The sequence below is a fragment of the Aptenodytes patagonicus genome, chromosome 6 (genome assembly GCF_965638725.1).
Source record: "Aptenodytes patagonicus chromosome 6, bAptPat1.pri.cur, whole genome shotgun sequence".
Classification (NCBI taxonomy): domain Eukaryota; kingdom Metazoa; phylum Chordata; class Aves; order Sphenisciformes; family Spheniscidae; genus Aptenodytes; species Aptenodytes patagonicus.
Window position 1 is genome coordinate 24,177,707 of NC_134954.1, and position 243,793 is coordinate 24,421,499.

Consider the following 243,793-nt stretch of genomic DNA (forward strand, 5'->3'; position numbering starts at 1 on the left):
TGGCAATCATTCCACATACATTCCATCTAAACAGGCTGCACACACACTCAGAAAAAAAAACAGAATTATTGAAGATTCAGTATCTTTTATGCAAAAGAAAAAAGCAGGATGCTAGAAGTTTGTGGTGTGTTGTGATCAGTTTAAAACCAATAGCCAACCAACGTGTGCATCCATCATTCATAATTTTTAGGGTTTATATTTAAATACACAAAAAAATTATATAGAGGATATTTGTTCAAGACTGACAGCTGAATTGTGTTTCTTTTTCAAGCCTATAAAGCTACTAAGCTAATTTTATTTTTAAAAATTCCTATGTAAAAACTGCTAAGCAATTTTAAGGATAATTAGAACACATGATACATAACTTATTAAATAAGTAGAGCATAAAACATACAGCAGTGCTATTGTAAGGCTAGGACCTTCATAGTCTTCCTTTATCTGATGAATATCCAGTGTTGTTTTGTTACAGTATTTCCTTCCAGTACAGGGATTAAAGAAAGTAATTACCAAGTAAGATGCTTTTTTTTAAAAAAAAAAAAAAAACAACAAAACAACAAAAACACAACAACAAAACAACATTTGCACTGTGTTACAGCCATCCCATTTGGTTTTCAAGTGCTTCTCTTGAACTGTGCTGGGGAGAGACAGCAGCCGCATGCGAAGGGCAGGGTTTCACAAGCTGCCTTTTACTTCATAAAGTCGGGTCCCTGTGCCTCTGCTCACCGCGTAGCCTGATGGCAGCAGCGGGGTCTCGCTGCACGTCCCGCAGGACAAGGGAGCACGCTGAAGGGGACAGGGAGCAAGCAACCACCGAGCACTTCCTATGTGCAAACAATAACATTGCCCATTTGCACAAGCCTGCAATATGAAGACAGTGCGATAGGAAGAAACAAGAAGCAACCGACACAAGACATCAGTCCCACATGCTGTGCCAACCAGGGGCTTGGGCGAGCCCAGGCAGTGTGCGGGCAGGGTCAGGCACACCAACCCTTCTGGCCTTGGCCAGGAATGAAATCCCAGGGCAGTCCCAGCAGTTTATGGGGTTCCGAGCTCAGACGACAGCACTGAAAGAGCACTTAGGTTAGAATCAGACTGATTTTCCTGCCAGAGAAGATGAGAAACGGGGCAATCCAGACACTGCAGGGCAACACAACGAAGACTGCAATCATGCCCAAAAACTCAAATAGCTCCTATTCTCCTACGCTCCTCAATCGCATCCAGTGAACGCGAGCCAGGCATACTAGAGCAACATTTTCAACTCATAGATTCTCATTTAACCACTTGATATATCTGTTCACCAGCCGGTGCCCTACAGCTAACTCAATTGGACCCAAGACAAACAACATCACCCCATGAAAGGCATCCTTGGCGTGATCATGTGTGACAGGAACGCCTGCTGCCCGGAGGCGCCTGGCATACATGACTCCGTCATCCCGTAAGACGTCATGCTCGCAGGTGAGGATGTAGGTGAGGGGCAGCCTGCGTAGCCGGGCATCGCTCACCAGCAATGGGGCCGCCCTCGGATCCAGAAACCCCGGGTACTTCTGTGCAAGCTCAGAGCTTCCATAGGTGGGACTGGTGTAAACATGACCTTTCTTCAGCTCTTCAGGCAGCAAATTGCTCCAGTTTACAAATGGAAACAAGTGGCTCGATTCAACTGGGACATGCCTGTTGGAGGCCATCGCTTCCCTGAGAGATGAATCAGAAGTGAAATATTCACTCCACAATTTGACCATATACGACTTGGATAAAACAGGCTTGTTTTCATTTTCTTGGTAAGATGGCAAATTCAGGTCAAGGCTTTGAAGAACAGGGTAAAGCAAAGCTTGGGCTTTGAGTTTAGTTTCGACTTCAGAGTCTTCTAACAGCTGTAGAAGAAAATAGAAATACAAAGAGTCAGTTAAAAAGTGTTGGTTCTCCCACACTGACAGAAGATCTTAAAAGTAAGGAATTAACACACACATTTTGCAACATAAGCAAAATAAGATTAATCAAACATCAAATATAATTTAATTTTATTTCTTATGTTGAAGGATAACAAGGAAATATTCTCTTTGAAGCATTGAGACTTTTTGAAGCACTGATGCTTTCCGAAGTAGTAACAAATGATTTTTCTATAACTATAGAAAAATTCTATTCTTATAGCTTAAAAATCGCAGGTTTGAGACTCCTTTAATCATTTCACACAATTTAGAGCTTATCCATCTGTTTGGTTTTTTTAACCCTGAGGTGTTAGAACTCCAACTATGATTCTGTGCATTTTAGACGTGAAAAATAAAATGCGATGAATTGAACACTGACATTTCTTACATCATCTTTTTTCCCTCTTCACTAATAATTTCCACCTTCTCCCTCATCTTCTGCCTTCAGTGTCCACAGCAAATTCACAACCTTTCCAAGTGAGATTCATTACAATCCAAATAACTTCTCAAGAGAGCAACATCATCGCACTGACTTTTTTTAATAAACCTGAGTGAGAAGTGCAAAAGGCACTGAAACTGTATGTGATCAAGTGACACTGGAACTTTTAGTCCTTTTTTTTTGCTGCTATTTTCATCTATATGAGTCAAATTGCTAAAATTCCCTTTTCAAACAACATACGTAAAACAGTCAAAATGTGCTTAAGGATAGAGTGATATATGCCCTAATTATAGGACAGAGAGCTTTTTTTTAGGGTATAAAGGTTTAGAGGACATCATAGCATCAAAGCTACTTTGATGCCATTAAATGGCTCAAGTAAACTTGCTTGGCTAGAAACTCAGAGCCCTCACTGACAGTCCTGCGCGACACCCTGTGTACATGGACCACGAGACACATTTGGGAGGTGCACTTGCTTTGAGCAGAGGTTTTTGTTAGTCTTTTGTAAGAGTTCATGAAATGACAAAAAAAAAAGTTGAGCTAGCAAACCAGCTTTTTTTTTTTTACCTGTTGTGCCACAGCTGCAGCTAAGTTGCCACCTGCACTGTCTCCTGCAACACAGACCCGATCTGGGTCCACCCCATACTGGGAGAGGACACTGCGCTGGAGGAAGAACTTCATTACCAAATACACATCTTCAAACTGAACAGGAAAACGGTATTTAGGTGCCAACCTGTAACTGTTAGAGGCAAGAAGTGTGTTACTTCCTGCTATTTTTAAAGAGAAAGGCTTGCAAGCATCTGCCCTAGTTGGTGAATGTTTATTATTTTCTGTGCCCAGAGAAATGGGAGCTATCTGTCTGTCCTGGAGGATCAAATATTTTATTACCCACCCAACTTCAAAAGCAATATCCAAAGTAACCACCAACCACAATTCACCACTGCAACCTTGACAGCTTTTGTTTACAAATACTTAAAGCTAGCAGGAAAGCACATGATAAAAAAAAAAGTATTGCAAAATTAGATTAATTGAAATAGATTAATTTATTCCAAACCCTCATCCCATCTAGAAGGAGAATCTCTTACTTGACTGATACCACGACAGCATTTAACCTGTTTGAAGTCCATCTTGTCAGACGATCATAGGGTTTCATGCCTGAAATGAAATGAGTCACTTAGAATATATTCCAGTACATTTGAGAACAAACACATACACAACAGCATGTTCTTCTTTGCAGAAGCTTTCAGGACACTTTCCAAAACCTCCACCCGCCTGTGCCTCTGCAGCAGCACAACACGACCGTGGCGCACGCAGGTTTATCCAGAAGCACAAACTGGAAGAAGTAATCCAACTATTGCTTGAATGCTATCCAAAAGGATGAACAAAATACATTATTCACACTTCTAAGCACTACACAATGCAAGGTCCTGGAGGCTCAGCTTTTATGGCAGAGAAAAATGGAAACAAGGAGCCAGATTAAGCTCTCAGCTACACATATGCATTCACACCGAAATTAAAGAGCCTGCCCAGGAAAAATATTTTGGCTTGTTCTCCCTGAAACAAGCAGCCAAACAACTAAAGCGAGCTATGGATTGGTTGTTGGGAATGTCAGCCATATGTACTATACTTACGATGCCAGTTTGGGTGATGGCCAAGATGATAACTTACGTCCATTTATGTAAAGCACTGAACGACAGCAAAGAGAAGCAGAGGATGCGCTCTAAGGGAGAATGCGACTGGGAGGGAAGATGAATCACTCCCATGAAAAAGTAATAGCAAAAGCATTGCACACTGAACTAAAACATTTTAGAAAGCCCCTCTGGGCATAACGTGGAAGAACACCAAGCATCAGATGAGCACTGATAGTACAATTGTAACCAAAACCAGAGAAACACGCTTGCCCTCCTAGGATTACATTCATGAGAAATAAAGATGCAGTAATAGATGACTTCTGATATGGCAAAAATCCCTAAAATAGATTTCAGGGGACAATAAATACCCCCTGACCCTCCTCAAGCAAGAGATATGAAGAAGCATATGAGAATCGAGCTTCTGGGAACCAAGGAAACCCCCAGTCTCTGTATCTCTACTTGATTTTTACCCCTACGTGGATGTTCTTTTCCTTATTAAGATACTCAGTTTTGTCCCTTTCTCCCCCTAATACCATGTAACCAAGCCAGGGGCTGCAGATAAAACACCACAACAGAAGCAGAGCCCTAGACCAGACCCTTTGCCCTCCACCTCCAGATACACTGACCACCCTCTCCCAAGCTGGTGCATTTTAACTGGTGAAATACTGGTTTCCTGACCCTCTCCCATAAAATAAAAGGCAGAACTTAATGCAGGCCATTGAGATCTTCCATACGGACCCACAGTACTGACAGAGAACAGCTTACCTGCCTGTCCTATGCACCATCCTCCACCATGGAAGTAGACCACCGCCCTTCTCAGTCCATCAGACGGCTTTCTGGGCAGGTACAGACGGACGCCAACGTTGTTGAACTCTGTGTCCATCACAGTGACGTTTTCATCGGATGTGGGTGCAATGTATTCGACAGTTGTGATCAGCATCAGAGCTTCCACATGGTGGATCAGACCCAGCTGATCAGCAACCTCAGCCTAAAGCCCAAGACAAGGGTTAAGTTTTTTGAAAGGTTCTTTTTCCCAGAAATCTTGAATCTACCCCAGCTGTACAGCAGCGCTGGAGCCCCAGCCCCTGTGCAGTCCTCCAAGGTGGAGAGAGCAGGGGAAGCCATCGATGCCCCTGTGCATCATTGGTGCCCCTGGCAGAGCTACGCAAAGGGTAGGGGGGAAAAAAGCTTTCCCAATGGGCTCCACACTTCCCTGGCAGAAGAAAAGTGATGCGGTTCAGGAAATTCAGAACCAGGGAATTGCCAACTTTTAATACTGTTAAAGCAGTTTCCTTTGAAATTCATGTTTTAAAACATTTATTAAGAAATTCTGTGGTTCTAAAATAGATTACAGTTATTCTAAGATGCTAAATAAAACTAAAACAAAAACCCAAACCCTAGCAAGTAAACCTGCAGGTGAAATGCAAGCTCCAAAGATCAATATTTGGCAGCTTTGGCTCTCTGACATCGTGACAACAGAAGCAGATTAAAGCATTTCAGAATCCCTTTCACTCACAGATTATTTTAAACCTTGAACATAAAACTTTTTTTACAAATTGTGCTAGCTTTCATTATACTGAGTCTTTGGTAGACAAGAGTGAATCCAAGCGAAAACATTTCTAAAAGCATTTACTATGGACTCTGCTAGAAATGCAGATCCCAACTACTCCTTCCAAAACCAACAGCTCCCCAAAGGAGGCACCGCATTTCCTCACAGCTGTCTTGGGGGAATTGCAACAAGTAAAGATGTAACCAGTGTTTGCTTATACATAAGTTTCACTGGCTTTCCCCCCCCCTTTTTTCCTCTTCATTGGATTAAATTGCGTTTAAAGAAACTTACTTCTCACATTGCTTTTAAAATATTAGAAACATTCTAAAAACACAGTAAAAATTTGTAATATACAACAAAATGACATAAAAGAATAATGCCACAATGACTGGAAGAAAAATAAAGCCTTCATTTTCTATATTGTGAAAGATAGTGTAAATACCTGTTTAAACAAAAATTTAGCCACATTAGAGATTGACTGTGGGTACAGTGTGATCTCAGTCACGTGAAATGCCGGCAGCATGAGGAACCCCTATCATGTGTAGCCTCCTTAAAGCACAGTATGCTATGGCAATGGGCTGCTGGAGCTACTTGCAGCTAGGAGGTAAAAATACCATGGACCGCTTCATGATTTGGGAGCATTATATTACCTAATTCCTAATGATATATTAAGGAATAGCTGGAGTGTATATGTTTTATTTTGTTTATTTCTTAGATGATAGAAAGGTATGAAGAATACAACTTCAAATTTTCTTGAAGCCATTTGCTATCTGACTTGCTGAAAGTGAATTAAGAGCTTAGATTTCTAGTTCATTTCAAGCAAAACTGGAAGAAATTTCAAACTAATTTGTGTATTGCTTTTCGTGCAGTTTAACATGCACCGCTCTTGTGCATAGTCTAGTTAAACGCCAAAAAAATTAAGAGCTGACACTTTGTGATGATAAAAGCACTTTTCTAAATTTCAGGCCACTGTACAATTCTTTGCCTGAGCAGGCATAAACAATTCTATAATTGCACTTTGATATAACGTTGATCAGAACACTTGGTTTGGAAGATAACTGAATTAACAACAGGCCTAAATTTATTAAACTGATTGGAGCTTTTTAGTAAAACCAACACTCCCATGACTGCTACTAGCACCGTGTTATCAATTGTTCAGAAAGGAAAGCGCATTGGGAGATGTCCAACATTGACGTTAGGGTTCCCTGTTTGTGCGTGCACGCACGCACACGCTCAGCTTTTTATGTGGGTCATTTCCACAGCCTGGTCTCCAGGTCAGCGCCCTGCCGGCGCCAGCACAGCTGCGGGGATGGCCCAGGCATTGCGCCGCAGAGAGCTACCGACAGCCACCGCCGGCTCCTGCGCCCGCTGCCGGCACCTCAGCTCCTTCATAACCACCCCCAGCAACAGGGGACATGACCCAAATTCCCACACAAGTTTCATAACTGCCTCATCACATAGCAGTAGAAATTATTAAGTAATAAAACCAAGTTCTGTCTTACATGTTATCTGAAGGTGAAAACAGATTAAACCCAAAGCAGGTTTGAGTTTAATAAATAAAATAGCCCAGCCCGGTGCAGAACCTGTCGGAAGTTTAGCTTTCCAAGAGCTGCTTTATTCTTCCCAGGAAGAATGTAGAACACACACACAAAACCCCACACTTTAATTGATCACCTCTTGAAAGGTATAACATCTGGCATTCAGGGTTTGATGTAAGTCATACACTCTAACACTGCTTGTTTTTCTTTTTGTAATTTTTTTTCTTTAAATAATATTTAAATCAACTTTTTCATCATCTTCTACATATAACCTACTTTTTCAGAAGTTAGAAGAAAAGAGAATACAGCTAAGACCTCACTGACAATACTTGATAGTGATTGCCACCATATTTAAGAGTCACCTCTCTGAAGGCTTGGACCAGGTGATGCTGGGAGCTCTGCCAAACTCTGTGGTTTGGAATCGAGATGAAGACAAACGGGCAGTAACTGTGCAGAAGGAAAACTCAGGCCCTTGTCATAAGCTCAATGAAGACAAATACGTACACATGCCAAAACTGCGTTTTTTTTATCCACAGTGATTACACAGTTTACATAAATATTTCTCAGCTGTTGTATTTTCCCTGAGGATTAGCATATTGAAAAAATAAATATATAGGTCAAAGTGAGTCCTGCTCTAATTCCACTGAGCTTGTGAAACTCCCCCACATTGGAAGGAATTCCCTCAGCTTCAGGACTGAGGCTTTTCAATACTCAGAGCTGCTTTTTCCACAAGCAGACATTTTACATTGTGGAAAACCACTGGTCTACTGCCTGTGGTTTCAAGGCCATTATCATACAGAAACGAAAGGAAATCATGCCCTTATCTGAAAAGTCTCATTGTCCCCAATCTCAGATTACTGCATGTTATGGGGTAAGAGGAAAACCAACCACTTTGGGGTTTTGTGTTCCTTGTGCTTTGGAAAGCATTTTCCACAGTCACTTTCTCCATCTTCCATAAGGGGAGCATGGCAGCAAGGACAAAAAACCCCAAAATTTATTTATGAGGAAGGGAGCCCTGGCTGTGCCTTGGCAGGCAGAGAGTCTGACACGGCTTTTAGCAGCTTATTTATCTGACCTGGTGATAGTTCAGATGGAGGCACCCCCTCCGGCTGAAGCTTTCCGTCAGCTGGAGATGAAGACAAGCAGTTTGTGAGCGGGGCTGTAAGGGAGCTCAAATCTGGATTTCACTGCTTGTGAGGAACCAGGCCAAGGACGGAGGAAGCTTTGGGAGGATTTCACAGAACTGCAGCCAGGGAAGCGTTCAGCTAGGAAGAAAGATGTTGTATTGCATTTTATACTTCATGCGTTTTATCTTAGACTGTGTGCACATGGTACTTCCTGAAAATACATGAAGAATTTTGTGCTTAAGCACAACAGAAACTGGCTGGTTTATTCTTCTATCTGGAGGCTGTTCTCCAGCTAGACAGCATGTAGACTTGAGATGTTGTAACATAAACACACGAATGGAGACATTCCCAGCCTCCCTTCTGCAGTAAGATGGGTACGAACAGACCCTTTAGCATGCCGCAGGCCGGGCACACCAGCAAAACCAAGCACAGCTGCAATCCCCCCCAGGCTAAGCCAGGGCAAGATCTAACCACGAGCCTCCGACCAGCCTCTGGAGCCCCTCAGCACTCGCTGCTGTGCCTGGCAGAGACTTGGAAAGCAGCCTGGGACTGGCACAGGCTTTATTCAAACCATTTACTCATCCAGGCCAGGAAACCCAAAAATCAGAAGAAATCTTGCACAATTTAGCTCAGAAGCTAGAAAGCTCCCTAGGAACTATTAAAACAAAGACGATGAAGAAGGATAGAGACATGCCATTTCATGGCTTGCTTTCATGTTGTTTTGAGAGCTTGAAGAGAAGACCCTCCTGGTCAGGTAGCAGTATTATTTCCCACTGCAGGAGGTGGCAGTATTTCCCCTTTTTCAAACCAACGTCAGGGAGTCAAAAAGACTAAAATAAGGTCCCCTCTGCAAATTTAGACCTACTATTAAGTGATTATAAATTGTTGCTCCATAATCGGGTGACTGTTCAGAACGTATTCAGGACACTTTAGAGCCTTCTCAAATCTAATTTGCACCTGTGCAGCTCCAGGGAGGCTCTCTCTGTCCAAGGCCCTTAGGGTTATGGTTCTGCATGAGATCGGAGCACAATTGCAAAACACGCTTGCCCTGCACCACTGCTGCTGATAACAGACTTGGGCTTAACAGGCAGCCAATGCAACAGCCACAAAAGGCACCAACTGCACGTTAAAGTGAAGACACACAATCCTCCAACACAAAGAAAATGCTTCTGCTTGCTGAGCACTGCTGTGCTGAAGGCTGCAGGTCTGACCGAGCGAGCAGACACGAGGTGTTCCTGGAAAATGGAGTTATCTGTACACATACCCTCCCTTGCAGGCTACCTCCAAAAGGAGATTTAAGAGGGGAAGAAGCAAGGCAGCCCATCAAAAGCTGGCAGAGGTCATGCTTGAGCAATGCCACAAGCATACTGCCCACAAGCATAGGCTGCTGCAGGGGGTCTTTCAGTGCTCACCAGCTATACTGCTTCCCTCAAAGACCTGCTCCGCTGGTTTGTACACGTCACTCACCACTCTCCACATAACAACTTTGATGGTGGCAGGGGAGCCTGGGCTTGCTCTGGCTAGGTGATGGCACACATCAAATTCTGGCCATCAAAGCCACGGAGTCAAGGCTGAAGTCTTTGCAGGGGCCCTATGGTCCGTTTCCAGTGACCACACTATTTCTGTGTATGTGCAACTCTGCATCAGTGTTTGGCCTTACATTACAGAGAGCCACCACTGGCACATTTCGTTAGTGATACAATTAACACAGCAGCATTGCAATTTTCCTCATTACTATCGCTTCTGTTAAAAATGAATAGATGATGAATAGCAGATTGTCCTTGTATCAAAAGCATGACAAACCTATAGCTTTCTATTAGAAAATTATGTTGTATGATTTACACTGGTAAATACATAACCATGGAAGTAATGCACCATCTTAAGACAAACATACTAAACACTTTCACCCTTTGCTAGAAATCTCAGGTGAGATCTATTCTTTATGACTTTCTGTACTATTCTGCTCTCAAACTGTCCTGCCAACTTGTCACCCTTTAATCCTTCTCTCCTGGCAGCAATGGGTTTACAGCTGAAGTTGGAACATGTACTCAATGCAGGTCATGACAAACACCTCCCAACTCCCCTTGCGCCAAGCTGGAATATGACTAATGACATGAAACACATTTTTTCCTTACTCCAATAACCTTAGTTAACCAGTATGAAGCCCAATCTCAGAGAGAATTGCATTTCACATATGGAAAAATTGGAGAGAAGCTTAGTGGATTCTTATTACTAATTGTTTTTTCCCTTAGGTTTGTTTGATTTGTTTTGTTGGGGGGGGGGTGGGGGTGGGGGGTGTTGTGTGGTGGTTTTCTGGGGGGATGTTTGGGGAGGGAGGACACTGTTTTGTTTGTGTGTTTCCCTCCTCCCAGAAGGATTCCTACTGCCTAATTTCCTTGGAGAAAAAAAAAAAGATACCTTCAGTAGTATATCTGCAGGCTCTCACTGCTTTTTCATCTCCCACTGCTCAGAACTCAAATTACCAGGTAAATGCCAGGCATAATGAAAACACTGCTGTTTTCTAAACTTCTGCAATTTCTCTAACTACTCCCGTTGGCACATATGAAAACTTGGCGTCATTTTAGGCTTAAGATTTTTACACCTTAATACAGGCTTTTGTAAATGCTTTGAGATTTGCTATGAAAATGAGAATAATCCTAAGCACTGAGGGGAACAGAAGTCATTAAACAAGTTAATACTAGAAAATGAGATACAACATCAAAACAAACACGGAAGCAGCAAAGAGTCCATGAGCAAGCACACACACAGGAAAAAAAAATCATCCCCCCCCTCCTTCTGCTGGCTGTACAGACCTAATAAGAGGTCTGCACTGCAAACAAAGGCTGTCTGACACCCGGGGGTGCTCTGGAGATCAACAGTGGCTTTTAGATACTGTCCAGAAGTGTGATGTTTAGGAGACATCCCAAGAAAACATGCACCCTTGCCTTTATCAGGAAAATCATGAAAGAGGTGGCTCCCATGGACTTCTGAAAATCATACCCATCATGTTTTAACTTAAACACCACAAAAGGCAAAATCCCAGACTCATGCACTTCAGAGCAAACAGCCCGGGTGCCTGTGCTTGCAGCAGACAAGCCTTTCAGCAACATCCCTCAAGCAAAACCAGAAACCTCTCTCCTGGCTCCTTAGACCCTCCTTTCAATATATTTTATGGTGGAGAAAAAAGTAGTCTCAAAACATTTGTAGCCACCCAGAAAGATGTCTGCAACACTCAGCCCGCCTCTTCCCCCCAAACCTTAATCTTTGACCTTGTTTTTAGATTTCAGTGACACTGCTGCAGCCACCATTGTATATTAAGTACAGGCTGGATTCAAAACAGCTCCCAGTTTAGTGTACTTAAGAGGTGGGAACTACAGCACCATTATTTATGCATGGTGTGCAGCCTCACAGATTATTTACATGTTTGAAATGGCTATATAATATACCAAAATGAAGCAGAAGCCAAGGATGTAATATATATAAAAATAGCATGGAAAGACATAAGGACTACATTATCAGTAAATATTGGCATGTAAATACAGACAGGGTATAACACCACTGCCTTTCCGGACTATGACATATGGTTCTGTGCTGCTTAGCTAGATACCATTTTTTGGTAGGCAAGATTACAGTGGTATCGAAAAAAGTTTTATTTATAAATATATATAGCTTAATTTCTACATGTTCTAGCATTATCACCCCTATAATTAGTTTTATGTTGGTTTTAGGCTCATTCTGTCAGTAAATTCCTATGAAACCACAAAAAAATGATAGTTTTTAAGAAGTGCTCTAGTTTGCCTTTCTCTGACACCCAATACAGTACTTCTGAGGAAGCTTGATATACAGGTTCCAAGAAACAGGAAAAATTCAAGGAGCAGTGCTTCAGCTGCAAAGGATCATAAAGCAAAATAAGCTTGTTTGCACTTATGTATCCATATTCAAATTATGTATCACATTTCTAGTTACTCTGAATGTCCTTTTTTCTAGATTGCACAATTAAATCTTTTCTAAGTTTCTTTACATTCATAGTTACAGTAAGTTTAATGCTTAATTTCAGATACTACTGTCCTTCACTTAGTATATTACCATATATATTATATATGTATGTATGAAACATATATATTGCCATATCTCTATTAGCCATAGAGCCACTGAGAACACCCTCTGCTCCGTAGCAGTCTCTTCCCCAGGCCAGCCCCGCACCAAGCCCAGCACCAAACTCACCAGATGCGTGGCAGCCCTGAAGGCAGCTGCGATAAGCATCACTTTCCAGGGCTCTTCAAAGTCCTCAGGGATGGGAATATAGACATAGTAAGCAACAAGGGCAGAGGCAAGGAAGAGGCACAGCAGCTTGGCTCCCATGTCTACAGGCACACCTCCTCCCAAACTGCCTGGATCAAGTGCTTTCACTGACTCTTAACAGCTACAAACCAGTACACACGCATAGGGCAAAATTAATCCCACGTTTTGTTTGGGTCCTGACCAGGAGGCGATTTCTCATCAGATCACCTGGGGCAGAGGTTACTCTACCATGCAGCTCCCAAGAAAACATGTTTCTTCATCAAAGTGTTGCACAACTCGGAGCCGACCGAGCCAGCACTTCAACCCCAGATTAAACATCGGGGTTCCTACACCCCCATCTCCCCCTTTCCTGCATTTGGCAACAGCCAGCAGGAGTGACGTGCGGAATCAAACTTCACAACTCAAAAGAGTTATAAAGCAGGTATGTTTATTACGGCGCCAGGTGCAAGGGGGATAGCTCCTCCTAGCTTGCACACCGTATGTTGCATCAACTGTCCCTTATTGGTTCTGCGGTGTACATATTCATTACCATAGGCTGGGTTAGTACAACTAGTTCTAAGAAAAGGCAGGGATACTTTAATTATTTCCAGGAACCTATTATCATAGGCTCCCTCCTCCTAGCGCACGCGTACTGTCGTCTGGTGGTCGTCTATTGGGGTCTTTTGGAGGAAGATTCACAGTCGTCTTCACCGTGTACCTTCACCTTTGGCCAGAATGCTGAGTTGGCTGAGCTTCAGACCGCAAGGCTGGTTTCAACCAGATGGTTGCTGAGTGTATACATTTAAGTTTCTGTTATCTACCCAACTTCTGTAACTTCTGCTAACAATAGGGTTACAGTGTCTTTGCCAAATGTTCTATTATGCTTGCAACAGCATCTATGCTATCGGAGTTACTAGCTACAATAGTTTATGCTAACAATTACCCATTTGTTCCCTAATTCAGGAGGGCTCAGGAGGAAAGAAGCAGTTGAAAAATAAGGAACAGAATGTGGCCTGTGAACCGAGGGCTGCCGCAAGGTGACACTCAAATGCAGAAAGATGTATTGAACATTCAGGAGCTATTAGCTGCTGCTTCATAATGCAGCCGTTCAAACACAGCCCAGCTTACAGAGATACCCAACGGATCAGAGTACAGCAGCATGTAACCCACTGTCATTTCTCAGGCAACAACAAGCACCTCCTGCTTTGGCAAAAGCACACCCTTTGTCTTGTACTAACACACCAAACCAGTTGTGCAATAATAGGTTTGGCAGAAAAAAAAAAATCTTTTACAGGGCTTCTGGTTAATATTTGAAATACCAGATTTAATGACCACTATTCTTCAGGATTAAGAGATTTCTATGTATCTCCCAGGGGCAACTGCTTCTGCACAGGGTGGACTCAGAAATAGGTAATAATAATTCCACTAAGGAAACACTACAAGCACAGGCACACACACAGAATGAGGGGTAAAAAGAATGGCAGCAGCACCAAGAGCCCTGCTTTAGAGATAAACTGAAAAGGTAAAAAGCTCAATTAAAATTTGAGTTATTTCTTTTGCTGAAGTTTTACCAAGTGCAAAGAAGCACCGCCACTTGTTCTCTCACACTGAGCAGCCCTTGGGGATGGAGCACCCTTTGGAGGACCAGAGAGCACGAAGCATCACAGAAGACTGAAAGCTGAACTGTGTGTCACCAGCCCAAATGCAGAGAAGGAGGTGGCTTTAGTCATTCTATCAAACATTTTCTTTACTTAAGTTCTGGACATCTCCAAAATATTAAGGCATTTTAAAAATCCAGCTGTGCTATCCCTCCTCAGCCCGGGATGGGACACCCTGCTCTCCCTCGTCGGTCCTTCTGCAGCACAACAGCCAGGTCAAAGTCCAACATTCTTGACACCACTAGAACAAAACCAAGAGAACACACACCCCTCGTCACTTCACCTGCCCTGGAGGCCAGTGCCAGGTGCTGGGCAGAGGGGCAGGTGAAACCAGCCCAACAGAGATGAGGTTGCTGTGGGCCCATGCCCCGGGTCCAAGCAGCAGCAAGGCTGAGCCTGCATTCCCAGCATGCACACATGCACTAACACATGTAGTACACACAGGGCTGGACATGCAGATCAACAAATCCCATTTTCTCTTTTCTACAGCTGAATCACCCATTTCTCAGGGGCTGGCTTCAGAGGCTACAAGGCAAAACGCAGATAAAGGAGCTGTATTTCAGGCAACAGGGGAAGAGAAGGCACAGCCCGGTGAAGAGGAATGGAGGACGAAGCCCTGTCCTCCCCTCTGTCCCTCCCCAGGAGTGATACGAGCTCTCAGGACAGCTTGCTCTGCGTGACCACTGCTTGCTGTTTCAGCACTGGCAAACAGCATGGAGGAAGACGTGGCCAGACCTGGAACTACCACAAAACTGGTCTTTTATTTTGTTGCACTTCAGTATGGAAGTGCCCATATCATGCCAATTTAATTAGAGCCCTTTCAGTAGAAGGGACCAGCTGAGACAGCACAAGACCCCTCTCAAACAGGGGGATGAGATGCCAAATGAAACACATGAACATTAAAATCCAGATCAATTCCATGCAGCAATTACCCTTCGTGTTACACTCCAATGTCTAGCCTCCACACTGCTGCCTCTTTTCAGAGCCCTGCACCAGGACCCACCGCTGCCAGTTTGCTGTTGCATCACATACTCTCCCACTACTCGCTGCTTTCTAAAGCAAACAAACCTCGATTTACTGCTCTTCCTGCACATAGTGTACCAACAAGAGAGTCATGCAGCATGCCCAACTTCCTATCTTCTGCATTTTCCTACATTCCAAGCTACTGGTGTTTCAGAAAATAAGGAAAGAAAAATTAATGTAACCTTAAGCAGAGTAAAGTCAGGGTTAAAACTGCAATGGAAAGAAAAGCAGTCAGAGCATAGCCCTGCCCAGAGCCAGCAGCCATGTGCGTGCCCTGCAGCCACAGCCGTGTGCTCCATATCAGGATTGCCTGTCACTGCGTATTGCACAGCGGTGGAAAGACTTGCATGTACTAGCTCAGACACTGACCTGCTACATCAATAAATAAGCCCTGCTAAAATTAAGTATTGCAACATCAGATTGAATATTCAAGCTGTGGTTTGGAAAGAAGAAATATATGGGCTTATAACTTATATCTGTTCATAACAGCAATACCTCTTTTACCTCTTTTCCACTCCTATTGCATTTCCACTTACTGCACTCTCACAGCATTACTGTGAAAGAATCATCCAGGTCAACCAAGTTCTGCTCAAACAGAGAACCCCTAGGAAACTGCTTGTTTTAGGAAAACATGCCAGGAAATAAACCTCTTCAAAGCAGAAAGCATTTGCAAGGCTGTCCAGCAAAAAAGTATTGTCTAGCCTAACTGGGAAATAATGGAGTATAACCTGGTTGTGACTCAGCCCTTAATAGTAATATAGTCCAAATTAGAAGACCGAAACAAACAATTGATCAAAGACTGTAGTACAATCCTCTTATCCACATTTAAGGCTGCTGTTGTCAATAGGATCTATTTCTAGAGAAAAAAATAAGCAATTTGGGTAAAATTATTAGTATCTGACTTATTGCAAAGTAATTCTTTTTTCTTGTCTGTTAATGTAGGTTCAGTAGCTGTACTGGGGTCCTCGGGCTCAGGGTTAGGGTACAGCCCTAAAGCAGGAGTACAGAAGTGCCTTATGTCACACTCTGGAAAGATAACTCTCATTTGGGAGCTTTTGTCAGTGAAATGCAAGAGCGCTAGAAGCTTATTACATTTTTGTATCAATCCTTACATTTCTTTCATGTCTATGATTTTAATTCTCTGCTTCTTCTGGAATAACAAACATCCTTGCAGTTTTAAAACATGAGCCACTTTCTTCTACCAGCTGTAGTGCCACTCCTGCAGGTCACCCATATGTACCAGTGGGGACGCCTCCCGCCTTGCTCACACCATCACTGCCTTGAATTTTTCCTTCAGTTGGTTTGTATGCATGCTTCAAGCATACATATGTTTCATGCATATCGTTTGCATGAACTACATGCAGTTCTCAAAGATTGATTGTCTAATCAGCTGTCATACCCAGAGCCCAACTGGGACACATTTAGCAGATGATGGATGACAACCCTTGGGTCACACAGGACAACCACCTGTGCCTGTCCTGGCCCCGGGGGCACTAATGGGCATTGATGGCCCTGACTAGCCCCATCTGGGACCCCCTCCCATCCCTGCCCATGGGCCACACTGACACACAGCCCTGAGTGCAGTCCTTGCCTGGGCTGCGTCGTGGGTTCCCCGCGCTACCTCACATGCTGGGCACGTCACCAGTGTGACGCTGGCTGGACTGAGGGGTGCTCCTGGTGGTCACAGCACCCCCCAGGCTGCCAGGGTGGCCCCACTGTTAAGATAGACACTAATTTGATCCCATGATGACTGCAGTGTTTATATACATCCTCACTGAGAAGGGTCACGTCTCCACTGAGGCACAGAGCAACAGCTTACCAAAATAGCAGCCAAGGGCTGGAAGAGGCACACAGGCTCCATGCCTGAACAGGTTCGTCACGCTCCAGTTACCCACCTGGGTGGCAGGGGGTCAGGGCACACCACCACCCTGCACCTGCCAGGAACAGACATGCTGGGTTGAGGACAGCCAGCTGCCAGCACCTGATCCACCTAGGCAGGGCTCCAGGGGGTAAAGGATAGAGACATGGACCTTGGAGGGGGATGCGGGGAAAAAATAGCTACAGCCCCAGGGACAGGCGGCAGCACGGGCAGCCAGCTGGACAGGGCAGAAACTGGTCCCCAGCTTCAGCAGGAGGCGGCCAGATGTCCCAGGCACCTCTGCCAGCTGCTGCTGGTGCTCGTGGTCGTAGCCGTTGCACTGGGACAAAAGGAAAAGCATAAATACTCTAGTTAGTTATGCTATACACCAAAGTGATTTTTTTCATTCTAATACAATATTTTAGGAAATAAACTGAAAAGCCACCGGGAGGCAGTACAGCACCGCAGAAGTTTTCCTTTCCACCAAACTGTTTTCAAGAGCATTCAAGACCCAGTGAGAAATACCAGTTCTGTAAGTCCTCCTCTCTCAGCAGGGCAAGGATCAGCTGTGACTGTCATCCAGAGACTCCGAGAACGAGGGGAAAGGATGAAAAGCAGCACCGGAGCTAGTAAACACTGTCCGTGTTTGCCTTCAGTGAAACAAGTCACAATCTTGTAGTAAGAAGCAAAAATTTCCTCTTCTGTCCTTTAATACCTCTGATCAACATCCACTAAACGATCAGTATAATTAGAACAGTGTGGGGCTGAAAATACCCTTTGAAAGGCAGCACCACCACACCTGCTGTAACTACATCTTCATCCAACACAAGAACACATAGTAAATAACAGTTATTTAGGAACCAGCTTAACAATGCAAAACATTAAAGCAAACAAAAGAAAATCCACACCAAACCTAGATATGTAGTTGTTAAGAATAATTTAAACAATGGATATTCTGTGGTTTATCAAGCCTTCCTACCCTCGGTGCTAAACTGCTGCATTTTGTTCTGCAACAAACCAAAGTGTTTCAATAGCAAGTTGTCCCGAGTCTCTGGTGGCTCCAATGGCTGCGTTTCATACCAACAAGTTCAAGAGTTTCATGGTACCATATTACTTGTCCCACCACAATCAAATTGTCTTCCAATCTGTCCTCAGTAAACCAAAGAGGCTGCAGTTCACATCCTTCACTGTAGGGGATTAAGACTTCCTAGCAGCAGAGACAAAACAGGATTGCATTGCTCAAAGGTGAGGACAAATCCTTTGCGCATGCTGAACTTCAGCATGTCTGCAAGGGGAGAGAACCAAGGCCTCAAGTAGGGGCACCAGCAGGAGATCAAAGTGTCACAAGACTGGCAAAGTCAACAAGGACCTTCAGCCCTCAACTGGGGAAGGAGGGAAACTTGTTCCCAGCAAGGGGACCGTGCCATGGAAAGCAGGCATGCTGCTGCTGCTGGGCATCTGGAGGAAGCATGCACCAACCCTGCTCCCCGGCTGCAGCAGCTTTCCCTCTTCTGTCCTTCAGTTCCCCTGGGAGCAGATACAGTCACGCCCATCTGCCTCCACCCAACCCACCCCACCTTTTGGGGACACGCCATAAACATGGTTTCCCTTGGGTACCTCAGGCAGCGAGGACATGGATCTTCGCCTTCCCAGCTACTGCCTGGAACAGTTGTTTAATCTGCCTCTACCTGGGGCAGCTCTGAACCAGCAAAGAAGCAGGGAGTGTTCAACACACAGGAAAAGACCCCAACGTGCTGCGGAGGGCTCAGAAGGGAGGGGAGCACCTGCTCCGGGGCAGGAGGGAAAGAGAAGCCCCAGCGCTGTCACCCTTATCACTGCTTCAGGTTTAGGTTTCCAGAACAGAACTGCACCTGATCAGCAGATAGCTGGAAGGAGAGGTTTGACAGAGGTAAGTGAACAATCTGATGAGAGCAATTGGGGGACACACAGACAGACACACATTGGCTTGCCTGGTTTTTTATATCCTTTTTCTGCCCCAAAAAAGACTCTTGCATACCTCCACCCATTCTCTACAAAAGAGGTTTGAAAATTCCAGCTTCGTGTTGAATATACATGGTGGGATTGACTGGGAATTAAAAAGCTTTCGGCTTAATATTCAGAAGCTAGTACTATATTTCATATCACTTAAATAACTAAGCTGCAGTCAGTTATTTCTACTTTTATTTCTTCATTGTTATTATCCATACTTTTTAATGATGCTTATAGAACTGGATATTGGCCTGTTTTTATAAAATAAAGAGATGGTATTCACAAGATGTTTTATACAAGAGAATTTGGATATTGTTTTTTAATCTGTTGTTTATTACTGAATTGCAAGTTGTATAAATGGAAACAAATATCTTATTTGAGAATATATTTATACTCTGAACTGAAAAAAGCAATTCACTGAAATTTAAATAAGCAGAAGTTTAACACATACAGTATTTCTGAATATATGACAAAGCAGCAATTCCAGAAATATGCTAGGTTCAGAAAAGCATTAAAGTACCCAATAAAACATTTTCTAACTCAGTCTAAAGAGCATATTATCATCAGAATAAGATAACAGAAGATTTCACATAAGTCAATATTTTATTTTAATGTTTTAAAATGAAATATTTTGTTCAAACATATGACTTTTTACTGTTTGGAAGGAAGGTAGTAATATTTTTATCTTTTTACTGTTCTGAAAATACTGATTTCCAACTTTGTTTTCATTTTCACCACTGACTTGAAAAAGCAATTATTTTTTCAATTCTAGTAAGAGCATGCAGTTGTCATGAACACTGGATGGAGGGATATTAAATAATCAAGTTATTTACCTGAATTCCTTCTTTATGTCCTTCTTAATTACCTGAATTCTGATGGTTTTTTTCCATGAACAAAAAACTAAATCCATTTAAGATTTATGTTTATATAATAATGTTAAGAGATTATAAAGGTGAAGTTACTAGTCCATGACTGATATAAAGACACAGTGAAAGGTGAGAAATTACCGCACAATATACCTGCTTTTCATCAAATACCTAAGAGAATGAAACAACACCCAATTGAATGTGATGACACTTGCCATAGGTCTCCAACAGACTTTTGTGCCAGTGGTTAAGCACAGAGCTCGAAAACTGCAGCGTGCCTGCTGTGCAGTTGCAACAAAACATCCTTACCAAGAGCAGCTTTGCAAGTGCAATGAAGAGTCCTCTAAAGCTTTGACGACTGTCACCCCACCACACAAAGAGAGAAAAGACTCAATGAGAAATACTCTTTGGATGTCCTTCATTTCTTCATGCACAGGTTGCAAAAGGACTGACTGAGAAGAGCAGTCCACAACAACTCACCCATACCACCCATGGAGGCTGGCAACAGCCAGAAGCCTTCTGTCTCCTCACCTCCTGTACCCCACAATCCTCCTGCTCCGTGTGACCTCACCCCTGGAATCCTGTAAGGAGGAGCCCCTCTGCCTTAGAGGTGACATGGAGAAGGAGGACTGTGATGGCCATTTAGCTCATTCCCCTGATGAAACGAGCCAAATAGAAGCCTGCAGCAAGTTTTTCATTCACTCATCTCATCCATATCCCTTTGCTTCCCAAGTGAAGAAATAAGCCTAGCAGAGAAAAGCTGCAGGGCTGTGTCATGGGTGCACTATTTCACAAGAGCCATCACGCTCTGAACCAAAACAGTCCCTTTTTTGGAGGTAGATCAAGACAGTGAACTCCCATATCTAACTCACATTAAACCAGAAATCTACACATACTTTAAACCACCTTCACTGCTTTCTGTTCTACCTTAAGTTTCAAAGTTCAAAACAACTTAAGAAACCCAAACTTATATCAACAGATCCATTTTGCTCACACCTCTAATTTCCAGCTTCTCAATGTTCACATAGTTCTAGTTTTCACATAGTGTCTCATTTTTACAACAATAAGCACAATTCTTGAATTCAGGATCCAGAAATAGATGGCTGAAAAGTTAGATTTGCCATCCCAGGGGAACAGAGATCAGTAGAGAAGAGAGACCCGTGGGTCAATAGGAATCTTACATAAAATGAAAGCAGTACTGATAAAATTTAAGTCCAAAGCAGTCATTTGGGAAAGTGGAATGACTGCCTGACAGACCACAAACAAGGAAAGAAACCATTTGGCAAATGTTTTCAGCAAATGAGCGTTCAGATTTGTTTACTCAAACATACATTTGAATTTCTGAATGTACATATACACACATGTATGCATGCAGAAACATATATTTAAGCCTGAATTCTGAAGTTAGTATCGCTTTGGGATTGCAGAGTCAATGGGCATGCCAAGGATGATGAATGGAAGAGGCATTATTCAAACCAGAGGTCTATACATTTTTCCAACTGAGTTGCAATGTTGTTTTGGGGGATTGAACTGCTGTTAAAGCAACAGAGCAGCTCTGAAATGTAATTTCAATAGCAGATAAGAAAAAAGCATGATGAAAACCAGAATTTAGTTACTTTTGCTGTTTATCTTTCAAAATGAACACTGAGATGTTTGAAGAGTACATACAAGATTATATAGCCTTCCCATTTGCTCTGGGGTGCAGGGAACTGATTCTTCCCTGCTGCTCGAGATGCCCAACAAGACCATCGATTCAGGGCAGCCCTATTATCCTGTGCTGTGCATGAGGGCAGATAAATGATTGTAGATTCTTTCCTGATATTATAACCTACCAATTCAGAGAGGGAAGTTCGTGGCAATCCTGACTTACACAGATCCAAGGGGTCAGAAGAACTGTCAAGTCTAACGAGACCAGTCACTCGAACAGGAGCACAGAATGCTGTAGCCCGACTGCATGCAGAGACACAGTCTGTCCTGCCAAGGCATCCCTCCAACTCTGCTGGGAACATCCCGACTCCTCTCCAAACCAGCTGTGGAAGGCAGCCAGTGCTCTACGGCTCGAGGACACATTGCTCTCACTGCCCCAACTCCCTTTCTCCAAAATTAGGAAAAAAGTTAGGAAAACAAGGACAGGGATTTCAATGTGCTGGAGGGACTCTTCGATGCAGTTATTAAGCAGCGAAAGCCACAGTGAACAGGACTATCAGAAAGTAACCATTTATATTGGATCTAATATTTATTAAAGTAAATATGCAGTAGGATCAGGAATTTCATTGACAAGGAAATAAGAAATGGTATGAAGCTGTTCATAACTTGCTTGTACCAGTACAGACCAGGCAATTTTCGGCCAGCAGGGAAACACTCAGCAGAAACAGTTCCCAGTGTTTCTCCAGCAGATTTTCTTCATGTTGGCACCTCCTAGAATTTGGCCAGCCTTTACAAGTCAGACTCTTCAGCAGTAAGAAATGAATGGCCTGAAATAAAGGAACCACTAGAATGCATTCACAACACCCATACCAATCCATGTGCTTTTTACTCTGCAAATTAAATGAGGAAGAAACATGCCTGCCAGAAGTGGTGACGGCTCCACAGCCCCTGCTCGCAGGACACAGACACCCACAGACACACTGCAGGTTTGCACAGAGTTCAGAGCACCACGTTTGCAGGGTATTGCACCATTACAGGTGCTCTGTTTTATGTCTCTTTCAGATGAGCGTGATGGATACAGACTGATTTCTGTGCCAACTTTCCTGTTAGTGTAACACTGGCTAAAGTCAGCATGGCTGTTTATGACTTGCTCTGAAAATCTATACTCAAGCAGCTGAAACACAAACCTGCTTCATTCTACTGCTCTCAGTTCCTCAAAGCTCTCCTTTGGGTAGTGATGACATGGAAAGCAGGGGAGGAGCACAGTTTGGTGCTGTAGTACCTGAGCCTGGCCACATGCGCATACCAGTGCTGTTTATCATTGTAAGAACACCACGCAGGACATCACTACCTGAGCAAATCATTACACTTGTGACTCTAGGCACTTTTCCCACTGCCCACATAAATACAGCCTGTGTAACTATCTGCTGCCAGGACACCACTCCGTACAAGTCTGTTCAGTGTAAATGCTTGAATTTGAAATTTAAGATTACTCAAAGGAAGTGAGCCACTCTTAGTGAAAAAGAGAAAAGGAGCCAAACATGAGTACCTCCCCAACAAAACAGCCTTGCTGTGATGGAGCTAAGACTGTCAACACAGATTAGGTTGGTCAAGGCATTACTACCTTCCTTCCTGGAGTTTGTAAAAATAAAGACAGTACATAGCCATGGTACCAAAGGAAAAAACCTTCAACTCCTTGACTTATTTCTCTGTATCACATGAAGTATCTACAGAAAGATAAATACTTGAAAATACAGCACAAATTGTCTATGGTAACTATTCAGCATTCCTATAAGTTGCAGTGTTTGTTTATGAAGTCTACGCTCAGACTGAACACCTTCCTTTCAGCAGCCTGTGCATCTGCTAACAGAGCTGTATGGAGTTCGACGTCCTTCCGTTCAAGTTAAAAGTTCCTGACTGCAAAAACTTGGAAGAGGCAGCAGCCAGCCCAGTTTCTCTACTTGGCGGCACTTAGAAACAAGGTTATTACGTACACTTACACAATTACTGTTAGCAGCTGAAAAAGGATAGATGCACACTTCCTCTCGCTCCCCGAACTCTTCACTCCTGAGATTTATACTTTACACAATTTTTGACAGATAAAATCAACTGTACATACAATTTTAAATAAATAGTAATTAATGTATTCCACTAATGTCTACAGCATGCTAGGAAGAGTCCAATGACAGAAAAAGATATCTCCCATCAGAGACTTGGTAATGTACACTAGCTAGTCTGCATTGATTAATACAGCTTGCTAAGCTACATGAAGAGAATAAAAACAGGATGCACACTCAAAGATTTCAGAACATAAATTAGAACAAAAATTAGTTCAATGATTGTTCCCCATAAGTCTGCTTTGAAACGAGGAGCGCTGCAGCTTAGGAAACCAAGGACAGACTAAGGCATTCCTGGAGCAGTCCTGACTCTACCTATCTACAGACCCACGCAGCAGTTACCAGGAATTCAATATCAAATCTGCTTGGGAGCTGAGGCACAGGCGATAACACGCAAATACCCTTAAAGAGATCTCCAGCTTGCACTTCAACATCCCCTCAATATCTTTGCTTGCATCTGCTTTGAATTGATTGATTCCAATCAGAAATTTCAATCTACATAGCTCCAAAAATAAGTGACTTTAGAGCACGAGCTGCCCAGTCAAAGTAAGAGGAATATTAAAGAGTGCAGATAACTATACTTGCTTGTCTACTATTCTAAAATTATTTTGCATTACATATGAACTAAGAGAAGGCATATGGTCTGCTGTTCAAATTACAACTTGATTCATAAATGAAGACAAATTAAATGGAACATGAAACAAAACATATTGAAAGCATCAGTCCTTGAGCCTCAGGTCTAGACATCATTTTTCCCCATATTAATGCTCATTTTTTTTATTTCCCATTTTATTCTCACAGGAAAGTTTGTAGACAGCGTATTTTTGTGATACCACAAGTCTGACCCCAGTATTTGTCAGCTCTATCAGCATGTTGCCTACCGGCTGCACCTAACTGTATTTCAAATAAGTATGAAAAGTCCATGAACTGTTAAATTGGAGATAACAGGGAAGAAACTGTTTTAAAGATACCTTTTGAAGATACTGCTTTACTAGATAGTATTTCTCAGTCTAAAATTCATTACATTACTTGTGCTGAATGAGTACACTTAGGGAAAGTGTTGACTTTTTGGGGACTTAATCTGCCTAATTGTTTACACTGTGTTAAGAAGCTTACTTGGTACATTTGCTTTGGATTTTAGCTCCCTAATGCCTGGGTATCTGACCTGTATTGACTATCAAGCTATTCATTAGCCAGAATACTGCTGTTTTCTGAGCTACTGATCAATGACACTGCACAACAGACTATCTGCAAAGTCATTACATTAGTTTAGTAATTTAGTGAACCTATTGCTAAAAAAATATACCCAAAAATATTCTCAAAGAAAAATATACCAAACCCCTAATCACCACAGGGAAAAAACCTTAATCAGGAATTCTTTCTGAAGGTTATGAATGCTTTCCCTGATTGTCTCAGTGGTTTCAATATATCCCATGATCACTACAACTATTCTCTAGCTGAATCTTTACAGCATTTAATAAGTCGAACATGTGGCCACAGCAATATTCTATAAACATCCAGGAATAAAGCAGGCAAAAGCCTGTGCTAGTTTGGCACTCCAAATGTTGAAGGAAAAATAACTAGCAGAAACAGTTTTGCTGTCTGATTCATATGACTGCAGACACAATTTGCCCCTCACCATAAGGTGTATTTCATGTTCCCCCCCCCCCCCAAGATACTTCTTATTCATATTTCTTCCCCAAAGCTATTTCTCCAGCACCTGCAGGAGACGCACCATGTGCACACCTTTCAGCAGTGATCTGCAAAAGGGCACTCCACCTTATGTAAACAAGTCTTGCTTTACAGAACAAAGACCAAATTTCTGCGCAGACCTCATTTCTAGCAAAGTTTTCTCTTTCATTTTTGAAGCAGTGAATCTTAACTTTCTTAATTTGTTCCTCTTGTGAATAGGAGAGGGAAAGGAAAACAACCAGGAGTAATTCTCAACAGCTGCTGAAAACACTAACACTAAAGACTCCGGAGGTATTTCTTTATGCAAGAGAAGGTTTAGCCAAAGTGCCACAAATACTTGTCATTTATATTTGTAAGAGAAAGGTTAAAGGAAGCTAAAAGTGTTGGGCTACCAATTATTCATCACTTGAAGTCATACCTACATCAGTTGTCTGCCAGTGCAGTATGTATTTCAAACTCTTTCTATGCCCAGTGGAAAAACGTAGGTCAACTGAGGCAAATTAGATAACTCTCTGAAAGGCTGTAAAATAATCTTATTGATCTTTGGAACATCTTAATGCTCTGAAGAAATGTGGGACACATTCAATTTGTGCCAACAAAAGGTCCATCCTAGGATAGCATTTGAAAACAGTATTACCATAATTAAATCATGGAAGGGCTCTGAAAAGCCTGGGTAATTTCCCTGCCTGTAAGAACTGTTTTTAGCAGCAACTTCATGTTATGAAGACTTAACTGCAGGTTGCTGCTAACTTTCAGTCAGAATTAAATTCAAAAGAATGAGAAATTGAACAGTAAATACATGTCCCAAGATATCACATGTACAATGCATTCACAGAAGTGGCAAATCTAAAGATTTCTTCTTCATGTTTCCACAAAGATTATCACTGTGAAGTGCTATTTTCCCAATAAATGTATTTTTAAAGCCAATCTCACACTAACATTCTAGTTTTCATTCTCTCCATTTATTACAAACAAAATCAATCATTCCGCTAAAATGAAACAAAACTTATTTAAAACTAGAACCCAAAATACTCTCAATTGGGTACATATTTTCTTCTCTCCCTCCATCTGTTTTTTCATGTGTTTGCATACCGCCTGCTCTCAAGCCAGACAGACATACTGAATCAATGTTCTCCTAGCATTTGTGGCCAGGCTGGGGCTGAGGAGCGCCGGAAATCTCGGGGAAGTCCAGGCCACAGAGGTTTGAATAAACTGAAATCATCACAAAACGTTGGACGATTATTCAGAACAAGACAGCTGATGTTCACTTATCACAATGATATGTGCAGTAAATGCTAATGCATTGGGGGAAGCTGAACGGTTCTGAACAACTCTTTCCTCTTCAAACATAGTAGAGCTGAATGCCAATAGTCATACTAGATACTAGCAGCGTATTTTCTCAAAATACCCTGCAAAGCATTTAGGATCATGGATTGCTTCTGACTGTTCACAGAGCTGAGCTGATAGAAATCCCTCCTGGAACAATCTTACTAGTGCAAGGTCCAAAAGAGCAAAGATTCAAGCAAGGTCCATTTGCTCCATCATTCAATCCACCAAAGCTGTATGAAAACTAGGAGAAAATAATAGCGCAGAAAGCATTTGGTTGATTTTAAAAGTCAAACCATTTAAAACCAAAGCAGAAAACATGACCTCAGTAAACACACTGCTAGGGGAAAAAAATGTTTTCTGTAAGTGTAATCATATCAATATAATACTGACATTTATCTTATTGCTTCATTTTTATCTTATGCTAACCTGGGCCTAAGGAAGAAATATAAAGTAATAACTATGATGAATAAAAATGAAAAAAGTAGGAAAAAGAATAAGTCAGATGTTATAAAAAAACCCCATAGTTTGACAATTCGGAGATCTCCCTGCTGTCCTTCCTCTCCCACCCACCCTCAGTAGGAGTGAGCTCATCAGCACGCAACTCCTGGCACCCGTGTCTCTTACACTCCTCCCAGCTTCGCTCCCTTGGTCTCTGCATTACCGGAAGCACCATACCCGGACGGTCCCCACAGCCAGGCAGTGCTACCAGCCACAGACACTCACACAGCCAGCCAAGCCCAGATAAATAATGCAGATCACACCAGAGACTCTTCTGGAGCCCACGTCTGCGTACCAGATACAGAGGACCCGGTTTGTGCTACCAGATGTCCCACTCCAGGAGCAGCAGTGCTGTACCTCCACGCACGCCTGTGTGCGGTGGGTACCATGGCCCCTCCACCCAGAGCACAGCGTGTCCTACAGCAGAACCAGCAATGTTTTCTACTGCACTCCTTAAGCAGCTTCTGTTTCCAAGCTTTTTTTTTTTTAAAGTGAGATTTGTTAAACTCACCGAGGTGCCAGCTGGGATTGGAGTACAAGAAACCAAAATCCCCTTCTTGTTCTTTTTCTTTTACAGAAAGGGAAAAAGAAATATATTGATTTTCTTGTCCTGCAATACATTTTTCACTTCTTTAAAAAAAGTAGATTTCTTACAAGTCTCTGAGATGGCCATTACTGAGCCATAATCACACTAGTAAAGCCCACCTACGTCCCTTTGAACATTCATTTTAGCATTAGAGTTCCATATATGACATGGCAAAAAGAACAGATCAGTTTGTACTGCAGTATATTTCATGTGTAAAATTCAGCTCAATTGTCAACCCAGCACTATCAAACTGCATCTACAAATGCAAGTGTAAGGCACTGGTACAGTAATTCCCAGCTTTAGATACTGTCTTACTTTCTAACAGCCTACTCGTAACCATGGAGTGCTTTAGGGATTTGCAAGGTAAAGTTTGCCCTGAAATGCAGTCTGGACAATCCCAGGGCCACATGTACGAATAGGAAAATGGTGAGTTTTTATGTAGTGGTTGTTTTGTCATTGTTGTTATTTTAATGGCAACTTCTGACCTACAGTTTCCCACAGACTAAACACGAGGCTTTCTTAGAGTCCTTCCTTCACATTTTATTACTTTCAGAGCTGCAAGTATTGAAACTGAATGTAGTGAAAAGAACTTTCACTACAAAAACAATAAACTTAACAGGAATGTTAAATCTTCTGTAAAGTTTGAAAAAATAAAGAAATATTTAGGTATTTCTTCTGTAAATCCTTATAAGTGGGACTTTTATTCTTACTTTATCTTTATCCCTAATTACTGCTGACTGAACATAAGGAATTTGAAGACAGTTACAGTATGCATTAATTTGATGTCTCTTTTGTAGCTAACCTGCCTTTTCTAAAGGATAACCAGAATTATCTCTCTATGGTACTTTCACAGTCTATCTGCTGGCCAGAGTAACACATCTATTTTCAATGGGAAATATGTTATTCATTCTCAGTAAGTTAGTGCTTAGAATGAATACACATGGGTTTTAGCCTCAGAATAATTCTGAGAAATGTTGCAATATCAAATACTTTTAATAAGCATTAAGAGCATGGATTTGTAATAACTGATTGTTAGTGTTTATTAATTGAAGGTTCATTACAGAGACTTTTATTATGTTTTATAACACCTACAGCACCCAGCTGGTTCCAGTGCTGCTGCAGAATTCCTGAACAGTCTCCAGCAAGACTCAAGATTCTCAAGCCGAAGCTGAAGTGACTTCAAGGTATTTGCAATTGCATTAATGCAATTTTGTCCGTGAGGCTCGCCAGCTCTGTGGCTCAGGTTTCTCCATTACAGCAGAGCCAGTCCCCATACTTCTTACTGGATGTTTTGAAGTAAAAACTATCTACAACTATAATTTGCTAAAACCTTTAAAAATAATTTCTGACTCTAATAATAATAGCGCAAGCTAAGCAAATAACTCTCAAACCACTTCTCTAAGTGTTAAATATGTTCCAAGACTCTGCATTTTGTCTATGGGGAAAATGAAGACAGGAATGTGAAGTGACTTGCTCCTTTGCAAAGACCAAGTAAAAAAGGCAAACCCGAATGTCAATACCTGCTGACTTCCAAGCAGTTTTCACTCTCACAGCTCAGACTGCTTTGTGGCCCAATCAGTTACAAAAGCATTTGAGAAAGTTGTTATATGTAAAAACATCAAACAAGCTGCAAGAGAATCCACAGCCATTGCCAATAACTAACACAGCCAAGTAAAATATTCGGAATATTAACAAGACTGAAGATACTGCTATGATTTGACCAAGGACTGGCCAAAAAGGATTGACCAAAACCTATGTAGAAATAGTCTCAGAACATAAATGGTATCAAAGATTAAAGATCCATCTGGAGACTACATAAAAACAACCCTTATTTTTAAATTATCCCAGTGATTAGCAACCAGCTTTTCTTGTCTCAGCTCATCACAGGTTAGGGTCCTTCCGCAAGCTTCTTGTAACATTTTCACTTAAGACATAATGTGCAATTATCACCAAATTCTGTATCCCTTACGCTCTCAGGGATGCAGCAGGGAACAGGAGCTGCAAGCTCATGTGTACACACACAGCATGTACTGCCTTCCAGAGAGGCTGCTGTGGAGGCCACACAGGCAGTGTGGCACAGGAAAGGTGGGCAGTCACCAGATCCTAGGAAAAAAGGGTTCCTTGAAAGCCTGCGTTAAGTATGTTAGTTCAGGGCTTCATACAGCTTTCATAGCAGTCAATGGAACATGTCCCCAGGGTGAACCACATACCCGCAACACAATTCACACATAGCAAGAGGGTTTTTCACCCTTAGTAAGCAATACAAAACTGCCAGTTTTTAAGTTCAGTGGGATTTAATCTAAATATAGAGTAATTCTGAGTGACACAGACAATACACCTGATTTTGAAATAAAAATATCTGTCTGCAGTTTTGTTAACTAACAAAATGCAATTTTACAAGAAAAAGGGTATTTTTAAAATTGTAAAATGCATTACAGAAGATTTAGCTTCTACAAAACAAAACAGAAAAATCAACTTCAGAAGGAGTCTTACTTCAAGCCACAAAGAGGCAAATACGAAATTATCACAGTCTGTATTTAAGTGGAAACTCTGAGCTCCTGAGAAACTTCATCCCGTCTGTAATCCTGCCATGAGCAGGAACTTTTACTGTCATCCCTTCTGTAATCCTGCCACAACCAGAAACTTACTGTTTTTCCATAGACTGAATTCTTTCTGGCTAGGAACATAAATTCCGGCTTTAGCTCCCTAAGCAAGTTTATTCTAGAGGTGATCACAAAACCATTGTTAAAGTGGAGAGCACAGCAGAGGACTTTGCTGGCAGCTGCTTCCAGAAGCAAACTGGCCATTAATTACAGCAGCCTTATAACAACACAGCTCTGATTTCCCTCCTACAGTGGCCTCCTCATATCCAAGATGGGAAAGTCAGCCAGCTGGGGGCTGACCTGGGCCTCAGGGGCACAGGCTCCCCTCATTGTACTTTCTGGTTGCTGCTGGGAGAGAGGAACATCGCCTCCTGCCAGGCAGGAATCCCTGGCACGGCTGCAGGAGGCTGGCTCCCACAGAGGAGCAGGGAGGAGAAAACATTCTCAGCTTCTTCAATGGGCCAGTAGACCCAGGTCCTCAGTGTCTGACCCTTTTCTTATCGCCATCTCAAATACCACTCTCTGTACCTTGTCATGAAGTATAGCCACAAGCAGCAGATGCTGCCTCGCTGGAGCCTTGCACAGGTCTCCCACCCATCCAGCCCTGGGGTTTCTCTCCCTGGAGAGCCTGTCTCTGATATTTTTCTGTGCTAGTTCCTGCAAATCAGACATTTTCTGCATTTATTCTTTTGCTACTTAAATAAAAAGCAGGGAAGGCCTGAAAGTCATTAGTCAGTGGATTTGCACCAGGAGTGGATTTGACCCAGTGTGTTTTCCCAGGCTTTGCTACCCTCCACCTGGCCTCCCAAGGGTCCTTCCCAGATACCTGTCCACGACAAAGGGCCTATGTGACTGAATGGTTCAGCAAGATCAGCACTTTTTGTCAGATTTTCAGAAGAAATCAGAAATGAGAACTAGATCCCAGTCAACCATCAAAGCCAAGAAAACTACTATCTCTGGGAATAAGCTAATGTGTTAGACATGTAATTCAGACTCCCTGGCTTGTCTTGGTCTTGAAATAAAAGTTATTTTAAAAAACTACATCTGGAAATGTAACGCAGCCTCCTAATGACTCCACATTATGCCAGGCGCCTACAAACAATTTAAACACAACCTGTTTGTGCAAGTGGAAAAGTCTCTCTCCTTCTAGCACATTTCCACAGGCTCAGGAGGAAAACCCCCATGGGATGTTCTGGGCTCTCCTACACAGCAGAGCAAGGAGAAGGCAGTAAGCTGTGGACAGACCCTCAAGATATTCACTCTCATGCATAGGACGCACCTGCCGCTCACCGACATTTGCGCACTGGCCAGCCAGCACAGCCTTGGCTTGTGCCTCACGCTCACTTCAGTGTGTCAGCAATGGGCTGGTAACAGTTTTGTAGTCACAGGCGAGGGACTTCTACCCCACGCATGTAGAATCATAGAATCATTTAGGTTGGAAAAGACCCTTAAGATTGTCAAGTCCAACTGTAAACCTACCACTGCCAAGTCCAGCTGGACAATTCCAGGTAGAGGGCAGTGGTACTGACTAGACCACAGAGCTGGGAGCAGGAGGAGCTGCGTGCCACTGCAGTGGGGAGGGCCAACACCGCTGTGATTAGCTCCAGCGGGGCTTAGCAATATCCAGATAATGAGATGCCAACATAATCCCTCCAGGTTGTGCTCTAGTACAATATAGTTTGCTAGTAAAGACAAGCCATCAGAAGGGTGGCAAAGCTCCCCGTGCCGCATACTGAAAGGGGAGCCCGAGCACCAGCAGCCCCAGAGAGTGGTGCTGCCGTAGAGTCACCACGCAGCACCCAAGCTGCCGTCCCACAGGGCCCCAGCATGCTCCAATCCCCTCTTCAGCCTTTGCTTTTCACAGAGCCCTCACATGAGTGAAGACATACCCTGTACAAGGAAGAGAGAACATGCTCCTTTTCATTTAGTTTAGACTAGTTTTGTTTCAAACCAGGAGCAAGTTGTGTTTTCCACACTGCAGAGCGAAGGGCCTGTGTATTTGCAGGTGCACATCCCAGACCTATCGAGCTTCCTGAAAGGATTGGTGCACCCAAGAGCTCCAGCGGTGCTGAAACATCTTGGCAAAGCCCAGGTGTCCTGCTAAGGTGGCAGGCATAACAGGAGTGAGCGTAACTCAAGAGAGGAAATACTTTTGGTAACGGACAGAAGCTTAAAACGGGCTGTTTCACCTTCAACACAGAGCATCACCTGCGAGGCTATGGTTTTGCATTTTCACCAGAGTTTTTTAAAGCTTGATCACCACCTGGATTACCCTGAAGTGCTGGGGTTGAATCACATAACTTGGATCCCTGTGCACAATTACTGCTTGAGATTTGTAAATTAAATTAAGAAAAAAATTAATTGGAAGGCAGCAAAGTTATGTCCCAATGAAAATATGTTTCACATTTCACCTCCACATTGCACCTCTAACTTCAAATTACTCAAAAAGTTTAAAGCTGTTTCAGAATATACATTTAAACACACAGAGGTGCCTTCCAACTCCTCCATCTGCTCCACAGAGAGCTCCCAACCCCAGAGGTTTTATTTGAAGCCAAAAAGGGCTCCAGAGTTATGTCCCAGCCAGTGTTCCCATCCCGGCACCTCGCTGCTCTTGGGGGCTGCTCAGGTGGCTGTTTCACTGCAGTTACTTTCTATTAAGATAAAAGAAAAAAGTTTCCCTGGGCCTTTTGCCTTGCCTAACCTCTGTTTAGAAGTAGACTGTTGTCATTTGGTGGCATTAGTTGACAGAGTTCTTCTGAAATTAAGCATGTAATTATTTAAAGACAGATGCTCTTCCTGTGACATACATATAAACAAGCTATCACAGAAAAACATGCAATAACTCCTATCTGTCCAAAACCTCCCCAGAATAGCCCCTCCTCTTTTTTCCATTAAGAGCTAGGGCCTAAATTTTTTTCAATAGAAATCCCTTACTACTCATATGAAATAAAGGGTATGCCAGACTATAAGCAGTGACAGGAAAAAAAAAATAAATGGCAACATATGTTTACAATGTTTTTCTCTGTTTAACAAAACCACTTTTCCTGTGCAGTTTGCTGTTGCCCTGCAGAGGCATCCTGAGACCTCATGGTAAAGGTGAATGCAAGCAGCCGACCGGCCGTAGGACAGACCTGCAGGAGCCTGCAGCCAGCAGCTTGCAGGAGCAGATCACTTCCCTGCACAGGACCCGTGAACAGTTCAAGCATGAAAACGGCCAAAACAAAATGGATAGTCTGACACAGGAAAAAAAGTCAGACAATATTTCTGGATAGACAGATTTATCTAGAAGACCTTTTTGCTAGAAAGCAAAGCAAAACCATAGTCTTCCAGTAGCAGTCAAGAGGCACAAACAAGAAAACAGAGTATGCTATGGATTTAAAAACATCCATGTTAAAGTGCACTGGAGGAGTGTAAAGTGTAACCTAAATCAGAGCCATTGGCAGGAAGAACACCATCACTAGCAAACATCTGCACAGTTAAGAATAATTTAACCGTCATATTAAGGGACTAACAAGACACCCAAACCCACAGGACACCAACAGGTTTACAGAACTCCTTGGATCAGCCAGCTGACTTCACCAAAACGGCGAGATTTACATCAGGAAATTCTGACCTGCTTGTTGGCTTCAAGCACAACTAACAGAAGTATTTCAACTGCACCAGATTTCACAGTGCAGCCTGACTCAGGAGAAGGGAGCTGTTGGTTTTGCTCTCATTCCTATCTTGTTTTCTAAAAAGCTCACCCTGTAACCAGAGCCACAATACCCCACATACGCACAAGGTTTACAAAAGCATCTCAGAATGCACTGTGAAAGACACAAACATTGTCATGCTTATGTAAGCTTGTATCTAAGGGCTTAAAATAATACAGAAAGATTTTAATATGGTGCTACTGTAAGGAAATATTTTTTCAAGTTTTAATCCTAGTTTTAGCTATTGGGAAGCTGACATGTATTAAAGGACCATTGATTTTTTTTTTTTATTATTTGCACTTCACATGAAATTGCTCCCTGGTTTATCTATCAATGACTTCAAACATTTGTTTTAATTCTCTATTACTGGGATGTAATTGCTGTAACCCTTGTTTCTGGCCTCTGAAGTTTAGGCAGACCGATTTCTGGTAGATTCCTCCCCTCTGAAAGCTCCCTGACCTCCTGCCTTCAGCTATTCTGCCTGGGCTGCCTTCAGTTGGCAGCTGGAGCTTCTCTCCCAGGGTTGTCCCCTTTGAGGACAGCAGTTGCTGCAGATGTTTGGTCTTGCTTCTCAGCCTTTATAAACTTTTTGTCCTTTATGGATTCTTTGCAGTTCCTTCAAAGGCTCTATACTAAGAGCATTAAGCCAGAGACCCGGCAAAATGCCAATGCTTTCCCCCCCCTTGATTATTAACTTTAAGAAAAAATGCCAGCCACATTTACAGCCAAAGCAAACATTTTTCTGTTACTGCTATGTTTAGCATACTAAGGCCTGATACATGAAAAAAAATGTACAATGCTGAAAAACAGAAGGCCAGATAGATACTACAATAACCATGCTCTAAATTAACTTCTTTACATTTTGACAGAGCTCCATGACACCTGCAACTTAAAAGGATTACTTCTACCCCTCCCCCAATTAAAAAAAATCCAAACCAAACAAAAACCCACAGAAGCAAGCAGAAGTACAGACTAAAGATAAGTGGTCACAGACAAACAGAAGGGAAAGGACCCTCCCAGGTCACCAAACTTTGCACTGTGGCGCACAGCCTTACACCAGTATATTTCAAGAGAAGACATCTTCTGAAGAACAACAAAAAAATCCTACCTGATAAAATTGAGCCAAAGTGCCAGGAACTTTGAACTCCAGTTCAGTGGCACAATTCCCATGAAAGCTTAGGTTTCTCACTGTCTTCAAGTATTAGTCCCTTAAAATCATTCAGGGTAATTACTTCAGAAATGGTAGATGTCCTTAAATATCAAAGAAATGCAATTATCTCTGTGAACAATGGCAGACGTTCTGTGAAAAATCTGAAATATCAACTGAGCTGCTGAATAAAGTCTAGTGACAGTGCAGCAAGAGAAGGCAATCATATCTGACTGTACTCACACCTCGCCTCAGACTTGACAGGAAAATGCAAGGTAGAAATAGGAAATAATACTAATATCCCTTTTGATATCATTTACACTTAGGAGTGATGACTTCTGCTTCTTAGCCCCTTGCTCATCATTTCACACTTTATTAACAATTTTTGGGCAAAGCATTTTAAACAGCCATTAAAAACACTTGAAAAGGCTTTCAAACCCTATGAAGGTTTGTGCTAGCTGTGGGGAAAAAATAAAAGAGTGAAGCCTGGGCAGATGTGGACATAGACCAGCCCACAGATGCTAAGAAGGTCTGGGGAACTAATGCAAGTCCTCCAGCTCCTTCAGCCTGCTCCTTGACCCAGTCTTCTCCACTCCCTTCTATCTCACATTGTGTCAATACCACCAGGCAAACTTAGAGAGAAGTGGCTTTTCAAGCATATATTAAAAGATTTGTTACATTAAACGAGGTCGCATTAAACAATTTTCCAATGAAAACAAGTATTTGTTAGCAGTGCTACGACTCAAAAGCCTGAGTGCTGCATTGCTGCTAGTAAGCTTGAGCAACGTGCCTTGAGCAAAAAAAACACAGAATGAAGAAAGATATTACCAATTGAGTATCAACCAAATAGGCAAAGGTTTCCTTGAGCCTAGACATATACAGCAAGAGGTGTGATAAGAAATAGAGTTGATGGTTATTTAAGACAGATCACAGCATATTTCATAGTAGAAAATGTTATTAAATATAAGCACAGTAGTAATAGCCAAGTCCACCAGAAATGGGAAGTGTGCACAGCAGCTTCTAGAGTTACTACAGCAGCATACACCTAAGTAAAGGAATGTGAGAGCTGTCAGATTTCATAAAAGTGTTTAATGTCTCCTCACAGAGAGCTCAGCCAGACATCAGTATTCAAGACAAGATGGGTAAGAGTCCTGTTACGTTATTCCTAGCTATGAGAAACAAATATCCACTATCTGAGAATATTTTGTTGGTATATTGCAATTCTAGATTAATAACTCCCTTAAGTAGAGAGAATGACATTCATATAATAGTTTTGTATTCCCAAAAGCTAATTTCCAAAAGCCATGGAGGGGAAGAGAAAAGGAGAAAAAGCACATTTTTCTTGTAAACTAAAGCAGTAAAGTCAGCAAGATTCTTTAAGTGTCTTGTAAAATGATAATACACAATTCTTCAAGCCAGTTGAGGAGCTACCTACATGAGGAAGTTGTACTGGGATAACTAGAAGTGCAATACTGAAATAATGAATAGATTGTGTGGCCACAATTTCAGCTGAAACTGTGGCACTTTTGATTTGTACACTTGGAATAATTAAGGCAAGAATGACATCACACAGAGTGCTCCTAAAGATTTAACAGGAAAATAAGGACTTTAACAGGAAAAAAAAGAATTACCAGCTTTCCTATAAATAAGCATAGAAGATCTCCATCAACACCTACAATATTATATCATTTTTTGTATTTCTGTAGAACCTCAGTTTGACAGGTTTGAAACTACTGGTGAGATCAGTACTTTCATAAAGCACAAAGTGGTGTTTTCAATTTATGCAAATCACATGCTCCTTTACTGCAATGCCTACAGGAATGAGCTACTGAGATGTGTGAAAAGAAGGGTGGGTTAGGGGTGGAAATCCTTCCTTCATTTGAGTCCAATTGCCCAAACATTGCTACAGATGGTATTTTCCCTTTGCAGCACTAACTATGGTTGGAATGAAATGTAGTTTGGAGACAGTAATCAACTATTCGAAAAAAGCATTGCTAATATACCAGGATAAACTAGAGCAGTTGCCTCTCACTTCACAGTGCTCATAAAATGTGATCCCATCACTAACAAGCTCACACAGTGGTTTTAATGGTTGCACGCATTTTTGTGACAATTTAGCAGTTGTTTCTCATAAGATATTTAAGTACATTTAAATGAGACTGTTGGGAAGGATTTTAGTAATGGATAGAAAATAAAATTCCATTCACACGGTTTTGGATGAAACAGTCCACCAAGTCTCGAGAGATTCATACACAGCAGAAAAAACACAAGTCTCCCTACCACTAACGTTCAAGTCATCCATTCCTTAAAACGCTGATCTCGCACAGTCACTACTGCAGACATTCAGCACACACGGCAGCTGTCCCCAGAAACATCATCAGTCATTTCAGTGCAGGCAAGGAAGGTTACAGCCATATTTTACTACCAATTTATCTTCAGGAAACCGGTACAGGATACGAGATACCAGTCTATTACCACTGACATCAACACAAAATGAGTTCTAGCACTTTTACAGGGTAGAAGGTAGTGGAGTGCCAAGCGTTAGCTTCTCGGCAAGAAAAGTCACTTACATAGTCTACTTAATAGCATTTTTCCAAAAAGAAAAATATGATATAATGAGGTTTAAGGCATACACTATGTTTCTCTACCCCTCTCTCAGATGGATATTTTTGAACCTAGTAATGATCTTTTAGCCAAACTAACAATTTTCAGGAACACTTAAACAATTTGATCCAAAAACAATCCTACTACAGTCCTTGTTTCTAGCCTGTAACTGATGACACTATATTTCTTTCAGCCACCCTTAGAAGTTTCCCCATTTGCACCTATTTGTAATTCATCCCACACAGTCACTGCCTGGAGCCCCGTTCTGCAGTGTCCCATCACACCAAGGCAGGCAGGTTTGAGCTCACCCCCGCTGGTTAGCAGGACAATGTCAGTAAGCAGACACACATGAGCACAAGTACAGCAGGTTGCACAACTGCCTTGTGCAGACGCATCCTTAAGTGCATGACCTTGCTTAACTTCATCTTACCTCAGTCTTAACACATAAGTATCAACTATAAACCATGTGTTAAAGTAAAAAAATTGTGCAAGAGCTTTATTGCCAGGCTACAGCTACATACTGTATGTTCAACTCCAGGAAAGTTTAATGTACATACTACAAATTGTGCTTAGATTGTACTGCAGTGTCATGCTGACTGTATTAGGCTATGTACTTAGGCCCAAGTACACATGGAAAGAAGCAAGTTATCAGAATTTACCACATGACCAAATCCATTAAAGCACCAAGGAAAAGAGACATACTGATCCAAACTGTATGAGCTCAGAAAGAAAGGGGAGAAGGCTATTTGCTCCCTCCACTTATCTCTCCTGCCATTCGGTTCAGCACAAAGCACGGCTTTCCTCAAGCTGATGTGTAGTATTCATGGTTTGTTAAAAGCCTCTTTAGTTCTGAATGCACTTTGAATGTACTTTTCCCTGTATTTATCTAGATAGTTGTTTTATACACAACACTAGCAATCATTTTGAAAGCACGATGGAGGTAGATTGCTCCTGGTGCACACGATAAATGTTCACCAATACACTGAAAATGTTAAAACATTAAAGAGTATGGTTCATGCACAAACAAAAGTTATCACAAAACTGGCAGGGAAATGAAATCTTGACCTGTTTCACAAAGAAAACAACTATGATTTTCTTAGATATAATTTTTCTGTGTCTTAGCCAAAAACATGCCTCAGCTGCCATCCAAAGTTTGATTAGAGCAGTTGAATAGTGAAAGACACCAATTTGTAGTAGCTGCAGTAATTCTGGTATTCACTGATCACTCTCAGTGTATTCAAACGATTACCAAGATCACCTGAGCTACTTTCAGAGATCAGTAAATTAAGGTGCTTTGAACTCACACATGTATGTAAGTAGATATTTTGATCTCTGTTTACAGTCAGTATAAGTTCCAAAATCATATCATAAGCTGATGCAATTTAGGCAATAGATCTTGCATATGAAATTTCAAGTGCTGACTGCTGCATATGTAGCAGTTACCACAGCAACTACAGTGAAGAACAGGAAACTACAGGAAAACTAGCACAGAATAGTGTTAGATGCCTAGGAAAGTAGAGGGGAGGAGGCCTAAATGAGAGGAGTCTAACCTTCTCAGTGCAATGGCTTAACAAGTTTAAAAGTATGTTATGTTCAGCATTCCTGAATTCCCTGCTGACTGTTGCTTCTGTGCAGTATTTCAGTTTTAACACAAAACTACAGCTCGTAGTATCGGTGAATAGAAAAATAATGAAGAACAGTGTGTACATCCAGAACAACAGTGGAAATTTCCACATTCATTTGTCAAGCCAGTTCAGAAAGGAAATGAAGCTAAAACATTCTCTCTGTACAGACATCCCACAGTCCTGTTCAGAGCTACCGAACACACCTTATTTGAAGGAACAGATTTGTAAAACTTTCAGTGCAAAAATCTTTGTACTTGCATATTTGATTTAGGATACTATTCTGGTAGTTGCACATGAAATCAGATATTTGCACACTCAAGTTTGAGAATAGATGGTAAGGAACTGTTTATCAACTCGGCATATCAAACATGTTTTCTTACTTGAGCAAAACATGGTGTAAGACAGTAAGGTTTTGAAAGCAAGCCGAATCTGATTCTACCTAATGAAATACATTTTTGAGTAAAGTGTCACATATCCAGCACTTCTGCTGAGCTGGTTAAATGTGTCACCCACCTTTATGCACTGCACAGAAAACAAAGACATCAAACTGTAGGAAGGCTGAGTTTAACTGGAACAAAGCCAATGACATTTGCATGGCACATCTGGATTCATCCTGCAGAGCAGGGATTTTTAAGCAGAAAAGTGAGTGCCATTCTCAAAAAAAACCCTCAAGTCTCACTTCAAGCCAGATCCTTTTCAAACGCTAAGTTTCTACAACCTGTTAGAACTTATTTCACCTTTTTATAACTTTATTGCTAGTAACAGTGATATGCTTTTAAATACTAATGACCTCGAAAGTTGTTTAAAAATCCCATTTATGCTTCCATAAAAATTTCTTACTCAGACTCTCACTGTAAGGCTTGCATGACAACCTGTCTGTCTGTAATTTACAGCTGCATTACTCATTTGGTAACAGGACTACAGGGAACCTTGCCTGTTGACTTCCTTCCCCACAACATAGTTTGCTTTGAAGTTTTCAGCCACAAACCCGGGGTCCATGTGTACTTGTTTAGCTGAGCCAATAAATCATGCCACTTCTCCTCCCTGTTACAGAACTGTCTCTTGCCTACAGTGATTATTAGAAAAATAGCTAAGTCACTTTATATACTTTTTTCATGAAGGTCTTTATCTTTTTTGATTAGCCTGAAGTTTCTGAAGCAAACACTTGAAGGAGTCTGTCTTGCTCACATTTTCCTTTAATTTCTAGGACCACTAAATTGAGATCAGTTTTGTGATAGACCCTGCAAAACAGTTTTTAATATTTTGTCCAAAATACCATTACTTGGGGTGCATCAATGAATTAAGAACCACCTTGTTGTGGTTCTTAAAAGAACAAGTTACATTTGTTCTTCTACAAAAACAAATGTAATTGAGTCCTCTAGTGTACAATATGCCCAGGCCAAATAGCTGTCCTATAAATTTTGCCTCAGTGTAACACCCTTCAGCATGGAAATACTGCCCATACACTCATTTGTGGAAGTAGATGAGTCATTTTTGTCATGAGCGCACTCATCCCAACAGGCTGATTTTTGTCCTATCTGGGTAATCAGCAACGGGGCAATTAAGTTGTGTGCCTTTAGTTTGCGTAAAGCAAGCAAGGCTTGTGGATCAATGCTATGATTTTGCAAGCACAAAATTTCTATCTAGCATGGTGAGTGACAGACACTGAGACACAATACTTCCCCAGAATCAAACGCAATAGGTTTCTCAGCACCTAATAAGCAAAAACATCTTGTAGGGGTTTTTATGTTTTTCCACCTTGCATCACTCCTGTACTCCAGCTGCTGAAAGCAAGTTTTCCTGAGGTTACTGTTCCTCTTAGAACCATAAGGATATATTTTACTGTCCTTTCAATATACAGAATACTATTGTTAAAATTGCTGCACACACATTCTGCTTATCTCAATAGCAAGATAAAGACATAACCCTTGTTCAATACTTGCACTGCAAGACGTTCAGGGCAGGTACTGGCTCCAAATATTTTTTACACTGCCTGTTAATATTATTGGCACATGTCTGTAAAGTACTTCTCTTGCTTCAAAAATCATTTATTCATATGAAATAACACAGGGTTTAATCTCAGAGCATTTCTACCCACCATAAATTTAAGTGCCATGAAAAAATCTGGATGCTATTTCAGCTTCACCTGTGGCAGCCCAAGCACCAAGTGAATTGGTGGTAAGCCCTTGCACAGGGCTGTGAAGGTTACAGAAAGCCATGCTATGAAGAAGGCAGCTATGGGGAGCTTGCACAATAAGCCTGCATCCTTCCTCAGTCAGGAGGAAACAGAGCAGCAGAGCTGGCCGAGATAAGGGTATGAGATCTTTATAAGGCTCCTCCAGCTGAGTGGGGTTGATGGCATTTGCTAGATATATTTAATATCATTTATACCCTCAAATATATCCAGACACTTTCACAGTCTTTCAAGACAGAGAGCACTCACATAAACATCTGATCTGGAAAAAAATGGAGTGCTGGCAGAAAGTGAGCCAAATGTGTTTGTCAGAGGCACTTGGATTTGCAAAATTAAGTCCTCTAGAGCCAACTCTGAATCCTTGGAAACCAGTGGGAGTTTACCTATGTCATCACTGGATCAGAATTTTGTCCCTTATCCTTACTTATTATGACCTAGAAATTAAATCCAGCTCATACACAACCAACCAGGTATTTTCTATACATATTCACCAGAGAAAAGTCTTCAGAAAGAGCAGAGGAAGCAGCATGGCACTCTTTTGTTTCAGAAGTCTTGAACGAAAGTTATGAGGGGAAAGGGAAAAGCCAACAAAAGACAATCCATAAAAGAACGTCTGGTAGAGCAGAGGCTCAGTGTAAAGGGAAGTATAATATGTTTCAATAATAAAGAAAACATAAGCTCCATATTTTTACACTACTTTCTAAAGCATCTGCATTTAAAAAATTTGATCTGTTTGGCCTCTCTGCCAGATGTTCCTTATTCCTTTTATAGTAGAGATGGGCAAGAACAAGCAGAGTGCATCTCTTAGGTCAGAGCAGCCTGCGTAGGAATTACTGTATTCCCTCTTGCCTCTTGGAGGCAACCTGAGCTTCACAGAGCTTGGTACAAACGCTAGTCAAATCATAGATTATTGCAGTTCTCTACAATTTTCCATATGTGAGAGTAAGAACTAAGTTTTGGTTTGGACAGAGCAAGCAATTGCATTCAACTCCAAGTGTTTTGTTTTAAACCAAGCAAATTTTTAACTATTTTTCAGTGAAGAAGTCATGAAAAGATTACATGAATTTGAGAACCATTTCTGTCATGAAATCCAAATATTCCACAAAAGTTTTTATAAAAATCTGTGCCATGCTGAAGTGTTGGCAGTAGAGTCCTCCTGCCAAAAATCAAGCAAGAACATTATCTGCTGTGAAAGCAAATCTCTCCATTTGAGGTGTTATCAAAATGTAGGTACAGAAAAGGCAGACTCGGTCTTCCTGCCAGTGGCTAACCATATGCAGTGACATACACGAAGGGCAGCTTGTTACTCACTCAGGCACACAACTGCCTTTTCTCCTCTGACCAGCAAGACATGTTTACCTACAAGCGTCCAGACCAGAGAGACCCAGGCAGACCAGCTACAAGAAAAAGCAGGTGAATTCACTCCACAGTGTGTGCTCTCAGCAGTGTGCTTTGTGAACACACTGGCTTCACCCTTCTATCAGTTTCCTGCAGGGCTGTGAAACAAGCTGTAAAAGTCTTAGTCCCGTTCAGAAGTGTTTATTAACTTTTGGTTTACACATCTGGAAGATAATTATCAAAATTTTGCTTGTAAACAAAGTGTTGGTAGTGCCACTCCTCAGTGCAGCAATGAAACCCTTTGTAAGTCAATGTAGTTTTATTACCACCAGCTGAGATAATCTTATGACCTTCAAGAATATCAAAGTAAGCAGAGCTCAAACTTGTGAAAGCCAGAAAGTGTTTATGCACACATACGTGCAACTGGGGAGACTGCAGACTTCCCCTTTCCTATTCTGCAACCATTTAACCTCCTCTCCTAGCTAACATCTCCATACTTTTAACTTGCTTTTCAAGTTTTCTGAACATTCTCTTCAGTTTTCTTTTAGAAAGAAAAACTGTTGCTGCCCTTCTGGGCTCAGACCTTTCCACCCCACCCCCACAAAAAAAGTTAAAAAATTAAAAAGATTGTCCTCATAGACTGGGACTGCAGAACAAGGTTCCTCTCTCTGAGCAGCTCTAGGCATTACTCCATTCGCTTTCCCCGAGAGGCATTTTTCCATTGCTTAAAAACAGGACCAGAAGTCCAGTGATTCTCCTGATAAGACACTAGTTGGATGTCCAAATGTCCAGCCACCATGAGCTAGCGTGGCCATGGGAAAGCGGCTGAAGGTTTTGGTAGAAGGGACCTGGCATCACCTTGGGGCTGGCACTACAAGGTTAAAGCCCACCTGTGACAGCAGCAGCTTTCTCAGGGCAGTTTGAAACTGCAGGATGAACTCTCACAAGGGCTGGGGTCCACAGCAGCTTCACCACCTTGTCCAACATCCTTGCTGTTTGAGTGGTGGCACGCTGCAGACAGCCTACAGCATGCTCCTTCTGCCCTGGGACCCAAAGTGAAACCTCAACACTGCAGCTCCCAGTGAAAGAAACTCACAGATGCTTGATACTACTCTGGGATTGACACAAGAACCAAATTAGGATAAAATGTTATTTTTAATTATGCTTAATGCCATCACAGGATGAATGGGGCCCAGAAGTCCCCAGTTTTGCCCAGCATGCATGATTTTGCTCTCATAACTGTCTAATATCCTTCTAGTGAAGTCACTTTGGACTTCACATTGTAAACAAAACCAGAACAAAGCCAAAGGTTATCTGCTAAATACACAGTAGATAAAACAAGGTAGAAGCCAAGAACATGTGAATGTACATCTAATTACTTCCAGACAGTGACTCTCTGGTCTTAGCTAATCTCAAAATCAGAAAGTGTTTTTCCAGGATGTTTTTTTTTTTCCTGGAAGGATTCAGAAATGAACCAAGTCTTTTAAAAAAGAAAAAAGCCAAGTTGTCCTCTTTTTCATTCTTTCCTTTTGGTGAAAAAAGAATTCTTAAAGCATATTCAAGAAAAGGAAAGACTTTTTTAGTTCAAATGCTGGAAAACCGGTGATTTTGGCCAGGTACAGTCTTGGGTTATTCCATCTATCCTCTGCTTTCGATGTTGAGTGGGTAACTTGCCTTCCTCAGCTGCTCTAAGGGACACGGCCTCTGTTTGAAGGAGAAAAAAGGTAAGTATTACTTAGCAGCTGCTACAAGTATACCACTGTATACCACCCTGTGTGCAAATGCAAGTCAAAGCACAGAGAAAAGAAGAATAGTAAAGAGAAGCTGCTTTAAAACTACATACTCGCCGTTTCCAATGTGTAACTAGTGCCTTTATTCTCTGTTATGAAATGAAGGAAAAAAATGTACAAAATATTCACAAATTAAGGTGAAAATCTTCTGTGACTAAATGTAATAGTTACTTGAAGTAAATCTGGTATTTACAGATCTGTTGTTTCAAGTGCTATGAACATTAACAAGACTTTATAAATAATGCTGAAAGACATTTAAACTTCAGCTAGAGATGACTTTCATTTCAGAAATTAACATTGGCTTTGGGCTGACAGAGGAATAGCTCTGTCAGATGACAAAGAAGCATCATCTGGGCCTTTTGATGAAGACCAGTTTATGGCAACAGGTTTCCAGCTTATAACTACAATACAAGCCCATGTAATATCATGTTACAGAGAGCTAAGCTTGCTTTGGAAATAATTTGTTCGCATGTATTATCCAAGTACCATCAGCCCTAAGACCGCATTGATGAAAAAAGGCATTTTGTCTTCATACCAAGAAAAATGCTGGAAAGCATGAAAATGAGAAGGGAATGTTGTTGCAGAAATAAGAAAAACATTGCTCGGGTTTCTGAACAGAGCTGTTGAGCATGTGGCTTAAGAACTGCTGAAAGAATTAAGGGCACATTCTTTTCAGCTTGATTCAACAATTTTCTTCATATAAAAATTACAGTATTAAGCTTACTGTTGTGGAAAGAGAACATGCCTACTAGCTTTTAATAGAGAGTTACTAGCTTTTAATAGAAAACTTTTCAGCCAGTGTTCACAATCTGCTGAAGCTTTACCCAAGACAGGCATTGAAATCTCTATTGGTCTAACTATTTACAGTTACTTGTTTCAGTCATTCAAAAACAGAGCTATTGCCAATGTCCTGATCTAAGTAAAAGGTTATTTGTATAGCAGCTATATATTTTACCTACAGATACCTCCTTATGGCCAGTCAAAAATCGCCATTTCTGATGGCCTTCCTTTGCTTGGGAAACAACAGACAAATGCCACCATGAGAGACCCAGCTGCCTACATCCAAGCGTGAGGACTGGCCACACCACCAGCACCCGCTTTCTCCTGTACTGGGTACTTGACTCCATGTCAGACGTGTGCCACTGTCTGGAGATGCCCTATGCAGTTGTCTACCCACAGCTCCATGCCTCTGGCCGAGGCCCCGGGAGCACCACGTGCCAGGACACTGCCCAAGTCAGCAGCACGCACCGCTTGCTGTTTCAGCACAAAACCAAACCTGAGAGGTTAGACTCCCCATAGCCCACTTGGGCTGCAGTCCCGATCCGAGGCTGCTTGCCAGCATTGGGAAGCACAGACCCTGTAGAGTGAGACCAGCTGTTGGCATGGTCCTTCCTCTGCTGCCAAGAGGGTGGAAGCAAAGAGATGGGAGCCAGCTAACAGCTGAGGAGCTCTGCTGCTGGATCCAAAGGAGGCCAGCAGTAAACTACTAACTTGTCACACATGAGTCAACCATGCTGATTGAAAAGCTTATGAGTTTCTCTCATACAAAACTGCACTGACACAGGTTTTTGAGCCAAGCTGGCTCTTTCAAGAGCCTCTCATAGTGGCAGAACAGCCCACTGGGAGGTAAGTCAAGCCTTCAGCGAAAGCAAAGAAAGCAGGCCTGCTCACCAGCAGGCTGGCAGCAATTGCTGCCAAGCATTTGGTGGTAAACACAGGGGCCTGGTGCCTGCGGTGGCATCTGGGCTGCAGCAGACAGCTCCTGCCAGCAGCAGTGCTGGGGACGCTGCCCCTGGGCCTAGCAGCCACCACCGAGTTGTCACTAAATGGGCACTGCTTCATCTTCAGGAGCAGACAGAAAGCCTAAGACGTGGAGAAGTTCTTGCAGAAATGAGAAGCCCACACACCCTCCTCATACAAAGGCCTCCTTGTGACAACACCAGTAAGTAACCTTTCCTACTCAAGCAAAATAAAATCTCTTAGTGGCTGGCATCAGCACTGAACTACCTTGAGTGGGACATACAGCAAAGCATAGTAGCTTGTTTCAGAAATGCAAGCTACTAATCAGATTTAAGATAAGGTGCTAAAATAATTTTTAAAAATTTAAGATTCCATAATCTAGATGGAGTCTATAACCTTCATCTAATTTCTTTTTTTTCTTTTAAAAAATGGTTTTCGCCACAGAATGCTAAAAGAAACCAGTAATTAAAAACTATGTTCACCCTTTATGAAAGGTTTACTAGGAAGGGGAAAAAAGACAATAGTAAAGCAAAGTGCTATTCATTTGGAAGTAAAATAAGTGCATTTCTACTCATACTGAGTTTACTGTTGACTGCCACTGGAACAGGACGAAGTGCAATTTGTATTTCGTTTCCTACACAGAGATTAAAGTCTCTGTTGTGCCTATAGCTAAATCAGTGCAAAGCAAAGGGTTACCAGGCATTTACTAACTACTCCTATTGCCTCCAGACATTGGGAGAGCAGTTGTGCTGTTTTGGCCAGACTCTTTGCAAAGTTCAGATGTGTGGATGTCTTCCTCATCCCCTCCACACACCACATCCATCTGAAGAACCACACCGAACTGTCACACACTGGGAACCTTCTTGCCGTGTGAATGCTTTTGAAGCAGACCCTTGCATGTATGACTTATCCCTCTGTTCACATGTTAACTAATCTTACAGCCTTTGTTTCTCAGGGCTGAGAAACATGCACCATTACATGTGGCAAAGAAGAATAAAACCTTTAGAAAGTAAATAGATTTTTAAATTCGGATTCTTGAAAATGCCATTTAAAAGGCTTTACAAGCACCTGCAATTTGTAATGCAGACATACATTCAGTAGTTAACCTGTTTCACAAAAGCACAATATGGCAAGTTTGCCGGTGGCAGTATTGAAACCCAGAGAACATGCCACAGTCCTGCCCTTGCCTGTTTGCTGGCCCCATGCTCTGGCTGGCCCTTCAGCGGCGAGGCGAGCTGCAGAACCCATGGTTCCCCTCCAGCCTGCCATGACCCACACCACAGCAGAGGAAGCGGCAGTTTGGCTGCAAGCGCTGCTTCCCTGCAGGAGAAGCAGGCGGGCCTTTGAACACACCAGACCTCGGGACTGAGCAGCCCCGAACACAGACAAGAGGGAATCAACCTCAGGAATATCCATTTCAACATTTCTGGGAAAGTTGAAACAGCAACTGAGCAAGTATGGTATTCTGCTGCTTCTGCACTTTTTGTTTCCTAATTGTTCTGCTTCCATCTCCTGCTCTTGAAGGCACAGTTTTGCCTAGTTCTTCCTTCATCCTCCATCTTCACAGCTTTTTAAACACAAAACTCAATCCCTTCCTCCCTGTGTCAAAAAAAAAAAAGGCATCTACATGCCATTGAAAGATGTGCACAGGGTGGAGGAACCCCCTTACTCTCTCCTGTAAGTTCCCATTCCAGACCCTGCCCCACTGCCCTGCCTTTGCACCCAGGTCCTGCCCTTCCTCGCTCCACCAGTGATCCAGGCTCCCAGGACGAAGGGTTCCTTAGCAGTGGTTACTCTTGTGAAATACTAACAGACCCAACATGAAATAGAAAAACAAAATATTGTATAGCTACCCAGCAAGCTTATGGCTTATAGGCTGCATTGTGAATGAAGACATGTCTTTTAAAATAATGCCATATTGATCATCTGGAATTTGTCTCTGTCAGGTTAGTAAATACAATTTAGCTACTAAGTGATAGACTTCTTAATTGTTTTTTCAGTAAAAAAAGTAAAATCACATCTATTTAGACTGTTCAGATTAATATACAGTATTAAATATAGTCAGCCTCTTTAAAGCCATTATTTTTTCCTAATGCAACAAAAAAAGGAAGTCATGCTTTTGGTTTTGAACTGTATTCAATTAAAGACTTACTAAGACAGTCGAAGTTTTAGATTCTTAATGCATCACCATTTAATTTTGGAATGCAAGCCAAGGAACAAGCAGAAAAGAATATTTATTTTAGCGGCTGTCGAGTTGCTTCCAAACACTCTCTATTCCACATCCCTAATAGAAAACTAATAAATAAAACCATATTATGCTGGGCTGAATGCAATGGATCCTGAAGCTCAGAGCCTGACTCCTCACCAGAGGATCCCTGCTTGCCCCGGGTGTCCCAGAGGACCCTGTGGCACCTCCTGTCCACAGAAATGCCATCCAGCCCAAGAAGCCTCACCTGCAGCAACATTCCCCAGCAGCTGGGCAGGGGCTGCAGGCGAGGAGAGCTGTGCTTCCCCCTGCCTTCCCACACCCACCTCTGCCCCACGGTGCCAGTGCCAGCACCAAGGAGCTGCTACAGCACCCAGCAGCCATGCAGCACCAGGGCCTGTCCCAGCACACTGCACCTTCCCCAAAAGGATAGGAGTTTGCATTAAGGGTTATGCTGACAGCAACAAGGAGACAAGAAATGGGAGTAAGGTGTAGGATAAACAAACTTAGGTTTATTGTATTTTGATCTATATGAAAGCATAATATGTCTTGACTTTTAGCACAGCAGCCTGATATTCTATAAGAGGTTTTTGTGGAAGAAAACTGTGTTTTGGAATAGTTGCAACATTCATCCTTGGAGAGTACATTACATTCAGTAACAGAAAGGTCATTTGAACTGACTTACAGTTCTGACACGAACCAACAGAAACATACAGTTACGTCTGAAATATACAGCACATTTCCAAAACAAATGAAGCAGTCACTTAGGAAACCAGCAAGGAAATGCTCTGTCCTCCACCAGTTCGTTCTTGCCTTACATAATGCCAATACAAAAATCTTTTGTTCCATCTAGCACTGCTGAAGGGTGCTGATCTCATTCACGAAGCTCAGGATCAGCAAGCTATTCCAGAAGAGCTGGCATAACAATGGCATTTCCTCCTCCATCCCCCCTTACCCCAATAAACATCCACGGAAGTCAGCGCTGATGGAGCCAGCTCACACAGGAAGAGTTACAGCTAACAGCCCACCGATGGGCAAAACCCCATTTCACACCTGGTTTAGACAAAGTAATGGCAGCCACCAAAAAAAGTATTCCCCGTGTAAATAAGTGCTATTACAAATGTAAGTCTATAAACTTCTTTGGATGTATCAGATTGGACTCTGGTTTCATGGAATTGGAGTAGAATTCATTCTAGTGATAAAAACAAGCTCTTATGAACTTCTGGGCCCAAGGAACCTAGATCTATGCACTTGCCAATACATCCATAGCTCAGAGCCACCCCACTGAAATAAAGCTCAAAATGTTCTAGAAATACCTTTAGTCACACAATTAATTCAAAATTCCCACCTTTCCTTTTAATTGGCAAGTCAATAGCACAATACAAGAAGCACGAGCTTTTAACCATCACCTTTACTGAATTTATTGGGAATTATACAGATGATCTCATCAGTATCAATATGAGTTCAGTAGTGTACGCTCCTGTATGTACCACCTTACATATTATCAAGGTCACCTCTCCTCAAGATACAAGATATTTGAGTTGTGGCCCAGCGCTACACTGAACTTATGTATACACTTTATCAGACTTCAGACATTTCTACCATTACAGTTAAAAACTAAAACATCCATTTTTTTAATTGCAGAGTTATGTTTGGTTTGTATAATAGTTGGTATACTTTTCTGTACAAGTACTAAGTTAAAGACAATCTGAACAACTATTTTGTAGGACACAGAAGAAGAAACTGCACAATATTATTCAGCGCTAGAACATAAGTAAACAACACAGACTTCAGAAATCTCATCTTGAGATGTTTGTAAAGTCGTATTTGGAAGAGACCTTGATTTTCCCTGTGGTGATCCATTTTAAACCAAGACACAAAATAAACATGTTAAATCTAATAAACAACAACGTAGCTTTAGCATTGTTTAAATGTTGAACTACAACACATTCAAAGCAGAGTTCAAAGCAGGCCAGTCATTTCTCATTTAATTTTTGTCACAGGAGACAGCTATTACAAGAGACCCAGAAAGACAACAACTACACCACAGTTACTGCATACCATTAAAGAAGCCACAGGACAATATTACTAAGACAAAAGTAGCAGAAGAGACACACAGAGATCATTATCGAGCTAAAGGCTCATGACCACATCATGAAATTTAAATTTTTTTAAAAGTATTTTTAATTAGGCATTTTATACTTGAAAATGATTGAGACGCATGCTGCTGAACATACAAATGGAGAAAAAGGAGAAAATGACAATTTTAAACTCTCTACTTTTCACTTCTTTAATTCGTATCACCCTTTCATAGTTTTCTCCTCCAAAATGACTTTTCAGATGCTATTCAAGATGGAAATTATTCAATTACTTAAAGTTGAAGGTTTTAAAAAGTCACACCAAGCAAGCATTCTCCCTTGCCTTCTTAATCAGCTTACTGATGCAAGTTCTCCACAAGACCAACACCAATATTACACCATTTAGCATACTCAGTCCCAGAGTCCATACATTTACTAACTGTTTGCTGATAGAGCTATAGCAGAAAAACCTTCTAATGTAAGTTAAACTTACACAGGAAAGTATACTTTGGATTTTATGCAACCCACCATGGCAAGTTTAGCAAGTAAAATAATAAAATAAAAAATAACAAAGCTAAAAGCATTCTTACTTCCTATACTGTCAACATGTATATTCTAGCATAGCACTCAGGCTTTCTTACCTGTAGAACAGGCATCTTCTCTTCCCTCCTCCTCCCCATATTTCAACCCAGAAAGCCTCTAATTTTCTAGTATTGACCCTGACATAGAAAGACCCATATAAGAACTCCATTTGTAAGACTTCTTATATACTGCTACTGCTGATCTTCAATCATAAGCCTCAAAACTATTTAATTGAACAGAGCACAAAACACCAGCCCTTGCCAAACAGAAGATCTGAACCTATGCTTACCTTTAAATAGTCCCTGTAGGTTTGCATGCAAAACATGAGGCACAGTGTGACTCACCCTTCTAACATCTGAAAATAATGAAGTTCTCCGGCTAATTAAAAATGCTGACAAATTGAGAGCAAAACCTATCAGCTGTGCAGAAGAAAGGCTGCAGTTGAGACCTGAAAAGCTAGCATACACGTCTTTAAAGCATTCCACTTTTAAAATTTTAATTTAATTGTAACTGGGAAATAAAACATAATATAATGCAGAAACATACTCTTCCCTGTAACTTGGAAATAAACAACCATACCATGTTTCTTTTACCCAGATTTATCTGTTCGCTTGTTTGGGCGGAGGGTAGGGGGTTGTTTGTTTTTTCAACTATTTAAAAGATTAATTAAAGGCCAGTGTGCAGGGCCATCTTTGCGAGATGACAAATTCTTACTTCATCACAAGCAAAAATTATCCATGGCATGCATCAGCTTTTTGTTTGTTTGCAATTGGCTGGTAGATAGGTTTTAAGATTCTTGTTAATGAACTGCCAGAACGTCTTCCTGTAACCACTGCACTATACCTATAGGTTACATAGGCTTATAGATTTGTGAATAGCAACATTCTGCCCTTCGGACTCATTTTTACCTAAGACACTGGCTAATTATAATTAGCAATAGTCAAATGGTTAAAGATGGTATCAGCTATTAAACAATTATGCTATTCCAATTCCCACTGATCCATTACATCATTAAAGATAACCTATATAGTAATATATATATGTATGTATATATATAGTCATGCCATTTTTGCATCAGAGGAACTGTGATCACATCATTTTATTAGTTAATCTTACAGCGTTACTCTTACAGTGTGATGAGATACAGCTTTACCCAGAGCACTATGATAAATAAAAGAAATAAAGAAGCATGCCTTTTTTTAAACTGATTTTAACCACTTGCTCTCTCCAGGAGCTGTTATCTACTGCCCGGCAGGTGCTGAATGCCTCCTGGTGGTGAAGTACTCTCAATTCACAATGACCACATTCATAGGTAATAGTTTCTAAACTATCACAGTTGGTAGTCTAAGTTTAGGACTTTCAGTTTCAACCCAAAGTATACAAGTGTACCCCAAAGTACACAGAAGACAATGGAAATACCCCAGCTGATTTTGGCAGAAGTTGAGAGTAGGAATCTAATCAGGCAAAGAACTTGAGGGAAAGGCTTATCTCGGAAAACTCACAGTTTTGAATTCACATCATGCCCAGTATGCTGAGTTCCCATCAAGACACATGAAATTCTCCAAAGTGCATTGGCCTCTGTGAGCCAAGAGACTCAGGAGACGTGTGCGCTAGAAGAGAACAGAGTTTTAACAACAAAAAAGTCACTCTGTCCAAAAAAAATCTTTAGTGGCTCCAGAGGAATGGAGACTAATCCTTTAACCTCACAAGATTTCTCAGTTTGCAAACTATTTGCAAATACATGTCTTTTAAACTGCATAGGTCACATTCTGCAAGAAACAAATAAAACCAAAATACAGCTGCTTGGCAAGTTGATATATTCAGGGGAAAACAGGTGAAGCTTTCCAAATTAAAATTCAAACCTCAATCATGCTTTCTGCAAACTATACAAACCTTTTCGCACCTCACACATTAATCAAAGCTATTGATTCATGGCAAAGTTACTGGTAGGGTATGAGAAGATACAACTAGGGTTGGTTTGTTGTTTGTTGTTGTTTTTTAAGATATGAACTGGTCATATCAAAACAACAAGGGGAGTTAAATCCCTTGTTTAAAGGCACCGGACTGTAATTTCGTGGAGATGCATAAACAGAAACGTTTCTGCATACTCTTAACATAATTTACTTTTTTTTTTTTAAACTGCACATGCAGGAGTCTTCTAATATATTTCTTTGCTTCAGATCAAAGAATATCATGGGAGAAATCACAAGTCACTTGGATCAATCAAAGCTGATTGTAAGAATTTCTGACCCGTGTGGTTATAAGTAGGGTAGTAAGAAAGATTGGCATTTGGGATTAAACACATTCACTCAGATCCTGACACTTTGGCAGAAACCATCTACAAAAGAAAGTACTCTAAATGTAAATTCTCCAATTTCAAGGTCAGTTTTTAAGCTGGGGGGGGGGGAACCCTGCAATATTTACAAGGCCTAGAGACTTACAAAATGCAAGAGAATCAGTGCTGCAATATTTAACTACTTCTGTTTGTGTAGCTAATTTTGTTGACATTTTATAAAGCTATGTTCATTCAACCTTTTGGTTCTTCTCATGTTTTATTTTTTATTAAGGCAGTCACAGCTCAGCATTGCTGGAAAGCAGTTAAGTTTCACTGGCTGCCATGAGAGCCTTTCTGTGGAACCAATACAGAGGAAAGGAAGGGCAGCAGTGAATTACTCCCCCCGTAGAGTTCAGTACAGTGACTGTCCTCCACTGCCCATCAGTCTAAAAAATGAGCACAGACACCAGCCTGAGGAACCAAAACTGTTGTATAACATATGCACCGAATCTTCCTACCCTCCAGAATCCAACCTACAAGCTTTCAGCATCAGAAGCCTTACCAATTTCAGCAAAGCATTGTCTCTGCAATTCACAGCACGAAGAAAAAAAAAAAATCCACAGATTTATGTGACTCCATCGGTATCCGATAACAGGAGAAGGAAAGAATGAGTATAAGCTTAGATAAAAGGAGAACAATACCAGCTAGCAAGAGTGCAGCATATTCAACCTATGAATTAGCACAAAAATTGGTATGTAGGCATGTAGGCACAGATTCAAGCTTAGTTTAATTTTTCAAAATAAATGAATAGCCCACTGTTCATATGAGCATTTTATTATGGCTGTCCCTTACATTGTCCTGACGATGACTTGCAGTGGCAATGCTGAACCCACAGGAGCGTGTTTGACAGCGGCCTGGCTATGGTTTCTGTTCAAAGGTAAGGGCACTAAACGATCTACTGCAGTGGGCCACCACACTGGGAACTAAGACAAGAACTGCAAGAACTCTCTTTCCCTGGTAACGGTCATCCACCGAGTCAGACACCAGCATGATCCAGAGACTGACCTTGACTTGACTTGAAGAGTCTTCATGTGGTTATCTATGTACTAAGGCATTGTTTTGCGTGATCTACATTCACTGAGTTTGACTAACCTTTTTATATCAGCATAGCTATCTTCCTCTCTCTTACGAGCAAGGTCCCTAAAGTTTCCCAAGATGCTGGATCTAATCTTGCATTCATCCCAATAGCTTGTTTACACTGTATGCTGCTAAAATATTCCTTTCCAGAGCAAGTAAGCAAGACGTTACAGCTGCTTCTTCAAATTTAAATTAAATTAAAACAATTCTATCATCCTCATACCTTTAATAACACAAATAACCAGAAAACTTGCTGCCTTATCCTATGCATGTAAGTTCATAATGTATAATGGCCATCGGGAAACAATGACATGCCAGATTAAGTATCCTCACAACATACCTACAGAACACAACACAGAGATCTTCAAAATCTGATTTCAATACTGCCTTCGAAATTAAAACTATTAAAAAACACTGTAGTCAATGTTTGAGATGAGCATTGAAAACATCCAATCTACACCTGCAATATTACTTTAACAGGAGTATCTGTGTTCAGTTCATCTGCTGCTTGAGTAGATTTGCAGGTTAACATCTCTGCTTGCGAGGTGGTCTGAAAGGAGATTAAAGATCTCACTGAAAGCACAGGAACTAATGATTGTACGTGTCATTGTAGATCAAACATGTAATTACCCTGTTTGAAGATATGCTTCAGTAATGAGGATAGCAGATTTTCCCCAGGCACACAGTTTTAAACAAGCTTTCCTCTAAACTCCCAATATGATCCCTCTCTTCATGCCCACCTCTAATAACTACCCAGGTGAAAAAGAAAGATGTTACAGCTTTTCACAAGGCAAGAAAAGATAGCTTTTTCTCAAATAAATAGGTTATTATCTGCGTGCCTGTATTAAATGCACCAAGCAGGAGCTTTTGATGTGGCTGCCAATACTGTGGATGATTTATCGGGCCTCATGTCATCTGAGCTGGATGGAGTTCAAAAGCGGCGGCCAGTGGGAGTCCCTGGCTGCTCAGACCCAGTGCAGACATCAGTAAACAGCCCATCCCAACCAGAAAAGATTAATTACCTCCTGACCACACATCTGAGATGCTCACCGGTCAGAAGGGTACACAAGGAGAACAAAAGAAAGCCAGAGCACAGAGCTCCGCGGCCGCGGGGCCACCACTCGGGACAGGACGGGACAGCCCTGCGCTCCATGGATGGGCAATGCAGCAGGCCGGGCCAGCGACCAGCAGACAAGGACAAGGATGAGGACGGGGATGGGGAAGGGGCCGGAGCTGGCCCGCCTGAGGCTTAGCCCAGGCCATGGCCCGCTGAAATGGAGGCGGTGGGCTGGGCAGAGCGGGGCAGGCCCCGGTGAGGCCTGTCGGTGCCCTCGTGGCCCAGACAGCATTGCTGACAGGGAACAGTCCTTCTGCCGAGGATCATGTGGAGAAAGCAAACGTAAATGCAAATTTTTACATTCATTTAATTTTAGTTTTACGTTAATTTTATGGCCATGACTTTTGGAACAGAACTGTGAATTAAAACACCTGAGTCTGGTAGCATCATCTACACAATTTTAATTTCATTACTATATTAAAACCATAATCCCATACCCTTCCTCAGACTCTTTCTCAGGACACAAAGCACTTTTCACACACCCGGAAGAGTGTTTCTTTAGGAACCAGAGGACAGGATGCATCTGTATTCAGAGGCGGGCAGCCGCGTTCCCTGCTCACGTTTCTCCCTCCAGGCCCCGCAGCCCTGCAAGGAGCCGGCGAGTGTCTGTACATGGCAGCTGGGAGACGCATTCAGGGAATGTCATATTTCATTCCCTCCCGAGAAGCTCGTTTTTTCTGTCTGCAATTAGCACTCAGCACTAAGCCAGCACTCCCTGCGATGGGCAGCACCCACAACTGACACTGTTTAACATTTTCCAAAGCATCTTAAAGAGCTGAGAAGAATCAATATGGATGGCAGGAGGTGATAACTTCCACATCAAAAAGAGAGCTTTTTACCTCAACTGGTTCTAGCAATCTGCCCAGGCAAAATCTGCATCAATTTAATTTGTTTTCTGTGGTACGATGCTAACTGGCAATACCTGTCACAATGCAGAAGATATTTAAAAGGACCAGCTTTTTAGTGTAGCTGTTGATAACGGCAAAACAGCTTGTTTTACTCTAGATGCTATTCTCTATTGCTATACATACTCAACAGCATATGAAAGAGTCTTATTGTCTCTTGATAAGATTTTTACATTGCTGTAGTTTCACTGAAATCAGCTAACCTTCTCTTAAGCAATAACAGAGAAGTAAGAGCAGACACAGGACCAGTAAATCCAAGGTGCATTGTGAAGTCAGTCATGCACTTCTGAAAGTTAACAAGGCCATTAATTTCCACGGGAGTAAAACTGAACTCTGACGGGATTACTGCCGTGAGATTTTGCCCCTGGGAAACGGAAGTGGAATCTCTTTTCCCATGACCAGCTGCCTTGTTCTTTCTACATAAGTAGAAAAATTTATTTAAGCTTTATCAGAGTTCCATACTAAAGCACCAAGGTTCAGGCTGTATGCCTGAATGCGTTTGCTTATACGTATGAGAGAATCTCAGTCCTCTTTATGCATATTCCTCTGACATACTGCTTGGTTTCTTGGAGAGTGGTATACAGCACTGCATTGCATAAAGCAGATGTGACTTATAGTCCCCATATTAATATTTGCATAAATACACTAACTATTCAACAACACTGATTGTGTTTTCAGAATCAATTGATGCTTTGCTGGGAGCTTGTCCAATTCATTACAATGGAACTTGAGTGCCTGACTATGGCCTTGAGCCACAGAAGAATTGTACCTAAGTGAGTTATTTTGAAAATTCCCAGCGAGGCACTCAAGAGAGTCAGCCCTTTCAAAGGCTGTCCAACAACCCACTGAGACAGCCATTAACAAAACTTTATCATACTATATTAGTTGCCCTGTTATTAACCTGTATTTCACAGTCTGGCAAAGGACATCACTCACTTTAAAGCTTATTTGAAGAAACTGATTTATATCACAAGCTTCAATCAGATGCCAGAGTTCTTTATTGCACTGGAGGTACTGTGATCACATCCAGAAACTGCCATATTTGCTTTAGAAGACCAGTTAAGACTACCTGAAGATGTGCTACTGTGACTTACTGTGTAAGTTAAGACACACTAAGTCAACGTAAACTTTGCCCTAATGTCTAAGAACTTGAATATATTGCATATTACAGCAGAATTTTCTGCATGCTCACTCAAGCACAGTTTACTTAATTTTTAAGCACTCAGCTTTAGAAGCTATCTGTAGCTCTGAAGAGTACATTGGAAATACCACACTGAAATGTAAGATAACAGTCTGGTTCTGGCTCTGAGTGTTAAGCACTGTCAGAATGCTCAATTCTGCATAAAAGATCCAGATAGTTAAGATTTAATTTGGAGCACATAAGGTTAGGTTAAGACAAGCTGAGAAACTAGAAATATTTTACTGAAAGTGCTGCATAATTTTGTGCTTACAGCCTTATCCCAGGACTCTGACTCAGTGCTCATTTTGTTGTGCATGCAGGAGGCACGGGTACACACAGCATCTGCTCCAGAGAACCCGGTAACGACAGGGACTTCTTTCCAGATGTAGCAGTACTTGCTGCTGAAGATGTGAACTGGGATGTTCTCTTATCTCAGAGTTGTTCTTTCACGCTTCAAAAACTCTGGCAGATGCAACTGCACCAAGTCACATCTGCAGGTTTTTCTGTGCATAAATTACGACAGAAGCCATAGCTTTTTCAAGGGAAAATAGTTTTTGACAAAAGTACAGGGCTCTAGGAGCTCAGTGACTCCTCAATCCAGCACTGGGCATGTGTCATCTGGTCAGTTTTGACAGATTCCCACCCCTTCTGCCTGGTTATTAAAGAAAAATGAGACAGTGGGCAGCCTTGTGCCCTGTGAAGCAAGTCCTTCACAGTGAATTAAATTCTTGGATAGACTTGGATCTCATACATTTCTGTTAGCTTTCTTTTTCCAACATGAATTTAAAATAACATATTCCTACACAGATAAGAGATGCTGACATGCCGCTTTATCACAAATTTTAGTATTTTATTTATTTTTTTATTACTTCTCTATTTAAGAAAACAATAAGACAATCCGATTCTGACACAATCAGACACACGATCTGGTACCACACAGTGAATTGGCACAGAAGACATTAAAAGAATTTGGCCAGCAAGAAGCTGTGAAGAAAAAGAACAACGTGAAAACATTTTGCAAAGGGCCTTTAAGAAGAACTGGCATAATATGGAGAGAAGGGATAGCATAAGGAGGAATAAAATGAGGGAGAGTACGAATGTTGCGTGCACCTCGAGTGCTGGTCTGCAAAACAGCCAAATCAGTCTCACAAGGAAACAGTGCACATGTGGGAGGGAATGGCCAGTATCTGCGATGGAAGAACAAACTAAAAAGCAAACAACAGCAAACAAAAAACAGGTACATAATTCAGGTACATAATTCAGATTAGAATTGCATAAAAAAAATCTTTTGCTGACACTGATGCATAAAACACATCAGTATGGTGTTCTTTAAAATTGGGTCCTGCCCTCTCAATGTAATTTCTTTTGACTCCTGTAAATAAAGGTATCATCCACTATTTCGTTCAAGATCTCAGCTTTGTGATTCAGTCCCATCACAATTTGCTTGAAGGAAGCTGATAATATGCCTAAAGATACAGAAGCCTTTTGCAACAACTCCTGATGTGCACAAAACACATGCAGCTCCCCTGCACTGGTTTCTGCAGCTGCCACACCAGGAATACTAGCATTCCTTATGAACAGGGTTGGCCACTAGAGATGCAGACTTGCTGCTTGAAAAGTAAGACTATTCCCATTTTCCAAGGAAAAAAAAAAAAAAAATGAGGGAACCATTCCTTCCATACATCATTCGCTTTCTGTGACTTCATTCCCTAAAGTTTGAGTCATTTTGCACTGACTTGTTCAGGCTGAGGAAAAAGAAAAAGCTCATTAAAAAAGTAGACAAAAAAATTGAAAAGCAAAATAAGAGCACCAAATTATGAACTCTAATACAGCCTGGATTAGTGTGCGCACTGGAAAAATCTGTGGATATTTGACTTTGTAGGCCTGGCTTTCTTCAAGGATACAGCATTGTAAGCAATGTTGAGTTCCAGGGCCTAGACTTCTACTTGATTTGAATGGTATTTTTGCCTGAACGAAGATCTCAGTATTGAAGTTTGGAACTCTGAATTTTACACTAATACACTGAACTAAGGTTCAGGAGAGCTGGTTTGTTTCGTTGTGCTACCACAGATATTTATGTACTTTTGTGAAAGTCACCTACTGATCATCCGGCAAACGTGTCCCTCTCTCCCCTGAGACCCTCTGGTTGCAGGTGTGCCTCCCGCTACCTTGCTGCCCAGCCAGCCAGCCATCCCAGCTGCACCTGAAAAACAGGTCTTCCTCAGGTAAGCCAGTTACCTGCTCTCATGGCTAAAAGTATGATTCCAGCAAAAGTGAAACAAACATAAACATCATGTTAATGAATGTAACCTGACTACTGTGAATTACATACACTTTGAAAAGCACACAAACTATACAAATGAGATGTAGAGCAACAATGCCTTTCCTCCTTGCTTGTTCAAAGTTAGGTTATATCATATAAATGAATGTTTGGAATTGAACTGCTAAAAAACAAACTGAAATTGTGTTCCATTTTTGGTATGTATGATTTGCTGTGAAGACCCAGTTCGAAAGTACTTTCTGCATTCAGCTTTCCTCTTCTTAGCACTACTGAGTTGACACTCAACCACACTTTCTTGCTAAAATATAGTTTCACTTAACAAAAAGCTCCCTTGATTCTCCCCAGTGATGAATTCCATCTAAAGCAATGTCTTTCAATATCAGACACGTGCCAGAATTTGCCAGCAAAACACAGAGATCAGCATGGGTTTGTATAGCCATTGTATTTTCCGTAAGGCAGCCCCATTAAATCACAACCACATTATAATGTAAAATATTCCACATGTTCTTCAGCAACTTTCTGGAAGGAGAACTTTGTATTTTTTGTCATTTAATACTCTGTTTCTCAGAAGCATAGTAAAAGCTGGGGTTTAATTACAATACACATAGTGTATCCCTAGATGAATACCCTTTTCTTAAAACTTTGACAAGGTGCTTTGTACATTTAAAATGTTTTTTTATTTTAATACAGATTTTCAAGTATGTGTTTTTGGAAAATGTTCTCAGAAGAAATTTCAATCCCTTTTCTACCACAAGTTATGGAGACTAGTACAAATCATTTAAAAATGTCTTTTACCTCATATTTACACTCACAAAAACCCAACATTGGAATGTGTCACTCCAAAAGCCTTGACGTCAGTTATCTAGTAGAAAAAAAATTGCTCATGAAAGCAATTCATCCTTTGCCCTTCAGACTGTAATTAAGATTTAGAACATATGCCTAATGATAGCCCTGCAATCCTCTCTTTATCGCTCAGGGGAACAGAATTCAGTAGGACCAGGGACAGTGTGATCTCAAGTTTTTCCTTGTTCTCAGGGTAGCACCTAAAAATGTCAGCACATAATTTAGTGCTAGTGCTCAGTCAAGGCTTTGTTATTTTTTCTGAGACCAAAAGTGTCAGGTAGTACAAGCAGGTTAGTGTTTCTTGACATAAGCTCCCATGCTGAATCAAACTAAGACCACCGACGTGTTTCACAAAGACAACCACTGAGATGATAATGAATGTCATCCAGTAGATACCTCAAGTAAAGTTCTAGATGGCATACACATAAAATCATGTTACTACCAACTTCCTGAACTTCCCGTAGTTTGTGTTACATTTCATAATTTCAGAGTATTCAGTAATTTTTTAAGTACAGATCATCATGATGTTCTTCACTACTAAGCATATGCAGTCACTTTATGGATTTAGATCACTTCCTCATGTGTTTGATTTTGAATTTGTCTGAAAAATTTTAGAACCTTTAAAAGGTATTTTTGAGGCTTTATCTTACCATTACTGCTCCAGTTATACATTTGCTATTTGCAAAGAAAACACAGCATTGGCCCATAATAGGATGTTTAGTCATCAAATCAGTCCAAGAAGTAATACAGAGAATTATTTAACAGCCAGCCACTGCAGTAACGTATCTGTCTGCCAAAAAAAAAAGTCATTTTGAGTTCATATACAAGAATACACTAAATTGTTCATCTTTCTCTTCTCATTACATCTTTCATTTTTAATCTTAAGAAAAATTGATAGTGACCCTAAACAGACTTAAATAATAACACACCCAGTGTCCACTCAAATCTGTACTACCTGGCTCTTACAGTTACCTTTTCCCAAGTATTCTGAGGTTCAGTCAATATTGAAAAATAGTCATGCTGTGGATTTTTTTCAATTTTCCATGTAGTCTTAATATGGGTTATTTTGCCATGCCAATAAATTAATCCCACTGTATATGCTTAATCCCTCTTCCTGGCTTTAGATAAACTCTGCCAAGAAAGGACTCTCATAGATACTCCAAAAGCCTTTTCTTACTTATTCCCTCTGGAAGAACATTGTGATTTAGCAAAGAATCCACTCTTTCTGAGGATAACCTCAGAAAGCATCGTATCAAGACTGTCCGCCTACTGTGATAAGCAGGCAATGGTGAGACACTTAATCCGGGCCAGGCATAGTGCACCTATTTAAATTCCGTAAATGCACAAGTTTTACCTGATGTTCAGAGTGGTGGTGTTTTTTCAGTAATGTTTGACTAGCTGTAGTTTCAGTTTCTTCTTACAGCCATCACAATAGGACAGATTTATGTACCAAAACATGGCACTATCATCAAAATAGCAGAGTACCCTCCACCCATGGAAATAAGAGGCAAGCCATCTGAGTAACTGAAAATCCTATTTTCAATATATCATTCTTAGAGAATTATTGTTGATATGTGTGTAGAAACAAGTGTGTAGAAAGAAGTGTGAAGCACTTAATTAGTTTTCTTGATTCTGCAAGAACAGGGATCTTCACATATTTTTACCAAAACAGTCTAGCAGATTTGATTTGTCCTAGAACGAGGCTGATGAGAAAAGGTAAATACTTGGGTACTCATACTACAGCTTCTGTTTGGCACCATGGCACAGAGACAGATGTAAGCAGATTCATGCTGACTTCTGATGCTTTGGCTTTCCTCATAGAAAACTGAAACATTTGGCAAAATTAACATTTTTCCAAGAAAAATACCAGTTCTGTGGAAAGTGCAAAACCTCAGTAAAAAAAAAAAAACCCAAACATTTTGGCTGAAAATTCCCACTCAGTTCCACACATAAATGACAGTCTTGTTTGAAGGTTCATGTAAAGTCTGTTGCCAGGCATTGTCGACTTCCTTGTGGACTTTCTTACACACTAAAAGCACAATCCAGCATCTTTCACGTTATGTGGATTACATGGATTTCCTCTCATTTCACTCTATACCTTGAAGCCAATCTTCTTATCTTTTAAATGGACAGCAGACAATAAGCAAAACAGTAGCAAGAAATTATTAGCAATTGCTTAGGCAGATTTATTTGTGACTGACACAACGGCCAGAAGATTTATCCATAAGAAAGCAGCAACAGGTTGTAAGTCTGTCCAAACCTATCCAGAGTGTTACACCCTGTATTTGGCATAGCTATTCTTTCTGTATTTTTTTTTTTTGTGGAAGAGGTTTAGCAACTATATCAAATACGATCACCAATGATTCCTGAGGCATCGTATTTCAGATAAACAGGAGTATTTCTGCAAAAGAATGTGGGGTTTATGTGACATTGTTAAAGAGCTTGTTTCCTGAAACAATACTGATTCTTTGCTAATTTGGAACATAGAGATGGAGTCACAAATGTGTAACACAAGCACAACTGCCACAAACCCGTGGCAGTTGAATAGTTGAATAATCTGTGTGTCTCACCCATGGTATCTAAACTCAGCTGCTGTTTGCCACGCACAGATAGAAAGAATTTTGTGGCTGGACCGTAAACAGCCATAGTAACGCAATTACTAATGTGCTGCATGTTCAACCAACTGATCTCTGAGGAATATAAAACTGAAAAGAGTCGGAAACAAGGAGTGCCAAGTGCATTTGCGGCTTAGTGGGAAAAATTCAGATGCTGGACAGAAATCAGCAATGCTAGTAAATGTGGCGGTGTTGGTAGATAATACTATTGAATAAGAGGCAGAGAGGGGAGTAAGAAGCTATGGGGCTTCTTCCAGTGCCATTTGCAAGGTGCATTTAGAATCACGGCATCACAGAATGGTTTGGGCTGGAAGGGGCCTTTAAAGGTCATCTAGTCCAACCCCCCTGCAGTGAGCGGGGGACATCTTCAACTAGATCAGGTTGCTCAGAGCCCCGTCCAACCTGACCTTGAATGTTTCCAGGGTTTTCCTCAAAGTTCCTAAATTTAAACTTTGTGCAAGCAGTGATGTACTACAAATTTCCGACAGCTTAGAGGGTTCATGTTTAACTTCTAATCTTGGCTGCATAAGGATATAATAACTTGGTATTAATTAAAGCATCTGTTAAAATACAATTGTAAAGTTTAGCAGCTCAAGAGCTATTAGAGAGCTAGGTAGTCATGTGTTAAAGTATCTACTAACCTTTTCTAACGCATACTTTCAGTAGGAACATGCCATCAGTCAAGTTTACCACTGTTAAAAACACCATTTAGCAAAATGTAAGGAGCTGAAGTATTGATGGACTTGATCTAAAAAGGAAGACAAAATCGTTCCCCAAAAAGCAAACTTCGTAGCAGTTTCAAAGTATCATCAGCCAGTTTTTTGGAGGGATCACGCACGAATTTCCCCACGATGGCAAGTGCTGGCTGTTCTGTTCCTTATTTGCAAGGGCTGGCTATTTTGTAGTGTGCTCTCGCTGGGGCACCGGAGGCCCCGGCGGGGCAGCGGTGCCCGGGGCAGGGGGGAGCGGGGCGGCGCTGCCGGTGCCGCAGCACCCCCGGCGCGGCTCTCTCCGGCCCGGGGCGCGGCGGCGGCGGCGGCGGCGGGCGTCTCGCTCCGAGCCGCGCCGGCTGCGGGGGGCACGGGCGGGCTGGCAGCTGGTCGGGCGGCCCGGCAGCTGGTCGGGCGGCCCCGGCCCCCCCGCCGCGCATCGCCCGCGCCCCCCACCAGCGCGGCGGCGCCTCCCGGGAGGAGGAGCCGGCGGCGGCGGGGCTCTCCCCGCCCGGCCCGGCTCTGCCCCGAGGTAGCGGCCCCGCCGGGGACTGCGGCCGCCAGCGCGGCCCGGCGGGAGCCGCCACTGCCGCCGCCGCCGCCGAGAAGGTCGCGCAGGTAGGGGCGGGGCGAGGCGAGGCCTCTGCCGCCGGGCGCCCCCTCGCCAGGTGCCGGCGCGGCCGCGGGCCCCGCTGCCGGGCGCAGGTGGGGACGGGCAGCCGGGAGCCGGTCCCCGGCCGAGGGCCCGGGAGAAGCGCTGCGGGGGGCCGCGGAGGCGGGCGGGGGCGCGGGGCCGCAGCGGCCGCTGCCGCCGCACGGCGGCTCTGCGCGCGGGCTTTGAAATTAGTTAATTTTGCTTGGAATAATTACTGGCAAGAAAGGAGCTGACGTGTTCTTTCCCGAGGATAAATTGCTAGCAGATTTATAAACACTCTGCATACCCGGAGTCATGAGGTAACGACAGCCAAATATTACAGTTTCCACGTTTGCTTCCTTCAAAAATTAAAACTTTACCTGTAAGCAGCAACTCATGGGGCACATCGCACTGAGACAAAGAAACTGTGAGGCTCTTTCTTTAAAGTGAATTTTAGACCATTACACAGATCTAAATATTGCGGGGAAAACCAAGGGGTTTGGGTCTGTTTTGCGGGTTGGTTTTTCTTTCAAGTTACAAAATTATTCTTGTTCTTGTAGTTAAAACTGAGCAACTCAACACAGATGTCACTATAAATGCTTGTGCGTTTTGTTTTCCTTGTCTGAATCCATTTGTTCACTTTTGCTGTGGAGGATGGTAGTGTAGTATTTTCCTACAGGATGAAGGCAATACGCAGAGGCAGACCCTGGTGGCTGGGGACCCTCCTTGGTGCCTGCCTGGCTGCTCTCCCCGGCAGTATCGCCTGTCCCAGGCTCTGCGCCTGCTACATCCCCACTGAGGTGCACTGCACATTCCGGTACTTCACAGCCATCCCACCGCACATCCCTCCAAACGTGGAGCGCGTCAATCTGGGGTATGTTTAACATCAAGATTTTAAATATTCTGACCGGTTACCTTTCAACACTTTGCAAAGCAATAATTAAGAGTTTCCAGACTTAGGGCTAAAAATTAACCAAAGCAATAAATAAATCTTAAGAGCTTAATGTTCTGCAGTATTCAGAAGTGGTTGCAATCACAGCTAGCAAAGCCTAAGACCACCAACACTAAGTGGAAATTTTGGGGATGTGTCACAGGGCATGTAAGAACTTCAAAAAGTTTTGAACTTAAATGCATTCTTTTATGTTACCCAAACATTTTGCATCTGTAACATGGAACTCAGAAGGAGTCTGAAATAGAATTCTTTCTGGGAGATAGTTCAGAGCTCAGACAGTGGCCTGGAAAATTAGTATGTGTATTAAAATCCTCAGAGACTTTGCTGTGACTTTAGAATGTCACACAATGCTATGCTTTTGTCTATTGAGTTTATGGGAAATAACACTTGTCTGAATATTTCACCCTCCAAACTGGTTCCGCTCTGTGAGTGGTTAAAAGGAACAGGGAATAGATTATACCCAGGCTTGGCTGGCCCATTAACGCAGTTTCCAGCAAGTGTCCTCTGTCATATAATCAAATGATGAGACCAATCAGCAATATTTGACTGATCCTGGCATCACTTTTGATACGCATAACCTTTGAATCGTCCATATGTGTATGCAGAAAATATAAAAGGAAATTTTCATTGAAGTCTTCTCCCTCATCTGCCTTCTGCTTCCGGGCAGCATATCCAGACCCCCAGCTCCTGACTCCTGTCTGCCCTTTCCTTCCATTGATTTTGTCAATGTTGTCCAGTAGTGCTGTATATGAAGTCTTACAATTAAGTACCAGTACTTTTAGAGGACTATGGGTTACCTGAGGTGGGGGCATGTGTTTGAAATACATTAATTACTACTACAGAAAGGCCATCTATCTGACTGGTGAATTAATCCAATTTATTTGTCACCACGGGGCATAGGAGGTGTGACTCCAGCATGAGCAGAGTCCCTGCGTTAGCTAATCAGGTCATGCAAGTGTGATAGTAGTCACAAAGTCAAAGGCATCACAGAATAGGTACTCGGCAATTGCGAGGCTTACACAATACCTACTAATTCTGGGATAGCATAGCATCACCACTGTCAATACTCACGCTAGCTAGACTTAGATACGACTGCTGGTCAAACCTCCTGTAGCAGTGCAGCTCTCACTTAAAGGGCTCTCTGTTTCATTTTTGGTTCCCTGTTTAAATCCAGCCTAGACTATCCATACTGTATGTATGCTCATGGAAATCAGGGGAGGCCGAGGATACGTCTGCATTAACAAGTAGTGTGCACCACTGAACACCTGTGGAGTGAAAATAAAACTCAAGATGTACAACTGAAAAGGGCGGACAGCATAGTCCAGCCAAGGACCAGGGAGGGACTGCAAGACACTCTGCAGAACCCACCTGCACCATGGCCTAGCCACAGCCGTCGTCATTCAGGTCCCAGGAGGAGGGTCACACCCCAGTACCCTTGGTTTTACCTAGTTCTCAGGGGACAGCAAAGGAGGCTCTCTTTTGTTCATGGACCTCTCTGTGATACCGCAGTGTTGGGAAAGCCCTCGATTGAAAGAGGCATCAATGTGTCACCAAGTTCTACCATTAGAGGAGCTCCTTGCTCTTCAACACTGAAGCCCAAAACTGGCATTCTTGTCTGCACATTTTTGAAGTTATTTTCCCTATCCACTGTGAATACAGTCTTCAGAAAGCTGCCCTGGAAAAGTCACCAAATTTTGTGCTAACATGAAGGAATGACTTAAAATTTCCCCTTAGCAACCAGAAGTGCTATCTACCTTCATGCATTTCCAAAGAGTTGTTCTTTTGTTTTGGGTTTGTTTGTTTGTTTGTTTTAAAACTTGTGAAGTTTAGCTGTTTAACTAAACCCAGGTCTGGGATGAAATGTTTGTTACAGTTACAACAGCTTGCTTAAGCTGATGGAAACAGATTTTTCTGGCCTGGAGAAACTGGAGTTACTGATGCTGCACAGCAATGAGATAAATACAATCCCTGATAAGGTGTTCAGTGATTTATATTCATTACAGGTAAGAACTAAATGTAGGAGATGACCTAGTCTTAATTTTTGTTACGACTTTTAAATAATGCAGTAATACTGATAAATGGAAGCAGACCAGCGGTCTGTAGCATTTTGGTTTCCTGTTTCTTATTGTATCCACATGAAAGACGAGGGCCTTCAAGATACAGTATCCTAATGGGAAATGTCTTGCCTTCCCAGGTGGGCATTCAGGTACAGTTTACAGAGTGTGATGAACATATTGGTAGATACCTGTCAGCAATATCTTAACGGGCAACTGCAGTTGAAACTCTCTTTCACATGAGAGAGAAAGATTGCAGAGCTCCGAGTACTGCATCTGTGGTAGGAAACTTGTCTTTAGTTAATTTGTTAGTCAGTAATTTTTTTTTTTTTGAGGATTGTTTTCCATCCAGATTTCCCTTTCCCTTCAGTACAGTATAGTCCTGTTCCTTTCTCTCCTTCGTTAAAAAAAGGCTCCTACTGAACAGAAACTGAACATATTACATATAAACATTTTAATGCTTTAAAAAAACTACAGTTCCTTGGTTTTATAATTTAACATATATTTGTGGACTTTTAAAATGTAGTATTCGATGCCTGTTTTGTTCTTTAACTGAAATATTACGTATTTATAAAATATTACCTATATTTATGTATATTGTAAAAATTAGTAAATTTACAGTGTCATACAGGGATTCTGGAGCTATCTCGGTATCTCACTGTGCCATGTGGGTATTCATATATAAAGCAGTACTTACATGATTATTTAGGAACAACCATTCCCAACTAATTCGATGTACAGGTAACACTTATTCTCCAGCTAAATTTCCATCTAGAGCTGTTATTAACTGCTATAGAGAAGTAATAATGTTGTAGCTGTGATGAACTAAGAACATGAGACACTTGAACTGTTCAGACAGAAAACACGGTATTGGCTCAATTGCTGGTTTTAGAGGATTAGGGGGCAGGGGTGGGAAGGAAAGGCAGAAAGCAGACAAGCTTTGGAGCATACAGGTCTTCAGGTTTCATTAACCCTCACAAAGGGGAGTTCTGTGCCTGAAAGGTTGCTTGTTAACTCCTTGCAACTGAGTTAATAAAATAAGCTTTATGGAGTTGTATAGCTTTTCCTCCCTCATCAACAAGCAACACAGTTATAGATAGTTTTAATGGAATTGTATTTGGCAGATAAACTTGCACGTTATTGTGATTTTGTACTTTTTCTCCTGTTAATTTTCAAAATACAGAATTCGTGACTGTAACAATGTAATTCTAGCAGGAAAAGTAACAACAAAAAGGCTGTCTTGGGTACCGTATTTAATACTTCAGCAATGTGCCAGATTTGTTCATCTCATAGTTACGAATTTGACTTTTAACCTGTCAGCAACAAAATAGCACCTGAGAGTTGAGTTTTGGCAAGTACACATCTCACGTGACACAAATCCTGAAACTGGGGACACACCTAGCAGTTCTGTTGGTTAAACATCAAACAAAATAGACTGTAGCATGCATCTTTATACAGATGCATCCAGCCAGTCATAACACTGGCTGGAACAAAAATCATTTCCACAGTTCATGGTCAAATTCTGCTTGCCCTTTTCATAAGCGTGGTTTAATTGGGATTTTTTGAATGAGAAATAAGCATTGCTTTATTTTGTGTTTTAGTCACTGCGTTTTGTAAAAGTGGCTGCAGAAGTGTCACCCTGATGGACTGTTGGAACAAGAAGGCATCCTTGTAGTCCTGCAACTAACATTGCATTTAAAAATAATTCCTTCTACTAAGTTTTTCCAATCACTTGCATTACTGGTCTGGTGAAGTACTTTCATTTCACAGAGTAACCATCAATCAAAATTTGTTAGGAGTCTTACAACAGTATAACATGGGTTAATATTATACACTCACTACTTTTTCATCAACAGGTCTTAAAAATGAGTTATAACAAGGTCAGAGTACTTCAGCAGGATGTTTTTTATGGTCTAAAGAGCTTGGTACGGTTGCATATGGACCACAATAAAATTGAATTTGTACATCCCAATGTTTTCTATGGACTCACATCACTGAGGTTGGTCCACTTGGAAGGAAATTTACTTAAGCAGCTGCATCCAGATACTTTTGTCACCTTGCGCTATAGCCAAGTATTTAAAATATCCTTCATGAAGCACATATATTTGTCTGACAATGTGTTGACTTCACTACCACAAGAAATGTTTTCCTACACGTCTGAGCTAGAGAGCATTTACCTTCATGGAAACCCATGGTCCTGTGATTGCAATCTACAGTGGTTTGCAGAATGGGCAAAAGAGAGACCAGGTGAGCTGAAGACTTTGTTTATGCTTTTTAATCATGTTATAGCATCTTACTCTTTTTGATAAAGGTAATTTTCCTTTATTTATTTATTTATTCTCCCAGAAAAAGCTGGAAGACAGGATTTTTGTAGGTGCATGTAATCAGGATAAACAGATTAATACCATTCAGTTTCCCAGATTAAATGAATCTAGTCGTCTTAACCCATTCCCAAGTGCAGCTTTCCTTAATGGAATGTTTTCCTTGGCCAGTCCAAAGTTTCTGTGCACCAGGAGAATCCACAGGGAATAAGGAAGCTAATTTTTATGTAACTGGCAAGAGCGAAGGCCACATTGCACTCGACTCTTCAAAAAGAAATAAGGAACGGGACTCAAGGACTTTCTCTGTTGCTGCCCTGCGTAGAGGTTGCACACGGTAGCGTAGTGTTACCCCCAAAGTGCAAGAGCCTGTGTCTCTCAGAACAAAGCTATGGCCACGTACCACAGCAGAGCCCTCCTTGCACGGTGTAAAACCACTGGGACAGAAGGGCGCCATACTGAGCTGCCATAGCAATAGTCCTTAAGCAGTTTCATCAGAGAAAATTCATAGGTTTTCGTAGGGTACTTTAGGTTTTCATAGGTTACTTCAAGATAAACTTTGTTAATATTTTATTCAAGAGAACAACTTGCTGGTAGCTATATGTCTTTATCAATACTAAAAATTGCATCACAAAAGCTTACTGCATTTTTCTCCCCTTCAGATGTTACAAAGTGCAAAAAAGACAGAAGTTCTGGTGCTGAGCAATGCCCAGTTTGTGCTAGTCCCAAAAATCATAAAGGGAAAAGCTTAGTGGATATTCCTTCTGCATCTTTAACCTGCACTAAGCCAGCCATACATGACTCCCTGAAATTTAAAAACCTCACAGTACCAGATGATGGGGATTTCAGTTCCGTATCTCCCAAGGACTTCATAGCTCCTATAGGATCCATGATATTGAACATGACTGACCAAGCAGGAAGTCGAGGTAACTTGGTTTGCAACATCCAAAAACCTAAAGAAATGTCTCCCATCTCATTTGACAAAGATGGCAACAGTACAGTACTCAAAACATCATTCTCGGCATTTCTTGTGTGTGGCATTGATTATGAACATATTCAGCAGCTATGGAGCATACTGGCACTGTACAGTAATTCTCCCTTAAAACTGGAAAGGAATGTCCTAGCAACTAACATGCCTTTTTACAAATATAAACAAATCTACTCTGAAAAAGATGAACTTTTTACCAATATAGAGACTGAACTGAGAGCTGAACCGTCTTGGTTAATGCAAAGCAAAGTGGCATTACAGCTAGACAGGACAGCAACCACGCTTAACACATTGCACATCCAATACTTTACAGATGCTCAGATTATTTTGCCCAGTGCTGACAAAAAACAGGAGAGAAATAACTGGACCATCATCTCCAGGAACAACAAAACACAAACGGAGCACACTGTTTTAGTCGGGGGGACTGTAGAACTGGAGTGCCAAGCAACTGGCGAACCAGCTCCTGCAATAGAGTGGATATTGGCTGATGGAAGCAAAGTTAGAGCTCCTTATATCAGTGAGGATGGAAGAATCATAGTAGTTAAAACTGGAACGTTCACGTTACGGACAGCTGATACTTTTGACACTGGGCTTTATCACTGCATAGGCACAAATTACAATGATGCAGATACTCTCACATTCAGAATTACTGTCGTCGATCCTTACGTGGAACACAACAGTGTAAATGGAGCCCAACTTTCTACATTTGTTGGCAGCACGCTCTACCTTCCCTGTACATCCACTGCTGTTCCAGATGCTGCCATTAGCTGGGTGTTACCTGAGCATGTGATTCTTCATCATTCTGCAAGAAACAAACATATTTTTGACAACGGTACCTTGAGAATACAAGGGGTAACAGAACGAGACAGTGGCTACTTCAGATGTGTTGCAGCCAACCAGTATGGTGTTGATCTTTTGGTTTTCCAAGTACTAGTTAGAAAGGACGAAACCACTCTAAAGAAAAAGCATGTAGCTGTGGGAGAATGGGAAGAGGGCAATGGCTCTGGCAATGCAATGCTGGCCTCTGCTACAAGACAGAAACATCCTGTAGCTACTCTAGCTACCTTGACAGCTAATCGGGGATCTGCTGCCTCAGCATCCAGGAATCGGGTTGCACAGAGTGCACATAAAAGGAACAGCTACGGGAAAATGACTTCCAGGCACTACAGGGACAAAATAAGCAGGCGGTTTAGAGGACACAGAAGACAGTTTGTTTCCTCAGCCAGGAGAGTCGATCCGCAGCGCTGGGCAGCCTTTTTGGAAAAAACAAAGAGGAACTCGACATTGATAGAAAAACGAGGAGAAGTTGCAACAAAACCACCTATTCAGGTCCGTAAGTTCTCAAAAGTACCTAGGGATGAGGAGGAAACATCAGGTGATCTCATATCTCCAGAAGAAGAATTCATGATACCAGTAACAGAGACAGCCACTGTATCTGCTCTGGAGAGAGCAATGGAAAGCGTGATAACTGCAGGGCCTGAGTTGACCACCAGTAACACCCCTGCTAGGAAAACCTCTCTGCTGGTTGCAGAGGCAGTAACTCCCCTACCCTCTCCTTTTTCACAGTCTGTGTCATCTGACAGCAGAAAGCCACAAACATATCTAAAACCTACAATTACAAACTCATGGGAAAGATCTGATTTAAGTCAAATATCAGCAAATGGTATAAAACAATCAACTGTATCAAATGGAGCAAGTAGAACATCTACACTCTTCCCTGCTGGGCAAAGGTTGGTATATTCTGGGGAAAGTAATAACCAGCATTTAAAATCTGTATCTATGACAGATGTTACGGACACCAGCAAGTCTGTAACTTCCCAAAACGCAGAGGACAAGCTACATGTTTTTACTGAGTCTATTGATAAGATTTCCACCAAAACAGATCATCAGATATCTGTAGTGACAGTCAGTGAACCAAGTCTTGAATTTGGTTACGTTTATTTTCATAGTACTCAGAAACCAGTAACTCCTAAGCCGCCGTTGGACTCAATTTTCATTACTCATCAGCAAATTCAGATTATTCAGGATGTTACAACTCGGACACCCCAGGCCCAGCAGCAATATGGAAGACGAAGGAAAATTTCTGGTAGGAGACGAATTGTTAGACCAGGGCATATTCCAAGTATGAAAGAGCACAGATACAATTTTGGGAGGCCAGGATCTGTCAGAGGAAGTACAGCTGTGTCTGCAGATGTTCAACTGAATATGAAATATGTATCAAATTTACCAACCTTAAATAATTTAAGCAGCTCCATCAATCCATTTAGCCCAGAAGCACCCCTGTCCTCCCCCTCTACCATGAATATGCCATTGGAGCACCCAGCAGGTACTCATCAAAACACAGCATTCCTCAGGGAAGAGGAAAACAAAGCTAGTGCAAGGCAAAAAGCCACTACAACAGTCATGCCTTTATTTACAAAAGGCACTCAAGATACTCCTCAATGGAAATTAGAGACCAGTGCTCCACTTCAGACAAATACTGATAGAGGCCAACCTTTTAGCATCAGACGACCAACAACAGCAATCCATACAGCTCATATTACAACAGAAATTACACATACCATAAGCACTAAGATATCTTCTACCCTTGAATCAGTCTCACCCAGCATTAAGCCTAGAACCTCAGCAAAAAATTCCCAAAGAGGAGAAATTACTTGGGAACGTCTCTTTGGAAATGGTGCACAAAAAGAGGTCCTTCTTCAGAAGCTACCGAAACAACAGACAGACATGTTTCTATCAACAGAGGTATTGACCATGCTTCCTAGAACTACGGCAGCATTGTCTATGTCCAAAATGTCTCCTTTGCACTTTACGCCTGTGTCAACAGGTGGGAATCACAGCAGTGGTTTCTTGTCTTTAAACAAACCCATTCATTATGGCAACGGTAACTCAGAAGAACATCTTCCCACTGCAAAACTGCAGTCTTACTCTAATCCTGCAACTAGTGCAACCAAAGAAATGCATGTAACAAGTTTGAAGCCAACAGTTATACCTATTATTACTCCTCAAACTGACAACAAAATCACCAAAAGTAAAACATTCAGAGTGGGAAGAAAGAGAGGTCAGAGGAGGAAGAGGCCCCCTAAAATATCTACTTCACAAAGCATGACTGCAGGCCAGAGCACTGCAGCAATTCCATCGGTGAATACAGCCACAGCTGTCGTGACAACAGTTAAATCATTAACTATGCCTACAAGTCTTACATCTGCAAAACCTCTCTGTGAGAGCGTAAGCGCAGTCTTAGCGACAGAAATGCCAGCGCTGTGGATCCTTAACACACCAGACACATCTCGGCACGTGCCTGCAGCAGCCACGCAGACATCAGCGACCCCTGTCACACGGAGGAACATCCAGTCAGCCACATTACCACCCAAGAGTCGTATTGCTCAGAGCCCCACCACACCAATCCAAACCACACCACTGCTTTCAAAGCCTTTCAGTGCCACAAGTGCGCGACCTGCCACAGTCTGTGCAACATCTGGGTCAGAACCTGCTCAGCAAATCAAAGCCACCACAACGGCAGGTGAAAAATCACACCCGAAAATGGAAGAGAGAGTTATCCAAGAAAACCATGTTGCACAGCCCACATTCCCAGCAAGAACTGAGTCAAGTACCAGAGCTCCTGCTGCATCCAGAGACATCTCTCCTCCCAGCCCTCAGCATCCCACCCCACTGCCAGCCCTAACAGCAGTTGTGCCACCTGCACGTACTGCAAGAACCACCTCGCCTCCGTGGGGTGAAATCAAATTCTGGCAGAAGTCCTCTGCTAAAGTCACAGAGAGAGGCAACACATTAACTGTCAATACACTGACCATACTGAAGCCATCACAGGTCACGACTCCGTATGCTCCTCTGGGGGGAAGGGACAAGGACAGTTCTGTCAAAGGCTGGTCTGAAAAGAGACAAGATCGAGAAACTACCACCAACAATCCTATAGCCATGGACTTTTTAAGCAGAAATCATTTTGCAAAGCCCAGAATAATTGGAGGAAAATTAGCTGCTTTTACTGTGCTAGCTAATTCAGATGCTTTTATTCCTTGTGAAGCTACTGGTAACCCCCATCCAACAATACAGTGGACCAAGATATCGTCAGGTATGCTTGATAAACCTCTCTAGAATTTGCCTTCTGTTATAGTCTTGTATTTGGCAGATGTTTTGTGTGCCAAACTCAAGTATTGCTTAATTTAAGAGTACTGTGAAATATGAGTGAAAAGATGAACTTTGAAACAGTGAAAAAGAAAGATATCCCAGCACACTTGCTGGAGTGTCTTACTGCTAATTATGAAACAGTTCTTTAGGAAAATAAAATTAAAAAAAAATCTATATTTAACTATAATTCTGTGCTTATTGTGAGAAGATTTCAATATTTATTGTATGTTACCTGCTATTTCAGAACAGTGGGACAAGTGAAAAGAAAAATCTTGTCTGTGGTAACAAACCACCAAATCAAGTTAAAGCTATGCCAAAATATTTTTGAATATGTAAAGCCCCATCTGTTTTATCCAAACTTTGTCTCTACTGAGGACTAAGTTCTGTTTTTGCTTTAAAGCTTTGTCACTGTATATGCAAAATACTACTATTTCTCTCTTTCTTATCAGTAGTGTCTTGGTTATTTGGGCAAAGTAGACCAGGATAGGGAAAGTGCTTTCAGCAACTGAGTAAAAAGAAACAGAAGATAGAGGTTCTGACGTGCTGCACTGTTGTCCCCTTACTTCTCTAGGGACTGATGCTCTGGAAAGCCGAGGCGATGGCAGATGGATGGTGTTTGCCAACGGCACGCTCTCCATCACCCGGGCAGGCCTGGAGGACCGTGGGCAGTACCTGTGCACTGCAGCCAACCCGCACGGCACAGCACGGCTCCTGGTCACCTTGTCGGTAGTGGCCTACCCGCCCCGCATCATTGGTGGCAGGTGGCAGCTCCTCACCGCTCACTCCGGAAAGCCCGTGGCAGTGAAGTGCAGAGCTGAGGGCAGGCCTCCGCCCACCGTCTTGTGGGTTCTAGCAAATAAAACGCACGTCTCCAACTCTTCCGCAGGAAATAACAAAGTTCACATGGAACCAGACGGCACTTTAATTATCAAGGAAGTCACTGTTTATGACAGGGGCCTCTACACATGCATGGCTAAAAACCCAGCGGGCACTGACACGCTGGTTGTAAAACTGCAGGTCATCGCGGCACCTCCCACTATTCTGGAAGAGAAGAGACAACGTGTTGAAGGAATGATGGGGGAAAATCTGAAACTCCCTTGCACCGTGAAAGGGAATCCTCAGCCCACTGTCCACTGGGTCCTCTTTGATGGCACAGTGGTGAAGCCTCTGCAGTTTGTAAATGCAAAGCTGTTCCTGTTCTCCAATGGTACCCTCCACCTCAGCAACATCGTCCCTTCTGACAGCGGGAATTACGAGTGCATAGCCACAAGCTCGACTGGCTCGGAAAGGAGGGTGGTGAGCCTCGTGGTGGAACACAGAGACACGCTTCCAAAAATAGCTACCGCCTCTCAAGAAATGACTCAGTTGAATTTTGGGGATAAGTTGCTTCTGAACTGCACAGCGACTGGGGAGCCAAAGCCCAGGATCATCTGGAGATTACCTTCTAAGGCAGTTGTTGACCAGTGGCACAGGTAGGAGTCTTCCCCCCCCCCCCCTTTTTGAAACTTCAAATGCTGTCTTCTCTGGTGCTCATATAAGAGACTGTTACATCACTGAAACAATACATTATGAACTAAATTAACTTTTAAACGTTTAACAGTGGTGAAACATCTGTGGTGATGGCTTGTTATTATACGTCTAATAACAGACCACATCAATTGTCGTAAGTGCGTGAGGTCTTACCAAAATGGATACAAGTCTTGTTTGAGTTAAGGAAACTGATGTTAATCATACATTGGCTGAATTTTGGTCGTTTTATAGGAGGAAAAGTTATTTACAAGAGATTTGCGAAGTAGGACTCAGGAGGAAGAAGCTTCTGTAGTCTCTGCCAAGTCTACCTTTGAGGGTCTCCCCCCCCCCCAACCCCTCCCACAGTAACACTTCACCTTCGCTTTGGGAGAGACAGTCCACATCAGGATGTTCCTAGCAGGCTCATGAGAACTTGCAGCTGGGCTGAGGGAGATCAAGTCCGTGCCCTGCTGCAGGAAAGGCAGCCAGAGAGTAATCACTCAGTGCCATGTGTCGTTCTGGACAATGTGCAGCAGCACTGACAGCTGCCCCTGGCCGGGGGCAAGTATTGCAGGTTGTCTGCGAGGGGAAGGAAGTGTGAGGGAGAGGAGCAGAGGCTGGCAGGATGAGGGACGTAAGATTCAACAGGCTCATTTGTACACAGAACAGTTTTCAGGAAGGCAGAGGCGGCATCGTGCAGTTTTGCGCGCCTACGTAGAGTCAGTGAGCACGTGCATATCCACATAACAACAAAAGTGGTGGCTCCATCAGGTTATAACCTACTGGGTCTGCGGGTGATGTGGACACAGTGCCTTTGGAGAGAGCTTCTGTATCTGTCCTGGTTTCGGCTGGGATAGAGTTAATTTTCTTCCTCCTAGCTGGTACAGTGCTGTGTTTTGGATTTAGTATGAGAATAATGTTGATAACACACTGATGTTTTAGTTGTTGCTAAGCAGTGTTTACACTAGTCAAGGACTTTTCAGCTTCTCATGCCCTGCCAGCGAGACGCTGGAGGGGGCACAGCTGGGACAGCTGACCCAAACTGGCCAAAGGGACATTCCATACCATGTGACGTCATGCTCAGTACATAAACTGGGGGGAGTTGGCTGGGGGGCGGTGACCGCTGCTCAGGAACTGGCTGGTTGGCAGGTGGTGAGCAATTGCATTGTGCATCGCTTATTTTGTATATTCTTTTATCATCATTATTATTATTATTTTCCCTTCCTTTTCTGTCCTGTTAAACTGTCTTTATCTCAACCCACAAATTTTACTTTTTTTCCAGTTCTCTCCCCCATCCCACTGCTGGGGGGTGGGGTGGGGAGTGAGTGAAGGGCTGTGTAGTGTTCAGCTGCCTGCTGGGTTAAACCGCAACAGTATCCTATCATGCTGTTAACATTGTCAGTCACTTTCAGTGCTCAGCATTCGCCTCCAGCGTTTCGTTCCGTAATTCTTTTCCTGTTTCTCCCCCCACAACAGAATGGGAAGTCGAATCCATGTCTATCCCAATGGATCTTTGGTTATTCAGGCAGTTACTGAAAAGGATGCAGGTGACTATTTGTGTGTCGCAAGAAACAAAATTGGAGATGATCTGATACTGATGAAAGTCAGCATCACAATGAAACCAGCCAAGATTGACCAGAAACAGTATTTCAAGAAACTGGTGCCATACGGGAAAGATTTCAAAGTGGACTGCAAGGCCTCTGGGTCACCCGCACCAGAAATATCCTGGAGTTTGCCAGATGGGACGGTGATCAATAATGCAATGCTGGCAGACGACAGTGGACGCAGGTCTCGCAGATACGTCCTCTTTGACAATGGAACTCTGTATCTCAACAAAGTTGGAGTAACAGAAGGAGGAGATTATACCTGCTACGCTCAAAACACACTGGGAAGAGATGAAATGAAGATACGCATCACGGTCGTCATGGCAGCCCCTCAGATAAAGCACAATTACAAGACATACGTTAAAGTGAAAGCTGGAGATACGGCATTACTGGACTGTGAAGCTGCCGGAGAACCCAAGCCAAAAATATTCTGGTTGCTACCTTCCAGTGACATGATCTCCTCGTCAACAGCCAGACACTTCCTGCACGTCAATGGGTCTCTATCAGTAGGTCAAGTCAAACTGTTGGATGCCGGGGAGTATATGTGTGTTGCTCGTAATCCTGGAGGGGATGATACAAAAATGTATAAACTGGATGTTGTTGCTAAACCACCTATCATAAACGGTTTATATGTGAACAAAACAATCATGAAAGTGACGGCAGTGAGGCATTCAAAGAAACAAATTGACTGTAGGGCAGAAGGGACACCTCCCCCTCAGATTATGTGGATCATGCCTGATAATATTTTCCTAACAGCTCCGTATTATGGGAGCAGGATTGTAGTACACAAAAATGGGACACTTGAGATTCGGAACATAAGGCCTTCTGACACAGCAGATTTTATCTGTGTGGCACGTAATGATGGGGGAGAGAGTATGTTGGTGGTGCAGCTGGAGGTATTAGAAATGCTAAGGCGACCGATGTTTAAAAATCCATTCAATGAAAAAATAATAGCAAGACCTGGAAAAACTACCACATTGAATTGTTCTGTGGACGGAAACCCTCCACCTGACATAAGCTGGATGTTGCCTAATGGCACATGGTTTTCCAACGGCATCAAGACTTCCCAGTTTCTCACAGGTAGCAACGGTACCCTCACCATCTATAATCCTGACAGAGACAAAGCAGGAAAGTATCGCTGTGCTGCCAGGAATAAAGTTGGCTATATTGAAAAGCTGATCGTCTTGGAGGTTGGCCAGAAGCCCACTATTCTCACTCACCCAACGGGGCCAGTGAAGGGCATTAGCGGGGAGTCACTGTCGCTTCACTGCCTCTCTGATGGGAGTCCCAAACCAAATACAGCGTGGACTCTGCCAGGTGGCTACGTGCTGGATCGACCGCAGATTAACAGGAAATACATACTGCTGGAAAACGGTACTTTGGTTATACGAGAAGCCGCCATTCACGACCGAGGAAATTACGTGTGTAAGGCCCACAATAATGCCGGAGATTCCTCTATAACTGTTCCTGTCGTTATTGTAGCCTATCCCCCGAGGATTATGAACAGACCACCGCAGACCATACACACGATGCCTGGTGCAGCAGTTCAGCTCCACTGCATAGCACTGGGAATACCAAAACCAGAAATTACCTGGGAATTGCCTGACCACTCAGTACTCTCTACGGGTAACCAAGGCCGAGCGTCTGGGAGCGAACTGCTTCATCCCCACGGGACATTACTCATCCAGAATCCCCGACCCTCAGATTCTGGCGCATACAAGTGCACAGCGAAGAACCATCTTGGCAGCGATTTCACAGTAACATACATTCACGTCATTTGAAATAAGAAATACAGCACGGATGATTGTTAACAAAGTCTGCAGCTGGACTGAGTTCATTCTTGGAGTAAGTTTAATCAAAGGCAGCCATAGGCATGTAAGTGCCTAAATACATTTACAGTATTCAGTCTGCAATGACCGTGCAAAAAAAAGAGGAAAGGCTTGGGGAGAATTAGATCTAGCATTATTTATCTAGCATTGGCTCTTTCAGTGATTGAACAGACTTAAATAAAAACAAACTTAAGGCACTTCTGCTCTGCCAGCAAACATTGAATATCAAAAAAAATTACTTTTCTGGAAACGTACTTAGAGATCTTCAGTAAAGGATAGACTTTTTCATATTAGTTTAATATTGTCCACCTTGTATGACTATCATGAGCATGGATCACATAAAGAGTATCCGAGAACCAAAGATTTTATTGTCATGCAGCAGGTTACCTTCTTAATATGTTTGAATATTTAGTATGTTTTTTTAGTAAACAGTCAATGGTGAAACAAGTAGTGAAGCATTTCTAATAATACAGCTCTGTTTCACACAGTCTTTTTTGCAAAACTTTGGGATGACACATACAGAACAACTTTGTTCTCATTTTTAAATGAGAGAGTAAGCTCTGTTTAGCGCTGTTTAGAAAAAGTGTACGGACCGCATGTAGAAACACTCTAGCTTGGTATCATTTTCCTACTGTCACAGAAGCATTTTTTAAAAATTTCTCACTAGAAAACAATTGCATCAATTTGCATATAAATTTAGAATTCTGATTTCTCAATTCAGTAGACAGGTCTAAGAAGCAACCTTCTGCACACGAGGGAAAAATGCCTTCACCATGGTAGGAAATTGTTACCTACACATTTCACACTAATGAATCACGGATTGGACTGGTCAAATAAATCTTTAAAAGATTAAGCCAGTAACTAAAGCTCAGAGTTTCTTTCTTGCTTCCTAAGAGAGAGATTAATGTCAGGACAGAGGGGTGAAAATACATGCAATGCAGCCTTTCCCCTTAAATTTGCAAATTCAGGACATATGCATATCGTGAAAGAAACTGCGCTGTCCCTACAGTCCCAGCTAGTCCCGCAGCCAGCGGCGCCCGGCACTGCCTGATCCCGCTGGAGTGGACCAGAGGCCGCACGGCTGAAGCCAGGGCTGTTGGAAGAGAGCGGTTTCTTCATCCATTACAGAGTCTCTGATGGATGTATGAAGGGTTCAGCTTAACCGTCCCCTGCCTCATGAACAATTCCAGCTCTTTACACCATTTAAAGTAATAAAAAAATCCAAGAACGGTAACACGTCTCTTTTGGGCCTGTACGATCTACCACTTAGAAGAAGGGTCCGCAATGAAACTCCTCTGTGCTAACGTGACAGCAGCACCTGAACCACTTGCACTAACATCTCTCAGCAGCAGTTGATCAGCACACAAGACACTCATCAGTGAGAAAGTATTCAAGTGCCAAGAGCTAAATGCAGATTCTACCTCATTTAACCACATCACAATCAACCTGGGGATTTTTAGATTTTTTTTATTTAAGACTATAACCTCAGCTGGGATTGCTTTTGTGCTGGTTTGATCATTTCCTAATGTCAACCACATACAGTTTGCTGTGTGCGCGTTCCCTCCTTCCACAGTGTTGATGGAGCAGTAGCCACAAAATGGTTGGATTACATGAATCTCACTGGTTAATATCCGTAATAGCTTTAGCTACTATGAAGAACAGTAAACCTCCTTAAAGAAAACTGAACAGAAATAATTTTTACATGAGCAAGACTTAACTGACTATTGTAAAAGCCAATCAAAATTTACTTTTCTACAGATTTCCGTGTAGTGAGTATTATTTCATTAGCTGGCCGTACTGCCTCCCACAGTCCTCTGAAGCTTGCGCAGTGCAGTCTTCCCCCCTCCCCACAGAACACCTGACTATGATACCATCTATAAACTCTTTGTACGGTAAATTAAGCAAATTGAGTTAATACAAAACAAGGAAAAATATTCCTATGTATATTTTAAATACCCTGCATGTTCCACTTTCAAAAGGAATGCATTTAAAAAAAAATAAAAATTGTATAGACTAACTCCTAAATTACATAAAATAGTAATAAATTTATTCTGTTTTTTCAATTCTAATACGAGCAAAATTATGGCATATTTGAACAGGTTTGAATAATAACCATTTGTTTGTAGTAATTGTGATTTATAATTTACTTGTGGTTTTGCACTCCGCTGATAATACATAACACATTACGCCGCTGAAACTCACCCAGCCATCAAGACTCAAACCCGGAATTTGAAATACTTACCGTACAACATTGGTAGCAGATGCAGGTAAGAGGAATAACTCATTTAGGGTGACTTCAGCACAAAGAGCTGTCAGCTACGGCAGCACTGAAACCGCAGAAAGGACTTTGGTGGCTTTTCCACCCTCACTTTGTGAAAGCTGGTACGAGATTTGTTACTGAAGGCATCAAGCGAGACACGGAGATTCGTTTCCTGTGAGGCTTTACCAGGACTTAGAGATTTCGCTACGTGAGTAGAGCAAAACCTGTTCTGACTGTTCAATCCTTGTTACTATGTCGTGCACTCCTTTAGAATTGATCACCAGTGAACTTTACATCAAAAAGACCAAATATGAAACACTGCTACTTCTGGTAGGTTTATTAACATTACATTGTGGCTTTTAATATAAACTTTAAGAAGTTCTAATACAAGCAATAAACCCACTTCAGCACCTTCTTACCACAATGAGAGCAAGAGAAAATTGGTACTTTAAACAAGGAACTTTATAAAGTGCATATGAAAATTACAGTCAAATAAACACAATTTAAATTGATGCTTGTTCTACCAACAAAGAGAGAGGTGAACATTTTAATGAACAAATTAACTTTTATGCCAAAATCGGAAGTGCCTTTCAGTTCAGTAGTTTGGTCCAGTGCAGTTCTTTAAAAAAAAAAAAAAATCAACAAAAAACACACACACACACACAGTGTTTCCCACAAATAAATAAATCCAGCATTCTTTGTCCTCTTTAAAAGTAACAGGACCTAAAAAGCACCAAATTCATAAAATCTGCAATAACATTCTTCAAATAGGCCCACAAGTCCATACATTTAAATCTAGTTAAATGCAAAAAAATCCCCGAACCCAAAAAACCCACCTTGTTACATATTCACATCAACTGCAGCACGAAAAATAATTATTGAAATAATAAGAGAAGAAAACTAAAGTTTGCTTTCTAGCAATAACTAGTGCATTGAATTTTGAATGTTCTGTTCTTCAGTGCAAACGTAACATGACGTCTCCCTTCCATCTCTGATTTAGAAGTGTGAAGGATGCCCGTACTGGTTCACTCCTTGTTGTGGCTGGTTACCTGGTTGATAAAGCAAAGGGAAGTGTTTGTGCCTTATGACTGTACTCTACAGAAATACAGAAAAATACCTGTGTTTCATGCAGCAGCAGCAAACAACGGTCAATACATTCCCCTATATACCTATCTAATGCACGCAAGGGGTGCTAATTTCCTTGGGGACTTCACCTGCGGTGGGACTATAGAAGTGATGGGAGAAAAAACGCAGCAAATTGTGACTGGGCCACCAGCCCAGTGACTCGGGCTTCTCGAGACCAACAGAAATCCGTGGGATGCACTAGCACCAGAATTTTGGTATCACGCCACTACTGGGATGGGTAACCAGCTGTCAGTAGGTAAATTAGTTACATGTATATGTGGCAGCATTTAAATAGGCAGAACACCTCCAGAAAGATAATTCCATATTCAAATATACATATATATTTATGTACATCTATGCACACACACACTTACTAGAGAGCTGCTTCTGGAGCTGCCTGACCAGTGCTGCTGTCTGTTGTTGCTGCTGTGTCTGTTGTAAGCCTTGCCTTGGAAACTGCAAAAGAAACATGAAAGATGAAAGAAATACGCACAGTGCGAGTGCCACGTCAGGTAACTGCAGAAGTGTTCAGCTTGTGCTGCCCCGTCAACTGCTGACAGGGGACAGCAGAAGGCAGGCAGGCAGGCGTGCCTCCACAGCAGATCCTGACCAGATTTTAACAGCACAGTAAGGACACGTGGAGCACACTTGTAACTCACAGAACATGTGTTCTCTTCATTCTCTGAAATCTCACGCATTTCCAGTTGTGTTACCAAGTATCACAGACACAAGGGACAGAGTCAGTCTCTGTCTTTTCCACCTCTGGAGAGGCCAGTGTTCATCCTGCAAGTCACTCTAAGCAGCTTTACTGTCTACATTGTTCAAAAACAAGGCAAATCAAAACTGCAAATCAAAATTAACAGCCTTTTTAGCATTTTAACACACATGTGGCTGAAGCATAATAGTCAAAAGAAGCTTCTCGAAAAATATTTTTCCCAGGGCAATGGCACTTCAGATAAAAAGAAGGATGAGCACAAAGCAGATGTTCATTGCGCTGCACACCAGCTGCAGGGTTGTAGCTGCACACTCAGTTCTTGGCTCCAGTGGAATGGGAGACAGATCAGTGCCCAGCCAACTGGGCCAACTCCTCCACTGAGCAAAATAATCACCGTTCTCATCCTTACCCTAAGCCCACAGGGACTGAGACAAGGCCCTTCCAGTCCATGGCATTAAGCACAATGGGATTAGACACAAAAAGCTTCCAAAGAAATCTGCTGTTGATTAATTAAATCATGACTTCAACCACTTTGAAAGTACCCTGGGTGTTGTCCTGGTTTCGGCTGGGATAGAGTTAATTTTCTTCCCAGTAGCTGGTACAGTGCTGTGTTTTGGATTTAGCATGAGAATAACGTGATAACACACACACTGCTAAGCAGTGTTTATACTAAGTCAAGGACTTTTCAGCTTCCCATACTCCACAAGTGAGGAGGTACACAAGAAACCAGGAGGGAGCATAGCCAGGACAGCTGACCCAATATGCATTGACTTTCACAAATTTGCACCCTATTTATTCTTGCATCAAAGCAGAATTTAGTCTTTAATCGGTCTACCTGACCGCATGCATTATTCCCTACCTATCTGACCCATGAAGTCTGTTTTTCAAGTAAGGATGGGTAGGAGAACAAGCACCGCTTTGCTTTCCACGCTTCTGGCTGTCATTCAGAAGAAAGTAATTCTCTATTAACAACTTCTATTGATCATCTACCTGTATGTCAGAGTACTCAATATATTGCACACCACGCTACTGAATTATGGCAGACAGACCTGACACAGACTGTGTGTACCATTGGGATGGGTACCTCTAGAGCCAAAGGTCTGCGTATACAAGAAGCATTTCTTCCCTTGGAAAATGCGTCACCCGTATGAAAGAAAAACGTCTGTGCATGAGCTATCTCAGACTCCTGAGGACAGAGAGCTGATGGCACAACTCCATCATACTTACCTACTCCTGGGAGGGAAATCATGATGAATGAGGTACCGCTATGCTAGCAAGCACAAACCAAACCTTCACCATTTACTGTCTGTCTTATCCTCAGGGCCTCTAAGCTCTCTGGATCTGTTTCCTAAGTCCTGGAGCTTTCCTTCTCATTAGATTTGCTGAAAATGCATGTGCCTCTAATTAAGTGATTTTTTGTGCTTCCGCACAAGGTTACACCTGACCAGTTTGAAAACCTGATGTGGTGAATAAAAATGGAGTTATTCAATACTCTAATAGGCGCTACAGAAAACGCCCATGCTTTGTTTCAGTGAAACCTTTTGCTTACTGAAGAGAGTTTCAGTGTTTTACAAGACTTCAGCATCTTTTCCCTTTCTGAAACCAAATACTTCACTTAAAATACATTGTGTAATCTTCTGGCTAACAGTCCTTAGTAAATGCTGACGTTAGTCAAAAGCATTAACCACACCAGGGTTTCTTGGGGACATGAAACCAACACACAGAAAGCTTTCTGCTGTGCTAAGTGCTGGAAGAGGAGCCTGCAGCCAGGCAGGTGCTCCGCCTCCGTGACAGTCTTTTACACGCAGTTTGTTCAAGATACAAACACTATTAAGAAAAACTCAAAAATGGATGAAAATGATCTTTCAATAGCTATCAGACAAACACCTTTCATTTATCCTTACTCTTGCACTTACAAGCCGCCTGAGTTTCTCTATCAGATCACGTTGATTAATGCTTTTAAATTTGGAAGCTAGCAATTTCAGCATTACTGTATTTTCTCCACTTTTCTATAGCAAACTTTTTCTAGTTATCCTCAACTACCTTAAATATATCTGAAAAAACTGCCCAGACACAGGAAACAAGCATAATGACATTGTAAATTCAGTGGGCGTGTCCATAAAAATTACTTGGTAGCGATAGTGATTTGGTGAAATCATACATTAAGCTATAAAAGGCTGCAATTCAGCATAAAGGAATGTCTCAAACAATTTTGTTTGTACAGTTGTCTTCATGTAGCTCTGTTTTATGACTAACAATTTAATTTAAAAGGATCTTCAAACAATAAAACCCATTTTTTCCCCAGCATGTTAGCGGTACAACCTAAAAATCAAAGGCCTGAAGTCACTAACAGTCACTTGTGACATGACTTAAGGCAGGGACTGGAGTTTGGTAGCAGTGGAGCTGCCAGCGTCCGCAGCTGACGCCAGAGGGAGTGGAGGGAGCATGGATGCACAAACACAGCACAAGTACGGCAAGGTGGAGAAATGCCAACCACCAGCACCTTACATTTTCAAGTGAACGCTTTTCTTAGTGTTACAGCAAAAATTAGTTCCACAAGTAGCCTCAATCGTATAGGTTATCCTGCTTTCACTTCAAAATATTGCAAAGACAGAAAAAGCCACCAATTTATATGTATCAGCAGCAACTACAGATTTCTCATCAAGTTTTTAAAGTTAGCAAGGGCTATTTATTATTACTATGATATATTAATGAGGATATCACTTATAAAAATGCATAGCACAGCAAGCATAAACAGGAAAAATTAATTCCTGCAGCAGTAAGGTGTTAATTTACCTTAGCTTGCTGCTTTGGGACTACTAAATGGCATCTTTAGATGCCCAGAAAAAAGATCCCTGACTTTCAGTGGGGGGGATCTGCTGTAAGAGATTACAGCACTTGGTTCTGTATCAGATTTTCAAAAGTCATTTATTTATGCTGCACTAGGAGCAAGACTGAGGTGACTTTAAAGCATCTGATTTTTTCCCCCCTTCGAATTCACATAAAGAGACTTAGGGCAGTTAGTCTGGGCAGTCTTATTTTACTGGTGATGGAGAAGAGATGTACAGAATTAGAAAAGCACCTGTACCCATTTTGTAACTATATCCCCAAGTAATTCTCAAAAGAACTGCTATGGGTGGTTATTTGTATTGTTTGGGATATTAACCATTAGTTTTAAATCAATACTGCTAAGTGTAATTTCAAAAAGATGTGTTGAAATGAAGTGTTTGAACTTCTACACAAACACAAATCTCTTTTCAGCCAAAACAACGCATCATCATTGGCCCAACTTTGGTATCAGTTGTGACTAAATTGGTGAATGAACCATGAAAGTGCAGGAGGCAGCGTGTACTCCAGTCCTAGAAGGAACATCTTTGAACTCAAACACGCTGCTGCAGAGGCGCCAGGGGTTGAGCAGGGCAGTGCATAAGCCCTCCTTGCCAAGGCCTGCGATCAAAACTGTACTTGCCTCCCCATCAGAGGTCAGCAGGCGAGGTCACCTCCAAGGACACCTCAGCGCATGCATAACCCACCTCTTGCCACGTTTTGGCAAGATGGACACATTTACGCAGTCTTCTGTGGACAGATACACTCTTCCTCTGCCCATGGTTGGAGCCAGCCAGGAGCTACCTGGATGCACTAGCAGGCTGTTGAGCCCCAGCTAATACACTCTGTTATCACAGCTACAACTTGTGGCCAGCTCAGGATGCAGGCAAAACGAGCATGTCGCCACCGGCACTGGGCACACGGTCGTACGGCATTCAGAGCGGTGGAGGTAGTATGGCACTGCAGGCACCACGGAGTCAGCACTGGCAGGCAGATGGTGATGCGGGGAAGCTTACACAAACCCTCTCCCCAGACTGCCACACTGCCCATCTCCGTAAGTGACAAAACCCACCCTGTCACTACCCTCGCACCTGCCCAAAATATCCGGCAGTTGCCTCTGCTTACCAAAGGCTGCTGCGGTTGCACGGGCTGGAGACCAAGCGCCTGCTGCTGCCCCTGCTGCTGCTGCTGCAACTGAAAGAAGATGGGCATTGAACCAAGTGACACGACACGCACACTGCCTCAGGGAACGACTACGAGCCAAGCAATATGGCTTCTCATGACTGATGCCCAGCACAGGATCTGGGCTCGCTTACAGCATTGGTTACTGAAGGCCCCATTTGGGAAATTAGCCTCACAGCTTTCCACTTTCATCGTCAGCCACACCAAGGCTGACAACTAAATATACCAGCTTTTGAGTATTTTTTTTGTCTATTAAAGACAAAAAAATACTCAAAAGCTGGTATATTTAGTTTACTACAACATCAAAATATTTAGATAAAATACATCGTCGTTCGACAAGAACCGGCACAGATAGCTATTGCATTAAAATGAAAACATGAAAATAACTCCAACCATCAAAGGGACATGGGAAGGATTTTTAATGTAATTTACTTCCCCTGTGCCAAGCCCTACATATTTAGCTGATAAACTGATACTTACCTCCAAATTAAAAATATATCATCAAATCAGAATATAGGAAATAGGCCAGACAGGAAGCAAGCCCTTCGATTTAATTCCAGTATATATTATAAGGCCAGACAGGGGAGAGCACAACCACTGCTTTTGTCTCAGCACATTCAGCTAGGCCATTCACAAATTTACCTTCTCCAGAGGCATTCTACAGTCTTGAAAATTGAAAGTACTGAATTTTACATATATGTCCAGAGCTCTCTTTTGGAAATCCCAAATGTAAACAATGAATTATTGCACTTGAGTAAAAGCAGTTCAGGTTTATAGCACCAGGCTCTGCTGCTTTAGACTTGAATACACAGGCAAGCGAGCGCGTAACGCCATCACCTGATACAGTGATGTTTACACTCCCTTCCTGCACTGAAATATCCCTGGCTTCTAGTGCAGCTGTGACCCTCACCTGGAAGAGTCTCTGCTGTCGCATCTGCTGCTGTCTCTGTCTCATTGGCTCTGGAGGCAGCTGTACTGAGTTCAGGGTCGGATGAGGACCTGCGGTCGATGCACTGTCCAGTCCCCCTCCAACCAGTGAATTTGGCTGCAAAGGCTGATGGCTCAATCTGATTGGGGAAAAAAAAATAACAGCTTATATACAGCTTACACTTCAATATTCCATAATAGAAGCTGTACCATACTATTGCCCAGTAACTGATGTAGGTAATAACACATTCCTCTAAACAAGAGGAACAGATCCACGCATTCAATTCTCGCTTTATTAGGAAGAGTGATGAGTTTCTACATTTCAAGCAAGAATTCCACATAAGAGCTAAAACATTTTCCCAACCAAAACACCTCATAGTTACACTACCATGAATTTAAAACTGATTATAAAGACTTTTTACTTCCTAAAATACTGAAAAAGCACACCAAGTAAGAAACACTTTCTTAGGATGTTGTGGGAGTAATTAACATTGACAAAGCAGAAAGATATACATGAGGAAAACATTAGCTAGCTCGTAATTTAGATTAGCTGTTTAAAACTCAGTAAAGACAAGGCAATTCAGGTTAGCAGCTTTATTCCTAACGCAAGGCATCCTGTAGGTTTTCGTACAAGGCTGTCAACCAAGTCAAGGCCAAACTTTTTGAAGAGGTGCAAACATACCCAAAATTGAGCACATTCTTAACATAGCCAGGCTTGCAAGAATTTAAAAGAAGTTAAGGAACCAGTGATTGCTGCAGAATATATGGTAACGTTCACAATTCCAGAAACACTGATTTCATTAAAAATAACAAGAGTTGAGAAGGAATTGCATAGCTACATACACGACACTTTCATATTCTGCTTACAACAAGCAATTGATGAGCAAGTCGTTTAAGTACACCTGAACTTAGCATCTAGAGGAGATTTCGGTTTGGGGATCAAATTAGAGCTGAAGCAGAGAAAGAAGAGTATCTCTACTTGGTAACAGAGCTCATCGGGGTACTCCAGGATAAATTACATGGGATCAGCGAGACAGGACTGAAGCTCTGCTGACAGGCCAGACCACCTTGTGATGACTGACATCTATGTACTCTCTGCTGTTTCAATGAATCTGTGACCCGCACACGGGAAGAGCGCTGTGCTGTGCAGATACTCCATCACAGCTACTGCTGGACAGTGTGTACAGAGGCAGACCTTGCAAATTCTGACTGTTCCCCCCCCCTTTTAATTTAAGCCTGTTTTGGGGGAATCTCTCTACTGAACATGTCTACTTGAAGTGGAAATTAAAAGTGGCAAAATTTCTGATTCAGTTAAGAGCAGAGTTGGACTGTTAGTTGGACTATGCTAGCCTGTTAGAAAAAAAAAATAATCTGATTCAAGACAGTAATTGGAAACTCCAGCTTTCCACTCTGCTTACTCGGTAACACTCCCTTTTACAGATTTCTTTCCTGCTTCATCTGCCTTCTGTTTCATTGCATTTCTTTACCAATGAATTTTTCCTGTTTCTCATAGGCACTGCAACTCAGCTGTACTTCCGAAGTGAAGTCAATTTAGTCTATTCAGGCTTAAGCAAAATTAATTTGTCTATTGCTAGTTAAACTACGACGTTGGTGTTGTGTTTTCTTGACTACAGACTCTTTGGTAAACCGGGAATATTTATTGTTTAATACCACACACGTGTTTGCATAATATGGATACCGTATCTGTGTGTGTAGTGAAATAGGATCCAACAGCTGTCTTTACATGAATTTTTATGTTCTACAAACACACAGGACAACTGGGCTAGAACGTGCACCAAGACCAACTTAACACAAAAATTAAATGAGGGAAAAAACAGGGGGAAATTGGAGAGAAAGGCATATTTATTGCTAATTAGACCCAACATTAACCTCATTTTGATTAATACACTTTATTTTAAATAAAGCTTTAGATCTCTAAACAAAGTTGCCATTAAAATACTGCAATGTTACCAGCTATGAGAACTGCAGAAGCTCACCGCTGAGTGCCTGTCAAAGGCTGGATGTACGCAGTGGCCTGCTGTTGAATATATCCGCTGGGCTGCTGTTGCATCTGCCGCAGCCTCTCCATCAGCGTGGGGCTGGAATGAGCTGCTGTGTATGCTCGGGGGTTGTAGCTGGGGGAAAGCACTACACCACCAGGCTGCTGCTGCTGCAGAGGCATCTGAGTGCTGTACATCGTGTATCCATGAGGCATGCTCTGCACGGAAAACAGAAGAGTAACTTCATTGTGCCCGTATTTAAATTAGCTTAACTATAAAAGAAAGAGATGTCCTTTATCAAAGAGCCAAAGCCTGGACAACTGGAGGCAAGTCAGTGAGACGCAGTGCTGTACCCATGCACCGACCTGTGAGTCACCCGCTCTGGTTGTACCCCACTTCTGTTTGCGGGTTCAGGCAGCTGCAACGTGGTCACACGCAGCAGGGTGGAACTTGCACCATGCCACCCTTCCCTGAGAGGCACTGAGCAAGAGCGGGGCTCTGCTCCACAGCTCCAGCTCTCTCCTTTTCTTTGTTTTCCCCCCCAAAATCCGAAGTACCAGAATGACCATGACATAATAGTTACTGGTATCACTATCTCCCCAAAAATTCGCCAAATTTCAGGCTTAACGCTGAAGTACACTTGCCTTTACCAGCAACAACATTAGGAAAAACTGGGAAGTGACCACGTTAAAAACGTTTACAAGCTACAGCGTGCAGAGACTGCAAGCATCCTAGAAGGAGGCCTCACCATTATCCTAGGCCACATGCACGAGGCATGTCCCAAGCACAGAAAAGCAGGCTGGGAAGTAAAGGAGCTCTGTTTAAAAGCATTTTTATGCAGACACTCCATGGGAGTAGTGCAGTACCAGTACCTGTGCTTGCTGCAACCCTGGGTACTGTGGAAGCTGAGACGGGGGTCGAACTTGTGGAGTGAAAATAGCAGCTTGGTCGATTGGCTGACCCTGAAAGACACATCACCCATCAGATACGGCCTCCACACCCCGAACAAGTCCAGTTCTGGACACAAACCCCACCAAGTTGTGTCCTAAAGAGTCATGGAGAGACTTGACCATTTCCTTCAAGACAGCACTGTTGCTCAGTGCCAAACTGCTGAACTGTATTTACACATAGGGAGATGGAAGAATTGACTTTTGTTTGATTTCTGACAGTACTGTAACACTGCAGCAGTGAAGAAACAGCCGTTTACTGAACAGAGGTCTTGCAGACACCCTTTAAAATGGGGCTTTGCAAAGGATTAGAGAAAGAAAATATTCTAGCTGTCTTGAAGACAGTATATTAAATTATACAGGAAGCTTAGAGTGAATGACAGTCTCTAGTACAAATACACAGTTGATATCTTTCTCAAGCTACCTGATTACTAGCTTTCCCCCAGATGAAGCAGACAAAATGCTGATTAGCAAATTTTATGATGACATACAAAATAATAGTATGATAAATGTGTAACACAAGCATCTCCAGCTCCCAACCAGTACAGCTTGGAAACACAGTCCGTATTTGTGATCAGCAGACTGCCTAGTTGGTTCATTTCAAATTGCCTCAATATTTATGTGCAATTAATGGCATTTAAAGATTTCAATTATAACTACATTAGTATGCTTTGAAGCACCAGAAAAGAGGGGAAAAATAAAATGTTAGACTTAATTTCAGTACCGAGGTTGTAAAAAACTGGTGAATGAGAATTTGCCAAGGATACAATCAAGTCTGTGTATTTTCTGTACGATTGTGATGCTGCACAGTTGCACTTGATCATTTTGAAAACCATTCTACTCAAAAAAGTTCAGTGGCAGACATGAGCTGGAAGCAGTGATGCTCCTTCCCTGTAGCTGCCCAGTTCACCACAGAACCAAACAAAAAATCCAAGTCCTCCAACAAAGCCTTTGCCATTTTGATCAGGATATCCTTACAGAGATGTATTATAATTTAAGGCTAAAAGTGACTTTGATAACACACTGCAAGCAACAACATTACAATCAGGGCTACCCAGTGGAAAAGAAAATCTCACATGGGATAAAATACTGAAGCACCATTGGAACTCTCCTTCTTTATCTGCTCCCATCCCTTTAGTGGTAACTGTACCAAGCGTTAACAAGTCTGTAAGCACAACCAGCAGTCCTGAATTTCAGCTATTATTTTGGATTGGGTTTAAAAATACATGCATCCTCATCGACAGACCTGGGAAATAAGCAGAGCTACCTATTGGGAACGGGAATCACTCAGGGAAGCAGTACAGTAGAGAGAAAGCATTCCAGCTTCAACCGATCCAGCCCCAAGAGACATCAACCGCTGTGACAGGGGCTGGATTAATCGCCCTGTGCTTTGGGTAGAGAACAGACAAAAGAGGTCAAGGACAAGATGCAAAATCAGGGCAAAGCTACCACAGGGTGCCACAGGGTTGTCACACACTCATTTTTCATGCCATCCTTTCTTTTAAAAACAAACAAACAAACAAACAGACTGACCTAGCTAGGCTCTGTGCCAGCCTCAGGGACCACCGCTAAAGGGGTCACTAAGGTGCAGACAAGATAGAATGGAGCTCTGATACAATAAGCTACACTAAGGAAGCAGAAGCTACACTAAAGGTTTGTTTTAAAAACAAGCCAATATCTCATGGAAAATTCTGAAAAACAAATTAGGGAGTACAGGAGGTGTGAGCAGAGTAACATATATCAGTCCTGACAAAATTTATCCAGAAAAACATCTGCAAAATCAGACGGGGAGCTCTCAAAACAACGTGATAGGTGAGAAACTGAAACGCTGAACAGAATGTACATCTTGCGGACGGGATGCACATAAAACAGATGTCAGCCAAGTACAGGGGAAAGGTACTCAAGTACTTAAGATTTTTCTTTTTTTAAACACAGGCAAAAGAAGAAAAACAAAAAAAAGAACAATAATTTCTCTGAGCAAATTGCTTCTGAAACTTTTTCCTAAGGCGCCAACCACAGGATAAAGATGTAACTTGAAGTCACCCAAAGGTGAAATCTGGTAAAACCATGACTGATTTCTAGAAAAACTGGTGCCTTCAGCTATTTCCCGCAGTAATACAAACCACCTTGTGGGTTCTGTGGAAGCTGGTCTGTAGAGCGGTGCTCCATGTGTTATCCTTTTGTTTCTCTCAGTGACAGCTAACCTGGTGTGCCCAAGAGCAAAATTTGTCCACTCGTGCCCATGCAGTGAAAACAGCATCCCTCCAAAGTCAGTGAAAGTTATATCAATGGAAATTGGATTAGGCCCTAATTCTGTAAGAAAATACTAAATAAGCAGCTGCATGATCCCAGCAATACACAGTGCTCAGAGAGCCTCAGGTGAGTTTTGTCCACCGATCTTTTCCCCACCATTTAAAGCACACACAAAGCAGCGGAGCTGACAGACTCAAGAGCAGCACACCTGTACTGAAGGCACCACTGCCCAGGCCAGGCAAGCACCACACACAAAACCACATGCAAAATGGAAGCAAAAAGCTGTTCATTACGTAGGGGACAGATCAATTTATTCCACAGCAGCACACGGCCACCGAGCAAGCTCCCATGTTGTGAGAGAGTGCTCTGCATTCCTGAGCAGCAGCAGCAGCAGATATTGCTAAATTCAAAGGGACTTCTCCCTCTGGGCATAATTTAGTAAAGAGTTAACTAAACATGCAAGCCAATTGCTGCAACCCAGAACTGTGCATGCATGTCAAACAAACAAAACAAAACAAAAAAGGAGAAAAAACCCAAACACTTTTATTGAATGCTGAGGCAATGTTACAGTAATAACCACTGTTCTCTTTGTTCTACTCGCACCTTAAATTGAAGCAAAACTCACTGCTTTGTCCTGTTAAGGTATGTGACCATAATGTATTTGGAAGGAATTTTCTTTTCTAGGTGGTACTGGGACTGGCAAAGGCGACTGTAGCAGCCATGGCACCGTAGGCTGATTTTGACCAAAATCTGACCAAATCTGACTTCGAAAGTAGGTAGTGAAACACTAACACTTATTTAGATAAGAAAATGATGACAGATTTGAGACCTCACTGTATACTTGCTGCATATCTAGGTGCGCCTAATTAACTGCAAATATGGTGATCTATACCCTGTTCTGATGTGCTACCTGTAATAACAGGAATGATTGCACATATATAAAATATGGACAACAGGGTAAGCAACAAAGCCTTTTTAAAAACACATTTTGCTTTGTCTTTCCAATTAGTGCTTTTAACAACATTGCAGTTTCCCTAAGACAGGACGAAAGTCCTGCAAACTAACTCTGAAACAGCTTTTCTAATTAGTATCTGGAAAGCTTTCCAACATAGATATTAGGGATGAAACTTCACGCCATCATTGTTTTTCTCCAGAAACAACTGAATTCTATGAAACTTAATAATTTAACAGGTAAGTGTTAGCTGTTACTTGTTTTGGAAGTAACAAAATATGGTTATTCTAATAACCACACATCCTGCCATAGTTTAGGAACAGACTGTCAGGCAGTATACTGTCATGCTCAGGTGGGACAAGAAGTATTTTGGAAACTACAGCTCACGTGGGGCCAGGGGAGCTGACCCTCACTGCCTGAGCTAAGCAGCACAACTGCGTCTCACTGTAGCGGGAACAGGCCCATGCCAGGAATGGCTCCAAGTGCTGCCTGGAAAGCACTGGTGGCATGTGCTGGCCAAAAACGACGTGTGGTCCATCCCTTACTGCTCATCTGACATGGCAGGCACCGCTACCCCACCTTATGTCATGGTAGAAGCTGCCACAGTGGACAGCGGCAGAGAGGAGCAGACCCAGCCACCAGCAGGGAGATGAGGGCAGAATGGGAATGCGCCAGCCATGCTAAGATGCACGTGGCATCAGACATATCTTGCAGCTACTCTAATCTTTCACAGCGAGAAACAACAGAAGAGGAAAAAAAAATAATCAGTGATGCAGTTATTGGAAATATTTGTAAGAAAAAAATATTCTCTGTGTGCAAGTGTATTCACAGCCTTCCCACATGCAGCCACTGCGCTACCTAGGTGAGAGGAGTGCCAAAGCGTATCATTCTCATCAAAAGCAAAGTGTGCAGCCTGTGTCTTGAAAAAAATGCATGTTTGTGCGAAAGAAAAAAATAAAGAGAAGTTCACGGTCTCAGAGTGGTTACCATTATGTTGTCAAAGCCATCCTGAAGGGATACAGCAGTGCTACAGACATCCTAAAGGAAAAGGACAGGCGAGAAAATAGCAAACAGTACAAAGAATATAGACGATTAGGCTTGGATTGCTAGTGGAGCAGTACAGAACCTTTACAGAGCTCACCTGTATGTACTCAAAGAATGCTGGTGTTAAGGAATGCTAACAAGGTCCTTTTGGGGGGGGTGTTATGCTAATGAACCTCAATACTTTTATGAAATTTATGAACAGAAACTCTAAACGTGGAAAGGACTCATTACCATCCACAGGAGCCTATTAATTCTATACATAATACTCAACATTTTTTTAACAGGTCATAGTTCTTACAGACATTGCACCATAGCTATTCGTTTTCAAGAGCACAGCATGTACGGCACAGCACTAAAGAGCAGAGTCCTCCTGGACTGATTTTACAGAACAGTCCACACCAGTGCCAGTGATTTCAAGCTGAGTAGATAATTTCATTCTGCAGCTGCAGAAACATAAAAACCAAAGAAGAAATCTTCCTTATTTAAGCTCTAACTAACAACATACACCACACAGCAGCAATTCTTACAAATCATCTTGTTCCTAAATTTTCAAATTCTACCTTCAAGGCTTGTACACTGCCATAGCATTTCCTACTCTAAATCCTCGGAGGTGTTTCTCTGGTGTCAGCATTGCCAGCACATGCTTAAACAAGGAAAGCGAACAGGACAGCCTGGTGAATTGTTCATTCATTTCATTACAGTGAAAGTTTTCAAGTATCAGGCTGAATGAATCCTTCCAAACATCCAGTAAGGCAAAATATTAGAACCAGACAGAAAACAATGTGTCTATCTGTGGTACGCCCCAGCACACCACAAAGGACCTGGCTGTGCATGCCACTGTGTGGAAGTAACTAGGAAACAAAGGCTGGGTTTAGGTGGCTCTGGTTTGACTTGGTTTACATCAGTTTAACTTACACTGACTTATTGCTGAAATAAAAACATGGCTGATACAGAACCGTTGACTGATGAACATCCAGCACATGTTGTACGTTAGCTGAAATACGCATCTGAACCTACCCTGTTGAATTTTAGTGCAGCTTTTACATTGTAAAAGTTCGATCCAAATTTTATGAAAAAGTTCATCACAGACACCTTATTAATCTTATTTAGGCATGGATTCATGGATTCATGCCTTCATGATAAGTTTATTCTCCTTCCTGACAACCTGTCTATGCAGCACTTTGGAGCAGAAGTTAACCGTTGTTCTTAACACCTCAGATACTGTCCCTCTTTGAAACCAAAAGGGAAATGCAACATCTTTTGTCCTCTAAACGTGACAGTGCTAAACAACAGCATTTCTTAAATGTGGGCATAATGTGTTATTTTAGATCTTCAATTATTGCTTTTTGATCCACCTAGCCATAAGTAGTGATCATTATTTGTTTATTCAAGCCTCTTCTCTAAGCCTGTATTCTATCATAGTAATTGAAAGCCAGTTGGACCTAACACTAAAATAGTGAGATACTGCCGAATGTAAGAAATACTACAGGGTTAACTGTAGAGCCCAGTACCCTAACATTTAGGGTACCTCGTACCCTAATGTCTTACTTAGTAAGACTGGTACTTACTTAGTACCAGTACTAATGTCTTAGTACCTCGTAGTGCCTACAGGACACCAATGAGGGATCAAATATCCACTGTACCACTGATATTATAAAACACACATCCAGAGCTTTTGGGGGCTTTTTTTTTTTTTTTTTTTTTTTTTTTTTTTTAAGGTAGAAGACAGCACACATACAGGGAAACCCTAGTTTCACAATTATGAACAGCCCCATATAAAACTATTGTAGCCCATCAGCAATTTAAGCACTACAGAGGGCTTTGCATCCATCGTAGCAGAGAGACTGAAAGAGAGATGAGAAGGACAATGAGGGAGCTCTAACAAAATAGAGACAGCGTGGGAGAAATTATGAGGATACTTGCTGAAAATTTTGACTATTTTGAGCAAAGAGGGCACATGACAGAGTTTGAAGGCAAGATAGCATAAAGGCAATGTAATATATACTGCAGCGAGGGTAAGAATGGGTACAGAAGGACTTTAAAATAAAGGTAGGAAGTTACTGGTTTTACCACCAACTACTGTACACATATTGCTGGTTATCTGGGATCAAAAACCCAATTTTCTGTTCTTACACCATCAATTCAAAAGCAGTCTGTCTGTAGCCATATTCTGAAACTAGCTTAGGCTCCAAAGGGTGTTGCACAATAGCCATGTGCGGTTTGGCACACAGCAGCTGTACTCTGCAAAAGTGTTAGGAGAAGAAATACCAGCTATTTCTAGAGAACATGGGCATCTGTGTGCACATGTGTATGGAAATGGCTCCTGCTGGACTTCCTGGATTTTTAATTGTGAAGAGCATTGCTGTGCCTCTGCTGCTTACTTGTAGCTTGGTGGTACATATCACCATGCAATTCCACTATGAAAGCCTCTGTGACACAACAGGGAACAAGATATCATCAAGTAGCAGAAGCAAAACCTCATTTTATGAAACACAGGAAAAATAGAAGGGGCTAAAAGACCAAAGGGCAAATGAAGTTTAAAAGCAGATGGCTCTGGTTAAGCAATATTTGGGGAGTTATTGCAACTGTAAATATCAGCTGGCTCTCCACTCGATAAGCCTATGCAGGGCAAGCAGCCCCAACGGAAGGCAAAACCACTGTGTTGCTCTTCAGACGTGGGGGTTTGGACAAACCTGTTGGAGAGACCGTGACTGTGCTTGCTGCCTGAGGAGTCGCTGCTGCTGCTGCTCTTGCTGCAGGAGTTTCATCTGGAGCAATTGCTGCTGAGGTGTGATTGCATGGATAGAGGGGGGCTGCATCATGGTGCCAGAGCGCCGCTGCAGCATGTTCGACAGGGCTTGCTTCGTATTAGTTGGAACAAAGGAGCCTGTCGGATCCAGCCTGGAACCACCTAAAAACCACCCAAAACACAAATGCGTTCTCTGCCTTTCGTAAGAACGTTGTTGGTACAGATCACTGCTAATTCATCAGCTCCTATTTCATTAGCTCTACAGTAACGATGATAAACTTATCTCTGTAAAGGCAGTGAACTGGATTAAACCTACTGGTCTGAAAAATTAAATGGGCAACATAACTTTGAAGACTACCACTTGCAAATGAGAACAAAAAGTAAACAGGCTATGGGCTGTTGCACGTTCTACATCACATAAAACGTTTGACTACTACTGAAAAACCAAAGTTGCATATCAGATCAAAAGCATGATATGAACGGCTTATGATGTCAAGACAATTTTATCATGAGATGGCAATAATTTATGCACTCTATGCTATTTGATAAAAATCATGTATCTATCTATAAGTTAGACTTATGAAAGTAATCTTACACATATTTTTTTAAACTCAGCATTTCCTTAACTTTGTAGCCACTGTCTGGTATTTTCTGAAGACTTTTACGCACTTAAATACAGATCTAGTTGTATTTAGAGCTTCAGAAAAAATATTTTATGTTTATAACTGGAACCAAACTTCTAAACTTCTCCTGCATAATATCTGAGAAGGACAGAATAGTATTTCTCAAAACATCATAAACTGCTGCACCCTAGAGCAAGTAAAATACCTATGTTAAATTGTATACGCATTAACTGGAAGAAACAAAACAAGCCTACAAATAATTAAGTACATATCACAAATCCTGAAAAACAAGTGAGCCCATGGATTTATTTATTCCATCTGGCAGATGTTAAATTAGCCACCATGGTTCTTGGTATGAATCAAAGAAGAAATAACCCAAAGGTCATTTGTTCCTTTTAATCATCCCTCGTATTTCACTCCTCATTGAACTTCTACCAGCTTTCTTATACTATCACCACAGTAGGTCATTTTTGCTTATCAACCAAAAAAGTTTAATAGCTTAATAGAGACAGACCTACAACTGATAATAGAAAGCCCTTCAAAAAAACCAGCTAACTAAGGAATAAAATAAATGGCATCGGCAGACACAGCCTGCTTCGGAGAAAGTTAGAAACAAAACGTGGTTATAAGAAGTCAATTTTTATCATACATCAAATAATAAAGCCCCACGTCTGTGAATTCAAAGCTTACACATACCTGGTGGGAGGGGCTGGTTCTGCACAAAGAAGCCAGGCTGCTGCGGCTGTCCCATGATGTTGTAACCCCACAAGGCAGACTGAGGATGGTGCATCATTTGAGAGGAAATTGGTGAATAAGTGGGAGGCACTCTATATAAGTTGTTTTGTGGATATTCCTTAAAATACACAGTAAAAGTGAATGTTACTGACATTCATACCTTACTAACTCATAAATAATGCCAATTTTCCTACTAAATTATTAAAGGACAGAGACAGTTCCCATTGTCGTTTGCAATGATGTAAAAAACAGATTAAGTCTCAGGCTGCCCACAGGTAATTAACACTAACAACTTCATAGACACACCAACCATTTTTACCTTATTAGCAAGTATTTTCTGCAGGCTATAATTAGGTATAGCACAAGGACAGCTTACTGTATCAGTATATAAATAACAGGAGGAACTTAACTGAAACATCAAAAAGGCCAGAAAATGATCTTAAAATTACAGCTACTTAAAAGGCAACACATTGACAAAAGAGCTGGATGCTAACAGAATACTATCATGTCTACAACATGCACGACTACACTGGCAGCAGTGTGAAGAGGATGTAATCGCACAGAATGCTGCTACTGGAAACGTACATTATTATTTGGGTGGTGCCAGGCATGTTTTTCAAACCCGTGCTCTATGTCATTCTTCAGCTTAGGAACCTACACCTCAAAAACCATTAAAACCAAAAGAGAAAGTGTCTCAGAAACCAGAACAAACTGCACAGTAAAACAGTTTATCTACGTGAAAGAGCTTCTTTCAAATTGGTTTCCATTTGAATGGGACCTGGGTTTGAACCAGCACGTTTGCTCTCAACATAATTCGAACAGGAGGAGTTTTAGAAATTGATACAAACAATAACAGCTGTACTTTACACCAAACGAGAGAGCATATATGGAACCCAAATCATATTTAGTAAGATCCAGTCTAGCATATTTTACATAGCACATAAGGTCCTAAGGACAGTACATTCCTCTACACTGAGCTCTGTTTGATAGAAATCCACCCTCCTTCTGACCATCTCCATTCACTCCCTTTATTAGGACCCGGTCCTCCAGGTGCAGAACAATTTCTGAAGGTAGCTAAGACAGCACCATGCAACACCAGATGCTTCGGCGAGGTATTTCAAGTTTTGTATGGGGCACCAACTACTTACATCAGCCCTTGAGCTTGACTTTGACTTTCGCTTTCTGCCCTTTGTCTTCTTCTCATCATCCGTGGCAAGTTTTCCCTGATCTGAGAGCTCTCCTGACTTTCTTTCTGGTTCCTGAGAGACAGGTGTGGTGGGCTCTTCCTCCTCCTCCTCTGGAGGAAGGGGCAAGGGCTCGAGGTAGTAACTCCGTGGCTTGGGTTTGGTGTGCGTGTGGTACAGGAGGAGATGCTGCTGCTCCTCATACTTTATCACTTTCCTGTCGACACGAACTGTACCAAACCATGCCCAGGAGAGAGGAGCAGGATTTTTGTGACCTTCAAATAAATCCCAAGGGGACACCTTTTGTTTTGTTGAAACCTGAAGACCCTGTTTCAGAATAAAAATGAAGTTAGTATTTTAAGAAAATTGAACACTAGAGCAGACTACTTGCTTTTGTACATCATTATTTGAGTCAGAAAAATCCATTAAGGATTTTTTCCCCTCCACAAAATGTACCAAATGCATACTGGTGGGATTTTAAACCTCTGTCCAAGGCTGCCACTAGATAAAAGCAATTATATTTTTATAGTACCATTTGCTTACAGCTGTGCTAAAAATCCCAAGTTCCATCTATCGTATTTTGGAGGAAAAGTCAAACATCTATTAAAAATTGCTAATCTGAGAATACGCTTGCTAAAAGTTTACATATTCAAATAAGGGGAGATAAGCCTAAGCAGTATATCACAAAAAAATGCCTACCTAGTCTGCAGAATAAAAAGCTCTATCCTAAGCTCTATCCTTCTCTTTTAAATAAATTCACTTTAAAAAGTTATGCATCCCTTCATACTCCAAAAAAAATCCAAAACAACTAATACACTTCCCCTTCTCCTTTTTTCCCCTGTCTTTTGTAAGCAGGATCACACCCTCCATCTTCCTCCCAGCAAGTAACAGGTGAAAAGGTTCCCAGGTTAAATGAGCTCTCAAATGTAGGATTCTGCTTGAAAAGCAAATACTTTTCTAAGAGCTTCTGCTGTTCAACCCCAAGTCAAACGTAATTTCCTTTTTGGCAACTTTTGTGGAGTTGGCTCCAGTCAAGACCTTATATTGCAAAACTGAGCAAGCTTATGTCAAAACTCATCACATTAGCAGTTACAAATTGACCATGCACTCTGCGGATTTAACAAGGAAGGATATGCAGCAAACATGATGACTGAATTTTAAACAAATCAGAAAGTGAAAGGTTACCCAAACTCTTGAATTTGTATGAGTGGCATAAAACTGTTTCCACTAAAGATGCGTGTATATCTAAAGCTCTGAGACTATCTGCAAGTATCAGTGAATTGTCAGGGAGGGGAGGATGGAATCACTGTCAGTGCTGCTGCAGGGGTGGTGATGCTGGTGCATGCTCCAAGTCACACTAGGCTGCTCAAACCCGTTCAGCTGGGGTTTCACAACTCCCTGAGTGCCTCTCTCTAAACCCACTCCAGGTTTCACACTATGCCTGAGAATTTTCACATGGATCATGCAAACAAAAACTGTGCAGAAGTATTTGGAACAGAAATACATTTGATACCAAAAAATGGTCTGTCATTTGCAACTACTTTAAAGGTATTATTCTACAAGCCCAGCATTCTTCACTTTTGGCATCATTGCTCATAGAAAGCCTACCTGTTTAAAAGAGACTGCATTGTTGTGGCTGAAGCTTTAGTAATGACTGAGAGTGCATTAGAAAGCTGTATTACAGAGGAAGTACAATGCTTTTATGATACTGCATATAAACGCATGTACTGTACAAGCTGTATCTGTTTGCTTGTATTTCCTACACTTCAAAAATCACGGAAAAACTGAGATGAAAGCAAACATTTACTCTTGCCTGTTTCTTATCAATGGAGTCAAATCCTGCAATTTTGTTCCCCTTGGTGTCGATCAAGGATCCCATTGGCTCACAAGTAATAATATCACATGTCTGCTTTGGCAAAGGGAGTAGCTGGCGAACCTTGTCAATGCTTTCTGACCGCTTGTCTCCCAGCTCTTTCTAGAGAATAAATACATCAATCAATCAAACAGAAAGGGGGAAAAAGGGAAGATAAATATTGTACTGCTTTCACTATTAGAAAATGTCCAGTTTCTGGATGAATCATTTCCTTGTACTTTTACTAAATTTAAACAAGTGCCTTTGCAAGGGTTTTTTTCATTTTCTTTTTTTAAGAATGTAAGTTATCTTTTCATCTCTTGTTTAAACAGAACGTAGAAAATATGTAATACAAATTTAGTGTCTCAAACATGAATAAAAGCAACTAAGTGTCTTGCAGGGTCCCTAAATGTAATTGAATACAAAGAAAATACTAGAAGTCTGTCTTCCCACCCCCACATTCCTGTATTTTTATTTTCTTCTTTTTCTCCTTGTTATCACTAGTGCTGTTTCAGTCTCTCCTCTTTCCCCAAGAGGCCTTCCCAGACACTAGAAATGACAGGATTAAAAGATGAGCACAGAATGCGATTCAAAAGAAATGCTGAAAATGACAAGACATAACACTTACTTTTAACTTTTTCACTAAATTCATGTAAGCCCTCTTGTTTTCCTCAGGCCCTCCTTGGGAAGCATTTGACAAGTCTGAGGCAAGCGTCCCATTGATGAGGACACCCAGCATATCGAGCACGGTCGTGAACAACTCGCTGAGAGTAAAGACAAGTATTACCCTGAGGAACTGCCGATTGCCAAGAGATCCAGGGACAGATATTCACGACAAAGGCTACAGATGCAGTTCTTTAGACAAGCCAGGTTTTTCAGGGCTTTCTTTATACACATACACATTTTACACATACAGCTCAGTTTGCATGCGTAACCCCCAGTGTATATATGCAGGTGGACTGTCAAGGCACACACACAAATCTTATAAACCCCAGCTCAGAGCTACAGACAGCACAAACTGCTAACAGATAGCCATTAGGAATTACAGGCTCTGACTTAGGAAAGCGCTCAGGTACGTGCTTGTTAAGGAAGAGTGTAAATAGTGGCTCCAGTGCTTTCCAAAATAGAGGTGCTCGCCAAGCAAGACCAGCACTGAGCATGTAAGTTGCACTCAAGCAGTAGTAGGATAATAGTAAGAAAAATTTAACAATAACATACATGCAATCTAAACTTAAAAGCACTAAGGACATGAATTAGCTTGTTTACATAGCACAGACATACTTGTTGGTCTGCATATCAACAGTTCCTGAAGTGATTATCTGGAGGAGCAGAAGTGCCCAGTCTGTGGTCCACTGGGTACTCCTCTGCACAGTATCAAACATGCCACCTACCTGCAAAATAATACAGCAGATAGCAAGGCTCTGCATATATCTCACAGATGCACGCTTCCCTTATCATATGTATTACTGACGAATAAAACTGCTATCCAGTCCCACGAGTTCTTGCGTGCTGAATGCCATCTTGAACTGCTGACTTTAAATAGCTTTTCCTCCCCACCCCATGCTCCCAGCAAAAAGCTTCTCCTAAGAAGGAACTACAGGAAAGCAAAATATTATTACGCTGCTCCTTCAGTTTCATATCTTCACTTTCATGTTTGATGCAACAAACTGAAGTCAGTGAAAAAATTCTCAGAATTGAAAACGTGTTGAATTAAAACTTTATAGTTATCACTTTGCTCCCACACCCAAAAATTAGACAATCATGTCCAGTGCAAAGAGAAAAAAATCTGAAGAACAACATAGCATTGACTGAAAGTGAAAACTGCTAAATGATGTATTTTACCCCATGAACAATTTTTCACTATTTCTACCAGTATAGTATGATACTGTAAAATATGCCCTGGCTTTAAGAAGGAGCCATTTTACCAAAACACATTCTTCAAAGGACCAAATTACAATAATACAAGATACCTGCTCAGGTTGCAAGCCTGATTACCAAACTGGTCAGAATAGAGTCCAAACCCCAAATTTCAAAGGTACAACACTTCTAGCTAATGAAAGCACAGTTCAAGCCTTCAGACAGTGACAACCCTGTAAAAGATAAAACACTTCCCTACCACACAACAGGATTCCTAAGAGAGCTTATGTCAAAATGACACTGCTCTTTCCTTACGGCTGCCCTGCAGCCTAGGGTCTTCCTACTCTACCATGATGCTACTGTCAGCTCCGCTGTTTTGCACATCCCTGCACCCAATATCTGCATCAAATCATCTTTCTGATGTTTCCCACTTCACAACTTCCCAAAAATGAATCTCTCTATTTTGTCACGTTTATAGTCACTCTAAATCCCTTCACTGTTTGTGCTTGTAGTTGTTTCACTTTACAAAATTCTTCCCCATGCTTAAAGCTGATTTCAGGGTTGTGTCTTGCTCAATAAATACAGAGACTGTTTCAATTCTCAGTACCTGCTTTTAGCTCCTAAACCTTGCTGAGTTTGTATCTAAGAAGATTACTCCTTGAACTATGTAAGTGGTTTATGGTTTACAAAAGGATAAAATCTTGCTGCTTTAATAATAAACCAAATATTGCCCGTATCAAGAGTTCTCCCAACCCATGACAAAGTGCATGTCTCCACGGTACTCAGTGGCAGATGATAGCTGCTTTACTTTAAGTGCAGCCGCAGCAATCCCAAAGCTGGTCACAGCTGCCTCAAGTCCCCTTGGCCTGAACCAGTGGCAGTATAAGGCTGTGGTTATCCCTCTGGTTGCACAGCCACATCTTCCAAAGAGATGGAAAAACAACAACGCTGCAGTGTTACTCCTACCTTGGTGCTCACCCATTTGGCCTTACATGTAGTCTCCACACACCTACTGCACTGTGCTAAACGAGTCACGGTGGCCCTGGCATCTGGTACAGAGGTTTCAAGAGATGTGGGATGTTGGAGAACTTAACGGAAACTTTCTAAGTTTATTGATACATGTATCCAAGTAGCAGCAACTGAGTTAAATAGCCAAATGTTACGTTCCCCCAGAGCTCTGAGAGTCTCAACTATATTGACTGCCTAATTCCATAAAATCACTGCTTGTAACATGGGAATAAACCATCAGTGGACAACGGCTTTGAATGTCCACAAAAAGATGATACATTTCTGAAGTTCCAGGGACACTGAAAGGAAGAAAGCAGCACAAAAATAAGGCATGAATAAGGTATAGGCTGTCCTTCCTATTCATTTTTTATGAACAATGTCCAAACGTTATGGCCAGGAGGCATCAGCTGAAACAAGAGAGACAGGAAGAGAAGAGACAAACACCAATGAAGCCCTTGTGTCAGGGCAGAGGGGGCACTAACAGCCCTTGCTGTCCCTGGCCAGCCCTACCTAGCGCTACCCCCACCCCCACCCTTGGCCCAGGAGCCCCAGGTCAGGAGCCTCAGCCTGTCCCCATGGCCCTGCCTGACAATGCTAGGGCTGTGTCTGACCCTGGCTCCCCTCACTGGGCCTGATCCTCAGCCCCCCCGAGGGCTGACGTCCTGGCGTGGCCTCAGCCCGTCCCCAACCCAGTGGAGGTGCCTGATGCTCAGGGCTGGGAGCTGCCAGCTCTCAGGGAGCCCTGGCCCCTGCAGTGCCCTGACACAGTGCTTCTTGCTCCTTACCACCTACTCCAGAGTAGCTGCTACATCTTTTTATGACATCAGGATAACCACATACATTTTTCTTACCAAGTTAAGACGAAGTTGTAGGGCTTCATGCATCATTTGCCTAGCTTTAACATCATCCTGGTACCGTTCTTCCCTCCAGTTACTAAGGATCTAAGAAAAAGCATTTGATTAAGGTTGTTTTCTTCCTGTAAAGGAATGTTCTCCCTTTGAAGTTTAAGTATTTGTGACCATTATCTATAAGGAATCGTAAAATATTATTAACCTTTTTATCCTCATGCCTGTTTAAGGCTTAGAGCAGATTAAGCAAACTAGTGGGGGAAAAAAGTTAATTTGTAAAGAGCTGATAATCTGCTATCCATTGTGTGACTAGATCTTCCTGTTGTAGCAAAAAGAAAATAAGCAGCTTCGTTATGCATTTATTAAAAATATTGTTTCAAACACTCTATTTAACTGTTCACCACGGGTAAGTAAATAGATCTCTTGCACTGGATGCAGCTTCCCAACAGGATCCGGTGGGATCTCTGGATGAGAAATGACCAGAACCTTAGGGAACGTGGACCAGCTGCATTTCAGGGGAGAACCCATACAGCAAAAGGAAAGCCCAAGTGCCAGTAACACCAGGGGGAAAAAACATCAAAGGAATGAATTTAACTAGGATGTGGACCTATGTCATAGCCTGAACCTGAGCTGAGAGGCAATATGAGAAAATAATGGCCCTACAGGTATGAATTTTCAGTCACAGTAATTCACAGAAACTAAAGACAGAAAAAAGGAAACATGCACCCACTACACTGGGCACTGTATGCATTCATTTTAAAGACAGTCTTAAGGAGCTATTGTAGGCTAGAGCATGAACCAGATGGGAGCAGGAAGTCTAGAGCAGAATCAGCAGAGGTTGTGAGTAAGCACAAGTGATCCAAAGGAAGAGCTGTAGGCAATGGGCCAGCTTGGGATTAGCAATACTGTTTTCTAAAATATGAAAAACTCTTAATCTGTACCAACTGGAGAAGATGAAGGATTTTCCTAAAGAAGAAAGTTTCGAACTTCTAAAAACTTTTTATGATCAAGGTAGAGATTGAGAAGACTGTTCCTCTCAGGACAAACATCTTATATTGTTTTTCCTGGAAAGAACTGAAATCAGACTCAAGTTCATTTTACTTCTCTGTAGCAATTTTAGAAAAAAAGATGTATTCACTCTCAAAAAGGAACAAACACCTCCCCATTCTTCCTTCCTCGGACTGTGCCTTTTGGCATACCATCGCACTGTAATTTTACTGGTTTTACACCATCGTATACACATAAAACTGATGACACATAAAACATCTAACAAAGGGTGCTCATGGTTATGTACTTGTTTTACCTGATTAACTTGATTCTGCAGTGATGTTAGAAGCCCTTCCCGCTGCTCATCCTGTCCCTTAAGGCAAGTAAGTACCAATGAAAGGAAAGGTTGCTGACTCAAAAGAGACATGCTTTAAGAGAGGCAAACACAGAAGTCAATTAGTAAAGTTATTTTGATACTTCCCATCCTCGCTCCCTTCCTTGTTTTGTCTACTTTTTTCTTCCTGGAAGTGGCATTGCCTGTATCTATGTCTGTTTCTGTTTTAGTAAATTAAAGCTTTGCCAGATGAATTAAAAGAACATGCACATAAGAAAGCAGAGCACCAGCCAGTAAAAATGCACATACTATGCATGTCATTACTGAGAACCCACCTAGCTCAGGGCATTGAATGACCAAGAACTGCATGGACACTTGAAGGCATGACTCAGAAACAGAACATGTTATTTTAAGACTACTTTGATTAAACAAGGATATAATTTTAGTGGAGATTAGGCAGCTAAAGTTTCTAATCCCTGTTAGTGGTCTGAAGTGAATCCCAAATCAGCTTCCCCTACAAGCACTGAATAGAATGACAGCTGCCTAAATTCCACTACAATTCTAACACGGGCTTAGTGTAATTAAACTGAGATGCAGCTTTAGCTGGCTGAGGAGACATGCCATACCAATGCAAAGGCTTTCAGATTTATTTTTTTATTTTTTTTAGATCAATGTGTATCCATTATAAACATAAAATTAAGACAAACTGAAATAAATACACAAAGATCAATTTGGAAGTACATGTGAAGTAGAAGTTAAAAATGTCAGCAAAGGGATTTGAGTAACAGCTCATGCAATGATTTTTGCAGTTTTAGGTATATAGGCTCCTTGAAAATTACATGCATCCGTAAACACAATATAAACACATATCCACACATACATGTGTGTATTTATTACAAGTATTCATTTCAACAGTTATTTTCATTTGGCATTTGACTTGACTTCAACAATTCAGGTGACAAATAGTATAAAGGAATGGCAAAATCCCAAGGTCCCATAAAAGGAGCAAAATAGAAAGTCTGCATTTTCAAAAGTCATGTTAAACAGTGATTTTTCAGATTTTAGGAACAACATGGTAGGAACACCTCTTCACACAAGGAAGTAATTTATTGTTACAACTAGAACAACTTTGTAATGCTTTTACTTCTGTGCATAGGAACCACTGTGGAGGAAGGGCTTGACAGTTTCTACAGTCATTTTATTTCGGCTTTGAAAGAGGCTTGGTTTAGATCTTCTACACTAGACCTCTCACGTAGGAAAAGAAATGGAAGACAGAGAGGTTCCATATTCCCTTCTATTGATGCAAGTAGCAAGAGAGCCAGTGACTAATGGAAGAGTGCTGAAATGCTGAGAAACACCTAACAAAGAGATCTGAAAAGCAAGATGTCTTTTTTATCTAACAACAGATCAAGCAGGTATTACAAATGAATTAGAAGGACAAGGAAGAGATGGATTCATAAAGGTAATACAGAGCGTACTTAACTCAAAAACTGAATATGGCAAACAGAACTTCTATAGGTTGATATATCACATAAGCAGCTTATTAAAGAAACAGCCCAGATGAACTAAGAGGGTCCAGCATAACACAGAGTAATGGGCATACTGCAATTATGATGGAAAGAAAAAAATTAAATCTTCTAACCTTAAAGGGAAAATAAGCTAGGTGGAAGAGACTGGAAAATAGCAGTAGATTTAAAAGGCTCCACAGAATTTAATGACAACCATAAGTCAAAATCAATATATGCAAACACAGGTTTACAAGAGTACTACAAAGTGGCAAAGCCCAATTATTGGTCCCACGCTCAGGGAAAGTATAGTGCATGAACAACATTGAAGGTGATCAAAAAGACAACGCACACTAGTAACGCGTAAGAACAAGAAACTTACGGTGGGACCATATACAACAATCAAATACCACAAGCCTTTAAGAATTTATTTGGTTTTTTCAACAACCGTACTTTGGAAGAGCTTCACAAAAAGAAAGATGATTGGTATTTGAAGCTAAGAGACCTTGCTGTGTATAGTATTCAATGTAATTTCTATCATAACTCTAAGAAAGTACAAAGAAATTATAGGCACTGTGGAAGAATATTTTACTAAAGGAAAATCAATAACCACTAAGTCATTAAAATTCTCATGCATTTGGAAAGTTAGAGATGAGCTTAAGCTTAATTCCCAACAGGAATTAAGTGACATCTTATGACAATTATGGGATCTTAATGGCAAGAAAAGTGGCCTACTGTCATAGAAGGGAAGAGACAACAAGGCCTCTGACTATTCTTTTAAATCTCTAACATTTCCCATCACCAAGCTGCAGAATAGCCACTGGAAGATGTGGTACAAAGCTTTCACACTTCTTCCTCTGAAACCAATGATATTTCTTCAAACTAAATGAAACCTGAACCCTGTTTGGGGTTGATAACTTTTTGCTCCACAAAAGTGAAACAATGAGGTTTTGTGAAGCCAAAATCCAGTCCTCAGTATACTCCTCCTTCAAAAAAACCTTTCAGCTCTGCGTACAGGGATTTCCCAAGGTCATACCTTTTTTGTTTCTGTCTATCTCTTTCCTTCTTAGAAGATGACCCCAAATGCTGACCTTTCTCCAGCTCCTCTCCCGCAGCTTTCAAGACCCTACCTTGAACTGAGGTAGGCAGTTTTGCAATCAAGGGAGCCACCAGCCACACTCCTCGCCGCTCAGAGGAACTAGAAGTAGAACAAACTTATTTCAGCCAAAATATCCATGTAGTTTTGCAATCAGTATTAGCTGTTATAAGACTGAACTGCTTTAATAAAGCAGTTGACACAGTGCATCTGGAGTAACTACTGTGGACTGAGCAGTCACAATTTCTGGTTTTCAGAAAATTCAAGAATAGCGATTATATTTATTGTTAAACAAAAGTAAATAGAAGTAATCTCCAGGTAACTCATTTCTGTACGTTCCTGTTCCAAGTGTAAAAAAGTCTAGGCAATCTACACATAATTAAGCATCATGTTGGCTAAAATAATTAAAAAGGTGCTACAAAAAATACCTTAGGAATGTCTTTTTACCATTCTGTCTTGTATTACTTGTGTCAGCATTTCCAACAGAGTTTGGATTGAAGAGGCCTATACCAGAGTTAGAAGAGTTATTGTTTAGATCAGCGGATTGCTGAAACACCTCTATTGTCGCCTTTGCAATATTATCCAACAAGCTGTTCATTTCAGCCACAGACCCAGAACCCTACAGTAAAACATAAGTAAACTAGCACATTCATGGTATGTTTGCTCATGGACTACGTTAAAATTTAACATACTTTTTTGCATTAAATATTTAGATAAGAAAGTTTGAAAACAAATACTCACAGGCTCCTTCGTGCACTGTTTGATCATTAGTTGCAGCTCCAACCAAGACTGCCGGAGAGTCCACTGATCTAAGTTCTAGGTAAGAATTAACATTATAAATACATGTGTCAACACTTTACAGGTCTGAAGAAAAAAAAATAAATCTCATCATTGAATACATTACATGCAAAAGCCTCATCTTATAAGCAGATCATCACCGTCACTACTCTTTTTAATAGTCTAATGACATCCCAAAATATCAGACCTATTAAAGAATGTATGTTAACTTCCACATCTTTGCAGCTAACATCATTACTCAATACTTTTAACTGTACAACTTTTCCGAATAAAAATCTCGCTCTCTGCAAAATCTGAGTTTAGGTACACATGAATACGGAAAATGTAATTCGCTCTTTCATTAGTAATTACATTAATCCATGGCATTGCCATCCAAGTGGACATGTTTGTATTTAGCACAAGGCCATCTAGACACGATTAAAGTAAATGCAGCAGTTGAAGTAATTATTTTGCGGGACATTGATCACTATTTGTCCTGGTCCAGATATTGCCGACTTGATTCTTCACGGGTCTATTAAACTACAAAATGGATTTTCTTTGAAAAAACGAAGTGTCCCTAATGCAGCTGAATTTGAAGAAATGATCAGCTTAGGACTGTCCGTGAAGGCGTTTGAGCCTTTTCCATGGAGTAGGAGTGTCTTTCACCACAGTACTGTCATAGAGCCCTACTGAGACAGTAGGCATCTCCACCTAAGCAGCCCTAAAAGCAGCTCCCTTTTCAGTGGCTTCCTAATGACTGACAATGTTGAACAGCAATGATGAGCATGCTGCATGCTTGTTTCCTCCATAACTGAGGAGTCAGAAGTAAGGAGACACCAGAAGTCACACTATAAAGCGTTTACCACAGAGACTGGGGATCCTGAGCACATACAATCTTGAAAGAAGAATCTAATGCTTGATTGCACCAGGAACTGCAAATCAATGTCACTTGGTAGTGCTGCTGAATGACAGGTTGAGTCAGTGCATCACAGGCAGTTTTTTCCACATTTTCCCCACTGCATTACCTGAAGTATGCGTTTGATGTGCTGCCTCTGAGGGTTGTCACCCTCGGTGCATTCTCTAATACCATGAGGATAACAGATAAGTTGAAGAAGTTTCTGTGCTTGCTTGTTTGAAAGAACAGGATCCAAAATAAGATCTTTGTCTGTGCACAGCCTCTCAGGTTCTTTTAAACAGTGCTCTCCAACCCACTCCTGTAAGTAATCAGATAACAGATTCACAAGATAGTTTCAAGGCAATATTAACTTTTGCTAAGCTAAACAGAAAAGTGATTTTTCCATACGCAAAACTTGAAGTGAACTATGGTTCACACAATATGTGAGATTAGAAATGTCTTCTGTCATTCAGTACCACCTGAAAATATAAGACTGTTAAAAGGTTTTCCAAAATTCATTTCTTCTATATTTTGAAAGCAACTTTGCAACAAAACAAATGCTACTGCAAAAGCTCTTTGAGTAGACAGCTGATGCAGTGGTCCTACTGTCTTCAAAGTGCTTGAGATTCAGGTAGGAAAAACACCTCAATTCTGACACAGTGTAGGAAGATGCTAATAACTAACTAAAGCCATCTCCCTCCCCCCAATAACATACTACTCCATGTATAAATTGTCCAAATCAGGAAACGCAAACAGAACTCAAATATTGACATACTTCAACATTCATTTTGCACCAAAATATATGTTACACTTTTCAAATAAAATAACATTGCTTCTCCAAATGAAGACAGAAGAGTAGTTTTAGAGATTACCTGCTGGCAAATTGTTCTTAGCACATATCTAGCATACTCGCTTAAACTAGCAGTTTCTATGGAAACAGCTTTTCCGCATGATTTCAAAGTGTGAGAGGAACCCCAGATTTCATCCTCATTGAGTTCATCTAATAAGCCTCTCATATGGAAGTCTTCACTCTTCAGGGAGTTGACATTGTTGCTGCCAATTTCAGCATCACCTGTACAGCAGAAGCACAGAAGCACAGGGTGAACTTTTACCCAAGCCCCCATGCCCCTAAACCGCTTACCCACCAAGGGACGTCTTCGGCAGCACAGGCCAGCTGAGGAGTAAAGCAGGAGTGAGGCAGTCGCATTCAAAAAGGGCAGCACTAACTGACTCTGGGAATCACCATGTTCAAAGTATTGTCCACTTGCTTCACTTTGCATGTTATCTTTTTAATGGATATTTCAAAAGTAGGATAAGGTTTATACAAATCAAACACAAATAAAGCCACTACGTGCTCGACAGGAAAAGGTCTGTGAGAGTATGGAATTGCTTTGACAGATAAGGAAGAGTTGCATTACTACTTACTCTTCTCAGATGTCCCTTTTCCAAGTCTTCTCTCTTACTTTGATTTATTAACACTCCATACATCAAGAGACAAGTTTTGAGTAGTGGTCCCTTAGCCCACCTTACTATGAACTTCTTGACAAGAGAGATTGATCTTCCGGGGAATGGAAAAGGGCACAGCACGCTGAGGGACCCTGGCAAACACTGGTGAGCCCCTCCTCTCTGCAAGGCACTGGCACAGCTCTATGACCACCATCTACCTGAAACCAACGGGGGCGACCGGAAGAGCAAGGAAAAAATACTTTGGACACAAAAAAAAAAAATCAGACCTGTAGCAGTTCACGTTTTATGTGTTTACGGGCCTGAAACCTTGAACAAGGAAGAAGATGCAACTACAGCGTGCAGTAGCGGGGAAAACAGCCCAAACTGCTGCACATAACAATACCCTAGAGCCTGTGAGGCCAGCCAGGAGCATGCATGACGACAGCCTGCATGAGAAGTGGGCTAACATAGCCTAATGTTTTAAGTCAGCAGAAATTCCTACGTATCTTAACTGATGCACCACAAATGATAGTCATCCCTTAGAAAACCCCTCAGTTCAAGAGGGGTTGACAATCAAGATCAACAACTAACATGACGTGACAAGGCTAAACGGCTTGCTTCAGCCACTCAAACACACACACACGTTCACCCCAGAGCTTCTGGTTACACATACGCTAGGATTTTTTGCTAAAATCTACAACTACCACCAAAATATTTCAAATTACTGCACCAAGGATACTGACAGCCTTTCAGCAGCTGTGGCCACATCCCCAGACTACTACACATTTACACAGAGTGCTCAAAACACCACAGTGCACTGGGTCCTCCTGCGCACTCAGTTCTCCTGTCACTGTTTCTGTGTTCCCTGGTACTGCATTACCCTGGACGAAAAAAAAATGAGGGTTTAGAAGAGTTACTGCTAAGAAAACCAGCCAACGCCTGTGCCCCTATCCTGGTTTGTGTTGTATTAGAGTTACTCCTAAATAAACAGCATACAATCCTTTTTTTAACAAGGCTGAACTCATATTTAACAGTCTATCAAAACCAGAGCCCTGACTCGCTGTGACAGACCAGCCTGTACCCAGACAGTACCTCCCGGTGGGTGGCAGCACTGGCTGTGACCCGACAGCCCGTTTCATCCCCGACCCCTCAGCCAGCTCTGCACGGCCCGCCCAGCGGGCTCACTCAGCTCTCCACTATGGCAGGCATGCTCCTGCCCCGATCTCCTCTGCACGGCCCATTGCAGCACAAGGAATCAACTCCTTACAGAGAGGGGAGAGACTGAATGAACAGTGTTGTCATTCGTGAGACAGAATAGAAATTATTTTTAAGCAGGCCAATAGCAAAACAGTACAACATACCCTGAGAAGTGAAAGCAGTTATAATCCCCCTGTTCCCCCAAATCCAGGCAAATCCAAAAACCTCCATACCGCTGACTCAGTGACTGGTAGAGCAGACACATCAAGCCCTGCAGAACCCAAAGCCCTGGACAAGCTCATTGCGAAGAGCATGGGAAACAAGCCGACGGACGTCTGTGCCCAACGCATGTGAACAGATGGCAGCAGCAAACAGCCCATCCACACCGTCCCTGCACTCAAGCATCTTGGGAACTTGTGAGAGCAGCCATATCAAGCTGAAATCTGTACCCATGAAGGACAAGAGGGAAGAACCTGGCAGGCAAATAATACGATGAAGAGATTGATACCAAGCCACACATGAAGCTAAAGCCATCCCAAAATGCTTTGATAAAACTTGTGAAGACATTTAATACCCCCTAGAGCAGTTGACTGCAGCACCATCTTTCATTGTGGGTAGAGATTATTTTTTCTAACATAGATTTCTACTCACAAAGCTTCCTCAGCATAGAACTGCAACAGCTGTCATTTACCTGATGCTCTTCCTCAGGAAATCATGTACAATTTTTAAATAACTAATGCAGGGTGTCAAGAAGAGACATGTCCAAATATAACATTTTGAGTATAGGAGGAGATGTGCTGCAGTGAAGGCACAAATAAACTGTGTGTCTGAATTTTCCTTTGTATCACCCTGCACCAGACCCTATCCAAACTATGTCCCTGCATAGAGATGAAACAAGTGTTCACGCTACACACCATTAATGAAGAAAAACAGCAAATCTCAGCACTCTGAATAGCAAGAAAACATAGATAATGGCCATAAACGTATTTCAAACTCACTCTCAAATCCATCAGTCCATCCCAGATAGCTAATATCTTTCCCAATATAGTCACATCATTAAGCATCATGGGGTTTTTAAGACAGTTCTGAGACATTGGTGAACAGAGAATATAATAATGGCACTCTAGCTGGAGGTGTACCTCTGTGGGTATGTCCACATCTGGAAGACCTTTCTTGTTTAACTGAATGTTTACTTAGCTCCAAAAATACACATCACCATAGGTCAAAAGAGCTTTAACTGAACTTAAGCCAAACCAAAGCTCTGAGGCAGTTATTTGTTTGGAAAAATAACACACTCGTTGTTCGTGGAGAGTTGCTTAGCAGTGATTCTTTTGCAACTCCTGCAATGACAGACATGTGATTTGTGGTAGAACACAAAAAAAGGTGGGAAAAATGATCTGAGACCGTATTTCCTCTCTATATTTGAGAGGGACTCGCCTGAGTTTGAGATGTACTGGGACTTGGTGGCAGGGGTAGGGGTCAAAATGTGAAAAAGTCACATCTGCTTAAAGCCTCATCTGGGGCTGACTCACCAGAGAAAAATTCTGTCTCTTGACCTGTGGGGCAAACGCTACTCACATGCCATAGAAGCACAGACAGCATCCACATTTGTCTCCTGTCATCAGGGTTTTCCTTTCCCAGAAGCATTCCCGAGGAAGTGAACTAGCACGATCTGTTTTTTACCCGAACACTAGAACAAAAACATTAGACATGACTCTGCATAATCTTACCAAGCATCAAAATTGCTTTTAAGACTGCAAACACAGCTCCCACTTCTATACTGTTGTGAGCAGCAGCCAAGAGGTGACGATCGCAAGAAGAACGAATTCCAGGAAATAATTTCCCTATGGAAAGGAGAGTAAATCTTGTAGAAAATGGTTGATATTTACCAACTAAAATTTCCTTTGCACAAAATCCTTTTCATCTAGAATAGCTATAGAAGTACAATAACTGAATGAAGAACTGAATTTTCTGAAATTGAAACTGAAGACCAACAGGCAAGTCATTAAAATCAACTGGGATCCATGGTTATGATGTATTAATATCAAAATAAGCTATGATCGTTTAAATAGAAAAAGGAGCCTGTCATTTCACTGTGTCCACGTAAACAGTGAATTTAATCACAGTGAGACACTGAAGTATATTTTGGTTTTGACTTCACAGATTTAGGAAATTACTTCCCTCACCTAGTCTTCACAACAAATGAGGCAAAATTAATTAATATAAATGCCTGTTGCACAGTTAGGCCTAATTCTGCAGCTCAGAAGCAGACTGCAAAAGAAGTCAGTGAGTGCTTTTTCTAACTTGAAGGAGAAGATAAACAGACTGAAAGACAGGGAGGGAGAAGGGAAGGATGAATCTACCACCTTTCTGAGGTGGTTAACTTAGCCATATGTAAGAGAAGACTGTAACATGGTCACATTTTGTTTCATTTGTACTACTTCCTAGAGTTCAGACATGATTTTTCCTATCCATTCAAATCTATTGTTATTTCTAGGGAAGCCTGGGACCATGTAATATATTTCTGTTACTCAGACGGTATTCTTCACAGCTCTTACTTATTTTGCTCGAATATGCAACAAAAGCTCATTCATTTCTGGTCAAAAAAGAAAGAAATATTACTTTTAGATGGAAGAATTTTACACCACTTAACAGCTGAAAAAAATTTTTTCTTTCAATTTCATTTTCCCCACACAAATAGTCTTGTCATTAAATTTGTTGAAATGCTTATAAGTCAAAACACAGGTTATTTCCAGTCTTGTTTCCTTTTAATTGTTAGGTGCTTGTTCCTTGCCCTTTTCCTTCCTCTTTTGGTCCGTGGCAAACATACACAGGTCAGACCACAGAGTATTCAAATTTAAAAGGAAAGAGAACTACATTAATTCTGAGATTTTTGAATACAAATATTCTGAGAACTAATTTCCTCATGTTTCTTCTGTTGGACTAGATGCTTTATTATACCCTATTTAAAATCACATTTAATTTCAATTTACATGCAAGGCTACCAAACTGCATGATGTGTATCCCTATTAGTTTCGGTATCACTGTGAGATGACTCACTACAGGAGCTGTCACTGCCGCGACAGTACTTAGTACAAAGGAAGGGGGGGACTGTGATACGTACTACCGTTGCTGACAGCAGCACCGGCACAAAAACAGTGTTAAGAGGTCCCAGGCTCACATGACTGTTTCAATGAAATTCCAAAACAAAATGAGAACTATCAGGACAGGACGGTTGTTCTAAATGTATTCCTCTTTGCTGAGGTGTACACAGGTGCTGTGTTAAAACTTAATTTTCTTTTTTAAGGTGTAATATTAATATGGCTGAGTTTTATGTCAACGTTATGGCATACCTGGGTTTCAGCTAACTTCTATAGTTTTACATGCATATAAAACATTTCCCAAACAAGTAAGAATAGTATGTATCAACTTTTCACTAGTGAAACGTCTGTGATTTTAAACAGGCTATCATTTCTACTTGCACTATGGATATTTTCACACATGAAATCTGAAGCCATCAAAACCCATCTGGGTTCACTTTCTGAAATGAAAGGACCACACAGCAGGCAACTTACCAGTTCCCTGGGGAAAGAGGCAGACCTGGGGTGTCCTGAAGAGGTGCAGGAGTAGCCGACAGGTCATCCTTGCCCCAGGCTCGGCATCCGGATCTCCACAGGCTATGGAAGATGGGACGTGGACATAAGGCATCTGCCCAGGACCTCACAAGTCCCAGTGGCAGGCCTGGAAATGTTCTACCTCACAGCCCCATTTTTAATGGGAATACAATAATTTCATCAACAGGAATCAGCATTTATGGCCTTGAGTCATTAAAAAACAGGAAAGAATAGTATGATTTTGGTAAGCAAGAGACCTAATTAATGGCAGAAAAGAACGTTTGGTTAAAATGGCTTTTGACAGTCAAAGCAGAAATAAGAAACACAAATCCAAGCAGAAAGTGAAAAGAAATGTGTGAAGTGGCCAAGAAAGAGGACCATAGCTACAGTACTCCAGGGCTGGAGGTGAAGACGATGAGGTCAGAGAGAAAATGCCAACCTCGGGCAGACTGATGCCAGAAGGAAATGCACAATCTGAGTAGATCTGGCAGACTTTTGAGCATATAGCGTAGAGCAGAAAAGAGTCGTGAGCAGAAGGTGAGGCTGCATAACAGAAGGGGACAGTGCACTGTCAGCAACTCTGATAGCACTTGTCACGTGTGGGTTCTCTGATCTAACTTGGTGTCGCTCCTTTTAGGAACTGCAGGGACACACGCACTGCAATACACAATAGGTGGCATTCCATACAAGAACGCAGTTCAGAACACACTACTTATTCAATCCATGGAGATTTCTTAAGAAGTCTTAAGTCTTTCATTTTAAGTTTTTCTCTTGGTATTTTCTTACCAGCTGCAAGAAGAGAAGGCAGTGCAACATGCTGAACTACATCTTCCAGAGAAAAGCACTGCCGGGCTATCAATATAGCAATGAAAGTGGCCAGGGAATCGTGGAACGACAGGTCACTCACCTTGAAGGAAAAACATTGCAAGGCTTCACATAACAGTGCACACACCACTGCCATGATTATTAAGGAATTAACTAGAAGAATAAACAGTAAAATGTTTACACATAAGCATTTGTCTCTACATTTTAATGCATTTCCCAAACATTTTATGGCAAATACTGATAGCTCTTAACTTAATTTTAACAAACACCTATTTCAAATACCACAAATTAATTCTGCAATAAAAAACATTAGTCTTATAAAAAACAGAGAAAATTGTATCATTCTATAAAAACTGTAACATCAATACTCATTCCTTAGCTTCAGGACAAGAATATGTCCCCAATGTACACAGCTTCAATCTGTTCCTAAACTATAGATAAATATATGGAATCAGATATTGGATAACATTAGTCACCATAATCCTGCTGACTTTAACAGGACTACAGTAACTTACACCAGGTGAGTAAGGAACGGCAAAGTGTACCACCTCTTCTACAATCTAAGAGCCAACATCAAAATAGGGTCTTGAAAATAGTTATTTGCACATCCATCAGCATTTTAGAAAAAGTATATGGACATGCCTGCTCCTTTCAAAGAGTACCTCTGATATTCCATATCATTCTGTAATGAAGAAAAAAAAATTTACAAAGAGAAAACTCTAAGCACTGCCCAAATTCTACATTAACCCTGAAGATGTAGGAAAGAATAAAAATCAATCGGGAATCTCATTAAAAGCCTTGAAAACTCAAATGGATACAGGACTGAATTTGTGCTCAGCATTTTGTATTGAATGGAAACCTTACTATACTTCTAAGCACACCCTAGGTAAATAGGTTTAACATGTACTTCAGAAGAGATTGAACTTACATCCACACTGCAGAGCAGATCATTGAAACCCCAGACATGATTTGAAGAGCAGCAAAGAGCTTTTACGACCCCTAACCACTCTGAGCTAAGCACCGTGCAGCATGCCGTCAGCTCTGCGCAAAGGTTTGCTATGTCATTAATCCTAGGAAAGAAGAGAAAAACTAATACAGAAGCAAGATGTTTTGTAAACAATAAATATTTAGGTCAAAGCAGATCAGCGCTTGGCAGAAGAACTGGTGTTTCCTTACTTAAGGTGGGGGTTTAGGTCCAAATGTGGTTTATGCTACTGTACATACAACCTAGTGTTACTCAGTTGCAGACAACTGGAGCATCTGAAAAAAAAAACCCAGTATGTGACTTGTACCCCATAACTTGCATCCATCCAACCTACAGTAGCATAGGGCCTTTATTTTGTATACACCCTACTTTTATACGCCCTGTGTTCATACCAGCTTTCCTGTGCTGAGCTGCCCAGGAAGAGGGATGGAGCACCCAAAACCCCACTGCCTGCAGCCCACCATGACAGATGACCTGCCCCTCTCTACGAGGGCACACTCTGGCCTTTCCTCAGTGCTGCCACACAAACAGCAGCTCCATCCTCTTTCACGGAAGAGTGGTACGTGTGGCGCGCATCTCCCCAGCCCCCAGGTCAGCAGTGACATCTCACTGCAGGAGCCCTCCCTCCCTGTGCCAGGCCAGCACTACCGTTTAGGAGAGAGAAGCGAGTCACAAACTCAATTGGCATTAATGAATTGTACTTCATAGATCAGCATACTGTGTAACATATGATTCGGTGTATGATTCAGAGTTACGTAACATTTTAAAAAACAGAGCAGACTTGACTCATCCCAGTGCAAGTTATTTTTTCTCTCTTCCACAGTGAAACTCGTTTGGCCAGATTTAGATGTTCCCCTTCATTGGTCTTACAAAACTGCTTCCTCTTAGCTGCTCTGCTCTACCAAGGATGCCCCACATTTCACAGAATCACAGAATGGTCTGGGTTGGAAGGGACCTTTTTAAAGATCATCTAGTTCCAACCCCCCTGCCATGGGCAGGGACATCTTCCACTAGATCAGGTTGCTCAGAGTCCCGTCCAACCTGACCTTGAACACTTCCAGGGATGGGGCATCTACAGCTTCCCTGGGCAACCTGTTCCAGTGTTTCACCACCCTCATCGTAAAACATTTCTTCCTTATGTCCAAGTTAAATCTACCCTCTTTCAGTTTAAAACTGTTGCCCCTTGTCCTGTCACTACAGGCCTTGGTAAAAAGTCTCTCTCCATCCTTTTTATAAGCCCCCTCTATGTATTGAAAGGCGGCAAGAAGGTCTCCCCCAAATCCTTCTCTTCTCCAGGCTGAACAACCCCAACTGTCTCAGCCTTTCTTCACAGGAGAGGTGTTCCAGCCCTCTGACCATTTTTGCGGCCTCCTCTGGACCTGCTCTGGACATTTCAGAGATGGCTTCATACTGGGGAAAGGGAGAACGATGCAGGAACTGCACACACTTTGGGCAGAAGAGGCGAAAAGGGAAAAAAGCGAAAAGGGAAAAAAGCGAAAAGGGAAAAAAGCGAAAAGGGAAAAAAGCGAAAAGGGAAAAAAGCGAAAAGGGAAAAAAGCGAAAAGGGAAAAAAGCGAAAAGGGAAAAAAGCGAAAAGGGAAAAAAGCGAAAAGGGAAAAAAGCGAAAAGGGAAAAAAGCGAAAAGGGAAAAAAGCGAAAAGGGAAAAAAGCGAAAAGGGAAAAAAGCGAAAAGGGAAAAAAGCGAAAAGGGAAAAAAGCGAAAAGGGAAAAAAGCGAAAAGGGAAAAAAGCGAAAAGGGAAAAAAGCGAAAAGGGAAAAAAGCGAAAAGGGAAAAAAGCGAAAAGGGAAAAAAGCGAAAAGGGAAAAAAGCGAAAAGGGAAAAAAGCGAAAAGGGAAAAAAGCGAAAAGGGAAAAAAGCGAAAAGGGAAAAAAGCGAAAAGGGAAAAAAGCGAAAAGGGAAAAAAGCGAAAAGGGAAAAAAGCGAAAAGGGAAAAAAGCGAAAAGGGAAAAAAGCGAAAAGGGAAAAAAGCGAAAAGGGAAAAAAGCGAAAAGGGAAAAAAGCGAAAAGGGAAAAAAGCGAAAAGGGAAAAAAGCGAAAAGGGAAAAAAGCGAAAAGGGAAAAAAGCGAAAAGGGAAAAAAGCGAAAAGGGAAAAAAGCGAAAAGGGAAAAAAGCGAAAAGGGAAAAAAGCGAAAAGGGAAAAAAAGTCCACGATTTCTTTGAGTTTTGTGATCTTTCAGCAACCTTTAAAAAGACTGTCAGCTACTGCTGCATCTAGGCCTAACTATCAAGACCAAGAATTTCTTAATAAAAATTGGAACAGAATCAGAACAGAACACCAAGTTCTGGTGGTTTTGATTGTGTAAGAGGAATAAAGGTGCTGGGGGCAGAGGTAAAGGCTAGATCCAAAAATCAGTGTCCATTTCACCCTGCATCACAGACTCTGCAGAACAGAAAACACTGTACTGCTACATCTGCACAAGAAGGTAGAGTTTATATGTTTACACACTGGAAGGAAGAAGCAACTAAGAGAAGAACATCTGAATTACGAATGAAAACATACTGTCAGTGTAAAACCCTGACACTGATGTTAAGCTGTTTTACTGCAAGGGGTCTTCACTATATGTCTTGTCAGTACCTTGAGATCACCTAAAAAGATCTCACATAGACTTAAGACCCAAGAAGTGTCGTGCGGGATCAGACCAAAGCTCCACCTGACTGTGACAGGAGCCAGCACCTGCTGGTGTCAGAAGACAACCACAGTAAGACAGTGCTGGACAACCTGTTGAAGTGCAGATCTCATCCTTAACTCTAATCATTGGAGATCAACTTGAACTGTGCACCGTGAGGTCCAAGCTACTCTTAAAATATAACTGACAGCTGTTATAACTCTAGTAGCTTCTATCCAATAAAACTCTTAATACTTTTTAAAAAATATTTTTGGAAAAAACTATATATTACCTATGAAGATGAATGCCATAATTAGTAAGTTACACATTTAATAAATTAAACACCAACTGCATCAGAAGAAGGAAATGACCTAATGCAGAACCTTCCCTCATTTACAGGCTTCTAATGAGCACAGATCGTGCTGAGCTGTTCTGTCTGAAATGGCACAACTGCTGATACAAAAAGCTTACTGACTGTTTTACAGTGAGTTCTTTCTACTTGTTACTCGCTTCTGTTAAATTATGCAGATTGATTTAATGAAATAACTCAGAGGAAACAATAAATTTTCAGCAACCAGAAAGAGAAATGAATGAAAACAATTGCAAAAGAGACACAAAAAAAAAAAGGCGAAAGGAAACCTCATATATACCATGTAAAAATCCATCCAATTCAGATTCCAGCACCATTTCCCTTACCTTCCTGCATCTTGGTGCCCCATGCACACATTCATTAGCGCATTGCAGACAAAGCTGTAGCGGTTGGCTGCATTATCGCTCAGGATCTTGCCCAGCATGGAGTAGTTAATGCTGTGAGCAGAAGGATTCTCGATAAAATCTAGCATGAACTCTGGGTCCCACAGTAAATTGGAATTTGAAGGCTGAACATTGCTGTATATCGTTTGCTTCACCTTAGAACAGGCACTACTGAGGACAAAAAAAAAAAAAAAAAAAAAAGAGAGTTGCCAAAAAACGTACTTTGCAGAAATACTGTTGAACATACTGTGTGGGATTGGAAAATCCTAGTTCAGTTACCATTCTGTACACATTTTCAAACTCATTTTTGATAAGGAGCATCTACCAGAAAATAAGGTTGATACATCAATTTCATTCAAGTTTTCCTGCAAATAAAGTCTCGAGTTTCCAAATCGCTTCTATGACATTTCTATGACTGAAATTGTGAGCAGCTGGATAAGGACCACACATTCATTCCTCACTAGCAATAACGTCCTGGAGCATTAGATGCCTCCCCATGAACTATAACAGTGCTTCACAACACTGCTCCCCCTCTTTATGTGTTATGACACAGTGAACTGCAGTGGTGGTAAGAAGAATCAGTTAAGGAAAAATGAGAAAACGTATCTAAATTAAAAACTCTACATTCAGTAATAACGTAGACATAACAGACAACTTTTTGAAAGATGAAATCAGTAAACAGAGAAAAGATACTTAAAGGTCATATTTTGACATTAATAGCTATGACAAAAGGTCAAGAAATGTTCCATGCTAGGAATACCTACATGTTAATTGGCTTTCTTCAGGGAAAAAAAAAAAAGGTGTTAATGAAGAATGCAAATTTCACACACAAAATGTTCTAAGGAGCATTTCTCTCAAGCGTTGGGTTTTATACCACAGCTGGAAACAACATCCATATGGACAAACTTCAGTAATTATCCCAACTGGGAAGACTTCCTCATTACTGAAAAAAAACTATTAATTGAAATTAATTTCAAATACATGAAACCTTTGGAATCTTTTAGAACTCCACTGGCCCCAGGATGAAAAGACAGAGGAAGCACTGTGCCGCCTGGAAGGCATCTGTGACCTCAGGAAGGATGGCGATATGTGCAGCAGCGCCTGGATGCAGGGCTTGGAGGGCACCCCTGGGGACACCCTGTCACTGCGCAACCCCTGCACACCGCTGCTGCTCATCGGGATGCTCCAGGGCAGAAGGAAGAGGCCATTAGTAAGATTATTAATCTACAAAAAGGGTAATGCCTGACGTTAACCATTTGCTCTAACAGCCAGTGTAACAGCAAAGAAAGCAAGCCAACCAGTGGAAAACAAATACCCCATATCTCAAACATCAGGCACTATTTAAATGGGCTCTCATGTACCAGCATCCTGGGCGCATGTATGTCCCCGACACTGTCATCACAGCATTTACCTACACTTACCCCATGGATCACAGAAAGAAAGGTCCAAAACCCAAACAATACAATACTGAGTACGTGAGCAAAGTAGCCTCTGAAACTGTACTTGCATAAGAAGTGACACTGGGGGAGTGGTCAGAAGATTTAAAAAAAAAAAAAGTGAAGGAATGATTTGAAAAAGGAAGTTTAGCGAATACAACTAAATATACCAAGCATACTAAACCAAAACATGCAGCTCACTTAGTAAAACCCAGTCATGAGAAATACCGCAGATGATCTTAGAAGCCACTTCGAAGCACTGCAATATAAGGAAGGTAAGTCTCTAAATTTGAACATTTATGAACTGTACTTTATTGTCGCTTCAAATTGACTTAAAGAAATAGCTGGACTTACAGCGTGCTAAAAAGGAGCTAAAAAAGTTGCTGTGTACAGACAACTGCTTTTGGTTTTGTTTCAATTGTAGCAAGGAAAACAAGGAAAAAACGAGTGTAGCACTATTACCTTATAAACAACCGTTCAGAAAATGTATACATAAATTTTGTTACCAGTTTTCAGAGAATTTCTAACTCCACTTGTCTGAAAAAAGGGGCTTCAAATCAAGTGCTGTGTATCACTTCTTTAATATATGATTTAATACTTTATCTCTGTATTACTAGATGATGTTTTGTTTTGCTATTGTAGGTTAGTATTAATAAAACTATTATTTTTGTGTTACTGAACTTTAGGTTTTAAGTAGAAAAATGAACACATAGTTAAGACACTTCTGCAGTGCTTCTATATTTCATATTTCCTTTTCCTAGTGTTTCTCATATTAAATGCTACTGTTCCCATGTATTTGTAAACCTGTTAAAATATTAAGATTATTACTGAGAACTCTTTTCCTGCTCCCTGTGAAATGAAAACCACAAATCTGAAACACGCAGACCAAAACCAGATATATGAACTAGGAGGGGAGACAGTAACTGAAGTGGTTTGTAACTCTCACAAGATGCGTATTTGCATATGAAAGGTTTCTACTCCCTCTTTAAAAAGTAAGAGCCAAAAATACAGTATATGGGTACCTAAAGTATTTTTTTAATTTAAAAATCAAGGAACTGAACATTCAAGCATAAAACTTCACGAACTCAAACATGTTTGTGCCTCTCCCCACATCAAAGGAAATATTTAATAGAATGTTACAGCTGTGTCAGCTAAGATTTTGTTGTTCTCCATCCAACATTGTATGTATTACAGCTGATTTGCTAATGCATTATAGAAACCAAATCAGTCACATCACAGTCTGTGAAAGCAAAGGTGTGTGGGGAGGGGTCCAATGCTGCGCGGCACAGCTGCCTCAGCAGCTGACCTGACGCTGACAGTCCCTGCTTCCCTCGCCCCACGCCTGCTCGCTGCATGCAAGCGCTGCTTGCTGAAGCAACCCGCTAAGCTAATCACAGCACTGCAAGGAGGGCTCAGCCTCTGCTCCTCCATGGCAGGTACTGGCACAGCACGAGGACTTCACAGGCTCGGGACCACATGCTGTGCTGCTGCACTGGCACGGGCAAGAGAATTGCATCAGTAAAGGTAAAGCAGCAAAGGCAACAGCGTATTTTCCACAGAAAGCAAACCAAACTGAAACCACAGCAGCCTGCATCAGTCTACAGGCTAGGCAGTGGTGAGAAAAATCCCATTACCACCCACCTGAAGAGGTCTCCAAACTTGCTTCTCAGGTGACTACAGGACACATACAGATCATAGAGGTAAGCTAAAATACACCTTTCTGGGGAGGAACACTCTGAGGGATTAACGACGTGCTTTACCACCCCACACAACCTGCAAAAATAAAATCATTCTGAGTTCGTTCCAATGCACCTTAGAAACGCGTCTCATGTTGTTACATATCATATAAACCCCACCATTAGCTGGGCAACATGATGACAGACCTGGCATCTACAGGCTGACAGAGCTCATGTGAAGTTTGGTGTCACCTGTGTGCTTGCTTGGGCCCCAGGGACGACAGGACACAGAGGCACTCGGGGAGCCCAGGGCAGAATGGGGCGAATGGGTAAGAAATCAAGATACACAACTCCCTCCTTTTCATAGGTTACAAAGTGTGCAGGTCCTACCAGCCCCCAGCAGTGGGGAGCAGGCTGCAGAGGTGAACCATCCGCTCCACTCACCTGAGCTCACTTACAGCCTTCCAATAGCAGTGTGATAGTTGGTCTCACTAGCTGAACCGAAACGCATTTTTTGCTTAAGAGAGAACACCAAAAATACTTTTTGGAAAATTGTAGCTGCCACAAACCCTTCAAAGACTTGTGCAGTTTGCTCTGAGTTGAGGATGAGGCAGGCATGGTAACGCCGCAGAACAGCGACAATGCAGACACACAGTCCTGTTGTGTAGCTTCCTGCCAGGCTGGACGACTTCAGCAGCAGCTCTGCCTCCACAACGCTCAGCTCGTTCAACAACTGAAAACGCATACACAAAAATAATGAACAGAAAATAACTTCCAAGTTAAACATGTAAAATAGATGCAAAAAAAAAAACCAACCGCATTAAGGAAAAACTATATGGCAAACAAAAATGAAGTTCCTTATTCACTACAGAACAAGGGAATGAGGGAGCAAAATAAACTGTTACATATAAAAAACGTCTCTCAGAACTGCTCTTCAGAAATACATGGCATTTCTGGCACCCAGATGCTTTACTGTGTAATGTGATGGTTCAGTCTGAAACAGTGAAGCCCATCCTAAAATACTTTGTGCTGAAATAATTCAGAATTTTATTAATTTTGAAAGATTTAAAAATAAAATACATCTATTGATTTTCCATACTTGTCAAAGTAAGACAGAAGGGGAAGTATCTGGTACTGTTTCAGAGGTCAGGAAACTGAAACAGATAAAAGCGCATGGCAGCCAATCAGGAGGATTTGCAGTCCACCCTTTGGTTTTTTTCTGGTTTTACAGAAAATGTATGACAGCTTTATCCTGACATCCCCCCCCCCCAAAAAAAAAAAAAAGGAACTCTGTTTACCTGTATTGCAAAGTCTATAAGTCCATTGATATTCAGTGCTGGCTCCATGAGATCAAAGATGAGCTGTATATGGTGAGCCAAGGGAAGATGATATGACGTTCCTGAGGCAAAACTAGTTATCTGTTCAAGAACATTACTGGAGATCTGTGAAAATAAATGTTGAAAAGTCATATGGTGACTGAGGGCTTCTCAGATACACTAGTGCTCCAAAAATCTTATTTTATAAGTGTTAATAGCAAGTGACAGCATTTTGCAGATAAAAGCACTAACAAATCATGCATGAGTATATCTATTACTTTACTATCCTGCAAGTCAGTCAAAATGCTGTTTTATTTTCAAAATTGACAACACAGAAAATGCTGTTCTGCTGCTTTACAGCTGAGAGTCAAACTGTTCTTAACATCTACAATACTGATTTTTATTCTGTGGGGTATTTTGCTTTAAAGAAGAGGCAAAATAATTTTTCTTTCCATCTTACTGCATTGTGATTTCTTTATTGATTGTTTTCAGATAATTAATAACACGTTATCCTGCAAACAAAACATGTAATAAATTCATTCAAAAGACCAGATCCAAAGATGTCTTATAAATTAAGTATCAAATGTGTACCTCTTACTTTTTTTCTTATGTTAGCCTCTGCTTATTAAAATATACTTAAAAACAGTAACGCCTGACAAGTGATGAAATCCTATACTGATACATTTGCACACTTACACATCCGAATATAAACCAGGAAAACTAGGCTTGTCATTTAAAACAAATTATTTATGTTCTCCAGTCAGCCACTGATATAGCTTTTTAACAGTGAAGGTTTACTATAAATTCTAATATCCAGAAAAGAACAAACTGTATTATCCACTAGCTTCTCAGAGAGACACTCTGTTGCACAAAAACACAGAAGAGTTCACTGTCCTTCATAAACACAGATACAGTAACATATCTTACACATATGCAAGAGAGTGGTTAAGTATCTAATTTACCAATGAGCCCCAAACAATGTTGTTAATGGAAATTTATATAAAATTTATTTTAAAATTTTCATTAAAAAATCGTGACATCTATAATAATCCAGAAAGCTTCTTGCAAAACAGGCAAACAAAAACCCCCAAACAAACAAACCAAACCAAACACCCAAATACCTACTGAAGCCGGTATTTTAGAATACCAAGGCAGCATTTTTTCTCTTGCCTTTGAATAAGCAGTGCACTGAAAATTCTTGGTATATACAAAACACTTCTAAAAACCTAGATTTGCTTCCTATTTGATACCTCTACAGCAGACCATAAAAGGCTACGATTTTATACAAGGGAAGTACCTGAGATGTCACCTGATGTTGATCAAAATAGGACAGTTGCTGTAGTTTTGTGAACACGGTCTCTAGGGTTGGAAATGCTTCTTGTTTGGTCTTCCTGGCTTTTTGCCCTTCATCCCCAACTTAACAGATAAAAAATTATTTTGGTCATTTTATATTTAATGGAGCCCTAGTAGTTTTGCATTATTACTGATTTAAAAGACGATAAAAATCTTAATAAGCTTTACTCATGACTACATAAAACCCTACTTGCCTCAGTTTTCATTATACTTGGGACAAATGTATGCCAGAGCATGTAGCAATATCAAAGCTACTTCAAGGTTATTCCAATGCAAAAAGGTGACACCCAAGAAAAACTGAAAAACAGTCACCCAGTTTTACTAGGAGGGTAAGGAATATGTATCACTCGCTGGCCAGTACCTCATATTCCAGGCTTTAGCTTAACGCAAGTGTTTACAGCTGAGTTGTTATAATGGAAAATAGGGATTTCTAACCACAGTGGCCCTTTGCCGTCCTGGAGCAGCCGTAAGGCAGGCCAGCAGATTGCACTTCGTGCTGCGGGACTCTGGTCAGTACTTCACCTAGTGACTGTGAAGGGGATGAAAGCCAAATTACATGATCAACATGCATGGCTCCAGACAACCTGCTGAGCACCTCACAGCTCCCGTGATCTTTGCTACAGGCTACCATACAGCAGCGTTAAAGCATTTACCACCCATTTCAGTAGTACTCTTCTTATTCAGAATTTTGAGGATGTCTTTGGTAATCTTCTTCAGCTGATGCCTTGCTTCATCACGCTCCTTACCAACGCCATAAAGGAGAATCATTCGCTGGTTACACTCATGACTTGAAGATTCATCCTGAAAAGACCAGATACGAGTGAAGTCTCTTTTCTTTTTTCTGTCATCACCTGCAGAAACCCAACCCAAGTAGACTAGACTGCAATAAACAATAACTAACTCTTCATCACAAAAAGCATCTCCTGTGGTTATCAGTGTTGAGGAGACAGTGCCAAATGAAATCACTAAAGAGTAGGGTAAAAATACAGAGGGAAAAAATGTAATCTGATATTATGAATTCTGTATGTATCTATAAGGACAGTCAGACGACGCATACAGATGACCCTCCTAACTGTCCCCTGGACTGATATTTGGTAGCAGATTAGTAAATAGAAGACAGTTGTCTAGAAACTGTGTGACATTTCTCTTATTATGTACAAGTCCATTGAAAAAAAGATGCAGCCCAACTCCTAAAATTTTATTTTGCACATCTCAAAGAAATTGAAATATGTATAGTTTATTTAAATTGTAACTGGTTATATTTAGTCTTTTAATAAAAGGTATTGTATAATGTTGATGCACTGTATATAACTTAAAAACTTGGAGCACTGCTCTGCAAGTCATATAAGGTATAAATATTTTGTTCAGTAATATACTCACCTTCTCCAAACTAACCAATCACTACTTCTTTCAACTACTTAAAAAGTTTTTAAAAAATAAGACTGTGTACAAAAATAATACTAAAGAATCACAAGGCAAAAAAGTAGTAGACGGGAGCGCAACTCTACGCTCAGAAAAGTTGCGCAGTCTTACAAAATACATGCTCTCCTTTAAAAATAGTGACTCTGTTAGTAGGTCAAAAGCAGGAAGTAAACCTCTAATTATTTTTAAAAATTCTGTTTCTCTCTCTCTTCTAGAGGAAACAAAAGCAGAAGCACTGAGAGCATCACCTGGAATTTGCAGCTGTCTCTGGCTAAGAAACCAGTTCGAAGCCAGAGGAAGGTCTAAGTCTCAGAACTGGGATGCACAGCTGCTCCTCCAGCCTCTCCTTGCTCCGTGAGATTTAAACATGAACACTCCTGCCTACTCACACGGTGAAGAGCTAAAGGAACTGCAAACAACCCTCCATCAGCAACACTAGCTTCCCATCACAGGAAGTACCCAAGCGTTTCATCACTTCTCAACAGCACGCTACGGTAATCTCCGATTTTGGGGTGGGGGGAAGGTGTCTGATTTTGCATGCTTAGGGAATACTTATTTCATTAGGATTAGACTTGGCAGCTGAATCTGTTACGTGCTTCAAAGCATAAGCCAATTTATTTCTATCTTACAGATAGAAATAAAACTTTGCAGCTCTGTAAGGAAGATGTCAGGGATGTTTGTTTGACAAAGCATCAACTCCCTTGAGTGCCTTATTTTACAAAGGCAGAGATCATGCAGAAATATAGCAATTTTTAACAATTGCATCACTACACACGTGAAAGCTACTCCTTTTGAAACACAACACTCATTCAACATCCCTGCCTGGCTTTCCCAGGCAATCAGTTCAGATCAGACCTGATCTGATCAAGGTTTTCGGACTAAGAGCAACAGTCTTTAGCCCAGCCCCTGTTACCAGTTACGTGGATGCCAGCTGTTCAGTGTTTGTGGATGGATGGATGGCCGACACGCTCTTGGTTTCGTGGAAAGAGCGGGCTCAGAGGGGCGCAGCGCTACGCAGGGGTCTCAGCAGCGACTTCACGCAGGCACTCACTGCAGAGCACGGGAGGCTGCAACTCCTGTGCAACTCCTGCATGTTGGCTCAAGTCAGTGAAGTTTTAAATTTATTTGCAACACAGCACTGGTAAAGCAACAGATTTAGGAAAATAACAGGATAAACTGTCAAATTAGAAGTGAAGGTATACATGAATACCTACATAAATAAAGCTACAAATAACTTCAGACTTTGCTGGCAAATGTGTAACCACTGAAGTAACAGACACCGTTAGCTGTCCAAGTGCTATTACGCAGGGTTGAAGAGCAGGTACTCCTCTCTCACTTTCTTCCCCTTGGAAGCAACAAACAGTGACTTTATGGGGTGCCACATCCACCCTTTGAGTACCCGGGTGAAATGGTAGCAGCCTGTGAGCAGCTGTTCCCGGGGTCTGAGCAGGGGCAGGGTGGGGAAGGCAGAGATCAGCTTCAAGGACAACCGAAAGCGAGGGTGAAATAATAGAATCATAGAATAGTTTGGGTTGGAAGGGACCTTTAAAAGTCATCTAGTCCAACCCCCCTGCCGTGGGCAGGGACATCTTCAACTAGATCAGGTTGCTCAGAGCCCCGTCCAGCCTGACCTTGAATGTTTCCAGGGATGGGGCATCCACCACCTCTCTGGGCAACCTGTGCCAGTGCTTCACCACCCTCAGCGTAAAAAATTTCTTCCCTATCTCTAGTCTACATCTACCCCCCTTTAGTTTAAAGCCATTCCCCCTTGTCCTGTCGCAACAGGCCCTGCTAAAAAGTTTGCCACCATCTTTTTTATAAGCCCCCTTGAAGTACTGATAGGCTGCAATAAGGTCTCCCCAAAGCCTTCTCTCCTCTAGGCTGAACAACCCCAACTCCCTCAGCCTTTCTTCATAGGAGAGGTGTTCCATCCCCCTGATCATTTTTGTGACCCTCCTCTGGACCCGCTCCAACAGGTCCGTGTCTTTCTTATGCTGAGGGCTCCAGAGCTGGACGCAGTACTCCAGGTGGGGTCTCACCAGAGCAGAGGAGAGGGGCAGAATCACCTCCCTCGACCTGCTGGCCACGCTGCTTTTGATGCAGCCCAGGATACAATTGGCCTTCTGGGCTGCGAGCGCACATTGCTGGCTCATGTGCAGCTTTTCATCCACCAGTACCCCCAAGTCCTTCTCGGCAGGGCTGCTCTCAATCCCTTCATCCCCCAGCCTTGTATTGATACCAGGGGTTGCCCCGACCCAGGTGCAGGACCTTGCACTTGGCCTTGTTAAACCTCATAACGCCACTGGGAGAGACAGACGGCCAGCCAAGCAGAAATACAATAAAAAGGGGCATTTGATTCCTTTTACTTCAGCCTGACACTGTTAAATCTGCAGTCAAAACGAGTTTAAATGCTATCGCTTTCCACACAGAGGAAGATGCAGAAAGGGGACATTTCTCCCTCTTCCCTGGGAGGAGAGGGGCAGTTTGGTTTGGGCAGACATGTGACAGACAAGCGAAATGGCAGCCCGGCTGGCCCACATGCAGCACGATGGCCTCGCCACTGGCAGAGTGTGCCACCACAGCCTGTCCACCCCAGGCAGACCCACGTGCCGCGGCCCTTACCAGCTCCTCTCTGCCACCAGGCCATCGCCCGAGGCAGCACAGCTGGGTCGAGCCTGGTCAGGCCAGGGCCCGTGGCCCAGCTCGGGCCTCACCGGCTGTAACGTCAGCGGCAGGGCCACAGGGGCCAGGAGATCCATGTCAGGGCCCCCAGCCCTGTGCTGCACTGTCACCTACGAGCAGGGGAACAGGCGACACAATGCCAGCTGCGCCTCCCCTGCAGCCCACCGCCATGCCGGCCCCTTGCCCACTCCTGCAGCGCGGGTCTCAGGGAAGCTGTGTGGGAAGCTCAGGAGGTTAGGATGGAAGGTCACCTCAGCATTTCAGTCACGGAAGATCAAACCAGGCCACCTTACAAACATTGCTACATCTACTGCTCTTCTCCTGTAGAAACCTGACATCCTTGGTAAAACAAAACACAACTTACAGCAGTCAAAATCCCCAAAGAAAAGTTCCCAACACAGAAATTAAAAGTAGACAAAAAAGGCTGAAGTCTTATGACAGATATAACTCACAATTTCATTTTTTTTCTTTTTTGGTTTTACAGGGAGGGGGGAAAAGACAAAGTGCAAATGAAAGCCACAACCAACTTCAGCTACTCTAGAAACAACAGCAACTGTACCAGCGATAACAAAATCAGTCAAGTCATTTTTCCTTTGCTTTATACAATCCTGTTTCTGGTGGGTATCACCATGAATGGCCTCGCAATGTGGGTCTTTTTTAAAATATCCAGTAAATCCAATTTCATCATCTTCCTCAAGAACACTGTCATTTCTGACTTCCTCATGATCTTGACTTTTCCATTTAAAATCCTTAGTGATGCAAAGTTGGTATCATGGGTACTGAGAGGATTTGTGTGCCAGGTAACCCAGGTTGTATTTTACTTCACCATGTACATTAGCATTTTGTTTCTTGGTCTAATAACTATCGATCGCTATCAGAAAGCCACTTCACCGTTCAGAACATCAACACCAAGGAGCCTTTTAGGTGCCAAGATCCTGTCCACAGTGATTTGGATATCAATGTTTGCTCTTTCATTACCCAACATGATTCTAACGAATAAGAAGAAAACGCCTCAGAACGTAAAAAAGTGTGCTTTCTTGAAATCTGAGTTTGGCTTAGTCTGGCATGAAATCGTAAACTATATTTGTCAACTTATCTTCTGGGTTAATTTAGCAGTCATAGTTGTATGCTACATACTCATAAGTAAAGAACTGTACAAATCCTATAAAAGGACAAGGTGCACAGGAAAGGCATCCAAAAAGACTGTAAATCTGAAGGTTTTCATCATTATCGCAGTGTTCTTTATTTGTTTTGTGCCATTCCACTTTACTAGAATCCCCTACACGTTGAGCCAAACAAGAGACGTTTTTGAATGCTCTGCTCAGAACACCTTGTTTTACTTGAAAGAGAGCACACTGTGGCTGACATCGCTAAATGCTTGCCTAGATCCATTCATATACTTTTTCCTTTGCAAATCATTTAGAAAGTCCTTGCTAGACATGCTGTGCAAGCACACAGCATCGTCAGAACTCAGAGCACAGATAAAAGAGCAGAATGAAGGAGATGACACAGATGAGACGCCGCTCTAGAGCTAAGAACTACCCATACCCCTTCTTGGCCACATACATTTATTAGTGGGCGGAAGCAGCACAAATCCTGCGGAAGAATATCTAGAATTTCACCGACTTCTTTAGAAATTGTCCTACAGATGAAGCACAAGCACCCTGGAACCAACATCACTGGTTGCAAAAATGGTGAAACTAGAAAGCTTGACTAAAACAAGAGCACCACCTGATCACAACCTTCATGCTTGTCAGAATTCCTAGGAAGAAGTTTGAACTTATAGTTAGAGCTGTAAGGAAAAATTAAAACAGTCATGAAATGCTACAGATGAGATTATGAACTGCATAGATTTTGCAGAAATAGCTTAACTTGGGCCAGAGTAAAACCATGACAACACAAGATCTGGGAAATGCAAATAAAATCCACAGTAAACGTGATTTTTAAATACAGGGAGTTGTCACCTTGTACGCAACTGGCAGACAAACAGAAATATAGGACATACATAGATAAGCTATTTATCTGTGCAGATTTTTGGTAACAGAATAACATTTTGCTTATCTCATTATATGCTTGTAATTCTTAATCCATTGACCAATAATTAATAGTTGTATGCCAGAGGAAATTATTTCCTAATCAGACTTATCTTGATGTGAATTAAATCTTCGAATACTTCACCTTACTATATGAATAAACAAAAATGTACACTTTTATAGAGAACAATATATTATATTAGAAAATATACAAAGACTCGATTTACAGAATACTTAGATCTTAGGGAGAGAAAGACTCATGGTAAAATCTTTACTGATTATTAAGGGCAGCTTTTTTGTACTATGCAAAAAATTCAACCACTTCCCCTTTTTCATTTGGAAAAGTTGAAAAAAAAAAAACCAAACCCCAGGGAAGTATTTTCAGGTGCATAACGTTTTTAGGTATCATAACAACCACACATGTAAAGGATCCTAGGCTTTTGTAATAAATTATGGTTCATTTATCATCACTGCAAAACAGTTCCAATTCAGAAATATGTTTCACCATCATGCAAGAGCTCAGTCCTGCCAAAAGTCATTGTCTGTCTACCCTTCTCCAGTACTTATCTGTGCCTGGCAGGGCACCGGGCGTTTTTACGACTGATACCCAATTTCCTAAAAAGTTAAAAGACAGTTCACTTGCTTTAGCACTCAGCCTTAGAGTTTATGCATCTCTTATAACCTGCCTGGATGAATTAAATATTTTTCAAAACGTTTCGTGCACTGCTTATGCTGGTATATGCACCAACACTGATTACAATCAGTAACTGGGTTATACCACAGAAAACAGGGCACCATTATTTCCCTGGAACCAGTGCTGCCAGTCACTCCAGAGCACACTCTCCACAACCAGCCCCATGGGGCCCAGGACTGATCAGCTTCAGCTGATGCCCAGAAGGGAAGCGCGAGATGCCCCATGTCCACCCAACGCTCCTTCCCCACATTTTTTGTACCTATACATGGAGAGAGAGCGGCAATTATGTGGCAGCTGCTTTTCCTGATCAGATGAGCTGTTCAGACAACAGATACTACAGCTATCTGTGTACCATACAGCAGTCACTGATAGGATATGCGAAGGCACTTAGTACCTGCCTCTTACAGTTGGGAACAGCGTCAAGAGGTCAGTTTGGAAGAAAACGTGGAAGATGCTGCCTTGGACATCAATCCTGGGGAACTGCAATGGACCATCTCAGCTTTATATCATCCTTGATGAATGAATAGAAGTCGGGTCAGGCAGCTAGGGGCATGTTATGCTGATGACAATGTCGAGGGTGACCTTCATCCCAGTCATCCTCAAGGCTCTTTGCTCTCTGCCAGCTATTTAACACCGACATCAGCATGCACACCTACCTTAACCAAAATGTAGATACTAATACACAAACTTACTGTCGATACAGCTGCAGCCTGAGAACCGCAAAAAGCAATCCATGTCTGCCCACAAAAGGATGGCTTGAATGTGAGCCATTTCCCACACGGCAGCAAGCAAGGAGCCAGAACCCTAAGTCACATCAGCTGACAGAAAAATACAAGACAAATCACATGACTCAGTTAAACTTATACAAAAGCTTCTGTTTACAGAGAAATGCACTAGATTCCAACATTATACATAATAAACACATAATAAATACAAAGTATACCATGCAGCAGCAGCAGCTTCTGCCAGAACCAGAAAGTGGCTGTAACCAGCACGCTGTATCACCTGGCTACACTGACACCAAAATAAACCAGAAATCCCATTCTGGAGGTCAAGATCAAGCTCTGGTTCATGTGTCAATATTAACAGGTTACAGAGGGAGGGTACAGTTTCTGAATATGTCAGTGCACAGGATTCTGTAGCCGAGTAACCCACTGTAAGGGTGGCTCTGAGCAGACGTTTTGGTCACACATTTGATGATGACTAGTGCTGTCCAGAACAGGGGAATTCACACACACAAACAAGAACTCAGAGCTACATTTGAGGATTATCCTGGAAAACTGTCAGGAAACACTCTGTTTGTTCATCCCACGTCTCTAAAGGAGCCAAATCATAACGGCACAGTGTAGGTGCCATCAGGTCTGCCCCACACAAACAAAAAGCCAGAAAATGTGCCTGTCTTGATGGATATGGTAATTTTTTTATTAGTATAGGAGAAGGTAGTGTACTTTCTGACAGAGAGCAAAAGGAAGAGAGAAAAGCAACAGCAAACATGATTAACAAACTCAGGCGATACATGAAAATGAGGAAGGAAACAACAACCAACACCAACAGAAAAAGTCTCGTCTTTCTACACATTTCCCCATTCTTAATACTTTGCTCGAGGCTTCTGTCAGCAGAGGAACAGCAGATGAACCGGAGATAGCCAAAGACCCCTCTCTGAAACAGTTGCTGCCAGGTTTGCTCAGGTACTTGCACAATCAGAGCGTTCATGTGGTGTGATGGGGCACTCGGTCATCTGGCTTTCAGATGTAAGAGGCTGATAACCAGCAGTATGCATCTTATTTTGAAAGTGTTATTTAAATCTGTGCTGAGAATGGAAAAATGGTGTGTGCTTGGTAAGAAATACCAGAAGTCACTTCCCCAGAAGCACCTTGCTTTTGGGCCACAACTGTAAAATTTCTATTCAATGTTAAAATACATTTCCATGTAAAGACAAATGGTGCTTTAGGCAATCTGCTGTTATACCTTGCTATTATATTATCTTAGACCTCCATAATGAATATATACCATTTTCGCTTTTTATTAATGTTAGTTTGTAAACAGCTTAAACTTAGGAAAATATTTAGATTTTCTATGAACTAGAAGAGAAATCCGTCGGTCTATTTAATGCACGTTCAGGTTTTGTGTTTATTTGTGTAAACCTGCCAGTCACTGCAAGGAACATGCAATTTTAAATACAGAATGTTATGTTTTATGTTTTTTCTCTCCTTTTCACCCAAGTTATTTCAAACAATGGGCGACTTTGCGAACGAGAGTATTGTCAGTAACTCCACTGGAGCACCCTACTCTGCACCGTGCCACCGAGACACCACAGTCACCCACCTGGTCTTCCCAGTACTGTACACACTCATCTTCCTTCTGGGACTCGTACTGAACAGCCTGGCTTTTTGGGCTTTCTTCCATATTCCAAGCACATCAACTTTCATTGTCTACCTGAAAAATATCTTAGTTTCTGATTTTATAATGACCCTGATGCTCCCTCTGAAAATCCTGACGGACTCTGGCCTGGGACCATGGCAACTCAAAGCCTTTGTCTGTCGCTTCTCAGCCGTAGTATTTTATGACACCATGTATATTAGCATAGTGCTACTTGGTCTCATTGCTTTTGACAGATTTCTCAAGATTGTGAGACCTTTTGGGAAGTTCTGGGTGCAAAAACTGTCCTCAGCAAAGATTCTTGCGGGTCTGGTCTGGCTCTTCTTCTTTGTTCTCTCTCTGCCTAACATGATCTTATCGAACAAGAAAGCAACGCCCCAATCTGTGAAGAAGTGTGCCTCGTTGAAGAATTACTTCGGACTCAAATGGCACGAAGTTGTCAATTATATCTGTCAATTCGTCTTCTGGACTGTTCTCATCCTCATGTTTCTATTTTATACAATTATTGCCAAAAAGGTATATGTGTCTTACAAAAAAACACAGAAGACAGACAACAAAAGCGAACAAAGGATCAAGGGGAAAGTATTCATCATTTTTACTGTATTTTTCTTATGCTTTGCCCCCTTTCATTTTAGCAGGGTTCCCTATACTCTGAGTCAAACAGCCACCCGAATGGACTGCCGTTTGCAGAACCACCTCTTTGTCGCAAAAGAAAGCACTCTGTGGCTGGCTGCCACAAATGTCTGCATGGACCCCCTGATATACATGTTCTTGTGCAAACCATTTGTAGAAAAGGTTTTATGCAGGAGAGTAAAGACATTTCGGAAAACAGTTCATACAAATCCAAAAACAGAACTGATCACACGAATGTCTGCTACTGAATCTTGATTCTGCAGCTTCACGCTCTACAGTTTCTGCATATTCATAGAGAAGTTAACAAATAATTTGTTTTATTTCTGCTGTAGAAAATGAAAGGGCGGTTGTACTGTAATATTAATACTTAATAAAAACAGCACAATGGATTTCCCTATTTATGCTCACTGTTTAGCCTTAATAGGCAAAAAGCTGTCACTCAAACTGCCGGCCCCAATCTAACACCGATCTTCCCAAGCTGTGCTCTCTCATTGACACCACCATCATTAATCAAAGCTGTGGAAGCCCAGCCGTGTCTTGGTTGTGCCTGCCCAGCCACAGTACTGCTACACTCACACCACAGAGATCTGTATTACCTCGGAGTCACTCATGCAAGTTCACAGACATAACCACATCGGTCTGAATAGAAAAATAGCACTGATCATGCATAAAACTAACAGCAATCAGTTTGTAGTCTTGCATTTCTGTGCTGGCTCTGCAAAGCTAATGAGAACAGAGGTTTTTCTGATTTGGTCACTAAATCATGTCCACCTCATAGAATACAGACAAACCGTAGCCTATGAATTAAAATACCTTCATATAACTTAAGACAATCTACAAAATAATTCTATCTGCTTTAAACAAAAAACGCTTACTTGTTAACATTTAAGCAGCTTACTGACTATGGCTGCTTCTAAGGACAATTTAGCTTTATTTGGGCTTAAAACCCAGAGCTGTTGATTTTGTACGTCAGTAATTCTTACACTGGGTGTCAGCTCGGCTGGCACGTCACAGGGCAGGGAAGAGGAGGAACTGTACTTCACAGAGCGAAGAAGGACACAGTCCCTCCCCGTCCCTACCCACCTTTCTCACAGCCGTAATTACTTTCCTACCGCCTACACTGTTTCACTATCCTTCCTCTCCACTCCCAGCGGGGACTTTGGTGGAGGACGCAGTCGGCAATACACCAGCGTCCCCCCAGAGCACACTCCTTATCCGGGCTAGCAGAAGACCCAGGACTGCTTCCCCTGCAAAGGGCACCCCAGAGCCGCGTAGCATTCACCCCTACCCTACCACTCACCAGAGGGGAACAGCCAGAAATGTTCCCCTGGGTGGCACATTCACTCTTCCCAGTCCCAATGATGGGCAAAGAGAAGGCAGCAAGCAACGCGGCCTAACCCTCCCCGTCCAGAAAATCCCTCTCCACCCAGCTCACCGCACCATTCACAGAGGTCTCCTTTAGCTATCCCACAGGGGAAGTCCAAATGGATGGGCCTAAAGAGAAACTGCTTTCTAACTGAAAATCCTGGAATTTATTTCACTATTGTACGACATGAAAGACATACCAACCATTTATTGACTACAACTCTACAACTCTCATATTATAAAAACTGTTAAACTTTCCTTAGCCCTCAGCAATGCTTCCTTGCTTCTCAAACAACACGTTCCTACTGCTACTTGCCCCCCTGACATACCTGCCACCCCAGAGGACTACCTCTGCATCATGCACTGCTCAGGTGACATGGCATTGCAGAAAGGGCCTCAGGGAAAGCACCACAACTTGCTCTCTTCCATCAGCCCTATTGCCTGTTGGAACTCCCATCACCCCTCCTGCCTCCCGCCCCGTACCCGGACACTCATCTCCTGCTGCTTTGTGACACTGTGGAGCTGAAGTGTGAGAGTCCCCAGCACCTTGCTGAGAAAACAGTCAGAAAACTGCTTAAAGAAATGAGTCTGAAAATGTTTCTCTAAGCCTCTTGATATAGTACAGCAGCTAACATAGTGACCAGAGCTAAACATCAGGAGAAGACGGTTTGTAAATCAGCTGTGATCTTCCACCAGGCAGGTGCCCATGGAAATCTGTGTTCCTGAGCTTTGGGTATATTAGGGAAGAAGTCAGCCCTAAACTTTGCAGCTCGGTCCTCCCTCTTCCAAGTGAATCACACCAGCATAGCTAATACGGAGGTCCTCAGGACTCTCAGCACAGACTTACATCCAGCTCTGGATTTAAAAGTGGAACTCTGGCCCATTATTCTGGCTATTACAAAGACAGACAGTAACATAAAATGAGCAATATGGCAGTGATAAACTATGAAAATGCTGAAGAACAGAAAACTTATTCAACTGTGGAAGTTTTTTTTGTTTTCCCATTTCTACTGCTTGTAATACAAGGCTCATTTAACGCTGTGCACAAACACATACTGGCAGTACACACAGTTAAGTACTAAGATCCTGCATGTAAGGGTGGGTGTAACCACAAAATGGGCTGAGTTGCTCCTTAAATAAGGGGTGTGCCAAAGGTTTCAGAGGAGTCTTAATCATCTGTTTTTCAGCTGCTGCTTCTTAGGTAGGTAAAAGGGAGCCAGAGTTACCAAACTCTGGAGCAGAGAAATGCAAGGTGACTGCAAGGATAAGACATCTGGTTGATCCACTTAAATAAAAAAAGTCCCTCAAAATTCTAACATTTGGGATTTTGCACTTTTTTCTGCAAGTTTTTAGATCCCTGCCTCCAGATGGAAGTAAGAATCGTAACAGTTAAAATGCCTCAAAGTTTAGGTCTCTGCTTTCTAAGGCTCAAAAAAATAACCAAAGTAATATTTTATATTTTACACCTAACCAAAATGGAGACATGTTTTGAGAACAGACTTCCCTTCAAGATGAGGAAGCCATCAGCCTAGACCAGAGGTAGAGAGTACCAACAGCATGCCATAGAAAGCTGCTCTTCTGGGCTCTCCAGATTTCTTTAGCGCAGTCAAGGAATTTATGTAATTCAGACTAGTGTATTCAATACAACAGTCACCATTTTTCCAAATCTGACTTTTTTTCCCAGCTTAACTTGGAAAGGCTGGTACTGACACTTGTGCCCCAGGAGCTGCTAAGAGAAATGTTTGCTTTTCCTAGATTCAGCAGTTGTACAAGACAGAGCAAACGCATGTAACATTTCCACCTTACGCATGCCTACTCCAGTCCATCACCACCATGAGGCAGCAGCAGGGCTTTTCCTTTCCACATCCAAATGTTCATTTGCTTGGCTTGTCTATGCTCCAGACTAGAAGCAACAGACAACCTAGAAACTGGAAAACTGGCACCAGGCCTTAAACTTGTTCAGACAAATGAACCTTATTCCAGGCTTCTATGGTCCAGGATTCACACAAAAACTATTGACACTTATTCTAAACATTTTTACAGGTTGCTGGGTTCCCAAAAGGGGAACTATAGGGCACTAGGCAGTCGAGTTTTGTAGGAACTGAATCTTATTTGGGTACACAAAGGCTTACATATATTTATTTGTATTTTTTATTTTACTTGCGTTTCAGAAAAAGGAAACCTATTATACCTTTGCCTAATACACGCACCATCTAGCCTTCCAGATTTTGTATCATACTGCCTCTCCTCAGAGGGACAGCAAGTTAATTCCTGAATGCCTAAAGACAAATTCTGCACTTCATACACGTCCTGACTCTTGGGCACAGCGATACACATCCCTCTATCAAGGCTCCTACAACTCCGAGTACTGAGAAAACTCTCATAACATACAGCAGTACTTCAATTAATTACAAATGCAAAACAACAATTTGCATCATGAACAAGAGCTAGGAAGCCAAGTTGAGCAACGAAGATATTACCCATATGATTACACACAAACACACAGAGCCAGCAGGTTGCATGTGAAAACTAAACGCACTAGGATAGACCTAAGTCTGTAGACAGGATCAGCCAGCCAAGGTGTATAACTTCAGGTTACCTGTCAACATAATGCGAGGAACTCGAGGATAGAGGAAAAAAGAAATGAGCTTTTTAGAAGTCAGTTCTTAATTAACTCTTTCCCTTTAGTGACAGCCATCAAAACCGTGATAGAAGTAAACCACGCAAGGAAAGGGGAAGTGTAAAATTCTTCCAAGACACTTCCACTGACAAAAGCACCTCCATCTTGCACATCTGAAGGTATAACACTGGAGGAATCATCCCAGTGTTGCAAGCTCTGATCATCCTACCACTTTTCTATGTTCAAAAAAAAGAAAAAGCCAGTGTCATATATTATCCAGGTGGCTAATCTGCTTTAAAAATAACCCTGTAGTTCATATTGCTAAATATGATAGTAAAGGAGTTCTAGAATGAAGCAACACAATAATTGTTGTAATAACGTCGTTCAGGCTCTTACGAAATCTGAGAATTGCTCTCTAATCACCAGAATACAAAAAGGGACATCCAACCTTTAAATAATGTGAACAATAGTAAAGTTATAGGTTAGCTTTCAGCTTTTCTTTACATCAGAGCTTCACATTTCTTTTGCGCTGTTTTTACGACAAGCTCCATAGCATTTCCTTTTCATGTGGCGGCTAGTCCTGACTTGCTCCAGCCTGAGAACAGCCAAACAACACGTCTGAATTAAAAGCCTGCTAGGGGATGCTATGGCAGTGGTTTCTAACCCATTAAGTTTTACCGATACACCAAAATACAGAGATTTTTAAAGAAAAGTTAATGTGCCACTATACCACATTCAAAAAACAAACAAAAAACCCCCATACTCATGTAGATTTTACAAATCTATTTATTATTTGACCACTGTTAACACACAAATTTGGTGTGTGTACTCCACAGAGTACCAACTATTAAATGCTTGGGTCTCTGTAAGAAATGAAATTATATTTTTTAAACATTTCAGTTTTCACTTCTAATTTCTTCCCTTCTTCTCCATGACATGTCCTGCAGCACTGTTTCTCAGACCCCAGCCTAAGACAACACCAGCATTAGAAGTGCCTGAAGAACAACAGCGCAAATCAAACCATAACGCACTGTCGTGCCATGTCTTGACTGAAGCCCACAGGACTGAGACCAGAGGAGCGGACACATTTGCCAGCACCACCCCAGGGTCGGAACCGTGCCCCACACCAGGGATGCAGTACAGCAGCCGGCTTGGGAGCGCATGGTCTTGTGCAAAACACAAGTCAAGCATGTAAAACTGCTGTTTATGACCTATCTGCAAATCTGCTTCCAGCCCTCAGCTATGGCACTCAGACTTCCAGGTTCCCAAGTCGCTGATCCCAGGCATCTGCTGTTCCTCAGAACAGAGACAGGAGCTTATCACTCTGCGGCTGAGGGGCATGATGTCAGGTGGTCTGTGCACAGAAACACTGGAAACAAGACCAACACAGTGTGAATGCTTTGTTCAGTGCCCAAGCTGTGAAGTCTCTGCTCCTCTAAGGACCTCTGACACTGGAATTTTGGGTTGTACAAACATCCCAGAGAAGGAACATCTATTACGAGATATTTCGATGGAAGAGAGAGGTGGATTTCTCCTGCAACTTCTGCAATGTTCCCCAGAAACGTCAGAGAGGTCTTCTCTTCAGGAAACCTGAAGGACTACCTATGTGGCCTGCAACAAGCGGGTGTCCACTGTGGCATCTGGATGAGTGTTCAGACATAGCTCTCGAGAGCCAGGTTTCTGAAAGATGGGAATTTTGAAGGGTCTAATCCCAGCCAATTTTCGAGAAGCCAGCACGAGAACCCACCTTCCCTCAACTCTGCCTTGTGAAGAGTCATCCAGAGACAGGACACAGATTGACAGCACCAGAACTGTGAGCACTGTTCACATCACTCATCTCCAGGGCCCATGTGCCTGCAGCAAGTCACTTACAAGCTAGCCTGATCTCCAAGTGGCTCCTTGAAAGGATGCAGTATCTGAGGGGTGAACCGAACAGCATCAAATGGGAAACTGGCCTGAGATATGTGGTGAAGATAATCTGTGTGCAGAACAGCAGCCACAGACCATGACACTACCAGCTACATCTAGTACTGGAGTCCATTGCACAATCAGGTCACACAAGATACAGACAGAAAATCACCGCTGGTAATACCCGTGGGAAAAGACCGAGAAGTCGTCACGTTGTCAGAGCTAAACTCACAGAGCTCTAACACAGGCACTGACAGGTCTACATTGCAACAAAGCCAAAGAATAGACCCTTTGGACAATGGTTGTTTTACCACTGGAGAGGAGAGGAGAGGAGACCACAGTGAAAAAGTGGTGCTAAGGTAAGATGCAAAGCTGCGTATAACAGGTCTGACTTGAGCATCAAACATCTGGTATTGGGGAATAGATCTGAGAAATCCCCAAAAGGGCAAAGAAACAGACATTCAAATGAAATCCCCCAAATTCTCAAAAGGAAAGAGATGAGGCCAACCCCAAAATCAGCACAGAATTTGCACAGCACCCTGTCCTCAGGTAAACCAGACCGTGCTGAAAGTCAACCAAAGAGCTCAAAGTACAAGGCCCATCTAGATATTCTCATATTCTCCCAGCACAGCCACAGGAGAAAGGGCAAGATAGTTAAACAGCCTTGTACACTCCCCAGAGGAAGAATGAGGTCTCCACTTAACAGAGAGCGAAGACAGTGATTTACAGAGACAGGAGTGAAACACCTCAGAAGAGATTTAATGCTGAGAAATCATAGCTACATGGCTATGCAGTGAGCTGTACCGTACCTGAGCTGTGCTAACTGATAGCACTTACCACTGTATCCCAGGGTGGCTCTCACTGCCCTCTCCACGGGATAACTTCTCAGCTCAAAGAAGCAGCCTGCAAGACCATCAGTCAGGCACATACTCCTGTCTTACACAAGCTCCACTGAGAAGAGAGAACCAGATCACCACAAGTAATGTTAGGGTGGAAAATGACTGAAAGCCACTGAGGAGGTGAACCAAAAATTGGAAGGAAAAACAGAAGGCACCATTAGTCTAGAAACAAGACAAGCAGTTGAGAGGGGAACAACACACAAGCAGCTGCTAAGCACTGGAGCACAAGGGACAGCTGAAAGAAGGTGAAATGGTGACTGGCACACACTGTCTTATGTAGCCATGTGCAAGGTCTGAGAGAGGCGGAGACTTCGTCAAGTCTCCTCTCCCTAACTGCAGAAAAAGCCTTCTCCATCCTCAGGTGATATGATGTGTGCACTCCAGCATGTGCATGCAATGCGGGCCATCACTTAATGTCAAAATATCCAGCTCCTGAGATCAGTTTTGCAGCTTGCAGTAATAAAGGTAAAAACATTACAGAAGTATAACACGTGTTCCTGCTGGCTTCATTTACATTATCTGTTTTGCCTTGCAAAAGCTGGTCTTCAAAGATGAGCCGTGCCAGAAGTCTCCTACGGTCAGGGACTGTACCTGATTCAAGGGAGAGGTCCCAAGGCAAGTGGGAATTTTACAGTTTGTGCACTAGCAGAAATGTGGACATTAGCACAGGGCCCCCCTGGACATGTGGCCAGAGGAAACTGTTCACCAGTATGGGGAGGGCAGCTGGTAGGACCTGCTCCTGCTCCAGCTCCTCACAGGGCTCCACGCATCTGCCAAGGGCACCTATGTAGAAGGCTATCCAGTTTCAGAAGAGGGGGGCTGGGGTTTCAGTCCCTCAGATCTTTGAGGAAAAAAGAAAAAAAAAGTGTATGGAGAAGTCCAGGCAGAACAGACAGAACAGTCTGAGAAAAATGACTTGGCAGCCATTGCTCTAATAGCATTAAGATTCTTTTTTCTTTCCTCCTGAAGATTTAATGAGGGAGATATATATATTTGCTTTCTTTTTAAGAAGGCAGCAGAAATGGGAAATTAACCATTTCATCTTCTACTGACACGAAGCAAAATTTTGTCCTGATATAACTACTGCCATGATTATTTCAATGCTCTTAAGGCACTAATTATCTTAGTCTAAATTTGCGTACACCCAGGACCACTGACAGCAGGACTGCAAGAGTCAGCGGGCTCACAGTCAAGAGTCTTAAAGAACACCGTGACAGTAAAAAGTATGCAGTAAACAGACAGTTTAGTCATTTTAGCTGAAATATTTAGTTACAGACTTAACATTTTACTTTCATCCTACACGCTATTAAGAAGAGAGGATCTGTTGAAAGCACATTAGTGTCTAAATACAGTCAAATTAATAATTGACATGATAATCTCGATTAGCAGATATTTGTATCTATCCAGCACAAGATTTTTCAGTATCACATTAAATTCACATTCACCCTGCAGATAAAACTCTATTAACCGAAAGGCACAGGCACAGTTACACAGGTTGCTGTAAAACACAACTTCAGACTGTCTGCAACATCTTGCTGCACGAAGGCTGCTGCCTTTAACAGGCACTAACCCACCTCTCAGGTGAATCACCGTCTGCGTCCTGGGCGCCCAAGCTGCTCCGGAGCCAGGAAGTGAGCGGGAGCCGCTCACCTACCCTGGCATGTGAGTCATTCCCAGGAATGAGAAAGCCAGTTGCTCCAGTTGCTCCTGGCCAGGGGAATTTTGACTCTCTGATCAGGTATCGCAAAAAAAAGCCATCGGAAGCAAAAAAGCTTACTTCCAGATATGGTTTATTTAACTACCTTATCGCAAGAAATACTCTCATGCCTACTGTAGTTTCAAGATGCATTTTGGAGGAGTCTAAGGCACTTTCGAGATGCAGCTCAGAGACAAGCGGAAGGCGACAATGGTGACAGGTAAGTGAGCATCTGAAAAGCGTTTGATAAGTTGTTCTGTGAAATTTCTTGTTCTTAATCACCCTCAAGTGAAAAGAAAACAGGAATTAAGATACAGTTGCTGAAAACCAGACTTGGAACCATAAACTGAGTATCAGATCAACTGAAAGTGTGAGAAGTTCTCAAAATAGTGCGACTTTACTAACCTTTTATTCATTCATTAAACGTTACTCGTTATCTTTTTCCCAATGGCAAAAAAATGGTTTTCTACTAATCGTTCCTTCTAAGATATGAGTCAAAGTGCAGGGAGGGTTCATGGTTTCAATAACTTACTTCCTGACAGAGCTTAATTCATATCAAGTAAGATTCAGTAACTATAAAATCTGAATTTGGTATAAAAGGTTTGTACTGTATTCCTTTTCACCTCTTTCGGTAAAGGAAAGCATACTTGAATTCTCTTAATTATATTATACAGAATAAGGATTCTCTTCCTTCATACTTCACTCAGATCATGTTAAAACTTGTCAGGTTCACTGGAAAAACCACATAGCTCCGAACAAGCAACTTACAAACTATACGTCTGATTAGTCTCAAAGTTTGGGAAATATAGAAGGCACTTTCAAAAACCTATGTCATTTAGGGAGTATTTTAGATTGAAAAGGTTATTCTTAGTTATGAAGAATTGAAAGTAGCAGTGCAATTAAAGTTTTTGTATGTTAAAAAATGACTTGCCATTTGTGCATTATAGGGACTGTAGACATCTGCTGCCTTACTACATATGCTTGGTCTGGAAACTCTGGTAGCATTTCACACTTTTTTCCATCTTTTTAAAGAAGATTCTGCAATCTTCTTTTAAAAAGGGAAACCAGGAAACTCAGGCAAGCATTCAGCTGATGTCACTGATTCACTCCCAGAAGTACAGGCCCCGAATCACATGAAAGCCTCCAGCATTTCTCCGGTTACAAGCCTGCTCTGGCGGGTACCTTTCTCTTTGGGTAGGCAACCAGCTCTCCTGCACCAGCCAGACCTTCTCTTTCCTCCCCACTCTACGGGGAGGGAGAGCTGTCCACGGGACAACCCCCTGGAGTGCAGGACGTGGGTCAGCTCTTGCAGGAGGGAGAGGAGACCAGGGGAGCAGAGGAGGGGAGAAAGGCCACAGGGCGTGCAGGGGCCTCAGAAACAGAAAGCATCTGTTTGCATTAGGGGTGTGTGAGAAAGAGAAGCAAATTTTCAGCAGCACCAGCCGCCAGTTCCTCCTTCCTCCCTCCCCGCGGAGGGTTGCCTTTCCCAGCTCAGCCTTGCTGTCTCACCCTCAGCTCCCCTCCCTAGCTGCCGGGGCCCCCCCAGGGCAGGGAGGGAGCTGGGAGACCAGCTCGCCCAGCACCTGCGCCCTGCAGCCCATCGTGCGCTAGCACGCACCCGTGCCAGGTGCTGGAGCACCAGAGTCCCCGTGCACGGGGCATTGGGAGCCGCCTGGCCGTGCAGATCCTGGGAGCACAGCTGAGCCACGAAGACACCTGAGCAGGGTGGCCAGACAGGGAACAAGCACCAGGAGAGAGGTGGCAAGTCACAATCTGGAGTTTGTCCGACACCGAAGCAGCCCTTCGGAGGCTAGATGCTCCTCAACCAGGAAGCCTACCTCCAGTCGTTGCACGTAGCCCAAGATGAGATATGAAGGGGGAAGCTCCTTCTCTTCTTTCTAGGACAAGTCACTTGCTCACCTCCGCACACCAAAGTTTAGAAAGACCTCCTCTTTGACCAAGTAAGCACTAGGAAAAGCCAGTCAGGACATCTGCAGTAAGACTGTAGCATTAAACCTGAAGTGTGCAATATTTATTAAAAGTTTGGAACTAAGTGAAAATGCGCCTGACGTAAACCAAGAGCTACAGACCCACCATACTGCTGTCAGCTATCAGGGCTCCATAGGAAACCAGGCTGCAAGAGACACTAACCCCAGTGCTGCCAAGAAAGCACTAGAGGAAGTCAGCGATATTAATTCCTACGTTTCAGCTGCCTTAACCCTTCCCAACATAAAAAAATTACAGTACCTTCTTAAAAAAAAACCCATCACCTCGCATCCTTGATTATCAAAAGCAGGTTTCCACATCTGACCAACAGTGAACCTCACATGAGATACTACAATAACCCCTACTTCTTTTTCCTCGGGAAAATGTCAGTGACGTATCAAAGTGACAACTGATGATGAGCAGTATAAATCGGGCTTATATCACCCTCACTGCAGCAGCAGCTTCTGCCACTATACAGGGAGCAGCCAAGAGCTGGCAAAGCAGTTGGACCAGAGGAAGAGCAGCAGCTCTCCACAGCCGGCACCCTGAAACCCCACCCAGGATTCAGTCTGTCCGTTTCTGAGAATGGCAGACAGAGTGGGAACTCTCCAGGCTGCTCATGAAAAATCGGGGTTGCACCAGGCTGAACTTCTCCCAATCATACCCCAAAATCCCCGTGTCCTTTTCCTTCCTCTTTGAAATAGTGGTGTTGCTGCAAGTAGCTAACATGGTTAATTGTGTCACAGCAATATATACTGAAGCACAAAAAAACCCAGCTGACAACAGCAGATGAGGATTTTTTTGTCTTTTTGCAATGTGAATTAGAACTGCATATAAAAAAATCATAGAAATTGTTTCAATGCAAAGTAAAACACCTAAAAGTGAGACTGGAATTACTTAAAAGTTTAAATGGCACTGTCTACATGCATGTACCAATAATAATTTTTTTTTCCCCACGAGATATTTTTTCATAGTATCCCCTGTAGCAGTTGAGAGACACGACAGATGCACAACAGCCAGAGCTACAATGGATGAAGGTGTAATGCAATCAATCACATACCTTCATTTTTTTTTCTTTGTGACCCAGACATCATCTTGACTGTTTTTAAAGTTTCATTATGAGCTTTTTAACTTAATGTTTTTCATTGCATAATACCAATACTCAAACCTAAAAGCTAATATTTTCAGCAAAAAGCTCCAACAAAACTAGCCTGACACCCAAGAGAGTCTTCACTTTGCAGGCACACTGCAGAGCAGAGGCCTCCCAGGAGATCTCTGCTTCTCCTGGGGCAGAGCAAACCAGGGAGCGGTTGCGTGGCACCACACTCCACTTGCAGTGGAGTGCACCAAGCGGAGCAGCTGGCTGCCTGCTCACCTGTACAGAAGCCAGCTCCTCTGGAAGGAGCTCAAGACCACCCAAGCACCACATGCTGAAACTTAATAACCAGTTTTTGCTTTTTGCCCAAACTATCATGTTTATAAAACTTTTTAAATTTAAAAAACTATGACTTCGGGATAATAAAGCACACTGGATAAGTAAGGAACAGCCTATGAAATTGAAGGGTGATTATTTGACAAAGATTTTCATGCTGCCAAGAACAGAGCCCACGAAAACACAAGCAGAACAGGAACGGAAAGGCCAGGAAAGAAACTTTTGAAGAGATTAAAAGAGGGAAAAGTTGAAGTTATGGAGAAATACATGTAAATGTGAACCTGCTTCTGGCCTCCACCTTGGAAGGGAAGACTAGAAATGTAACCTGGTGAGAGACTAAAACTGTGCCTTTCAAGCAGCAGCAGAACTGTAATCCAGTGGAATGGAAAGGGGACAAAGTTTGCAACTGAACACCAAACTGGAAGGAGTGGCTGATAACCCCCAAGGGTCGTGCTGCCATCCAGAGGGACCTCAACAGGCTGGAGAAATGGGCTGACAGGAACCTCATGCAGTTCAGCAAGGAGAAGTGCAAAGTCCTGCCCATGGGGAGGAACAGCCCCCTGCACCAGGACATGCTGGGGTGCCGGCTGGAAAGCAGCTCCGCAGGGAAAGACCTGGTGGACAAGTTGAACGTGAGCCAGCAGCCTGCCCTTGCAGCAAAGCAGGCCAACAGCCTCCCAGGCTGCATTAGGCAAAACATTGCCAGCAGGTCGAGGGAGGTGATCCTTCCTCCTGGCGCAGCACTATGAGGCTGCACCTGCAGTGCTGGGTCCAGCTCTGGGCTCCCCAGTATGAGAGAGACATGGACATACTGTAGCCCAGCACAGGGCCACAAAGACGACTAACGTACTGGAGCATCTGATGTACTGGGCGGGGGGGCTGAGAGAACTGGGACTGTTCAGCCTGGAGAAGAGGAGGCTCAGGGGGATCTCATCAATGTATACAAACACCTGAAGGGAGGGTGCAAAGAGGACGGAGCCAGGCTCTTTTCATTGCTGCCCAGCAACAGGACAGGAGGCACTGGGCACAAACTGACACACAGGAGGCTCCGTCTGAACATAGGGTTTTTTGGTGGTGGTGATGTTTTGCTTTTGTTTTTTTAATTGCTGTGAGGGTGGTCAAGCCCTGGAACAGGTTTCCCAGAGAGGTTGTGGAGTCTCCATCCTTGGAAATACTCACCACATGACCAGACATGGTCCTGGTCAGCCAGCTGCAGCTCATGCTGCTCTAAGCAGGGAGTTGGAGATGATGAGCAACTGCAAAAGACAGTGTCAGGAAGGAGTTGAAAAGACTGCAGGTGGGGGCTAACCGGGCAGCAGTGAGCGAGTGGTGGTGCTGGGCAGCCAGAACTTCAGGACTGCCACCTACACCTATCCCCGCTGAGAGCACTGCACATGGAAGTTGCATCTTGCGTGGCATATTCTTAATGGGGGTTCAAAGAAAGCAACTCTGTAGGGTTACAATACAGCTTCCACTATCAGTAGGTTTTGTGCAACCAGAAACAACCATCAGAAGCATCTTCTAGAAAGAAGCAAAGGAAATATTCCAGAGTTAATCCTCTCCTCCTGTCTAATTAGAGGTTGCCATACTGAGAAAACATTAATTATCCCAACTCTGCCAACCATTGCATTGTGCTCTCTTTTTTTTAAAGAAAAAAAAAAGCAAGCAATTGCAACACATAGCTCCTCTTCCACCAACAATGGCCATTTACCTGCTGCCCAACAGGATACTATTTCTGTTGGCAGTTCTCTCCTAACTCTTCGTGTAAAAGCAATTGCAGCCTAAAGGAGATGTACTTTAGCACTACACTTCACACTACACTGCTTTAGAAATGGCAGTCGAAGTGCTGGCCTCTTCTACAGAAAAAAACAGCCTGCATACAGCCAACTGCTGTAGTCAGCCTGCAAAGAGCAAAGCACAATACACAAGACCAGGACCCACAATAAATGCATGACAGTAGTTTCTGCTTTTTGGTCATGAAAAATGCCCATGCTTGTCATTAATGCAACAAAGCACTGGAAAGCATTTCTTCAACATCACTTAGGAACTACGATGCATATTCAAGAGCAAAGAGAATTCATGCATCTTTAGGTTCTGCAAATAAGTTTAAAAAATAAACAGTCTTACAGTAATGATTAACAACATGTACTAGATTTTGCAACCTCTGCATAGAAAATCTGATTCCAAGTAAGTAATATTAATCCATGAACTTTTAATGAGGAACAGTTCAAAAGACAGAAAAAAGAAAGAACTTGATAGTTCAGGCAGCATTTCAAAAAGGTCTCATGTCAGTGCTATCCCACATAGGTGAAAATAAGGGTTCATAATCATTCACTTGAAACGAGAAAAAAATTAATGGTTACATTTGGACAAAATATTCCAAAAGTGACTTTGAGAAAGTTAGATATGTCCAAATAATTTTATTTTTTAAGTGAGGAAATGATGTTATCCTAAGGGCATATTGCCCCAAAATTAAGAATTTTGCATATTAAACAGTATTATTTAATGCTTACTGCAGCATTTTGCTACACCCAGTTCAGGCTCTCCTGCAACTGTAAAACAACTGAGTTACAGGTGCAAACTGAATGTGAGATTTCAGGCAATACCTACAGTAAAGCATGGGTAGAGACCAATGTAGAAAGCGTAAATGAGCACATTTAGCTGGTTACTCAGGTGCAGGGTAAAATTAGCACAGGCACTGGAAATATGCATGGTACTTTTAGCTGTCCTATACAAAGTACCAAGAAAGACTAAACCCCAAATTTCAGTAAGTGACTGCATGCAGGAAGCTCTATGGGTTACAGGAATGGTGTACAGATAATTTTTCCTGGAGACACCTCTTGGGCAAAATGACCATGGGGAAGGAAGTCTCCGTTAGCAGCATGTCTCAATGAGGATGTGGAGGGACTGCTTCTCCCACGTGCATACCAACACAGATTTCAGCTCAGCGTTCGGCAGAGGCTTCCATGGGGAGGTATGCGCCCTAACCACTGGCATCACGTGTTTTCTATTGAAGACAAATGGATAGGATAGGGCAGGGACAGGATAGGATCCTGGAGACAAGAGAAGCAGCTCCACCAGCTGAAGGCACATGGAAGCAAGCTGCACTGCAGCTTGCCCAGGGCCAGGATGCTGTGCTGTTCAGAGACACGTGAGAGAAAAGTTAGGCTGGAATTGAGGGGGAAGTTCAAGGGGGAACCTGAAAACCAAGAAGGGGGTTTTGTACTAGATTCTGAAGCAGACTAGAAGCTTTCTGAGCAGAGGCAATGGTTCCTGTTTCTGGATATGACTAAGCAGACAAGCACCGTAAGCCACAGCTGAAGACAGTTATACCCTAGTTCTTATTTTTCAACCTCTGCGCAATTCAGATGGTTAAGGATGGCAGTGTTACTGCATTACAGGGAACTAGCACATATGCTCCTTCGCCACCACACTCCTAGAAAGGCAGGCACCGGGAGCCGAAGGCACAAGGCCCCACGGAGGGCTATTTTCACCCTCTCCGCAGCCACCCCACGTTGAAGCAGTTCCCAGTTTGAAGCAGCCATCACATGCCAGCTGGCTGAGTCAGACACGCAAGGTGGTGGACGCCACCATTTAGTTCAACCAGCCTTTGGCAGGCACGCAGGAGAAGGCACCCCAGGTCTCTACCACTGAAGCAGAGCGTGGCTGAGGCAGGGGCACCCCTGGAGCTCCCCACCCTACCCCAGGCAGGGCCAGTGACACCAGGCTGCAGGGCCATGCCCTGTCAGGAGGTATCTCCCAGGATGAAGATCCACAGCCTCCACGGGCGACCTGCACCCATGTTTAACCACCCACACAGTAAAAAAAAGCATTTTCTTGTGCTCAGATGTAATTTCCTGAGTCTCAGTTTGTGTCCACTGCCTCCTGTCCGGTCAGTGGGCACCACTAAGAAAAAAGAGCCAGGCTCCCTCCCACTAGCTACTCAAGCAGACTGTAGGAGCCCCCTGGGCCATCTCTGGCCCAGGCTGAACCACCTCAGCTCTCCCAGCCCCTCCGCAGATGAAAGACGGTATACTTGGTATATGATTACATCTGAGTGCAAGTGGCTGTGGTCTTGCAGTGGATAGGAGTCTGACTAACGCAAACCCTGGCGTTACACTAGTTTTTGTCACCATTTGCGCTGCTGCCAACAGCATGGCATCTCTTGGCACAACTGGTACAGAAGCACAGTTCCAAGGATGGGGATGTGAGAGCTAGAAAAATGCAAAAAAAAAAAAAGAAAGTGTGCAAAGCACAGGAGAGTAAGAGGCACATACTCACTCTCTGTAGGTACAAATTCCAACAGGAATATCAAGTTATTCCACTATGCATTAACAATACATTAACATACACTTTTACCAAAAGGGAGATGGACAATTTTTAACAGAGGCCTCTGAGGGAAGGAAAAGTTTGTAGTGTCCTAGTTATTGGGATTGGGCTCTCTTTTAGTGAACAAGGAAAAGCACTAAGGAAGATAAATAGATGCAAGCAGGGAAAAATAGAATATTAAGGCTTGCTCAGGTGATGCAGTATAGGAGTGGATTGAAATAAAAAAGAGAGCAGGGACACAGGCTCCACTTGTCTGCTTGCAGAAGCTTTATGCACACATACACTTACCCTGCAGCCTACACTGATGATTTTTTCCCCTAAATCTTTACAGTTAACTCAGTGATTTGGTTCTGATGGGCAACAGAAAAGAACATAATTGTAGCCAGCCAATAGCAAATTTATTAAACTGCCTCACATTTCTATTGCTTACATTAATTCTGTCATTCACCAAACTTGATGGTGATGAATGCAGATTGACTGGCAAGAGGCTACATATCAAAAAGTTACGTGCTCAAATAAAAAAAATCACTTAAAACTCTGCAGCCCTATGACCTAGAATATCTCGTCTAGCTCACAAAGAGAATTTTCTAGTTTTAAAAAAGTTGTAAATAAGATGAAAAAAGAGCAATTAGATTTGAGGATATAGAATTTCTTTGAACAGTGAGACAACTTAAAGCCTTAGTCATTAGAAAAACTATACAGTCATTCCCTACCCATATGACACTGAAGTCTGCCATGCACCCTATTATTTAATTTCTCATCTGAGGTTATATCAGTCATGCATATAAACCAGTCTATCAACATTAGCAGTAAAAGATTACCTCATCCGTGAAACAGTACGTACTTAACTTACATTTAATGCAGTTAACAGCCTTTAGGGGAATGATAGAAAAAAAAACAACCACCGACCAAGTGCATAAACTGCAAGAAGTAAGAAGTATTCTGGTTTAAAAAGCTAGTTGAATAAAGGAGCAGCTTCTAGTGCATCTTCAAAACCACCCAAGCAGAATATATGGAAGAATGAGACAGCTGGTTAGGGTGAAACTGGTCAGAAGAAAAGTGTCTGGAAAACTGGACAAGGAGTGGAAAACCAACGTTGCCCAGCACAGAAATACCACATTCAAACAAGTAAAAAAGCCACTATCAGAGTGCATAGCCAATGAACAACTATAAAAATATCTCAAAATACTCTTTAGAAAGAAGGCAGTCTTCATCTCCCATTCCAAGAGAACCATGGAAAAGGGACAATTCTCTGTATGTGGTAACTTTCTTCCTACTCCTAGAGTCTGCAATATAGTGGCCTTTATCAGAAAAATTGAAGCTTCTGGAGTACAAGGATATACCAGATGTGACTCAAATGAGCCTTGCTCACCCACCCTAGCACGTAAATAATGAAGCCACACTACTCCAAGTGCTCTGTGTACCACAGTACCCCTTAGTCTGATAGACTTAGGCAAGAAACTATGGAAACACCTTTGGACTGGTGAGTCTAAGCAGGATCATCTCTCTGTATCCCAAAATTTTGTCACACGACCAGCTCTGTGCAGCTGGGGCCATCGTGCCTGCACTTCTCTGCTGTACTGGCACAAACCTGTTTGTTTAAGACTTTAAAGCTTCAAACTACAGCAGCATAAGGGAAAGTCTTTAGCGCATAATTAGGGCAGCCGTCAGCAGGCGTTGTCCCTAACCTCCACCCCATGCATGCACCAAAGTTTCTCTGCTGAGCTCAGCTGTGCCAGCAAGGCAGGATGCAGAACACTGCTCATGCAGTTTAGCTGTCACGGTTTACATCTGTGAAGAGTTTGCTGCTTTCTTTTTCCAGCCCATACTTTGTTGGGATATTTTTGGAACATGTTTTAACATTAAAACCATCAGGAATAAGATGACACAGAGATATCCATTCAGAGGCTTGATCCTAACTGGTCTGCAGGACCTACGAGCAAGCTCCCAGTATGGCTTCCAGGTGACCTGTATTTCCCCAGGCAATTAGAGTATGGTCACATCTTCACTGGCCAAGAAGATGCATGTGGCAGGGATCCCCCACAGTCAGTACTCTGGGCAGGAATCAGCAAGCCCATATGGGATTCACTAAGAGTAAGCGACACTGACTTGAAAAGCATAAAAGATGGGATGCTGCGCTGCTCCTGTCACCCATGCAGCGCCTTCATGTGCTGCGTCTGGAAGGGACAACAAGCACAACCACCAAGCAGCCAGGCTGCTTCAGCAAGCAGACGTTTTGCATAGACTGGGGAGATAGCAGACTAGTTACAGGGCAAGCACAGGAGCAGTGCTGATACTATCAAACCCCAAGAGGCACAGGTGAGCCCATCAGAGACTGGGGACTGTAACACATTCCCTGGGGTGGTAAGAAACCTGCCTGTCCAGGGAGAGCCTTCTGTCACAGTGATTTAGCCATTTTTGGTCCAGGTGATTGCAGTCCATCCTCTGCAGTAGTTTTCAGCTATAAAACGATGGGCTAAATCCCAAGATTCAGACTAACAACCCAGTGGATTCAAGTAACAGTACCCAAGAAACAAAACACTACCCACAAGGAGGAAGGAAATTGGATTTTGATCCACACTGAACTGGGGCTTGAAAGTCTTAAAGATGTTGTGGATGGCCTGTCTCTGCTGACAGTAAAGCACAGGATGCAGATGGGAATGCAAACAGTGCAAGCTAGAGGGAGAGGCCAGAGGACAGCTAGGCAGAGATACCCGGCAGCAAGGGAGCTTCCTCACCAGTATCAGAAAACATCCATCAGTTTTCTGATGTAAAACAAGAGACAGAACCTTTGGAGAGCGTAGGGGCTGTCTGTACATGAAGGGGCATTCACAGATACTACCTGGTGCTAGATTTTTGCGGTCTCTTAGTGACAACATCCACCTAAAACGACGGATGCAGAGTTGGAAAAAAGGCAGGAGTCTTTTTTGATAGGATTTAGAGCAAATCCCTTCAGGACCTGGAGTAACTGACAGTACACGATAAGTCCATTTAGCACAGATCTGATGCCCAGCTCCATCAAACCCTGGAGCGTTTCCCAGGGTTACAGCATGGAAACACGGGAGTCTGCAGTCGCACTGCCTCGAATCTCAGGCAACACAACCGATGCTTTACTGACTTCTCTGGACTGAGGATATGGGAGAGCACTTGCCTAAAGAAGCTGAGAGCAGGGAACTTTCCAGGGACCAGGACCAGGAATTACGCAGACTTAAAAGGAACTCTGAAAAGCAGGGAAATAAGCACCTCATTTGCATAAGAAGATAGATATGCATCTTTTCATAAAATCACATACTCTTTTGATCTCGGTGCCTCCTGGGCAAAAAAGGATAGCTGCAAATTATAAACAGCAAAAAAAGCGATAGGTTACTGCTTCTCAGACCAAGAGAAAACAAAATATCTAAAATACCCCTAACAATCTCATTATGGACCCCAATTATTATCAGAGCAAACAATGCCAGACAAGAAGCCAAATCAACAAAAAGCTTAAAATATCAGAATTAAAAGTTTTACTGATGCTTTAAAATGTAATGATTTGCTTTACTGCCATCTGGTGACAATTCAACGCAGTTCATAACAAATCACATAAAACAAGTTTAGATCTGCGAAAGGGCTTCAGTAATTTCATTGACTATTCAGTCCCACATGAGAGGCAGTCAGGTCCAGCGTAATTGCTGAGATCTGAACTATTTTGCTAGTTTTCCTATAAAAACTTGTAACCAGAAAGTGAAGCATGGAAAAGTCAATGTGTTTGCATACTGCAAGAGTAAAGCAATAATCTGGAACATAGTCTTACGAATCAGTATTGTCAAAATTTCTTTGAACAATGTCAAAACATTATAATGTCATCATAGCATAAATTAGATTCTGCAGTTTTTCAGTATTACCTGCAGGCTGGCTTCATAATACTCTGAAGCACTTCATTCAAAACCATGAGAAAGGAACAGGAACTCAGAATTTTCACCCCAATTTGCTGGATACATTATAAATTTATACACACATCTCCCATAATTACATATGAAACTTTTTTACTTCAAGAAGTGGGAGATTATAAACTTTAAAAAAAAAATTCCACTCTCAGGCATCCGTCACTGAAATGTCCAAGATCACAAATAAACAAACAGGACATCCAAGCAAGAGATGTCAGGAATAAGGTCAAGGGCCTTTACCAAGGAGTAAGAAACCAGCTCTAGTGGCAAATCATAACAAAGGCATAAAGCCATTCAACCAGCATGTATGTTCTGGTAGTCAGACAAACTTCACCTACTACAGTAACTGGGATGGTATGTTTGCAAATAGGGTGGTGTAGAAATACCCGCCTGGAGAGTATCAAATCTAGTATCAATTTAAGAAAAGGACATTCTTGGCCAGGCTGTTAGAGTCACTAGTCACAGTCCAGGTTTCTGCAAAGGTTTAGTCCAAACTTTTGAAAGAAATTAAAATAAGGAAAACAGGTTTTACAAAGTTAAAATCCAACATATTTTTACAGACGTTAACAAACTTGAAATTAAGTTTGCTGGGACAAAAAATGCAATATCATGCAGCCAAGGAAAATAAAAAAGCCTGTTACACACTAGCACAGATCCCTGTGAAGCACCGAGGGGACAGAAAGCGTGTCACAGCTAATCCCAGCACAGCCATTTGCCACTACCTGGTGCAGATGTAAGGAGGAACTGAGGAAGTGAGATGCCAGAAAATGTTACATGAGGTGTTTCAGTGGTGATAAGGAACTCAGCCACCAAACTTAATTTGTAAAACAGTGCACAATATTTGTCAATGGGATTCAAGGAAGATTATCTTAATTGGATCAGATACAGAGAAGGGCTGGGATCTTCAAGTCTTGCAGAAACACATGAAGGCTTGCTTAATCACAGTAAATGAAGTCTCAGTACAGTGAGAAACGTCCCTCTATATGCAGAGGGCTAAGTATCAGAGATGGAGATGGGTTCTTTAAATGAAAGGCATTGGTACAAGAATATACGAGACAGAAAGTGGCCATGGAGACATTCAGGCTGGAAATTAGGATAATGTTGCTAAATATTATAGCAAAACAAAGCTCTAGCACAGCTTTGTTAGTGAGGTGGAGAAAGGGAAACAGTTTTAACAGTGAAATTGATAGGCTTACAAAAACTAACATGGCAGGATTGCCTGCAACGATGCAGCGGATGCCCAGCTGTAAGTGAAGATGTGACAATGAAGATCGCAATAGCAGAACAGCTGTGCAGTATCCAGAGATCAACCATCAGCACACCTCAGCCCTTTCCTTGGGAATTCTGGAGGAAGCTCACTTCCCAAAGCTCCTCTCCACACTGGGGAGAGAAAGCTGGGGTCTTCTGTTTTGCTTTGGTTTTAATTGCAATTTATTTTCCCCAGAATGTAAAGCTGGCACAGCCCATGCCGCATCCTGGATCTACAGCTGCCATTGGGACTCCTGAAAAGCATTTCAGCTGAAAACCTACAGCAATGCAAATGATGGGGTACAATTTGTCTTATGGAAAACTGCCAGGTAAAATAATGTTGAAAATTTAAGTGATTGAGAAGTGTTTATTGTATTACTATCAGCTCCCACCAACATTTTAAAGAAATAAGTCATTTCAGAAAAGGCTGTCTAAATACTGCCAAGTGCTGCCCCCATGGGTGTCAGTCCTGGTTTACCACACCAGCCAAGTTCAGATTATAAACAATATGAAATAAAATGTGCTATAGTTTTATGAGAGAATTTATAAGTCTGAAGTTTTTTCGCAAACATTTACACATGAAATCTTAAAATCCACGGAGACTGATTTTTAAATACATTTAAGTAAGCTAAGTTTTAAAGTAGCACTTTAATAGGCCCAAAGAGCCTCTCCAGAGTCCTATCTCTTGATAAACAGATCATGTCAGCTCACAAGTTGCATTCTGTCAAGACAGCCAAGAGCTGACACCCTGTAATTTTGATTAACAGTTTGTTCCCAACATGCTGGTATGCAGCTGCATTTGCCCACACCCCTACACAAGACCAGCGACGGGCACTGCAGACCTCAGCCTGCAACGTGGGGAGCACCCAGCTCCGCTTGGATGGCGGGTGGATTAAGGGAACTCAAATCCTTCTCACATTTCACTGGTTCTCTCTACAGAGAATTTCCAGGCTATTAAATCTTCTTCAAATACTGCAAAATGTTTACTTGCACTAACACCCCCTTCTCCAAGGCTGGCCAGGCCCTGCTGCTCCCCCCACCCCAGCACTGCTCTGGCCTGCACCCGCCTTACCCTGGCTCACCACTGCTTCAGCAGCCAGCGCCAACCAGAGCCCCCCAAAAACAGGCGTAACCGCCACATCTGTGGAGCACACCCCAGCAGGCACTGCACCGTGCCGCAGAGAGGGAGGATGTCACCAGCGTGGCCGCGAGGCAGGGACTGGCTCCACGCACGCTGCACAGCGCCCGACCTGGGCCTCACCTAACAGGTCATTCCAACAGCCCAAACTCAAAGTATGTTCAGCAACATAAGGGCTGCGCTGCTGCCCATCGCCATGCAGCATTCACCCCACCAAGCTGGGCTTTCCGGTCTCCTCACCCACAGGGCAGCAGCAAGGGCAGGCAGGGAGCTCATGAGTAGTATGGGAACCTCGGGAATATACACGCACTCACATCCTGCGTTTTCTTCCTGTCAAACTATTTGCAGAAGCGCTTTTATATTTCAGCAGGAAGCACAGACGTGCTCAGAGGCTAGCAAGCCACAGGCACACTTATTTTGACACGTGCAATACTTAGAAGCACTGTTTTAAACTCAGGTTTTCTGGGCTGGTTAATCCGAGCTGCCTCTGGAATTGCCCAGAGATAGGACATTTTCTAGAGGACAGTTCTAAAACGGCCCCATTTGTAAAACACTAGAAACGTACTTTAAACTTGTTTTCCCTCATTCCCACAGATGATCGTCTGAGCCAAGACAACAGTACCTCACCCAACTCCACAGCAGGCTTGCTCAGGAACTCCACACACAACGAATTCACCACCATCGTCTTGCCTGTGCTTTACCTCATCATTTTCCTGGCTAGCATCTTGCTGAATGGCCTAGCAGTATGGATTTTTTTCCACATCAGAAATAAAACAAGTTTTATATTTTACCTCAAAAACATCGTGGTTGCAGACCTTCTCATGACACTGACGTTCCCATTCAAGATAATCCAGGACTCGCAGCTGGGACCGTGGCACTTCAACTCTTTCCTGTGCCGATACACCACCGTTCTGTTTTACGCAAACATGTACACCACGATTGTGTTCCTCGGACTCATCAGCATCGACCGCTACCTGAAAGTAGTGAAGCCTTTCGGAGACTCCAGGATGTACAGCATCACCTTCACCAAGATCTTATCTGCCTGCGTTTGGGTTGTAATGGCTTTCCTAGCTTTGCCAAACCTGATTCTTACAAACGGCTACCCGACAAAGAAAAACATAGACGACTGCATAAAGCTGAAGTCCCCCTTGGGAGTGAAGTGGCACACGGCTGTCATTTACATCAACACCTGCATGTTTGTAGTGGTGCTGATAGTACTGATAGGATGTTATATTGCGATATCCAGGTACATTTATAAATCAAGCAAACAATTTATTAGCTCATCAAGCAGAAAGCGAAAGCATAATCAAAGTATAAGGGTTGTTGTGGCTGTATTTTTCACTTGCTTTCTGCCATATCATTTGTGCAGAATACCCTTTACTTTTAGCCATCTAGATAAAATTTTAGATGACTCTGCACATAAAATCTTATATTATTGTAAGGAAATGACACTGTTCCTATCTGCATGTAATGTCTGTCTGGATCCAATAATTTACTTTTTCATGTGTAGATCATTCTCACGAAGGCTGTTCAGAAAATCAAATATGCGAACCAGGAGTGAGAGTATTAGATCACTTCAGAGCATTAGAAGATCAGAAGTGCGCATATACCATGAATACACCGATGTCTGAAGTCACCCACACAGAGACTTTTGCTAATTTGTGAGAATATTTGTATATCATGTAAATAAAACGTATCTTTGAGTATCTGACCATGGAAGTTCATTAAGGAACGTGCAGACACGTATCGCTTTTTTGTTTCAGCATACTTAACGTTCATTTCAAATGTCAAAAGCTTAAATCCAGACAGAGATCAGGTTCACTTAGAGGGGTTTTGGGGGTTGTTTTGGCTGTAAAAAACCCAACCAACCAACCAACAGAAGCTAAGGATGCCTCAGCTCAGAAAGCAACCTACGGCCTCCCAGCTGAGATGGACAAGCTCTGGCCTTGGAGCAGGATCCAACAAGGCAAGTCAACAGTTCCCTGGGCTTCGCATTTGCTGTACAGCCTTTGTTTCTGCCCATTTTTACCTGCCCAGGTGAAGAGCTCTGCCGTAAGAGGACAGCACGTTTCACCCCACCTACCGCTGAGCTGACTAACACAGGGGACGCATGGGCATGCAGTCACAGGACCGGCCACAGTGTCACCCCCTGCACTGCGGTACGGCCCCACCAGGGTCTGGCACATGGCCGCTGAGGGGCATGCGGCAGGTGAAGGAGAGGGGAGGAGGCGGCACACACTCCTGCGGAGACCCTCGGTGCACCCATGGGCAGGCAGCTGCTGGGGCAGGGCAGCCACAGGGCTCATCTGCAGAAGTGGCACTTCATTGCCAGCTGTAAGTGTCTTGGCTTTTCCTCTCGGGTCTTTGTGGTGCCAGCAGCACCGTCTTGTCCACAGATCAAACCTACCAGAGCACTACTCACCCATTTCAAAATACCAAACATAAAAATTCAAACACAATCCTAGTTTAAGTCTCTTCTCAAAAAAAAAAAAAAAAGAGAAAGTAAAAGACCATTAAAAAATGGCTTTTAATTCCCATTTATCTCATTCTAAGTGAGGAAACAACAAAAAACGTCCCCTGACAGACTCACACATGACAAGACTGAGCAATCAACATCAAGCTGAAAATTCAGTTTCCCTGCACCTTCTATGCTTGCTTAATACAACAGGAATAAGACTTAAAGCATTAGGAATTTTTTGTTCAAAATTATTTATAACTTTGGCTGCTTTCAACTCTTGGAAACAATCATTGCGTGCGATAAGCAGGTGAAATTCATTTTTGGAGAGCAGTTCAGGCAACACCTTCAGGGTATTAGTTTACACTGTGGTACACACAACCAGAGTAGAAGAGATATTACAGAAGAGCATCCAAAATCAAGGCAAGAAAAAGGAATAATAAAAGACCAACACAGCAGCTGCTGCATGAGAAAGTGTTGACTAACAACTACATTATCTAAAATAAGAAACCAAGTCCTGGAGAGTACCCACCAGAGCTAATATTGACTGGGACACCTCAAGTCATTTCAATGAGATCCCGGCAGGCTTCGCACAACACGAACAGTCAACAGCACTCCAGATTTGTTTATAACAAGGGCAGAAGAAACCAAAACCGCTTGTCACAACCGCTTGTGCAAACGTTCCTGAGCTGGTTTTGCACCAGCTCATCCTGGCGGTGCAGGGCAGGCAGCTGAGCTGGCCGGGGCACCCACGCCAACAGGGCAGTGAGAGCCACAACAGGGTCCAAGGCGGCTCCAGCAGCTCCTCCACCCCGGGACATGGTGTGGGGACCTCTCAGGGTAAGGCAGAGGCAGAAGAACAAGTTCCTCTTCCTTTGACAGCTGCACTCTACAAAGAAGGCCATCTCCAACCGAATGGTGCAGGCACGTGCCCCGGTGCCTCCCACACTCCCTGGGGAGCTCAGAGCAGCTCAGCCAGGGGCCCAGCCAAGAAGACAGGGACAGGGTAGGCGGAGGCTCCCCAGGGATGAGCTCCCCAGGGGCTGGGAGAAGGATTTGCAGAGGGGCGGGGAGGCAGGGAACCGTCCCCCAGGAGCATGAATTCAGTCACCTTTAGCCAGCGGAGATCACCCTGAATTCACAGCGTTTAAAGAACAGCCTGGGCACGCGGTTCACCCACCGAGCAGAGCACGGGCGGCCCCAGGCATGTATGCAGCACTGCACAGCCCCGACACCTCCTCCCTTCGCTCTGCAACCTCCCCAGACATCCTCAGTGTGACTGAAGAAATCAGCAGGGAGGATATATTTGGCCACTCAAGGCTACAAGGATGTGTTTGTATTTAATGCTGTAAACAGAACAATGTTTACATGAATCATTTTGTCCTGTACTTCACCAGGGATTAAATCAGATTTGTTTAGAGTAAAAGCTGCTCATACAAAAAATAAACAGCCAACTTTAAAAAGTGTAGATTGTAAGGAGCTGACGGGTGTTTTGAGCAATTAATTTTTATATATATCTTATGCAATGTAGTGCAATTGAACAAACAGAAGATGGCAATAGTCCATCATCAAGTGCCTTATTCATATAAGGAATTTCCTTTTAACATAGAAAAAAATTGTTTGAGAAGAAAATCCTGAAAATGCAGCATTCAAGTAAGATAAAATACTGCATGAGAACACCTTTGATGAAGTTTTCTACTGAAACAAGGGTGGTTGTTTTTCTTTTTTTTTTTTTTTAAACACTGTTAGTTTAGTTTTCGATTCTGTTTTATGCATAATGAAAAAGCTGAAGTGTAAGTATTATAATATTTGGATTATATATTTGGATTAATGCAAGTATTATAAAACTACTTATATTGTTCAGGAGGGACTATTTCTGGAAAGGAAGACAGGATATTTTGGATATTTATCCTACTTTAAAAAAAATATTTTAAATGGCTAAAATACCACAGAATAAACCCTGTTTTCCAATCAGCTCTGTAGAAAACTATGTTCACCCACAATCTCAAATACTAGTTCTGGGATCAAATTTGCCATTTTGTACTCTTAGGGGTCTATGCACATACAAAACCATATTAAGAGAACCATTTTTGGGACTGGGTTGCATAGTTTAAATTCTCGTAAGCACCAAATTAAATGGAACAGCATACTGGGTTCGTTTTGTGAAACGGTAATACTTAGGACTGCAGGATCAGTTATGTACACACAGACATTAATAACCAAAGACTCTCTTATTAGGTCTTACATGGTTAAAGAAAGCCAAGAACGAGTGCTTCTGGTCTCCCTTTTACAACTCAAGTAACAGTAAATCACAGAAGGGTTTACGGCTTGTTAAATTGTGCTAGATAATTACCATGTTAAATTCACACACACCGCCCCCACCACCCCGGTCTCTGCTTTGCAGCTATTCCCCTTTTAACACCTTTGCAACACCCACAGGGCTACAGGAACAAGCAGGTACACACAGCTTGTCTTTTCCACTAAGGGAGATTGCTACACAAAATCTTCCAATAACAAGATCATTTATTTATGAGGCTGCAACTTTTTCCCGCCCCACTTTGTGCCCTCCCCTCCACATGCACATTACCCCGCTGCAAGGCTAAGGCAGGTGGCTCATGCTACTGCACGTTCCCTGATGTGCTCCATGGGCTCCGCATGCAAGATAGATAGGTATCATATTTTTACTGTCTTATAGCTTTCTCCAGTATTAATCTTTTGAGCTGAATTTTTCTGCGTACTATAAAGCCTATCTTGATTTACTCAAAACCATCTTTTGTCTTGCAAGAAGGCATGCAGACCTTCTTGGTCTAACCTAGGTCTAACCGTAACCCCAACCCCTAACCTGCCTGGAGAGAGATGCTAGACTCTGCAGTCAAACTGTGAACGATTACATCCCTTACCAGATGGAACTACAGTCAAGCCCATTACTAGAGGATAGGTTATTTGCAGAATAACTGTGCTACAGATGAAGATGGCTCTTCCCGTCTTTGTTGCCCACCACTGCTCAGAAACCGTCACCGCTTGCACCGTTGGAACTGATGCTCATAAGCCTCCTAGACTTAAGGCTGCTCAACCACAACCAAGCTATGCGTTTCCACCAGGCTCCCTGATGCCTGGTTTCATCCAGGTTCTTCCATTCTCAGCAGTGCTCCAGCTCCTCATTACCGTAAACAGACAACTGACTCTGTCCCACATACACTTCACTGAGCTAACTCCTATCACAAGCAGATCACAGAACAAGCACACACCTCCTAAGATTAAATTCAAATATCCTGACTACCAGACAGTATTTTAAAGACATAGTATAGCAGAGTATTTCTATACATAACATATGTACACATACACACTCTATAGGATTCATCATATATATACAGAGCAAGAAAGCTTCCCCTCCCAGAATCACAACCTTTTTCCAGGTGGATGGTGGACTTCCTACCCAACTCCAGCAAAGCCCAAAGAGCTACTTCAGTGGAAACATCCCTGTTTGTCCCTAACCAGGGACACAAAGGACAGGTAAGGAGACTGCAGACCAGGCATACAGGATTCAGGATTCTCACCTCGCACAATGGTGGAGCCTGCACACCAAGTGGTGAAGCTCAGCGATGGCTGAAAACATGACCAGATGGCTACCTACATCTCTTCTAGCATGCTGCATACTCTCCTTACAGGATGCACGTACACACATACTATGCTTTCTCACTACCCACTTATTTTTTAACTAAAGTCTGCATTTACATAGGATTTCCTCCTAGGAGAAACAGTACTGCTGTTCTCTGGTAAGAATTTTATACCAAAAAAATCTATTACCCAAAGCAACTGCAGCTGGGGCGATGCCCTTCAAAGAATGGCCTAAAGATACCCTTTCCAGGGGACCAAAGAGATAAAGCAACCAGTAGTTTCTGGAAAGTGTGGTCCCCCAAAGGATCAGTGGGGCATCCATATGAAATCCCGCGCCAGAAAGGGAAGATGCAGCTGCGCACTCCCAGCACACAGGCCAGCCAGGACGAGGCTCTGCTCTGAAGCCTGACAACTTGGATACATATAACACTTCACTGTAAAATCAACCCCAAAATAAGTTTACTTTATCTTGACAGGATGTATCTGTGATAATCCTTTATCACTGGTTTATATATGCGCTTACATATACAACAGTTCTTTGAAGACACTGTTTGTGAAATATTTTCCCAGGGCTACAAATAAATTATAAAACAATATCCTAGTCCCCAAATACCAGATAACTATATTTAACTTGTCTGGATTTGACATGGAATTTTGGTCCTTAAAAGTTCTTCTTGAAAGAAAAAGGTACAATAAAGTTTGTAGGAAACGTCTCAGGCCCTGATCTATCGCTGTCATTTCAGAGAACCAGATCAGGACAGAAACATAGGTACATTTTGGTTGTGCAGTCTGAGACTCCCATTTTTTATAGGACGCTATACGTGAAAAATGGTTTTCCAGGTGGAGGCACAACAGCAGATCAGACCCAAGAATGCAAGGAGCACACAATTCATGTACGTTTGTGATTTTTTTTCATTTAGGAAGCTTTGCATTACATTGCAGTTGAGTAGCCCAGTCAGAATTCTCCATGCCATGGGGTTACTGTGGAAGAAGTGTACTTAGAGACAGCTCCAGACTGCTAACTGTGCAAGATTTTTGTCACTATGTATATTATGCCCTTGACTTTTGAGGTTTCTCTAGCAATAACCTTTACTGTGGCTTTCCACCACTGCAGCTTCCTAGGCATCTTAAAAAAGGAAACTAGAACCCCAAAAGTTCTAAAAATGTATCTTTGTATTGACGCACACCAGAATCTCATGAATTAAGCAATCATAATTGCGTAACTAGTACAACCGTGATTGGGCCTATTCAAATGTGTGTCAGCCCCATTCCTCAGCTCTCCCCAGTGGGCCCTGTGCCACTCTCCCTGTAAGGCAAAATGTTTGCATTGTGAGCGACAGCGGTGCCATCTGAATATGGCCAAAGACCTGATGCCTAAGTTTCAGACAGATCCTTGTAAGGCCTCTGAAGGCCATTCAACAATGACGCATAGACATCTACCCGTCAGCAAAACAAAACTAGGCAGAAAGTACTTGCCGGCAGCTTTGATAGGGTAAAAAACAAAATCCAGAAGTCCTCCAATACTTTTGTAATTAGCATGCCTTCTAGTGGGATTATTCTATAAAAATATTTATCTTGTTCATCCTGGTTTTATCAATTCACAGAGCTTGGCCACAGATATAATACAGTCTATGTGTTTTCACATTTAGTAGGGTTGGAAGTACTGACTACTTCATTAGAAGGTTTTGATAATGGGGCACAGACCTATAAGAAGGTTAATAGTCAGAAGAAGTTAGTAGCAGCTGTATCTTTAGATCCTTAAATATTAAATTTGGCTGGCATTTTGGAAAAATATCCATGTTTGCATAACAAAGTGACCATTCAGTTTGCCCTGCTGTCTAGAGTCATTCCAACGGGGTGAAACTGTACACAGAGCTCAGACATCCTACCCGTCCTTTAAGCTCTTAATCCTCTGCCCCGGACAACTGCTTACTTCTCTCTGAAGCACACAAAAAATTATCTGTGCTGCAACATTTAATCCATCACAGAATGGCAGCTTATACTTGAAAACATTCCTCTTTCTTTTGGGACTTCACATACTCATGGAGAGCTGCACACTTGAATCTTTTACTGGAGGCAGCATTGTGACTGACGTACGTAGATCTAGTTTAACAATTCTAACAAGTTTTAACCAAGAATGACATTTCAAACCAAAAAGTACAGCCATGCCATTAGGCAATCCTACAATGACATAATTTCAAAATATAAAGTATGAAAAAGTCATTCCCAAAGTTGCCCACCCTTGGATCCTGTTACCTTTCAGCATATTACCATTTTTAAAACAATTTCATACCAATGGCTATGAAGCTTGAACTGTCCGCTGCATCGTGAGACCCGCACAACTTTTCAGAGAGAAACCACATAGCATCCACACATTTCAGCACTTCAACTGGTGTTCGAGATGACTCTGCCTGCTTAGAGTTGACATTCTGTTCCAATATACACTGGCTACTCATGATCTTCAGAGAGGAAGACCAGTGACACTTCACTTCTGGTCCCCCAGCAAGTGGTGTTCTGCTTCTACTGCTCAAAAACTGCGGTGGCTAGAGCTCGCTGAAGCTTCTCTGCACGGGAGCAGCACCAAGGCCCACTGCTGCTCCCACTCCAGCCTGATCCGCAGGAGAGAAGCAGCTGCTCCAAGCACACCAGGTATGTCCTTCCCTAGGATCAGCTAAATGGGAAAGAGCATTCTCTTAACTTGGGTTTATATCTGCATTGTGTATTGCTTGAAATTAAAATTCTACCCCCAACTGAAGTCTTGGTAACTACTTCCATTATAAGCCATTTTTAAGGTATACATACTAGGACTGGCTTGTTCACAGGGACTTACATGTTTCATTTTGTGTCTTCCCCTTTCCTGTTGAAGAAGGTAACAAGCTTTGCAAAAAACATATATGTAAACAAGATCCTGGATATATCAGGGCAATAAAACATCCTGGTTCCATGCACAGCCTGGAGCTCTGGATGTCTATAAACCAGCGAGTGCTTTACAGTGAGAGCACCACCAGAGTGGGCACCACTCTATCTGCCTTCCTTTTTATTATTTTCTTCCTAAGCAATGACTCCTGACCACGATAAAAAATGATTTCACAGTTAATTAGTATATTGGTTTGAGTTAGTTCAGCAATTTTATGTTTCTATCAGAATATGATCAAGTTTTAAATAATCAAGAGACTAGATTTTGGACAAAAAGAGCATGTGAGCATATTAAACATATATGTCTGTTTTACCACTACATCTCTATAAAACTACTCACACACATAGCCTTTTAATAAACTCCACTGCCAATAGTCTGCTAGAACTATACAGTGGAAACACTCTGTTCAAATTAAGTAACGAACTTGATAATATGTGAAGTGTTTTGTTTAGTTTGTACTGCGTTTCAGGTACAATGATAGTCATCAGAAGCCCCAAACAATAAACAAAATGGAAAAATAATACAACAGATAAAAGTGAAGCAAGAGGGAGAAAGGAGATGTCACTAACCAGACTGAACACAGGATGGCTATTTAAAGCCACTGGTACAGCTTTGAACATTTAACGTGAAAAGGTGCATTTTGAGGGTTGTTTTTAAGCTTTTCCTCCTTTACATCAATACATTAAACACACATACAAAATTCTGTTCTTCACTCACTATTAAAGGCAAACACAGTTATCTTTATTTCCTTCTGGGCAATAAAATGAGTTACAGCATTAAACTGCAAGCCTGAGCAGCAGGGTAACACTGCCCATCCAAAGATCCCATTCAATTTATTTTAAAATACTTTGGGTTCAACTCCCCAGAAATATTTTGCAAAGCACATAAAACAACCCTTGACTTTGCAAGAACTAAATAGCAACTTTTGACTTCAACCTAAAGAAACTTCCCCTCTAGAAAGAATGAATTTAAGATTCCGTTCAAAGGCAGACTGTGTTTAACAACTTTTCCGTACTCTCATTCTGGTAGAGCCAAACAAAAATTGTTCTAAGAACATCTCATGAAGTTTCAGTGCGTATTGCTCTGAAAAGTCACGGGACTAGGAACAGCAACTAGGGATTAACATGAAGCCCGCCCATGCAGAGAACAGGCGTGCGATGTTCCTTGGAGTATCGGGCTCTAGTCTTCACTGTGTCACTAAAAAGCCAATCAGCCTTCCTAAAGCAAACCTGGACCCCCATTAATGCAACCGGTGGAAATCAACTGCAACATCAACCTGCTTACATTGTTATTCTGAATTACTCAGTATAAATTATTTACATAATATTCTACAGTAGTCATAAATATGGTACTAGTATTGTTTTCTTCAGAGAAGCAAAGTCAGTACAAAACACAGTTTGTTAAACATTCACTCACCCAACATCAAACCCAGAAGTGCTTACTTCCAGAAGTCCATTACACAAAGTTGAAAAGTAAGGACAGGCAGCAGTAATTTGCAATGCACGTGTTGTTCAATGTATCTTTACACTCAGCTGAGAAGTAACAGCCAGCCCTGCCATATGCACATTACACAAGACAGCTTTCTTTTAATGTTACCAGGGTTGACAAGAACAAGATGCTTCACTTCCTGTTTCAAAACATTCTCTGGGGGTTTTTTTGGGGGGGCAGCAGCAGGAGGAGGGATGGGAAAGGATATCCAAACAACTATGATCCAAACTAAGTGATATATCTACTTTACAACATCAAAGCCCCATTTCTAGGCTGCACAAGAGCAACTCATGATCTGATATGAGACCCCAGGAAAGGAACTGAGTGTTAGAAAGCACTGAGAACCCCTTTTAAGCAAGCTGGAATTTTTCAAGTCAGACTCTCAATTCAAATCAAGCCTTTCAAATAGGGAATAATAAACATGCAATCAAAACCCAAACATGCAACAAACATGCAATCAAAACTGTCCTACAATTTGCTTCATACTGGAGATCAACTCCAGCTCTCTGCTTCAGCTCTGCCTGCCCTGGCGTCAGTGTGTACTATGGTCACACTCTGTCCATGTGTTTTCATTAAGAGCCAAAAGTATCTAAACCATGAGTTCTGTCTCACTGACAAATGAGTACCTCGTGACTGATGACAACATTCATAACTGGAGATGACAACTGCGTAAGACTTACTGCTTTAGTACATGCAGAATTGGCAAATCTTTTAAGCAGTTCCCATTTACAGCCTCGCAGTCCCAGAGCCTGGTCTTTATATGACTGCAGGAATTTCACGTGTACCTATGCTCCTACCTGCCACAGAGCCAGAGACTTAACAGTCTACCACGCATAAAAATCAGGAGGCTTCTCCATGAAGAGGAGGCTTCTCAGAAGAGTAAGATGCACCCCCGCAGCACTGGTCATTTCAATTCTGTGCAGACTCAGAGGCTTACAGGATCAGTTAATCAGCATGTTAGGGCAGATGGTGGGGAAGATGACACTGCACTGCTGAGATGATTGCCAGATGTGACATTTCCAGGAAAGCTCTGGTTAGTAAAGAAAATTAAAGTGTAAACCTAACAGGCGAATCCCCTGATGGCGCAAGATATTTAATGCACAACAACTCTGAGTGCCAACAGAAAATTTCATGGACTTTCCAATTAAGACGCTGCAGAGCACAGAGTCTGGGTCTGTGGATTTTACAACTCTAAAAAAGGAAATTTGTAGGCAAAGCATGGAGGAAGTTTACTGTTCTTATTTATAAAAGGACAACAGAATCCGACGACTGAAGTTTCCATAGCTGTTTCCATCAAAAAGGAAAGAAAATACACAACTATGTACAGAACTCAAATGTGTCTGTTTCCTAATGGTCACTTGGTTATTACCTTGAGGAGTGCTTATGCAGCAACGGCATCCCAGAGAAAACTGAGATCTTCTCTTTCATACTCAGATGAAGATGTAAGCATGATGCACTTCTCCCTCTAACCAGAGCAGTGAGACTGTGCAGAAAACCAAAGCCGGGATGGGACCATGCAGAGGAAAAGGGCAGTTCCTGCTCTGCAGAACCAGGGAGCTCACCTGCGTCAGGACGGGACGGTTGGGTCTGAGCCCTGCCTTCCCCGAGGCAAGAGTACTGCAAGGTCAGCATAAGCACTCCAGATCACTTGCCTGTGCTCACATCCACCTTAGTTAGCTAGGAGAGGTCTACTTTATAGATCTAAAAATAACAAATTACTGAGTCATTCAGGGATGGAGGCCTATGATTGGACTGTAAATCAGCTAACCAGCCCAAGAAGGAATACTATGCTTCAGAAAAACATAAAAGAGAAATTGCTCTGCACTGTAAAGAAGACCTAGATCTAGCTCAAGCTTTCTGTACTTAGGAGCAGGGCACGGCTCTGCATAGCTACACCTCCTGGCATGAACTGAGCACACCTGGAGTAAGCCTGAGATGCTCCAACACTGGTAATGCAGATGTGGCAGAAGAGACTTCTGTTCTCACACATACACAAGTAACATTAATGAGCCCTGGACATGCTGAAGTGTAAGAGCCATCTCCAGAAAACCAAGCAATTCTTCTGGCAGGAGTCCCACTTCCACACCACATCACTACCTTCAGGTCCAACATGGTGCACGGTCACCTCTGCTGCCGATGGAAAGCATATTAGGTGGCTTTGGGCCACTCTGGGGAAACTGAAAAATAAAAAAATTGGGGGTAGAAATAACGTACTAAACAACAGTGCTTCCTCCCTGCTTTGCCTATGAAACAAACTGTAGCATAACTGCAGCAGCAGGGACTGCTGCAGCTTAACACCTTCGACCCCTTTGCAACAAGTCTGTTGCAATAGAAGACTCGCAGCCTCCCTTGGAAATCCTGATGTCTGCTTAGATCTGCTTTGTAACCACCTCCTCAGCTTCTTTTCAAGCAGAAACAGAGGGTAAAAGCCCTGCTTCTGTTACTGCAGTTCACAGGAGACTGGGGAAAGCAGCCTGTGTGCTGGTGCCTTTGGAAAACAGCTGGGCAGGAGGGCATGAAGAAGAAAGCAGAAAAAAGCTACTCATTCTGCATTAGTAATTAAAGCCGAAAGAAACCTGGAGAAGCTGGCTACCAGCCTGGCCTGTGCTCTGGACTTCACTGCCAGTTTGCTTTGAGGCGCTCAGTCTTCAAACAAGAATCTTACTTTTGTTGCGTGGCATTTTACTCTACCAGAGCCCAGTCCTTCATTGACAAGTTTGCCGTATTAGCCTGTAGGAAAGACTATTTCTGTCGCACAAAGTTTGGTAGTCTGATCCAAATTGTTGGCTGCAGGCTCAAGTCCTGATTTTCTGATGAATCAGCAAAAAAGGTTATTCAGCTCTTTGCTAAATAGTCCATCGCTTGAAACAACGGGAATAACTTTTGAATGTTTAAGCTATTTTCTCACTGCTCAAATTTTCCCTTTTGCTAGGTCTTTGAACGATGGCCTCCTTCAACAGAAAGTTTGGGGTGCTGCACATAAAGTGAGAACTGCCCTTGGGAGGGAGAGATTTAATTGAGGTTGGTGGACAATTTTGCTTTGCCAAGAAGTTCCTCTTATCCTTTATTTTATGTTTCACTTTCAAACTCACTTGTCTTGGCAGACTGCACTTTTCTTCCTCTTCTGCAAGGATTTCATCTGGACACAAATGGAACATTGCTTATTTTAATTTTAGGCTTAGATGAGAAAGCTATTGGAAAAAGTTTGTTGTGGGTCACACTCTGAAAGTTGACCTTGGTCCCAAAAGGGATATTGAGGCTTCTGCTGCTGTTTCGGGGGGGTGGGGGGGGTGGGGGGGGTGGCAGGGGGGAAGAAAGGGGTTTTTTAGAATGAATTACAAACTCTGTCTCAGAGGGCCAGAGGTTTTTAAAGCACTTGTGATCAGCCAAAGCCTTATCTGACCCATTCCTCTCGTCCTTGTTTCAAAAAATGACAATAGGGTGGATGGAAAGAGATGAAAAGTTTGGCTGACTGCATGCCTTCTGGGGAGCACCTGAAAAGCCTTGTGCATCATCCTGCTTGATCCTCCCCTGGCTGCAGAAGGTCAGCCAGAGGAGAGGCAAACGGGGCAGGCTTGCCCTTGGACAAGCCTCCTCGCTCCGCAGCCCAGCCCAGAGTAGCAGGCTCCAGTGGGGCTTCCCAGGCAACAGGCCTCGTGGCTCGGAGCAGCCAGGAGATGCACTGACATGGGCAGCCCTCAACACCAGCTTCGGGCAGCGCAGTCTCTCGAGGAGATGGTGGCACCCGTGCCCCAGCAGGAGCAGAGCGGGACGCCCACCTGAGCGCAGGCTGGGAACGGCAGCGCTTCCCCCCACGGAGCCGCGTTCCCGTCGCACAGCCAACAGCCTGGGCTACCTCCAAGCCTGCACAAAGCCCAGGTCCGCTGCCACGGGACCACAAACCAGCTGTAAAGAAGAAATAGCTTGTGCTGCCACTAACTTATGTCTCACAGTGTGAAACTGGGCTCCCAGCTCACAGGCATGATTCTTCTCTAGCTGATTTCCACATTCGGAACGAGAATGAGAATGGAAGCAGAATCCATACTTTTCCAAAACATGCTTCAGTTAAAATAATACCCCATGACGAACAGGAGAAGGAATAGGCTTCTCTGGGGCTCCCTGCCCTGCCTGAAACTCTCACCGATGCATTGAGCCTCAGTAAGGGAGCACGTCGCAGCAACAGCAGTTCAACGGCCCCCCACCATCCCTGGCAAACCCCCGCCCTCCCAGTCTGGCAAAGTGCTCAAAGCAACACGGCTCCTCCTGGCCGCTCCCAGCCTGTGCCTGTGGTGGTCTTCATCGAGCCTCCCCCAGGAGAGAGAGGAAAGGGCCCGAGTTGGGTGTAGGCACATGAGGACACTGGACGTGCACACACACGCAGGGGAGCAGCTGGCACTGGGAACAAAGCAGGGCAGGTCACACTGGGCAGGCATGCTGGACGGGTTACACTAGTGGCATGGGTGCAGGGCAGGGGGAAAAGAGTAAAGGGACATGCAAGTGCTCCTCTAAGCTTTCCCAGGGCACTGGGTGATGGTCCCTCATGAGGAGGGTTAAAACTTGCAACTTCTGGCACTCACCACATCTTCCTAAGCTACAAGTTTAACCCTCTCTGCTCCTGAGGCATGTGAAGAGCTATGACTCTTTAGGACAGATAGATTTCCTTCAATTTGCTTGAAACTGAAGCCTGACAGTATGAGGTGTGACACACAAAGTCCATGGGACATGAATCCTAAAGCTACAGCCCACCAGCCCACGGAGCAGACGTAGTGCAACGGGGCCCACAGAAGCAGTGCCAGTGAAGCAGGCTGTTAGTGACAGGATCCCCGCAGGAGCTGCTGCAGCTCAAGGAGACTGCCCAAGGAGGAAGGAGCCCGGTGCCAGGCAGCTGAGAGGGGACCAGTGTACCCCTGCCTCTGACACCCAAGAAAGTAACTGAAACCAAACTTTGACATCACAGCTCCTGCCTACCAGACCCAAAGAGCTCGGATTCAGATTCTCAGAAAAGCTGAATGCTCACACTGCCACAGAAACAGAATATAAGGCAGGTTAAAAACTGTCAATGAAACGAACATGCAAACTCATCACCCAAAAGCAATGAATAATTGACCATTATGGCTTTGATCTGGGAGTCTCAGAAATGAGAGAGGGGCAAGAGTACTCAATAATGTAACGACAATTTTGTCTCTGAAGATACCCCCTTATTTCATCAAGAAAGATTCAGTGAAATTTGGGGGAAGGCAGGAAGGGACTACAGGTTCAGGTTAACACACACTGGCTCTGAATAAAGGACACGTACACGGCAGCAGTGCATTAGCAGAAGGTACATTCATTTGTCCATGCCTTTGGGCCCCTTCTTGTAAGGTAATAAACACTCACAGAAGGAAAGTCCATGAGGAAACTGGGTATTTAATGGAGGGTTTGAGTTACGCACCGTAAAGCAGAGCTCAAGTCAGGTACTAAATATTTATTAACACTAATGTACACAACTTACATATTTCACTTTTTTAAAAATAAACATATAAACCTCAATTTCTCTCCCTAAACCTCAGATGTCTCTCAGAATATACTACTTTCCCAGATTCATAGAAAAGATATTAGCTTTTCCATTACCATACATTTCCACTAATTTTGTGCTTGATTTCAAAGCCTCCCAGTAAACGTATGGGAAGAACAGGAAGGAAGGAAGACAGGCAGGTGATTAAGGTTGAAAGAAAATAAAAGAGGGGAAAAAAAAAAAGAAGAAAAAGAAAAAAGCCATACACCAAAGATTCATCACTTATCCCAAGAATACATCTCTCGGCCTTTGAGCATGCCCTGAGTAACCATGACGTAACCCTGTGCGCTCCAGTTCAGAACACTCCCATTAACAAAAGCAGAAGCTATCAGAGTAGTAAGCTTTACAGAAAAGGTCGCAGCTAGGCCTGGGAACAGTTTAAGAAAAGAACACACGAGCCCTTAACTTAAGATCGCTTACTGCTTTGCCAACTGCACAAACGTGTCTTTCTTGAAACCAGTTCAACGCTGATCTTCATGGAAGTACATGTAAGTGCACGAAAATAGCACTGACCATCTGCAGCACTTGAGATCTCGACCACATTTGGCCAAGCGGCAAGGCACGACTCACCAGCTCTTCAACTTTCTGCTTGCAGAGATACAGCACACTCTGAACCACTATCACTACCGAAGCAGATAATGAAAATAATACTGCAAAGCATTTGCTTAAAGAACTGAAGCTCATCCAGCTGCGAAGGAGCAGCCAATGGGTAAAGCAGAGCAGACAGAAGACTGCACTCCAGCCAGTAAGTAACAGAATCCGCTGCAGCTTACACAGTTTTTACGGTGTTTTATATTATAAGGCAGTTGTAAAGGGCTTATTCTGTAAATCTGTTTCACAGCTGAAGAGGGACCACACGTGCAATTTTATACTTCTTTCCAGGTGAAAGACTCTGCCTTTTCATTACATGTTTCTGTACATTACCAATGCTCTCAAACGTTCTCTTTTAATTTTTAAATAACTGCCACTACAGGTTGGGTTTTTCTTAATTGACAAATAAGGTGAACAGGAAGTCATCCACGCGTTATGCAAACCACAAACAAATTAATGAGAACACAAATGAGCAGTCATAACGGTAAATAAATACAGAAAATCAAGGCAGACAAACTCCCACACCTATTAGTCTGAGACACGGAACAGCCTCAAGCTACGCCACCAAAGACTGCTGATCTACAGGCAAGGATTGCTCTGTATTGTGTATCTTAGCAAAAGATGTTTTTCTTAAGCAGCTACTTTTGTTTTAATTTATGACTGAGGAAACATAACTATGTAAAACTCATAGTTTAAAACATCAGAAAATAGAGTTAAAAATCAAATATTTAAATGACAAATGTTACTATTAAAATAGAATATTAAAGGGAACAATTTCTTTATTTGAGCCACATTTTACTTCTTTTAAATACCCAGTTTTGGGACAATAAAACTACTAATAATTAAAATGTTTTATTGACATACTCATACTAGAATAATTACAAATTTGATAGGACAGTTGCTTCTAAAAGCTGGTCTGTTTAATCCTCTAATATCAAATCATAAACTGACCGTTCCTAATACCCTGGTCCTAACTTCTCCTCTTACATCCACTACTCCTTAATTCAGATACTATAACTGATGGGAGATAGGAATTATCTCGGTGGGGGTTTTCTGAGGCCTAATTAAAAAAATGGAATATTTGGGTTAGATCTGAAAATGATCCTACATGCAAACAGCTCAAAGTATTGCCCAGTTTCAGCGTGAGTATCAGGGTTTACACAGATACTTCATAGGTTCTAATCTTTTAATGCTAAAAGGTTGTGGGCTTAGAATAATTTAGACCCTTGTCTAAAAATCAGAAATAAAAATAGAATGAAAAATTTAACTTATCAGTAAAATCAGGCTGTTAAATTTCAGATTTAAAAAGTAGCATAGGGACTCCTGGACAATAAGAAGAAATGAAACAATTACTGGTGGGTTTTGCAAGACAGAAATAAAATTCTACCCTTGAGGTATCCTCACACTGCAACCAAACAAGCTTACCCTGCCCTTCAAAGAGCCTGCTATTTTAACAAGAAATAAACAATCTCGTTACAGCTGCTCTTTATACCTGTTGGCTCTCCTCACTCACTTTGTCCTTCAGAACACCAGAAATTAATCATACACGCCAAGAAAACATCACATATGATCTAATTGCCTGTAATAACTTTGGTCAGGAAAATCTGTTATAAAATGCTGTCAATGCTAAACGCTGTCTGCACTAACTGGTGCAATTTTACGTGGCACACTTTCTCCTGCCAAGTTAACAGCAGTAATTTTTTTACTTAAGCTTGGTTTGTGAACTCGGCAGAAGCGATGCGCGGGAGGGCGACACGCTGAGCGCGCGGCTGTTGGCACAGCCGGACCACCCTGCGGCCAAGCAGAAGCGAGTCCAGCTGGAAGGCGTGGGGCTCACGGTGCTCTGCACTCCCCACGCCCCCTCGCTCACCTAATTCACCCACAACCCCTGCCTCCTGCCGGGGCAGTGCAGTACGCTACGTTACTTTGATCTAACATGGGGATAAAAACGTTTATTTTCCTCATCACCGCATTAGCTGAAAATATCAGCTTGCAACATTTTTTTCTTTTCTTAAGGGTGAGCAGATGGGGAGGAGAGGAAGGAAGGAGGGGAGCAAGCAGAACAAAAGCTCAGTACTCAGATCTGCATCAGTATTAGAAACAGATGTTTTGTATCCAACTGGAAATGAGAATTCATTCACAATCGTAAAAAAAGTCAAGACTTTATACTGCAGTTCTGCATACTTCTGAAGGGTGTTAATGGGACTCCTCAGCCCAATCACTGGCAGGAAATGTTTGTAATGCACTGAACTTACAAGCTTGGGAATTGTTTTTGCAAATATAAGGAATGAGAAACACAGATACAATCATTAATTCGTAAGGATTTACGAATATTGGCTATGTTATACAAAGAAGGTCAAATCTGCACAGACACACCCTCCCAGGAATTGTACAACCAACCAAAAGAATACAGGCAGCCGGGGCAAATATAGTCCCGACAAAGAGATGTCACAAAAGACGTCACCGCTTTATTCCATGGTTTTTGTTAAAATAACATTTTAAAGGTTAGATGATATAGGAAATTTCTTCCAAACTGAGCAAGTCAGCTGCTCCCTTCAGTTAAGAGATGAGGAAGAAAAGACAATCCAGGCTAGGACCTGCTGCTGCCCAGTGCAAAGCAAAGGGCTGCAGACGGATGCAACGGTGGTCAGGGTGCTGCCATCCCACTAGGTGACGTGGGGTCCCTGCCTACCAGGTCATTCGAAGGGCTGCAGTCCCTGCACAGGCATTAGTGATGCTAAATGGGGACGCTGGCAGAAGAGGTGACTGTGAAGGGCTTGGGGATGAGATGCCCGCAGGAGGAAAAAGACAGTACACAAGGCAGATAGCTCACAAGGCTCGACAGCACCATCAGGACTGGCATGTGATCTTAAGAAAGCCCCAAAGGATGGCGTTCTGAGTCGGAAGAGGTCTGAGTCCAGCTTTTTGTTTGATTCATCCCATGCTCGGGAAGTCAGGAGTTTGTAAATAAAATATCATAGCATAAAAAAATACCTCCCTCCATCACCGATTGCTATCTCCTCACTAGTCTATCCTGAATTTTGCTTTTTTGGATCAAAAGTGAGAAGTACTGTTAAGAAGTAAAGTGTTGTTTACGCTTCTGTTCTTCCCCTTACTAACCATAGCTGCAGACAGGACATACCCACAGCATCACCAAGGCTCACCTGGGTCGGCAGGAGCCACTGCCACTCGTGAGGACGCAGCAGCAGCGACCTTCACGGGACACACGGCCTTTCTCAGACACTTTCACAGGGGACGCTACTCTCACTGGCACCCTGATGAGCAGCCTGAGTAGAAACATGGCTCACGCAGTCCTCTGTCTTCTTCTCACACCAGATGTGAGTGGTCCTGAAAGCAAGAGCTGGAAGGCACAGCAGCAAGGAACCAACACCCTCGAGAAGTTACTGCCACACTTATTGACCCGCCCTTTTCTCTGAGCCACGCCAGAGGAAGCGTGCACTGAGCATCACCACATACGATGATATCTCACAGTTACTCGCTTACTACTTCCTGCAACAGGAATGCTATTTTATTTTTTCTGTCACCCTAATTTGACTATTCATCCCATTTTCCTCCGCTACATTCTATGCATCTATGACAAACAAGAACTACCACCACCCAATACACCATTTTAAAGGGCTGAAATAGTATGTAGTGTATTTTGCATACTTTTATTCTCTTAAGTATTAAAATACAGACATTGCCTTATGACAAATGTTATAATAAGAACAGAAAAATAACGAAATCTTAGTCTCTTGGCAAACTTGCAAGGAGTGAAACATACCAACATATCTCCACAGTCACTGCAAAAAATGCCTTCTAAAGGAGACCAGCAATTACAACCATGGACCCTGAACGTCTCCACCCTGGCACCTACCCCACCGGCTGCCAGGTCAGGCACCTTTGTGGAAATGCGGAAAGGGAGCAGACCAGCCCTGAGCATACACCAGCTGAGAAATGCCCAGGCGACCGGAGGAGAGTGGCTTTCCCTTGGACAGCCCCTGCCTGCCCCTGCCAGCTCTGACCCCCCAGAACACCCCTCCAGAACGCCCAGCTGAGTGCCTTCAGAGAGCAACCCGGAGAATGAAGAGACAGGATCCCACCTCCTGCAAATCACAGCTAACAGGCCATGCTTTTATTTCCCTCCGCTGGTCCGTCTCCTAACGAACAAGTGAGCATGTCCACCCTTTTAAGCCCCCCAAGGAGACCCACAGCAGCCTGCTCTGATGGTTTCCAGCCAGCGGCCGCCCGCACACTGCTCAGAGCGGGAGCTCCGGAGAGCGGGGCAGGCAGCTCACGCTGCAGTGGCCAGGGACACACGTCCAAACTGGGGGCTGCTTTCTGACTGGATTACACCAGCGTCGCCGGGATTGCAACTTCAGACCACTACCAATATTCCTACCACATTAGAAAGAAAAATCTTAAAAAGAAGATTATTCTTTAGCACAACTGAGCACAATTCGCAACTGCTGTGTTTTCTGTATTGTGCTTCCTCCTTCTCTAGATTTCTCGTAACATCAGAGATAACATTTGGCATGATGATCTTCCCTGATGAACTCCATTTTGCAGTTCAAAAAAGATTTCTGGGGACAGTGACCACTGTCAATAATTCCTGACCCAGTAATTGCATTGCATATTTATTTATCAAGCAGCTGCATTCATTTCCATAAAAAGCTAAAACGTGCACTCAGTACTACAGAAACTTCGTTATATTCAGGGTAAAAAAAAAAACACAAACAACTTGTAAATATTATTCTTATGTTCAGTAAAGCAGCTATGAACTTTGAAATTTGACAGCCAAGTTACAGAGATCAAGAAAAAGTGCCTTAATGATACTGGAAGTGTTACAAATGATAGCATAAGAGTTTGAGTACAGAAGGAACTAAGCATTTTTAATGGTTTATGCAACTTTCCTTTTGTGTATTTTGCCAAGACAACATGATTTGCAAACTGAGAAAGTTCGAAACTTTTATATATTTTACCAAATCAATCTTGTTAATTTGGTGAATCAAGTTTGCTGGTTATGCACAACTCGTTGATATTATTTACATAGAATAAATATACTTTATGCTGGACCAAGCATTTGAACGTGAAACGCTGCTCAAGTATGAAAGGCTATTCTCACATACAAATCACAAATTGCAGGGTGCTAATACAAACCCTCCAACACACGCCAGCAAATAGCAGTGGTTACGCAGCAGCAAAAAAAACAGCAATGTTTTAAGAATTGGGGAAAAGAAAAAAAAAAAAGAATCCTTAAGCTTAGTCATCACCTCAAGTAGCATTTGGACAAAAAGGTCCTAAATTGACCCACCAATTAACATCAAGTGAGGAGTATTCAGTTTCCAGATGAACCCCAACATGGAATGAGGGGTGAATATCTATGCTCATTTCAAGCCGCATATCACTTGGTGGAGCCACTGCAAGTTCTCATGTTCTCATGAGAGAAGAGGATGTTCTCATTATGAAGGTTTAAGGGCAGCTTGAACAAGAATGCAACCAGAACAAGCATGAAAAGGCAGCTCCTGTATAAAGTGGAAGCATGCCTTCTGCCGACTCCATGCAACCCATCTCTGCAATCCACAAATCAGCAGAGGAGTGCAGCCATCACGGTGGCTGTGGTTATGAGGATCCAGAAGCACCAAGCAGCTGCATGAAGGCCACTCTGCTAGACTGATTCTTTACCGGAGCACAGGAGTTAGGCCTCATGGTACCACATCACCATAACTCCTACAGGATCCACACTGGGACCCACGACTGATGGAGGGAACAGGCTAGCGAGGTGACAGTGTTCGCTATCAGTGCCAAATTATTCAGAGCAGTAGGGACAAGGCCTTTCGGAAAGAGCTGAGTGTGTGACTAGGTGACAAAAAGAGCAGATAAAATTGATCATGAACACAAATGACGTGATGCACGGTAGGGGGGACAAAAAAGCCTCTAGCCTCACCCATGCAGTGATGGGTTCTAGGTTGAACATGACTGCTCTATGACTCTGTCCCTAGCCAATTTTGAAGTCCTGCTGAAAGATCTGAAGACTTGTCTGCAGTACTGATCATTAGATGATCTAAACAGGCACTGCACTGTGGGAACCCCTCAGCATCGCAGAATTACACTGTCCTATGTTATGATACATAACTCTAACAACTATATTTTCCTGTCTCTCACATAGGTCTCCCAGCAAGAGAAGAGGCCCTGTGCCTGAGAATGGAAGGCGCTCTAGACCCTTAACAAAAAGCACCACAGCTGCCAAATCAAGAAAGGTAAGGACAAGCCATTGATATTGAAAGATTTACAGAGTCTAGCTTGGACTTTGGCAGCAGGAGGAGAACAGTTTTCAAATACAGCATGTTACCATCTTAAATAAAAATGCCAGTAGTTACTGGTGCTTTCCAGTTGTCTGAGTGGATGGTTGAAGGATACAGAGGGAAAAGTGGAGATCCTTCTAGTTTTAGCAATATCACCCCAAACCTTACCCATTATCACCTCCTAATCCTAACACACCTATTCACATGGTAGCTATAACACCCACTCTCCACACCATCTTTTTTCCTTTAAAAACCCAACCAAACAAAAACAAACGCCTTGATGACTAGAGCTTAAACATAAAGATAGGATGGCAGGTCTTCTTATGGGAGATCTACCAGGAAGAGATTAACTGCAGACTTCGGGTGCGAACCCGGGTAACACCTGTTCCATTGCTCCACTGATCCATGCAAGTTCCAGAACAGCACCTAAGCTGGTCAGCCTTTACAGTGTCTGCAAAAGAGATACAGAAAACAATATACCAAAGGAAACAATTTTACCTATTTAAAAGAAAATTTCCATTTCTAGTTATTGCAAGGTTGCACCAATCTGCTACACAGAGGCATCAGCTACCAACTCTGAATTGTGGCAATAAGGAAATTCTTTATTTTCTAAAAGATGGGTTGTTTTTTTTTCCCCCCAGCTCCATGGCATGTGTTTTCCAGTTGCCTAGGTTTTCATTTGCCAAATACAACAGCATTGTATCTATATCTGTTCTGCCCTCCCTACAGAGGATAATCCACCCCCGTAAACATTCTGTCAAAGAAAAGCAGACAGCAGATGTGATTTCTTCTTGGACATCCTCTAAAATTTAAATCTGAATGACTTGAGAGGACAGCTCTAGCTTCTACATTATGCTAACACACAGACACTCCTGTATGTTGTGCTACTAAAAGTAAAAGTTTAAAGCGAACTGTGCTAGCTGCACATAAGGCTTTCTTTCAAGTGAACATTAGAAAATATTGGCATACACTAGGTATTTCCACACCTGACTAACAGAAGAGTGTTTTCTATGCCTGTATACAAAACAGAATACTTGTACAAAGAATATTCATATCCCTCACATGCTTCCTGGTAAACCAATGCTAAAAATACATACTGGTCCTTAAGGGTTAATGAGATGTATTTAGAGTCACAAAATCACTGTGGCTCAGTCCCCCTCCTAGTTCGCAGCATGTAGGCTTATACCTGCAGAAAAGGGGCAGCACAGGGCTTGAAGACAATGGATTAAAGTCAAACAGAGAAGCAAATGGATTCTCTGTTCAGAACAGCAGTATGCTCTTGAACATCATCAAAAAGTGAGATGGCACCACTTGGAAAATACTTACTATGCATCCCTGCTGGAACTGATGATGTGGTGATTTCTGAGAAGTATGCCAAGTTTATTTTGAACTAAGAGTAGAAATCTTATACTAATTAATGGAAAGCATAGCACCATTTTATCTTACTGAGATAATTTTTCTCTGCTTCTAGGAACAAAGATACTGTGAGATGTTCAACTCCAGCACAAACTCCTCGGGCAACAACTGCAGTCACAGCACAGTAATAACCAAGACAGTCATTCCCCTGGTCTACTGTTTAATTTTCATAGTAGGACTCCTGCTGAACGGTGTGGCAGCATGGATCTTTCTGTATGTTTCTAGCAAAAAGAGTTTTATTGTCTATCTCAAAAACATCGTTGTTGCCGATCTCCTAATGAGCTTGACATTTCCTTTCAAAATTCTTGCAGATTCAGAAATTGCACCTCCACAGCTCAACACATTTGTGTGCAGATACTCTGCTGTTGTTTTTTATACAAACATGTATATCGGGATAACATTTTTTGGCCTCATAGGTTTTGACAGATACTACAAAATTGTAAAGCCTTTATTCACCTCCTTTGTTCACACGGTTAACTACAGTAAGGTGGTCTCTATAATCATATGGCTATTGTTAATGCTTATATCATTTCCAAATATTATTTTGACTAATGAAATCACTAAAGAAAGTTATTCCAGAAAATGTATAGGTCTTAAAAGTGAGCTTGGCAGACAGTGGCATAAGGCGTCAAGTTATATTTGCACAGGGATATTCTGGGTTGTTTTTCTTCTGCTAATAATTTTTTACACTTCTATATCAAAAAAAATATATAGCTCTTATAAAAAATTCAGAAGGAACTCAGATGTGACCAAGAGAAAAATCAGCCGTAATATATTCAGTATAATGTTTGTATTTGTCATTTGCTTTGTACCCTATCACCTCTGCAGAATACCATACACTCTAAGTCAAACTAGCTCACAATTCAACTGCCAGTCAAAAAAAACTCTGTTCTACGCAAAGGAGTTTACTCTTGTACTGTCTGCTGCAAATGTGTGCCTTGATCCCATTATTTATTTTTTCCTCTGCCTACCCTTTAAAGAAAAGCTGTATCAAAAACTGCATCTCAAGCTGAAAACTTCAAGTGAGGTTGAAATTTCTAAATCCAGAAGATCAAATACACTTCAGGGAAGTATAAACATAGTGTAGGTTCAGGTCTGTAAAATAATGCACATTTCAGAAAGTTATTCAAGAATTCAAGTCTCCAAGAAACTGAACAGATGAGAACCAGCAATAAAACAGAAAAAAGGTTTCAGCATAAAATACCAAGTGATGTTTCTCTGTATAAAAACGTTATTGCATGTTGCCAATATATTTACTATGTGCTATTTCAGCTGATGCTATGATTGCATTATGGTGTGATACAACCTATCTGGATCTAGAAAAAAAGAGAGAGGAATAACTGGAACACCACATTCTGGAGCTCGAGGCCATGGTTCTCTGAAGGGATTATCCAACAGACCGAATAATCAAACTGATTCACTGTTGTTTCTCACAAAGCCAGGCATGATACACATGACAGTCAACAAACCAGCCTGAAGGGCCTGGGAACAACTGATAGCTCCACCTTGGCTGGAGCAGACCCTCAGAAGCAATACAATGAAGTTCAGCACAAGTCTCTGACTTACTTGGCCTCCACCAGCCCATAAAAGAGGACTGAGACCCTGAGGGGAGGCTCTCTTGTGTATTTACCAGCTCACAAAGCAAAGCATTGAAGGCAATATGCAGCTTAAGGACCCTATTCCAACAACTGGCGGAAAAAAAAGATTTAAAAAAAAAAAAAAAAATACAGATCAAGTCCTCAAAGATCTACACAGAGCCTGAAAAACCCTTGGTAATTTTTTTTTTTTTTTACATATATAAAGGATTTCTTAAGGGAAACATTCTATATGAATTAAACACGATTATTTATCACCCTTAGGCACCAAATGTCAGAGTACTTCTATAAAATGTCATGCTCAATATAAGCATTTAAAGAGGATCCTTCTATAAACTAAATAGCACAGTTACACTGTACCATATTCCTCGGAACTTTTCTGAAATAACATGGTGTACACCAAAAATGTTCACACCAAACTGACTGAGATTTTGGTAACTCCCTTTCCGTTGTTGCAGAAGGAGGTAAGAACACTCAAGGAGCCATTTGAAAACACACACGTACAGCTGTCTAGAAACTCTGGGGTATATTTAAATCCAGAAAGAATGATTTGTTGGTTTTCCTATGCTTTTGGCACGACGACAAAGCATTTCTCTTTGTACAAAGGTAATAGCTGAAAGCCACAAACCTTCTATATATAAATATAATCTCTTTTTTAACAGTATTTTTCTGTGCAGCCTTTTTTTTTTTTTTCTTCTTTTGATTGATTTTATCATTGTACAGGGAAAGCACACTAGCGCATAAAGTACCCACAAAAGCTTTCAGGTGATGTCTCTGGAAGGTGAATGCTTTCATTTTACTTAACAAAGACGATATAGGAACAGAAATAACATGTCCTTCACCTTTCTGCCACTGTGTTTCATTTTAGTCATAACAGATAATCTCTCAGGGTGAAAGATTTTTTAAATATACGGTCTTTGAGCCTTCTCCAAGGCTGTGGGTAACTTCTCTTGGTCTGCGACCACTGATCTACAGTAACAGTTTTCTACCATCACACAGGATTATATTTAAACTAAAGGACCAGACAGCTCTTTAAACTGCCTGCTGAGTTTAAAGACACTTTTGAGGAGTGTCTTTACCTCCATTTATTTCCCACTTGCCTGAAGAGCAGTCCCACCCCAAACCCACAAAGCAGCCAGCGCCCGACACCCGGGAGAGCCTGGATGTTCATCTGACAGCAGCGGCTGGGGGGACCCTCAGCCCGAACCAGCCCTTGAGGACTACAGGAGAAAGTTGCATTTTGGTTGTGTTTTTTAAAGAAAAATACATAAAAGATTATTTATATGGTTCTTTCAGAGCTCCCCGACTCTTGTCAAACTGAGACTTCACAGGCTCTTCCCTCCAAGCAAGGGAAATAGTCTGCAGGGGAAGGGAATCTGTTGCTTTGTGGGAGATTTTTTCTCATTTATGGCAAAAACACTTAGTTCCTTACATGGCATGGCTTGGTATTTGCCTACATAAATCTAAATAATTGCGGCTGTGAAACCACAGTGGCATAGAGAGATGAAAGCACTTCCACAGTATATATTTGTATAACTTTTTAATTACTTTGCAAGCTTTGAAAAAATTACTTAGATTGTAAAATTGTTTCCTCACTCTACCAGATTACTGATATTATAACAACAAAAATCTACATAAAGCACCCAGGGGAAAGTATGCTGACCAACACACTTTTTCAAAAGTGACACTAAATTTCTAGCTTTTGGGTTGCTTTGAACTGGGATGGAAAGGTATGGGGCCAATTTTTTTTCTGCACTGAGTAATTTAATTCTTTCACACCTTTCCCAGCACATCATGCCTCAGATAAACCTAGCCAGCTCCTCAGACACCCAGAAGTCTTGTTGTCACACTAAGTACCAGCTCTTGCCTTGTCAACCTACCACCTGGAGGAACCTCCCTAAAATTCTTGCAGTTGAAGTTATGGGTAACCCAGAGCTACACAAGGTTCCCATTTGACAGTGACCCAGTCCCCAGCTGCAGCTCGTCCTCCTGACTCACTCGTGACTCCCTCCATTGCACTGCAGGAACAAGAAGCTGGGTTTGGTCTGTTTATTCTTTGGAGAGCTAGGTTATTCAGCTGGACCTGGAATCTCTTGCAAAGGTATGGTGCCCCTGGGAAGAGCAAGCGGGCATCGCAGGTGTAAGGCTTCAAAATGGACCATTTTCTCTGCCACTGATAGAGCATAGCAATTTTTCAGGAAAAGAGCTAAACCTAGCAAATGGAAAACCTTCCTCCAAACTATTTCAGGAGAGAAAGCTCACTCCACAGCTGCCTCAACATATTAAAAAATCCTGGTTGTGCAAAAATCAGCAATAAGACTCTCATGGAGTTTAATTTTGCAGGATGTCACCTCAAAAAATTATCTCTATTGTAAAAAAAACAACAAAAACAACTCACCAAAAGGAGGGCAGATGCCACTTTAATATACCTAACAAGGCCACACTGTCACAACCTGCAGATGTAATGAGGGACCACCCCTTGTATTTCCTTACTTTAACAGAGAAGGGACAGGATGGAAAGGCTAGTTTCCCTCTGCCAACGTCCTCACACATATTCTCCCATCTCACCCCAATAAATTTAAGTCTTTTATTATTTTTATGAGAGCATCTTCATTAGCACATCTAATAATCATAACTTCAGGGCACTGCATATCTTTAAAACACTGTTCAAACTATTAAAAACTAAAAATATGGTGGGGGTCTGCTACAGGCCACCTGACCAGGAAGACCGAGCAGATGAGGCCCTCTATAGACAGATAGGAGCAGCCTCACACTCACAAGCCCTGGTCCTCATGGGGGACTTCAACCACCCCGACATCTGTTGGAGGGACAACACAGCAGGGCATAAGCAATCCGGGAGGTTCCTGGAATGCATCAATGATAACTTCCTTCTCCAAGTGGTAGAGGAGCCAACGAGGAGAGGTGCTATGCTGGACCTTGTTCTCACCAACAAGGAGGGGCTGGTGGGGAATGTGAAGCTCAAGGGCAGCCTTGGGTGCAGTGACCACAAAATGGTGGAGTTCAAGACCCTTAGGGCACCGAGGAGGGCGCACAGCAAGCTCGCTACCCTGGACTTCAGGAGAGCAGACTTTGGCCTCTTCAGGGATCTGCTTGGTAGAGTGCCATGGGACAAAGCCCTGGAGGGAAGAGGGGCCCAAGAAAGCTGGGTAATATTCAAGGATCACCTCCTCCAAGCTCAGGAGCGATGCATCCCAACAAAGAGGAAGGCAGGCAAAAACGCCAGGAGGCCTGCATGGATGAACAAGGAGCTCCTGGACAAACTCAAACACAAAAAGGAAGCCTGCAGAGGGTGGAAGCAAGGACAGGTAGCCTGGGAGGAATACAGAGAAATTGTCCAAGCAGCCAGGGATCAGGTTAGGAAAGCTAAAGCCCTGATAGAATTAAATCTGGCCAGGGACATCAAGGGCAACAAGAAAAGATTCTGTAGGTACGTCGGGGATAAAAGGAAGATGAGGGAAAATGTGGGCCCTCTCCGGAACGAAACGGGAGACCTAGTTACCTGGGACACGGAGAAGGCTGAGGTACTCAATGACTTTTTTGCCTCAGTCTTCACTGGCAAGTGCTCAAGCCTCACCGCCCAAGCCGCAGAAGGCAAAGGCGGGGACTGGGAGAATGAAGAGCCGCCCACTGTGGGAGAACATCAGGTTCAAGACCATCTAAGGTCTTGTGCATCGAAGGTGCACAAGTCCATGGGACCCAATGAGATCCATCCGCAGGTCCTGAAGGAACTGGCGGATGAAGTTGCTAAGCCACTATCCATCGTATTTGAGAAGTTGTGGCAGTCTGGTGAAGTTCCCAGCTGACTGGAAAAGGGGAAACATAACCCCCATTTTTAAAAAGGGAAAGAAGGAAGACCCGGGGAACTACAGGCCAGTCGGTCTCACCTCTGTGCCTGGGAAGATCATGGACCAGATCCTCCTGGAAGCTATGCTAAGGCACACGGAGGACAGGGAGGTGATTTGAGAGATAGCCAGCATGGCTTCACCAAGGGCAAGTCCTGCCTGACTAACCTAGTAGTCTTCTATGACGGAGCGACTACATCAGTGGACATGGGAAGGGCTACAGATGTCGTCTATCTGGACCTCTGTAAGGCCTTTGACACGGTCCCCCACAACATTCTTCTCTCTAAACTGAAGAGATATGGATTTGATGGGTGGACTGTCCAGTGGGTGAGGAATTGGTTAGATGGTCACATCCAGAGGGTAGTGGTCAGTAGTCAGGGTGGTGCTCAATGTCCAGATGGAGATTGGTGAGGAGTGGTGTCCCGCAGGGGTCCGTACTGGGACCGGTACTGTTTAATAATCTTCATCAATGACACAGACAGAGGGATCGAGTGCACCCTCAGCAAGTTTGCAGATGACACCAAGCTGAGTGGTGCAGTTGACACGCCAGAGGGACGGGATGCCATCCAGAGGGACCTGGACAAGCTTGAGAAGTGTGCCTGTGTGAACCTCATGAGGTTTAACAAGGCCAAGTGCAAGGTCCTGCACCTGGGTCGGGGCAACCCCTGGTATCAATACAAGGCTGGGGGATGAAGGGACTGAGAGCAGCCCTGCCGAGAAGGACTTGGGGGTACTGGTGGATGAAAAGCTGCACATGAGCCAGCAATGTGCGCTCGCAGCCCAGAAGGCCAATCGTATCCTGGGCTGCATCAAAAGAAGCGTGGCCAGCAGGTCAAGGGAGGTGATTCTGCCCCTCTCCTCTGCTCTGGTGAGACCCCACCTGGAGTACTGCGTCCAGCTCTGGAGCCACGCACCTGTTGGAGCGGGTCCAGAAGAATGATGATGAAAATGATCAGGGGGATGGAACACCTCTGCTATGAAGAAAGGCTGAGGGAGTTGGGGTTGTTCAGCCTAGAGAAGAGAAGGCTTCAGGGAGACCTTATTGCAGCCTATCAGTACTTCAAGGGGGCTTATAAAAAAGATGGCGGCAAACTTTTTAGCAGGGCCTGTTGCGACAGGACAAGGGGGAATGGCTTTAAACTAAAGGGGGGTAGATGTAGACTAGATATAAGGAAGAAATTTTTTACGCTGAGGGTGGTGAAGCACTGGCACAGGTTGCCCAGAGAGGTGGTGGATGCCCCATCCCTGGAAACATTCAAGGTCAGGCTGGACGGGGCTCTGAGCAACCTGATCTAGTTGAAGATGTCCCTGCCCATGGCAGGGGGTTTGGACTAGATGACCTTTAGAGGTTCCTTCCAACCCAGACTATTCTATGATTCTATATTGATAATTGACGGAAGGCGACAGGGCAGGCTAAGGAGCTACTCGCTATTTGACAGTAAGCGGGTGTGCTCTGCTGGCTGCCGATGACGTTGATCCCCAGGACATGGTTATCTACCCATAGCATCTGGAGTTCACACAGCGCTATGTGCCAAGCAGAGTGGATCCCCTCCCTCTCCGACAGGCTCAGTGACACAGGCTATGCTGAACACATCTTACCTCCTTATGCTCTGAAATAAATATATGAATCAGTTTTTTCTTCATCAGAAATAGGTGCTCCTGCTCAGAATTCATAACTAACCTGTGCCAAGATCACTCATATTTTTCATTTACAATGCAGACATTACAATGGGATAAAAAATTTTTTACATCCAAACTCACTCCCCATCCATACTGGCTACTCTCACACCCTTCCCCTTCTCCCAGCTCCTCTGCATGCCCTGTGGGTAACCTAGCCCGCAGTCTTCAGGAGCGAGTCCTAGCTCACTCTCCTCTGCGACACCAGAGTCCTGGGCTACCCCTTCCCAGGGGCACCGCTCCCTGCTCGGAGCCAGCAGCAAGCGCTCGGCTCGACTACACCTGCAGTGGAGGGTGTTTGGAAGAAAAAAAATATTAAAGCCTACTAAGAGCAGAGCTCCAGAAAGCCTCTAGAAACTTTTTCTGGACATGAAACCTTTCTCCAAATGAATATGCAAAATGTGGAGAGGTATCAGAAGTGATCCCAACACAAGGACCACCCATGTAAATCTTTGTTGTGTCCAATTCAGAACACAAGGCTCCTGATGCGCTTTTAAAGGTCATCAGATTTGGGGGGGCCGGGGGTGTGTGTATGTGTTAAGGTTTAGATGTTATTTTTTCCTAGCTTTGTTCTCAGAAATGATTTAATAATTTTGGCTGAATTCCCACCCACACCAGCACCCCTTCCCGTCCTTGCACCACCCCCCAATCCCAGAAGTCAGCCTAGGCAGGCATGCATCATGGAAAATTTCAAATCAAAAGTCAAAAAGTCAGCAAAAATTAAACACCAAAAATAGGGGTTTATGATGAGAAGTGCTCGGCAACTTTAATTACAGCAAAATCTACCATCTGCATCTGTAACTTATGAACTAAAATGGCCTTTTAAATTATACCTATAGACAGGGGAAGAGGATGACACTGAACAGCAATAAAAACAGAATTACGACTCAGTAGACTCACGTCCTCATGTTTCTTCTTCTCCCAAAACACTTCTGTAGGAAGTGTAGGCCATTTTTCAGTAAAGGTTTACCTAACCATCACCTTGTCTTTTTAGACCTGGAAAAGTTTTCTAAGAAAAGGGGAGACACAAACACACACACAAAACTGACGGAATGCTACATTTCAAGTTTAAAAAAAGAAAAATACAAGTATGGAAAGATCAGTTTTGCATGACGAACTTAACACCATAAAACTAGTCCATGTTTGCTCAAAACTGAACATAGGATCATTGCAGATTATGAAGCTTTGCAAACATTTTGACAAATATGGTCTGAACTTTAACCTTATGACTAAACTTAAAACCAGACATTCTTAATTTGTTTCTTCACAAAGCTCTGGTACGTGATTTGTAAATTCCTGTGGATTCTCAACTACAACAAAGTGCTAACATTTTTGGGTTTCAGTATCGTTGTACAGTACCTAGCCTGGTGTTAGAATTTTCTCCTGGTTTTAAAAAAAAAAAAAAAGCTTAATTATAAACATTTCCCCTATATTCCTAATGTGTCTTTTTTATTTTTAATAGTACTTGGCAAATGTCCAAAGGTTTAGAATTTTAATTGCTATCAGTAGAATCCCTATGTGCCTTGAAATCTGCAAATTAAGTTGCACCTCTAGAAAAAAACTGGAATTTCATGCAGGAATATTATAATGAATGAGGGCCAACTACACTGCAAAACCCTGATTCCAGAGAGATTTTAAATGTAAGATATATGGGAGGGAAGAGAGTTTCAGATTTTTAAAAACAAAAGCAAAGAAACGGCCATTGATGTCACACATCTACAGCCCCAGGTCAAGAATCTGGGACTAACCTGATGAAGTTTTAGGAACTACATGAAAAAGTCCACATGCTGAGGCTGACCAAACCATACACGTCACATCACCCTTACAAATGTGAACACATGATAAACATTTAAACTTAAATCTTCATGCTTGAAGTTAGGAGGAGAAAGTGAAAATTGCACTGCCTTCAGGTCTGCTAGGTATCAGCCAGTTTACAGCGCTATTCACCATCCCTGTTGCCTCTCTGATGCAGACAGGTCAAGCAACTCTGACCATCTTTCCTCCACAAAAATGCATTTTGAATTACAATAATTGTAATAATCCAGGCTACTGGCCACATCAACATGTCTAACTCGGCTCTTTCGCAGCCATTTTTCTCCCCATCATTCTGTTTCATCCTGCACAGCACCGAGTGCCTGAGGAGCAGCTCACCACCACACTACACAGGGCAGAGCGTGCAGAAGGGCACTGCCCTCGGCATGCCTCCCGCCCAGCCACCAGCTCCTGCGTGAGAAAAAGGAAAGAGGTCTCTCTGGGCTGTTCCATGAACACTTACATTTTTCTGTCACCTCTCTTTTAGGTAACTTCCATGTGGTTTAGTTATTTGAATGCTAGTTTTAACTGCGTCAATCAGCACATTCAAAAACCACAGACACGTTTTAAAAAAACCAGCAGACGCAGCCTGGGGAAAAGATTAACACGCTATTGGACTGCGAGAGCAGTCACCGAGAGACATCAGACCTTTGCAGACTAATGCTCAGAAGACCCCAGAGACCACTAAGACAGGTACGTGATTTTAGTCATCTGTTCCAGCCTATCTAGATCTATGTAAATATACAGCCTGAAATATTAACTGTGCCAAATGCATAAAAAGTCAGGCTCAAGTATTTAGCAAAACAGCCTTTGCTTCGCCTGTAGTCAGTGTCACTTGGCTGCAGTCATGCTGTATCCTTGGAGGCTCCAGTTCCAGCAGTATTTCAGGGCTCAGTTTGCCGGGCTGCCTCTTTGCCCCACAGAGGACGAGCGGGGCTACACTGTGCCCCAGCACGGGAAACTCCCACCGCCTCAGGACCATGGCAGCAAGCCCAGCAGCTCCGACAGCGCTGCTTGCTCCTCACCTACACTGCACATACCCAAACTTAATTCAACTCAGTTACATGTTTTCAGGACAATAGAGACCACCTGCAGAAAGCCAACTGCAAGAAACAAACTGCTTCCCCCCCCCATTTTAAATCATTGGAGTATCTGCAATCATTTTGGTTTACAAATTGTGCGCATCTGGATACATATTTTACAGCAGAAAATAAATGTGCAAATGCAGTAGTTCTCCTATATTGTATATTAAAATTAGGAACAATATAATGAAATAAAGAAGTGTTGCAGTCTGATGCTATTCAAGACATAAATGTATTGTTTTTCATTCCAAGAAATTCTAATGAACGTCTCCTCTCCCACAGACATTCTATGCAGCAGTATGACAGTGTAACAAACAAACAAACTCCCTCAGTCATAGAGTAGTATGTTTAGTTAAAATAAGACCAAATGTTCTACTTTTCTTCCCTATAATTTCTAGTGAAGCCTAAGAAGGTAGTGAGCAAAATTATTTAACAGCTACTTCTTTCAAAATGTGCTTTTTCTAAAGGCTTCATAAAAATATGAGATTAAATTATCCTCTGTTCAAGTAGTTAGACAGAACAGTTTGCAAAAACTTAGGACTGATTAGAACTATTTGCTCATCTATCTGACAAATCCGCATACTGGTTTGACAGTGCATTAACTTCAAAACTCCTAATAAATTTTTAGAGAACACGACTGCTACAAATATTACCCTTTTTTTAGGCATAGTTTCAGTTGTTCAAAAGTTATGAAGTATTAGTATGACCATTATTAACCAGATGCTTAATCTTAAACAGATTCAAACCTTTTTCTTTGGTGTTTTGGTTGGTTGGGGCAGGGCAGAGGTGGGTTTGAACCAAACACTCACTCAGAAAGACTGCACTAGTGGAAAAGTTATCAGAAGTCTATATGCTTTCAAGAACAAATCCTAATACCTTTCCAAACTTTTCCAACATGAGAACAAAGCCTTCTTGAATACATGTGAAAAATATTTCTTCCCAATTGCATTTTTTCCATGAAATTAATCAAACAAAATTCTCAGAGAATAATTACTGTTGCTCAGGAAAAGTTGATGTCACTGATGTCGTCTTGGTTCTTTTTGTAGGTTCTTGATATCTCCTAGCAGCAAAACCAACTTGCACAAGAAGTTTACAATGTCAAGCAATGTTTCACAATGCCACGTCACTAAAGATATGGAACCTTTTACCTACTTTTACTACTTGATTTTTCTTATGGGATTTATTGGAAGTTGTTTTGCACTATGGGCATTCACACAAAAAGATCAGAAGCAGAAGTGTACGAGCATCTACTTAATTAACCTCTTAACAGCGGATTTTTTGTTGACTTTGGCATTGCCAGTAAAGATTATTGTTGACCTAGGAGTTGCATCCTGGAAACTGAGAATATTCCACTGTCAAGTTACAGCCTGTTTCATCTACCTGAACATGTATTTATCAATTATATTTTTGGGATTTGTAAGCATGGATCGTTGCCTTCAGCTAACACACAGTTCTAAGATCTACCGCATTCAAGGGCCTGGATTTGCCAAGATGTTGTCTGCAGTCGTATGGACAATGGTTCTCCTTATTACAGTGCCTAACATGGCTATTCCAATAAAAAACATTGAAGAAAGACCTGGTGCAGGATGCATCGATTTCAAAACAAAGTTTGGAAGAGACTGGCACGTGTTTACTAATTTCATATGCACAGCAATATTCCTGAATTTTTCAGCTGTGATACTGATTTCCAATTTCCTTGTTGTTAGACAACTCTACCGAAACAAATACAGCGAGAGTTATGCAAATGTGAAGAAAACCCTCATCAACATACTGCTCGTAACTGCAGGCTACCTGCTGTGTTTTGTTCCATACCACATTGTTCGTATCCCCTACACTTTGAGCCAAAGCGATACCATAACCAGCTGCTCTCTGAAACAAGCTCTCTTTAAAGCTAAAGAATCTACCTTGCTGTTTGCAGTATCAAACCTCTGTTTTGACCCTATTCTGTATTACCATCTTTCCAAATCATTCAGATTGAAATTTACTGAGACTTTTGCAGCATCCAAAGAGGTGAAGGTTTTCACAGACAAAGAGGTACAACACAGAAGTGAACAGCAGATGCAAAAGTACTGATTCTAAAATACATCGGAAGAATGTGCAAATCCGCAGTTTAAACTTTGTTTTCACACATACAATTAACCCAAAAGCATTTTAGAGGGCATTAGTTACTCCAGAAAGTGATTTTAAGCTGCACTGATTAAAAATTATTGTATCTGCTTACATCACACCTGCAGTTTTTATAAATAAATTTCTTGTTCTTGCCAAGTTCCACTGCCTTTCCTTGCTGTTGTTTCAACGAATATGAAAAAGCTAACAACACATTATTACAGAAAATTCACGGAAATTTTAAAATTAAAGAGTAAGTATAAATATCCAGTGTGTTCTCTTTGCTTGTTTTTTTAATAAAAATTTATAAATCAGCAACTAAGTTTATTAAGTATATTCTAATATACAATTACTTCCAAAAATAATGCATATGTAGAATAATCAATAATCAAAATTTATAAATCAATTTGCATAGGCAAAATCCAGCTACCTGGATTAGCTCCATCTGTAAATCAAAAATATTTCAGAAAAATAAACAAATCAAGTTATTTTTTTCTAATCCTTAAAACGGGCAAAATATGAATCAAACTTTAAGCAAGCATTCAAAACTGTCCTGAACAGAAATAGCTCATTCAGTATTCTCATAACGATTCACCTGCAATAAATCAGAACTCAATCTTTGTAGAGAAAGAAATTTAAAACAAAGAAAACTGTGGTTATCACATCATACTCTCACATGACACTTCCTGTATTGACAGGATTTAATATTGTTAAAAAGTTATCGTTGTTTTTATTTAAAAAAATAATAATTCTCAAGTAGATACATTCTAGTTCGAGGCTTATTCAGTATTTGGGCCCTTTTTCCAGCACAGTAGAAAACATAAGTAGTAATCTGAATGAGGGTTTGGGATCTGGAACGTTATTCATGGGGCTTTCTTCAGTTCCCATGAGCCTACAGACAAACACAACAACAGCAGCAGCCAAAAATCCACGCTAGAAATGGCAAGGAGTCGGTGGGAGGAAATAGCACCATTCTGCCCCTTACATTTCAGAACTACTTCTTTCAGGTATTTTGGTATTCATCCGTCTGTTCAACTACAATATCAAATTTTCTATTTAGCAAACTTTTATTAGACCCTGGAACGTGGTGGTTTTACCATGATGCCTATCTCCTTAACCCAAGTGAGTCATCACACATTATTATACCTCTTCCAGCTAACCCCCTTTCGATAAAACAAAGATGCCCGTGCGCTGCACTGAGGCCACCCCGCAGTGCACAGCGTGCGCACACTGGCAGCAACAGCATCACGTGAACCGGCCAGGAGCCCTCAGGCAGAGGTCACACAGCCCAGCTCTCTTCAGACAGTGAACTTTTCTTCCTTTAAACGCTTTGCTGTCACATCAGGCAGTACCTTTAGGCACACAAGCAGAGGTCACTCACCAGAGGTATAGGGAAATGTGTTGCGTATTGCAAATGGCGAAGGAGGTCATAATTGGATGGAAAAATCAGTTCTCTCAGTCTTTCCCTCTTGACTGACTTCTCGCTGGTAACTGAAATTCTTCTGTCTAAAGAAGGGTTCACATTCTCACAAGACTCCCCAGGCATCGGAGAAAAAATCTAAGTCATGTAAAACAAACGTTTAAGGTAAGTGTAACCTCTAACTTTCGAAATTCAGCAATTGCATTCAGAGATACGATTTTGTTCTTGCTTACAGTTACTTCTTAAACATCTGAGGTTTTTCAAAAGATAGACAAAGCAAGGGCAATCGTAATCAAGCCTGAAATTTAAGATACATATACACATTATATCTCTATGCATATGTCCATTGTTATTAGACAAGTTGTAAACTAGCAGCATTCAGTCAGGAAAAAAAGCATTACGATTCTGAGCAATCTCCACACGTCTTATGCTGCTGTGACACAGAAACCGCAATGAGAGAGTCCAATGATTGAGGGAAAATAATAGAAAGGGTGAAGTGGGAGGTGACAAGAGACATTGTAGGCAGGCATGGATATGCTTGAAAGTACCAATATGACAAATGTCAGGCAGAAACAGGGGTCCCAATATCCTGCAAGTGGATCTGCACTGAGTCCATGCGGATGCAGAATGAGGACCAGTGCAAAGAAGAAACTAGGAGATTCAAGAGTAATGCAGAATCAGGCTAACAGTAAGGAAGAAGAGAGGGGGAAACAGATTTGGAAGACAGAGCCAAAACATAGAACAGACACTTGAAAAGCAAATGGCATCAGTGGGGTTCCTTGATGTCAAAGAAGTGGGTAGATCTGCATATTTATTCATGCTTAACTGTAACACACAGCACTCTGAATATGCTGAGGGCAAGGGGGAGGAAGGGAAGGAGGGAGAGAGGAGTGTGCGTGCAAGTGCGCGTGCGTGTGTGCAGGTGGACAACTGGGGGAAGCACAGAAGAGCAGTAAGTTTTCATACAGCAGAGACACAGAGAAAGGAAGTGATGCACTGACACAGAAGATGGCAGGGACTGGATGCCAAAGGACATTGGCTGTCGAAGGAAGAAGCAACGTGGTGCTAGGGGCAAGGAGAGACATTCAGTGGCAACGGCAAGCAGCAGACACAGGCATCAAAGGCATGCAGAAAATCGAAAGTTAAACCTACTGGAAATTCCGAACCAAAATCTGCCTTAAAGTCACTCTTGTCTACATCATCAAAAATACTAGCGGTTCCTGAGTCAATGCCCATATGTTCCATAATACTATGATCCTAATAATGGCCAGAGAGAAAAACAAATATCAGTGACATTTTATTGAAGACCCATTTAACTGATCACAGGTAAAACCAAGCACTCCACCTATTTAAGAACTAAGAAAAAGGTATTGATGGTAAGAAATTTTCAGATACTGACTTTTAAATCTTTATAAGCCTTAATTCACAAAAGCATTTCTCAAGCTTAAACCCACAAAAGCATAGAAAAGGGCAGGAGCCAAAGGGGAAAACAAACCTTTACAGCATATCCCCGTGAGCAATTCTGCTCCAGGGACACCTACAGAACAGGAAGCTGACTCCTGTACCTTCCTAAGATTTATTTCCTACTTCGTTATACCACAAAAGGCAACTTGTAGAAACCCCCTATATTTCAGGGCAAATTTGGCCATAAGACTGATGCAAGAGATATACAAAAGAAATTAGAAAGAAATATAAGAGGACACTTCAGCTGCCCACAGGCTCCACACAGACTGTGCAGCAGAACAACAGGCTACATTTCATCACACGAGTACAAACGTGGTCTGCAGTCTTGAGTTTAAAATTGCCTTCCTCTTGCACTAGTTTTAGAAAAGGTTACAAACTGCTCATCTGATGGAAGACTTGGGATTCCACCTGACTGTGCACGTACGAGTCATGAGATTTGGCTTCACAGTCTTCATTCGGTGGCTGCGTGGCACACAGTAAGCTCCTGATCGTCTGCGAGCAGATTACCAGGCTGCGCATCGCTCACACCTGCGCTGTGCCAGCATGCCCCACACTACACAGAGGACATGGAGCTTACTCCAGGCTCCCCACTGACTCCTCCTGCTTAAAGCTCTCCCTTCTCTTCATTGAAGCATATCTGCAAATAAATTTTTCCACTGGTACATTTAGAAGTCTACATTGTGCCTTTTTGTTTGTCTTGAGTTATTTAGATCACCAGACAACTCTCAGTTCAGTGTATTTGCACCAAAACGGCAATATTTACAGCTATATACAAGAATGAAGCTAATGGATCACTTTCAGTCTTCTTAAAGAGAGAGAAAGAGACAAGGAACACATTAAAAAACTTAGTATCTCATATCTGAAATACTGCTTCGGTGAAAATCTACGTTTAACAAAACAGAGTACCAAACATGGGAGAAATAGCATGAAGTGTTACCTCCAGTTTCACATCGTGATCCTTAGAATAGTGTTCATCCACAGTTTCCCCATTAGGTGAACGTGGTCTAGTAGTTGCAGTGATTGACAAATCTCCGCGTGATATTAAAGTGCACATGTATGCATCATGGGAGAAAACATCATGGCGAGTGAATTCAGAAAAAAGCAGCACCAAATTCACAAACTCTGTCTTCTCATGGTCACTATTTGGGTCAGCTACCCCAAAAAAAAAAAGTTAGACTGTAGTTTCAACTTATAAATATTTGGGTTTCAACTATCCAAACCGCAAACCCCAGCAAATTAATTTTAAAGGCCTACTAAAAATGTCTCAGGCATCCTGCACAGGTTTCTCTGTTTCCATAGAACAAACCATTTCCCATGTAATTTGCATGTTTTTGCTTTGCTACCAGGACCAGACACGGGACAGACTTCAGACAGCAGTGGATTTCAGAGCATCCTACCCCATACACATCTGCCCCAGTTTGGGGGGGTGGGGGGAGGGGGGGCTTGTGAGCAGTTAAGTACAATGTTCAAATACTTCCAAAAATTAAAAAGAAGGGGGAAGAGGGCAAGGACATTCCTTGTGTGAAGAAAAATTAAAGCTGAAGCTTTGGATTATAACAAACCACCCAGCGGTTGTCCTTTCCTCCCAAATTATATTACTATAGTACATGTTACTGTCTTACCTATAGTACTTTTGTATTTGTAACAAAATATTTCCAAAGGACTCAAGATCTCTGCATGCCAGGCCTCCGAGATGTAAAACCAATATTTTATTAAAGCTTGACAGTGTCGTGTATTTTATCTATTAAACATGCTCACGCATATCAAGAAAAAGTTTATTAAAATAAATGCATGTTATTTTGCCAGTGCCAAAGCAAAGCCTAGAGAAATACAACATATAAAATTATGTTATTAAGTTTTCATTTGTCACAGCTATATTTAATTTGACTTGTTCTGTACCACAGAAAGGTTTGCAACATTGCAGTTAACATAAAATAGCTTTATACCACGCCAACTCTATTGGGCAACAAAACCTCCAGCTACAGAACTACCAAATCCGAATCATCAACATTTATTTAAAAGCAAATTATGCTTTACAAGTTCAAATTAGTTCAATATATAACACTATTTCTATTTAGAAATTCTCATTACACTGCAGCACAGAAGCTGTAACAGTAAGCTCGAGAGCACACCAGTTCAGCGTCAGAACTCTTCTCTGCAACCCCCAGGTCCCACTTATCCGGAGCTGCCCGCCGTGACCCACCCCTCAAAAGCAAGGCATGTGGACTGGATGCTCTGTAGAGGACCATCAGAAAACACACACCTGCAGACCAGGCAATCTGCCCTCCTTCAAAATATAGCTGTTACATGCTTTTCATTTTTGGAGACACAGAAGCTCAACCACTGTAAAAACAATACAATACCACAAAACTTGTCCAATACTCGAAAATACCAAAGAATATTTCAAGCAAGGAAAACATTCCCCAGCTGCTCTCCCTACCCTGTCTCGCAGAGCTAACCGGGTGAAGACAGACAATACCGCATTTGAAACAAGCACATCAGAAACACAAGTCTAAATAATACAAATAGTTTGGATGGTTTATTAAAACCAAGGTCACCACGGGCACGAAAATAGAGCACTGCCAATACCTCAGAGTCTGTAACAAATTTTTAAGAAGTTTCTCCTTTTTCGGATGTTGAGAGTTTTCAGTATCATGTTTCAAACCACTTAAAATCCCCTTTACCTTAAGGGCACCAGAAAACAAAAATGCACTAACTAGCAATACTTAAGATACCAGAAACACGAGCTACAGTATCAGGCAGTTTTATTAGACCAAGACATTCCATAGAGCAACCTACAATGAACAAAGATCCTTTTTTCAATCCACCTATTTGTCAGCTAACAGCTTTCGACTTCAACACTTGTGTGTAATTTCCAAGTCAGTCACTTCAAACGTGGATGTGTCAAAAAGAGGCGAGTGTTTGATGTTAAATATGCATAGAGTGCAAGTAACTTCCCCAAATCTCTTACAGCTTAAACAGAAATAAACATAGTTTCTGCCAATTTTCCTTCTGTGAAAAAAATAAAAATCACAGAAAGATCCTATAACAAGGCAGGAGATTTCAAAAAAAAATGCACATATGAAAATAGAGCAGGTCATCTGTGAAACAGGGAAACTGTGAAACACCTGCTACAGCAAAACAGGAACTTCAGCAGCCAGACAGCAGACCAGTTGCTTCTGACCTACTTTGGAATATAAATTAGTTAATACTCACATAATGAGGGAGCTTGTGTATCTAAAAACCTTAGCAGGACATTCTGAAAAACAGGAAGACTGGAACCTGTCAAGGAGGCTGAAGACAGAGATTCCTTTTCATCTAGGACTTCAGATTCACCACATCTCTGCACAGTTAAATAAATAAAAAAAAAAAGCATGTATCTACACACAAATGTATATAATATTCCCACAATTTGCATCTGAGGCAACTATACGTGTGATTGTTTCCTACCTCTTCATAAAATCCAGACTTGCTCTAGAATGACAGGTTTTTCCCATTACCTAGTTTGGTTATTTCTAAGGTGTTTTATTTAATCACTTTGGATTAATTATTGAAAAGGAATGCCTGAGACATGTACCATCATCTGCAATGACACAGTTTCATATAAACACAAAAATTTAAGATACAGAACTTCCAGGACCAATGTGAATAGAAAAGGTAACTGCTCTTGTTTGTGTAAATTACACTAAATATAGTAGTAACCAGGGCAAACATCTCTGCACTGAGTGGATTTCGGTGGGAGTGAGGCAGAAACAATACAGTAAGCTCCCTTCCCCCTAATTAATGGTTTGTGGTGAGGAGCGGATAAAGCAGAGAGGCTTTGGAAAGTGAAAGTCTTTTTGCACCTCACATTGTCTGTACATCTGTCTGCACAGAGGCACTTCTGAGAGTGCTCTCATCTGTCTGTCCCTGCACCCAGGCTGAACAGACATCACACATCACCTTCCTGGGGACCCTTTTTTCTAGGAAAAAACAACCTAAACAGAACACCCATCCAGTAAAAACTGCCTGCCAGTGCTGCACGGATGCAGGTGAGGCCAAGGCAGTGGTGCTCCAGGCTACAGGGAGTACCACTGGTCCAGAAAGCTGCAGCAAGGCTGCAGTGAAGACACTGCCTCTCTTTAATCCTCACTGCAGAGGAGATTTAGCATTACTGAAGTTTCAAGGAGAAGCGTCAGCTTATGCAAGCGGGAATAGGATCATTTGCCACAACAGACAGACAATAGTTTACATCAAAGATGCCACTACAGCGTCCTGCTTCTCCAGTGAAACATTTCATTTCCCCTGAAAACAAAGGAGTTCTACAGAATGCAAGATTTAAAGTTACACTTGAATTTTGCCTCAAAACAGACCTTAGTTTTGTAATCTTCCCAGAGTACCCCACCAGCTGAAGAGCCCTGCCCCACCAGTCAGACCCACACCCCTCTTTTTAAGGGACTCCAGTTACTGTGGCACCCCTTTATTTGGACAAGTAGTTCACAGAAGTAAAACACTTCAAACAAACAGACATAGATCAGCTAACATAGACCATTCTGACTTAGGCAATTTCTTCTTATTTTAAATAGAAGGCTTTTTCATTTTAAATTTATCTAGAATTTAAAAACTGTAAATTGATGACAAAAATCCCCAGTGCTCCAAATGCCAAACTTACTTGTTTTGTAATAACTACAGATTAAAGTGATGTTTCCTTGGAAATATCTTACTTTTTAAGCATACTGTTCACACTATTCTAGAAGTAGAAATAACTTACTTCTGCTTCAATTTCTGCTTGTCTCTTCTCCAGGAGTTTGGCTACAGCCATGGCCCTGTGCTTACCAGACCTTTTACAGCTGACAGCCCATTCACAAAGCAGCGTTACCACAGCTTCGTCATTTGGGGCTACCTGTTCAGTGCAAGAACAAAGACAGAAAACCATTTCACCCATACAGCCAACAGGCTTATTTCTGAGCAAACAGCTTGCAGTAACCAGTGTTCTGGGGGATGAAGACAAAAGCTGGTTTTTGTTCTTTAGTACTGACAGATGCACACATTTGCTTTATTCATAGTGTTTTCAAATGAAATATAGTCTGGAAGCCGAAGAGGGAAATCTCAGTTTTCACATTGCTGATACTCAAATCAAAATCTTCCTTTATCATAATGTTGCTTCACAAAAACAGAAAACGGTGATCTGCTTCATGAGCAAGAGAAACATGAAAAGCATACCACACAGAGCCTCTCAACCCAATTAACCACACAGTATTTACACTTTCCTTACATTAATTCTTCCAAACCTCCTTCGTCTGTTTCCAGACCATTACTTGCATCCCACCGACACATTAAGAAACAAAACAAAAACACCCTAACCTCTAAAGGCATATCTATCAGATAACTAAGGTCAAAAAACTCCCAAAAAGCTCAATTTATTTCTGACCTAACACAAGACATTTTTAAGAAACAGTATATGTCTTTAGAAAATCCGTATTTACGGAATAGCAATGGGATGTAGTATGCTTATATCTATTGAGTGTTCATCCAATCTCTGTTTCCACTAACCACACACATTTTGGAAGTATTTTTTTCTTGTGGGCTACTGAACTGGATCTGCTGAACTTCCTCACTCCTGCCCAAGCTGACTACCATCTCTGAACACTTAAACATAAGACTGACCTGCAAATTAAGCAGATGTGATTTTTTCCTCTTTCCCCAACATCAGTGGAAACTACACTTAAAGTAAACATTAGAAGGGCTAGAGTCAAGCATGGCACCCTCAGAAAACAAGTACTTTTTTTCAGAGTGATTAGGAATTACAGACCCACAAGCATGAAAGTTACTGCTTCAAAGCTATCCCAATCATCCTCCTCAAAAAATACAAAAAAACCAACAGTATGCTAAACAAGGCTGGTGTGTACGTGCACACACATCACAGAGAAGTTTCCTGTAAATACGCTTCAACGGGCGAGCAAGAGATACTAGATGACTGGGGTGGAGGGAAGACAGGAAAATGCTTTTCTCTTACCCAAATGAAGTGACACGGTAACGTCGCCACAGTTGTGGTTAGATGCAGTCAGCTAACAACAGAAGTATGGATACCATATATTTTTGAAGGCAATGCAGAATACCTAAAAGAGTCTGATCTTCACACTGACTTCTTTCCCTTTCTGCTAACAAAAGAAACCATGCCAACAAAAAACCAAGTGCTTCTGTATCTCAAGCAGGAGACACCAACTCAGAGCTCAGGCAAAGCACATCAGGCCACCCGTTCCCTGAAGCTGTGCCCGCGCTGCATCGCATCCTGCTGCATCCCAGGGATGGCAACACAGGACCTCCCTCACTCTCTTTCTTACAGGGAATGGCACCTCTCACAGAATGGCTGAGCAGCTTCTCTTCTGAAGCAAGGAGCAGGTGATGCTCCTACGACTGAATCCCTTCAGAAAAGTAGAGAAGGAAAGCCTTGAAGAGGTGAGGCAATGGGGCACTAACGCTGAAGGTCAGAGCTCACTGTGCTGGGGCAAACACAGAGAGGGAAATCCTGGCAAGAGACATTTAAAGGAAGACTTACATAGGGTACTTCTGAAGGAAAAAATGGTTATAAAGGTGTTCCTACATGCTTTTGTTCTGGCTTAAAGAAAAGGGCTTAGGTTGTTTTGGGAAATGTCAAATCGTGGAAGAAAAAAGCTGATTTTTTTGGCTGTGATTTGCCACTTGAGAGAAACAAGGGTGCTTTTCCTCCAAGGAATACGCACACTGTACAAACATTGCCAGCACGCAGACAGACACTGAGGTATACATATGCATGTGCACACGTACAAATATTTCCTTCAGACACTGCCTGAGATACTAAGCCAAGAATGTCAGCCTGTTACTCAACTGTCCTCAGAGCTACGCTCAACTATACTTAGCATTGAAAAGCAAAACCACCGAAGCCTGCAGTCGGTGAGCTAACCACTTCCACTGCTGCTGCTCCCGCTGCTCAAGGGAACAGATATTGAAGCCTTATGACAAATGTGAAAACAGCCCAAAGTAAAACTCCGGTCACCATATACATGAACACACACAAACAAAATTCAAACGAAATTTCACGTGCCCATGTTTTTGGAGTCCTAGTGAGTATTACTTGCAACTTCGTGCCTGTGCCGCTTACCTTTGACCACCACAAACACGAGACATGGCAGGGCTCAGCTTGCCTCCGCTGCTGAGCCCTCCAGTCCCTGACGGCCATCGCTCTGTTTAGTGAAATGCGAGCACTGTGCCCCAGCAAGCAAATCCACGGAACAGGTGCATCGGGGAGGTAGGTCATATGAGACTGACCTACCTCAGGGTGGGCTCCCACGTCCACCAGAGCCTGCACACCCCCAGGTTACAAAAACAAATGTTTGTGGCCTTCTGGCATCTGGCATCAGACACACTGTCTGTACTTATGGGTTGTAATTAACAGGATATCTCATTTGAATTGCACATCCAACTGTCTACAATCAAGGGCTAAGGCTTATTTACCCAAGCACATTTCTTTTCTGTTTGGTGGTTTGTTTTACAATCTTTCACAAAGTTCATTGCCAATGAGTGCAGTGGAAACTAAATAACATTGTGATCAACAGCAAATTGCACATTTAGAGTTTTAGGTATTAAGACACCAACAGTCACTGTCTTTTTTTTTTTTTTTTTTTTAAACTAAAGATTGCATAAATGACTTATTTGATAGCCCAAAGAAAAGAGAAAAACCAGGGCAAGCTGACCTTTTTCTCTTAAAGCTGGATGTTATTTCAGTTATTTCAAGAAATGCTGTGAATTCTTACTTTTGAACAGCACTTCCATGTGTAGCTCTGTATTAAAATGCTCTTAACAAAAGGGATAAATAAAGGACAGACATTTGTGCAACCCACAAGAAAGTAACATGAAATTATCCAGGACTGCACTGAGGTCTACATAAATTAACTACAGATTAATTCCTCATCTGTTCTACCTGAACTTCAGGAGATTTCACAGAATGACTGATCTGCTTCAAGCAGCTTATTTTCAAGGGACAATCTGTTTTTTTCAGGTGGGGGTGGTGGAGGTGGTGTTAAACTTAAAATTAAACAACTAGAAAGAGACAGCTCTACAGTTAAGAAAACGCAGACAGTTAATTCTGTTTCTAAACGAGTCATCTGCTAACACTGATACTTATTAGTGCAAAAGTATAAAAATAACTCCACAATTCTATGCCTATAAAAAGCAGAACTACATTTTCAGAGATGTAGAATCCAACATCACCACAAATCAAACACCTAGAAGTGATTACGCACCTTAAAAATCACAGTGTTGGTTCTGCAGTTTCACATATATGCAGAACATAACCTCTTTTGAAGGGAAAAAAGCCCAACATAAATACTTGAAACATCTAGGTGTTTATGCATCTAAGAACTTAAACCACACCACTTTTAAGTGCCTAAAAACAGTGAGCTTGGTTCTCAGGAACTGACATGTGCAGCAACTAAAAAAAAAAAGTTATCTGACTGCAGATAATTATTTGAACCCTCTGATGCAGACTTTTGTTGGGCAAGCTGGCATCACTAGAGCCATTCCCATACATTGGGCTCTTGAAACACGGGGCCCTGCAGCAGCTGACAAAATTAAAGTTGAAGTGTCTAACCATCAAATACTTTATTTTGCGTTTGACTGAAAACAACAAATACATTTGAAAGCTGTATCAAGTCCCTGCAACATAAATAATTACCCAAAACCCCTACAGTAGGTACACCTCTACAGCAGTACATGGGCAGTGGAATATTATGCTAACCAACCCACAGCTGATGTGTAGAGCCACAAACTGGAAAATGAGTTAGTCCAATGCTGGAAACTCCAGCGCTGAGTGCTCGCTGCTTTGCTGAGCGCAGACAGGGGTATGTTGCTCCTGGGAGCCAGGGCGGCAGCAGCCCGTGATGCTGATAACGCACATGGGAGAGCTCTAGCTCCCTGCCCCGCTGCAGCAGCCTGCTGCACGCTGCATGACTTCCTTCCTCCCGATGCTGTTTCATGACAGCTGTACCTCATGGTTTCCTCCCTTCTGACACCGTGTTTACTTAAACATGATAAGAATGCAATTAAGTAACACCTCTCAGAATAATCAGGTTCTGGATTTGTCTAATTTGGATCTTGTATCTGCAGATGGTCTGGCCTGGAAAAGCACAGACCACATTTTAGAGGGGCTCAAACTACTGCCTTGAAGAATAGCATTAAGATCACATTTGTACACTTAAAATTTCAGGGGCAGAAAAAACAAAAAGATCAGTCCACACGTTACTTAATGACTACATTTTGTAGGGAAGACAAGACATAAGGTGCTGGAGCACAGAACAGGCATGGGTAGGCAGGACTGCAACTCCCTCAGGCCAGGGGAAGCTCTCCCACAGACGAGACCCTTCCTCAAGATTCCCAAACCTTCCACAAGCCCTAATGAAAGAAAAACACTTCAAGGTAGCATCAAATGGGAGAGATTATCTACACCAGGTAGCATACACCTTTGAAGCAAGATTTCAAGTTTAGACAACTCACTCACAACATTTGTCATTTAGCCATGACCCAAAATAGCTGTAACCTTCTGAAAGTCACCAGTCAGACCCTTTCAGAGAAAACCAGAGGCCTCATTTCCACTAGTTTATAACTGGAGCAGAAGGTGGGTGAAGAAAAGAAGAAAAGAGTTGGTTTGTTTTTATTTACAAAAAAAGGACCACAACTAGTAACACAGGAAAGTATTAAAAGGAAAGTATTAAACGTTACTGTTCCTGATAGGTTTGGAGATAGGAAGCCAAAAGTACTATTAAACCTCTGCTTTCCACAACTCTGAGCCCTTTTCCCACTAGACCTTGCTTTTATTATTTAATTAAAATTTGCTACTAAGGAACTAGTTTGACTTTGCGCTAGCTAAGGCCACCGTTGAGGCATCTGGACTGCAGAAGTTATCTTTTCACGGCGGAGGCAGAAAGAGCAGAGCGTAATGCCCAGGAACTCAAATCACTAAGCAAAAGGAAACCCCAACCTCCTCTCACCTCACCAAAACCTCTCCAGAAAGCAGCCAGGTGTGTGACTCAGTGCTGCCGGGGAATGCCCGTGCTGTCCCGGGCTGCCATGCACACCGGGGAGCTGCCACGCAGCCCAGCCCAGCCCAGCATCCTCCCTGCACTCAGAGCCACTTACGGGAAGTCACTGTGGGTGGCCAGGCACGCCACCTCTCACCCTACCGCGCCGCACCACGCCTGCAGGCCTCAACACATTTCAAGGGAGAGAGCTGAACAGCACCTGAGAAACCTTTTCTCCCACTCCGAGACACACTGCTGCTTCTTGGGTTAACGGGGGGGGGGTGGGGGGGGTGGAGCTTGTAGCAGGTGTGCTCTTATGCCAGTCATAGATGCCTGCGGAGGATATAAATGAAATACTTTGTATGTTGTCATGGTTTAACCTCAGTCAGTCGGCAACTGAGCACCACACAGCCGCTCGCTCACTCCCTGTCCCCCCCCGTGGGATGGGGGAAAGAATTGGAAGAGTAGAAGTGAGAAAGACTTGTGGGTTGAGATAAAAACAGTTTAATAATTGAAATAAAATAATAATAATAATAATAATAATAATAATAATAATAATAATAATAATAATACACAAAGCAAGTGATGCACAATGCAATTGCTCACCACCCGCCAACCAATGCCCAGCCAGTCCCCGAGCAGCGGCCCCCCCGGCCAGCTTTCCCCAGTTTATGTACTGAGCATGACGTCACATGGTATGGAATGTCCCTCTGGCCAGTTTGGCTGTGCCCCCTCCCAGCTTCTTGTGCACCTCCAGCCTTCTGTCAGTAGAGCATGGGAAGCTGAAAAGTCCTTGACTAGTGTAAGCACTGCTTAGCAACAACTAAAACATCGGTGTGTCATCAACATTGTTCTCACCCTAAATCCAAAACACAGCACTGTACCAGCTACTAGGAAGGAAATTAACTCTATCCCCACTGAAACCAGGACAACGTACATACGCATACACAGATACCTGTGTGCCTGTGTGTGTATATGTACGTACACACATATATACACCCACAGATATATGTGTGCATGTGTGTGTATATATGTATATACATATTTATATGGCTATTCCTGTTCCTTTCAGAACAGGAAGGTATTGAAAATGTATTCAATCAAATCATTCAACAAATCTGCGCAGGTGCTTATTGCAAGTCAAGTCTGTGTCGCAGAAAGCCAGTCTGTCCTTAAATCATGAAGAAGGTTAACAAAAAAAATGACGAAAAATCCGATTGCTTCCTACTACAACAGAGTTCGGTCTCAGAACACAGAGCTGCTTCATTTCTAATGTTGTAAAATTTTATCATTTAAGAACGTTCCCTTTAAAAAAAAAAAAGCTTAGTCAGTATTTAAAGGTAGACTATCTAAATAAATTTGTAATCACATTTCCAGTTAGCATTTTCAAATTAACTCCTCAGTGAAATAAAAATTAAGATTTTAACATTAAACTCCAAATCTGCTTTCTAAGGAGACAAGAAAGGGTTTTCAGAAGCCGTATTTTTATAAAAAGAGGTAAAGAAGGGGTACAATACAGCAACGTTTATTAGTACAACCCACCTTTCTAAAGAGAATGGGTGAGAAAAGACAACAAGAGCCAGGAACAAGAGCACTATCAGATTTTTGTAGGGGAAAAAAATGGGCCTGTGCCATCCACAAATGCCTGGCTCAGAATCCCAAATCCATGCAAATTAGCTCCACTCACAGAAACAGTCAGGACAGCTCATTCCGTTTAAAAACACATCTGCATATCCGTAACAAAAGAGCTCTCAAGGTATACTACTCTCTATGGAAAAATTGTCCTCAAAAGTTTGGGTTTTTTAAATCAACTAAATGCGCTGACATTAGCAGTGCAGACTAAAACGTGGAATATGAAGAAATGCCTCTGACTGCAGCCCAAGAGGGACAAAGTCATTACAGGATGGTAGGCAAGCTCTACATACACACCGCAGCACTAACAACAGCTCAAAGACAAACCTTTTTATTGGAGTACAATTTGCATATTTCCTTTAAATTATGAGACCATGTTCAACAAAATATTAACCACTGCTTTGAAGTAAGTTGTGTGTTCTTTTTAAGGACCCCATCAGTTATTTAAGTCACAGAATAATTTTTTCGCTTCCAGAGAGATTTTGTACTTTAACTCCCTTAGACACCTAGGTGAGCAGGAATCTGATGTTGGATTTACTGAAATAATAAAGGGTGAAAATACCCACACAAACAAGCTTCAGATATCTAAGCAATTCGAACAACTGAACTAATGCTAACTGAGTTATTAAAAATATTGCAAGAGTGCTCAGAACATGCTCTATTTTCTCAGTGCTTGTGGAAATAGACTCTGATTCTGCAGGTATTTCAATCCATTTTATTCTGCTCATCTTGTCTCTCTTACCCGTCATGCATCCCAGCATACTCCGATTCAGGTCCCTTACTTAGTAACAAACTGTTAAATTGTAGCTTGCTAACTAGAAAGGCATGGTTAGACCTCCTTTCCCACAGACACAGCAGGGTTGGGTTGGGGTTTTTTTTGTTTCATTTCCAGCAAAGTGATCTCAGAAAGACAAATATTAACTCTCTGCATTTGTAACAAGCTCTATTCGTGAGAACCAAGTTCAAAACAGGACTTTTGCACTCTAAAATGAAAAACATCTCTTGGCATCATAAGAATTCAGTTGGACTTCACAGACATCATGAGAAGCAAGACCTAAATACAAGTTCAGAGACCTAAACTTTAAAAGCAATCTGAGTGCACAAATGTCCATGAAGTTTCAGGATTCTACGTAATGATTTCAAGAAATTCAATATCAGTACTTAAAAATCAAGCGTGCTCTCTTTTCATCCATTTACTACTGCATGCTAGCTAGAAAATACTAGTATGAAGTTTCACTTACTAGGTATCCCTCCCACTGCTTAGGTGTATTTCAAGCTATACTTAACCAAATTGTATTTTTCTACACTGGAGAGTGACAAGTTAAAAAGTCGCGCCAACTATTCTAAAAACAAAACAAATTAAGGGGGGGGAATCCTTTCTTAATTCCCTTCCTTAATTGTAACTGTGAAAGACTATGACAGATAATGAAATACAGGTAGACCAAAAGTTAGGTGAGAGTTGAGTGGAATAAGCCACAGAAAGATGACAGGTAAACTCAAAGACGAGTTTTCATAGACATTATGAAAAAGTCGCTATTGCATTCTCTAGCTCACTCTTTTGAGGACTCTATTTTTGTACAAATTGACTCAAGCCTTCAGAAGGAGTGATCTTTAAAAGGGGGTGGAAAGGAATCAAAGGTGTTCCAAATCTGGATGAGTGCAACACAATTTTACTCTAAGTTAAAACTGTATAGTAGCAAAACAAACTGTTTACTAGATTTATTTATTTAAAGATACCTCCACAAAAACCACCACAGTGGTAATCATTCTGTAGCTGTGCGCAAGAGATGTTTTGAGTCAAGGAAATGTCAAGATGGAGAATACCTGCGGCTATAAATACGGCCAGTAGTTTTCTCTGCAATACCATCTCAAATGAAAGTGAATTTACTACTTTATGCCATGTCATAGATTTCTAGATTTCAAGTCCTCCTACTCAGCCAAATCTACTGAGAAACTCTATGTAAGTCAGTGAAGCAGAATTTAGAAATGAGAGGTCCTTTGTATTACTGGCTGTGCACATGGTCATACTCACAAGGTAGCATCGTTCTTACCGTATGAATTGTGATATTACGTTTTTATTGGCTGTCAGACCTTCACACCAGAAGAATTCAACTACTGTTACTATCATTTGGAACTTCATGGATAAAAAGCTGAGCATCTGACAGATGTAGTAAGTGCTACTTTTTGGGTTGCACACAGAGCCTGATGGAAGCCCCGTGCCTGTAAGGAAACCTACCACACAAGAGCACCCAGGCTGTGATCCATGATTAAGGCTCAAAGCTGTTCCTATGGAATTACACAGGGACCATCGCTCTTAAGACACAGCAACAGTCAGTGAGAAACCACAACACAATTCTTAACTCCTATTTAAAGTCTGCTTAATAATGCAGCATTTAATAATGCAATCAGTGCTCCTCCATGCTAAGTCTTCTCCAAGTCACTGGAGAAGCATCGGATTCTCCTCCCAACTTCTGTGGCCTCTCTCGAGGTCAAGGATGGAGGGTTTGTTCTGGGTCTGGTCAAAACGTGGATCACATTTTCTCACACAGCTTCAGTGTGCCACCTCTGTCATATGCAACATGACACTCAAAATATGAGCTCTGTTCAATGCCTGCCATCCATCTGCCCTATTTGTCCTACGCAAACTCAACGTACGGCAGCAGCTCAGCCCCTCACTCCACGTTTTTCTCTGTTTTGCTATCTCATGTTTTGTCACCAGTGTCACCAGATCCCAGCCTTCAGCACCATTTCTCTGCATCTCCCCATGGGATGAAAAGCAACTCTTCCCCCTGCAGGGCCCAGGACACCTGGCCTTTCAGCTAACCTGTCTACACCCGCCTACCCTCCCTCATTCCAGCCCCTACCCCCGAGCCTTACTTTTGCTCTGACACTTGGAAGTCATGACTTATAAACAATTCTGAAGACATCAATAGTGTGTATAAAAGCAGCATCCTGAGCACATTTGTCTGTTTTCAGTCTCTCTCAGAACCTAAGTACTTTGTAGCAGGAGCCACCTTCCTTCCATTCCAGCATGCGCCCAGTGCTTTGGAGCACCACTCTCATATCTACTTGCACTGGCATCATTTGCAGTCTTCATGACAATGTTTTGCAATCCAGCAGTAAAAATGGACAGGAAATAGATTCCAACCATGTTCCAGTTGGGCTCACATGAAAACAGGGGTAGGAGATAGCTGTCCTTCAAAGTACATTTTGCTTTAAATAACTATGTCAGTAGGCAGACATCCTAGTGACGGGCATCTTATTTACAAAATAAAAGTCCTAACAGGCTTACATGAGTTGCCAGCTGAAAACAGAGCGTACAGGACCTCATAACTTATGGCCTTTCCTGCCAAGAAAAAACAGCCTAGGTTTATTAAGGGGGAAGGAAACAGAGACAAAAAAAAAAGACAAACAGCATTGCATGTGGCAACATCCTTGTGCACTTAACCTTGCAGCGCCGCAGCCGATGCACAGTCAGTGCAGGGAGGCACCGACATCCAGCGGCCGTCTAGGGGCTCCGCAGCCCTTCTCCATGGCGTGGGGCAGGGCTTCACCCACCACAGGCGCTCACCCACCAGCCTGCCCGGGAGATAAGCAGCTAAACACTATGCTGTTAACTCGAATGTAACTTTGGAAGTTCAAATGTCTAAATGCACAAGTACCATCAATCGGGCATTCAGCATCCCAAGGCAACCTCTTGTCTAGCTGCCAAAAGTTAAGCTCGAGCCAAGCAACAACAGTCTTGAAAACTGCGGAGGAGGTTAAGAAGCTGCAGATAATTTAAAAGTTTAATTTCATACCAGCTCCAGATCCAGTAAGGTAAGACTGAAACGTTCAAAGTTTTCTTCTCTCAGAAAGAAGTCAGCATCTTCTTTGTTTCTGCTCTCCCTACAGTCTCCTGTGACAAGTGTGCAAACATAGGCACATCGTCACTTATGTATAATAATGCTTTATTCCTACTCAGCATTCTTCATCTAATGAAAATTAGAGTAAATGAGTAAAATGTTATGCCATTAGAAGATAGGTAGCCCTGCAAATTAACTAGACAGACCTTCATAAAAGTGTTCGGTACCCAGAACTGGGGACCACTTCTTTAAGAGAGCCGGTTAGGGGCCAAAACACGCATTTTTTCAAGGCAACCGAACCTCAAGTCATGAAGTACCATAAAACAAAGGCAGTAATAGCAGACAACCTACAATAAGAACAAAATAATTACCTTACTTTCAGAAGTCTCCCTACCAACACTGCCTTTTGAAACACAAAGAAATGGTTTGTTTGTACAACTGTAGCTGAAGTCAGAAAAACTTTTTGGAATACAGAAAAAAATACAGAAAAGGAAAAAAAAGATACAGATACAACTGCTGAAGGGCAACAGCACAGAACCACATCATCTGACCCCAAAAGCAGATGAAAACAAAAAGCCAGCACTCAAACAATAAAGCATATCACACCCTACCCATTTTAAAAATACAAAAAAACTTGTGTGTTGAACTCCTGATTTCATCCAAGTGTTAGGGTTAAGAACTTTCAACAACTTCATCTGGCTGCTATAACAGCTCTCCTTCCTCTATTTCTCTCTTATTACCATAATGGTGTATTTGAAATACAAAGACAGCTCTGGCAAGCATTTTACTCTTACCTACTGGTTCTCAGCTTCACATACAGAGTTTGTTGGCAGGTATATCTCTCTGGAAATACTTCCAGAGATGTCATCCCCCCAACACTATATTCTTCTTGTTTATTGCAAAGTCATTAAAATGCTGATTCACAATTATTATGCAGTATTTCTGTGCAATAGAGGGTCTTGAATTATGACCATTGTTGTGGTTTAACCCGGCAGGCAGCTAAACACCACACAGCCGTTGGCTCACTCCCCACCCCCTGCAGTGGGATGGGGGAGAGAATCAGAAAAAAAAAAAAGGAAAATTTGTGGGTTGAGATAAAGACAGTTTAATAGGACAGAAAAGGAAGGGAAAATAATAATAATGATAATGATAAAAGAATATACAAAATAAGTGATGCACAATACAATTGCTCACCACCTGCCGACCAATGCCCAGCCCATTCCCAAGCAGCGGTCACCGCCCCCCGGCCAACTCCCCTCAGTTTATGTACTGAGCATGACATCATATGGTATGGAATATCCCTTTGGCCAGTTTGGGTCAGCTGTCCTGGCTGGGCCCCCTCCCAGCTTCTTGCTGGTACGGCATGAGAAGCTGAAAAGTCCTTGACTAGTGTAAGCACTGCTTAGCAACAACTAAAACATCGGTGTGTTATCAACATTATTCTCATACTAAATCCAAAACACAGCTCTATACCAGCTACTAGGAAGATAAAGTAGGAAGTACTTTATACTTCCTAGTATCTTCCAGCTACTAGGAAGATACTAGGAGAAAAAACTCTATCCCAGCCAAAACCAGGACAACCTGAGAACCTACAACCTGAGAACATACAGTCATGAACAAAAGACAGGTGTATTCAAAAAACAAGCCATTTTGCATAAAAGTTTTTAAAACATTAACATGAACACCTATGACAGATTCACTAATATTTTCCACTTTAAAATTTTACTTCAACAGTATATTATTAAAGCTGCTTATTTCTTCTTTTCCTCAAACACTTTTTCCAAGGAAACTCAAGAGTTTGACATTATACATAAGCCCAGTGACATTATCATCTGCACTGCACAAAAGAAAGAAAGAAAAAAAAGAGTAAAACATTAACGATTTCTGATAAAGTTTTTCATGATCTCTGAAAATGGTTCTAGGAGCACAGGTAAAAATATCAAAAAACGTAAGAGCATATAGTTTTAGAATATTTTACTACACTTAATAACCTATTAATTTACTACTTTCTACAATAGATGTAAAAGTTGTTATCAAACAATAATCCAGAATTTTACTTGGCAGCACCCAAAAAACAAACCACAAAACCTTGATAGATCATTCCTCCAAATGAGGTTTACAGTACATCGAACTGAAGAATTCAATCACAACAGCAGAGCTGTTTTCTCCTAATAAACCAATTGTCAAGTAGTAAAGTAAAAAATACACCAAGAAAACACGAAGCTTTTGTATCAAATATACACATACACACAATTCTCATAAGTAAAAATAAAATCCATTGTCTACAGATTTTGAAGTGAGAGGAGAATGTAGCCATTACCTCTTGGTTATCTTTATTCTGATTTGCCCAGAAAATCTTATGATAAAGTGTCTCCATTGAATTGCTGGAATCTGATCTGTCAAAACAATGCCGATCCAACACTTCTAAGGTGTGCAAAACTCGGCTGATGGTCACCCCTAGAGATGGGAGTTAGAGAGGAGGTGGGGGGGGGAGGAAAAAAAAGATTTACACAGGAAGTCACTGCATTACATCCATCTGTCAAATCTATTACTAGAATTAATCATGGTGCAAAAGGATTATACTCAAAGAAGAAGAACAGATGTAAACCCTAGAGCTCCCAACGTTTGTTTCATTTTGAGTTGTCTTACCTGCAGTTGATTCTTGGCACTTGTCAAAAGACCACCGCACCTCCACAGCACGACCTCTTTGTTTTATCTGCTGTTCTACTTCATAAATCTTTGCCCGAACCTGTAAAAAAATAGTTGCTAATTAGCTAGTAGTGGAAAGTCTCAATTTTCATTTCAAGCTTGTGACAGCTTTCTCAGCAGGAGCAAGGTACCCTATAGTGTTCCACAACACTCCCTACATTTGGGAACAACAAACTGAAGTACGTTCTGTTCAAATGTTTTTGTCTGTTACGAATCATCTTGTACAATAAAATATCTTTTCCTTACATTCAACCCAGCAAAAGTTAACTTTCAGCGTGTCTGAAAAGTCGCATCTCACAATACAGTACACCAAGCTTCCTCTTATTTGCCATTTTACATCTTAAAGTAATTTCAGTTTAATAACAGAAAACATCTGAACATAAGTAAAATTCATGATATTTTCACAAAATCAGTACCTGAATGAAGTACAAAGTAAGGTCATAAAAAACTAGCACAACACTAGTCTTGAAACTAGACCTACAGAAATATCTAAACTTGGCTGTAGTCCTAATGATCACAAATCATTATTTAGGATATAAAACAGATTTTAATAATCTGACAATGAAAAAAGCTTACCTGCTGATTAAATGCTGAATTTCCACCTGGCATAGGTAAACTAGATGGAGCAACTTGAAGTAAATCCAGAGGTGAGCCTGGATTAACGTTCTTATTTTCATTTGTGGAATAATTCCACACCAAGGCACTTGGGCAACAAAGAGTTACAGTCTGCAAGCAATAGTACAAAACAGATGTAATTTCTTTTTCTAAACATGTGTGATAGACAATACCAACAATAAGAGTCCATGAGACTAGAATCACTTTTGGTCTAACTACTACAGTGAAAGAAACAAAAAGACAGGCCTATGCACAATTACTTTAAAACATCCATTTTAGGAAATTCAACTACTGTATTATTTTCCTTCTCCATTATTAAAAAAATTATTTAAGTATATATGTGTTCAATTCCCATTTGTATTGCTTTCATAACGCCGTCAAAGAACATCACCAAAGGTTAATTTCAGTCAGATCCTTTCTGTGAAATGTGAATGGGCTTTAGAAAAAAGAAGTCATTTTGGTGTTCAGCTTACAGAAAGAAGCTACATGTGAAAAATTAAAATTTAAGAAATTAATTAAAATCAACTCTTCTGTCAAGATTTTAAAGCACAAAAGAGTCATTGAAATGCACCATGAACTTAAGATTTACTTCAAAAGAAAGATTTTGCATTGACAGGCTTCAAAACAGTCATTTTACAACGGCTTGTCAGCAGGTACCGATTACCCTGTAGCATCTGGTATTGTACAGAGCAAAAGCAGAATGCTTTGGTGTTTGGGGGTCAGACCTTAAATATCATCTAAAATGATGGAAGTTGATTCATCTTATAGATGTTTATTTTTGAGACTGCTGGATTACTTCTTGGGAAGCTCCCCCAGTCCAGATCTGGATTACAAAGCAGCACCTTAGCAAAAACATTGCCTAGAGACAAGCTCCTCTGAAAAGATAGAGAGCTTGTCTGAACCCAGGCTGTCCTCTGGACCCGCTTGGTAGCACAAGAAAAAGGGGTAGAAAAACAAGCAGAGAAAACACACACACATACACAAACCCAAATAGTACAGGAAGAGCAGAAAGATTACCAGCTGTGTTGCTAGTAGAGAAAAGCTGCAAAGCTGCCAGAGTACACAAGCATACCCCAGCAGCCCAGGATGGAGACAAACGCTGACGTTCCCAGGACAGATCCATGTTCAAGAGGAAAAAAGTCACAGCATGCTGAGAGCCAGATGGGATCTAACTTCCTGACACACGCACCCTCAGCAGAAAGAGGGATGTGGATACTCTCCCACTTTCTTTCCTCAGATAGCACCAACTGAGCCTTCCCCATGTACAACCCGGCCTGCCTCCAGGCTCTGGACTTCCCACACTGCGATGACTGTGGGAAAGCAGCAGCCCTCGGAGAGGGAGCTGCGTACCACAAGAAAGTGCTCTTTTACTGTGGGAGTGGGCCAGCACTGGAACAGGCTGCCCAGAGAGGTGGTGGAGATGTTAAAGATCCAGCTGGACATGGTCCTGGGGAACCTGCTCTAGTTGACCCTGTCTGAGTGGGGCGGGGGGGTAGACGACATCATCTGAAGAGGTCCTGGCCAACCTCACCTATTCTGTGATTTTGTGATCCCGCCAGAATCAGCATACTCCTGGTACCATCACCAGGACATCTCTGTGCAACCCCCAGAGACAGACAACTGAACAGACAACAGCGGGGGGATTTGAGGAAGTCTCACCAGGTCAGCACTCAGGAAGGCAAACAACCGCAGCTCATCATACAAGTCCTTTTTTAGAAAATAATTACTCTCTTGACAATTCTGCTATTGCCGAGCAACAAGCGCAAGTGAATAGTCTCTTCTGTTCCACAGTTTTTAAAACTGTTGGTAAGGCAACATAAACTGCTCATAATTCTGACAAAACCAAAATGAAGCAGCCTGCAGTGGCACCAAGCATTGGTGACAAGCTGGAAGCAGCAAGGAAATCCTCAAAGGTTAGAGCTTGCAGGAGTCAGTATGGTGCTGTCTTCTGTCCAGCCACACTCAGCAGAAAGTGGGGGTCTGGCAGAACTGCGCAGGTTCACTGGTGATGAGAACGTGATGAGATTTGCAGAGCATTACTGCAACCAGAACCACTCCATCACAGAGGGAAGGCTTGGTCAACACTGGCAGCAGAGTCACTCCTTCCCAAAGCAGAGGTGCAGACAGACACATGGGCAGCACAAGCTTCTCCAGGTGGTTCCACCATCGTGCCTCAGCCAGTGTGGAGAATCCACCCTCACGCTCCCCCCAGACCCACTCAGTCCTCACCCTTTAATGGATGCAGGTACATTTCAAACCACGACTAGCACACCTTGTCACACTCAAAAGACACTCTGTTTTCCAATAAACTGAATGGTTATAGCCTTGAAAACAAAGAGCAACAGAAGACTGGCCTACCTGCAGCATACAACTAAGTCCATACACCAGTGGACGGTGTTGAGGGCAGGAGAGGAAATCTGAGCAAGCCAGCTGTACGGGGCTCACCACGGGACCAGGGGCAGTCGGACTTGGGGCTGCCAGAGGAGGGTTACTCGCTCCAATAATCATATGAGGAGAGTGTGCAGCTACAAGGTTAGGACCATCACTTAGCAATAAAGATAGGCGTCTGGCACAAAAATAAGCAAGGCGACGGGATAGATAAGCTGACTGAACAAATTCTTCCGAATACTGAAATTTAAAAAAAATGCATAGTTTACTACACAGTCTACTCCATGTATTAATTTTCTTTAACAATCTAACATTAGACATGCATAAACTAGAAGGGATCACCTCAAATATTTAAGAGCCCAGAAGTTAAAAAAGAAAAGAGCAGCTCAAATGCAAATCTATACTTCTGTCTCTTAAAAATTTCATCTGCCCTCCAGGACCAGTTACAGTAAGAGAATCCTTCTACCAATTAAAGTTAAGGATTATAAAGCATGAACATTTTAAAGGTGTTTATAAATTTCAAACATGCACCGTGCAATACATTCCCCTAAATGTCCTAAGTAAAAATGTTTATATAGATTTTACCACCGCAAATATTAAAATCATTTAACATGTATGAATCACACTTATATTGATTTTGGCTTTAAAACATGCATGTACCTGCAACATTAGCGGCAACAACAGCTTAAGAAGATCATCATCAGTGGGTCTGATTTTTTCCAAAACATCCAGTATCCATGTTAAATACTCGTGCCTCTCAAGCATTCCTTCCTTAAAGGATTTAAAATAATACATCACTACTATGGGAGCACTAAACAAGAAGGTGTGTAATTGCAAGTTTTATCTCATTTCTGGTTTAGCTCTCATTACCCATGGCAGCACAGAGCTACCAATACACTCAACCACCACTACACATGCAGGAACCAGCCACCATCATGGCAGCCCTATGGATAGGGAAGCAATTGCGTACAGCACCAATGATCTCTGCGGTTGGGATTCAGCAGGCTGCCTGATTTACTGCTGACAGACAGACTCCCTCCCAGCAACTCTTCTGCTATTTCTATCCTCGGGTAGAAATAACCAGAGTTATTCTGTGCTAGAACCGTGTGGAACCGAACAGCCAGGCCACCACTTGAACACCCAAGGCTTCATGTGCCACAGCAGCCTCAGCCTGATCCACAATCATTAAAAACACTCTTAAAAGATGGGATAATATAGAAGAGATGGAATAATTGAGTACATTGCTGCAATCGCAATCAAGCACACTAAGCAAATCAAAGCTTTTTCAGCTAGCAAATCTTTAAAATGAATTAGCATTTACAATTTATGCAAGTCTTATGACAAAAGCTTCCAGTAAGTTCTAAAATTGTACCTTCCAAGAATGGTAACCTCAAAAAAAAAAATCCATGCACTACTTAAAGCATTACCTGAAACATATAAAATGACAATTTTTCATTATAGTCCCACTGCTTCAGGGCTTGTTCCATCTCTTGAGGCATCCCTACAGAGCTGTTGCCTTGACTGGAAGTCACATGATAAAACTCCGCAACCTTTGCCAGCTGCTCTCGAAGGTATCTGGTTATAATTTGAGTCCATTCTACAAAATAAGTTTACAATTAGAATACTTCAGGTGACAAAAGGTTTCTTTCACATTGAGAATTGAAACAAACTTATACTGCCTTTGTCATTAAAAATATTCCTCCAAAACATTAACCCACAGTTGCATAATGCAGCACCTATTGTGAATTAATGGGCTTCTTACATGCCTCTCCTGTGCATTGGTCTCAAAGCACACATACTGTCAAGTGTGCAAGTAGCCTGCTAGCTTAGCATGATGTAAAAAGCACTGACACAAGGTATGTCTTTAGGGAACCACCTGTCTCTTTCATCAGATTTCAGCGTTCAGCCACAAAACAGCCTTGAAATAGATAAAATAAATATACTTCATTACTTCCTTCCATCTGCACCTTTACTCCCCTCTTCCTTCCCCCGTCCAAATATAGCCAACATAAAACTGAACGGGACTTTGCACAAGCAATGGTATATGAAACTGTTCTTTCTATAATCACTCTGAAACAGACAACTCCTCCAGATTTTTAGTCTGATGAGAATGCAAAAGCTCAGGAGCAGTTTCTTACATCAGAGTGACCAGCACAATGCAGAGATCTGCCAGAAAGACTGGCTATCTTTCCTTTGTCCTAGATAAGTCAGCAGGTGCTGTTTAGCAAATACACAAACCTACTAAAAATTACCAGTTTTTCTCTCTGCTTCAGCAGTGATTCTGTATTTAGTATAACTTGGAGAAATTAGTGAACAAGAGTAAACTTGCTTGGTCATATACATAAAGCTTTGGGAAAAGAGGAATTGTAAGGAAGGCATTCTCTTAACAGTAACAGTTCTCTTAACAGTAACTGGAACAACCAAGGATATTTGTTAGTATCTCAGAGACAAACATTTCAAGTGCTGGGTCCTGCACTTCGGCCACAACAACCCCATGCAGCGCTACAGGCTTGGGGAAGAGTGGCTGGAAAGCTGCCCGGCAGAGAAGGTCCTGGGGGTGTTGGTCAACAGCCAGCTGAACATAGCCGGCAGTGTGCCCAGGTGGCCAAGAAGGCCAATGGCATCCTGGCCTGTATCAGAAATAGTGTGGCCAGCAGGAGTAGGGAAGTGATCGTGCCCCTGTACTCGGCACTGGTGAGGCCGCACCTCGAATACTGTGTTCAGTTTTGGGCCCCTCACTACAAGAAGGACGTCGAGGTGCTGGAGCGTGTCCAGAGAAGGGCAACGAGGCTGGTGAGGGGTCTGGAGAACAAGTCTTATGAGGAGCGGCTGAGGGAACTGGGGTTGTTTAGCCTGGAGAAAAGGAGGCTGAGGGGAGACCTCATCGCTCTCTACAACTACCTGAAAGGAGGTTGTAGCGAGGTGGGTGTCGGTCTCTTCTCCCAAGTAACAAGCGATAGGATGAGAGGAAATGGCCTCAAGTTGCGCCAGGGGAGGTTTAGATTGGATGTAAGGAAAAATGTCTTTACTGAAAGAGTGGTGAAACATTGGAACAGGCTGCCCAGGGAAGTGGTTGAGTCCCCATCCCTGGAGGTATTTAAAAGACGTGTAGATGAGGCACTTAGGGACATGGTTTAGTGGGCATGGTGGTGTTGGGTTGACGGTTGGACTCGATGATCTTAGAGGTCTTTTCCAACCTCAATGATTCTATGATTCTATGATTCTATGATCTGACAGAGCTGTATTTAATCATGCATGTACTTAATATGCTGTATTTAATCAGCATGCAGCATATTTTAGAAGAGCACACTCTTTTATGAATACATAATGCAGTTGCTTTGACAACCTAAGCCTGTTTACTGTCAAGAGTTACAGGAACTACCACTCTCACACACAACTATTTTTGTTGTTTACTACCCACCTCAGACTTCAGCTAGCGCGTTCATTCTTTTTTCCCTTTGCATTTGTAATTGGCAGTTCTATCAACATATACAGACTATATGTTGAATGCTTTTCTATCCAAATCCACCGAAATTTCTGTAGGAAGCTAGTGGGTTTTAGTGTTTTCATAGAGCAGTTTAACTACATTCACTTCAAACATTCGCTCACTTTTGGAAAAACAATTCCAAATCCACTACTTCAAACTTATTTCATGTGACAGTATGAAAGAATAATTTTCCCAAAGCAATTACCAGTATCTCTGTGCCACTGAGTTAGAAACAATGCAACTGCCTTTCTGTTACCTGAGGCACAGATATAAAACATTTTGGGAACTGCCAAAGGCTGCTCAGTGACACGCAGCAAACTACTTCCCAAAAAGCTCTCAACCACCTTTGCAAAACAGGGAATTTGGACAGAGGACGTAACCTTCAGTAACCTACCTCAGAATACTCGCTGATAAAAGTCACGGGCACCTCAGCCCACAGACACTCCTACTGACTTCATTCATCCTTGCTGTGAAGCAGATGCCACCATGATGCCAGCCCAAAGCAGAGCCAAACGAGGAGTACCTCTCTACCCCACCAGGGCACACTACCACCTTGTACCTTCCCAGTAAAAATAAATTCCTTTTATTTTAAAGAGCTACTACTCCCAGCCAGAGCAAACTAGGTCTAGATCAATTTATTACACCAGAGTGGACAACCTTAGCTTTCCTCACCTCCTCCTTACTCCCCTTTCTCCCCGACTCCCAGACAACCAAGAAAGAGGGTGTTTGTTTTAACTACATGCTAATGAGTACATGTCCCAAGAAAAGGAACAGCCCCCAGCATCACCATTTCAGTTCCCCTAGGAAAGCCACAGATGCTCTCTTATCACTAGCAGAGCTACTCATGACAGATTAGGAAAGCAATCAGCCTGCTCTCACTGCCTGCTCCAAGCCTTCTGCTAGGGTCTACCCCAAAAAACGCTTACATCATTCAAGAGAAAAGGGAAGACAACCCGAGAGGTTGGAGAGAGGGGCTGTTTCAGCATCCCTTGGCGCAAAGGACAGAAGGGGAATGTGAGAGAAGGAAAGAGCGAGTCACCCAGCCCCACTTGGCAGTGCCAAAACAGCTCAAAGGAGCCTGAACCCATCCCGTGTCAGAAAAGGAGTGGGGAACTGTGCTAATCTCCCACCAAAACAGCACTGACCTTACTACAGAGAAGCTAACCCCAGCACAGCAGCCTCCCAGAGTTTATACAACAACGGAGGCAACAACTTGACTCTTTTCCTTCTTGCCAGTCACACGCGCTGCCTCCCCCTTGCTCTCTGTCTCTAAAAATCAGACTGATTTTTAAAAATATTTTTAAAACTATCACCAAAGAACAAACATAGGTTGTTTGCTAGAAAATAGAAAATATACTTTGGGGGCTTTAACTAGGAACTCGGAGTGAAAACTAGTGTTATGAGCCTACAAATAATAATTAAAGAAAAAAAAAAACCACAAAGCAAAGTTTGAAAGAAACAACAGAATGAGTTGGCAGGAAGAAGTAGACATTTCTCACAGCAGTACAGAGATGCTGCTAAACAGCAATGAAATTGTCTGTTCTGAGCAGTTATTTTGAGGACAAGGAAGGAAAATGTTCATTCTAGACAGTAGAATAGCTGTAGGTAGCATACGTAAATTGAGAGAATAAAACTACAACTTTGATAATAGTTAAAGTACCTTTGAACACCTTAAAGGTGTTCACTGCTTGGCCCACTGGCTTGGTGCCAGACAGCATCATTTAAGGTTAGTACTTGAAATAAATACATTGCCACCTATGTTCTAATAAGTAAGCTTTGAAATTCACATTTCATTCCAGGCTTTCTAAATTAGCAGTTCTGTTCATTCCCTGGTAACATTTATCTTAGCACAGCCTTTGCCACTCCTTCCAACCCCACAGAGACCAATGTCGGTGGTGAAGATGCAGCACAGTCAACTCCTCAGATGCTGCACCTGGAGATCTACGGAGGAATCAGCTGGGAGGAGAAGCAGCCAACAGGGCAGTATTTATGCTGCATGGCTCTTTGTACTCTTTGACACACATTTCTAAGCGAAATTGATTTAAAAGAATTTTTATTCCCCTTCCTGCTACGAAGATTCCTCTCTGGACACCTAGTAACACCAAAGTCACAAACAAGAGGAGCAGGCCCCTTCAGCTATTATTATGCACTTAGACATTAGAGATGTTTGTTTACCAATATTTGGGTCAGTGGCCTGGCGTTTCTTGATTTTAGCTTCAGAAATAGCAGCGTAGTAGGCACATGTCATTTTGATCAGCCATGCCGCTCGCAGCAGTGGCACAGAATATTTTGCTAAGTAAGCAAAAACATCTTCTTTTTTACTGAGAATAGGAACCTGAAATGAAACAGGAAGCAAGTTATAGCACACAGTCCAAACAGCAGCTGGCACCTGCAGGTTAGCCCAGGCCTCTTCTGCTCAACCCTGCACTACCTGGAGAATGGCAGACCTCTTCACCAACCTAGGAACCCACTACACCAACACGTATTGTCTAGACACACAGAAACAGAGACTTGACAAAAGAGAGATACTGCCCCACACTTCCCCCAGGTGTCACTGGGAGCATCCTTCCCCCGCTCAGAGATGCCTGCAGGGCCACTAGCAAACCTCTCGACACAGCCAAAGGCATCTAAAGTGCAGAAAGAGTCCTGCAAGCTGATCCTCAGAACCTCTGGAAAATGGAAATAGATGAATTGGGTAAGGGCTCAATTACACAGATGCTGCCATTTTCATGGGTGCCCCTGGTTCAGAGGAGTCCATAATAACCAGGGCAACACAGCCTGGCCAGCTAATACTGCCTGCACTGGCCACGCACGCAACGGGACTGGTCCCACAAGACTTCCAGGTGAAGTGTCACTCTATTCTGTCACAGCAATCCTTACATCTTTCTGTATAAAGGTAGAATAATTTTAAAATGCATTTTTAAAGCAACATATATGAGAACAAGACATTTCACATCCAGTGGAGACAGAAGGGAGTGGAGGCACAAATGCTACACTTACTATGCCCTACCAAAAAATCCTCATTAGTCTTCAAGCATACTCGACCTTTCTAACAGAGTACCTGGAGAACAGAGGTGCATCAATGCTTAAGAGAGCAGCAAACAAAGCACTAACCCTCTTCTGCAACGCTCTCCAGTGGTCAGTCAGGGACTGTGCAGAATCAGTTTCGCAGTGTTCTTAACATGCTTATTTACTGTTATCAGCAGGTTTATATATCTGGTTATTTAAACCAAAACTTAAATAATGAAAGAAATCTCTTTAGCACTTCTATTCACAAAGTTATCCTCTCAGAAAGTTAGGGGGAAACTTAAGTTGGTGGCATGCTTGCCACAGCAAAGCTCTTGTTTTTCTGGTGCCAAAGCAGCACACATTCTTCACCAACTGCATGGCAACAGACCAAAAACTGGTGAAACTTGTACCTTCTGTTATTTTGGTCCATTTATGCTCAATATTCTCGGAATAAGAGTTCCTTACTGCAGTTTAATTTATACTCAGAATAACTCCCAGATACTGTAAGATTAGCTGCTTGTACACAGAGCTTCAGGAAAGAAAGGCACGAATAACAGCACCTTTGTTACTGTGTTCTAGACACCACCTTGGATGAGTTTTAATGACCACTTCAAATTTATCTTGTACTGCTGTTCTTAACAGCATGCAGTATCCAAAAAGATAGCTCAAATTTGCCTTTTCCAGTTATACAGACTGCTACAAAGCAGCAAGAATTCTTCTCCTTATTTGGAAACTTAAACAAGAATGCAACTAATAAGACTTAGCAAAGATTCTTAATACAAATACACATTTAAATGTGAAGAGCATGCAAAGGGGTTGGAGTTAGCAAGCAGGTTCTTTTAAGAATGCATCAGCTTCCTAGACGATTATTTCCCTGCCAGACATGAGAATTTCTGTAAACTGTTCCTCTGCTTGAGAAAGAGACTGTTGAAGTGAAGCATACAGGCAAAGAATCTGGATGTCAGTAAGGTAAACGTGCCTGAGCTAAAATATAGTTATTCAAAGGAACTTTTTACCAGCTAGATCAGAAGTTCCCCTTTGCCCAGGCACCCTTCTTGCAGAGAGGGAACATGCTCAGAGCAGCAGCTGCCTCCAGCACCACTCCACATCCAGCACGTTCAGAAATATTGCCCTATTCTTATAGCCCAATTCAGTACAATCCAATATGCAAGAAATAGAGGAAGGAGTATTTTGATACCTTTTTTGCTAAAAGAGTCAGTGGTTTACTTCCTGCTAAATCTGTGAACCAGTTGTGAATTGCACTCTGAGACCGAGCAGTAACCAGCCAGTAGTTGTCTTTGGCATTTACTTGTGGTTTCTTCTTTCCTGTGTCCTGGAAAGTGTTAAGTTTTAGCTTTTCCGCTAATATGCTGCTAAAGTAAGCGCCAATCTGGTGGGGAAAAAAAGCAAAACATATATGACAACCCAGTAAGCAAGCATCTATCGTACATTAATGCACAAAGGATTTCCATCTGAATACACAGTAATCACTCTAGTCCAGGCTATCAATCTATTAAGATTACGCTGTAACTCCCTGCAGCTAGGCGATGGGGATTCATGATATTAAGCACCGTTGCAACACTTCTGCATTATCATTATAAAAGCTGCGGGCCAGCAAAACCAAGCCAAAGATGACCAGGCCTCAGAGATACTAAAGGTGCAGCTGCCATCTATGACAGGTCACTGTGAATGCCCAGAGCCACATCCCTCCAACAGATGAGTCTCTCAGATTTAGGCCCCGATTCAGTGTATTCTAAGAGTGTCTCGGAACATTCCTCCCCTTCTACACTTTACTATACCATAAAGTGTGTAAATACACGCTTTACACTTCTATTTAGAACAAACTGCACTGTCACAAGAACCACATTCATTGTCTTTCCATCATCAGTTACAGCAGGCAAAACTTCAAAGATTCGGATAAGCTAGGAAGTGTTCTGACTTTTATTCAAAACACCTCCACTACCACTCAATACCTCCAGAATGAAAAGCTTTGTAAGATTTGCTTCCCCAGTACTTTCAATGCCAAAACAGCAGAAAAAAGCCCAGTAGAGGTTTTACTTCCCATGTAAGCTTATTTACTTTTCAAAATTACTATAATAGAAATTAATTTTTAGGCCTGTCAGTAAGAATAAAATGTTTGATTTTCTAATGAATATATTCATAGTTGGGTAATTTTAAAATCTATGAAAAGGTTTTAGGAGATACTGAACTTATTTTGGTAATTCTACACTTAAATCTTCCAAATAACTATAAGCACTTCCTTGTGAATTTCTGTTTTACTTTTCAAACAGTTATGTCCAATAGTCAAAACATGAATAATTAAAATATAAGACAGAAAATGCCTGCAGGTAGCAATTCTAGAAAACAAAATCAGAAGAATGTAACAGGAAAACCTTTAACATTTCAACAAGAGCAACCCTGTCATTTCCTTGTATCTCTTCTCCTGCTACAATAAAAGAGCGTCACTGTATAAGTAAATTCACATTTTCCAATAAGCCATAAAAAGTTATATATTTTAAAAGTCAAACAGCAGAAAATTACTTTGTCTGAAAACATTTTTATAAGCTTCTTGATAACATTCTCTTTCAAAACCATTTCTTCCTGCTTTCCCGAGGCGGGGGGGGGGGGGGGAAGTACATGAATCTGGACAGATCCCGCAAAAAAATACAGGATGGTTTTTTTTCTAAAAAGCTATTGTTTTCAATTTGTAGGATAGTAACTAACATTTTAGTGATTTTTATTGCTCTTTTGTATCTCACACTTCTTTGACTCTCAAAAAAACCACAGGAGAGCTAAGTTAAATTTCACTAAACAATCCAAGAATACATTTCCAAGAGACCTGGACCACAGTGACCAGTTTCTCCTGGAAGAAAACAGCCTGATGAAACAGATACAAGACCAAAGCAAGTTAAAGACGTGTAAACACTAGGAACTTTCAGGGAAGGAGTCACTACTGTCTTCGTAAGTAAAGCAAATAAAAGAACAGGAGCAAAAATTAATGTCTCTTCTACAATGAAGCGTGCTAGTTACGTTTTGTTCTTGGCATCCATGTTTTCCTCTGAAGGCTGATAACACTAGGTAGCAGAAACACAGCTCAGTATTCTTATACTAGTTCTGTAATTAACTTCAATATGAAAACTTCCAACGAGAAAGCAAAGCAGTCAAGAACCAAGTACAACCACTGCCAGCTTGGTTCCAATTTCAATGAGTATACTCAGACCGAAAAGCCCTGTCTTACCTTTGAGGCATTAATGACAATATTTCTAGCAGATCCATGCTCATCTCCAGAGAAGGCAGGTTGATTACTGAAGCCTTGCTTTACATTCACTGCAGTAAGTTCATCCTGCAAAGAGTGTTTTAAGGGCAAAAAATGAAATGACAATTTAAGAAGTCACATCATTCTGAGAAGCATGTTTTTATAAAGAAAATTTATGTATTTGCTAGCGTGTCACACTCTGCATTCACCTGAACCCTCAAAGCACTTTGCACATTCGTGGGATTTCAGTGAAGGGGAACACAATGCCACTCCTACCCTCCAGTCCCCATTAAGTGTTTGCCTTACTACAGACTTCAAGGCCGTAACTTGATAAGGATGCCACTTGTTTTGCTGAAAGAGGACTGCTGCCCATGAGAAAGGCAGCAGGAAACAAGACCTTGGCAGCCTTCGTAAAACCTGGAGCGCTGCCCAGCACCCAGCCCTAAATCTTCCTCATGAAAGTGGTGCCAGTCACCAGCCATCCTGACCAGCGGAGGGAGAGCAGCACATCCTCCTCTCCTTGAGATACACTGGGATCGCTGGAACCAGCTGCATCGCTCCACCACAGAACGCTGCTGCACACCCCTCGTTACCACCAGGACCCTACATGTCCCTTTCCCCAGCACAAAAAAAGTTTCTGCATCGTTGTTTTGTTGAAGTTTAAAATGTTACTATTTCAGTTTGCAGCCTCACAACCACCATTTGAGAATCTCTACCAAAATAAGAAACAGACCACCTCTAGCAGAAACAATTTCAAGTAAACATCTGTCCCTGTTCCCGCTTCTTCTGGAGTTACTTTCACAGTGGAAGTATTACTAGTCTCCTGCTACACTATTAACACACCTTCATTTTGCTCCGTATCGGTATTTAAGCAGGCTTAGCTGGATCATATTCGCAGCAAGAACACAGAACAGACAGAAGTGGGGTCAGTAGCATTAGGTGCACACACATACCCCAAGGCTTCATACATGCAGAATGTAACTTCCTAAGCAAGCCCCATCCTTCCCTATCTTCACCAAAGTTAACATTTTTCCACGGAGGCTGTGCAGTTTATTCACTTATTCAGGACCACACGCCTGTCAGACCGAGGTTTACCTACACCAGATGAATGGGAACTTGGCTTGTTTGTTTTTCTTGATCTCCCTCTGAAGAGAAGGCACAGATCTCCCCCAACGAATCAGTTACTTGCCACCAAAGGTACTCTACAGAAGCTCAAGTGGTCCACGGACCACTGGCAGTGGGTGAGATGCTGGAACAATCCCCAAGATGACTGTGAAATAACCTATGAAAACAAAGACCGACCACCGTGCAACCAAGCAAATAAAATAGGAGAAAATACAGTTAAAAATGTCATCATTTTGCTAGAAGATTTTATTACTAGTTTTGGGCAACATGTCTCCCCAAAAACAGAAACCCAGAAGCTTCCATTCAGTTTATTCTCTGACGCTTTGCAACGCATTTTGCTTTTCAGTATTTTCACAAAGTTTGGAAGCAACACAGAAGACAGTAATGTATTTAGAAGAAATCTAAGCTCTCTAGGGTTTATGAAGTTAGCAAGCTTCATCTGAATTTTAAATGAAATCAACAAGAAGTGCTGGAACACTCCTCCACCCACACTATCCCCAAGATAGCCTTGAAAACACAGATAAAGGCAGAGATGAAAGTGATCAAAGATATTATAAGCAAATAAATAAAAGGTAAATGACAAACAGATGGAGATATATGTTACTATTAGTGCTATTTCTACAAATGACCCCAGTTCTGTTATCTTTAAACTTTTCCTCTTTTGAAAAAAGCTGTCTAGATATCATTATGCTGAAAATAACTAAGAACCGTATGTTGTACTGCTATATCTACCACTACTGTAGGAACAAGCTGTGGATGGACTGACAACACAAACACATCAGTGTTTTGGTTTTGTCTGGCTCAGATTATTAGCTCAGATTTCTCCCTGCCTTCAGCAGTAGTTCAGAGATTTTAAACACAGAACATAGCACAGTTGCATAACCAAACACCAACTAGAACTGAAAAGACATGTCATCTGTGAACACAACGCACAGAGATACCTTTACAAATTAACAATAAAATGGATGTTCACAGGAGCTCTCATTACACCTCACTTACGCCAGCTCCATTACAGCTCAGGGTCATTTTCTAAGAGCACAGCTGTCCCCTAGTAGAGGGGAAAGTTTCCTGGACAAGCAGGCAGGAACACCAGCACAGCTAAGTTGTACAATACTGAATGTACCAGAGTTAAGCCCGCTTTCACTTGGCTTGGTTTGCAAGCCCTCTCCTAATGACAGACACAGGAGCACCGCACGCTGCTGTCACTAAGTGATGCGCTCTGCGCCGCAACACTCTGGATCCTCTGGGCTCCTGCAGGGATGTCAAGCTTCCTTTCAAAATGTCAAGCAGGGCCCCAAGCGAGCCCAATCAAGGCTTAAAACCCTTTTGCAATTTTAAATAGCCAAATGAACATTCAGGCCCAAATTGCATTAATTTGCTTCAGAAATAATTTTAATTGTTTTGTGTGGGTTATTTAAGACCCACCGATATATCTGCAGCACTCCGTTTGTGAACACAACACGTACAGATGGATATCTTTACAGAAAGAAAGCCCGACAAGTTCAGGCCAATGTTCACAGGAGCTGAGCATCATCAGCTCTGCGAGAAGTCAGACCCCAACTTAAGTCTGTGCGTTACTCCACTCCATCGCAACTGTGACTCCTGCAAAGCATGTTCAGAGGAGGCCACCTGTAGCACTTACCCAGCCGGCTGCACTCAGGGCACTCAAATCTAGACCAAGAACAAATGAACCGACTGTTAGGATCAAGCATTGAGGCGTTGTTGGGTGTTCTGGACTGTATAATTCCATATTAACTTGCTTTTAATGAATAGGAACGAGCTCTTTCAACTTAAGCATTCTCCTGCTTCCTTATTACTGCAGTTACGCTTGCTTACTGCAGCACCAAGCTAGTAAGAGAAAAGCAGAAAGCTAATGATTTATAAAGGTTTTGAAAAACTGGCCAGTTTATTCTGACATCTAAGCTGAGCAAACAGACAATGTATAGAGCTATACCAGCACTATCTGACAGTCAAAAACAAGGAATTTTTGAAATTTTGAAATTTTCTTCCTAACCTCAAAAATTTCCTTCAGAAGATAAATTTAAAAGAAGTTCATATTAAACTCATGAAAGCAACAAAACAGATCTTTTTAACCAGTCATCACTTTTAGATCCTCTCACATGCTCAATCTTTTGTTTCGTGTCTCTTTATTACAACAGGACACCTACTTTCAGCAGCTTGGAGCAACCATAGCATTAGCTTGGAGACGCAAACCCTCTGCAGGAAGGTCCAGGATTTCAACCTGTGTTGTAGCTGCTGCAGCATAAACCTTCCACTCATGCTCAGCTTCCGCTATGTTGGGCTTGGTTTGAACAACAAGATCAAAAAATAACTCCCTGAAAGAGACAGTATAAAATACTGTGCCAGATACAGATTACTAAACAAGCTATATTTCACGATGAAGAGAGGAATAATGATACTTAGAGGAGCATTATCCACTCCAAATCAAAGGCTCAGAAGTCACAAACAAGGATTAGCCATATCCAACAGCCAACCACAGGGAGAAGCAACTTTTGCCGGAGACTAGGAAGATGACATACTGGCCATGTTATAAACAGATACTGAAAGCAAGAAGGAAGATTGGTCTCGTGTAATACTGAAGGGCCCAGAAAGACAGGTCTATTCCCAACTGGCATAATACTGGAGAGGCCTCTCTGACAGAAACTTCAACTGCTATACCCATCTTACTGGTGAGAAGGTGGTCTGGGCTACTGGTGATTGTAGAGCCTTGGAAGGGTCAAACCCTGTGCATTATGTGTGGAGAAGGCAATGAAATTCCTTCTGTCTGAAGGCTCTTTCTCAGCATAAAATGATGTCGATTGTGCTTTTTTGTGCTTTGAAACTGGATTCAACTGAAGTTAAAAGCATTACTCAAGAGCAAAATCATCAGGATCTGGCCCTGATGATATGGTACATTCAGTGGTTCTATCTTTGGCTTGTAATAAACACAATTTGCATTATATTTTATCCATCTTAGGGAGACGGTAACAATTTAGAGCACAGGAAGTGTTAGGAAAAAAGTTGATTCTAACACCTGCCTTCAGACGCTCCTGCCAGAGCAGGATTTCCAAACCTACCTTTTGCTCCACAATCAGCAGCAGGGATTGCTGATTATACAGAGAAAATACATGCAAAGCACTGTCCAACGTTCAAAGAAAACACATTACAGAGAGACAAGGAAAGCTAATTCCTCCTAATCTTTCTCTTTTAGGGCAGTATCAGGTGTTACAAGTGGCCCCAGCAGGTAACTGCATTCAAGCAGAAGCTATGTGCTATGCAATTTGAAGACTTCCCTTCCACAACCCCCTTATTTCTGCAGAGAGCATTTTGCACACAGGGCACGCGCCAATGCTCAGGGGCTAAGCATTACCCCAAGCTTTTCATGAGGGGACCTCACAAAGGATGCAGATTTCCACCTGGCACTCAGGTGAACGGGCTCAGGAGCTGGTTCTGGAGCATGAACGCCCAGGGCCCCTGGAGGTGCCAGCTCCTAGCAGAGAGGGAATTTAGAAAAGCACAGGGCAACAGTCAGCAACACCAACGTCACCAGACAGCCCATTCCCACCTCTACTAGGACCTGTAATGCTGCATTTGCATCCTTTTTCAAATGATAGATAGACTTCACCAACCCAAAGGCTGGAACAACACAGGACTGTATCCTGTAAACGCCCGGTGCAACACACACTAACACCGCCCATACACACGTGGAATGAAGACTTTCCCCAAGCCACATTTCAATCAATTATGTTATGGCAAATAACAATGAACCTGTTGCAGTTATTTTCTACTTACTAATGCACCCATGTAACATATTTTAAATATTAAACATCTGGGCACTTGCCATTTCCATTCTTATTGTAACTGGCCACATATTCATAAATGTGTCTGCAAGAATCAATCCACCACCTGACTAAAAACATGCAGCAGTCCAGAGCTAAAAATTCATCTCCATACATTGTCATAGCTGAGTTCAGATACAGTTTTGCAAGCCTGGTCATGATCACACATAAAAAATACACGTTAGAGAAATATTTCCAGTTACCATAATCATCAAGTTTGTAAGTATGATGAGTAGCAGAATAAGGGTGAAAAGACAGAAAGATGCTAGAGTCAAAAAATTGAGTTATGTCTCAAAGGATTAGTAATGGACTTGAATACGCATCTTTTATTGCGTGTTGTCCAAGCTCCTCTCAACCAGCACTGACCAATAGTCACTCTCTGATAAGCGCTCTCCAGCCTATGGGAACCAGATGATAATGCTCATAAACAACTAACAAATTACCCTTAATTAGCCTCCTTTCTGGAAGTCTCAACAAGACAACAGACCAGGAAGAGAGCAAAGCCCGAAGAACGTTGCATGGCTACCCTGCTGTAATTGCTCCATTTAACTGGAGCTCATCCTCATTGTCAGCCTGATGACTTCTACAAGTGCCAAATTCACCGGGACAGAAGACAGCCCAGAACACCAGAACAACAGGACATCCTAGACAAACCCTGCAAGAGGCAGGGGAATCTGGCGCACATGGCTTCGTGTACGAGTCACAACACAGCACGCGAGGCAAATCTCAGAGAGACCCGTTAACTGTGCTGGGAGACATCCCGTTCATAAAACCCTACCAGAGGATTCTCCACCCACCTACGGAGGACCGGCAGCCCGGAAACAAGATCGGGAAGCCGGGCCAGGGAGAGCCTACAACCAACCCCACGGCTTTGCTGGGCGTGCCAGCCATGTCACAGCACCTGCCTGAACTACACGCTTGCCCCCAGCACTGACCGACGGCGGGTCTCCATCGGTTTGGTTGTGGTACCTGGGAGTAGGACAGCCACAGCCTGACACAAAAGTACAAGCTACAGGCCCCGCTCACTGCCGCCCTGTGGTTTTGGATACATTTCTCGACCTCCAAAAGCCTCCAGCCCTTTCGTTCCTCCAACCACGGGTCCCTGCTGTCAGGTCAGAAACACGGGTAGGCAGTTCAGCAGGCCCACGCTCGCCCCAGCCGGTGGCACCTCTCACCCTCCGGGCAGCCCATGCCCCTCACGGGCCACGGGTGCCCCTCACGGCAGGTGGCTGTACCCCTCACAGGCCAGGGCTACCCCCCATGGTGGGTGGCTGTATCCCTCAGGGGCCCATGCCCCTCATGGGCTGGGGGTGCCCCTCACGGGAGGTGGCTATGCCCCTCACAGGCCCGTGCCCCTCACGGCAGGTGTCCCGGTCGGCGGCCCGGCCCCTCTGCCCCGCTGTCCTCACCGCCGCCCCGCAGGGCGAGCCCGGGTGCCGGCCGGGCCGCGGGGAAGGCGCCGAGGCCGAGGTGAGCAGGACCGCCGCCCCCGCCTCGCCGCAGAAAATGCAAGTCAGCGGGCGGCTCCAGGGCCGCCCGGCGCCGTTCAAAAGTTTCGGCGGAGGCGCCGGGCCGGCAGGCGAGGGCGGCGGCCCGCCGCGGGCGCGGGGCGGGCGCGGGGCTGGCGGCCGGACCCCGGCGCCGCGGGCACGGCGCGGCACGAGCGGTCTCACCTCCTTCTGGCGCGGGTCCTGCGGGTAGACGTCGGGCGGCCCCAGGCGCGGCCGCTTGAGCGGTCTGTGCTCATAGCTGAGGAGCCCGAAGGCGGCCATGATCGCTCATGTTCGCCGGCGCGGCGGGCGGGCGCTGGAGCGGGCTCCGAGCGCCAGGGAGCAGCACTCGCGGCTCGCCCCCCGCCTCACCCCCGCCGCGCCGGGGGCGGGCTGCGCGTCGCGGGGGCGGTGCGGTCCGGCCCACCCCGCCCCGCTCCTTCCCGCGGCAGGTGCCGGCCGGTGCCGCCCCGAGCCCTTCCCGCCGCGGGCACAGCCGGCGGCCCCCGCGCTGCCCACCGCACCGCAGCGGGGCGATGGCGGGGCCGAACGCCGCGCCGGGCACAGCGGTAGGGGCCGGCGGCTGCGGCTGGGGACCCCCGAGCTGTCCCAGGGGGACGGCGAGGAGGGGCTGGGGCGCGGGAGGGGCAGCGCTGCCCGTCGGCCGTGGCGGGGGAGAGGCGCTGGGGACAGCCCTTCGGGGGGAGCGGAGCGGTCGGCCGTGCTCCCTCCGGACCCCTTCCAGCCGCAGGGACACAGCACCCGCGCGTTCACCCTATCGCCTGTCCCCATTTTTAATATCATTCATTTTAGCGGATAAATAATTCACTCGGGAAAATAATAGCCCGCTGCGGACGAGGCAGGTCCGCCCGTGGTCTGGCGGTGAGGAGGCCGTCACCTAGCTGATCCGCCCCGGCAGCTGCTGCTCCCGGCAGCCCCGTTCCAGGCGGGTCCCCCCGGTGCTCCCGCGGCTCGAGAGGCACAAGCAGTCTCTCGTCTTCCCAGGAGGAGTTTTAGGTCCCGGGTACAACCTGCCCTGCGTAGCTAGCGGCTGAGGAGGAGGGTGCAGCAAAGCCTCCCCCCATTTTCCACCCACCCCTCTCCCAAGGCACAGCCCCTCCCTCTACTCCAGCATCTGGCAGCTCCAGCGGCACGAGGCCAAGCAGAGGAGTGAAGGGCACCTCATTCCTTCTTGCTCTGCTGCCTGGGGTCTGTGAGAGATCCTGATCCCGCTCCCAGAGGCGCCAAATGACTATGGAGAGGCACTGTGCTGCTCCGTGAGCAATGACGATGTCCCCTCTGGGGCTGCAGCCCTGGGTGGCCCTTGGGCAAGTTGCTTTGTCCATCTCCTTTCAGCTGCCACGCCCAGCACAGGGCAACAGAGGCACACTGCTCCATGATTCCCAAAGGATGCTCCCAGGGACCAGTCTATCACCCCAATGGATCCACTGATCCCAGTGGATCAGCCAAGCTGATGGACAGGAAACATGATGTCAACAGAGTGTCATGGTTTAACCCCAGCCGGCAACTCAGCACCACACAGCCGCTCGCTGACTCCCCCACGGTGGGATGGGGGAGAGAGTCAGAAGAGTAAAAGTGAGAAAACTTGCGGGTTGAGATAAAGACAGTTTAATAAGTAAAGCAAAAGCCACATGCGCAAGCAAAGCAAAACAAGGAATTCATTCACTGCTTCCCATGGGCAGGCAGGTGTTCAGCCATCTCCAGGAAAGCAGGGCTCCATCACGTGTAACGGTTACTTGGGAAGACAAATGCCATCACTCCAAATATCCCCCCCTTCCTTCTTCTTCCCCCAGCTTTATATGCTGAGCATGACGTCACATGGTATGGAATATTCCTGTGGTCAGTTGGGGTCAGCTGTCCCAGCTGTGTCCCCTCCCGACTTCTTGTACACCCCCAGCCTACTCGCTGGTAGGGTGGTGTAAGCAGCAGAAAAGGCCTTGACTCTGTGTGAGCACTGCTCAGCAGTAACTAAAACATCCCTATATTATCAACACTGTTTTCAGCACAAATCCAAAACATAGCCCCATACTAGCTACTATGAAGAAAATTAACTCTATCCCAGCCAAAACCACCACACAGAGGTATCATTTCCGATTAATGAATCTTCAAAACAAGAGTAGTACAACATTAAAGCTTTAGGGCTCCTCCCTTTTCCAGCGTGCAGGTGGATGTCCTGTACTTGCCTACCTTCCTGAAATGGGGCTGCAGTCTTAATCACAGCCTGCAATAGTGTCCTGCTATTCACCTCTCTCAGTATAGGTGCTATCTCCTTAGGTATTGGAGTAGTAGGTGCATTCCTGTATTAGCATTACAGTAAGCAAGCATGAAAATTTTCTTTTTCCCTTTCTACCCATTATTTGTGCCAGATCCTCTCCTTGTGCTACAACTCCAGAACAGTACAAACATGAGGTACTTTGGAAAGACAAGATTAGACAGTCAATTGCAAGTAAGTCTGAATAAAACTAACAACAGCACTCTACAAATGAGCTTATGTTCGAATTTAGTATGGACAAGAACAGGAAATACAGGCAAACCACATTTCTTTTGTCTCTAAGCAATTCTCTAATCAAACCACAGATAACTTAAAAGCTGAGGCTGAACTAGGCAATAACAATAAAGCAGGATAGTAATGCCCTATACTGTCTCATTTGTTAATACATTTTCTATTTAAATCTTTGTCACCTTTGGTTACTGAACTACTTTTCATGCATCCAGCTGTGTTGTTCACCGAAGGCAAGGATCAACAAGTCTGAGATCTTCAAACTTTAAAATCTAGCTCTAAGATACCTTCCTTGACATGTTTATCAGACTTCGTATGTGATCCAAGGGCATGCTCGAAAGACCAGTAGAGTTTGTCATCTCTTTTCCTTCACTCCACCAGTGGATAAAAATGCTTCAGAGCTTTTCATAAGTTACGCTGGCACGCTAGATCAGTGTTGTGATCCCTGGCTTTGGGAAGATTAATATCATGCATATTTTAAGATAGTATCATTACATTTTATTCCCAAGACTTTGTCAAACACATCTTGATGTATTTAAACATCAGATGTTTCAATACACACAGATCCCAGTCTTTTGGTGTTTTTTGTCACGCAGACTGGTCTGCCAATCTCATAATGTCACTCCTGTTCTGTGTTGATCTGCCTGCATTTTACAGCACCTCTACAGTGCAAGAGTCCCAGCAGAGACTGGCCCCATGAAGTCCATAGATCAGGGTTACAGATCTGGCTATAGATTCGCACTATCCACTGCTCCAGTCCTCAGGTCAGTCACTGATGTTTGGGAAGTCCGGGTTCAAATTCAGTTTCTTTAAACCCTCGAGTCTGCAACCATTCTGATCTGGAGTTTTAGTTTGTTTTTCTCCAGAAATACTGCCAGGGGAGCCAGGTTTGGTTGAGCTGACTCTGTTCAGAGGGTAACAAGTATTTCCTGTCACCTTTAGTCAAGTGAGCAGTGCCTTAAGCCACCACTTTAGCATGGGAATTTGAAGAATAAGCTCTGAATAAAGAAGAATGGCAAATACCAGTTCATAGTATGGTTTTTTTACCATCATGACTAAATTCTTGTCATTTGCTGTGACTTTACTGATGCTAGTTAAAAATAGAGGGTAACTTCTGAAAATACTGCATTAATTATTGGTTATATGCTTTCTTGAAGGACATCTCTCATTTTTAACATTTGCAGGTCTATTCAGTTCTCATGGTAGTGAGGGACAAATGGCACCACTTGTCTGGACTGCAGATGACTGCAGCCAACATGCAAACTTCCCACAGGTGTTTCTGCTAAAATGCACATCACTATGGGTCCTCATCACTCCTGGTGTTTTCATCCTGAACATTTCTACAACCAAGGGTGGCCTTTCTGGTAAACTGATATCAACTCTACAGCAGTTGTGACATGGTGGGAAAGAACAGAACGTAATCAGCATCAGTTCTACATATGTCACAAGTCGTTACATGACTGTGGATATACAGAAGTTTTCATCCATAAGAGTTATAAAATCCAAATCTTTTAGAAAACTTGGTGGCAGTTTTGGAGGTCCTAAAATCTTTTTCTACTCTGTCCTTACCATAGGATAAATTTAATCGATAAAATTAAAAATAAAGTGTCCATTTGACTGCAATGATTGCCAAAGATCACGTTAGCGCAGGACATTTCAGTCTCTGTAAGAAGTAGTATGCTATTACTACTTTCCAGGTTCACATACACAAGCCACTGTTCTTCATCTATCTA

The 243,793-nt window shown here is 42.5% G+C and overlaps 8 protein-coding genes across 14 annotated transcripts; 6 read left to right on the forward strand and 2 right to left on the reverse strand.

The window, feature by feature from the left end:
* Nucleotides 1-1,037: 1,037 nt before the first annotated feature.
* On the reverse strand, nt 1,038-12,613 carry AADAC (arylacetamide deacetylase). The gene is made up of 5 exons (XM_076340681.1): nt 12,428-12,613; nt 4,755-4,977; nt 3,444-3,513; nt 2,926-3,097; nt 1,038-1,868 (listed from the first exon to the last, which is right to left on the reverse strand). Exons 1-5 carry the CDS (start codon nt 12,563-12,565, stop codon nt 1,260-1,262), a joined length of 1,212 nt encoding a protein of 403 aa, XP_076196796.1. The 5' UTR covers nt 12,566-12,613; the 3' UTR covers nt 1,038-1,259.
* A 52,353-nt stretch (nt 12,614-64,966) lies between these two features.
* IGSF10 (immunoglobulin superfamily member 10) lies at nt 64,967-81,372 on the forward strand. 2 transcript variants are annotated; one of them, XM_076341527.1, is made up of 7 exons: nt 64,967-65,027; nt 65,723-65,917; nt 67,869-67,998; nt 69,906-70,296; nt 71,030-75,448; nt 76,076-76,976; nt 78,490-81,372. In XM_076341527.1, the coding sequence occupies exons 2-7, from the start codon at nt 65,724-65,726 to the stop codon at nt 80,396-80,398; spliced, it is 7,944 nt and encodes a 2,647-aa protein (XP_076197642.1). In that variant the 5' UTR covers nt 64,967-65,027; nt 65,723; the 3' UTR covers nt 80,399-81,372. The 2 variants fall into 2 exon arrangements, with proteins under 2 accessions (XP_076197642.1, XP_076197641.1); XM_076341526.1 differs by lacking the exon at nt 64,967-65,027 and adding an exon at nt 65,355-65,363.
* Nucleotides 81,373-83,150: 1,778 nt separating this feature from the next.
* Nucleotides 83,151-239,878, reverse strand: MED12L (mediator complex subunit 12L). 4 transcript variants are annotated; one of them, XM_076341529.1, is made up of 45 exons: nt 239,723-239,878; nt 233,068-233,172; nt 231,028-231,219; nt 228,996-229,155; nt 224,761-224,930; nt 223,994-224,104; nt 223,304-223,573; nt 220,907-221,056; nt 220,271-220,370; nt 219,942-220,078; nt 206,861-206,992; nt 205,327-205,453; nt 203,048-203,262; nt 201,799-201,903; nt 200,608-200,784; nt 131,011-131,158; nt 130,302-130,420; nt 128,987-129,130; nt 128,258-128,421; nt 127,654-127,785; nt 124,520-124,744; nt 121,138-121,279; nt 120,171-120,291; nt 119,346-119,447; nt 117,501-117,614; nt 114,000-114,199; nt 113,258-113,446; nt 112,197-112,271; nt 111,884-112,074; nt 111,396-111,557; nt 108,837-108,948; nt 107,537-107,626; nt 105,102-105,211; nt 104,449-104,584; nt 103,782-103,943; nt 101,933-102,295; nt 100,746-100,902; nt 99,371-99,588; nt 96,621-96,671; nt 92,354-92,443; nt 91,479-91,699; nt 89,465-89,621; nt 88,498-88,566; nt 84,206-84,287; nt 83,151-83,755 (listed from the first exon to the last, which is right to left on the reverse strand). In XM_076341529.1, the coding sequence occupies exons 1-45, from the start codon at nt 239,819-239,821 to the stop codon at nt 83,703-83,705; spliced, it is 6,549 nt and encodes a 2,182-aa protein (XP_076197644.1). In that variant the 5' UTR covers nt 239,822-239,878; the 3' UTR covers nt 83,151-83,702. The 4 variants fall into 4 exon arrangements, with proteins under 4 accessions (XP_076197644.1, XP_076197643.1, XP_076197645.1 ...); XM_076341528.1 differs by having other exon boundaries at nt 124,520-124,747; XM_076341530.1 differs by lacking the exon at nt 96,621-96,671 and having other exon boundaries at nt 124,520-124,747.
* P2RY12 (purinergic receptor P2Y12) lies at nt 126,196-136,643 on the forward strand. 3 transcript variants are annotated; one of them, XM_076341534.1, is made up of 3 exons: nt 126,196-126,287; nt 131,995-132,273; nt 134,946-136,643. In XM_076341534.1, exon 3 carries the CDS (start codon nt 134,971-134,973, stop codon nt 135,988-135,990), a length of 1,020 nt encoding a protein of 339 aa, XP_076197649.1. In that variant the 5' UTR covers nt 126,196-126,287; nt 131,995-132,273; nt 134,946-134,970; the 3' UTR covers nt 135,991-136,643. The 3 variants fall into 3 exon arrangements, with proteins under 3 accessions (XP_076197649.1, XP_076197651.1, XP_076197650.1); XM_076341536.1 differs by lacking the exon at nt 126,196-126,287 and adding an exon at nt 127,465-127,536; XM_076341535.1 differs by lacking the exon at nt 126,196-126,287 and adding an exon at nt 127,645-127,712.
* Nucleotides 138,712-140,597, forward strand: P2RY13 (purinergic receptor P2Y13). The gene is made up of 2 exons (XM_076341532.1): nt 138,712-138,876; nt 139,412-140,597. Exon 2 carries the CDS (start codon nt 139,424-139,426, stop codon nt 140,453-140,455), a length of 1,032 nt encoding a protein of 343 aa, XP_076197647.1. The 5' UTR covers nt 138,712-138,876; nt 139,412-139,423; the 3' UTR covers nt 140,456-140,597.
* GPR87 (G protein-coupled receptor 87) lies at nt 148,668-164,452 on the forward strand. Its single transcript, XM_076341533.1, has 3 exons — nt 148,668-148,908; nt 161,806-161,938; nt 163,342-164,452. Exons 2-3 carry the CDS (start codon nt 161,896-161,898, stop codon nt 164,376-164,378), a joined length of 1,080 nt encoding a protein of 359 aa, XP_076197648.1. The 5' UTR covers nt 148,668-148,908; nt 161,806-161,895; the 3' UTR covers nt 164,379-164,452.
* On the forward strand, nt 179,168-189,350 carry P2RY14 (purinergic receptor P2Y14). Its single transcript, XM_076341538.1, has 3 exons — nt 179,168-179,524; nt 185,540-185,630; nt 187,147-189,350. The coding sequence occupies exon 3, from the start codon at nt 187,165-187,167 to the stop codon at nt 188,176-188,178; it is 1,014 nt and encodes a 337-aa protein (XP_076197653.1). The 5' UTR covers nt 179,168-179,524; nt 185,540-185,630; nt 187,147-187,164; the 3' UTR covers nt 188,179-189,350.
* On the forward strand, nt 198,191-199,450 carry GPR171 (G protein-coupled receptor 171). The gene has a single exon (XM_076341539.1). The coding sequence runs from the start codon at nt 198,216-198,218 to the stop codon at nt 199,191-199,193; it is 978 nt and encodes a 325-aa protein (XP_076197654.1). The 5' UTR covers nt 198,191-198,215; the 3' UTR covers nt 199,194-199,450.
* Nucleotides 239,879-243,793: the final 3,915 nt, after the last annotated feature.

Excerpts from the sequence above, each read along its gene's own strand:
- AADAC (XM_076340681.1), bottom strand. The coding sequence starts at position 12,565 with ATGGGAGCCAAGCTGCTGTGCCTCTTCCTTGCCTCTGCCCTTGTTGCT. Across the intron at positions 4,978-12,427 it reads TCAGGGCTGCCACGCATCTG|GCTGAGGTTGCTGATCAGCT; the intron begins GTGAGTTTGGTG and ends CTTGGGCTTTAG. Across the intron at positions 1,869-2,925 it reads CTGCAGCTGTGGCACAACAG|CTGTTAGAAGACTCTGAAGT; the intron begins GTAAAAAAAAAA and ends TTTCTTCTACAG.
- P2RY13 (XM_076341532.1), top strand. The coding sequence starts at position 139,424 with ATGGGCGACTTTGCGAACGAGAGTATTGTCAGTAACTCCACTGGAGCA.
- MED12L (XM_076341528.1), bottom strand. The coding sequence starts at position 239,821 with ATGGCCGCCTTCGGGCTCCTCAGCTATGAGCACAGACCGCTCAAGCGG. Across the intron at positions 224,931-228,995 it reads GGCCACTGACCCAAATATTG|AATGGACTCAAATTATAACC; the intron begins GTAAACAAACAT and ends CTTATTTTGTAG. Across the intron at positions 108,949-111,395 it reads GATAGACAGAAACAAAAAAG|CATGTCTCTTTTGAGTCAGC; the intron begins GTATGACCTTGG and ends CCTCTCTTAAAG.
- IGSF10 (XM_076341526.1), top strand. Across the intron at positions 67,999-69,905 it reads GTGATTTATATTCATTACAG|GTCTTAAAAATGAGTTATAA; the intron begins GTAAGAACTAAA and ends TTTCATCAACAG. Across the intron at positions 75,449-76,075 it reads GTGGACCAAGATATCGTCAG|GGACTGATGCTCTGGAAAGC; the intron begins GTATGCTTGATA and ends TTACTTCTCTAG.
- GPR171 (XM_076341539.1), top strand. The coding sequence starts at position 198,216 with ATGTCAAGCAATGTTTCACAATGCCACGTCACTAAAGATATGGAACCT.
- P2RY12 (XM_076341534.1), top strand. The coding sequence starts at position 134,971 with ATGAAAGCCACAACCAACTTCAGCTACTCTAGAAACAACAGCAACTGT.
- P2RY14 (XM_076341538.1), top strand. The coding sequence starts at position 187,165 with ATGTTCAACTCCAGCACAAACTCCTCGGGCAACAACTGCAGTCACAGC.
- GPR87 (XM_076341533.1), top strand. The coding sequence starts at position 161,896 with ATGCAAATGATGGGGTACAATTTGTCTTATGGAAAACTGCCAG. Across the intron at positions 161,939-163,341 it reads GTCTTATGGAAAACTGCCAG|ATGATCGTCTGAGCCAAGAC; the intron begins GTAAAATAATGT and ends TCATTCCCACAG.